Source organism: Paramormyrops kingsleyae, chromosome 6, assembly GCF_048594095.1.
Source record: "Paramormyrops kingsleyae isolate MSU_618 chromosome 6, PKINGS_0.4, whole genome shotgun sequence".
Classification (NCBI taxonomy): Eukaryota; Metazoa; Chordata; class Actinopteri; order Osteoglossiformes; family Mormyridae; genus Paramormyrops; species Paramormyrops kingsleyae.
This window is the reverse complement of record NC_132802.1, coordinates 26,009,393-26,297,750: the sequence shown is the minus strand read 5'-3', so window position 1 is coordinate 26,297,750 and position 288,358 is coordinate 26,009,393. Positions and strand designations below refer to the sequence as shown.

The 288,358-nt window shown below is 41.9% G+C and overlaps 8 protein-coding genes across 35 annotated transcripts; 5 read left to right on the top strand and 3 right to left on the bottom strand.

The window, feature by feature from the left end:
• Window positions 1–22,842: 22,842 nt before the first annotated feature.
• kcnk15 (potassium channel, subfamily K, member 15) lies at window positions 22,843–100,278 on the bottom strand. 4 transcript variants are annotated; one of them, XM_072713225.1, is made up of 5 exons: window positions 99,989–100,278; window positions 98,653–99,503; window positions 79,121–79,298; window positions 60,358–60,472; window positions 57,206–57,421 (listed from the first exon to the last, which is right to left on the bottom strand). In XM_072713225.1, exons 1-3 carry the CDS (start codon window positions 100,269–100,271, stop codon window positions 79,284–79,286), a joined length of 1,149 nt encoding a protein of 382 aa, XP_072569326.1. In that variant the 5' UTR covers window positions 100,272–100,278; the 3' UTR covers window positions 57,206–57,421; window positions 60,358–60,472; window positions 79,121–79,283. The 4 variants fall into 4 exon arrangements, with proteins under 4 accessions (XP_072569328.1, XP_072569326.1, XP_072569327.1 ...); XM_072713226.1 differs by lacking the exon at window positions 57,206–57,421 and adding an exon at window positions 59,948–60,002; XM_072713227.1 differs by lacking the exons at window positions 57,206–57,421; window positions 60,358–60,472 and adding an exon at window positions 22,843–23,749.
• Window positions 100,279–117,835: 17,557 nt separating this feature from the next.
• ogfr (opioid growth factor receptor) lies at window positions 117,836–124,545 on the top strand. Its single transcript, XM_023838123.2, has 7 exons — window positions 117,836–118,201; window positions 119,944–120,012; window positions 120,112–120,193; window positions 120,307–120,385; window positions 120,485–120,551; window positions 121,557–121,705; window positions 122,283–124,545. The coding sequence occupies exons 1-7, from the start codon at window positions 118,079–118,081 to the stop codon at window positions 123,424–123,426; spliced, it is 1,713 nt and encodes a 570-aa protein (XP_023693891.2). The 5' UTR covers window positions 117,836–118,078; the 3' UTR covers window positions 123,427–124,545.
• Window positions 124,546–125,065: 520 nt separating this feature from the next.
• Window positions 125,066–145,326, top strand: col9a3 (collagen, type IX, alpha 3). The gene is made up of 32 exons (XM_023838130.2): window positions 125,066–125,396; window positions 126,536–126,604; window positions 128,191–128,226; window positions 128,420–128,491; window positions 128,737–128,790; window positions 130,941–130,976; window positions 131,248–131,271; window positions 131,414–131,467; window positions 131,710–131,763; window positions 133,024–133,065; window positions 133,409–133,465; window positions 133,590–133,643; window positions 133,932–133,985; window positions 134,144–134,197; window positions 134,675–134,728; window positions 135,692–135,745; window positions 135,918–135,971; window positions 136,055–136,108; window positions 136,195–136,248; window positions 136,663–136,707; window positions 136,916–136,969; window positions 137,408–137,461; window positions 139,221–139,274; window positions 139,660–139,731; window positions 141,009–141,044; window positions 141,312–141,356; window positions 141,563–141,595; window positions 142,144–142,290; window positions 142,467–142,521; window positions 142,663–142,845; window positions 144,703–144,780; window positions 144,891–145,326. The coding sequence occupies exons 1-32, from the start codon at window positions 125,322–125,324 to the stop codon at window positions 145,073–145,075; spliced, it is 2,046 nt and encodes a 681-aa protein (XP_023693898.1). The 5' UTR covers window positions 125,066–125,321; the 3' UTR covers window positions 145,076–145,326.
• Window positions 145,327–146,266: 940 nt separating this feature from the next.
• LOC111857359 (death-inducer obliterator 1-like) lies at window positions 146,267–167,629 on the bottom strand. 7 transcript variants are annotated; one of them, XR_011991930.1, is made up of 16 exons: window positions 166,572–167,130; window positions 163,694–163,816; window positions 162,614–163,442; window positions 161,996–162,197; window positions 161,541–161,747; window positions 160,658–160,838; window positions 159,630–160,137; window positions 158,731–158,890; window positions 158,498–158,605; window positions 153,427–153,571; window positions 152,840–153,275; window positions 152,561–152,708; window positions 152,243–152,332; window positions 151,956–152,151; window positions 146,745–150,283; window positions 146,267–146,372 (listed from the first exon to the last, which is right to left on the bottom strand). XR_011991930.1 is itself a non-coding variant. In XM_072712940.1 (16 exons), the coding sequence occupies exons 3-16, from the start codon at window positions 163,402–163,404 to the stop codon at window positions 146,346–146,348; spliced, it is 5,481 nt and encodes a 1,826-aa protein (XP_072569041.1). In that variant the 5' UTR covers window positions 163,405–163,442; window positions 163,694–163,816; window positions 166,572–167,130; the 3' UTR covers window positions 146,267–146,345. The 7 variants fall into 7 exon arrangements, 6 of the variants coding, with proteins under 6 accessions (XP_072569041.1, XP_023693895.2, XP_072569037.1 ...); XM_072712940.1 differs by having other exon boundaries at window positions 148,002–150,283; XM_023838127.2 differs by having other exon boundaries at window positions 146,267–150,283.
• Window positions 167,630–171,539: 3,910 nt separating this feature from the next.
• On the bottom strand, window positions 171,540–197,108 carry LOC111857348 (MYND-type zinc finger-containing chromatin reader ZMYND8-like). 13 transcript variants are annotated; one of them, XM_023838092.2, is made up of 22 exons: window positions 196,836–197,108; window positions 192,745–192,975; window positions 185,796–185,866; window positions 184,295–184,440; window positions 183,392–183,610; window positions 182,720–182,833; window positions 181,654–181,716; window positions 181,380–181,472; window positions 181,207–181,294; window positions 181,068–181,123; window positions 180,865–180,942; window positions 180,617–180,732; window positions 179,932–180,410; window positions 177,709–177,849; window positions 177,405–177,557; window positions 176,795–177,289; window positions 176,131–176,607; window positions 175,655–175,845; window positions 175,476–175,556; window positions 175,145–175,223; window positions 174,811–175,050; window positions 171,540–174,209 (listed from the first exon to the last, which is right to left on the bottom strand). In XM_023838092.2, the coding sequence occupies exons 2-22, from the start codon at window positions 192,756–192,758 to the stop codon at window positions 174,037–174,039; spliced, it is 3,567 nt and encodes a 1,188-aa protein (XP_023693860.2). In that variant the 5' UTR covers window positions 192,759–192,975; window positions 196,836–197,108; the 3' UTR covers window positions 171,540–174,036. The 13 variants fall into 13 exon arrangements, with proteins under 13 accessions (XP_023693860.2, XP_072569035.1, XP_023693859.2 ...); XM_072712934.1 differs by lacking the exon at window positions 196,836–197,108 and having other exon boundaries at window positions 176,131–176,436; window positions 192,745–193,194; XM_023838091.2 differs by lacking the exon at window positions 196,836–197,108 and having other exon boundaries at window positions 192,745–193,193.
• A 230-nt stretch (window positions 197,109–197,338) lies between these two features.
• LOC111857357 (translocating chain-associated membrane protein 1) lies at window positions 197,339–214,602 on the top strand. The gene is made up of 11 exons (XM_023838122.2): window positions 197,339–197,670; window positions 198,857–198,917; window positions 199,168–199,286; window positions 199,795–199,911; window positions 200,015–200,073; window positions 201,246–201,330; window positions 203,232–203,302; window positions 203,705–203,809; window positions 204,341–204,484; window positions 208,509–208,669; window positions 209,003–214,602. The coding sequence occupies exons 1-11, from the start codon at window positions 197,551–197,553 to the stop codon at window positions 209,074–209,076; spliced, it is 1,116 nt and encodes a 371-aa protein (XP_023693890.1). The 5' UTR covers window positions 197,339–197,550; the 3' UTR covers window positions 209,077–214,602.
• A 6,087-nt stretch (window positions 214,603–220,689) lies between these two features.
• LOC111857345 (nuclear receptor coactivator 3) lies at window positions 220,690–267,643 on the top strand. Of its 6 annotated transcripts, none has more exons than XM_023838082.2 (23): window positions 220,690–220,855; window positions 243,423–243,501; window positions 252,439–252,543; window positions 252,852–253,012; window positions 254,435–254,532; window positions 254,844–255,018; window positions 255,791–255,967; window positions 256,102–256,188; window positions 256,287–256,427; window positions 256,506–256,653; window positions 256,770–257,176; window positions 257,293–258,350; window positions 258,516–258,636; window positions 258,731–258,922; window positions 259,032–259,262; window positions 259,351–259,456; window positions 261,887–262,058; window positions 262,379–262,678; window positions 262,977–263,084; window positions 263,184–263,427; window positions 264,302–264,482; window positions 264,690–264,870; window positions 265,440–267,643. In XM_023838082.2, the coding sequence occupies exons 3-23, from the start codon at window positions 252,458–252,460 to the stop codon at window positions 265,452–265,454; spliced, it is 4,389 nt and encodes a 1,462-aa protein (XP_023693850.1). In that variant the 5' UTR covers window positions 220,690–220,855; window positions 243,423–243,501; window positions 252,439–252,457; the 3' UTR covers window positions 265,455–267,643. The 6 variants fall into 6 exon arrangements, with proteins under 6 accessions (XP_023693850.1, XP_023693852.1, XP_023693847.1 ...); XM_023838084.2 differs by lacking the exon at window positions 220,690–220,855 and adding an exon at window positions 221,706–221,846 and having other exon boundaries at window positions 265,443–267,643; XM_023838079.2 differs by lacking the exon at window positions 220,690–220,855 and adding an exon at window positions 221,706–221,846.
• A 398-nt stretch (window positions 267,644–268,041) lies between these two features.
• On the top strand, window positions 268,042–278,144 carry LOC111857346 (minor histocompatibility antigen H13-like). 2 transcript variants are annotated; one of them, XM_023838085.2, is made up of 13 exons: window positions 268,042–268,466; window positions 270,001–270,099; window positions 271,142–271,224; window positions 271,497–271,585; window positions 272,827–272,912; window positions 273,222–273,347; window positions 273,445–273,502; window positions 273,742–273,825; window positions 274,265–274,301; window positions 274,389–274,491; window positions 274,627–274,712; window positions 275,474–275,635; window positions 277,024–278,144. In XM_023838085.2, exons 1-12 carry the CDS (start codon window positions 268,242–268,244, stop codon window positions 275,625–275,627), a joined length of 1,230 nt encoding a protein of 409 aa, XP_023693853.1. In that variant the 5' UTR covers window positions 268,042–268,241; the 3' UTR covers window positions 275,628–275,635; window positions 277,024–278,144. The 2 variants fall into 2 exon arrangements, with proteins under 2 accessions (XP_023693853.1, XP_023693854.1); XM_023838086.2 differs by lacking the exon at window positions 275,474–275,635 and having other exon boundaries at window positions 268,043–268,466.
• Window positions 278,145–288,358: the final 10,214 nt, after the last annotated feature.

Below are 288,358 nucleotides of genomic sequence, written 5' to 3'. Positions count from 1 at the left end.
TTTATGTCAGCATAAAAATTAACTTTAAGGACGAACATGATGCAGATATAGAGTACATTTGAGGAGATGCTTGAGTAAATTACTTTTTTGTACTCTCTGGCCAATTCCTGTTCAAAACAGAAATACAAGAAGCAAAAAAAAACAACCCATAATTTGCAAAAACCCATCATTGTCTGTCAGCCAGGATACCATTTTATTTTCATAGTGAAGCATTATTGTAGAAAAAAAAATAAAGATGATTTCTTAGTTCAGACTCCATTCGGTTAAATGCAATCTGTGTTTATCCATTGCAAAGTCATATTATTAATTGTAGTTCTGGCCCCTATAATATTAATCTCTAAATGATGAGATCTTTTTAAAGCTTTTTAAAGCTCTTCATAACAACAAAATTAAAAAAGTACAGATCAAAATCAGAGGCAAATTTGTCATTAAAAAATCATTACACACTATGACATAAGAACAGAAGAAATTTACAAACGACAGGGGGCCATTTGGCCCATCAAGCTTGTTTGGGGAGAACTTAACTAATAGCTCAGAGTTGCTAAAATTTTATATAGCTCTGATTTAAAGGAACCCAGAGTTTTAGCTTGCACTACACTAGCAGTAAGACTCCATACTCTAACTACACGCTGTGTAAAGAAGTGTTTTCTCAAATTCAGTTTAAAATGTTCTCCCACTAATTTCCACCTATGGCCTCGAGTTCTAGTATTTATAGTAATATTGAAGTAGCCATTTGGCTGAACAGCATTCAAACCTGTTAGAATCTTATATACCTGGATCATGTGCCAACTTAATCTCCTTTGCGAGAGGCTGAACAGATTCAGCTCAGATAACCTCTCCTCATAAGACATTCCTCTAAGACCAGGAATCAAAATATGCGTGGAACCCAAATGCAGAGTCAATGGGTGTTTAATCGGAAAAGCAAAACACAGTCCAAATTCCAGGCAGGGGGGTCAATTGAAGGTCAGTCTGCAGAGTGCCAGGGCAAAACACGATCAAATCAAGTAACTGAAACAAGTCTAAGAAACCACACGGACTCTGGCGAAGAAGACACACAACACCTCAAAAGACTTCAGGTGAAAAGTGACATAAAGATGACAGAAAGACATGTGGGAATCGGATGATTTCAATATTCAGAGGAGGCTTGGCAGTGGAGAACAGACAATTTTCAGAGCAGGTTGGAACTGGAATTGGTCAATCTGACAGACTCATACTACCGAGATTTAGAATTTCACTTCTAGGAAGCGCTTCTTTTTATTTGCCTTAGAAACACTTCGGGGTGGGGGAGTCTGACCAATTTAGCACCCAGTTTCTTGTGTTGTGCTGAGGAATATTGGAAATCCATTCACTGCATTCACCCATGTATCGTCCACTTCAATGCAAACAGCCCTTTTGATTCTTGCTAAAAAGCAGGCAAAACTATGAACTATGAAGTATGTACAACAAACTGTTTAATATAAATATGAAAAAACAGCACTGTTCTAAATTTTTATCCGAGCGGCGGAATTAATAGTGAAAACTATGCTTGAGAGTAAGCTATCATCAAGAAGGATTCGTGGTTAATGTCTTCTCACTGTCTTGTAAAATGTTAATTCACAAATGAGTTGAGATTAGCATGAGTAATTTGCTTTAATTAATATGTTTAAACTTGCCTTTGTGGTTTTGTGGATGGAAACTGTGGGGTTTACAGTAATTAACACTAGAGCCGCACAGCTTCAATGTTTTATAAACCTGCGTCCCGCTTGTGTGACAGCTGTCTGCAGGATGGTGGCATAGAGGCTCATTGAATTTCATGTCTTCAAGTCCAACATTATTTCATGAATATAAATAAAGTTTCAAGAATCAATCCGCCCATCACCCATACTGCTCATCCAGGATATACAGGGCACAAGACAGGGGAAAGCCTGGATGGCACGCTAGTCCAGCACTGGACATTTGGGAATTTTACTGACCATGCAGACTTGCCCTGGAAGTCTGAAACTATAGCGCCAACCAACCGGTGAGACACTCATTCAAAAAGTGTCATTCAAAAATCCTTGCTTAAAAAACTAAGAAATAATGTTTATTACATCCTCAATGAAACAAAGCAACCATTGTGCATATATGTATAAGATGCTATATAATTTCCTGCATGAACACCCACCAAGGATAAAAAACAAATTACTTGCAAGTTTTGATCCCCGGTCCTGTGTTGTCTTCCCTCGGGTTGGGGGGTTATGAATATAAACCATTATTAAAATCATTTTAATGAAGCGTAATGCATTTTCTACCTCAGCCATCTCACAGCTCCCCACCTACCTTAATGGTCCAGTTAATAGCCAAAAGTAAGCTGTTTATGGGCTGTTGGCTCTCTGTCCTCTGGTCTTCAACCATCTGGGATGAAACAGTGCTCCGTTCTTCATGCTGCAAACTTTCCAAGCCCCCAGAGAAAAATAATCTCTAATTGCCAATTGTCAGAACTTCATTAAGAGGATTTGAAGTTCTGTAAAATTAGAATTGTCTATTGCAGCCCCATGAACCTGAAAATGTAGTCCGCATTGCACTGATTTGATTTATTTTGCACAGCTAATTATCCAAAGAAATAAATACTGATGACACTGGCATTTCACAAAAGTTATTTTTTAATAACTTTTTTTACACAAAATTAATTTGGCAAGGAGATCCTTAGGATGACAAGTGCACAGGATTACTGTGTGCCTGCATGTTAATAACAACAATTATAACATGGAAACGCTGTGAGCTGGAATCTGATACTGAATCTTGATCCAAATGAAAAAGTTTTATGCCAGAATTACAATGAAGCATAATAAGCTACCAGTCATTCACCTTATGGGAGGCAATCAATCTGTGATTATAAAAAAGCAATGGCGTGATGCATATGTAATAATAAGCCATCCATTCAGGTAGAGTATAGTAATGGTAATAATAATATATGTAATAATAATGTGTCCAGGCGTGAAGATGGTCTCGAGCATGCTGCACAGTTATGTCCCCTCTCCTGGTCACAGTCACGTCCCCTCTCCTGGTCACAGTCACGTCCCCTCTCCTGGTCACAGTCACGTCCCCTCTCCTGGTCACAGTCACCCCAGTACTGACAGCGGCACATCCTTCTAATTACTGACAGCTGTAATAGATGAAAGAAGCTATAAAAATGGCGACTGACCAGTCTGCTGGCTGTGGGGGACTGTTGACTAATGTCATATTACTGAGTGCTTCTCTGCTCTGCCTTTCCCCTACAGTAAGTGCTTGAGGTCCCTTCCATGTGGTTGTGTGTGAGTGTTTCTCCCGAACCCCAGCTGGATGACTGTGTGTGTCTCAATCCACTTCTCAGTGTCAGTGTGGGCAGTCTGTGCGCTGTCCCTGCGTGTTTGTGTGGGCTTGATTGCCACCCCCGGCTCTGTGTGTGGAGTCTGCATGCTCTCCCTGTCTTTGTGTGGGTTTGATTCCCATCCTTGGCTCTGTGTGTGGATTTTGCATGCTTTCCCTGTCTTTGTGTGGAGTTTGCATGCTCTCCCTGTGGTTGTGTGAATTTGATTCCCATCCCCGGCTCAATGTGGGCCTTCTGCATGCTTTCATTGCGTGTGTGTGGGATTGATTCACATCCCCGGCGGTGTGTGTGGAGTCTGCATGCTCTCCCTGTGTGTTTGTATGGGTTTGATTTCAATCCATGGCTCTGTGTGAGCAGTTTGCAGGCTCTGCCTGTGTTTGAGTAGGTTTGATTCTCATCCCTGGCTCTAAGTGGACCGTCTGCATGCTCTCATTGTGTGTGTGTGGATTTGATTCACATCCCCGGCTGTGTGTATGGAGTCTGCATGTTCTCCCTGTGATTGTGTGGCTTTTATTCCCATCGTCAGCTGTGTGTGAGCAGTTTGCATACTGTCCCTGTGTTCGTGTAGGTTTCATTCCCATCCCTGGCTCTGCGTGTGGGCTTTACATGCTCTCCCTGTGTTTGTCTTGGTTTGATAACCATCTCTAGCTCTGCATGTGCAGTTTGCATGCTCTCTTTGTGTTTCTGTGGGTTTGATTCCTGTCCCTGGCTCTACATGTGGGGTTTGCATGCTCTCCCTGTGTTTGTCTTGGTTCAATAACCATCTCTAGCTCTGCGTGTGCAGTTTGCAAGCTCTTCTTGTGTTTGTCTGGGTTTCATTCCCGTCCCTGGCTCTGCGTGTGCAGTCTGCATGCGCTCCCTGTGTTTGTTTGGGTTTGATTCCCATTGCTGGCTCAGTGTGTGGAATCTTCATACTCTCCTTGTGTGTGTGTTGGTGATTATACTAACCAGATCTTGACCAGGAAAAACTACAAAATTCAGTATTAGGAATGAGAACTTGTCCTTTTTTTTTTCTGCAGGTCGTTATAGTTACTTGTAAATGAGCTTAATCATCAAACCCCCCATTGTGTTCTTTGATTAATTAGTCATTCAGATCCTCCAGCAGCCAGTTGTGGGAGACTCTTATGAAACCTCTGAGCTTCTTTAATTCTCTGCGATAACAAAGAAGAAGCACTTCGGAAGTGAAGAGGAAGATGATTGGACCCTGGTGATTTTAGAGAGGTATGAGAAAGGACATTCACCTATCCGAAATTTTAATGAATAATTAATTCCTCTGCCTGAGTGATATATTAATGGTGAGTGATAAGATTCTGCTAATTCCTCGACAGAAGTTTTGTCATGGCGGATAAGATTGCTTGGTTTTCATTATTAATTGTTGAAGTATTGTGGATTATATATAATATTCATGGAGGGAACCAGGGCAGCTGAGAACTGCATAGTTTCATACTGCAGCAGACATTTTTTACTGTGGTGGGTGGGGCTGTCATGTAAAACAGATGATACAGATTTCCAGGTACCATATACAGACACTCCTCTACTTACGAATGAGATACGTTCCGAACGGCCATTCGTAACTTGAAATGTTTGTAAGTCACTATTCAACATCATTTTAAGGGCATACGCAAGTACAAAGAACTAGGATGCTGGGAGTTTGCACACTATACTGCTGCGCGGCGGGAGTAGTGACCAGAAGTCGTACAAGGTGGAATTGGCGCACGGAAAAAAAAAATTTGCGGACAGGAAACGGGAGTCCAATGAACACAATTCGGACTTACAGTCCTCTTCATTCGTATGTCTGAAAGTTCGTAAGTTGAAAGTTCGTAAGTAGTGGAGCATCTGTACTTCAGTAATCCGCATCTATCACATTACCCCTCAATTATTCCCTGAATGGTGCTGCCTCTGGGTATCTATCTTAAGGCTGCATGCTGTCAACAGTTTTGATTCAAGATTGGAAGAATGTGTTAATTTCTACATATGGAAAACTTAAGGTTCACCATCCAAATGCAAACTGTGACTGGGTTGAGCATTTATTTAATTTATTTTTGTGTTATAGAATAAGGCAAAACACATTCAAGTTATTTTACCCGTATAAAAACATATTTAAATGCATCTTATACTGTATGTGTACAACCTGTGAATCTTAAGTGTTTCATGAACAGGTCCAGACATGTGGGCTCACATATGGTAGCACAAGTCAGCCAAGCCATATGTTGGGAAGTCCTGTATGAGCCAGGAGAAAACGCCCTGTTTTTAAGCAAGGTACCTTCTGCAAAGTCTTCATTGTCTTTGCTTTATAGCTGAATTTGAAATAGCGGATTTTTTAATTTGTCAAAGCTACCTGTAAACGGTAAAGTAGAAGTGACTGAAAGTAGACTGTAGTGTGGCTGGGGTGCGTTAAAATGGTGGTGGGATCTCATTGCTTTGTCCGTTTGATGGGGGGGGGGGGGGTACACGTTGATGCATTGCAATGCTTTTCTCTGTGAGTGCATGCCACTTAAGCGCTTACACCAGGGATATGCTCCCAAAGGCCAGTGAATAAGTGGAACAGATGGTAAAAGATTGACAGGGCTGTCCTTTGTCTCGGAGTGGAGGGAGAGAGCGGCAATTGGACCTGCGCTTCACAGAGAGCAGAGGTGCCACATTTACTGCTTATGAAAGTATGGAGGAGTACATTCTATCATCAATAGTATTTATTACTGCTTATTTTCATTCTGAATACATGAATATGAGTATAAATGCACATATGAAGGAAAAATGCTGCATGCTAAACTTCATGTCTTTGAATTGTTCTGCATCTGCACATTGCATGCATGAGAGGAAGACAGAAGCATCACAGGGTACATGCATTATGTCACTGATGCCGTACAGTGTAGTACAGTAAGACTTCAGTTAATACTTAGGATACCTTCCTAGAACTTAGAACATGAAACAAAACTGGTCTATTTTAACTTTATGTAAAAAGGAATAGGAGGAAGACTAAATAGAACAATACTGAACTTTTAGCCAACAATATCATATATAAGCTTACATATGCATTCATAATTTTGTATTTTGTATGAAGAGCTGGGCTGGTTCTTCTAACATCTGCAGCTTCTTGGTGATGCAGCCATCAAGGGTCGATTGTCATCCAGTTTTTTCTTCTTTTTTTTTTTTTGCTCATGCAGTAGCTCTTGGAAATTATTTCCATGACACCCTGCCCATCTCCACTCATTATATCAGTCATTTTATATGAATTGCTTCATTTCAATTGCTTTAATACTTAGGAATTATGGGTGAAAAAAACAGGAAACCATTTTTTAACAATACAGGCCCTGCTATACTTAGTAAATTAACATGTATTTTGTAAGATGTGCATCAATCAAGCAAATTCTGAAAGACTGAAGTGCATCCAGTGTGAAGATAACTGAAGAGCACAGGGATCTATTAGAATCATCTCTTTCCAGGAAATAACATGTCACATGAACTTAGGTCTCACTGTACTCCTATACTCTCTATTCAGCAGCTTCTACCCTGTACTAGCGATGTAGTCATGACCACCTAAATCGAGACAAAGTCATTACCAAGGCCAACATGTTTTCAAATGAGACGCACCTTATTGGTTGCGTTTGAACTTTTAAACAGGACATTTTACACCAAATCACAGTACTGTTTCATTGATGATCTTTCTATGGTTTAGTAATGCTTAAGGTTTATCACTATCGTTTTTCCACCTATATAAATTTTTTTTTGAAATTTTAGAAGGAAACTTTTAGTCGCCATTTTAGCCTCAAACAACAAACCAATGCTTGAGCATGTCATTGTGTTTACATGGAGGTGCTCAGGTTATACGTGTTCTGTTAGGCGTGTTCTGTTTCCATGTTATGATGGAACTCGACATCAAACATTCAAATGTGAATAAATACTGCAAATAAATATTGTGAAAATATCAAGTAATTGTCTTCCTAATGAATAGAATGCTGCGTATTGTTGTTAATTCTAGAACTCCAGCCCATTTTTGAGCATTTTCTATCCCTTTATTTATAGGCTTATAAATAAAGCAAATATACACTTTGTTTTCCAAAGTCCGCAAAAGACTGCAAAAAAGTCTCAAGACTAAGACCAGTCTCGAATACTACAACACTACCCAATACAAGTCTCAGGGTCAGCTCCTTTTCCAGTCTGTGTCCCTTCCCCGTTTGGCCAGCAGGTGTTGCTGGTCATCCCGTCCCTCGTGTTGTCAGTCTTTGTGTTTTCCTCTGCTCCCTGTCTGTGAGCCCTTCTGTCCCGTGTTCGAATCCCGTTTCCTCTATTTTTGTATTTGTTCCTTGTGTTTTCATTGTATGTATTGTAGTTTCAGTGTCTTCTGATTTGTATTTGGTTTAGGTTAAATTCTTTGTGCCCCTGCTTGTGTTTCTACCTGTCTGCTATTCCCCAGTGTTAGTTTCTGTTTCCCTGGTTAGTTCTTAGTTTCCCTGTTCAGTTCCCTTAGTTCATTAGTTTCACCTGTTGCCCGTTCTTGTGCCTGCCCTTGTGTGTTTTCCTGATTGCTCATTGTCCTGCACCTTCCCCTGTTGGTTAATTGTCTGTTTCACTCCTGCTTGTCATTACCCTGTTCACTTTTTGTATTTAAGCTCCTGCCTGAGTTTTAGTCCCTAGTGGTTCATTGTTTGTGATGTTTGCGATAGTTCTTAGTGTAGTTTTGGATAGTCTGTTAGCCTGCCTGACCGACCGACCGACCGACCGACCGACCGACTGACTGACCCCCTTTGTACATTTAGTCTTTGTTTATCCCCCTTTGTTTTTGACCCCTTGTGGTCCTTTTGGTTTTGTTGTGTTCTTCGCATTTCTGCCGCCACTATGCCTCGTCCCCGCTCCAAACCCGCCCGGATCCGTGACAACAAGTGCCTTAGCCAAGCAAAGTTGATACGGATATACTGGTATAACGAACCTTCTCTGCAATAAAATGAGTGCCAAAATTATTTCAAACTTATTCGCTATATTATTTCATATATTACAGCCATATATGCCATCTGCTGATCTTGATCATGGTTGTGATGGGTAGAGTTTATCCCAGGCAGCATGCAGTATACAGCAGGGGTACAACCTGGACAGGATTCCAGTCCATTGCATAGCATACACACAAATACTATGGGTAATTTAGGGACACCAATTAGCTTAATTGCATTACATTAGACTGTGGGAGGAAACTGGAGTGCATAGAGAACCTGCATGACATACAGAGAACATGCAGACTCCACAGAGTGAAGAGTGGAGGTGGTATTTTAAACGCCCAACTGTGGAGGCGTGAATCAGCAGCACTACCCACTGCGCCCCCACGCCACAAATCTCATTCTTATCATAATAATCTGATAATATAATCATTTATTTATGGACAAGGATAAACAGTTTATGGAAATAAACAGAGAATGTGCCACACTACATGTCAAAAGCTATACTGTATTGTATCTTTAGAAAATAATGGTTTATAACTTTGAACACTAACATTTTAGCAATCATGTATGAATTTAACTAACCGCAGGGTTGCTAACTGTCACACATCTGTTGTGACACTCACGCTGTGGGACTCTCATTCTCACGCAAGACCGTAAAATCTGTATTATTCCATTATAAATCTAAAATTGGCTGCATCAAAAGCGTTGGGGTAGTTTGCAAACCCTGAAGACTATTTACAAGGTAGTAAAACTGTTACATACATGTAAATGCATGTGCATGTGGGTGCGGACTTGTCTTAATATTGCTATCGTGTTAGTGTCAGCACCGACCCGTTTGTAAGTTTAAAATGCATAAAAGCACCACATAGATTTGTGTACTGCATCAAGGGTTTTTGACTTTGTCAGGAATCTCTATTTAAACAAAATAAATTAAAATAAAATCAAGGCAAGGCATGCCCATACATGTAAGGCAAGATAAGACTAATTCAGTTTATTTATATAATTCTCTTGAGGTTTATTTTACCATTATTTTTTTATTGAAAACGAGAGGTGTGCTGTCAAAAGAAAGGTCCAGAAAGCCACACCAAAGATATTAAAACCAATCTTTTCATGGATAAGGAAGCCTAACAAGGTAACCAAGAGGTAAGAAACAAATTGGATGATAAATAATTGTTTTGAGGGTATTTTATGGCTGATGTAAGACACGGCTTGGCACCGACCCGTTTAACATAAGATAGGAACAGAAAGCTAACACAGGACTAAGGTTTATTGAAAATTTCACTCCAGCCAGCTGGCTAAAGTTGTAAATCTTGTGATGTCACTATGTCAATATGATGTTACAGTAGTGTACACTACATGGAAATTGTAACAAATTTGGTCATTTTTGGTAACTTTGAAAACCATTAGCAGCACCTTAAAATCATAAATAGTTGTTCTGGTTTGTTCTGAGTGTGTCTGCAACAGAGATTATATGGGACGTTGTTGACTGACTACATGTACACACCACAAGTCATTGCTGTCCGATAACTTGTTTTATTTAAGGTAGTCTGGGCTAAATGGAAGAGAACAAAGATAAAGACCCTGAACTAAGCAGAGAACAGGGGCCAGTATCACAAAGCTGGATTTCTTGCTTAGCCAGATATCTTGTTGGATTTAAGGTACCATAGTTTAACTGGACTTTATCTTCTTTCACTTACATTTACCCAGTTAAATCTGACAAGTTACCCCACAAACCAAGAACTCCTGCTTCGTAATCCAGGTCCCCGGTTGTATTTTCTGAGTTCTGATTGACAAAGCTATAGACCAATAAAGAGTTGACACCCCCCTTCCTAGTTCCAGGTAAGCGGCGCCATGTTTGTAGTCCCCACGCGGCATCCCTGAGGGCAAAATATCAGCATGGACCAGCTGCAAAATAGAGCTTCTCTGACAAAACCACTTATATCTTGCATATGGAATATCATAGGAAGAAGGTTTCAATGCAGATGTATTCTCTACACACTCCAACCATAACCAATTTGTTAAGTCATAAATATCCCCTGGTAAACTCCGACAGATGGGACTTCAGTGTTAAACAGATTGAAATGTTGAAGCTCTCTGGGAATGTTTTTAAGGGTATCAGAGTCAAAACCCAAACCGAAGCTAAATTCATATAATACAAGTTAGTGGTTATCATTAACATCAGCTAATTTTTTTAATGGTTTATTGGTTTACCGTTATTGAATCAGATTAGCAGTTACCAAGGCTAAGTTTTCGGTTAGCTGTGCTTTAGCAATCCTGTAAAACTTAATACCATGTCATACTTCTGTAAAACTCAAATGATGTGATCATTGTGTACAACTCATTGTAATGTAACGAACCAGTAAAACTCATCACAATGTCTTATCACTGAAACATGGCTGGAACATTAGTGTGGGTCCATAAGTAAACATAAAAATGATTTAAATTAAAGTGAGTAATTTATCTTAACCTGTTTTTGTGGGTTTAGGTAACTTCCCCATCATGGCTGACAGCAGACCAGTGCCATACCAGTACCGTTCTGGAAAGCACCATATAAACAGAGTGGCAAACATTTCTGCTGTTTATGTAACTCAGCTGTGTGTATCTGGGAGACCTGGAAAAAGCACGAGATCAAAATATATTTTATAATCAAACTCAACACATTGGACCTCAGAAGCACTGAAAAGGAATCTAAAGTAAGTCATGCATGGAGTGACTCATTTCTTGAAGTAAATGAAATAGAAAGGAAAACGAAAAAAAAGAAACATTAAAACATGAGTTAAGTTTTAAGCCATATCGAAACCCTGACTGATATTTATTTTATCCTATTAAGAATGAAGATTCAAATGAGTGTTTCTTTGCAACACAGACGCAAAGTACAGTTGCCGAATAATAATAATAATAATAATAATAAAGCAAAGCTCCAGCCACCTATTCAGTACAGAGATGTTTGGCGTCTGGTGCCCAGGATACTGGGTGTAAGGCAGGGCACACCGTGGGCATACTGCCAGTGCAGCAGGGGGGGGGCACACTGACAAACATACTCACACACTATGGACAATTTATAAACACACTAGACACACATCAACTCCGGTGAAAAGCAGAAAAAGAGCCAGTATTGATTTGCAACATTTCGGCCTGTGAGGTTTGCCATGTTCTTTCAGCCCGTTCAATCTGTGGCGTCGTGTTAGATCTCCCGTGTGAAAAACAGCTCATTGAAATGGATGTTTAAGGAAAGTGGGCCAGGGATCTGTAGCCTGCTGCATATTCATAGATTCCGCTTTAAACAGTCTATCGTAGCCAAGAGAGGTGCGGATTAATATGTTTTTTTTTTTTTTTTTGCTTATAAAAGACGAAATGATGACAGAAAAGGTCTTTGGACTAAACCTCGTGAAGCAGCTTTTTTTTCCACATCTGTTCAGTTTATTTATCAAAGGGAAGTACCACAGCATCCGATCAATACAGATGCAACAAGGACAAATGTCCTTGACATCCTACTCGCCTGCCAGAGGGGTGAGGGACGTACTTGCTACCCTGCAAGCCTCCCAGAATGCACTGCTCTGCCCCAGCAAGGGCACAGTCTCTGCGTTTCCCTCTCCAGCCATGGACAGATCTCAGCTACATGGTGCTGGCTTCCCGAACACGGAAGGACCCTGCAGCTTCAGAGGATGCCCCTCAGTGGCTGGATCCCACACCGTGCTGCACTGCATCACCACAGCTGCCTGCTCTGTCACACAGGGTGATTAACTTGACAGTACCATTTCCTCTTTGGCTTACATCAATATCTATGCACTATTCTGTCACAAACTATAATTGAGTGCAAGCTTCAGAGAGAATGTGCAATTAAAAACAGGACGTGCACAATCTGCTCGTTCGCACTAGGCTGTATCGATCCAGGATCAGGTTCCAGTTGAGGAGCAAGTTGTATCTCCTATGCATGCCACAGTAACATCTAGCCAAGCAATGCATCATCCCCACAAACGGTTGCCAGTTAATGTCTGTTTTTCATCAAAAGGTGCAATTTAAATCATCACCATACAAATGTGATTTAATGAGGGATGTCTGAGGCACCAGAACACTCTCACATTGGGTGCAATTCTCTGTATTTAGATTTCTGGAAAGTCTGTTAGGACATCACATAAAATAATCCAAAAACAAACATATATTCTGGAATGGAGGATTTTTTTTCTGATTTATTCATCTCTCAGAAGGGTCTCTTATCTCCAAGCTTAAGTTATTCCTCTTTTTATAATACCAAAATAAAACAGGTCTCAAGGGTTGTTAGTTTTTATTTGCTAAAGTATAATCATTCACGAAAAATTTAGGCACAAAATGCATTAATGTATTTTTTGATTATTCAAAAGTGTTCGTGATAAAATTAGGTGACACATAGGTAATAAAATAGGTCTGTAGTGTTTCTAAAAGTTGTTAGATTAAAATACAATATGTATTCAATCTGGTGCAACAAAAACAGATTTAATATCGCTATGTTATTGCTCGATGAAGGAGTTTGTGTTTCATTAAGTGTTGCCAGTTTGTTTTATACCAATCTTTCCCTTCTGAAAATAGTAAAAAGTAAAAAGAATGCCTTTAGACGCACAAAGTGGTAATTGCAGTAAGCATATGAATTTCAGAAAAAGAAGTTTTGCCTCAGGGTTTTAAATGAGCTGCACATAAGTCTGCAGACACTCGACCACCATAGCAATTTAATTAAATGCTTGCTTAAAAATCGCTGAAATGGCATTACGTCATTTATCTGTGAAACATATTCCTTCATCCACAGCAAATTACACAGCTTACAATTTTACATTTTCTTCCTTTATATAGTTCAACACTTTAAGGGAGCAATTAAAGTAAAGGGACCTTTCCAGTGGTACAGCTTCACAGTCCCTTCCAAATGCTTGACTCACATCTGACCCATCTTATACCCAGCTCCTGCCTACATACACCACCTGTTTGCAAGTGACAGTCCTGCAGATGATATAATGAACCGAAAGTGAACGAACTGTAAGTGTGAGAGAGCACTTCCTTGTAATTAGGAAAATGGGCTGCTCCAATAAGGTAACCTTTCTGTGAACACTGAAGATGTCAAGAACCCATCTCTGATCCTGAAATACATTTTTTTTTCCCAAATACAGAAAACGTATATAATTTCAGAAGGCAATGGCATTTGGGAAAAGTTTTACAGGAGATAAAAAAATCATTACATATTATATTTACATCCTTATTGCCATATACTGGATAAAAAGTTGGCAGTTAGATGGATTATATTTATAATTATGGGTTGTATTTAGAATTAATAAATTTTTATTGTTTTAAAACCTAAATATTCTGCTAATAGATATAGAAATAAAAATGCATGGATTGGCTTTTTCTGCTAACATGGACTTAAAGTTTGTCTTAAGCTCCAGATTTCTTAGGCAGGTATGTTCTACAGAGCATTTGGGCCGTATTCAATCACCTTCACTTTTTCTAAAATTTATGATTCAGCCTAAAATCATTTACGTTAATTTTTCCATCATCAATCTGCCCTCAGTACTACGTAACGACAAAGCAAAAACAGAATTTTAGAGGTTTTGGCAAATTTATTAGACACAAAACACAGCATTCACATATGTATTCAGACTCTTTACTCAGTACTTAGTTGAAGCACCTTTTGCCGTGATTACAGCCTTGAGTCTTCTTGGGTATGATGTGACAGGCTTTGCACACCTGGATTTGGGGATTTTCTGCCATTCTTCTCTGCAGATCCTCTCAAGCTCTGTCAGATTAGATGGGGACTGTTGGTGGACAGCTAGTTTCAAGTCCCTCTGGAGATGTACGGTTGGGTTCAAGTCCGGGCTCTGGCTGGGCCACACTAGGACACTCACAGAGTAGTCATTAAGCTACTCCTGTGTTGTCTTTGCTTTGTGCGTAGGGTCATTGTCCTGCTGGGGAAGGCAAACCTTTAGCCCAGTCTAAGGACCCGAGCATTTCAGGGGCAGGCTTTCACTAAGGATATCGCCGTACTTTGTTATGTTCAACTTTCCCACGGCCCTCACTAGTCTGCCAGTCCCTGCCACTGAAAAACACCCCCACAGCATGATGCTTTCACCGCCATGCTTCACCACTGGGATGGTACTGATTTCCTTCAGACATGGCACTTCGAATTAAGGCCAAATGTTTCAATTTTGGCTTCATCAGAGTCATGTTTCATAGTCTGAGAGTCCTTTACCTTTTTGCAAACTCCAACTGGGTTTTTATGTGTCTTTTGCTGAACCCAGGTCAGTGAACAGGTGCAGCGATGGTTGTCCTAACTGTAACTCAGAGTCTCCATTGGGTTCTTGGTCACCAGACTTACCCTGCCCTGACTGCTCAGTTCCACTGGGATGCCAGCTCTAAGCAGGGTGTTGGTTGTTCCAGTGTTCTTCCGTTCAAGTATTTTGGAGGCCGCTGTGCTCTTGGGAACCTTCAACGTTGCAAAAAAAATGTTTTTGTACCCTTCCCCAGATCTGTCCCTCAACATAATCCTGTCTCTGAGCTGTACAGGGAATTCCTTTGACCTTGCGGCTCGGTTTTTTGCTCTGATACACTTTGTCATCCGTGGGACCATAGACAGTTGTGTGACTTTCCAAATCATATCCAATCCATTGAAATAACAATTGGTGGGCTCCGAACAAGATGTACAACCATTTCAAATATGATTAATGAAAATGGGATGCACCTAAAATGAATTTGGAGTGTTATAGCAAAGGCTCTGAATATTTTTGTCAATGATTCAATTTTCTGATTCAATTCTTTAATAAATTGGAAAAAAAATCTGAAATTATGTTTTTGTGTTTTCATTATGTGGTATTGAGTGTAGCTTGATTAAGGAAAAATGTAAAAAAAAATTTTTTAAGATTTTAGCATAAAGCTACAACATAACAAAATGTTTAAAAAGTGAAAGGGTCTGAATACTTTCTGAATCCACTGTATAATAATCCCGTAAAAACATAAAATGCCATCATACTTTAAATTCTTACATGCATGTGTTTTGTTCAGCAAATGCAGAAACTTTTTAATTTGAAAAATTGTAATGCAATTGTATTTAGTTCAAACACAAAATTTGTGTCAATGCTTAGCTTGGGCTCGTCCCAGCTTGCGTTTGTGTCACTCTTAAAAGCAACAAAAACAAGCCATAATGTGATATAGCTATCGCTGACCATTTTCCCCATTATTTCTCATGGACCAAAAGTGGCAAAGGTTGGTGGGTAAAGAATGGCCTTCTTGAATGATTCTGTTGATGCTACACAGTCTGGGGGTGGGAAAGAGATTGGATCAAAAATGGCAAGTTCAGCCAGGGTGCATTAGCCTCATTGACGATGGGTGAGAGGCCAAGCTCATCCGCCAGAGGAGGGCTGAGTAAAGTGCTCATTGGAGGTGATTTTCATACTGAGGCCAGGGCTAAAAGCCGCTCTCGTGGAAAATGATGACCCAAAATGTCACCGCACCTTTGGGCACGCTGGTCCCCCAGGTTTAATTGTTACGAGTCAAGCTCTTAACCCTAACAGTGACCAATTACGCCCTAACCCTCATCTCCCACATGGCAACGTAGCTAAACCCATTTCGCTGTCCTCCACGTGAAAAAGCCAAGCGGCAGCAGCTGCCACAACAAAGAAGCACGTTAAAATGGCACTGAAGATGACACGCAGTATGAGGAGCACGGTGAATGACAAAACGTGAGCAAGATTGCATAATGTAGTGTTTTTCTCCTTTTGAATGAATAGGTGATCATTTATTCAGTAAAAAATGGGCCCTTTATATATATACTGTATATATATATATATATATATATATATATATATATATATATATATGCATGAAATGGGGCCCACACTATTGGATTAGATTCAATTTATAATGGCCTTGAGTTGAGTAAAGGGCTTATTGAATACAAGCTCTGAGATGCCATCCCTCCCACATACCTTGGTCCAAAACCTGCTCATCCTATCTTGTATGATAAGAAAGATGAATGAGGGAGCCGCCATTCTGTTACAACAGCATTGCACTTCTCCTATAGCTACAGTTCTTTAATCTACCTTATTTCTAAGCCAGGCAGATACATGTGGTATTGCAGCTGCATTGCCAGTATAGCAGAGATTAATCGGGTCAGACTTCTGCTTTCATAAATATTACCTAGACAGGTTTTTATTAGCATTATCAGTGCATATTTTGAGGACCCTTGGCATAAAAATGCATTGAATATACTGTTGTCCATCTCCGATGTCTCATGTTCTGCTGGCCTTATCACATTTCTAAAATGATTGAAAAGTCACTAAACATGAATCTGCACAATTAAGCGTCTATAATATAAACCCTCTTCATGTGAGAACACTTCATTTTTTCAACCTGGGTATGTGAAAATGAGTTCACTGGTATTCATGAAAAATATTTTTCATTATGGACATCACGTTTGAGCTTGAAGGGATTTATTCGTGTTAACAGTTAAGTGGTTTGAGCATAGTGACCTTTCTTTTGTTATATCTGTGTTGAGCAGTCTTCACTTTTAGTGACCGTAATTGAGAACAATACAGTGATTATTCAAAATCACGGTAAGCTTTTTGATAATATTTCATATACCCATGAAAAGCTTTCATTTTTATCAGTAAACACTTGAAAAAATGTTCTAAAACATTTGCGTTGGATAAATTCATTAGCTCTCTGCACAGATGGTCACCTTGCGAGAGCATCGGACTCTTGCTGAAAACAGGATGTCACCAACTGGTGGAATTGCAGTAAGCAGAGGATTCTGTGAGCAGGTTTTTTTTTTTGCCGTAACAACAGCTAAAATACAAAAGTGCTCAATTCTGAATCCACCCTGCTCCTCTTCCTAATCCTGCTCCTGCCTGCCTATTCAGGTATAGCCTTCTCAGGTTAGAGACATGCCCTTTCACACACACACACACACACACACACACAAACCATAAAGGGCGGAAGCTCAGGTAAACTGACAGAGCTCAGGCCTTCTTCCTTTGCTGGGCTAAAAATAAAGATTTCCTTGGGACAACTTCCCTTGACCAATTGCCTCCCTGCGTTGGTTTCTGTTGTGTTCATGCATAGCAGATACAGGAAGCCAGCTGGAGCAGCTCGTTAAAGGGCTCTGTTCTCTACTTCAGTCCTCAGAGACTCAGCAAGAAGCATCACAGCTTCTTTCTGCTCAGATGACTGTCCAAGTCAAATGCTGCTTACATGACTGGATTTTGAAATTGATATTTATTTTCAGCTTACTGATATATGCTGTCTTCTGTAGTGGTGACACTTCTTATGTATATGCATGGACTTGCGTGTATTTTTCTATATTTCCTCTTCTTTTAAACCTGGTTCAGGTTAATGATGCCGTTTTGAAAGAACTTTAACTGAGTAGTTTTAGCATATGAGAACTCAAATACACACCTTCAGAAGAGTTACATATGCACCAGTGCGCACCAGTGAATCAGCAGCTCTTAATGGTGCATATCCACCTTAGATACACCTTAGATACACACAGAGTTCCACTAGATTATTTAAATCCTCCCAGAGTAAAAATCAATACATAGAAGTATGACTTGTGCTATGGACAGGCACTGAGAGGTTCATTTGGAAGTCCCATGATGGCTTTGATCTGCTCCTACCATAGCTAATCCCTCCGACACACCACGGCCATGAATGTTTACACATCTGTAAGGCTGCTAGCTCTGACTAGAATCTATGATTAGGGACTTCTTTGGGTCTGCATTATTTTTTACCCAGGGGGTTCTCTCAAGTCAACTCAGACAAGACTGGGCTCACTCACTCCCTCTGGCATAGCTGTTGGACCCATCTCCACCCACACTGAGTGTGAATTGGCTTGCAAGCTCCCTCTCGCATATCTTTCACTCAGAACCTGCCCCTTCCTCTCCCCCCACCCTATTGCCCATTGTTCCCCTGACCCAGGCAACACAAATCAATGAAACATATTTATATGTAATTAAAATAGTTTTACATAAATTCAAGTGGCATACTCTTTCCTGTTTGGTCTCATTCAAATGGTTTCTGTGCCACTTGTACAATGGTCTCAGTATTAAGACATTATATCCCTAAAAAGATATAAAAAGTTAGGAAAATCTTGTCCTGTTGGAAGGCGTGGTGTGCAAAGAAACTTAATCCCCTGCAGATAAAACTTCCACCTGGTTCCAAGTCTTCTTTATGGCTGTTTTTGATCCATTGCTATATCCTCTGGAAATAAGGGTTTTAACATCTCATCATTGATTGTTTTATTACTGTATTCCACGGTAATACCAATCACTTGGTTGGGGATTTAAGGAAGGGTCCACAACATAGCCAGGCAGACGCTCTATATCCGGAGCTCCCGCATGGTATTGTGTGATTAGCAGATTTACTATGTGTATCTTCTGCTGGGGAGTCACTCTGTACCCAGATCTCCAGCGTGGCACTGTGTGATTAGCATTTGCAATTAGATCTCTCTCACATTTACTGTGTGTGTCTTCTGCTGGCTATGTGCTGCATTACTTTCACTCTCTGTGTTGTTTTGCATGTGTAATATAACAACAAAAGTTGTGTTGTGTAGTCGAGTTGCCACTTGACTACACAACACAACTTTCGTTGATCCCTGGACTTTGATTTACATCGCAATTGACTGCTGTACCCAGCTGAATGACGAGGAAACTTCGAAAACAGAGAGTCACGGACAGGGATCAAACTCCAAACCCTGGAGGTGTGAGTGCACAGTCCAAATGACTGAGATGCTGTGTAATCCCTGCAGAACTTTAGTTAACTGAAAACATAATTGTAGATTAATGATTTTTAAATTTTATTTGTTTAAGTAATAAAATGTGTGATTTACATAGCATTGCCCAAGCAATTCTTTCTAAGGAAAGTAGTTGGTCTCAAAAGCCTTTAGGCTGAGTTAGAAATGATGAGGATGTTGTGTCTGTAATGTGTGTGCCACACTCTTGTAGATGCCTTAAAGTGAAAGTGATTAATTGTCATTGTTGACACAGCACAGCGCACAGCAACAAGATGTGTCCTCTCTATTTACCCTATACTGTATGTGACATTGTGACATAACAGTAAGCACCTATTATTTGGCACCCAGTGAGCAGTACCCAGGGGTGGTACCTTGCTGGTTTGGGATCACAAACATACCTCCCCAACCATTAAGTTACTACTGAACAAGCCAGCCCCGAATTTACCGAAGACTTAGTAAAAGCAGCAAGTGCAGACATTTGCAGAAGAGTCAACTTGGCTCCACCAGCAGATCTCCGAAGGTTTCTTGTGCATAAGTTTTATACAATTTTAACTGACTTTAAAATCAAAAACACTTAACAGATTACGTTTGAAACAGCTGATAATGAAATGAATACCATACTGTAAATATCAAGCTGAGCCCAAACAAAGCCTATATCTGCAATGGTCTCATTTTAGGACCAATGTGCCTTGCCCATATAACATGTGAAACTATTCTGTCTGATCTTGCATGGGGTTACAACAATGTGGAGAGGAGCACTGCAGATAAGAAAAACAGAAGGACATTCAGCTTATTTCAATAAGCAAACAAAGCATCGTCACCTCCATACAGTGCTGAAGGAATACTAAATTTAGTTTTAACTACTGTACTGTGATTTTCTCTGCTATTAAAAGTATTTTGTTAACTATACTCTCTTGTTTATGTCATTCATAAGATATTTTAACCTAAAATACCCCCTGAAGGTTTTCTAGCTGGCCTTACTTCTTTTTCACTGCTTCTCATTCCGTTGGCGTGCTGAATGATTCAATGGCAGGGCAGAGTCAAGGGACAAGCTCAGTTTCAGCTCCACAAACCAAATCCATTCACAGCTTTTTATGATTCAGCAAAAGGTAATTTTGTCATAAGTCCTTCACACCTTTTTTTTTGGAGGAAATGCTTTATAGCTTCCAACCTCACATAAAGGGAAACATAACATGTTGCTGTTGTCACCATTAAAATACCCTAATATGCTTCAGCAGAGTGTCACGCAGCTGCGTCGACACAAGGACCTCAGCCTGAATGAAGAGCAGAAGATGTTGCAACTGGGCTAATTTCCTCCCAGAGTAAAAGGGAGAGAAACCCCATTACATCACAGGAATAACATCAGCAAAGGATGTGTGTTCGCAGCCAATTTTATCTCAGCACTCCACTCAAGACCTCCTGTTACTCCATCTGCTGAAGCGATATTAAACCGCTGTGATGTGACTGTGTAGATGCAGAATGCTGAGCGACAGGGAGAAACTCGCATCCCAAGAGCAGAGGCTGCCTCACACTGCCCCGGAAATGATTACGAACTTGGAAAGGTAGTGTGGGACGTACCCAGTATGCATTGGTCAGTACCTATCAAATGTGGTCCAAGGAAGGGAACTGGACCATGATGCAGTGGAAGAAGGTGGCCTGATCTGATGAGTCACGTTTTGTGTTACATCATTTGGACAGCACCAGGATGCACTATGGGAAGAGGACAGGCTAGCTGAGGCAGTGTGATGCTGCTGGGAAACATTGGGTCCTGACATTCACATGGATGTTACTTTGACACGTACCACCTACCTAAACATTGTTGCAAACCAAATACATCCCTTCATGGCAACGGTATTCCCCAATGGCAGTGGCCTCTTTCAGCAGGATAATGTTCCCTGTCCCACTGCAAAAATTCTTGAGAAATGGTTTGAGAAACATGAAGAAGAGTTCACTTGGCCTCAAAATTCCCAAGATCTCAATTCGATTGAACATCTGTGGGATGTGTTACACAAATAAGTTCAGGCCACACCTCGCAACTTACCGGTCTTAAAGGATCTGTTGCTAACATTTTGGCACCAAGTACCACAGGACACCTTCAGAGGTCTTATGGAGTCCATGCCTGGTGGTTAGGCAGGTGGTTTTAATATTATGGCTTTTGCTATGAAGCATACAGTAAAATCCCATTATAGTGGACTCGCTTATAACGGAATATCGTCTATAACGAACAAGGTTCACTGTTCCCGGGCGTGCACCTTTACGAACATGCAGAAAAAGCATCGGATATAGTGGACTCGCATATAATGGAATTTCGCTTATAACGGACAAACAATTTGCTCCCCAGGGCCGCTTTTAGCTGTAGTTTTGTTGGGCTATAACGGACATGCAGGTTCCGCCTACAAGGTGCGTGGCGTGCCGGTGATATCCAGCGCAGATACGTAGTCGGGATTATTAATAGTCACACATCTAGTCAGGTAAAGTTGGATTATTACATGTACAATATAATAATCTATACCACAAGTGTGTCTGCTGAGGTGTGGCATGAGTAAATGGTGTCCTGTAGTTGTGTTCTGGGCATATAGCTACTCTGGATATAACGGAATTTGGATATAACAGACTGTTTTGCCAGGTCCCTTGAATTCCGTTATAACGGGATTTTACTGTAATACAAAGTAGTAGTAATTCCTTTTTTGAAAATACCAGTTAATTTTCCTTTCAACTCACCTTTCTTTAGCGTGTTCCTGGCTGCTTTAACTGTTTTTCTTGGCCTGCAGAAAATGTAATCTTTCATTTTCCGACTGTAATGAAACTGCCACATTTAATTAAATGGACCAGCTTAAATTGGTAAATATTAAATTCAAAACTATTTTTAAGCTTTTATATTGAGCATGTTTTTTTTTTACTCCAAGGCTTTCTCTTCTCCCCAGTTGATCAAAGGCAATGTTTTATGCAGGCTAAGGGAGCTGGGAAACATATTATTCAATTCATAATTTTACGTGTGCTGATTATTCACAGTCGGTTTAGATTAGTGCTGATGAGGTGTAGGCTAAAGTTTTTGAAAAGTTGATGAACGAATGTATCTGGGGCAGTCATATATGTTCTACTTCACTGAAGAGTGTGAACACAATATAATGTATATAAAAATGTAAAAAACAAAAATCACAAAAAATACATATGGTTGCATCATTAAGTGTGATAATCAGGTATACCATGTACAGTATAATATAACATCTATATAATAATACTTACACAGCAGGATCCCTGAATCCACGGTGTTAGTTACTGTGGTTTCAGTATCTGCGGTTTACACCTTTCCAGAAAAAAACAGTTCATAAGCTTCCAACTGCGCACCAAATGATTACAGGTCGTGATGGTGAAATCCACCCGCCGACTGGAGCCTCATACATGCCTCCTTTGGTCCCTGTACCCATGCTTCCTCTGCTGAACCCTCATCCAGGCTGCCTCTAGCATTCTCACTGATGGCATTCATTGCTTCCAATATTACCATATTGGAATTTCATTTATCCCTTGGCACATGATATTTTTTCATTGCTCTATCATCTCTTCAGAATTAGGCTAAAATGACAGAATTCCTTTCATTCGAGAGAGAGAGAGAGAGAGAGAGAGAGTACAGTATTGTATAATCAGTTTTTTGGGAGTAGCTAACTAATACTAGCGATGCTACTAACTTTTTTCAGTAGCTTATCAGTAGTGCAGCTACTTTTAAAACACTGTAGCTTTTCCAATAATAAACTTTTTTTAATATTTTTTTTTCAAAAAGAGATGTAACTTCGTAAAACACTACATCAATAAAAAATACTATTAATTGCATTCTCCCCAAATGAGCTTGATGGGCCGAATGACCTCTCATTTGTAAATTCCTTGTGTTCTTACTACAGGTCATCGTGGACTTACAACCTATGCAACATACAACTGATCGACGACCGTTCCGAGACCGCAGATATGTGGCCACGACTGCGGCGCACCTGCGTGAAGTTGGCCCCCCATATGTTTCAGATTTCAACCAAACTGGTCTCAATCGTATGTGCCGCGTTTGTGCCGGATTGTGCCGTTAAAATTTTTGTTTGTGCTGTTTTAGTTTCTGAGATATAAATGTGTTTACATGGTGACGTCATCAGCGTGAAGTTGGCCCCCCATTTCCGTCAGATTTCCACCAGACCGATCGCAATCGTGTGTGCTGCGTTTGTGCTGGTTTGTGCCGTTAAAACTGTCCTTTGTGCTGTTTTAGTTTCCGAGATATTAATGTTTGTTTACATGGTTACGTGACACCAGCGTGAAGTTAGCCCCCCATTTGTGTCTGATTTCCACCAAACCGATCGCAATCGTATGTACTGCGTTTGTGCTGGTTTGTGCCGTTAAAACTGTCCTTTGTGCTGCTTTAGTTTCTGAGATATTAATGTTTGAAATGTTGTCCCCCCTCCCATTTGCGTCTGATTTCGACCAAACCGATCGCAATAGTTTGTGCTGTTTGAAAGTTGTCTGTATTGTTATTTTTCTGAGTTATATCTCTTAGTTTATGCCTTAACGTGATCACTGTATAGTGCTCAAGCTCATGTTTTTTTGAGTATTCCGTGGTGAACTGCGGTGATAGAGGAGGCGGACCCCGGAATGCGGAGGTAAGCATGTTTATTAGAACACTTGAGTGTAACCAAAACCAGGATGGTAATCCAAAATCGAGGTTGGATCAGAGGCGTCGGTCGAGCACCGGAGAGATCAATCCTACGAAGACTGACAAGACGAGGATCCGATGGGAATGGGTGGACGAGGACGGGCAGGAAGGGCAAGACAGGCAGAGCAGGCAGGACAAACCGAGGAGACAGGAGACAGAAAGATTGCTCAGTAAGGCACATTAGGAAATGGCAACAATACTTCACGTCGACTTCTAGGAGAAGTCGATTCAAATAGTGGCGCTATTGGCACTATTGGTCATTTGCGCTCGGCCCCGCCCTTGTGGGCGTGACAACTTCAGTAACGACCTGTATTATTTTTCTCCCTTTACAAACACTGGTATTTTCAGCTACCAGGTGTTTCTGATTGATGTTTTTTGCTTGAATACTCTTGGGATGGACGTTAATGGGCTGAAAAATACTTCATGGCAAACAATACTTTAGACACTTTCATTAAAATGCACAGAAACACTTTGGTTGTTGGACAGATTATCAAAATCTCTTTTGATAGTCTTCTGATTTTCATACAGCAATTGTGAAGTAGTCTTGGTTTACACCAAAAACAGAAACTATTTGGAAACCTTCCTGTGATTCAACATGACATTAAAAAAATATAGATTTTAATTTCATTGACCCCTGGTGACATTCATGTGTCTGGTGGCTCTTCCTATGAAGTCAGCAGACGGATTGGAAGAGCGCGGGAGGTCATGAGGTCACTGGAAAGGGGTGTTTGGCGTTCCTGATATCTTTGTAAGAAGACGAAGGTCTAAGTCTTTTTAGAGTCCAGATGCTCCCTGTCTTGCTGTATGGCTGTGAGACATAGACGCTATCCAGTGAGCTGAGATGAAGACTGGGCTCCTTCTGTAATGTGTCTCTTCGGAGAATCCCTGGGTACCGCTGGTTTGACTTTGTGTCGAATGAGTGGTTGCTAGAGGACTTAAAAGAGTAGCTTGGCTATAGCTTGGCTATTTTTAATAACAAGTAGCTTGTAGCTTGAAAAGCTACCATTTAAAAGCAGCTTCCCCAGCAACAGGGTTGGGCAATCTTATCCACAAATGGCCTGTGTGTGCAGGTTGTTGGAATAACCTTTAGGTCAGCTGTTCAAACCCAGGTGTGAGGACTCTTTAGCCAATCAGCCCTCTAATTAGTAATCTAATTAGGTAGGTGCAGTGAAAACCTCCATACACAGCGGCCCTTTGTGGATAAGATTAACCACCGCTGCCCAACACTGTGTATAATAATGTACTTCACAATGTACTTAATAGTTACTGTATTTAATGTTGGTATTGTATTCCAGTGCATAATTTATCAATTAAACTTTATCATATGTATGTCCAGGAAAATCACATTATATATGTGGGCCATAGATGGTTTGCTCTTATCCACAGTTTCGGCCATCTGTGGTAGGTCCTGTAATGTATCATTACAAGCGGTTTGTCAAGCTCTGTTATGGCTGCAGCATAAAGGCAATAGCAGGTGCATTTTAATAATGGGCCGAAGCAGGTGGTAATCTCAGTTTAGTTACTTGTTATGCCTGTGGTTATTGCCAAAGTTTAATTGGAAGGAGAAGTCTAATGTCCAACAGAGATACAAATGAAACCCTTACCAGGGTTCTAACAATGCAGTTTTGATCTCTGCATGCTGTAGTCACACAGTTAGAATAAGGAGGCTGTTAGCAGCAAATAATCAAAAAGGCTTCATCGCATATATTGAAACCAATTAAAGGGGAAGAATTCAGGATCAGAGCTCCTATTGTCGATGTATAATGAGCCCAAAGAAATGCAGTTAAGGGGACTGAATTTGTTATTTAAGGTCTCATGTTCTCATGGGAGTTCCCTGTTGGTCTATTCTTGAACATCTTACAGTACATATTGTGAACTTAACTGGAGATTCTAAATGCAAAAATAAAAATAAATATGTTTGAAAGTTCTTTTGGGCAAAAGTTTAGTGCCGGAGGCTAATAGCAGTTTTTGTAATAATATACAAAATGATAAAATGTAAGCTTTTGTACCTTCAATTATAGCTGTTATGTGGTTGAAAAATTCTATTAGAAAGAATAAGTCACTAGTTTTGCACAGAGAATTCAGAGCTGCCCAATGCCTTATGTAGTCTAGTATACCCAAAAGTAGGTACATTTCAGCTAAATCAACAGTTATAAATGAGGTGTTTAAAATTATTGTGTGTTTGTACAACATGTATTTTAACATGTATTTAAAATGATACTAAGGAAGTTTTACCGGTGTAGGGTAGAGTCCAGTCAGCAAAACATAGTAGGTCTGTGGACAGTGACACGCGTGTTAATGGTTTAGTTCCTTTTTCCAACCTTGAACATGAAATGACACAATGACTAATGGGCTCTAATGCAAAATGCCAGCATTAATTTGTGAGTATTTTCACCCACACACTATGAACTGCTTGGATATTACATCACGTCGCATGCTTTGTTTACACTGATCACCCCTTTCGTCAGGACCTGGACAACTGGCCCACAGCTATTTCTGATCAGAGAGGTGTATTTGAATTGTCAGTCCATGCAAAAGAGAGCTGTCAGAGTATGTTATTCATTTCTCACTTTGCATTTAGCATCTGACAATAATTGGACCAAAGATATTAATGTGACATTAGGCGTTCAAAGAATGCAGTAGATTTTGTTATTGTTCACCATGGTTCAGTATTAATGTTTTAAGGTTAAATAAAACACAAAACATGTTACTTTTAATGTATTATTATTATTATTATTTTGTTATTGTTCTTGCCGTTTTTACATAAACTCAAGTATTTATGTGCAGAAATGTGCTTTGCAAATGCAATATACATGGATCTTGCAAATGTGTGGATCTTAGCAAATATGTGATATTGAAGTTGAATCCAATAATGGTTAATTATTCCTGACCTTCTGTACAGTCTTTTATGTTTTAAATATCTTGCTTTGGAAAAGTGCAGAAAAAGGACTCAGAAGTTTTCCTTTTAATATCAACAATTCTTAATTCTGTATTTGTTCTTTCAAGACATTTCTCAATTTAAAATAAGTTATTGCGTTTTTTTCCCCCAGAGAATATAACCACTGTTTCAAAGAATAGCATGTTATCTTGTAAATGTATTGAAGTCTTTTTTACTTGAAGTTCATTAAAAGATTGTTGGTTACATTTAATTTCAACTGCCATTTTTATTAATTTTTTGTAAATTATAACATTGTGATCTTACCAGAATCTTAACTTAATAACATTTATATTTATTAAAATATATATATATATATATATATATATATATATATATATATATATATATATATATATATATATATATATACACTCACCTAAAGGATTATTAGGAACACCATACTAATACGGTGTTTGACCCCCTTTCGCCTTCAGAACTGCCTTAATTCTACGTGGCATTGATTCAACAAGGTGCTGAAAGCATTCTTTAGAAATGTTGGCCCATATTGATAGGATAGCATCTTGCAGTTGATGGAGATTTGTGGGATGCACATCCAGGGCACGAAGCTCCCGTTCCACCACATCCCAAAGATGCTCTATTGGGTTGAGATCTGGTGACTGTCGGGGCCATTTTAGTACAGTGAACTCATTGTCATGTTCAAGAAACCAATTTGAAATGATTCGAGCTTAGTGACATGGTGCATTATCAATGCTGGAAGTAGCCATCAGAGGATGGGTACATGGTGGTCATAAAGGGATGGACATGGTCAGAAACAATGCTCAGGTAGGCCGTGGCATTTAAACGATGCCCAATTGGCACTAAGGGGCCTAAAGTGTGCCAAGAATACATCCCCCACACCATTACACCACCACCACCAGCCTGCACTGTGGTAACAAGGCATGATGGATCCATGTTCTCATTCTGTTTACGCCAAATTCTGACTCTACCATTTGAATGTCTCAACAGAAATCGAGACTCATCAGACCAGGCAACATTTTTCCAGTCTTCAACTGTCCAATTTTGGTGAGCTCGTGCAAATTGTAGCCTCTTTTTCCTATTTGTAGTGGAGATGAGTGGTACCCGGTGGGGTCGTCTGCTGTTGTAGCCCATCCGTCTCAAGGTTGTGCGTGTCAGAGGAGAATGGGCTGACTGATTCAAGCTGATAGAAGAGCAACTTTGACTGAAATAACCACTCGTTACAACCGAGGTATCCATCATGCCTTGTTACCACTGTGCAGGCTGGTGGTGGTGGTGTAATGGTGTGGGGGATGTATTCTTGGCACACTTTAGGCCCCTTAGTGCCAATTGGGCATCGTTTAAATGCCACGGCCTACCTGAGCATTGTTTCTGACCATGTCCATCCCTTTATGACCACCATGTACCCATCCTCTGATGGCTACTTCCAGCAGGATAATGCATCATGTCACAAAGCTCGAATCATTTCAAATTGGTTTCTTGAACATGACAATGAGTTCACTGTACTAAAATGGCCCCGACAGTCACCAGATCTCAACCCAATAGAGCATCTTTGGGATGTGGTGGAACGGGAGCTTCGTGCCCTGGATGTGCATCCCACAAATCTCCATCAACTGCAAGATGCTATCCTATCAATATGGGCCAACATTTCTAAAGAATGCTTTCAGCACCTTGTTGAATCAATGCCATGTAGAATTAAGGCAGTTCTGAAGGCGAAAGGGGGTCAAACACCGTATTAGTATGGTGTTCCTAATAATCCTTTAGGTGAGTGTATGTTTTTAACATATCCGCAGTTACGTAAAGGAAGACCAATTCTGCTGGACAGTATACTTAAACAATTTTCTTACAAGCATCAAGTCAGCTTCAAAAGACATTTCTGAAGACCACTTTCTGAAGACCTCTTTCTGAAGTGCTAAGTCTTGACTGTTATGCCCAAATCGTCACGATCACGATGTAAACTGACTTGGAAAGTCACAAGAACATACAACATCTATGAAAGTTTTTGCTGGAATATACAATCCTGTCTTGTCTCTGTTGGCATCATCACTTATGGAATCTTCTCAAATATGCCACAGAACATTATAATTGCATGAACTGCAGCTAACTGAGCAACATGAAGACCTCTCTTAAGTTAGCCGAAAAACTACAAAATGATGCTCAAAAATTCAGAAAAGTAGAACTGTTAGGCCTACCACTGGTCTCAATATAGTTTGATGGACCCTGTAGTGTCGCATAACTATCCGTAGCAAGAAAATGTCATTAGCGTCAGATGTTTAAGCGATTGGGCAGAGTAGTGGCTCTGATGCAAGGGAGGTGTTCCAGTAATCGGAACGTTGGTTTGAATCCTATTAATGCCAGAAGTGTTTCTACTGCATTGGGCCCTTGAGCAAGGCCCTTACCCTGCAATTGCTTCATCCTGGGTGTGATGTTGACCTACATCCAGCCCTGCAAGCAGGTCCTCCAACGTACAGGGAAAATTTGGGGGTTGGTGACAGGATTGACACCAGAGAAAAACTTCACACTGTTCTATTCCACTGAAACTAGTGTGGTGCTGAGGTATCATCCGTACCACAGCTGCACTCAGGTTCTCATCCCTGAGGTGGTTCATCATGTGGTGGGTGCAGCAATGTGCTACATCAGCACACACCACTTACAGTACCTCCTTCTCTTTATACTATCTGTCCTGTCAAGTTTCCTATTGCTTAGTATTGATCTTTGGCTGAAGAAATAATACCAAATGTAAGAAGGAGAATGTGCTAATAGCATTTTGGCTGCATTTCAAGTTAAAACATATGCAGAACTTTTGCAAAGTCAGGGGTCACACACAGAAACCACAAAAATGAATACCCTCTGATCTGGGGCATCAGAGGGGAGTGGATGCTCTGGCAGATTCAGGGGGTTCAGCACTTCACAGGGGCCCCTAAAGACGACACATGAACTATACAGTATGAATGACCAGGGGGCCCAAGATAACATTTTGTCACAGGGCCCTGAATTTCTAGGGACACCCCTGCCTCTACCCTGCTTGTAAACTGGAGTCCTAGTATATCATTCAGCTTTCCTGACCACTGTCCATAATCATTTACCTAAGGATTGTACAGAGAGGTTAAATATCATGGAAACTGCTGGACAGCACTGTTACAGAATGTTATGACTGACAGTCATCAGAACTGGAAGATCATAACCCCTGAAGCACAGTGGTATAATGATGTTTTATGTATTTTTCATCATGGCAAGCCTTCCCTTCCTCTAAACTACTTAAATGGTCTATTTTTTATATCAAAATATCTGTGCATATATCAGCTCTGATTTCAAATAAAGTATTGGCTCAAGGGTACATTTTAATGAATATTGTCTGGCAGAACTGGCCATTTATACAATTTCTATAATTCTCATTTTGCTTCCAAGCAAACAAAAGACACTGCACAACCACACCTAAAAAGTCCTTACCAGCTAAAACAATAAAGACAGCAGCCCTGAATGTTAAATGATTAGTATAACAATAAAAATTGTACATTTAAATGAATAAATTGGCCTAAAGGCTGATGACAAATGTTCACATTGTGCTTCATTCACATCACTATTACAGAACAATTTAAGGCAATATTTGCCTAAACAAATTAAAATTTACTGCCCCAACAGACACGTTGAGGCCACAGAGTTAATGTATTAAAAAATACCCAATTTAGTTTTCAATCATCGTTCTTTCTAAAAACAATATCTGAACATTAGTTACTGATAACAAGGTTGATTGGGTCCAATATTATTTATATATTTTATTACACCATAAACAGAAACAGTATTGAAAGAGCAAAAATAAGGGCAATAGGAATATTAGAGTGCAGAGTAGGAGGTAAATTAAGAGCAAGAGGCTATATAAATAATGAATACATCACCGGAGGGCAAAGAATAAAGGTGCCGACCCATGTGAACAGGGGCTGGTCTTAGTGCAGCACTGCTGCTTCTGTTCACTCATTTATCAATCAGAAATATATTGCTCTTAATTCCCTTTGCAAAAATCACCTTAGGCCTAGCAGAACCTTTTAGTACAACCTTAACAATTTACACATTTATGGAGAGTTGCAATACAAATTTAACAAAGTTCCAAATAAAAAAACCTAAGTCATCTGGAGAGCAGTACTGCCCACTCGCCTGAACACCGCTACATTTATTTATTTAGCAGATGCGTTTGTCCAGAGCAACACAAGGGACCAATGGTGAAATCATTCTCAGCCACAGGATCTGAACCAGTAACAGTCCCATCAAAGAAACGGGGTCCTAACCTGGAGAGCCATTCACACAGCATCCCCATTAGTGTGACACCGTGTTTCCCAGCCAATCACTGATGAGGATGGTCCCTGTGATCCTGTCCCAGCCTGGATATATCAGGCCCAAAGTATTTCAGAATAACAGGTCATTCTCGGGGCTTCATCTCATCTGGGGCTTTCCAAGATGTAGCTCCTGATCCAAATAACTTCCAAATCCGATCTGTTAATTCCCAATTCCAGGTTCCTGGATCTTGATTGGATCCTGGAGTCTTTCTCTTTTCTGATCATTTCCTACTTCCTGTCTCCTGTACGTAGCCATCTGCCACACCTGAGTTTCCCCTGCACGTCTTACTTCCTGCAATATCTTCCTCCCATAGATTCTGGGATTGTTGAACACCTGGAAATTGGGTGGGCCTTGTGTTGACCTGACCTGACCTTGTGTTTTGTTAATACTTGAGTAACACATGATAAGTTGCAATAAGATCACTGACACAACAATTGGAATTTGTAAAGCATTACTAATGTCATAAGAGGTACACATGGTGGTATAAGAAGAACACATACTCTCAAATGCCCAAGTGAAAGCGTAAAGTTAATAATAAAGAGGAATAATAAAACGTAATGGAAAAAATTTAACTAAATGACAAATGACTTTTTTGTTTTACTGTACCTTTTGTTTTTTTTTATTACATGGTCAATAAAATACTTAATTTATTTTAAAAATCCCATTAGTAGGATCTATCCTGTACACAATCCTTGGCAACACAAGGTAATTTTTTTATTACGGCAACTATACTGTAATGCAGAATGCAAATATCCTTACAGTATACGAAATCCTATGAGGCATAAATAAAGCCTGTGTAACACTTTGATATTAGTGATAATGCAGTGTGAGAGGGGGCAGGGGGTGGGACTTGGAGGTGCGATATAGAGGGCCAGGGTTTGTCATGTGAATTCATTCTACCAGGCACTGGCTTTTGACTGAACATATAAATTAGTGTGTTATGTGCTTTTTTGCTCCAGTGAATTAGAAGAGATACCTGGACCCTGGTACAGTCACCTTCAGTTTCTCACCCATTGAAATGACCACTTATCTTTATGTCTCCTTTACCTGCTGTCTGAATCACATTCTTGGTCCATCCCTATAAACTATATATGTAAGAACAGGACTGCCATCCAATCCCCTGCAGGCTCTTCAGTCCCTATTCTTTCCTTGTGTCATGTGCATCTCTTACCACCCCAACTTGAGCATTTTGTACATACTGGTTCAAGACAAGGGCATACAGTACAATAGCTGGAAACTAATTATATCAGAGGATAAAAAATGAGAAGTGCCCAGGATTTGAAGCAAGACTTTTTAGCCATGTTATGGAAACGTATTTTCGAGGTTCATTAAAATCAAGAATAGATCAAATCAGCAGAATGATCTGGATGACCTCATTATATGCAGCTGTCTTTAACCTTAGAGCGATTCTCTTCATCCATTTTCATGGCTGTTGTGCACATTGTACTACAAAATGGGTTGCATTCCTAGTCATTTCTTTGAGCAAAATGTATTTGAATTTTCAAAATGGGACAGATCACAGGCGAAGATTCACAGTCTAACTTCAAAGTTAAACTGCTCAGGTCTTGAAAGATATAAAATGATTGCATTTGTCCTGCTTCATGTACCTTTCTATAGATAACAACACAAAGTTAGTCATACAGTACAATGCTCTAATGATATTAATGTGATATAGTATTCATTATGAACCTCTGTTTTTCATTATGCATATACTGCAGCTTGTTTGTTTGTGAATCTTACCTTGGCTAACCAGCATCAGAAACTAGTATAATAAAAATGTTGTGAGTGGCAATAAAAATGATGTATAGAGTTGGTGACAATTTAAAAAAGTGACGGATAACTGTAAGCAGGGCAGAACATGCCTGACATTCTTCTTCACCTTTCGGTGTGATTATCTTTGTGCATCCAGCCCACCGATTCGGCTATTTTAGGTTCCCTTACTTTTTGCCAGCTTTGGTGATTGCCCCATCCCTACACTAAACTCAGTCACCCCGGAAAAGAGCAAATCCCCAATAAACCTCTGGTTCGCTGCCAGGCCCTTGTGTCACAAGGTGTCACCGCTGTCCCTGTCAGACATGCTCATTAGCAACAACAGCAGGTGTTTCTTGCATTGCTACAGTAGCAGCAGCATGAGACTTCATGGTTGCCTATCAAGGTTCAAGCAAAGGGTAGAGCAGCTGTCCAGTAACTGCAAACTAGACAGATAGCACTATGGTATTGTTAAATTAATAATAATAATCATAAGATACTGTAGGCACTACTTGTTCCCCATTTCTTCTGCTTAGACTCTTGCCTTCATTCTACATTTAACTGAAGGCTAAAAGTAAAAGTACACTACTATACTACACTATACTATACTATACTATACTATGCTTAAGACATGCACTATATGGACAAAAGTATTGGGACACCTGACCATTACACCTACACAAACTTTTATAACACTCCATTCTAAATCCAAAGGCATCAATATGGAGTTGGTCCCCCATTTGCAGCTATAACAGCTGCCACTCTACTGGGAAAGCCTTCCAAAAGATCTTGGAGTGTGTCTGTGGGAATTCTTACCCATTCATCCAAAAGCACACTTGTGAGGTCAGCCACTGATGTTGGATGTGAAGGCCTGGCTCACAATCTCTGTTATAGCTCTTCCCAAAGGTTTTTGATGGGGTTGAGGTCAGGGCTCTGTGCAGGCCAGTCAAGTTCTTCCACACCAAAATCACCCATCCATGTCTTTACGGACCTTGCTTTGTGCACAAGGGCACAGTCATGCTGGAACAGAAAAGGGCCTTCCCCAAACTGCTCCCACAAAGTTGGAAGCATAGATATGCCCAAAATTTCTTGGTCTGCTGAAGCATTAAAAGTTTCCTTCACTGGAACTAAGGGACTTAGCCCAACCCCTGAAAAACAACCCCATACCATGATCCCTTCTCCACTAAACTTTACAGTTCGCATAATGCAGTCAGGCAGTTAAAGATCTCCTGGTATCCACCAAACCCAGACACATCCATCAGACCGCCAGACAGAGAAGCGTGATTTGTCACTCCACAGAACACATTTCCACTGCTCCAGTGCTTTGCACCGCTCCATCTGATGCTTGGCACTGCGCTTGGTGATGTGAGGCTTGCATGCAACTGGTTGGCCATAGAAGCCATTCCATGAAGTTCTTGGTGTGCAGTTTTTATAATGGGGTTAATGTCAGAGAAAGTTTGGAACTCTGCAACAGACCGTTGGAGACTTCTATGCACTATGCACCTCAGCACTCCACGACCCCACTCTGTTACTTTGTGGCTGAGATTCTGTTGTTCCTAAACGCCTCCACTGTTCAATAATACTATTTACAGTTCACCAGGGAATATCTAGCAGGGAAGAAATTTCACAAACTGACATTGCAAAGATGGCAATGACAATACTACACATTCACTGAGCTCTTCAGAATGACCCATTCTTTCACAAATGTTTGTGAACTGGACTGCATGGCTAGGTGCTTGATTTTATACACATCTGGCAATGGGTCTGAATGAAATACCTGAATTCAATTACTAAGAGGTGGGTCCCAGTACTTTTGTCTATATAATGTATAGCACTCTTCAAATCATCTACTTTCTGAAAGAGTCCCAAATGAAATATAGTTGACCCTTCTGCATTGCAACTTTCTCATCACGATTCTCATATATCAGGGGGTCAGAATGAGAATTTAAATGGGAGCTTTTTTTGAGAGTTTTGCGAAACCGCAGACAACACACAAAAAGCTAGTAACTCAGAAATGCATAACATATATGTGCAGTACTGATTTATGGCAACCTCTGACATGATATCTGGCGATTATCTCTTAGAGATCTTTGTATCGCTCTGCTCACTGAGGGGACCTAAACATTAACCGTGGTTTTTCTAGATCACTGGGGGCTTGGCCCCTAACCACCGCAATGTGGAACAGTCAACTGTAATTCATTAACAATGTGTATGAAACCTTAGCTGTTGATTCTGATAATGCGCTACTGTTCTTCCTCTTCTGTCTTTTCTTGATTTCTAAATGAGCTGCACTGATATGTTCAGATGTGTCTGAGGAGTTCAGAATTTCAGACTAAATGTATAATTTTTTCCTCATATATAAATGAGACACAGCGTTTTGATTATCAGTTCCACTTACATGGTGTCATATAATATTTATGAATGATTATAATTATAATCTCACAGTAAACCTGCAGTCTGCAGCATATTTGGAAAGCATCTCAAGATTTGATTTTATTTCTTTGATGGATAAAAATATTTGTTTCTGTTGCAGAATCTTAATGATTTCTTTCTCTGCACAAGAGTTTATTTTGTTTTCCTAAGAGGAAGACATAATTTATATATAGTAATTATTACAGTAATAACACATAATTGCAATATAGTCATACTGATTTTTCTCGTTGCTTAAATTTTTTAAAGTAATTTAATGCTGAGAATTACAGCTCTGGGCCAGAGAGGCAAAGATTACTGAAATAATGGATACCATTTCCATATCCTGTAAAAAACTATAAAAAGTTGTATAATTCATTTACTTCCGCTTGCCACAATTAATTCAGTGCCACATACTAGTCGCAAATTCATTTTGTCATTGATTCCACAAACTTTTAACATGCTTAGACAAACAAAAAGCAAACTTATTTAGTTCAGATTTATAAGCTGAGTTCCCTTTTTATAACTAGACCCATTAGGTGATTATTATATAAAAAATTAACAACAAGGAAACATAAAAATCATCTGTGATATATATAGTAATTTGATTAGATAAATATAGAAGACCGCACAGGTTTTCTATATACCTTTGCACGTTAATGTACAGCAGTCATCCAATTCTTTTCAATAATAAACTTATCATTTATATCAATGTGAAGAGGTGCAATAAACAGGAAACCATTCTTTTCTTATTTTTTGTCCACAAGTAGAAAAATGAACACATCATAAAACCAATTATCAGATAAGGAATAAGGTAACCACACCATTCACCCATGCTTTGGTAAGTCCTCATCGGTGTCTGTCTGTGTACGATTTACTGCTTTGATAAATATTATGGAATGATACAGTCATAACAGAAGCAGCTCATGTCCTGGCACTGTGTTCCTGTTGTTCATGACAACTCCTAGAGAAGTCCTCCGTCTTATTTTATCGTTAATCTCTTTCAAGTCTATCACCATTTTCCCGACTTCAATGTTGTCATATCGCACATTAGTGTATTAGAATTTCATCTGCATTTATTCCATTATCGCCTCTATCAATATTTTCAGTTTTTATTTTATGCCTCATTTAGCATAGTCATTGAGACAGAGAACTTTGTGCTGACATGTAATTAGAGAATGTAATAACTGCAAAACTGAACATAGAGTAGGACTTTTAGTACTTCTGCCTTCAAACCATGACCCGAGTAAAAAGATTACTGTTTGTTCCCTCTGTGATCACTGACTACTGCAGTAAACTGAGATCACCTGTAAATTTTAAGTAAATTCCCTCCTCTGAAATCCATGGGCTGCTCCTCTGTTACTTTTTGATCAATCTCATTAAAGCAGGCAGGTCAATGAATATTAACACTGAGAAAAATGTAACACTAAAGAACATCTGAGATCTGGTCAGACAGGACTTTAGTCAGCTGGGAATTAACAGTTCTGCTAACAACTGCAATAGAGTGTGATTTTTATTTCCATAATTTACAGCTAGCAATCTGCTGTCAATGGCAATTTAAAAACAATTACACAGCAAGCTATAATATATTCCCATGAACACTGATGAAAAGCTTGCAAATCTAGTTTTGTGCCTTTTGTGTTGTTCAGTCAATTATCTTAATGGTTCTCTTTATCTATCGCAAAGATGCAAGAATGGGTGATACTGGCCATGATGAGATCGAGGGTCAGGTGACCAGGGTGTTTGCATTCATGACCTGTTTTTCTGTTCCTTGAATTATTTCTCAATGTGTTGTGTCTTGTTTTGGTCACGGACCCCACCTGTATCTCACATGCTTTTCTTTGAACTCTCTTCCTGTGGTTGTGCTTTTCATTTGTTCTGTTTTGCCAAAACTGCACTTCTTGGGGTTTTTTTTTAAGTTTAAATTTGTATTTTTACATAAAAACCAACAAACAGGGAACTATGTCTCGATGACTAACCTCTGTGACATTGTTCTCCATTCCAAACAAAGGTTTTCTCACAAATTATTTACATTTAAGTTAGGTGAAACATCAAAATAATATGATATAATATGAAAATAGTTACCGTTTGAATTTAAAACAGCAAGTACTTAAGGGCCAATGACTGGATCATTATTACGTACAGCTCAGAAATGTTATGCAGCAATAAAGTGAAGTCAGCTGAGTATTGAATGGCCAGATTATCCCATCAATGGATTTTTTTCTTTCCTAAAGGCATGGACATATTCCTGAACGGTGCATGAGGAATCATTTTCACAGATGATTTGGCCACCACAGGGTCTTGACCTTAACCACATTGAAAGTCTTTGGTATGTGCTGAAGAGGACTCACCTATCATAAATACAACATCTCGATGAGAAATGGATGCAAATCTGGATGAAATAGAATGTTGAGATGTTGCATAAGGATGTGGAAACAATGCATTGACGAATGTGCACCATGATCAAAGGTAAAAGTGGCCCACGAAATATTACAGTGTTTGACTTTTTTTTGTCTAGGCAGTGTATATCACAATAGTAAAATAAGGTTTATACCTCACATCCCTTAGGTACGCCACATTCAGGCATAAGAAACTTCAGTAATAACTGCAATTTCATTTTTTTCTTGTAATTTATACTAAATTGCAAGCATTTTCAGGCAAAAGAAAAATAAATCAAAGTTACTTAGCTCAGTCAAACCCCGGCTGTTATTTTTAATTTCAGCATATCTAAAGTTTCACTGTAGCACGTCATCTTATTAAACTGAAATGGACATGAAAGCCAAATAATGTACATGGGGGAAGAAATTTTTTCAGAAGGACAAACAAATAACACTGGAATAAACATCACCAAATTTCTACTTTCCAGTTGAAGGTAAGAGGCTGAAGGCTTTGACTGGGTCAGTCACACCCGAGTCGCTCTGATGTGGCTTTGAGACGATGCTTCAGACCCTTATCCTGCTGGAGGAGGGATTTCAGTTCACATTTAGACCTTCAGTAAACAGGAGCAGGCCATCCTCTCGCATGAACGTTACCTTGTACCTTGTTCCTTGAAGCCTATCAGCTTCTCCAACCCCCCGTTTAAGAGAACTGTCTCTACAGCAGGGGCGTCAGAGGGGCCTGGATACCATGACAGATTCAGGGGGCCCAGCACTTGGTGGAGGCCCCACAACACCCCCTGCTCAGCAAAACCAACTGAGCGATTGGAAGCGCCGACCTTCGCAGGGGGCCCAAGGTGACATTTTCTCAGAGGCCCCAGGATGTCTGGCTGCTCCCCTGCTCTGCAGCATGATGAATCAATGTGGTGTCTGGCTGCAGCAGTGGCGGTGGCAGTGTGCCAAAGATAATCATTGCATTTGCATTAAAAAGCCGGCGTTTGGTCTTACCTGAGACCAAACTGTGCGCTTTACTGCAGACTTCAGTCTGACTCCCGCCTGATCCGGGCTTTTTCATGGCTGCGCCCTTGCTAATTGGATGACTTATCGCTGAGCTTTAATGACCCCTGATTTTGAAATCTCTTTGGTCTCCATTGTTGAGTCTTTGCCGGGAATTCGCTAGCTGTATATAGACTTTCACGAAGCCACTTGTTCTTATAGTGAAAAGATGAGAAACTTTGCTTGTTGCACTGAGGACAAGTAATTGTCTGGCTTATTAAGGATAATTTTGTAAATCTATATTAATTTAGGCTTTTCATGGGTTTGAATATAGTACTTTGATCATGAAGTTTTCATTTTCCTTTTATGTTTCTTAATTTCAACTATTTTTTACTTTGAATATTTGCAGCAGGTTGTGTATAACAAATATTATGGTCTACTTCAAAGTGTTATTGCAACAAAAATTGCAGAGGTCTGAATACTTTTCCTTGTCAGCTCATGTTACATCTGATATCTGGGTACTTTAAGACTGAATACTGCAGTACAGACATTCGCAAATTCAGCGAAGTGGGAAGTTCACCAACTTCACTGGTATTGTTAATATAGTCGTCCCTCGTTTATCGCGGTTAATCCGTTCCAGACTCTATCGCGTTAAATGAATTTCCGCGAAATAGGATTCTTTATTTCTTTATTATTCGGCTGCACCTGGCGTTGAAGGATTTGCGGGGGTGCTGGAATACATAGGCCTACAGTCCATACGTACAGTAATTTTAATTTTAATTGTAATACAGAGGTGTATAATTGACTCAGACAACCGAGCGTGCGCTGTATCATTTTCATTGTCTATCAACTTTTTAATGAATAAATGTATTTGAAAAAACCATGATAGAGTGAAGCTGCGAAAGTCGAAGCGCGAAATGGCCAGGGACGACTGTATATCATTAATTATTGTCACTTGTTAGTCGCTGGATAATTATGCCTCAAAATGTGCAAGACTTTCTGAAGATGCAAAACGTGAAATAACAGAAAAAAGATCTATCCATCTTCCAATCCATCTTCCATCTTAAGCAAAGTCAAAGGGGCATCAAACTCTTCCCAGGGTTTGCATGGCACGAGGCAGAGGTTCACCCTAAATGGAGCAGCAGTCCCTCTGAGGGCCTGCTACAGGTACTCAGGCACTCCACATATGCAGAGCAAAGGCAGGCCTGGAAGCCCCAACCTCGACTTTGCAAAGCAGAAGGGAATAATACTACTACTACTAATACTACTACTACTACTACTAATAATAATAATAATAATAATAATAATAATAATGATAACAAGAAGAAAAAGAAGAGGCATAATAAGGCTTAACCACACTTGATCTGAAGTATAATAATTAATAAGATCTTTCTAACTATAGGTCAACATAACTGCAGAATAGATTATTATAAGAATAATACTTTCTGAAGTTTATTCCTCTTTTCCATCTCTTGGGTTGTTTCCCCACCCTCTTTATCTTACCTTATTGTTGACATTCTTTCCTGTTGTCCCATGTTTGTAAGGCTTTAACTGTTTCATAGCACCTAAACGCATCCATTTGTTCAGTGGTTTGGCTCCATTGTTACCAGATTGATGGTGGTTTTGAACACAGCGGTTTGGGGATCCTGCCATTTCCTAGGTATCATATCAATCATCTGAGGCGCAGCAATTCCACAAGCTACAAATTTCAAGTTACAAGGCACTGTTAGAAAACCACATTGATCAAAAGAGTGGGATTGGACAAGCAGCTATGGATAATGGATGGATGAATGGATTAAGTGTGTGATTTATGGACCAAAACAAATAAATGCTGTTTACATTAAAAATGTAATTAAAAAAAACAGTAATTAATTGGTTGCAATATTTGTGCTTCTGGTTTGTCATATACATATTTTATTGCACATTTACTTAATACATCAGGTAATAAATAATTTAAATACTTCATTATCTATTGTCTTTAATGTCTTTAATCTATTGTCTGAAGCAGTGTGGGTTGGCCTCATAAAACATTGTGTTTTGATTTTTAGACACACTGTTCTTATCCAATGTCCTCTGTCATTGTTTATGTACTCGGCCACTTTCTCATCCTAACACATCATTTTTACCAGAGACATAATGATGAGGAGATTGGATCGAAGTGCAAAGCAGGGTGTCCTAATGATCCAATCCACAATCTACATCCAGAAAACAGAGGTCAAGACCAGGCACGCCGACAGTGTAAGCTGGAATCCAAACACAATTGATTAACAAGAACTGATTGGAAAGCAGGCAGGCAAAAGAACCAGAATCGGCAAACATAAACAGATCTGTGATCAGGCAGTAAAGGACTCCAGACAAGACTCTGTGATGGCAACAAACACACAATAAACTCACAAAAGTTCAAAGGGAGGAAAAGGTTATATACTGGGCTGATGTCACTGGATTCCCCCCAACCTCAACAAGCAGCACATAATGCCCACAACTGTCTCCTTGGGAGCGAACCTTGGGGTCATGGACTTCGGGCACGTTGTGAATTTCATTTGTGAAGGAAAGATCCAGAACATCTCTCACCAGCACCCAGAACCCCTCCCAGCCCTACTTGACCTTTCTTTCAGCTAAACTCCAGCAAAGCCCAGGCTGATGAAGTGGGTTCCTCATCAATGTCGAGTGATGGAGGAGGCTTAATGTGTGCTGGAAGGAAGATGCATAGGACTGTAGTGGACAGATCACATTAGGGAGAGGTGAAAGGCGATGGGCAGTTGATGCTGAGATGGCAGTTGCAACCAGTAGGTTAGGTTGATGTGTTGGAGGATCTTGAAAGGGAAGATGCACCTTAGGCGGACTTTCTGTGACGGGAAGCAAAATTTGACGTCCCCAGTACACAGCAAAACATGTTGACCTGGGTGTACTAGGGAGTTAGCTGACATCTGCAATCTGCACCTTTCTTTTGGATGCTTACGGCTTGCTGTAGTTAGATGCTGGATGTTTCTCACATCTCTTCATTCCTCCTGAACCAGCCATCTACTGCACAGAGATCCATTGGCTCTACCTTATAAGGAAAGTTGAGGCAGGTGGCCTGCAAAGTACTGGAAGTAGGAACAGAGTTATGTACTCGTGAGAATTGAGTGCACTCGGCCCAGGCCAAATACATACTTTGGAAACATGAACAGAAATATGAGCATTTATGAAATTTCTGCAGCCCCGGAGTTAATTAACTGGCATCGAGGTGGGACAGGGCCATTGAGATAAGACAGCCCCCACTCTGAAAGCATTCACTTTTACTACAACAGGGAGTTCTGGATTGGATTGTATAAGGACAGGGTCCAAAGTAAACAGGGGTTTCACCTGAGAGAAGCCTTTCAGTGCCGGGTTGACCAGGTCAGTGTTCTGTATGAGGGGTTCCCAACTTTTGGTCCCTGGACCAGCATCAGCCCATGGCCAGTATTCCACCAGGCCCTGGAACACTGGGGGTTTTGTGGAGGGTTTGATTATTTTTCCAAAAATAAATGTAGATCAGTCCACGAACATCAAAAGACTTAGAACCTCTCTTCTAGGGGATTTCCTAATCAGTGATGTGAGAGGTTCAGCCACATTACTAAATTCCCATATGAGCCTCTGGGGCTAGAATGTAACCCAGGGAAGGGATCGTCTCCGCATGGAACTCACATTTTTCAGCCTTTATGTACAGCCCATTGTCCCCCCGAGACATTGGAGCACCTGTCTGATGTGGTCTCGAGGTTCTGCCAAATACATGGAGTAGATCAAAATGTCATCTATGTACAGGGGTGTAGGAACCAGAGGGGCATGTACTGGACCCCCAATATTTCATTTGGATTCATTCATCTTCCCAATAAGTAGACCTTTGTATATAAATTTTTAAATTCTTTACCTCTCACCCCCCCAATATTAAAATCTCTCCTATACCATTGTCTATGTACATTATTCAGGTTGTTCAATCATATTTCACAAACTGGAAGACAGAGGGGGCGTTAGAGAGTTCATAATATTACCAAACATTCACAGTGCCCTCTAGTGGTGATAAAAGCCACTCGTTCATAAAAGGTGAAATTCACTCCTGAGATGCGACTTCATGAATATGGTAGCAGCTCAGAGCTCTTCTATAGATCAAGAAAAATGGGTAACGCTACTTTGCTATGGCATCATTGAGGGTTCAACAGTCAAGGCAGAGGTAGAAGCCCCTAACCTTCTTTTCTGCAAAGAAAGTTTTGGAAACTGCAGACAAAGAGGTGGATTACACAAGGTCTGGGGGCTTCATCAATACACTGTTCAGGAGCCTGAGATCCAGGAGGAGACAATGGGCACATTTAAGCTTTGAGGAAGCAATGCACCAGGGAGCCGTACAATGGAGCAGTCCTGGGTAGGCGTGCAGCAAGCGATGCCACCTTTGTTTCACAGAATACCTCTTGGAACTCGATTCTGGGGTCGATATTTAGGGCTTTCCACAAAGGTAGCACAGCATGGTAAGATTAAGCACTGGGATCAGCAGAGGTGGCTCCACAGTTTGCTTTTTCCGGGATATAGACGGGCCATGCTGGCATAGCCATGCACGTCCAAGAATGAGGGAATGAGTGTGTGAGGACAGCGCAAGCAGCTGCACTGCTCAGTGAATCACGCCTACCAGCACAAGCAGAATTCGATGGACAATTTTCCCAATTCCCACAGGCCGGAAAGTAATTTTAAAGGAGGGGTTGATGCGTTGGGAGCAAATACCTAACCGTTCAGAAGTACGAGCGCTCATTAAATTTCCGGCAGCTCCTGAGGTGAGTTGTGTAACGCATCTAGCGTTGAGGTGACAAAGGGCAGCTGAAGGGCATGTATCTTGGACCACTGGGGTGCGGGCAGAGCCACTGTGCGATATCTGCCCTGCATGCCAGTCTCGACTTTAACTAGAAGCACAAAGAGATATATGCCGGCTGCAGAAACAGTATATATCACTTTTATACAAAGGAAATTTTAATGCTGTGCTTGACTGGGCAAAAAATGGAGTATATTAGCTGTTAATAAGTATATAGCCTGTAGGCTTATTATCTGTTATACTTTATGGTTAAACAGCCAACAAACTGGAAAAGTAGTTTTATCTAATTAAAAATACATTCCTAGACTAGCCCCTTGGCAGATTCATTATTATTTAAACAGTCTGGCCTTGAGAGAACATCGTCTTTTAAAAGATACATATCATATTCTAAGGAGGTTAATGATGCACAACAGAGATGCAAATTTTACAACTGGGGTATTCAATGTCTTTTGTGTTACATATACAAAAATGTGTGTGTGTGTGTGTGTGTGTGACACGCGTATATATATATATATATCGGCCAGTATATTGCAGAACTTAGCATTTAAATATTTCCCTTTATATACTATATTACCAAAAGTATTGGGACACCCCTCCAAATCATTGAATTTAGGTGTTCCAATCACTTCCATAGCAATAGGTATATAACATCAAGCACCTAGGCATGCAGACTGCTTCTACAAATATTTGCAAAGGAATGGGTCACTCTCAGGAGCTCAGTGAATTTAAACGTGGTACTATGATAGGATGCCACCTGTGCAGTCCATTCCTGAAATTTCATCACTACTAAAAATTCCACGGTCGACTGTTAGTGGTATTAATACAAAGTGTAAGCTATTGGGAACAACAGCAACTCAGCCACGAAGTGGGAGGCCATGTAAAATCACAGAGCGGGGACAACGCATGCTGAGGCACAGTGTGCAGAAGCCCCCAACTGTCTGCAGAGTCAATAGCTACAGACCTCCAAACTTCATGTGGCCTTCAGATTAGCTCAAGAACAGTGAGTAGAGAACTTCATGGAATGGGTTTCCATGGCCGAGCAGCTGCATCCAAGCCTTACGTCACCAAGTGCAATGCAAAGTGTCACATGCAGTGGTGTAAAGCACACTGCCACTGGACTTTACAGCAGTGGAGACGTGTTCTCTGCAGTGACGAATCAGGCTGCTCTGTCTGGCAATCTGATGGATGAGTCTGAGTTTAGCAGTTGCCAGGAGAACTATACTTTCCTGACTGCATTGTGCCAAGTGTAAAGTTTGGTGGAGGGGGGATTATGGTGTGGGGGTGTTTTTCATGGGCTGGGCTTGGCCCCTTAGTTACAGTGAAGTGAACTCTTAATGCTGCAGCATTTGAAGCCATTTTGGACAATTTCATGATCCCAGCTTTGTGGGAACAGTTTGGGGATGGCCCCTTCCTGTTCCAACATGACTGTGCACCAGTGCACAAAGCAAGGTCCATAAGGACATGGATGAGCGAGTCTGGTGTGGAGGAACTTGACGGGCCTGCACAGATCCCTGACCTCAACCCGATAGAATATCTTTGGGATGAATTAGAGGGGAGACTGTGAGCCAGGCCTTCGCGTCCAACATCAGTGCCTGACCTCACAAATGCTCTCCTGGATGAATGGTCAAAAATTCCCATAAACACACTCCTAAACCTTGTGGACAGCCTTCCCAGAAGAGTTGAAGCTGTTATAGCTGCAAAGGGTGAGTCAAGTCCATATTAAAGCCTGTGTATTAATAATGGGATGGCATTAGTTTTGGCAATATAGTGTATATCAAATTATACAAACATGGTATTTCAAGCAATACTAGTGACCACTCACTTTCTACGTCTTTGCATTCCATTCTGTTCCCAGTACTTCAACCTTGTGAATAAAAATAATTCACTGATGTTAGATTATTGAATTGTGGGTGTTAGTTCATTCTTTCAGTTAATTTGGCCAGATTGTGGTGTATGTGGCTATGCTTCAATTTAACTGGAAATTTCTCTGTTTAACTGAAAGATTACAACAGAGTGGGGAGCAGCATAAATGGTCGAAACATGTAGACCTAGAAAGTAATCTGATGCCTCATTCCATCCATCTGACCATCCATCCATCCTATAATCTATCCCATGAAGTATAAGGCATAAGGCAGGGGAACGTTTTAGAGGGAATGCCAGTCCATCGCAGGGCAGACTCATGCATACACTCACAAATATGTGTACACACAGAAAGGCACTGGGACTCAAACTCTCAACCCTAGATGCATGTGATCCAACAGTACCAACCACTAAGCAATTATACCCCCTAGTGGTGGAAGATGTTCTCTTCTATTCAAAGTCCATGCTTCCGTTATTTCACTATATGTAGGAATTTTACAGAACAATGTCTAGTACATTACAGAGTACACCAAAGTTCCCCTAAGAGAACAATGAGAGCAATGGAAACACTACATATATTTTAGTTGTTATGGAAACACAAAGCTATGATGTAAGAAGTGTGGTGGAACAGTAAACACTAAGCACACATGTATCGATTTGGGGCTTCAGTTATCTCTAAAACCATGACATCTCTAAAGCAGCAGTTGTCCCTGCTGGGGCACCATGATAATGTGGTCTCCGATATCAGGAGTATCTCTACAGGCTGAGCTTGAGATCAGGCCTCAGCTTCACAATAAACATAAATCTGGACAGACGTCCCAGAGCACAGAGCTTCTTCAAGCTGTTCCCCAAGAAGACTGAGGAGTGCTTGCTGAACGAGGAAGGCTGTCCTCAGCCTGGCCTTCAAGCCTCCCTGCCACGCACACAGCCGGTAATTAGACCAATGGGAGCTCATTTGGAGCTGTTTGTAAAAATGAACAGCATCTTTCAAATTCTGTGTTGTGAAAAGACGGAGGTATCACATGGACGACAAATTCCTTTGTGTTGCTACATAAGCATAGTCTGCTGGGGGGAAGAAGGTCATTCCCTTTTTTCTGAAGGCTCAATTATTGTTGACAAGTAGAATATTATCAGTAAAATCACGCACAAAGCTGCTTCTTCATTTAGTGGTGCGTATCCAAGGCTCATCGTTCCCTGCAGCATGCCTGGAACCTATAGTAGCCGCGATCTCATTCGAGCCCGTTTGAGAATACCCACAATGCACGACGGCTACCCACGATGCACGACGGCTACCTGCGATGCACGACGGCTACCCGCGATGCACGACGGCTACCCGCGATGCACGACGGCTACCCGCGATGCACGACGGCTACCCACAATGCACAACGGCTACCCGCGATGCACGACAGCTACCCAAGATGCACGCCTGCTTGTGTCACGGTATCTTTTTTTTCTGACTTACTTGGCTTTTCTCCAAATTAAGTGGGGCTGGGTTGCAGCTCAGACATTTTCAAACTGAATATGCTTATTTGTGAATTCTGTAAATTGTCGTGTTTATACTTTCGTCGCAGAAAAAAATATATAAATGTGTCATAGATACTAAAAATACAAGCGTGGTCCTCCGACTTCTAAGTGACAGATGTAAGATGATTTATCACCGTTCTTCATCAAAATGTGCTGAATTTAAATACATACATCTGTCAGCTTTACCCATTCCCTCAGGTCCACTGTAGGCCTGTAATCTCCACTGACCATATCTAGGTGTTAAGCCTAGCATACAACAGAACATTTCCCTTGAATTCAAAAAGTATACATGCCCTTGAGAGAAATCAAGGAGCTATTTTATGAAAAGAAATATACTTCTTGTTGGCTCCCGGTACATTTGATGCAATCTATGTCCTTTTAGAATTTAACATCTAAAACGTTTCAATCCCCTTCGTATAAATGCCCCCACAAGAACCCGAAGGTACACCTTTGCTGTTCAGCACATGCATACACACACACACATACATGAACACATGCCCTGCTGAAATTATTATTAGCAAAATCTTTGACCTGTGTAATTAAGTTTTCACATGCTTACCCTCTTCAAAAATACACAGAAGACATCCATTAAAATCTATTTGTATTCTATTCTGCATTATTCCTTCACAAAAACCTTGCAATAAAATGCTGCAGCAAATTTTATTAATGATATTTGAATACCGATGCACATTTTGTAATATTAAAATTAATGAGAACATTGCTGCGTTGGTTTCCCTGCAGTAAACATGAAAGTAATCCAGATAAAATAAATCCAGCGTACCTGTAAAAAGCTCCATACTGAAATTGAAAAGCATGAAATTAATATTTACATTTAGGGAGAAAATGACAGAATGCAGGGAAATGCCCAGCAACACAGAAGAATGGTTTCCAGGGGAAGATGGAAAATGTGCTAATGCAAGAGCAGCCATCGGTGTGGAATACCCACTACGGAGCAGACGGAAAAGGAATGATTTCACATCAAATGTATTGACCTTAATTGGAAAGCCAAACACCACCAGCCATTAAACATGTGAAAAAATATGAATATTTGAAAGAATTGGAAGAATCGAGAATCGACTTATTGCCCAGATTATGGGACAACTGGGATACTGATCGGTGGTCAGTAGGTCAAAAATTGTACAGTGGGATGCAGTCGGTCATTAATTTTTACTTCAAGTTCTTTGGTAATCAGCAAACAATTATTATGTCCACCTTTCAGATATATTCTTCCCTTCTCCTTCATTTGGCATCCATTCCAAATTTTATTCCTCCTGTGTTGTCCTATGCTGCCTGGGATGGGCTGCAGACCTACCCTCAATCCTACCCAGAATAAGCAGTTGGAAGACGGATGGATGGCTGAATAGATGTTCTCCTCCATTTTGTCTGCTACTCAAAGAAAACAGAAATTCTTTACTAAAAGTCTGTGCCTCAATCTGACAGCTACAATAAAGCTGTAAACTTCTAAGAAAATCAAGACCAGTAAGAAAAAGATTTTAAGTTGTTTGAGTGAAAAAAAAAGGAATGTGTTTTTTGAAAGTGCTTTATCTACATCACAAAGCGTTATCTTCCCATGTTAGACGTTAGAAGTGAGGACATAAAAGCGCAAATTAATTATGAAGCACGTCAATGAAGCTTTACTTCTAATTATGAAAATTTCAGGCTCGGAAAAGTCCGATTGCCCAATTTGGTGTGAGGTTAATGGGGTCTCGTAATGGGCCTTTTTCTGCTCAAAGTGGCAGCTTTCATTAAATAATGCTTAGTACACAACAATCAGCTTCTGCTTAATGAAAACGAAACAGGAAACCATGCCCAACTGTGATTGGTGGAGGGCTTTGAGCTGGGCTAATTTGTCAGGTACACCTACTCCTCCAAGTGATAGTTATAAAAGGAAATGGTAGCTCACCGCTTATGTGCTCATTATATAAACAAAAATATGTTAGTGATCTCTATTCATCTATTCAATGAATTATGTACCTTATACATTATAAAATAAGGTTATCCCCATGGCTAGCCCTTATTTTAGCATTATGATGAATCTGAGTGACTCCTCTTGACATTGCTAAACCTTATTTAGGTTAAGCAATTAGGTTACTACAACCCCGTAACACACTGTGGCATTATAACAGAAATTTCATTATAATTTTATATTTTTATGCCATTATTATTTTATTAACATTGTTTGTTATGTGTATATTTCAATATTAATTTGGCAATGCTTACCTTGCCAGGGGGTGGGGGGGTTTAACTAAAAATATCAATAATATATTGGTTACGCGGAATATATAAAAACCGATCATCACCAAGAAAAGGGGTTTTTACACAAAATTGTGGACAGGAGTAGTTATGTAGAAACATATTTCCATTCTAGCAACATCTCTTACTACTTAGCAAGCAAGCAGGCAGCAGAAGGGTGTGCATCACGGTCGCAAATCTTAGTAAATCCAAGCAGCATTAGGCGCCACCAGCAGGTATTGTGATCAGAGGAAGGAAAGTTCAGTGCAGGGGAGCAAGAATGACTGCAGCTTTGCTCAGTCACGCAAATGTCAGCAGTTAAGTTTCTTTTTGAAAACAGTGTGCAGTGCAGTGTGCAGTGCTGCAACAGGGAGCCTTGCTGCGTGAAGCGTCCCCGAATGGGAGCGTTATCCAAACAAGCAGTACATATAAATGCTGACACTTTTAGAGAATAAAAAATTCAAAGGGTTTTCAAACAATTATCAAACAAATCAAAGATAATTACAAAGGGAATTGTAATGATCCTTAATTATAGTTACAGGGTAATTGTATTATAATAATTATTATGTAATTACAGTGAATCATTATGAAGCCAAATCTACAAAGGGTTCAGCTGGAATAGAAAATGGTCTCCAGGACCATTGGGGGCTGTGAAATGTATTTACAGGAGCTTCTGTCCAAAGCCGGCATGCTTATCATGAAAAATGGCACAGGCGAAATTACCCAGAAGCCGCCTCTGGTTCTGCTGTGTCATCTTGTCCTTGCTGCTTCCCACACGACTCCACACATATGGTACAAAGCCTATTTCCAAGGAGCTACGGTAGTACTGCCGAGTGCTATTTACAGCTAAGGAAGAAAAGATTTTTTTTTTTTTTTTACTTTTTTATGTTTATATATTTTATGGTGCAAAAAGCAATGATACGTCATAAAAGGAGTAAAGGAGATCTCTACCAAACCACTAAATAATTGACTTTTAGTAGAACTATAGGCAATTTATTGGCCATGCATGGAAAACATTTTTTTTTACCTTCAAAGATTTGAATGCCTTATTATTTATTGACATCTGTAACCACCTTAAATGCAAATTATATTCTGCTACCCTGTTGTGAATCACTGAGTGTTTTTTTTCTCCATCTCCTTGAACACACCGCAGCATTGTTTCATTATTTTTCCCACGTTTCAAAAAAGATCCCAATGTGTTGCATTTAAATGACAGCCAGTAAAAATGGTTTGCTGTACTTCATTCTCCTCAGCAGCATATACATAACCTCACCACAAAATTAGAAAATGTCAAAGGAGGCAGCGAAGGAGAAAGTGTGGCATGCTTTGCACTGGGATACAAATCATTAGGAGCCTGGAGCAGGCAGTGCAGGAACCAGCTGCCAGAGAAGGTGTACAAACAAGGGCGTTCTGCTTTTTAAGCTTCATGAGTTTCAACAAATGTTCCCATAAATACCAACATAATTGCTAGAAAAATGACTACAAACAATTTACAAGAATGGGTCCTTTTCTGAGTTATATCTTTGCTACAAACTTCAGCAAAGGCAAATTGTCACCAGACAATGGGTATTGAGAGGCAAAGTTTGAACCTACGGTTGACCTCACGATGCACTTGACGGTTTTGTGTTTGTCTCTGGTTTGCCATTTTAATGATGCCAGCAGAGGATCTTATTTGAGTTTCCAATAATTGGATTTCTCTACACTTTTTTAAAGGAATGCTTTAATCCATCTTCGTCATAGCAGACCCAGTCATAGCAAGTGAACGGAAGCTGAGACAGTTTAGCAATCTTAAGTTCTATAATGACATTCCCTTCATTTCTTGACATTAATAAAACTGTCAAACCAACCACGAAACCAGGATATTTTGATTTCAGAAATATGCAATATAAGTAACTGCTTTATATGGCTCTTCCAAAATGAGAGGTTTTACCATTTAAATTACATTTACTTGATTTGGCAGATGCTTTTGTTCAAAGTGGCATACAAGTAGCCAGATGCTGTTTTTCAAGGTAAAATTATCTTCAAGTTCATATAGGGACTTTACAGATAATGTGTCATGTCAGATACAAAGATGAGCAAGAACCACGGGACTACAGGAAAAATTTTCAAGTTCCTTCAAGAGTATGATCTGCTTGATCTTGTCCAGTCAACAAAGTCTTATACATTCCAACCGATCTGGAATGCCTAAATTAATTTGCAATAATAAAACTCACCCAGACAGTGAACACCTTTGTTGGCACAGAATAGAATCTCTGCACTGTGAGATTGCACCATCCTACCCATGGAAGCATAATGTAGCCAGGCAGAGTTATATAGTATGTCTACCTTTCAGAGGCACTTCCAAGGCATTTATGCTTAAATCTGTACCCCAGTTCTGCTCACTAATAGGAGCTGGACTGTAAAATAGCCCTGTAGAAGGTAGGAGAGAAGCCTTTCCTGTTTTTGGCACTTTTCTTTGCTACAGGCCTCTTCGGGAATAACAAGAAGGAGACGGTCTTCTGCAAAGAACATATTCAATCCACATGCAAGTGCTGTTCCCTGTTTTCTGGATATTGTTCACTGTACAATATGAAACTCAATCATTTCTTTTGAACCAAAAATGCAGCCAGAGACAGAAATATTACGAAGAACAAAATAGTGTCACTGGCAAGTGATTGGCAACCCAGATGGTGTGTTTAATTTTTTCAATGCCAAAAAAATCCCAAAGCAAGTGTCTTACCACATGCAAACTTTGTCTTCGTTATGTCTCTCTTCAACGATGTCTTATCTCATGCAAATCAAACCAGCTAGTGTAGGGCCCAGAGCTGAATACTATCACTTTGCATTTTATTTACAGGCAGTTTTCAAATTCTCCTATTTTTGTCCAATTTAGTCCTTTCTGAATGTCATAAATTCTTAGCTGTCTGAAACACTTCTCCATATGAGCCCAAAAGTATCAAAAGTCTCTCCTGCCGGCTGCAGAAGTAAGAAATACAGAGACGTGTGAAGAGAAACACCAGCGCCAGTCCGGAGGTGCCGGAAATCAGCATCTCACAGGCAGTCAGCATCTCACAGGCATTCAGCATCTCACAGGCAGTCAGCATCTCACAGGCATTCAGCATCTCACAGGCATTCAGCATCTCACAGGCAGTCAGCATCTCACAGGCATTCAGCATCTCACAGGCATTCAGCATCTCACAGGCAGTCAGCATCTCACAGGCAGTCAGCATCTCACAGGCAGTCAACATCTCACAGGCATTCAGCATCTCAAAGGCAGTCAGCATCTCACAGGCAGTCAGCATCTCACAGGCATTCAGCATCTCACAGGCATTCAGCATCTCACAGGCATTCAGCATCTCACAGGCAGTCAGCATCTCACAGGCATTCAGCATCTCACAGGCATTCAGCATCTCACAGGCAGTCAGCATCTCACAGGCATTCAGCATCTCACAGGCAGTCAGCATCTCACAGGCATTCAGCATCTCAAAGGCAGTCAGCATCTCACAGGCAGTCAGCATCTCACAGGCAGTCAGCATCTCACAGGCATTCAGCATCTCACAGGCATTCAGCATCTCACAGGCAGTCAGCATCTCACAGGCAGTCAGCATCTCACAGGCATTTAGCATCTCACAGGCATTCAGCATCTCACAGGCAGTCAGCATCTCACAGGCATTCAGCATCTCACAGGCATTCAGCATCTCACAGGCAGTCAGCATCTCACAGGCATTCAGCATCTCACAGGCAGTCAGCATCTCACAGACAGTCAGCATCTCACAGGCATTCAGCATCTCACAGGCAGTCAGCATCTCACAGGCAGTCAGCATCTCACAGGCATTCAGCATCTCACAGGCAGTCAGCATCTCACAGGCAGTCAGCATCTCACAGGCAGTCAGCATCTCACAGGCATTCAGCATCTCACAGGCATTCAGCATCTCACAGGCAGTCAGCATCTCACAGGCATTCAGCATCTCACAGGCATTCAGCATCTCACAGGCATTCAGCATCTCACAGGCAGTCAGCATCTCACAGGCATTCAGCATCTCACAGGCAGTGAGCATCTCACAGGCAGTGAGCATCTCACAGGCAGTGAGCATCTCACAGGCATTCAGCATCTCACAGGCATTCAGCACATCCCCAAGAGGCACTATAGCCATGGTTCAGTGAAACACCATGACTGGGTGAAGCCCTCCCCCTTCACAGTGAAACAAACTCAAATTATGTGACTGACAGCCACGTTCCACAGAAAGCAGAGCTCAAAACTGCCGACCCGACCTCTTGCACACTAGTTTACACACACGGTTGAAAACTTGCTCACAGCCCTGGCCTCTTGGGTAATAAAGGAGGCAAAATGGGTTGGATCCAAAAGTTAAAAATGTAATCCAATCTTCATGTTACATTCAATTTAAATTTTGAGCTGAATCCAGACTTCTGATTGTTATTGGTTTTCCCAAGCTCACAAAACACAATAAACCACTCTGTTTTAGTTCTTACTCATGATGTGTTATTGCAGAATAGTCTAAAAATCGCTATCATTTGTTCACTGACAAGCACAGTTACCTCTGGAAGCACAGCAAAAAAAAAACACTACCTTCTTGATAAATTTAAAGGCATTGCATATTTAAACGGACAAAACTTCAAATATTTATGCAGAGTTATAATTTCATTGTTTATGTTTAATATGCCATGCATGGAGGTTGTCAGATCTGTATGTAATTCATATAGTCCACATGGGAACTCATTTAGCTTTGCTTGTTTAGCACTAACCCTGCATCCAGCACAAATTTCACACTGGAAAGTGGCTGCACTGCACTGCACTGGATCCCGCAGCCCCTTCGCCACCCCCCACTCTTACGGATATCTTAATATACACTGATCAACTATGACATTAAAACCACCAGCCTACCACCAGCCTAATATCATGTAAGTTCTCATCATGCTGCCAAAGCAGCTCTGACCCGTCGATGCATGGACTCCACAAGTCCTTTGAAGGTCTCCTGTGGTATCTGACACCAAGGTGTTAGCAGCAGATGCTATAAGTCCTGTTCGTTGCGAGGTGGAGCCTCCATGGATCAGACTTGTTTGTCCAGAAAATCCCACAGGTGCTCGATCAGATTAAGATCTGGGGAATTTGGAGGCCAAGTCAACACCATGAACTCTTTTTCATGTTCCTAAAGCCATTGCAGAACAATTTTTGCAGTGTGGCAGAGTGCATTATCCTGCTGAAGGAGGCCACTGCCATCAGGGAATACCTTTGCCATGAAGGGTGCCCTTGGTCTGCAACAATGTTTAGGTAGACGGGTCAAGTGTGAATGCCAGGACCTAAGGTTTCCCAGCAGAACACTGCCCAGAGCATCACACTGCCTCCACCAGCCTGCCCTCTTCCCATAGTGCATCCAGGAGCCATCTCTTCCCCAGGTAAATGACACACCTGCACCCAGCTGTCCACATGATGTATCACAAAATGTCACTCATCAGATCAGGTCTCCATAGTCCAGTTCTGATGCTCACGTGCCCATCGTAGGTGCTTTTGGCGGTGGACAGGGGTCAGCATGGGCACTCTGACTGGTCTGTGGCTCCACAGCCCCATGTTCAGCAAGCAGAAATGCACTGTGTTCTGACACCTTTCTATCATAACCAGCATGAACTTTTTCAGCAGTTTGTGCTACAGTAGCTCTCCTGTGGGATCGGACCAGCACATCAATAAGTCTTGGGTACCCATGACCCCGTCGCCAGTTCACCAGTTGGCCTTCCTTTTTCACTTTTGTTAGGCACTGATCACTGCATTCCAGGAACACCCGACAAGATCTTCTGTCTTGGAGATGTTCTGACCCAGTCGTCTATCCATCACAATTTGACCCTTGTCAAAGTTGCTCAGACCCTTATGCTTGCCCATTTTTCCCACTTCCAACACATCAGTTTCAAGAACTGACTGTTCAGTTGCCTAATATATATTGACACCCTTGACAAGTGCCATTCCAATTACATAATCAATGTTATTTATTTGGTTTTAATGTTATGGCTTCACAGTGAATGCAAAGTGTCCCAGCATGCCCTGCGCGGAATTGTAAACAGCCCTTGTTGTATTCTTGTTGCTAATGTTAATGTTAATGGTTGCATTTCCCTATTGTCACGCATGTGTTTGCCCGTGTCTTGTGTGTACCCAGTCCGATCCTTGCATGTATCTAGCTTGTGTAAATCTCCCACCATGTGCATCTTGCAGTTCGGCGTCTGACAACCTTGTGATTCCCATCTGTGTATTTGGTTCGGTGCTCGTTGGGTTCCTTGAGGTAGACCTTTTAAGGACTGCGAATAAAGAGCGTGTTTTTCTCAGCAAGCGAGTCTCCATGTCTCTCTCTGCTCCCACGATGCCTCAGTCCGCCCGGCGCCACAATATTTTCCTTCCTCACCCACCACAACCGATATAACTTAACTATGTGTCTGGCAGATTGCAAATTATACAGAATATATTTCAGAGCATGGTCCTAATTTGCATAGGAAACAGTAGTTTAGTTTTTTATGAGAGCATTATCAGCTGGATGTATTTCAGTTATATATCCATCCATCATTCCATACATTCACCCATCCATCCATTTTCTGTAATGGCTAATTCTATCCAGGGTTGTGTGGGGTACAGGGCCTATCCTGGAGTCTGCCAGTGCAATCAGAGAACAACCCAGGCTGGTGCACCAATGCAATTATATATTTATATATATTTTAGCTAGAGTTTTAAATCCTTCTTTAAAAGTGATTTGAAGTCCCCAGATCCTTGTGCCAAATCTAATCCCACATGTACCCACATCCCCCATCTGGACACACACCCAAAGCCAATGTGAGCTCCACAGTGCAACACAAACAGAACAAATCATCAACCTTATGTGACCCAGAAAAAGAAGTAGCAGAAAGCAGACACACAGAGAAACACAGAGGCACCAAAAAAGGAAAGAATTACAAAAGTCTCTCTATAGGGTATTAACTCACCATACACCAGTATTCCTTCATGAGAAATTCCATGATTTGGTGTTTTTTTTTTATGATGATGATGATGATGATGATTTGATGGTGGTGGTGATGATGGTGGTGGATAAACTCTCCGAAGCACTGCGCCATAATTTCACTTTGCAATTACTGGGACTCCCCTGGAATGCAGGTTGAATCATATTTCAGTTCCTTCACATATTTTTTCCCAAAAGTCACAGACGAAAACACATTATTTAAACTCAGATGCATGGACTGCACTGTCACCATGTCAAAGCTGTGTTCACAGAGCTTGTGGATCCCTTTATGAAAGTGTAATTGTAATGATTTCACAGATTATATTTCAGGACATTATCCTGGTTCAAGCAAAATCACTTGTTTTTCCTATTATCTTTTTTTTTTTTAACTATTGTGGTAAAATGCAATATGAGTACAATATATCAGACAAGATACTGTGCTTCGTTATTAGTAAATAAATTTGCATGTGAACGTAGCAATACAGAATAGGCAATATAGTTTTATAGTACTTAATGCAATAACTTTATTTTCGATGCATAAATAAATATTTGATTACAGTTTAATTGACATCAAAAGTTTTTTTAAGATATCACTTTGCTTCTTAACAATGAATAAATAGTTCCCATAAATAAAATGTTTCTTAGTAACATGTTTTTCCCATTTAGCTTGGTGTATTTATTTACTTTCATAAAGCATCATATTTGTTTGTCTGTGGCGTTTGGCATCCTGCTGTCTATGATAATTTGGAATCAAGAAAATATAATAATATCAGCGACAGGCAAGCACATTTCTTACTCTGATACTTTAAAATTAAACAAGAAAAATGTATTTTAAAGTAGGTTAGTTTGGACTCTGAACCTCAACTTTCCTCACCTCACTTTACTTAAACTATTCTAAAGTGCATCTTTTTTTTCCAGGGATGCTGAAGAAGGTTGAAATCAGAGGAATGTAACATTCGCTATTCAATCTGTCCTACCTGGGGACATTCCACATTTCTGGGCCATTTCTAAGAGGTTTTTTAAATTACCCATTTGAGTGATAAGTCCCGTTACTGGTGTCCCTGCTGCCAGCAGGGAACATTCCCATTAACAGGGAGGCGCAAAGGCGTGGTGTGATGTCGCAGTTTCAGCACAGCAGCTGGACACATAGTAAACTGGGCAGATGATATTATAATGCAGGTAGAAGCAGCCTTAGAGTCTAGGGTTACTGCGGTGCTGAATTAAGACGAGGGATGGAGGGAGGAAAACGACAAAATCCTCTGAAGTCTCTGATCTACATTCTGAATTAAATCGAAAACATGCTCTTGAAGCCCAGGGGACTGATATGACCTGTCAGCTTAAGGCATGGGGAGTGTGGTGGCACGTCTTCACCCATGACACAGAGAGAGGTAACCCTTTCAGCTCACTTCAACAGGCTGTTTTCTTTGATTTTCACAAGAGAAGCAGGAACTGGGCCTACTCACTCTTGGTCCGGTTGCCCCGTACCATGTCTGAGCTCATTTCCTCTGCTGGTGTGTGCTCACATCGCACTTAATGATCCGGACCTGAGCAAGCTTTCGTCATCACCGTGCGAGAAAACATAGGAAGAAAAGTAGTATCAGACAGCAGATTGGAATTCATGATTAATGTCCTAATTTTGTGGCTTATTTTGAGTCATTTTGGGGTATAGTGACACACATATATTTTTCTAGTATTCAACACAGTAATTTCTATTTATTCATGCTGCAAGTTTAAGAAGACAGTCTGTGCGTTAATAGATACTCATGTCAGATCAAATTTCCATCAAACACTGCACCTCTGCCGTAGACCAAAGTGATCCTTTGCCACCATGTTTGTGAAATGTTTGTCGCTACCCAATCTGTACACACCATTTTTTCTCACAACACAGTTTTGCAAAAAAATAAAATAAAATTACACTGTGTGTAAAGCCTACCCAATCTGTTCCTTCTGGGTCTGGTTCATGTATGGTGCACATGTGGGCATACGTGTGTCAGTTGGATCATTGATGTCATGTCTGTGTTCTGTTTCTGGGCATAGATAGAGATCACACTACATGCACTACTGTGCCCGAGTCTGACTAACCATGCTCTGGCCCAGACGGAGTACAGAGCAATCACACTGGTCAAATGAACTAGACTTTGGGGGTCAAACGTGCTCAGGCATATCAGCTACTGTGAGTACACTCTAAGAACAGAGGCAAAATAGGTGTGGTCTCCGGTAAGCATGTGTTGACAAAACTTGAATCCGTCATTAATCTATGTCAATAGTGCAGCAGCTCAAGTTGTCTTCAAGGTGGTGGTTCGATTGCTGCTACTGGCTTGCTGTATGTGGAAGTTTCTTGTAGCTATGTAGGTTACCTCCAAGATCTATGGTTTACTCCTGCAGTTAAATAACTACCACTTAGATGAGTTGGTGTTTCTAAATTGCCGTTAGTGTGTGTGTAACTATAGGCCCTATAATGGACTTGCACCCTACCCAAGGTGTCCTCTACAATGGACTGGCACCCTACCCAAGGTGTCCTCCACAATGGACTGGCACCCTACCCAAGGTGTCCTCTACAATAGACTGGCACCTTACCTAAGGTGTCCTCTACAATGGACTGGCACCCTACCCAAGGTGTCCTCTACAATAGACTGGCACCCTACCCAAGGTGTCCTCTACAATAGACTGGCACCCTACCCAAGGTGTCCTCTACAATGGACTGGCACCCTAACCAAGGTGTCCTCTACAATGGACTGGCACCCTACCTAAGGTGTCCTCTACAATGGACTGGCACCCTACCCAAGGTGTCCTCTACAATGGACTGGCACCCTACCCAAGGTGTCCTCTACAATGGACTGGCACCCTACCCAAGGTGTCCTCTACAATGGACTTTTTTCTGGGATAGGATCCAAGTTCAGTGTGACCCTTTACTATAGAAAAACTATGATAAATGGATGGAAAGTGAGGATTATCCTACATCAAGCTGCTTTTTAAGGGCCATTAATTTTTTTTTGCAAACTTTGATCAGTTCCAAACCATTTCTATCACTGCTTTCCCAACTGCAGGAGTTTTTTCTTTTTGCATTGGTAAATGACTTTTGGCTCCTCAATTTTTTACAAATGGTATCTGTTGCCTGCTCTCTGCCATGATTAAATATTTTTAATTCCAAAGACCTTTGAAAGTAAATTAAATGTGTACCCAAAGGGATTAGGCTCATTTATCAGTCCCCAAGGTCTGAGGTCATATACATCTATTTTAATCTTATGACAGTTCAATGGAGTGGAATTAGAGTATGTACTCTCCCTTCTTTTGTCATGTTAAGCACACAGAGAATGTTGCAAAGGCACAGACACTAGGGTTAAATTCAGGGCAAGGTTCTAGATTTTCATGAATATAGCTGCAAACACTGAGTCACCTCATTTTAACAGTAGGAAGCTTGTGCCACTGTATTTGCATAGTCTGTGTTGATATTAACATGATAAATATTATAGCAAATAATATGGGAGAGGGGTGTTGAGTGCATTTTGTTATCCCTTTGCGGTAGGAGGGGAGATGCAGAGTAAGGAGGGACTGTCAGAACGCCACCCTCAGCCTTTCAACAGAAAGTTTTCTTCAGTCACACATGGTCTCACAACTCATGTTTGCATGCGCTTCTGGGATTTTCCGCGGCGTGCGGGAGGAATGCCATATCCGTCTCCCCGTTCATTAGTGGAAAGCCGAGCGTGGTTCTCTGGGTGGGAAGGCTCTTCTGGGATCCTGCTTTTTGTGCTGTGAGGGACTTGGGCTTGTTGGCAGGTCTTTGGCTTGGATTACTAAGGCTCTTGCAAAAAGTGCTGGCTTGGGGGAAACAAGTTGAAAGAGGGCCATGTTTACCACTGAGGACTTACACCTCAGCTGAGATAAGGGTAAAGGTTTACCGTGGCATCCTAAACGTCTTGTGCATGCGTGAAAGTACTAAAGTTACGTCAAACACCTATGAAGCCTCTGTCTCTGCAGTGGTGGCAAGGCTGTGGTGCTGTGACGAGAGCCCAGGGGGGGGGGGGGGTTTCCTGCACACGCCACATGCACAGTATTAGCTGTGCTGCTGGTGCCAATGTTTCCTTCCCAGAATTTGTGGTTCATGCCATATGAACGCGAGCCGCGGCGATCGATCTGCCACCCGGAACGCGGTGAAGGTGTCTCAATGCAATACATCAAGTGAGCCGGGCTTTTCACACACTTAACAACACAAAAGCAGTAAAAGTACTGAAATGGAAAAGCTATGCATAATTACTCTATTGGAAAGGCTAAACTTTTAATATACTGTAGTACCTGCTTGAATTGGAGAATAATATTCCTCTGTGAATATTATGCTTTAAACTACCCCATGGTATTCTTATTTTATTCAGCGAGACACCACAACAAAATGGCTTCAGCAAGTTTTGTGAAAAAAATGTCTGGATAAAGTGTTGCAAGTGTTTTAGACCCAGAACAAATAAAGTGGTATCAGAAGAATGAAGCTTTTCACCTGGGAGCTGATGAGACCCTTGTAGCTGATGTCCTTGGAATGCACAGGCACGGAACTTCAGACGCATGGCTGCAGGTTCCAAAGACAGACCTTGTTTGATAGAGATGTGTTTTGCCTGAGAAAAGAGGAGAGAATGAAAAGAGAATCTCTGCCCATTGGTGGCCCTTTTATTCTCGCCAGACTCTGTACATCTCTGTACGAGCTTACCGTTTGACCTCTGATTTAAGAAAGCATAAAAAAAGAGACGGTCTAAGGATGGCTATTGGTTCTTTTTTTATTATTCTTTTTAGTCCTTCCCAGCTTTATGTCTCGGTTGCCAAGCATTTGTGATTTTTTTTTAAGCTTAGTTGCTATGGTAACCAAATTTGCTTGAGATAATGCCGTAATTGGTACATTATATGATAATGTCAAGCTGTGTCCATAAAATATGGTTCTTGCGTTCATACATGGCGGTTGAAACAGATGGGGGGAAAAATCGCTACTTTATAAGCGAACCCTTTTGATGATTAACATCCTCCACTGTGAACATGAGGCTGGGGGGGGGGGGAAGCACGTTTAGCGCCAAATCAGGAGGGTGCAGTGATATTCCAGGAAATGAGGTTAAATGTCAGATTTTTTCCCCCCCTTGAAAGTAGTTTAAGTCTGTATGCTTTAGGCCTGTTTCCATTCTGTTTATTATTTTCCCAGTCTGAATTTAAATTTTTTCAGAAGAGTATAGTGCCCCTTCTGTCTGTGTTACAATGAAATTCAAAGGTCTGTTTATGCATGAAAGGAGCACACATTGTTATGCTTAATATCTGCACTGAAGAGTTAGAAATTGGAATAGATATACATCCTTTATCTCAATGCCAGCAATTTGCTTTTCCCTTGATGTTTTTTATTTGAAGATTTGAAAAGACACACAAAAATCAACCAAGATAATATGAAGATCTGGTGTTTGAGCTTAATTTTTATAAAGGATCTAAAACATAAAGAGCAAAAGGCAATGACTAAACGTGAAGAAAGTAATATAGAATATTTAAAATTGCTAAGGTAATGATAGCTAATTCAGGTAATTTTGCTACTCAGTGGAATTTCTTGAAAGGTGTTCTACGACATGTTAAATTAGCAATAGATTACCAGAGTCGGTCATCGTGGAGAAACTTTGACAATGAACTTGTTTGAAGTATAACTCAATTAGAAACAAACTACATCAAAGATGTGCACAGCAGGCTGTGAAAATGATTATCCACTTCAGCATAAAAGCTTTATGAAAGCAAATAACCTGACACATGAGCATTGCTACTTAGGATACTATTATTGCATACATGTAATAGCCATTTACAATTTACACGAACATCATATATAACTTCAGAAGACTCAGTTCTGGAGACCATTTTCTCTCATTAATGTCAACTGAATCAATATTCTGCTTACAGCAGATATCAAATTAGACAAGCAGCTACTTACATGCAATAGGACACTAAAGGTCCCCTTTTAAATTACAGGAGAACATCATTGAAGAAAAATGATGCTTCAGGACTGCCAATTGTCATTTATAGTCCTGTGACACCCTTTATTGATGTTGGGTAGACTTCACACACCATAAGGTTTACTGAGGAAGCTTTTCTTCCTATGGACCACAATACTTGTGCCTTTTCTTCTGGCACGTATTCAGCAATCTGTGAAAAATAATCAGCAGCCACTCAAGATACAGCAGTGCATTTATGTTGAAATGATTGCATCTCCATCACAGTATTACATCATTTCACTATTTTATTCTCATTGTGAAACTTATATCCATATTTCACGACATGTAACTCAGAACAAAACATTTCAATGACATGAGGAAATGCAGGATTTATGATTTTCAGATATAAATGAACATTGCTTATTTAATACTTTATATGTCGTGGTCAAGGGTAGTTACACCAGAAAATATACTTGGAGTTTTACAGTTTTTCAATCTTCATGAATGCCAGACTACTACATATTCATGTTAATTAAAGCAAACCATAATTGCCCATAACTTGTGATGATCATAAATTCACTACATAGGACGAGCAGGTGTAAAATATGGAGGGCTTGTATCATGAGATCGGGGTAAAATAACAGATATTACAATAAACGCATATGCTTTCATGAATTTCAAACCATGAGAATAGCAAACACTTCATTTGGAAACATAAATCATAATTTGGAAATAATTACTCTGATTGGGAAACAAGGGTCATAATTTCAGAAACAAGACTGTTAATTTGGAAACAAGGACTCTGATATGGAAATGCAGGCTGCAGTCCTGGGCTATGACCCAGAACATTATTATTTTTTTTGTTTGGTTTTCTTTTGTTTTGTTTTTCTCTTTATTTAGGGTTTAGTTAGAAATGGCATTTATACATTTTTTTCTTTATTTTCTTTTCTTTTACATCATACCTGTTCAGTTATTGATCTAATACAAGGATTTCCCAACAACTGTGAAATAAGTCAGAGGCTAATAGATCAGCAATAAAAAAAAACATTTTCCCAGTGAGCTTGCTTTTTATAGTTGTATAACAGTAAGTTTAATTTATGCAGGCTTTTGTTTACAGTCCAATTCAACACTAATTTTCTCATGTGCAGTGCACTTGGAAAAAAAAAAAACGCTTCCCAATTACACTCTCAAATTGTCGATTCATTTTAACAGGCAGACTGGAAGCTTGCCATTGTGACTGTTGACATAAAGAGATAAATCAGAAAGGTACAGTATCCTAAATTATTTACAATAGAATACACTCAAAGGAGTTCACTGTTTCCCCATTTAAGTAGATTAACAGAGCAAAACGGCAGAATATCTTGGTGTCATACTTTTTATTGTTTCAGGAGAGCTGACACTATGAATAATTCCTTTTTCATATTTTCAGCCACAGCCATTTTTTTCAGACTTTTTGCTTTGAAAGAAGGGAACGAAAGCATTTATTATCTTTGGTGTTGGATGGCTGTGGTTTAATGAATTTTATCTCTTAGAGCGAGGTTTATCTCCTTCATTCAAATTCCGGCACAGCTGCAGTTTTAAAATAGGTTTCTTTAATATATGATATTTGAAGCACAGTGGATAGTGTCCGACAAAGATAATTTTTTTAGAAAAAAAATTGTTTGATTTAAGGAAGAAAACATGGGTCTGTCTAGAGGGCAGTATCAAAGGAATGACTCTGTGAGCCACACACATCTCATCAGTGCCAATGAAGGGACAGATACACTTTAATATTCTTAAAAATACTTAAAAGAAATAAATCACATTGTAACATTTTCAGTAACGCTTTACTTGAGGGGGCACGAGTAACTACTATTCAAGCACAAATCATGAACAAATATAGTAACTGTATGAAATACATGAACTGATAGGATTGATTAATGATGAACGAACTCAGGATCCATATGCAACTAACATTTAGTTCTTAATTAATGCATTAAGTAAGTGTGGCCTACTACACTATCTGTACCCACTAAGTAAAGTGTTACCCATTCTTCTTTGAATTTCTACATGGTGGGCGAAAGTGAGGTGAACAAATTCGATTTGAGGCATTACAAATTTTCAGAAGGGGAGGATTAACAGAACACAGTAGGACCACTTGTGCATGACTATTTTAAAAAGTAAGCAAATAGATTATGGAGACTTAGCTCATCTCACCTGTTTTCAGCTGCCAACAAACTTGTCACTTGTACTGTTGTTGTTTCCACACATCACATATCCTAACTAATATTTCTGTCCTGTTATAAAACAACTTCAAGGGCTTTCACAACTCAACAGCGGAGGAAACATGCGGTGATTACTGATGAATAGGTCTAATGGGTTTGACGCTTTAATGCCAGAAAAAATCATGATGCTTTTCAGCCTGTTTTTCAAAATTTTTAAAGTAGCAATCTGCTAAGTATACATCATCCTCTGTAAGTACCCGTGAGCACTGTATTTAATTTCTGAAAAGCATTATGCATTTCCATGACCACGACAAAAGAAACTGGCTCATTTGGTTCTTAATTGGGCTTTTACCAGTGAAATGCACATTATTCAGTTACACAGGCAGAAACAAGAGACTTTTTAGTGCTAATATATTTCTTGTGCACTTTCTTTGTGCACACTTACCATTGTAAGGTCAATGGACACAGACAAGCTACTATAAATGTAAAAGTCGGAAGGTGGTGAGTCGGCCCCCTGACCAGTGTGGCCTCCCAGTGTTTGCTGAGATCTCCTGCCCAAGTCCAAATACGTGGTTATGGAATGGTGTTCCTGTGATTGTGTGTAAAGTGTGCGCCCTGCGATGGCCTGCCAACGTGCCCAGGTTGTTCCTTTGCCATGCTGCCTGTGGGGGGGGGGGGGGGGGGGGGTAATGGATAAGCAGCAAGATGGATGGAGTGTATTAGGGCCTTTTTAAAGAACATCTCAACAAATGGAAGTAGGCTTGCTACAGTATGGTACGTATTATTGTTAAGTTACTTCTGTCATTTAAGCTTTGCAAAGTCAAACATACAAAGCTGGTGCCCAGTTTCAATTTGCTGATTTGTAAGTTATCTGTGCCTCTCTGGATATTACAGAGATCACAAAAGCATGCTGAAGTAAAAGCTATTTTTGTTATTGTCTGCAATTTTCCCAAAAGTCTGGTTGATTGAAAAGACTGATAGAAGTATGTGCCCATATTCACAAAGTATTTTATGTTACCACTAATGCACTTGCATTGAGTTTTTCCCTAAAACCGATTCACAAAGTGGCTGAGAGCAACTTTTAGTTAGGAAAAGAGCCAACTCCTCAGCTAAGAGTAAGACTCCGTCATTATGGCTGATGTCAGTTCTCATGCATGAGCTTCCCTGCAATTACCGCGGGGATTGGTTAACGAGAGGCCAGTATGTGCTGGTGAGAATGTATGGACAACATGCCATAAACACAAATACAGTGGAAACTGCGTATAGTGATCAAGGTTATAGTGATCAACCACTTTTATGGATCAAAAAGGGACAGAATCATTATCGTACAAATACTGTTTAAATAAGTCGCTTAATTGTAGTAAGCACTAATAATTCGCTTGTAGTAATCGCTTACAGTAATTTTTGGTCTTTTTAAACATGACAACACAGAAAAAAAATTTAAACTACGTTTTTTTTCAAATATTTTTTTTACTTTACTTTGATCGCCCTTCTTTGCCCTGCTGTAACCCGTCTGCTTCTGGCTAGTTACCTGAGGCTTTATGCAGCATGCGATGCAAACATGACGGGAAAAAGAAAGCCATTTTCTCTCAGTGACAAATATAGGCTGATCAAAGCTTAGGATAAACTGCCAAAACCGAGCCAATGAGATGCAGCAGCGAAACTACAACAAAACATATTTTATGTACAGTACTGTACTCTATTGTAGCGCATTTGAATTATACACAGTTCAGTAAGTTGAAAAGCGTTTGAAACAGCTGTAGTATATTTTGAAAGAGTCAATAAAATGTAGTTAATAGCAACACTGTTTGTTTTATTACCGTATATTCATGCAATAAATAAATAAATGTCAATTATATGGTAATCTGCCTGAGACATTAAAAAAAAAGAAAAGAAATGGCTTACAATGATCACTATAAGCGGTTTCCGCAGGATACATATGATTGGGTTGTTTTGGTTTGCTGGGGATGTTATTGCATCCTTCACAATCTCCACAACAATCATTATTCCTTCCCAACTGAGGCAGCATCCTTTAAGTAATTCCGCGTCATTTAATGTTTCCAAGACATTGTGAGCTTGCGTATCTGATCCCCGATCCCTGATCCCCTGCCAATTCACTTGTGTCTCCCAATTCCCGATCCCCTCCCCAGTCAGCTTGCGTCTCCCATCCCCGATCTCCCACCCAGTGAACTTGCATTTCCGATCCCTGGTCCCGATCCCCTGCCCGGTGAGCTTGTGTTTCCGATCCCTGGTCCCCGATCCCCTGCCCAGTGAGCTTGCGTTTCCGATCCCTTGTCCCCGATCCCCTGCCCGGTGAGTTTGCATTTCCGATCCCTGGTCCCCGATCCCCTGCCCGGTGAGCTTGCATTTCCGATCCCTTGTCCCCGATCCCCTGCCCGGTGAGTTTGCGTTTCCGATCGCTGGTCCCCTGCCCGGTGAGCTTGCATTTCCGATCCCTTGTCCCCGATCCCCTGCCCGGTGAGTTTGCGTTTCCGATCCCTTGTCCCCGATCCCCTGCCCGGTGAGTTTGCGTTTCCGATCCCTTGTCCCCGATCCCCTGCCCGGTGAGCTGGCGTTTCTGATCCCTGGTCCCCGATCCCCTGCCTGGTGAGCTTGCGTTTCTGAGCTTGCGTATTTTTAAAAATGCCAAATCAAAATAAGTAAATAATTAAAAAAAAAATCTTCAAATAAATAAACTAAGGCTTGCATGTGCAGCTTTTTAGCATGGTTTTCCCTTTTAATAATATTCGCTCTGGCGGTGGTGAATTGAGCTCACTGTGGTGTCGGTGGACATGCTGAAGCATGTCCGTTGTGCTATTTGTGTATGTTATCTGTCTTTTACAATGTTTGCACAAAGTTTTTGTCTTGTCTGTGCTTTTCTCGCCGTTTTCGTTTGTGATTACCGGAAAGCTAAAATGCTGTCATTTTCACTGGGGGCCATACCGGAGCCCCCAGTGAAAATGAGGCGAGCATATGATGTGAACCAAAAACTGACGTTCGACGTCGACGTGAATACGCAGGGACATCTGACGTCGAACTGACGTCGTGAAATGAAATGTAATATTACACCAGTTTTTCTGTTAAAGTACTGTGAAGTACTCTTAAAGTATTCATTTTCCACATCAGCCGGTTTAAATCGTCATACATTCACATCGATTTTTAACCGATTCGCGATTCATCGTAACATGCCTACAATACAGACATGAGGGAACACACATAGTAACCCAGCCGAGCCATTTACACACTCAAAGGGGGGTAACACATGAACATGACTTAACACTAACCCACAGAAGGAATAACTACAATCAAGTCCCCCTCACTTGGCAACCACTTGGGGTCTTCCAGTCAGCTGAGATCTTCGGTGCTCATTGCCCTCAGACATGCCCTTCCCAATCCACCAGGTAAATCAACAGAAAAAAAGAATTAATCACAACAGAAAATATCTTCATACTGTCAGCAAGTCTGCACTGCCTGTCAGACAATATAAAGATAACATAAATAAACTCAGCTAAACCAAACTGCGTAATGATTATTTGCTTAAATGTGATGTGACTGCAAATGAAATAATAATGCAAATAATAATCTAATGAAACGAGAGAGATGTGGAAATATTACCCTTTGTGGCCTCGGCCATCACACACGCCTCCGCTTCCCCGTGTCTGTACATGCCAGCCCTTCCCAGTATCTCCATGACAAATCTAATGGTTTCCCGACCCTAGCTTGTGCTCATGACTACGTCTCTCAGCTTTCACTTCTAATTCATTTGCAATGCGTTTGGATCCCCAGTTTCCAAGTTTTCTGCATTACAGGAACACTAATACTGGGTAGGACCTCCCTTTGCTCTCAAATCAGCCTCAGCTCTTTGTGGCATGGATTCCACCAGATGTTGGAAACAGTCCTTTGAAGTTCTGGTCCATGCTGACATGACTGCACCGCGCAGTTCCTGCTGATTTGTCAGCTGCACATCCATACTGCGAATCTCCCAGTCAAACACATCCCAAAGGTGATCTATTGGATTCAGATCCGATGACTGGGAAAACCACTGAGGAACACTGAACTTGAGTTCCTGAAAATAGATTGACACGACTTTTGCTTTGTAACACGGCGCATTATCATACTGGAACTTTCTATTGCAAGATTGGTAAGTTGTGGCCATGAAGGGATGTACTGTACATGGTCAGTAGCAATACTTAGATTGGCTGTAACATGCAAGCGATGGTCGATTGGTGTTAACAAGCCCAAGGTGTGCTAAGAAAATATTCCTCACACAATATACTACACCACCAGCAGCCTGAACCGTTAACACAAGGCAGGTTGGGGCCATGGATTCATGCTGTTGGCACCAAATTCTGACCGAACCATCTGTGTGTCTCAGCAAAAATTGAGATTAATCCGACCAGGCTATGTTGTTTCCAGTTTTCAACTGTCCAGTTCTGGTGAGCCTGTGCCCACTGCATTCTCAGCTTTCTGTTTTTGGCTGACAGGAGTAGGACCCGACATGGTCTTCTGCTGTTGCAGCATTTCCACCTCAAGATTTGACGTGTTGTGCATTCTGAGATGCTTTTCTGCTCACCACAGACGTACAGAGCGGTAATCTGAGTTACCTTATCCTTTCTGTCAGATTGAACCAGTCTGGCCATTCTCCGCTGACCTCTCTCATCAACGAGGCATTTCCGTCTGCTGAGCTGCCACTCACTGGATGGTTTTTTGTTTTTCACTCCATTCTAGTAAACTCTAGAGACTGATATGCATGAAAATCCCAGGAGATAAGCTGCTACATAAATACTCAAACCAGCCCGTCTGGCACTAGCAATCATGCATGGTCAAAATCACTGAGATCACATTTTCCCCCATTCCTGTGTTTGCTGTAAATATTACCTGAAGCTCCTCACTTGTATCTGCATGATTTTATCTATTGTTCTGCTGCCACTTGATTGGATGATAGATAAATGCATGAATAAGTAGGTGTACAGATGTTCATAATAAAATGCTTTGATATTATATTTTAAAAATGAAATTGCAAGCAAGGGTTCTAATATGGAACCCCCTCCAACAATACAAGAATTCTGGCTACAAGCAGACAGCAATGGCATCAATGTGGACAGGACCAACAGAGCTGGAACATCACCCAGAGAGGCAATACTAATGTTCTGTGCACTGGGCTTACTGGCTGGCTTTCACACTGCCTGCACTGGGATGTTGCCTGGTTACCCTTTCATGCAACCGTGTTTTTGCTTAATAAGGTTTGCACTGCTGTGGCTGTATTTTATTTGTATCCTCCAAGAACCTAACCATCCATGAACTGTGGTACCTTATTGCACTGATTCTATTGGGTTCCTGTGTGTGAATCCCAATACAATGCCATATGAGATACATTTGAGAACATGAACTTATGATAGTTCGCAGGTACATAGTATGACATACTTCACCATTAAAACATCGCAAATAAGTCATGTAGTGAAGCAGATCTCTGCAGCAAATGTCTATAAGAGTGTTTTAAAACCACAACATTTCCATTTAAACAAACCCATTAAAATAATCGGTAAGGCTGAGCTAAATCCTGCCATCCATCTTCCATTATTGCATGCAATTCATTTTATGTTCAGCCGAAAATAGGTGAACCTTCCCCACACACATCATATGGGAATTTCTCATCATTAAACATATTTGAGGACTCGCAACTTCCAATGAAGTACCATTTACGGCACGTTGTTATAAATTCATGCCATTTACAGGTTTAGCTAAAACCCGATTGTGTGGAACACGAATAATGTACCATCTGACGTACTGGCAAATGTCTGAACAAGATCACACACCAAACAGATGTAAAAAGCTCTCAGATCCAGTCGTTCAACTCGTACGGCATAAACACTGTAATATGCGGTAACCACAGCGGAAACAATAAACTGGTTTTTGAATAATTTCATCAGCCTTTTGCAGTGCAGCATTTGTCTGACTGTTGTGAAGTCCTGCACCCCCACGCACTTTTTACAGCAGAATGGTTCAATCTTTACCCCTGGGGGGGCTGCAGCTGAGCTGAGCATTTTAAAGGTGCCCAGTGAAGGGACCATCTGTTTCTCCTCCTCGTGTGCCTTATTCTTAAAAGCCGCCAGAGATTTTCTCTGTTTGCGTCCCACTCTGCTGCTACAGGCTGCTGTGGCTTTGTTCCGTGTCCTTCTGTTTGCAGACCAATCATGCTGCTGCATTTTCCCATGAAGGGCTCAGCGGAGTTATATCACTCCCTCGCTACTGTGGCCTTTCCTCGCCTTTTAATGCTGTGCAAATCCCTGGAATGAAGTTCCGTATACATCAATGCATAAATACATGCATGGCATATACATCGGGGTGGTGTGTAGCCCAGCTGGTTAGGATGCGGGCCCTCTGATCAGAAGGTCGTTGGATCAAATCCCAAGGTTGGCAGAATGATTTTTGCCAGTGGGCCCCTGAGCGAGGCCCTTAACCCCCAACCGTTCCCGGGACTGGCTGACTTTACCTTCTCAAAAAAGGTGTATCGCCTTGGTTAAAAGTATCTGCTAAATAATCAAAATATGAATACATGGTATACGGTGGACCCCGTGGTTTCGAGATACTGCGGGGTCAGCATAAAAAATTAAATGGGGAGTTTGTGTAAGCCGCAGACTACTCGCGAAGGCCAACAGATGACATGCATAAAGTTTATTAACTCATAAATGCATAAAATATATGTGCAGAGCTGGTTTGGAGGATGCCAAGAGTGTTTATGGCAGTTTCTCACGTGATATCTCGCAGTGATATTTGTATCTTGCATTTCCCCCGACGGATTTAGGGATGGGCAACATGGGCAGCTGCCCAGGGTGGCATCTTAGCAGGGGTGGCACAGGGAGGCGCCCACACAAGATAATTCAGCTGTGATATTATTAGCATGACCGGTTTGCAATCGATCATTTTCATGTTACGTCAATTATATCATGTCACCGTGTGGATCAATTAAATTTGCCAGAGAGGGCACCCTGATTGTGACCTATGCATGCTGCCACTTCTTTATTTTGATAAATATTTATAGCCATGTTTATAATGCTTTATGAATGTATTACTAAAAGCATGGCCTTAAGTGTTACCATTCATTCCTTTCTCATATACTCAGGTTACATGGTTCTGTATACTGGAATGCCTCGACAAAGTCTACCGGCATATTTTTTGATTGTCTACTTATTACCCCCCCCCCCCCTCAACTCCATGAACATGGTACGGTCCTTAATAAAGACAGGCTCCACTTTTCCTAATTCTGCGTATGGCTCTGTCCAAAATATCCCTTCACCCACAAAGGTGCTCTGTATTTCTGCCCAAGCCCAGATGCCCACACTGCGAGCTCGTGGGGGGGGGGGGGGGGGCTGAGCATAAAGGCGAGGCCATCGCCAAGCCGAGATACCCAGCCGCATTGTTCGGGCCACGCGCAGAAAAGTGGCATTTTAAAAACGAGTCCCGCGTGAAACTCGGCGACGTGCTGCCCGGCAACAAAGCACTTTGGATGAAATAAAGCGGCGGAGTCAGAGGGAGACGACCTGTCGCCGAGCAGCGGTGGCTGGCAAATAACTTCACATCACTGTTTCAGCTTCAGCAGTTTCCCATTTATATTGTAATGTTACACCGGCGTCATCCCGTCTGGCACTTCTCCAACATCCGGAGCGCGTAGCAATATAATTATTTATCCAGCACTTAAGAGCGGGCCCCTGACACGTTCGGTGGCGCCGCACCGTCCGTTAACAGCACACATTCATAACCGCCGGGGAGTATTGCTCCAAGGAGCCCAAGAAGCAACTTTCACAGCAACGTTGTTTTCGGTGACACTGTCATTTAGTCTATTTTTTCCCAACAGAACCCCTTCAGCAAATATTATATTTATTACAGAAAAAGAAGGCTTTGGGGGGGAGACTTTTTCACGGGCCAGCTGACTGACAAATTCAGCGAGGTCTTCACATGAACTGAAACCTAATCCCGAGTTCACAAGGTCATACACTTTCTTTTGACAGCAGTTATGAGTTTTTGCTTATGTCCTTTGTGGAGTCAGGTCTTAAAGAATGGGACTACTCGAATGTCTTAGGACCAAATGAATTGTTTCTGTATACAGTTTTTTTATTTTCAGTCTTCATGATTTTTTGACTTCTCAGTACTTTAAATGTCATTTCATTTAAAGTTACGAGAGTAAAAAGCTTGGGCGGTTTTGTAATATTATGATGCATGCTGCACACATTTTTTCTAGTTAAGAGCAATTCTATGTCACACTGTTTCAATTTTTGCTTTGAAAAATTCCCATGTTTCATCATCATGAACAGTCTCCAATGTTCTTTTCGATGCACCCAAAACAATTCAATCAAACTCAGGGTTTTACTTGCAATTCAGAATCAGATTTATTGTCCAAGTATGTAAAATGTTGAACACTTTCGCTGATCTGGGGAAAAAAATAAAAAAATAAATATATATATATATATATATACACACACACACACACACACAGCCAATTCCCAGATAACACACTGTTAACCTTGTGTGAAGCGCTCATATCCATCTGCACCTTTCTGACCTGCCTTAATCTCCCTAATTAATATTGCTGCCATATTTGCTCAGCATGAATTTAAATGACCCTGTATTTTATTTAGTTTATGCTCTTCACTTTTTTAACACTTTGAACCCAGTTTGCCCTCATGGATTCTGTGCTGCAACTCAGATTTTTATGAGAGAAAAAGACTCATTACCGGGAAAACAATATTTGTCATGTCATTGCCGTGGGTCTTCAGATAACCCCAGCAGACCAGTAATTAGTAATACACACAGCAATCTGAAATATACTTTTATATATTTTGCTTCCAAAAGAAAATGTTATTGTCAATTAATTCTAAATGGAACAGGACAGTACATTACTGGGTGTCAATTCGTATAATTTGATACCAGACCTGAAAATAACCACAAGTTCCTCATCCAAACCTTGTTAGTGTTCAATATATTTTGCCTGTAACAACAGGCAGGATGACCTCACCGAGGGAAAGGCCTTAACTTTAATACACACAGGGCAAAAAGCCAACATTCATCACGATCAAGTAAATCACTTACACAAGTCTTACTCTTTTCGACCAGCCTTCTATTCTAGTCTATGCTGGCTATTACCTTTACTGGGAAATATCAAGCAGAAATCCAGTTAACCTCAAAGAATGCCTCTTACATTTAAAGTCCTCTCTGGGAAATCTTCAAATTAAATGCAAGTACTGAAGACTACACATAATACAGGTCGGTTTGGTTAAAATCACTAACGCAGCATTAAAAAAAATCAATCAAAAAAAAAAATCAAATATAAAATGTAGAATTAGAAAATATCCTTCTATAAATGCAGTGCCCAGACTATTTAATACAGTATATCACTGCAATTTGTTAGCAATGCAATGTCAAAATCATTTAATGTGTCACTCCATTCCATGACACTTTTTTGTAGCATTATATTAATGTTGATGTTGAAACAGGCCTGTAGTTACGTTTATTTCATGTTTCCTTCTTTCTGTAATTATGACAAAAACAGAGGCCTGATGCACGGTTAATCTGACGTTTTCAGACATGTGGCTGGCCATACTGTTGACAGTATTAGCCATGTTACTGAGCTGAGTTTTGAGTGGTTTCAGACATGTCGAAGTGTTGATTTCCTTTTTAGACGAGAGCTCAACACAGGTGCTGCCACACCGCCACTCATTAACGACAGTATGTGAATACATTCCTGGGGCTGGATTTCATTGCATTTGCTATTTATCTTTAGGTAGTCATGGGTCAAGCTTAAGATATGTGAGATATTAATCAAGCTACACCGTGTGGCTAACGTCAATGTGACCCATATTTGCATCTTATTATGTTATCTACTGACAAAGACCTAACAGGTAGTTAAATTAATCATTCAAACAGAATGACTAAACTTTCAGCCATAATCTTGAGCATGCACAACCAACAATGAGGGAACAGACTTTTCCTCAACAAAGAGCCATAGATTTTGACCTCATTATCTTATTATTGTCTTAATTTAAAATGTCAGACACATTTTGCGGTGCTTTTCTTTGCATGTTTTATTTCTCAAATTGCATCCATTAAGCCCCATGTTATTCTCAAAGCTCACTCTCTCGTGATGGATTGTGCCAGAGTGAAATGTAGGAAATTGGGGTGGTGATTCATCTAAGAAGTACAGCAATACTTAAATCAAAAGCAAAGCAAAACATTAAATTATTTATAATCTTTTTCTAGTCATTTTGATTGTACAACCTATCAAGATTCAGTGGGTGTACAGACATTGTTGAAATAAATGTCATTTGGTTGTGTTCTGAAATGTCTGGAGACACAAGGGGTAAACAGTAAACACGTCAGATGCTGCATATATATATATATATATATATATATATATATATATATATATATTTATTAATAAATATAGTCCTCTTTATTAATATGTTACTGAAGCAGTGTGCCTTTACTTTGTGAAAGTATTTCCTGTGTTGGACATATTTCAAAATAAATGTTGATGGAGACTACAGGGAGTGTTTAGTGAAATGTATTGATAAAATACTATTTTAAATAACTGAAAGCAAACTACAGCAGGCAACGTGGATCAGAACAGCGTCACAGGTTACAAGTAAATGTTGCAAAATATTGTTTTTCAGAGATGACCACAGACAAAATCTAATTCACCTTTCCCTGTATGTCCCCAAAATTATATAATATTTAGCATTATCAGCACATAAAATTCCAAGAATAAAGAGCTTTGCTGCCATCTAGAGAATGGAAAGTGGAGGTATGAAAAATGATAAAATAACGCATTCACCCTTCATGATGAGAGAGGTTACAGCAAAACATGTCCGTCAGAATCAATTACTCACACGTCACCGCTTTTAAATAAGTCAATTAATATTTGAAATACTATATCAGACTCAATATTGAGCCAATTAAATTGAAAAAATATTGAAATTAATTAGGACTCTTTTACCCTCAAAGCGAACAACACGTTTTCGCACATACGTCATGAGTGAACATGATGCAGGTTCAAACAGGAAGAGTAATCATGAAAAACCTTCGGATAAACCTGATCTGGAGAGTACTAGTCTGAGAGATGCTGCAGTTTACACAGTACTGACAATTAATTTTCCAAGAATTCATAGTCCTGGGGAAAAGAGGGAGATAGTCATTTTTATTCCACTTATCATGGTACTTAGTTCTGCTCTTTATGTAAGCTATATGAATTAAGTGTGATGAGTCAATGAATGAATTCTGAATGTGATTCAAGTCACAGGTTATAATTAAGCTGAAGTACTATGGCACTGTGCTCTAACAAAACATCTTACCCATTTGTCTTGTCACCTGGTAGGCCATCTACGTAAAAAAGAAATAATTAAAAGAAATATATATTCTTTGCATAAAAAAAAATTATATTTTTTTCCATGAAAAGAAACATGGATGTCCATTGCAGTGCAGATTCATTGATATGTACAGAGGCATAAGCAGCTTTGAGTCTGAAGGCCCAGGGAGCTGAGAGCATTTTGTCTGCCTTTTGGAAGACTACATAATTAAACGTTTCACATATGCTGCAAATTTATTTAATTTCACTTCCCGCCTACTGAACAGAATGGACTGGTTTAGATGGTGCTGGCAAACACTTCTCTTAAGCATAAAATAAATAAAACTATTACTTTCAGCTGCACTTGCTATAACGCACATTTTCACACACCGGGCATTTGGCTGTTGTTCTTCCGTTTCCAGGTTGCCATGGAAATAATGATAACCATTAGTTCTGCTTTTGCACTATTCTATAGAGTTCAGTACTTGCAGACATAAGTGTGTCAGCAATGTACAGTTCTGCTATAAATATAGTTACATTCCAACAAATAAATAGACAAACACTGACCCTACCATGCCTGTTGATCTGTTTACTTTCCTATATATGCAAAATGTACTTCTGCCCTCCATGCACTCAGAAAGCTTACTGAAATATATTTGTTTCACATACATGAGCAGCTAATATGAGGTTAAGTACACACTAATATTCTCAACAGATCCAGCTGCACGCAGCCCTTCCCATTTATTCTGAGAGACTGCACAGCAATGTACCAAACAGGGGGTTTCAATGTACCAAACGGGGGGTTTCAATGTACCAAACGGGGGGTTTCAATGTACCAAATGGGGGGTTTCAATGTACCAAACGGGGGCTTTCAATGTAGCAAATTGGGGATTTCAATGTACCAAACGGGGGGTTTCAATGTACCAAATGGGGACTTTCAATGTACCAAACTGGGAGTTTCAATGTACCAAACGGGGAGTTTCAATGTACCAAACGGGGACTTTCAATGTACCAAACTGGGAGTTTCAATATAGCAAACTGGGGGTTTCAATGTACCAAACAGGGAGTTTCAATGTACCAATAGGGGGGTTTCAATGTACCAAACGGAGACTTTCAATGTACAGTACCAATAGGGGGGTTTCAATGTACCAAGCGGGGACTTTCAATGTACCAATAGGGTGGTTTCAATGTACCAAACGGGGACTTTCAATGTACCAAACTGGGAGTTTCAATATAGCAAACTGGGGGTTTCAATGTACCAAACGGGGGGTTTCAATGTACCAATATGGGGGTTTCAATGTACCAAACGGGGGGTTTCAATGTACCAAACGGGGGCTTTCAATGTACCAATAGGGGGGTTTCAATGTACCAAACGGGGGGGGTTCAATGTTTGCAAGTTTCAGAGTTTGCAAGTCAGTCCGCTGACCGGAGCCTGGTGCATGACTGGGCACATTACCATCATCCATCTCTCGCATGCCCAGTACCAGGAAGTGGCAACCATTTCAAGCCCTGTCACTGTGATTTACAGGAGCATTGCGTCTCTTAACCTCTGGGTGTTGAGGTGAACAGATATGAATAATCAAAAAAAAACAAAAAAATAAAATAAAAAATGATTTACAAAAAGTTGTCCATTGCAGAGCCCTTTCAATGAAAAATTTCCCCTTCACAGTTCCATACACACCCCTGGAAATTACATTCTGGAGCACAAGTGGTGCAAAAAGCCCCCCTCCCATCTTATTCAGGAAAGGAACGTGACCTTGACTGTCCCGCACGTTACTGACAGGCTCTGCTTTGGGATGAGGAGAGGCCGATTTATAATATATAGCCCCCTGCCGAGACCAGTGCTGTATTAATAAAGCCTGATTGTGCTGTGAGGTGAGAGATTGGCTGATAAATACTACAACATACTTCAGCTACCATGAGATTGATAATAGCAAAGCAGAGAATGGGGGCACCCAAGATGGCAGAGGATTTGTCTCCAGGCAGCGTGATCTTCGCTCCACCTTCCTCTCTTTTTCTTTGCTAGGCCTCGCCTGGGAGGCTGACTGATGCAGCTGAGAATGTCTACACCCTTCGTCCAACCCTACCCTTCCAAGAGGAGAAAGGGGGATTTGAGGAGGAGAAACAAAATCCCCACGGCCCCCCGCCTCGCGAGCGTGTGCCTGATGTGGCAGCTGACGCCATTCCGGCCGAGAACCCGACACCACGGCGGGGGAGCGCCAGCCAGCCAGGAGCTCTGCTGCTGTTTACTGAAACGACGCCCCCATCGATTTCATAGAGAGTGCTTTACTTATGATATGCTTTGTCCCATTACAGTGTTCAAATGGTGGAATCAGCAAGCCGAAACACAAAAGCAGGAGAGACCGCGCAACATGTCTATTATTATTGGAGAGAAAGATAAGGCTGAACGCAGAAGCTTTTTCTGCCATGCTAGAAAAGATCAAAGTAAACAAGACATCCATTTCCCCATTAGCCTGAAAAATATTTACCATTATATGGTCATTAGTCAGTAAAAAAATGTCAGTAATTATGTATAAACATTAAGCCTAATAGTCAGACATGTAAAAAGCAATTATATGTAGTACAGACTGACCCTTCCTCGCTTAACGAGTTCCCGGTGCCCTGAGAAGAATGTCTTTGCGCATTTATTAATAGTGCTAGCAAATTTTTTAAAATGGCCGCACAGAACTTTGTTTTCAGCGCTAAAAAATAATGTATCATCATATTATGCGGCTGCATGGCACTGCAGGCTCCATTTTCCTCATGTAAATTATGTTTGGAGAAAAACATGATGAAAAACTTTAAGGTATTTAATTAAATTTATGATATACTAATTAAATTGTTGAATTACCACTGGTTTTATTGTAACTGCAATTTTTTTATTTTTATTTATTCTACATTGTGATTGTTGACTATGTGTTGGTAAGGTGTCCTTGAGTGTCTTGAAAGGAATATTATTATTATTATTATTATTATTATTATTATTATTATTATTCAGCACACATATAGACCCAGTGGGATTTTGTCGACTTTTGGATACAGTAAATCAGATAAATGACTTCAGGCTTGTTAGCTTTCACATGCAAAACTCAATTATACGATTAATGAGAGCCAGGTTATGCAATATTATTAGCCATGGCCTCCACAATCTATAACCAATAAAAACGGAGCATTGTATCGCTCATCTGCTAATGCAAAGATGATAAAACATTATGAACTGAGCCTGCTAATGAAGATAAGTCCATAATAATCTCTGAAAAAGGCAGGTAAATGTGTGGCCTGGAATCGCTAATGGACTTAACTGTCAAATGTCAATTCAATTGGAAAGACATGATTATTGACATCATTGATTATACGCGTAAATGTAAATTATACAGCTCAAAATCCCCAAGCGTACTTAGCAGCAAGTGATAATTAAAATATACAATACTCATGCAAAGTGGGAAGCATTTATTAAATTTTATTAATATATTTAAGATTCTGTGCATTGGCTGCCCATCCTGGGTTATTGCCTGCCTTGCACACATAATTTTCAGGATAGGCTCTGGACCCCCACGACCCTGCGTGTGGATGGATAGATGGATGGATGGATGGATAGAAAGTTTGTGATTGCTGTGGGTGTCCTAGCAGAATATAGCCTTTAGGTATCAATTCACTACCTACTGGTTCAGTACCATTTAGGTGGAAGCTTAAGCAAAGAAGAAAGAAGAAAGGACCACGATGGATCAGACCTCGGTAAGGGACATTGGGTTCGGGAGTGTGAAACGTTACCTCTGACTGCGTGTGGAGTCTTTTTCCCTCTGGAGTTCTCCATGATGAAAGATCTCAGGTGGGTGTGAAGATACACAAAATCCTAGGCTGATGGTCATTTCTCACTAGGAGCCCATGCTGGGAACTTCTGGTAGATCAGAATCACTGCGGCTGAAGTCTGAACTCAGTAGTGGAATGGCTGCAGGGGTAGACAAAATCCATACAGAGATGTTAAAAGTACTGGGTTTTGATAAGATGGTGAGGTAAACATGCCTCTGCAATGTTTTATGCAAGGTGAGTGAAGTACCTCTGGACTGGCAAACCCAGCATTCCTGTAGACTGGGGAGGAGGTCCATATTTTTTAAAAGGAGGACCAAAGGCTGTGTTCCAAATACAGAGGTGTGAACTTCCAGGGCTGCCAGCTTTGGTCGGCTGGCTGAAGTGAGATTTTCAATTCGAGACGAGTCTGCACACTCATTTACATGTAACAGTTTTATTACCTTGTAAATGGTCTGTAGGGTTTGTAAACCACCCCAACGCTTTTGATGTAGCTAGTTTGAGGTTTATAATGGGATAGTATAGATTTGCCATAAGATTTCTTGTGTGAGTGTGAGAGTCTGAAAGCGTGAGTGTCACACCTGATGCATAAGAGCTGGCATCCCTGCATGTATCAGCCTCCTTGGGACAGCCTATGCCTGGGTACTGGAGAGAGGACATCACCCAGTGTTTGAACGTAGGATTCAGAAGGAACAATGCAAATTTGTGCAACAGTAGACCAATTATTCCATGAGGATTTTTCAGAAGACACTAAGCTAATCTACATTTGTACCAAGTACCTAGGCCACTACTGCATGCTAGTTCCTGTATGAATGCAGTAAAAATTGTGTTCACATCCTCTGGATAAATTCAAATCTATTTGAAGTAATTTTTTGCCTGCATCAACAGTACATCTTGTCTCCTTACTTGTTTGTGAGTTTCATTCACAGAATGTAGCTGGAAGGGTGTTTGATTTAGGCTAGAAGTGACATAAAAGTGGCATCCCTGCTCTTTGCAGATGAAGCACTTTTGGCCTCATCGGACCAGGACTCCAGCTCTCCGGAATAATTTGCTCCTTTGGATTGTGAAAAGTCAGCTGAAGTGATTTGGACGTCTTATAAAGACGCCACTAAGACAGCTCCCAAAGGAGCTATTCCAAGTAGGTCCCACTGGACAAGGGCCTCGGGGAAGACCTAGAGCATTCTGGAGGGATTATACCTCTCAGATGGCTTGGGTATGTTTAGGATCTCCCTCAATGAGCTAGAGTCTATGGCCATGGAATAAGACGTCTGACCCACTCAGCAAGCTGCCTCCACAACACTCATCCAGAATCGCAGTGGGAAAGTGAATTGATCAATCAATCAATTAATGAAGTGATTTATTATCCTGGTTGAGCCTCCCACTTCATTCTGTGTTCAGAGTCCCCATAACTGCTGTTGTCCAACATCCATTAATAAGTGCATGGTCATAGTGGTTTAGAAGCAGAATATGGAACCGTGTAACTATAGATTTCCTGCTTTTCCCATCATAGACTGGAGATACAGATACTGGAGAAAAACATCACATGTATACTAATTGGTACTTTTATTCTGAGAGAACCTTACGGAGTTTAAAGCCACCCACAGACTGCATTGAAAGGTACTCTAGCCCCCACTATTGGCATGCAGATTCTAAGACTACACAGGACAGGATGCATGGTTCTCCATATAAGATTGATGATACAAGTCCTTGAAGACCCCTCATAAACTGCAGCTGGAAGCGGTAAAGGGAAGAGGTGCTGTATGTCAATGCACATGTAAAGCGTTTCACTGAGATCTGTGTCAACAGCCACAGAAGTGAATGTCTTCTGTCACCTTTCGACGTGACTCAACACAAACTCGTATTTCTGATTAGGTTGTTGTCTTTCTAATGACATCTGTGAAATTCTGCACAACAGCATGTAACAAATAACAGCAGTTCCATGATCAAAATGGACAGACAGCCATATTGCCGGCAGTACTGAAACTACAATGTTCTGCAGTTGTGTCTTTCCCAGCTATGCCATGTGGGTGATCCAGATACCAGGGTGGGGGTCATGATGAGGAAAGGATGCCAGGTGTGGAGCTCCCTCCTTGGTGATGACATACGCAGGTGCCACAATGACATCACACACCCAGCCATGGATTCACCAGGCCATGAGTGTAACGAACCCTACATTTACACATTCTACACACCAAATTATCGTTACAAGCCTGATGTTTATGATATCAGTGGGGTCACTAAAAACTCACAGAACTTCTTCTCATTCACATTATGTTAGATTCAGTTACTAGGATACACCACGTTTCTTTTGTTTTGGCAATGTGATACCATGCGTCACAAATTATCATGACATGAGTTATGGAAATGTACATTATGAACCCACAGTGAGGTGACAAACATTACTATAAATAATATAGGTAAAAGAATATACTTAGAAAAATTTTACCTGTACATTAATACAAGGAAAGGATTTTTGGTCTACAAAGTCAGCCAATTTCAGGGATTTATTATAAATGTGTTTACAGTCCACTTGCCACATCATGAAATTCTTAAAGAAAATGTGTAAACTGCAGCATATAAATTTAGTTTGTAAGTCTACAATGATTATTTTTGTATGGATTGTCTGTTTGATAATATTCACCGATGCATGACCAGGGGAGTTTGTACATTTCTGCAAAATCTTTTCAGTACCATGATCATTTGCAGTACAGCATATGGCTGATTAGCTGACGCTGTCTCACCAACATGACAAAATTTCATATGATAAGAAACCAGATCCCAGCACATTGTTGCACAATTGTTGGCTCTGTTATTAGAGTGAGAAGATGTGAACTGTAAAAAAAAATAAAAATCTGTGCTTTTATTCACATATTCAATCTAAATTTGACCAAACCTGCAGGTTAGCGCTACTACTGTTGCTATGGTTACTTAACAAGATGAACTTCTACCTTGTTCTTATTTTGCTTTGTGAAGCCAGAAATCCCGAGTGTTTCATGCATATAAATCTAATATGTAATCTATATATATAATGTAATATATACATATATATATATATGTGTGTGTGTGTGTGTGTGTGTTAGGAGTGGAAGGATGCCACATTGTTTGTTGGAAATGAAAATTATCAACCTACAAAGGGCTGAATTCAAAGACACCCTGAAAATCAAAGTGAAAAAATGATGCAGCAGGCTAGTCCATTTTGCCAAATTTTCATTGCAGCAACTCTAAATTGTACTCAGTAGTTTGTATGGCCCCCACGTGCTTGTATGCATGCCTGACAACATCGGGGCTGCTCCTAATGAGACGCCGGATGGTGACCTGGGGGATCTCCTCCCTGATCTGGACCAGGGCATCACTGAGCTCCAAGACAGCCTGAGGTGCAACCTGGCGCCGTCGGATGGACCGAAACATAATGTCCCAGTGGTCTTCTATTGGATTTAGGTCCGGCGAGCATGTAGGCCAGTCAATGGTATCAATTCCTTCATCCTCCAGGAACTGCCTGCTTACTCTCACCGCATGAGGCTGGTCATTGTCATGCAAAAGGAGGAGCCCAGGACCCACTGCTCCAGAGTAGGGTCTGACAATGGGTCCAAGGGTTTCATCCCGATACCTAATGGCAGTCATGGTGGCGTAGTCTAGCCTGTAGAGGTCTGTGTGTCCCTCCATGGATATGCCTCCCCAGACCATCACTGACCCACCACCAAACTGGTCATGCTGAACAATGTTACAAGCAGCATAACGTTCTCCATGGCTTCTCCAGATCCTTTCACGTCTGTCACATGTGCTCAGGGTGAACCTGCTCTCATCTGTGAAAAGCACAGGGTGCCAGTAGGGCACCTGCCAATTCTGGTATTCTATGGCGAATGCCAATCGAGCTCCACAGTGCCGGGCAGTGAGCACAGGGCCCACTAGAGGAGGTCGGGCCCTCAGGCCACCCTCATGAAGTCTGTTTCTGATTGTTTGGTCAGAGACATTCACAGCAGTGGCCAACTGGAGGTCATTTTGTAGGGCTCTGGCAGTGCTCATCCTGTTCCTCCTTGCACCAAGGTGCAGATACCGGTCCTGCTGATGGGTTAAGGACCTTCTATGGTCCTGGCCAGCAGTCCTAGAGTAACCACCCTCTCCTGGAATCTCCTCCATACCCTTGAGACTGTGCTGGGAGACACAGCAAACCTTCTGGCAATGGCACGTATTGATGCACCATCCTGGAGGAGTTGGACTGCCAATGCAACCTCTGTAGGGTCCAGGTATCGCCTCATGCTACCAGTAGTGACACTAACCGTAGCCAAATGCAAGACTACTGGAAAAAACAGTCAGAAAAGAAAAAGGAGGGAAAAATGTCTGTGGCATCCACCTGCTACGTTGCTAAAAATAGCATGCATGATGTTTAGGAGATCATGGACAAATCAGACCATGGCACCCCCTAGTGGTGGGAGCTGCATTGTCTTAGGATGCTGAGCTGCATCAAGAGATCAACTTAACATTACTGATGAAATCACACACTCTGCACCACAGAATGCAACATCTTGAGCAAAAGCTGAAGTAAAACTCAGTCATGTGACACGACAGTGATCCAAATCACAGAAACTAATGAACTGATGAGGATTAAGGATTAAGCAATTGAGTTTGGGTATGGCCGGGACAAATTCAAGAGCTATACCTCTTTGGGACGTTTTGGCAAGAGGTGAGATAAGTCCATGCTTGTAAACCCACAAATGTCAGCATGCACTGAAGCATCCTACATGGGACATTAGGGAACAATACCTCCTCAGTATTGAGACATTGATCAGTGACTTCAAGAGTCACTTGATTGCAGTCATTGCTATTAGAAATAGTGTAGCAACAATGTACTTTTCATCTAATTGGGATCAAGAGCCACCTGAGATATGTGAATGTGCTAAATCATGAACGGATCACCACACTGTGGCAGTTACAGTGCCTTATTGGTATATCATACCGGCTGATCAATACTGTTAATCACAGGCTGGCTTCTATGCTGGCACTGATTAAGACAAATGACCTATCGTGCACCAGCAAAATTCCAGCCAGAGGCAGACTATGGAAAGACAAATTAAAATTCATATGACAATACTTTTTTGTGTCTCGTAGGTGTTGTGACTAATGTTGGATGACCGCATCGTGTTCAAATACATAAAATTCACAATGGAGTGCTTAACAGCCTGCATCAGCAACGCAGATGTGCATCACTTCGGTCCCTTGGCATTTAAAAAGCCACCTTCTATATCACTCAACGATGAGGTGGCATGTCAAGTAGATAATGGTGCTTTTATCTGCATTAATAATAGGACTATTATGTAAATGAGATAATTGCTTTTATTTCACACTAAAGACCTCACAGCTCATGGGATGGCACAAAAAATATAGTTTCTGCTAATGTTTCATTAATTTTTATTTTGTTTTTTGTGAAACTACATGTTTTGTCATTTTCGACAAAGGCCATTTACCCAGATGACGCACTTTGTTCTTAAGTGAAGCATGTAGGAGGAAAATTCTTTCACTACTGACACAACAAAATCCAAGGGCTCAGATTAAAGGCAATAATAAACATGTTTAATGGAAAGAGATTTAGAGTAATTTCAAGAACAGGAATAAAAATCAGCAAGCGCATTTACTGCTTTGGTCAGTCTGAGACCACAGGGGACACTGCCAAGAGACGTTATGCATCTAAATGAGTTTTCACAAGATATGGGAAAATGCAGGCCTCCTCTGGCAGCTAATGTCCTAAGAAAGCTGCTGGAGTCTCAGAGAAGGCAGCCAAAGGAAAAGGGCAGTGGATGAACGCCGGGCGTGCATGCAAAAGAGGACAGAAACACGACCATCCAGTCCCCCTGGAATGATGCACCTGCTAAGCGGTGGAACAACTGAAGCTTAATTAGGAAATTACACAAAACCAAGGCAAACAGACATGCTGAGAAAGTGACAAGGGCTTATGCTCATGCCCTATGTCCAAAAACACAGTCACAGCCTCGAACAAACTCACAAGCTTGATGAACAGCCCCCCCCCCCCCCCCCCCCCCGCCCCGTGTCCATGCCGTAAAAATTAACGCCCATTACAGATTGTCTGGTGGTGGTTCAGTGGGTAGCTCTGTTGCCTCACTCCTCCAGTGTTGGGGGCTTTGACTTCCACCCCTGCTCTGTGTGTCTCTAATATGCATGTTCTCCTCCGCTGTCCTCCAGCCATGCAAAGACTTGCTGTTAAGCTAATTATCATGTCTAAATTGACAATAGCTGGTGTGCCTGTGGTGGACTAGTGTCCCTCCAGGCAGATCCTCAGCCTTGTGTCTTGTGTCGTCTGGGACCGGCTCCAGGTGACCCTTACTAGGGTGGGTGGTTAAAAGATGGATGGATAATAAAAATTTTAGGCAGGTTAAATTGAGGCCAGTTTTACACATGACACTTCTTCATATGTTGGGTGAATCGAGCTTTGAGGAAACCGTCGATTAAAAAGAGGGAAATCCATCATACTGAGGACACGGCAAAGTGGCTGCGCTGATCAGGAAATAACTGATAACTGCTCAGGCCAAATCAATAAAGGAAAAAAACTCTACGTGGCTTAAACATCGGGCCCTCGGGCCACCCTCGTGACGTCTGTTTCTGATTGTTTGGTCAGAGACATTCACACCAGTGGCCTGCTGGAGGTGATTTTGTAGGGCTCTGGCAGTGCTCATCCTGGGAGGTGGCACTTTAATCCTAACCCTGCTTCCCACCCCTCCAAACTCACACCTCTCATTTCATCCCTCAGATTGGCACGGAGGCCTCGGTGCATCAGATGCAGCTTACAAAGCAGCCCCACACGGAATAAGCGCTGAACAAGCTGCTGAGGCCGAAACAGACTGACAGGAGCAACCTGCTGCACTTTGATTGAACTTATCACCTAAATAATGGAAAGAAACTACCTCACACACAGAGCCGCAGAGAGCCTGGGGGACACACTGCTCCAAATGTCTGCTCTGCAGCACAGAATAAGAAAAACCAAGGAAAGAAAACAGAGAAGGAGGCCATTGGAAACATCACTGCCCAAACGTACACATGCCGTGTGATATGGATGCAGCTTAAATCTGTTATTCTTTGTTTATCAACATTTTCCGTCCATTTAACTTCCCAATGCTTGTGTAGGGCAGCTTGGTGTCTATTATATGCAGTTTAAGCCGCATATTTGCATGTTTTTCACATGTCATGCAGGTTTCTTTGCGATTTAAAAACTTAGTTAGGCTTAACTGATCTCTCTAAATTGGCCATAATGTATTACTGGGTGTATGCATGCATATGCCCCCTGTAATGGAGAGTGGCCTGGCACCCCTACCTTATGCTGCCTGGGATAAACTCCAGCATCCCTCCCCCCCAACCCATCACCCAGGCCAGGATAAGTGCGCAGATGTTGGCTGGAGTATCTGGATGAGGTAAAGCAATAGAGATACAGTAGCCTATTGTGCTGGGACCCATTTTATAACTGACTATTTCAGTTACCTTAACTCCTGAGCCAAGTGCCTTTAAGGAAAACAAAGAATATTAATTCCACTTAAAAACAACTTAATTTACATCAATTACTTTTACATGAATGAATATCATGGCACTTCATTTACTTAAATCAGTGAACATTTTATATTTTAAGAAATGTATGTATAAAATGCATATTAAGAACTAATTTGTGCAGGGTTTATGATCATATACCAAACTAGATCAACAATCAAAATGATAATGCAAGAAAAGTAATATTTTCCTCTTCCCATGTTATAAGGATAAATAATGAAGTTAATTTCAAATATTTAAATTAAAGCAGGTCACCGTATTTCTATGCAATTTCAATAATATTTGTATAAACTCATAACTAACTTGCGCGTAAAAGCATATACTAACTACACTGTAACGCAACATATACTAAATATACTGTAACACAAATTACCAGAAAATTTTATTTTGTCTGCAATATCTTTTATTTTTTGCTACAGATATTCTCAGTCATTAACTTGACTAGCTTAATGAAAATGAGCAGTAATTGCAGCTTTCTTTCTCTCCTTAATTAATGCAAGAAGATTATATTAAATAGCCTAATCATTATAACTGTACAAAAACTAAATGTATTCAAGCACGATGAAAGTGTGATATGAATATATATCCATAAGAATCTTTTGTACACTTAAGTTCTTTTAAATTGGGGTTCGTTGTTTTTCACCTCTTCCAAAGCACAGAGTAGCTCTCATATTTAGTTAGGTACTGTGAGTTCACACTGACATGACAATGCAAAGGACAGAATTCAAAGCACCCCCAATGGAAAACAAGGCAGAAATTAAGCCAATAAACGCGCATTAGGATGCAAGACGAGTGCGGGAAGTGTTTGTTATGCAGCTGCCAGACAGAAAAATTACAAGGAGTAAACAGAAAAACAAATTCATTCATGCATAAATGCATAAACGTGTTCATCCATCCGTTCTGTACTGGCACAGCACATCTAATACAGCGCTGAGATGTGGAGGGTGGAGAGGCGGATTGGCCAGTACAGCATGACCATAGGTGTTTACTATGCAAACAAATCACCACTGTACACAACACTGAGAATTTCCCACTTTTAATAAACTATCAATGTGTGTTATTTTTACATCCAGAAGGACTGTTAGCATTTTGTGACTAATTTAATGCCAGTTTGATATCAAGGCATTATGAAGGTGAAATATTAAGTGAAAGCCAACAATCTGACGTTTTTAATGAGTAAAAATGATAAAAAATTACTGTGTCTCATTATATGTGATGGCAAGAACACACGATATTTTGAGTTTTGTCCTAATTATTCTTTAATAATCAGCCAGTGATGAGTTATTGATTTAAGTAAGTTCTGTCGCACACACTTTTCAACCATGAATTCTCACCTGTGTATATAACCTTAGAAGAATTTTCTCAACTTTTTCAACCAGCTCAAAGGCAAGCTGCCCCCTTCAGACAGGATAAAAACTACACACACACACACACACACACACACACACACGTTCATAACCCCCAACAAATAAACAGTGATCAGAAGAAAAATAAGCTTTAAGTAAACACAAGGAAAGGCAATCTCTATGCATGCATTTTTTGGAAGAAAATCATTTTAAAATGTAATTAAAGGCAGTCATTTTGATAGCATCGCAGCAAATCGCAGGCGGTTGAAAAACCTTGCAGGTCTATATGTGGAATTAAACTATTCATGTCTACTCTCAATACTGAATAAGAACTTCATGATTGCTAACTTAAATAGATGTTTCTAGATTGTGCACTCTGTCCAAACAGGATTTAATGTTCCTAGCAAACACACACATACACACACACACAAAAACATTTTCCTCGACATAAGACATGATTTCCATAAAAACAGATTTGCTGCAAAAACAAGAACCTTGGAAGTGGTTATTGAGTTTTTTTATTTGTACGTTCATTCTCCATACCACTTGTGCAGTACAAGGTTGAGGTGAGCTTAGAGCCTATTCTACAGCTAGAAGACAAGGAGCATGACGTGAGACAAGACATCAGTCCTTCACAGACCCCAGGAAGACTACAAACTGTATGGGCAATTTTGGGAAAGCAGGTCATCAAAATCACATGTTTTTCAACCATAGGAAAAAAACTGGGGTATTTAGAGGAGATCCACACCACAGGGGCAGAACAGTTTGTGTGATTTTGGGTTCTACTTTGTCTAGTAAAGGGATGTCAGAAGAGCTGACTATAGCCTGAAGAAAATGGAAATTATATTAAAAAAAAAAAAAAACACAAAATGTTAAGCTGTCAGGTCTAAGCAAATGCAATATTTACCAATGGGAGGCACTTTGTATCTGCCATTTTGTTAAATTAGGGTCCCCAAAGACAGAAGAAAATAATTTATTATTTGTAAAGATTCCCGTAACTTCTGCTTCTTCCCTAGTTATTAAGAACTGCTTGTGACATTTGAACAGTTACAGTTAACGGTATTTTAAATATTTTACACACATATTTGTCTTTGAGATTACAGCCCTTTTTTTTCATCTCCTAATACCTGAAATTTTGATATATCTCTTCTGCTGGAAAATGTTTTTGGCTGTTGTATGATAAGTATCATGGTAGCACTTTATCTGGACAGTCCGCCTACAGAGGATATATAGAGCATCTGTAACATTACAACAACATATTAGTTAAGATTCAACAATTCATATATCATTGGTTGAGTGAGTAGTTAAATTCAATTACGTTATTCTAAGATTATACAGGTACATTCATGAATTGTTACGAATACTCTATATACTGTATATTCTGTTAAACATCTACAGACAGCAAAACGTTGTTGAATCTCAGCTTAGTTGTTGAAATGTTACAAATACTCTGTTAACCCTCTGTATATAAAACAGTGTTACCAGTATCATAAATACCCAGGTAATTCAAATTAAACAGTGGTAGTCCACAAGGATGTTTCTACAGTTTTACTCATCCATCCATCCATCCATCCATCCATTTACTTATCCTGAGCCAAATCATGGACCCTATACCATGTAGCACAAGAGAAATAGTAGGGATGACCCCCCCCCCACCCCCATAGGGATAACATGCAGACTTTCATGGCTATGGCACAACTAATATCCCCAACCTTTTTAAGGCTACCATGCCACTCAATAAGCCACGCACTGCTTCTTGCTGCTAATACTTGCTGCTAAGACTACCCATCAACAAATGATGTTTTCAGTAATGCCCGTTAACCCAAAACGTTTGCCTGTACTTCAAAGGAAAACAAATGATTATAAGAAATTTGACATTCTTCTAAGTTCATAAACTCATAAATTATCCATAAACACGCCACACATCAGTGAAAAAAAAATTCACGGCCATCCTTCATAAAGCAGTGGAGTGTGGATGCATTGAATACGAGACAAAGACAACAAAGAGAGGTGCTTATATAAATATTTCACTTCAACTGACTGAATCTTTTAAATTTACATTGTTTGCCTAATGTGTAATTTAAAATGCTGGGAGCCAAGTATTCTGCCTGTGCTTCCGAAAAATATTTTATGCATAAAACATTGTCTGCATCAATGTAAGAATGCACCGGAAACACTGCCTTCTCTGCTATGGGGATTCTACCTCTATCTCGGTTTCAGTAAAAGGCTGCATGAGTCATAAGCTTCGTGAGACAGGTGACTAGACAGAGACACCTAAAAACAGAAAGTCGTCGATAATGGAGACAGAGGGTTCTCTCTTACCATTAGTCAACTAGAGCAAGTGTCCCAGCAATTGTTGTTCTGTTCCTCATGCACTCCTCAAGGTTTTCTCACATTAAAAAGTTTAATCTGACAAGGGCTGGATCGTGACCTTTTCTTAGAATTTAAAAGCAATGCTGCCCCCTTCTGACATAAGTGTGCACATAATAGTGATTAAAAACAGTGAATGTGGCAAATCAATGTTTATGTCTACTTAGAGGGCCGGTTTTCAACCAGGGGACCGTATGGAGCAGTTGCTGGGTCCCACCCTCCCCAGATTTGAGGATAATAAAATTGTAGCGACTCTGAGTGTATTGTATGCAAATTCCTAGGAAGCAGAGAAAAGCATGCTGGGAGAACTCTGAATGTAATTTGATGCACTTATTTGGTTGATCACTAGTTTTTTTATATATATCTAGCCTGTTTAGTGCTGGTTGTAGTGCAGGACGTGTAATTAGCTAATTATGCGGGTGAGGTTTAAACACACCATTGGTGAGTGCACTAGGCAGATCAGTAGAATCTGGAGGGTGAGAAGTTTTGTCTGAAGAGAGGTTATAAATAAAGTCAGTCAGTCGGCTAAAACAACACATTGCTTTCTGAAACATTGAGGTCGGCCACCTCCTGAAGAAATTAGCCCTTAGCCGCGTATGCGATCAGGCATTTGTGGTAGGGTTTCTAGCTCTGCTAAATTTTAATTTAGGTTAAGAAAACACACTAAAAAACTTTGAAAACTCCCTGCCTTAGCGTTTCACCGTCCAGACAGCTGAGAAACTGCATTTTACTTATTCCGTTTCATATATTCTACTACATCGCTTAATGAAAAGCACAGCTCTGAGAAATACTTAGATACCAGAAGTGAAGAAGATAACGTTTGAAAGATGACATGCAAGGAATGACAATCAACAGTCAAATTTAATTAGTTTAACTTTTAATGGGCAGTACCTTGCATCTTGGCTCAGTTTTCGAAAGTATTAGCGGAACAATAGATTAACTCTTGTTAAGGTTTTGTTAAACTTTGTGTCGAATGAGCGGTTGCTAGAGGCCCGAATGAGGCACATTACCTGCATTGTGAGGGAGCGTCAGTTACGGCACTATGGCCACGTGGCACGTTTCCCTGAGGGTGATCCGGCTCACTGCTGAGGACCCGAGCGGCTGGACCAGGCCAAGGGGACGCCCACGTAACACCTGGCTGCGGCAGATGGATGGTCATTTATGGAGGGTGGGACTGGACCGTGTATCTGGCTGGGGGGTCGCCAGCCGGGATCCCGAGGAGTTTCGCCATGCGGTGGGTGCGGCTACGTGCTCCTCAACCTGAGCTGGCCTGATATTGAAATGCAGTGACTGAATATATTCTAGATGTTTTAATGCACTGTGGTTTTTAATTTTCAACATATGGGAAAATGCTGATTACAAATAAAATATATCTTTTCATTGGGTCGAACTCTGCATGGGATTTTTTTTCAAGACTTAAGATGCCAGAACAAGAGTTTGCAGTCTTGGTGATATAGGCGCCATGTGATTATATTGTCCACTAGAGGTCTCTGTGGCCACAGAAATGCATGATCACCGCACTGCCGGCAGGGCTCATGCTGGACTCTGGTACTTTTAATGCGGTAAATTATGTAACGGGCTAAACATGACTTTTAATTTTACTTTTGGCATTGTTTCTTATTTTTCATTGGGAGAGGAGTAATTTAGGTTGTAAAATATCAGTGATATGTCATACATAAAGATATATCAGAAATCAACAATATGATTAATCTACTGAAACAAAAAAAAACTCATTCAATCATTTCCGCTGACAATGACCAACACAGACATCCATGTAACTGACTTAAATGAACGTGAGATAATTTGAAAAATCTGTCTCCTTCTTTATCACCATGTGTCATTTAACACAGGATTTCCTTTAAAGAGCGTTTCCAAGGAAACGGGTTTCGACTGCTGCTTATGCATGGTTAACAGTGGATGCGATATTTAGTACAGTCAGGTGACCTCCCGGAGAAGCATTTAAGAGTCAAGTGGATTACATCAGTGTTTTTCATTATGTTTTTATGTTTTCAAATAAGCAAATGAATTATTTTATATCACTGGTACAAAAATCCAACCAGTTTAAACACTATAAGTATCGTTAGCTCATAAAAAGCAGACATAATACATGTTTAAAGGTGGTGAACTTCAGAATTTCGGAATAAAAACAAAGGCAAAGCAGAAAATTACAGGCTGTTGTTTTTAAAAACAGGTAAAAGATTATTTCATTATGTAATTATAAGTACAGCAACACGGTAAAAATATACAGGTCACGTACATCTGCTTTCAGGACAGAACCTACTACCAAATATTCTCTTGCAATGTTCCAGATTTCAGCTACTGATTCTTGTACAATGCCATCACTTATTAGTTACAGTCACATCTCTACTGCAAGACAATTATCGTTAACTCAAGTATCTCCAAATCATTCAGCAGCATTAATAAACGCAAAGCCAAGATATCTGTTGATCATTCATTGACATCTTTGCGAACCTTTCATTTTATTTTTAGCATCATATGTATGAATAATTGTTATACCGTACATGCTTGAATTATTAAAAGTCAGCTCTAAAAGTTAATCTGCTCATGGGATACATGAATGAATGCAGCAGTCTGTGGCTGCTGACTGTATTCCTGTGCTGTTGCTGTGTCCATGCAACTTGCATGTTCTCTCCATTCATCATGGGTTTCCTTTGGATTTTCCAGGTTTCCACCTGCAGTCCAAAGACAAGCTTTCAGACTAACTGGGACCAAGAAATTGTGTGTAGTATGTGTGTCCCCTGCGGTAGATTCACATCGTGTTTACGCTGTACATCTGCCTGCTGCTTTGTGCTGCCTGGGACAATCTGCAGGCCCCTCTGTGACCTGTCCATGATAAGTGGTTGGAATTTTATGCTCTGTGTGTGGAGTTCGCACGTTCCCCATGCTGTACAACAGGGTTGACGACTTGGGTCAGCAGGCTGGCGTGAGATTTTCAATATACATGTATGTAACAGTTTTATTGCCTTCTAAATAGTCTGTAGTGGTTGCAAACTACCCCGATGCTTTTAATTTAGCTTATTTTAGGTTTATAATGAATAATATTATAATGCGATGTAAACTTGCAGTAAGACTTCTTGCATGATCGTGAATGTCTGAAAGCGTGAGTGTCACGCCTGATGCATGAGAGCTGGCAGCCCAGCTGCAGGATTCCCCTGCAATCCAAAAATGTCAAGTTAGACTGTCTGGCATCTCTAAATATGTGAGTGTGAGTGCATCCCCATGGTATCCCATGACAACAGGCTACCTAGCATAAGATTCAGGTTTTCCGTAACACTGTACTGCATCAGTGGTTGGAACATGGATGGTTCTGGATGTGGGAAAGGACTGAAAGTTTGCAGTTCAAGTCCATGCGGAGAAAGATACTTATCAGTAGGGCTGGGTGATAAAACTAATGATAATAATTGTGATATAATTTTCCTTGATGTCAATGCAACAAAAGCTCCATGCAAGTTCGATGTAATCTAAGAGCCGACACATTTTGCATCACAATGGAATGATGTCACTTTCTCCGTGACTGCTTGTCAGAATCGACAATAGAGCACAAGTGCAGACACAAGCGTAAAGACACAAACCGGGAGATTTACTGAACAAATAAGAGAATGCAATAGGCCAGGTAGACAGACGAAAGACAACAGTCAGAACAACAGAATAACTCGCAAGGAGAGCAGGTAAGTCCAAAGCAACCCATCCAAAAAGGGTAATCCCGCAAAATCCAAAAGTCCACAAAGAAATTTAGTCCACAAGACATCCACCCAGTAATAATCCACAGAGAATTCAAAAATGCTAGGAAGAATGCAAGTGGTGATGTTTGTTGGGACTGACTAAAATAACCTGTTTTCTTCTACCTCTGATCTGTGAAATATGAAATGCTGTTTGGCAAGTGTTTGTCACGTTCTAACGATAAAGAATAGCTTAAAACCACAATTAACCGCCTGGTTTCAGAAATTTCAGAAAAAATTATTTGATATTTATCGTGAGAATTATTGATCTTGACTGATATGAAAAACTTTATCATGGTGACATTTTTTGCCATATCACCCAGCCCTACATATCAGGTAAAAATGTTTAACCGCAATGCAAAGTGTCCCAAATCAAGAGCAATGTTTAAAGAAATGCAAGACTAAACAGATCAAATCATTTAATAATATCTTTCATTTTATAAATAACCCTAAATACATGGCAGAAGTCTTATTCTATTGTTTAAATAATGGATTGGTATGTTTACAAGCATGTACTTTACTATTTGAGTGATATGATAGTGAATGAACTTAAAATGGTTGCACTGTCCACTATGATTGAGTCCACGACAAAAATGCAGAAAAATGGGTTTTAAAATAAAAGATGGACAAGATGCTAAATTTGAGCCTCGTCACCCACTGTAAGGAAAATTGTGCAGAGCTTTCTGAAATTAATCTGAGAAAGGCTTAAATAAAAGGAAAAAATATAGTCCAAAAAAAAGTGCAAAAAAAAAGTGATTAAAAATCACTATAGTCTTGCACTGAATAATCAGCATCAGCACACCTGGGTGGTGTTTTTCGTACATGGATTACTCGTTTAGCCGGATGTAATTGTTGACAATTTGGCATGATCCTGGATCTGTCAGTTTTTCGAAACTCTTGCTGGATGTGTTGTCATAGCAGCACATCCAAATCCTCAAACCTGTTCGGAGCAGGTTTGTTCTGTGTAAACAAGGGTTAGCTCATACACTTCATCAGTGTCTGTGCATGGAAATCAAGGCCTCGCCATTCATGGATGAGCGACCAATTGAAATCAGTGCGCAAATAATAAGAAGGGAATTTCAAATTGAGAGGATTGGCAAGATCCTTTATTGTTGCCGGATGATATTCTTTTTGAAAGATACCGCTTCAGCCGAGATGGAATATTATATCTTAAAGATTTATTACCTCCATATAGTAGAGGTCCAACCAGGCGAAGTCGAGCTCTCACAGCCACACAGACAATGTGCGTCGCCTTCAGATATTTACAAGCAGCATTTTTTTGTATACTGTAGGCGATGAGGAAAATATATCAAAGGGTACAGTTTGCCAGGCAGTCTGTTTGGGCCTGAAATATTTCCTTCGGGTTTTCAGTGTTTTTCCCAGACCAGTGTGAGTCCAGGCAATTAAAGAGGCGTTTTATGCCATTGAAGGTAATGTACAGTATATGCAATAAAATTACAGTTCTATAAAGAATTTAAAAATCACACTAATATTCTCACTACCCAGAATTTCCAAAGGTTTTGTCTGCCTTAGCTTCAAAAGGAATGTTTTATAAATGTTAAAGATTTCCTACATTTCATATACATAAAATTAACAAACACACACACACATATATATGAATGAAATGTTGTGTTTACCAGTTTGAAGTATATTTTTGTACTTCACTTTAACTTGTTCCCATGTCCTGCATGATTGTGCTTGTATTTGATCTGTAATTATGACACAACAATAAAGAAAAATTGGAAACGTAATACTACATTCAAGTGACAAATACAATAACTAAAAACTAATTTGTTGGACACTTTTTGCCATCCATCTTTTCTGGTTTGGGCCGCTTTTGATGTGTTTCCTTTAGTACACATTAAATCTTTGAACTCATCATACCCCTCTAATAAAAGGTCCTGCTGGGATTGCGTGAAAAATTGCGGCCTGTTTTTTGACATTTTCTGGAAGCCAATGAGAGACTTGCCGATCAAGGTTTCTAAACTCGATATATATGGGCTTTTCAAGCAGCGCAATCATCTACTACACAGCTGCCTTTGAAATACCCACTTATCCCAGATGAGTTTCACCGGCATTAACTCATCCAATATGTGGCATCTGATCTCGGATGATTTAAGCGACGTACAGAAAATACCCCCCTGCGCTCTGCCTTCTGAAAATGTGCATCAACTTTTAAAACAAACTAAAATGAGCTATAATGATTTAGGGCCCACACATTTCAGTTTACTCAAAAAAACAACAGCAAAAGCTGAGGGCTACAAAATGAAAATGCTACATTACAAAGTATCATTTCCTAGTTTTGGATTTTTGTGCTGCACAGTCACAACCAACTTACATATACCATAAAAATGGTTCACGTTGAAAGATAAGGACAAATCATTCACTACATAAATATCCAACAAAAATGTATACATGCCAAACCACATATGTGCTGTTTTCATTGTGGTTGTAGCGTCAGTAATGTTATCCTGTTCAAAAAGCACAGGATTCATATTTCAGATCTATGACAAAGTTTCAGAACCTCACAACATTCTGCCTCATTTTATTTCTTTTGTGCTGCTTACTGCATATTATAACTTATATATATAAGGAAACAGTGACCTTCAAGGTTCTCGCTGCAAATGTAAACATGAATGCAGTTTTATTGGTCCAGAATGTTCTCTATGCCTAACTGAAACTTTTAAATGAAGAATGAGAATTCTTGTAACAACTCTCAAGCTTTTAATCAATTAACTGAGCTGAACATGACTCTGTGCATAACAAAGATTTAAAAAAAAAACTAATTGTTATTACAGTTATTTTTAAAGAAACGGAATGAATCTAAATAATGGCAAAAAAAAAGGTTTCATGAATTAAGACATCTGGAATGTGTAGAAAGAACTTTTAAATTATACAGTTGCTGAAATACAGTCTGTTTTTTAAGGTACATTATAAAAGCATGAATTAAAAATATGATCTCATTCCTAGCATGCACCAAAAAACATAAATGTAAAATGTAAAAAGTTGTTCTTTATATTTTGAATGAACTATGGTTTAATAGGTTGCAGAGTTAGTGACACAAGATCTTGTTTAATTGAAGTACAGACAGAAGTTGAAGCTGCCAGTGATACTGTATTCCTTACCATGCAACTAGATGCAGCTGTTAACATTTTAAAATTTACCTTCAATTTTTTTTTTACATATAATCTGTTTTACTTTTCAGACTAATACTTATATTTTTAGACCTGATACTTATAATTCATACCAGTACTGCACATCGCAGTGTTTGATGTCTGCTGGATAGTGTGGCTTTTACAGCCTGTGTTGCCTGATTTAAGTAATTATCTGTATGGAAAGACTCATGACCTTTGTCATGGCTGCTAGTAAAGTGAGCAATAAACTGCATTTTGTAAAAGCTCCAAGCCCGCAAGGACCAGGGCTGGGCAACTCAGACTGATAATGAATTATTTTATTGCTATGTATCTACAGACACTTAGTGGATATATCCTTGAAAGTCCACATTGTGGGCATAGAACTGTGGTTTCACCTGCCTTACAGGCCTTGTTTCTGACATAACATTTAAATATGCAAGCTTTGAAATTTTATTGCCAATATCTATTATTCCTCTACCAGCAGTGCCTGTTAACACTTGGTAGTTTCTCTTGGATATAAAATGCACGAGGTAAAAACATGATTATAGTGAATGGGGCACTTTTTTAGTTTACTGCCAAATAAACAACGTTTTCACACTCAGACAGAGGCATTGCAAAGGATGATTCCAGGGCTCCTGAGTGACAGGAGCCCTAAAAAAATTGGGAACAAAATTGTATTAATGTTGGTTGGGGGACCAAAATGATATGTTTTCATGGGGCCCGAAATCTCTAGCAGCACCCCTGCACCAAAAGCTGTCTGCCACATGTCAGTGTCTGAGGCTAAATTAATCACTGTAGTAAAATGGTACAAAAGGACCATTCAAAAATAATAATTTGTATATCATCCATCAATTGAGCTTTGATTGAAGCAAAAACTCTGCCAAGATTGTGGAATATTGCGCAGTTTACATGACCACAATCAAGAGTTTCAATTCTTAGCTTCAGGATAATTTCAAGGTATTATAATAATATAAAATTAGCTTAATCTCTCATGTGGCTGTGCCAAGAAACAAGCAGTAGTTCACCACGTGATCAAAGGAGCAACCAAGTTAGCTATTATTAATAATAATGATAATAATATAATTTCATTGACATTTACAAGAACTTTGACAATGCCTTTGAGCAGTAAAATAGCATTGGTTGTTGCCGATAACTGTACTGTTGTCAATCATTGGAAACCTGTGTAAATAGTGCTACATCATTTTGTACATAATGTTCTCTGAGCAAACATTGCTGTTACGTAGAAAAATACAGTATCCGATTTGTACGTGTACGTGCATGTGAACAAATTAAATCGACTTCCTTCGTGCAAAAGGAAAGTCCCTGAAATGTAGGAGTTCAGGATTCATGGTTCTTACTGCGGAAGACAGAGCAGTGCTGTCTTTGGTGCTGCAAAGGCTTCCCTCAATACTGTAGGAGATGGAGTTGTAGTAGACAGAGTTGGTATGGCAGCCCATATGCTTGTGGTGCACAGGAGGGGGGCTGTCACAGGCACCCAGGTGGTAGCACATGCAGGAGCAGAGTGACCTCATGCGGGATTCAGGCTTAGAGGGGTGTGGCCCTGGGGAGACCTCCTGCTCCTCGGCCATTGATGGGATCAAGTTGGTGTGGCTGGTGCCTTCCTCCATTGGCAGAAAGAGGGAACTCCTGCTATGACCATCCTCCCCCATGGTCAGAGTGATCATATCCCTCTGTCTCCTCAAGGATGCCCGCTCCTCTGCATCGCGCCTCTCATCCTCCGTGTTCAGGGTGAGGAAGCGCAAGACCACAAGGTTCAGGAAAGCCCCGATGACTGTCAGCCCAAGCAGAATGTACATGAAGCTGAAGGCCACATATGGAGGCTTCTCTTGGAGGTCCTCCTTCTTCTGAAGGGCCACTAAGTCTCCAAAACCAATGGTGGTGAGTGTGATGAAGCAGAAGTAATATGCATGGAAGAACGTCCATCCTTCAAAGTGGGAAAAGGCGGCAGCTCCAATGCACAAGGTTCCAATGCAGGACAAGAAGCCCACCAAGACCATGTTTTCCATGGAGACCTCAGTCTTTCTCATGTGCAGGCACTCCTTAACTTTCTTTAGCAGGAAACGTACGAAGGTGTTCATTCTCTCACCAAGACTTTGGAACATCACAAGTGTCAAAGGGATGCCTAGAACTGCATAGAACATACAGAACAATTTTCCTGCATCCGTACCAGGAGCCGAATGTCCATAACCTGCAGAGGCACACAACAAGCAATGTTCGGGTGACTGATGAACATCTATTTATTTATCACTTTTGTCCAGTGTGACATACAAATGAAGATCAGAGAGTAGGATCAGCGTGCATCTATGGAGCAATTGGGGATTAGGGCTTTCCTCAAGGGCTTGATGGTGATATGAATGCACAGCCAGCCACAGGATTTAAACCAACAACCTTCTGGAAAGGGTGACACAATCCTAACCTGCTGATCTACACATCACTTCTTCATTTTTAGGCACATGTATGCAGGATACATTTTTCATGTATTGATCAAGTATTAAATTGTATTGGTATTTGAAATTTCTATAGGACTGCTTTTAATTAATTTTATTATTCGAATAGCATGGCTTTATTAATAAAAAAAAATAATGCAATAAATTATACCGTTTTAATTCATAATACTCAAACATCTAACGAGAAGTCCCTTCAGAAGAACAAAAAGTAAAAAGCGAAACTTACCTATTGTGGTAATGACGGTTATAGCAAAATAAAACGATCCCGCGAATTTCCACTGCCTGCCGGCCCGATGTGGTTCCGCTTGCAGGACTACCCGCTCTATCTCTTTATAGTCGACTTCAGAAAAGCGATATTTCTTCCTCATCTCGTTGCGCTTCTGTTCCAGGATTTTTTTCATGGAGCTCTCGGAATCGGATTCCAGCGCATCAAAGACAGCGGCGCCCACCAGAAGGTAGGAGAACATGCAGAGGATCAGAGAGACGGTGCGGACGTTCTGCTTCTTCATCGCAGCATAAGGCGGACTGGAATGGGACTGGAGAGGAGTTGGGTGGAAACAGGTGGCGCAATTTGCTGCATCAGCGACGTGTTAAACTGTAAAACTGAGACAGGCTGGGAATTCAGCTTGAGAAGATAAATGGAGACGAATCGAGTCTAAAAAATGCCACTTTCATATACAAATGTTTAAAATAAATAAAGCGACACATAGCTGTTAATATATGCGGTGTTAAAAATGAAATATAGTTTAAAAAGCATACTAAATATACTTTAGTAGACGAATTTATGTTTTATGTAGTTTATTATTATAATATTATACTAATTATAATATGTTTATGTTATATTATGTCATAATAAGCTTTGAGGTATTTTTGGAGTGAGATAGGCATATACATACAAACACATGTACATATGTGCATATCATTAAATTATCGTGAACCCTAACGATGGAAGCAGGTCTTTATGCGGTTAATTTGTACGGTTTTTCGCTAATTTTTCATCGATAAAATGTAAATGTCAAGCTTTCGACGTTTCATTAATTAATGGCACGTTACTCAAACCCAGCAGTAAAGTTCCAGGTAAGAACCAAAAGATTTATATCTAAAATTCTTTAACTCCTTCGTTGGTACATTAATTTAATAATACAAGAAAAGAAAGCAGGCCTACAGAGCACCAAAACATCACATTTTGAAAGTGCAAATTAGAAGCTACAGCCTTCCTTAATAGGTAGATAAGTAAATACAAAGCCATTTTTAGCTGCTAATACAGACATGAGAAATCTGCTGGCTACTTGTCTTATCTGCAGGCTTCCAGAAGGCAGTTAATTCATAGTATTGTGAATTGTGCAACCATTGCCAGCTGCCTCGCAGAGCCGAATCAGCAACAGAAAGGACAACTGCGTGCAGTTAATAGCCTTCATGACAATTTCACCTTTTAGGTTTTAAACCTAGAGGTTCCCATTTACTGTGGAACTTTTACTAAATATTACATAAAAATGTATAGTATATATGCTTACACCAAGGACGTAACACCTAGACGCAGAAGTATGAAAGGTTAAAGATGTATGTCAAAGATCCAATGCCACACTAACGGGCGCTGACTTGGCTGCTGGCCTTGGTGCTGAATGTTTTCATCTGGGATTTTTTTTTTAGCACTCTGTCAATATTGAGTGAGAGCGGTCATGTGGTCACACATTAACTTTGCTTCTTCGAGTAGCCGAATGACGAAGGGCGATTGCATTTATGTAACTCCCCAACTGCTTCCTAGCAGTGGCATGGCCAGAAATCGCAGGTGGGCCAGAATGAAAGAGGGTGGCCCACACAATCCAATATAGCACAACAGCATTTACAGCTCATCGCAAACGTGTTCTGCTATGTGTCGGCCTGTTTTGTCAGCATCGTACTCGCATCCCTCAACAGAAATAAAAATCAAAGCAATCCGCTCTGTTCAGTTGCTACAACAAGACACCATAAACAGAGTCTGAATACGCGCCTCACAACAGATGTAGGGACAAAGAAAACAGCTTCACACACACAGACCGCTTAAAATATTAAGCAACAAAGCCAAGCCGTGTTATATAATAAATTTGCAATGCCCAGCCATAGTCCATCCACAATGTAAAGTTCTGAAATCTCACTCTAACACAAAAAGATATTTCTAATCTTCAATGATTTTATTGCGCTTCAGTGGTAAACTGCTTTTTATTGACTACCACAGCCATCGCTGTGCTCTGAAAGTTTTGCAGACTACTGCAAAGAAGAAAATTTTAGGCCTACCTTTGATGTCTTCCTGGAGTTAATCCATAATTTAAAAATATTAGCTAACAATATATTTCACACTGAAGTTCAGGAACTTATGTCCTGGTTCCAAGTTCCTGGGTCATCTCAAACTTCTGGAGTTCCTGGCCACTTTTGTGTGTTGTTTTCCTTATTTTATGCTAAATAAGCATGGGTAAGACAAAAAGCTCGTAGGTGAAACTTCATACGTGTAATTTCATACGAAACTACACCGCCACACCAAAACAATGTAAGATCTTATTGCGGGAATTGATAGTTATCAAAACTGGATACAGCCTTTTATTTGTATTTCGTTTTTAGGACAAGTGACATCTTTATAATTCATCATTAAATCTATCTAGCAGATTGATCCTTCATTTTCCACAGAACAAAAAAACGATGTAACGTTATCCCACTAATAAAGAGCTGGCAAGTTTCACCATTAGACAAATGTAGGCCTATATATCACTTATCGATCAAATTTTCCGACACAGAAATGTAGAAACACAAACAAAAAGGTATTCAATAATGTATTAAATGTAACTGACATACAAAAATAATTCTATTTGCTCAATTTTTTCTCCATTACTTCTATCTTTTTTCCCCCGACACTTCCGAGTTACGCTGGTGCTTGCAGTTGCCGAATCAGCAAGCCTTGGCTGTAAGCGCCTCCCCCGTAGCTTGTGTTCGAGTCTGGAGTAGGTATTGAAAAATGGGTCTGGAATTGTCACTATCGTGCGATGGGTGAGCAAGCAGGGTACGGGAAAGCAAGATCGGTGAGACGGAAATCCAAAGGACGTGGTTAATTCAGGGCGGACAGGTAACCACACAGTACAAACATTAATGACAGACCTGGGGAAACAGACTTGAACGCAGACTAAATACTGGACATGACCTCAGAATAAACGTAAGACAGCTGATACGATGGGAATTGACATGGGGTTAACGAGGTGGACGCGGTCCACAAGAGGGCTGGACGGAGGGACGTGACAGGAATGGCCTCTGAGGAACTACAGTCAGACTGAGTTCCTGTAGTGGGAACACGACAGAAGTTCCTGGTTCTGGAAAATGGTTCCTGCCGTGGGAAAGCACCTAATAATAGCAAATTTGTGACAAAAAAACAGCCAATTTGATTGGTGGGCCTAGGCAAAAAGTAGCTACGCCCATGCTTCCTAGTATAACAAGGTCATTCTGGGAGGCAAATCAAAACAAACAAGGATGTCATTATAGTGTTTGTGATTGTGGCTTCTGATTGTATAGCAAATGCACACAGTGAACAGAGGATACCCTTTGGTATTGTTACATGATTAGTAGTAATCATACACACATAATCATACACGCACACACACACACATATATATGAATACAGTATATGAATTTATGTGTGTGCGTGCATATATATAAGTGTGTGTCTGTGCGTGTGTGTGTGTATCCATCCATCCATTTTCTATACCCGTTTCTTTGGAGCCCATCCTGGAGGAGGCTACGGACTACGAGCAAGTTAATAAAAGCAAAACTTCCATATTAAAAGACCTGTCATCTCCATCATCAACCATAACCCACTAGCTCATCACATTGGTGTCAGAAGTGGGATTGCAAGTCATCGATTAAATTGACAAATTAATCTAAAAGCTGTAGAGGATCAAGACTGCAAGATGCTGTGGAAATGAAGGAGTAGCAGCAGCTCAAAGGGGCCCCAGGAACTGAGCACTATGCCTTTCCAGGGCGACCTGATGGATATAGCACACCTTGCCTACAGCACTGCCCACACCAGGCAGAAGAAAAAGCCCCAGCTCCACGGAAAGATAGCGGAAGCGGGACGGAGACCACCATAAAGCTTCCTTGCTACAGTGGGATGGGGGCCCTGCAGCCTAACCTCACCCAGGTGCACCTCAAAGCGTGGCACAGTGACTAGCCCTCCACTGAAACAGTGATACATCTAGCATATGGAAGGGGGATACTCAAGGTCCTCCTCATCCTGCCACTGGACAAACAGTGAGACTATGCAGCCCTGGTCACAACATTAGAACACTGCATATTCGTAGCTGTCCAAAGAGGCCATGAGGGGAGAGCTGGTAAATCGGCAGAGACAGAAGAACAAGACTCTGGATACGATCACTGTAGACTTCCAAAATGAGTCCCAACAGGGTTGAAGAGCAGCCAGTGCAAGTGATCCTCCCACACGGAGTCATGGCAGCGGTGTCACCCACCATTCATCGTGCCCTTCAACCACTGTGGAGATGTCGGGCATATCGCTAGGTACTACCCAGTCGCAGCCATTCAGCATGGGCATTATAGCAGGGCAGCAGCACCAGTTAAGGGTGCTACTGGACAGGCACATTGACATCTTCTTTGCCCAAGAGATGAGTGCAGTCCAACCGCATTCATCTAGAATCAGATTGATAACAGAGATGCTCCGCCCATCCAGCTGCAACCTCACTTGTTAGTTCTTACGAAACATCAGGTAGTGGAGCAAAAGACCCAGGAGATGGTGGCAGCAGGAGTAATCAAGCCTTCTGGCAGTCAATGGGCTCCACTGGCAATCATGGTGAGGAGGAAGGATGGGATCTTGGCACTACACCCTTGTGCACTACTGGTGCCTGAACACTGAGACCCAGAGGGATTAAAACCTGCTGCTCCAAATTGACAATGCAATGGACCATAACTCAGGGTCAACATGGTTTACCTCCTTAGATATTATCAGAATGGTCTGAGGATTGTGCCACTGCTTTCGAATGCCTTCACCAAAACCTCAGTTCTGGCATACCCTGACCCAGTACTCACCTTCACTTTGGATATAGATGATAGCCACAAGGGTGTTGACATGGCATTGGACAGACGGGGTGTCAGGATGAGAACTATTGCTATTTTCGTCTCAACTTCTATGGGCAGTGCTTCCACCGACTATGCATCCCTTATGAAGTTATTGAGTTTCCATAATCCTGTGGGACAGCTGGCATGCTGGCTGGTGGTCCTCCAGGGGTATGACTTCAAGGGTCATTACAAACCCAGCAGGCTCCACTGCCATGCCAGTGCCTTGTCTCATCACCCCTGGAAGACAGACGACTGTTGCCACATTGAGGAGCACTGTAAGAGGTGGATTGTGGTGGCAGCAGTGTAGGAGGACATCAGCGATGAGGGATTGGAGGCTGTCAACCACGAGAGGTTGCAGGTGGAGCAGATGGGGGACCCGGTGCTGACCCAAGTCAGCGGTTTGCTGCAGGCGGGGAGGTGGCCAGAGCGGAAGGAGATATTCACCTTTGACCTGGAGACCAAGACCCTCTACTCACAGTGGGGGGCCCTGAAGGAGCATGATGGACTGCTGTACTGGTACTGTCAGTTCCTGGATGGTGAGAGGTACCTGCTCCCGGTGCTGGTGCCTCAGAATCTCAGTCCCAAAATCCTGAAGGTGGTGTACAGCCCTAAGGGAGCCAGGTATTTTGCAGTGGCAAAGACGTTGAGGAAGCTGTGGTGCCACTTCTACTGGCCCAGCTGCTGTCAAGACACAGTGCTGTTCATGCAATGCTGTGACATGTACACCAGCCAGAAGAGCCCAAGCCAACAGTTCAGAGCACCAATGCAGCAGCACCAGGTGGGGGTGCTTATGGAGAGTGTCAGGGTAGATGTCCTGGACCCCTTTCCCCTTAGTGACACCTAGAGCCATGACATACAAGTGGCTATGGAATATTTCTCAAAGTGGCCCAAGGTGTGGTTCTCACCAAAGTGCAGCAACCATGACCGAGAAGCTGGCTGAGAAGTTCTTCTGCCGTTTTGGTGTGCCAAAGGAGCTACACAGTGACTCGGGGCACAGCTGTTTGGCAAGGTCTTCAAATGGCTGAAGACCCACAACACCCCCCTTCACCTGGAGAGTGATGGGTTGGTAGAGTGGTTCAACCTTGCGCTCACTGCACAGCTCACCAACCTGGTCAACACCCACCACTGGAACCACCACCTGCCTATGGTCTTGTGGGCATATTGGGCAGTAGCACAGGAGAGTACTTAGTGCACCCCAGCTGTGCTTATTTTCAGGAGGGAGTTGCATACATCGGTAGACTTGATGTTCCAGCTGCCCCCAGACCCAAAAGGACCGAAGGAGCTAAGTATGGTGTTATGGAGTGCCTCTGGTGACTCTGGGAGCATCTGTGGGAGGTGCACAAGCTGGCCCAGCAACACTAAGGTGCAGTGACTTCTAGACAGAAGTGCATCTACTACGATGCACGTAGCTGCGGGCAGGACTTTGGCGTTGGGAACCTATTTTGGGTGTACTGCCCCATCCGCAAGAAAGGGTGGTCACCCAAGCTGGGCAATCATAGCAAGGGACTGGAATGGCCCTTGTGCCATTTTCAAGGCTTTGGGGTAGGTTTGGGGGTTGCCAGAGATGGCTGATCCTGCACTGCAGGGCTGCCATGTAAAGACTTACTTACTTGGACAACTGACAGCATAAGTGTACCAATCTTGTAATGCATGAATTCATGTCTATATATTGCAAATAGTAAGTGTTACCCTTGTGTTATGTATTGTGGCAGAGTATGTTTGTTTGTTAGCATATAACCCTAGCTAACCAAAGTGTGAGTGTTGCATTAATTGTGCATGTGCCACCACTAATAGTTTGCACTGGCAGTGAGTTGTCAATAAAGCCAAAACTTCTGTATTAATAGAACTGTCGTCACCATCATTAACCATGACCCACAAACTTGCCACAATATTTTGTGACTAATTAACATGAAAAATTACCACTATCTCATACAAGTAATGTGGATTGCCACAAGCATCACATATGTATGAATTAATCTACATCAGTAACAAGTTGGTAAGATCTGTATTGAGATGTGCATAGAGAAACAGGTGGTTTATGCTATTCTAGTGTCTTGAATGCCTAATGAAGCATACACATTCTGCATTTTTATAACGATGGCGACCGTTATAAAAGTTGGTCTGCCTAGGTCTCTTGTATCCAATGATTGATTAGATCTAATTCAATGGTTGATGTTAGACATTCCACATTAAATTTAAAGCACGCTAAAAACCTTAATCTAAAAAGTAATTGAGACTTTAACATACTATTACAATATATATTATATCAATCGTTTTGAAAGAAGCAACCGACTAGCCTACATAACTGTAAATTCCATGTGATATATTTATATTTGTACTGGAACTGTTGATTACACATTGACATGCAGCAGTAAGGTCAGTCATACCTGGAGGGTCTCAGACTATTGTGGGTAGTCAAGGTCTCGCTAGTGAAACTAGCAGAACACAAGCATCACCTATCTATCGATCTATCTATCTATCTATCTAATCTCAGATATTACTTAAATAATACAACAATCATTAATAATATACAATATGTCCCTAACTTTTCAATTGCTCATACCTTTTGAGAGACAACATCGCATACAACACATAGAGCCCATCGCTCAATGCTTGCAGTGATAAATTAGCAAGGTGGTAATGTATCCCACAGGGGTCAAAGGTCAAGAGAGAATGCTGGGACCCCTTCCACAGTGTCATGTCATTAAAAATATTGTGGCGTCAGGCAGACCGAGGCGTCACAGCAGCAGAGAGAGACACGGAGATTTGCTTGCTGGGGAAATCACACTCTTTATTGGCACCCAACGAGCACCAAACCAAAGACACAGATGGGAAACACAAGGCTGTCAGACACCGAACTGCAAGATGCACACGGTGGGAGATTTACACAAGTTAGATACATGCGAGGATCGGACTGGGTACACACAAGACACGGGTAAACACATGTACGACAATAGGGAAATGCAACCATTAACATTAACAACAACAAATAAACAAATAAAATTTACAATTGCACACGGGGCATGCTGGGACATGCGCCTTCCGGTGCTACAATATTAAATGAATGAACAGTGAGTGACATGATGGTATAGTGAGTAAAACTCTCACCTTGTTCGTCTCCGGGTTTGGAGGATTGCATTGCGCTCTCTTTGTCCCGTGTTTACGTTGGATTCCTCCTGGTAACCCAGTTTCTGCCCGCAGGCCAAAAACATGCACTTAACTTGACCATAGTGCTTATATGTGTGCCCTGTGATGGACTGGCATGCTATCTGGGGAGCACTGTGCCTAGTGCCTTGCGCTTCCTATGATATTCTGCAGGTTAAGGACTCTTACTGGTGGAGTGGTTGTAGTAGATGTATGAATATACTGTATGAGGGAAGACTGATCGCAGGTCTGAAGCGAAGCTAGAATCCCATAACTGTGTGCTCACCATGGTAGTATTCTGTAATGTTGACATTTGTAGCTCTTGAGACAAAAGTCAAATGGATGCTGTTTTCATAAAGTGATATTTGCCACAGTGAAATCCCATCGGATGGACACTACTGATGATATATGACCCATGATTTGGTGATGAGATCATATTGTCATGCTGCATATTTAACATCAAGTGCATAGGTGAAACTTAATTTTACTAATTTAAAGTGAACTTGTTGTTGTTAAATAATGATTCTAACTACCATTAATCATCTAAATAGCTTATTTATTTTTGAGTAACAACTTAATAAAATTAATAAGATATTAATCATGTATTTCCTGCAAGCAATGTGAGGCAGACAAAAACCTGTTTTTCTAAATGATTACATCTTGGAAGTGATTATATTTGAAGTACTGCTTTTTGTTTTAAAGAGATTAGTCATTGAAAAGCACGATGTTTCTGTGCAGAAGTACTGTGTTGATGATAAGAATCATAATAACACTAAGTTAATTTTATTTTCTGGCCTGTACTTCAAGACAGGAACATTTCACATTCTGGCGTTAATGCAAATTGAAATCATTGTTCTGCCCACTGAAGCTTATTCTTCAAAAAAGTTGAATTACAAAGCCATTAGTCATTTTTTGTAGTTTCATGTCACGCATTTTTTCTTTAAAATCGGCCAGAATAACCATTACTGTGCTCATCTGTCCCGATTTGCGACTGTCGGAATTGGAATGTAAGCATTATAAGAAAGTCAGTCGGTAGAAGTTCGTGAATAAACCAGACGGCACCGCCATGGCTTGGTATCAGAGCTGTTTCACAGCTTGTAATTATCATGAGAGTCACGGTGGCCCAGCAGAGCCCTGCTGTGGCCTGGCTGTTGTGAGGCGTGACTGGGCCGCCTGCTCTGCGGCCGCCACCCGATCCGCTGTGTCCCTGCTGGGAGGTAATTGTGCACCTCATTGGATTAATATGTCCCTCTGGGCCTCCCTTTAATCTCCAAGCACATCGTGTTCCTTTTGAAGCAGAGAGGTCCTGGGAGCAGTTAATGTCCACTGACTGTGAGCTCAGAGAAGAACAGGAGCAACCGAGTGGTCTTGCACTTTTATCACTCCACCATGATTTTATCCAACAGCTGGTAGCTGGTATGCAGCAGGAAAGGTGATGAGATCGCACTGACAAAACACCAACACACTGTATGTAGTGTCTGTTTGAAAGTGGTACATTTATTATGTAAACCTCATGGTATCCCCTGTCTGTTCAACTGTTTGAAACATGTCAGCTTAGAGCTTGTGGTTTTCTTTTCAGTAAATTGATGAATGTTATGATTTTATGGTTGATGTTATTGCTTTAATGGTTGTTCCCTGCTTGGGCCATTAGCTTCCAGGACAGGCTGCGGACCCCTGTGAGCCTGAACTGGACAAGCTTTCACAGAAATGGATGGATGGATGAGTGGATGGATGGATGAATGGATGGGTGAATGGGCTCCTTTTATTTCTTATGTATATATAAGTATTATCCTCCTTGATCAGGAAGGCCTTGCTGCTACCCCACTTCCTGTGGTGCTTGAGGCAGGCGGGAATGCCACTTCCCAATCTGTCCACCTGCTACTCAGGTGCCATTGATGGTACCCTCACAAAGCGCATCACAGTCTGGTTCGGATCCTGCAACGCCTCAGAACGCCGGTCCCTCCAGCGCCTAATCAAAACAGCAGAAAAGTTTGCTATAACCAGGCTCCTTCTCTGCTGAATGTCTGTAACAAGCCCAGCTCCCCTCGCTCACAGCCTCTCTGCTCCACTGCTGTCTGCCAGGAGGAACTGCAGCCTCAAAGCCACGACAGCGAAGCTTAAAACAGCTTCTCCCACGGGCAGTTAACTGACTGCCGAATGCTTGGCCTCTCCCAGTCTAAGATTGGATCTCTTAAAAAGACCATCCCCCTCCCCCACACACACCCTGAAATCATAACTGTAACAAAAATCCATACTTCACATTCACTACTGCAACCTTAACCTATTATTCCACATCACGGCCCATACAACTCATGCCCATTTGAACAACTGCATGAACATATGTATGTATGTATGTTTGTATGTATCCACATATGTATGTATGTATGCACATATGTATGTATGTACAGTGCTCACACTCTTTGGACACTTGCTTAATTCGGTAAAATTATTGCAAATTAATTGGTTTTAAAACAAAAATCATTGCTGTATTCAAGGGTTTACAAAAATACATATATCACATTAGAAGCAATCATTAGTTTTAAGTAAAACTTTCATTTCAAGTAGTAATAAATTGAAATCATAGTTCTAAAAGAGCTGTTCTGATTTTATAAGTTCATTGGCAAGCATCATTGGGTGCTTTTTAATTAGTAACACCTTTGTAGTAACATAAAACACAAAACATTCATGTTTAGTATCCCTGTGGGAGCCAATCACTACAATTGAAATTAATAGCAAAATGACAGAAACAGAACTGAATGAGTCAGTAAAAAAAATGACACTAAATAAAAAGAAAATGACTGTGTGGAAGATATGTACAAATAGGTTAAATATTGCTTATCCAAGGGTGGCACGGTGGCACAGTGCTTAGTGCTGCTGCCTCACAATGAGAAAGTCCTGGGTTTGGTCCCGGGTCCTTTCTGTGTGGAGTTCACATGCTCTCCCAGTTTTTGCTAGGGGATCCGGTTTTCTCCCTTGGTCCAAAAGTGTGCAGGATAGGTTGATTGGTGAGTCCAAAGTGGCCCTGTCCTTGCATGAGTGTGTGTGTCCTGCGGTGTGTTGGCGACTGCCCAAGGTTGGTTCCCAAATGTGCCTGTTGTTCCCGGGATAGGCTCTGGTACCCTGTGTGACCCCAGTTGGGATTAAGTGGTTTCAAATAATGGATGGATTGCTTACCTATATACTTATGTTATGAAACCAATAAACTTGTAAGCAAGTGTTCCAAAACTTTCTGTAAGCACTGTATGTATATATATATATATATATATATATATACAGGAGCTTTAAGGGTCATATAGCTGAAGATGGCAATAAAGATGCTTTTCCTGTTGGTGCTTTTCCCCTGCCAACAAGATCTGACCTATACCCAGCCATACTGTGTTCTGATGTTTTCCATTGTAAATTCTGCAAGTTGCACCAGAGCGTAACCAAACCAAGCTGGCTGCCTCATCACCATTTCATTGGTTGAAATGCACATACCAGGGTTCTGCGCACCTGAAGGAAAAAGTATAGATTCTATATCCATCCATTTTATGAAACCACTTGCCCTATTCAGGGTTACGGGGTCCAGAGCCATTTCTAGGGGCTACAGGTACAAGGCAGGGAACAACCCAGGATGGGGTGCCAACCCATCACAGGGCACAAGGCAGGGAACAACCCAGGATGGGGCATCAACCCATCACAGGGCACAAGGCAGGGAACAACCCAGGATGGGGCATCAACCCATCACAGGGCACAAGGCAGGGAACAACCCAGGATGGGGTGCCAACCCATCACAGGACAGGCAGGGAACAACCCAGGATGGGGTGCCAACCCATCACAGGGCACAAGGCAGGGAACAACCCAGGATGGGGTGCCAACCCATCACAGGACAGGCAGGGAACAACCCAGGATGGGGTGCCAACCCATCACAGGGCACAAGGCAGGGAACAACCCAGGATGGGGCATCAACCCATCACAGGGCACAAGGCAGGGAACAACCCAGGATGGGGTGCCAACCCATCACAGGACAGGCAGGGAACAACCCAGGATGGGGTGCCAACCCATCACAGGACACCCTCACACATCAATGGGCAATTTGACTACTCCAATTAGCCACAGCATGTTTTTGGACTGTGGCTGGGTGAAACCAGAGTACCAGGAGGAAACACCACAATGACACTGGGAGAACATGCAAAGACACACGTGGAATACTGGCATAGACTCAAACCCCAGGTTTCAGGTATATGAGGCAACAGTGCTAACCACTGTCAATTTCCAGCCTCATACATGTAAAAGTACTACAGAATGACAGAATGGATTCATAATGCAAATTTACAAAAGCTAGTACTAATTCCACTTGTGTTTGACACTCACATAACACACCGATTCTCACAGACGTGCTAGTGGATACTAGCACATTTTAAAGCTTGATGTACACCATGTAAACAGTAAATAAGCATCTCTTGTATTTCATGTCACTCTTCATACCCGGCAACGCCTATACCAAGCCGACCCTTCAGCAGTGGAAAACCGAAGCCAGCTGGAACCGTGCTGTAACTAGCCTCTTCGCAGTATGGCTCAGGTACGGCTTGGTTCCTGTTTGCCGATGGAAAAATGCCATCAGGCTTCCAGACCTTAGGCACCATGTCATAATCTCACAGTGCCACTGGAATTATGTTTCTACTTTATTACATCGTATGGAAAAGCCACCATACACCATTCTGTAAGTAAATGGTGGGTCTGATTGGTGTCCTCTTGATGAGCCTATGACCTTAGTGAAGGGGCAGCAGATTAGCGGTCTACCTGCAGCACAGACTCCCCCCCCCCCCAACCCCTCACACACACATGACGTGGCACCGAGGTCTGTGAGGAACCAACATCTAAAAGCTCTGCTGTCCTCATTACACCTTCCTGTCTGTGTTGGACGTTTTAAGACTCTGGCATCTTTCACACCGCTGCAGAGGAAAAACCTGGAACTTTCTGCAATCCTGCAGTACAAATTATGCAGTATTTCTAGGCAGAATACAACCATGAATAGTTGAAGAGTCTAAAAAGTGCTTTATGTCAAAAACAAGGTTTTTACTATTAGGATGACATGTCCAACACTGCCTTCTTGGGACAAAATGATCAGACACAATGGAGATTTAAGAATAGCGGTCAGTAAGAGTCACGAGATACGAGATTTTTATTTGCCATTTCTGCATAAAACCAACATTCCAGGCAAATTGGAATTCTTGTAAGGAGCACTCAGAGTCAAGTTAGTAGAAACACTTATTTATAGAAAAAAAGTTACAGTTAAAAAAAATAAATACAAGTACTAATCAAGAAAGAACTATGAAAGAAATTTTAAATACAATAAGTACTGCAAATTATTGCATAGCTGCATAGAAAGCCGATGTTGCATCAATATATGCATTATATGCATGAATATCTGTCATAAATGAATTGCATATAACTATATGAAATCATGTGTTCAAAAGTTATGAATTCATGATTGAGCAGTGAAGGTATATTTATGCGAGCTTTCATAAAGGAATTCTAGTGCAGAGATTCCAGAATGAAAATATGTATGGAAAGCATGATTCCATCTAATTTGTGTATGAAACAGTGTCATTTGTAAGTAAATGAGTGTAGAAATAAAGAAATATTCACCATCTTATAGTTTTTTTCAATACGAAGCCTAAAATCCGCAGTGCCTCTTTTTGAAAACACACTTTCCTATAGGTTAAATAAACTTTTTAACAGAAACAATAGGGGGAGTCCAAATGCAGGGAGCTGGTGCATCCCTGCAGTTTCCACAGTAACTGAGACAGAAATAGCAGCACGGGGTTGGGGCACTAAGACATCACTGCCTGAAACAACAGGAATTATACCTGCAACAACTCGACATGAATGAGCGGCCACTGAGCATCAACAGAGAGCCAGTTAGCAACCTAGAACACCACAGAAGCTCAGTGTAAAACTTTCCCAGCAGTCTCTGTGGAGAAATGAACCGTCACATGAGAAGCACTATGTGCCTTGTTAAAAACATTCTAAAAATGCTAATGTGTGGTTTTCTAAACATTTTAAATGGCGTTTTAAAACAAACAGATTCACATCCCACCGGTGATATAACTTTACTTGTAGAAAGAAAACAAAATTCAACACATTGCTGCGAAAGCGACACATAATCCACTGCGTAGGGTTGCTGTTTCCATGGTAATGGATGCATAGCATATGACAGGATGTGATGTTTGTCTCTTTTTGCAGCATAGAAAAAAAACAGTTAAAAACAAAAGACTTACGCTTCACAGTTTGGCCACTAGGACGGAAGACCTGGTTGCAGCAAATGAGCATAAATGCTTTCAGTCTTTGAATTTAACTCTCAGTGCATCAAACTGCTTTACTACTATAACATTCAATTTTACATATAAAGAAATCATTAGACATCACAAATCAGATTACTGCTCTATATAGAGCAACATCAAAGTGAAGCTCTGAACAGCAAAAATGCCTATTTGTGTCAAGCAGACCCTTTCCTCTGTAAGCCCCATCTATAGTCTGGCCCTTACCTAGTGACAGGAGGTTATGAACATTACAGCAGCTCATCTTAGACTAAAGCTGATGTTTGCCTCTGCCCAAAGCTTTTGTTAGTGGTATTAAGATCACTCCCGTTTTATTCCTGGAAAACCAGTGTACTGCTCACAGACAGTTATAAGCCCTTTTGTGCTTATTGAGTCTTTTTAAAATCAGAATCCTCATTTAATTTGGTAGTTTAATTTGAAATTTGATTTGGCACATTTGGTGCTCACACAAATGGTGTGTTCATAAACAGCACAGAACAAATAGACAAGCTCTGTTTTCAATCTGGCACTCTAGTCAGATATGTAGCCTTTTATACAAATTATAATAGGTTGTGCAATTTGGAATGCTAGTACATAACACAAAGTCAACTAATTTAGAGCTCTGAAAAAGTTTAGAGTATTGAAAAACAAAATTCCTCCAAAATCATTTTAGAAGGTTTAGATAAACCATTAATGGAGAGAAATGGCCAGACAGGGCTGCGTGACAACCATCTCACATGTTCACAGAGCGGCAGAGTACTCAAGGGTCTCACAACGGGGTCATATTTTGCACCACCCTTCCCAAGACCCCTGACTCACTGTCTGCCACAGCTTTGCTTCTGAGGTTCAGCAACAGAGCAGAACTGAAGTATACTTACTCCCAAGTGAAGATAAAGGACATGCCAATAGTGATATTTCAGCATAAGTGATATATATATTACATTCACAGATGTACACCCATACATTGAGAAATGAGTAAATCAAATAATTGTGCTCTTGTCTCTTAATTCTTTCCATGGATATATTCATTTGTTAATATGGTGTATGTAAGGCATGTAACAATAAAAATAATGAGCCACGTCAATAACAAAGGAAATATTTAGTAAGCATAAAGAACATCCAGTTTCCACAGTTTTTTCTCCACAATTCAAAATCTAGCTTGTGAACTGGTGCTTTGACGTGTGTTGGAATGACATCCCATCCTGGCCGTCACTTGCCTAATGCCCTCTACTTTCTAGGATAAGATCATGCCAAAATGGGTGAGGAGCTTCAGATAATGGTCAGATCAAAAACCAGAATGTAACCGTGACATGGTTGTTGGTGCCAGATGAGGTGGGTTGAGAATTTTAGAAACTGCTGATCTCCTGGGATTTTCACACAACAATCTCAAGGTTGCACAGAATGGTTGAAAAAATAAAAAAATGTCCAGTGAGTGGCAGTTTTGTGGGTGGAAACACCTAAATGATGAAAGTGGTCAGAGGAGATTAGTTCAAACTGAAAAGAAGTCTATAGTGACCCAAATAACCACTCTTTACAATAGTGGTGGCCAACACGTCAAACCTTTAGGTGGATGGGCTACAACAGCAGAAACCATACTGGGTTCCACACCTGTCAACTAGGAACAGGCTCACCGAAATTGGGAAGCTGAAGACTAGAAAAACATTCTGGTCTGATGCATTTAAAATTCTGCTGCAACATGCAGATGGTATGGTCAAAATTTAGCATAAACAGCATGAATCCATAGACCTAAGCTGCCTTATGTCAACAGTTCAGGCTGCTGGAGGTGTAATGATGTGGGAGATGTTTTCTTGGCACACATCAGGCCCCTAAGACTGACTAAGTACATATGAATCCCTTTATGGTCACAATTTACCCATCTTCTAATGTCTACTTCCAGCAGCATAATGCACCATGTCACAAAGCACAACTCATATTTAACTGGGTACTTAAATATAGCAATGATTTCAGGGTACTTTAATGGCCTCACAGTCACCAGATCTGAATCCAGTAGTATAAAGAGTCACATTCACATTCAGTACTCAACTGGTTGGTTGAAACAAAATCTTGGTCTGTATTTGTATTCTCTGGACCTGAACTTTCTACTTCTCCTGAGAGCAAATGGGGATCCTACCCAGTATGTGAATAGTCGTCCCAACAAGGTGGCAGGTGAGTGAATGCTTTGAGGAACGAGGCTAGAAATTTAACATACATGAAAGATGGGCATTGTCATTCTGGCTGTTGTATTTATTGCAGTGACAAAGTTGCCAATGAACATTACAGGCAGAAAGATATCCAGGTCAATAAATGGTTATATTTGTGCAGTTATTTTTTTTTTTATCAAAAACAAGAAAAATATAATACTATTTCATCATGAAGCTCCTGTCGCATTAAGAAGGAAGTTAATTGCTTAGTCCATCCTGTCTTTAAGATTCTTATTTGATCTGTAATTATTATTTAACGCTTCCTTATTTAAACAGGCTAAAAAAATCATGTATACATAACATAAAACATAGTATAACCAAACGTGTCTTGTTTGTAATTCACAGTCTAAAAATGTGAGGCTTAGATATACGGGTATTCCTAAACTGCCCTTAATGCATGATTTTTGTGATGTGAGATGGACTGGGAACCAGTCCAGAATGTAGTCCGGTTTGTGTCCTGTGCTTCTTGGACCAGGTCCCATGCTACATTGTACAGGTATAAGCATTTATTAAAATGCATAGATGGATGCATAGATCAATATTAATGACAGTAACAGTAGTATAGTAGTATTGTCCATTTCTTTAATATTTAATGTTGTTTATCAAATCCTTTATCAACATTTTCACAGCAACAAGATTACTGTACTGAGGCAACTCATATTAATAGTCACATATACAAAATAGCTAGATCTAACAAACACTCAAATAAGTAGTCACCTACTGCAAACTTTTACAGTTATTGGAATTATACAACATGTAAGTTGGCAAGCATTAAAAATAATTATTTGGATACAAAATTTAAAGATGTTATCTTTCAAATGACTATCTGTGACCTTAGCAGATTCTTGCAATATGTGGTGTAGTCTGGCGATTATGGCAAGGACTTGAATGCTCAGTGGAGGCTATGGATTAAGCTACAGAAATATAACGAACAGGCCATAGCAGGTCTGAAAATCGAGAAACAAGACATTTCTCCAGAATGGCTGTTCTGTAAGGTCCTCAAAGACTCCATGACACCTTAAAATATAGATCCCTAATCATAGCTACAAGGTCCTCAGGCATTTATTCTTTTTTTTTTAAATTTTTTTACAGTCCAAGTCCCCATATGTTAAATAAAGTTCAGGGATACAAACATCACAGGTAGTTTTGTAGAAAATTCAAAGGCTTTATCAGTATTATTCACATCTGTCAAAAGTGGGTAATGTTGTTATTTTCAATAGAAACCATAACAATAAAGATTAAAATTCCCTTGCGACGTGTATATGAGAGCAGCAAAGTAATCTCGTCGGTGACTTTCCTTTATAGTGTGAATGAGAAAACACAACACACACACACACACACACACGCACTCACTCACTCGAGTCCCCGTCAGTTATGTGCAGCTCAGACCGCTCGTTTCCAGGCCCCTCGAAACAGTTGAACCCGTGCCTGCAGTCAGGCAATGGCACTGTCGGGTTCTGCGCCAGAGAGGCCTAATGGTTCGGTACGATCCGTAACAAAAGCTCGCAAAGGCTCGCCTGGAGCTTCACCCTTTGTACCTAGAGTCTACCCTCATGCTGGATCGACGATTTCCAGTCAGTTATGGAGGACGATTTAGTTTGTGAATACGACTCCACCTGGGACACAGAAAGCGATGGAGACGACCTGGTGGAAAACGTAACGCGGAGATCCAGCCAGGATAAAACGCAGAAATCCTGGGGTTTTGTACGTATTTCTCTCAGTATGTTATATTGGCTTTCATTAACGTTAGGTGGACGTTTCGATCGTTGGTCCTTTCCTTCCTTATGGTGCGATTTCACGGCACTTACATCATTGTTAGCTAATGCTAGCATTCTAGCTACAATTACGCAGTTAAGAGGGCAAACTGTGTGGAAAGAAGCCTAAATGACCTTGGAAGTGATAGTGTGTTTGTTTTAAACCAGGCTTTTGATTGAGCCGTGTGAAACGCGGTGGTCCTCATTGCCTATTTTAGCCGGCTAGCTCGTTAGCGTTTTGTTAATTTTTATCAATGACATAAACGATGTGGCGCGCGACCGGAAGCGCTGATCTCAGTCAATGAAGCCAGCGGGCACGTTCATCTAATATATCACACGCATCCATTTCTGTAGTATTTTCAGATTAAAATTCCTTCCTAGGAATACTTTGCCTCGTTCATTATCGTATTACTGCATTAAATTAGTGCCGTAAGACATTACGACCGCGTCCCAAGCTACCATAAATGGACCTGCCGCCTTTCCTTCCTATTGATTTCCCTAGAAGCTCCTTCAAACAAGTAACCATGATCCGCCGAAAATGGTTACGTTTTATAAGGGTCTATCTTCAATATCAAGCAATGAATGGCGGCCCGCATTTTATCTGGCAGGCCAGCAGTTTGTGCGACAGGATCTTGCGGTAAAGGGGAGCACATGCTGTCCACACTGAAATCCGCGGACCAGACTACTACGTTATACAAATGGCTGTCTGAATTAATTCAGTTTCATAAAGTCAGAAAGCGTGGTTGTGCGAATAAGTCTCGTTTTGCCCTGTACTGAATGCATAGTTTAGGTACAAACAAACAGTGTCGTTTGCCCATTCGTCTAACGTCGTTTAAACTACTGTTTTTTGGCGCAGTCAATAACCGAACACATTATGTATTTTTTATACCTACTTCCTGATATTGCGTAACTGCTCTCCATCTCCTGCCATATAAAAGTAATCTTAAATGTGCAGCAATAAAGGATTCCGGTAAATTTGAAATGTATTTTGGACCGCAATCATAAACGGCGGTACCTGCATTGTAACCTGCAGTATGCAATGCAAAGCAGTTCATTGGCCAAAACCCGTTTTAATGGCAGAAAAGCTTTGATCGATATATTAATTATAAAATTTAAAACTAACCCAGGTGCACTGGTACATTTAATTTAAGATGATTCAAATATCACAACAGGCTAATTTTGTGTCCCAAATAAGGTCTTAGTTTTTAAAATTTGCAGTCATCCTTTATACTAGAGATTGAAAACACACATTATAAGGACCTACAAAAGCTAAATACATATGTTTTTGTGGATGGGTAGATGACCAAATAAATCTTTAAAAGCTGTGGTGTGAAGATCAGAGTGGGTAAATTGAATCGGTTTGGGCTACACTTTGTTGGTACTTTAAAGAATTTGATTATATGGAGAGTTCCAGACACCTGGAACCGTGCTGGTAAGGATAAGCGATGCAGTTAATTTTCATCCACTTAGAACCGCTTGTGGGAGGTCAGCACTGAAATCAAGTAGCAAAAAAAGTGTGTCAGTGGAGATAAAATGTCACAGTAGTCAGTTAACAGATGTAGTTTTGTTTCTAGGCAGCAAAAATAAGGGCACTTGAGTGAAGGTGATTATTAAATTAATAAAACGACGATTGCAAGATGGCTTGGTACTGCAAGCTGATTATTTCTAATTATGTTTTCATTTCTTTTGCAGTGGTCAAATCCATCTTCAAGAAACCTGCGTGCTGCAAAAGACATGCAGAACTACAGGCGGGGATATCCAGTGAGTCTAAAAAAGGAGTGTTCCTCTCAACTGGGCCAAGGAAACGTGGGAATGGATGAATGATGTTCATTCACTCATATTCCTTCTTGTTATCCACAGAATATCCAGGAAGAAGAAAACCAAGAGGAAAGAATGAATAATTTAAAATTTTACCTAAATGAAATTACTTCATCCCCTGATGGTATGCTTCCTGAGCAAATAGTGTTATTTTTTTCATTCATTCATTCATTCGTTCATTCATTCATCAGTATTCAAAAGTGTAAATCTCACTTGTTTTTGTACTCCCTGTCATAGAAGTCTCAATAGAAGCTTTTCACAAAGAATGGAAGACAGACTATAAAAGACTGGAGAGAGTCCATTCCTACATTCAGTGGTATTTTTTTGCTTTTTATACATTTTATACAATTGTAATGTATGATCTTGTACAATAACACTTTAAATTATAACTCAAAACTTTATTAAATGCTGCTAGGTTGTTTCCTCTACGAGAACCTGGGGTGAACTATATGGCCAGTGAACTTACCAAGAAGGAGATCCAGGTATGTTAATGGCGAGACCCATTAAAGTAAGCATTAGAGATCCACCGATCGATTGGCCAGGAACCAGAATCGGCCAATACGTCATACGTACAGCAGCGCAGGCGATAGCCTCACAGTTGCGTTCTAACATGTCCTTAGTATGGAAGTTCGTCATTGTGAGCGAAGATGACACAAAGCTTGTAATTTTTAATACATGTAGAGCCAAAGTAAACTTTGGAGGAATCGCCACGAAAACGTGAAACATCGCAGGTAAACTTTGATCTGATTATTTATCATATACTAGATAATCTTGAAAAGGAATAATCATTACAATTGCAAAGCTAGCTAAGTTTTTTTTAAAAGTTAAAAATGATTTAGCAAAACTTTAACCCTCTGCACTATAATGTTCATGCAGTATGAAGGTATGAAAAAGCCTGATCTTAATCTAGCTAGTGATGTAAGAATTATAATTAATATTATTACCCTGCACCTATTATTATTTGGAAGAATAGAATACACTTCAGTTTTATTTGGTGGTTTGTAACCTACGGGCTTTTATTTTAAGATGAGTGAAAAAAGAGAAAAAGGTCATCTTATCTGGTGAATTTAAACATACTGAAAAATGGTATAAGTAACTGACATTTGTTTTGTTATTTGAATCTGTTGAACCTGCTCTTGTTTGGTAAGGTAAAATGTGTCAGATAAAGTTGGGTGTACAGAGTTACAGAGGACTTCTATTTTGAGACTTAAGTAAGAGAAGATCCTGTAACTTAGTGCAGTTTTGGGGAAATTGTGCAGTTTAACGATTTCTTTTATTATGAAAATACAATTTTGCATTGAAGGAAAACTGATTTTTGTTTGTATATGCTGTCAATTATAGTTCTTGGAAAGAAAATCGGCAAAAATCAGTATAAGCTGGTCACACTAGCAAAAAAGAATTCGAAATCAGCCAAGAAAATCTCTTGTAAGAATGCATGATGGCAGCATCTGGGTCCTGCCAACCTGAGTCATTGTTGTTTGTCACAGGAATTCAGAAAAAGTGAAGAGGCAAAGAAGAGACTCGTGGAATCCTATGAACTGATGCTGGGATTTTATGGCATACAGCTAAATGACAAGGAGACTGGAGAGGTCAAGCGTGCCGATAACTGGAGGGAGCGATTTGCAAACCTTGAACGGTCAGTGGGGACTGGGCTCTTCTGTGGTGTCTGAGTTGTGTTGTCTTTAGATTGTAGCTGTGGTTGGTTTAGGTGCAGCAGAGTGCCTCCGTGTTGCTGCCTGCTGGTAGTATTTCCTCTATTGTACAATATGCCATTTCCTGCACAAGTGTATCAGCAGATCAGTACAATTTATCTTGTATTTTTCTTATATACATATAGCCCCTCCTCACATCTATAAAACACTATGTGTATTGTTTTTTTTTTTAGAATTTAGTGATCAGTGGTCATTGTTGACACACCACAGCACACAACAGTGAAATGTGTCCTCTGCATTTTACCCATATGTGGCATGGGGACATAGCAGGGGGCAGCTAATTCAGCCCCTGGGGAGCAGTGCTTGGGGGCGGTAGCCTGCTCAGGGTATCTCAGTGGTGCCTTGCTGGTTGGGGATTCGAACCAGCAATCTTTCAATTACAAGTGCGATTCCCTAACCATTAAGACACCACTGTAAAGTAAGACTGGGAAGTTCATGAAGTGCGTATTGCATGTGTTTTTTGTAATACCTTTTTTTTTTTTTTTTTTTTTTTTTTTACAGAAACATGCACAACAACCTTCGCATCACTCGTATCCTAAAGAGCCTGGGGGAACTGGGGTTTGAGCACTATCAGGCCCCACTAGTACATTTTTTCCTGGAAGAGACGCTGGTCCGGAAGAACCTGAGCACAGTGAAGCGTAGTGTGCTGGACTACTTTGTGTTTGCAGTCCGGGATAAGAAAGAAAGACGGACACTTATCAAGTACGCCTTTCAGCACTATGAGCCCAAGGACAAATTTGTTTGGTGTCCTCGGAAGATTCAGAAACGGCTTAAGAAGAAGTCTGAGAAGAAACCAGAGGTAGCCAGCAACCGAGAGACCCCAACAACTGAGGACGCACGCTCAAGGAACTTAGCCAAGGGTGGTGAAGCTGTGAGTGCTCGGAAGGAGGAGAAGTCACCCAGCAACCCAACAGAGACCCAGAAGCTGAATGCGGATGAAACAAGCGCAGACTCAAGCAAGCTACTTGAGGGATCTTCAGTTGACCTTGAGCCACCAACAAAAATGTCAGATGATCAACAGGTCTTAGACCAAGAAGAGATGGATCAATCTAGCAGCACTGAATCCAGCCTTGAAAAGAACAAAGATGAAAAAAAAGAAGAAGAGAGCCTCTGCAGATCTAATAGTACCAGTGAACTGGTGCCAGATCCAACTGATTCTGAAACTGCCCAGGAAAAACAAGACGAGAAGAAAAAGGAAGAATCAGCTGAAGACTCAAACAGTTGCATGGGGGAGGAGCTTCCCAACAACGAACTGGAGACAAAGGTAACTGAATCCCCAGTTAATGGTCCCAAGGAGTCCCAAGAGTGTCCCCCAAACACAGAGTCTCGTAGAACGGCAAGGGAAGGACCTGGAGATGTTTCCCCTCCTCCAGAAGAAAGGCGAGCTGAAAAGCAGCCCAGGACCGACTTTGGTGACCTGTCCCTCGCGCTTAGTAATGGGGAAATGCCAGACGTGGCCGACATGACAAGCAAAGATGCATGCAATGGTTCAAACGCATCAATGCAGAGCAGTGTCACAGCACCCCAGGACAACAGTAATACAGCTGGAAATCAATGGACAAATGGAACAAATGGCCATAACTGCGGAGAACCAATGGACATTGAGACTGTTGCAAGTACTGATATGGAGGTGGAAAAGCTGTGAATTGTCCACAGTGGGGACAAGCTTACTGAATTATTGTTCTTGGACTAGAGTGAAATGGTTAAACTGTTATGAAAAAACATTAGACTTCTTGATTGTATTCCAGGCCTTGATGCATTGAAAGTAAAATGGGTAAAATGTGGTCCTTTGTAAACACTGGAACATTTCCTGAATCTCACTTCAATATTGTCATCATTCAGATCTTGTTTTTTTCCATTTCTCTGCGGCAGTTCCCTTGGTAACTGTCTAGACAGTAGGTTGCCTGTCTTGAAATTAATTTTGAATACAAACAAACATGTAATAAAGCACATGTTTGAGTATTCTCAGATTGTTTAAAATGTGGTTTTCAGTTCTTTCGCATACTCAGCCTGGAATTTTGTGTATGAAAAAGTAAACATGATTTGTGCATTTGACATTTTTGAAACCCGCAAAAAAAGACATTTCAGTTGACACCTTGTTCTGTATAGATGATGTTTCAATTGTTATTCTTTGGCACTGGAGAAAAAATGAAATTTTGTATGGCGATACAAATTTAAAATGAACTTCATCCTTGGACTCCAGAATAAAGCATCTAATGGAATAAGAGGCATTATAAGTGGAAACATGATTGTACTTCACCTCCTTTACTCAAGGAATGTTATGCAGTTTTCCTAACAGTTGTGTTCATTGCAGCTAACCAAATGATTGACTCTGATTGTAAAATTTCTGAAGTTAAAATGTATTCAAATGATAAACCCATTTGGTCATTAAAACTGGATTCATCTGTTGCCATGGATGATTATTAGAATTATTGTGATAAAATCCTCTGAATATAATTTATTTCAATTGTATGTTTTTCCTTGGCATGTCTCTATTGATTATGGAATATAATTATAGCCAAAAAAGTTGAAACCCTAATTCTCTGAAAATCTCAGGGAGAATCATAACTGAGTTAAAGGATTGTGCTCCTCTTCTGGTATTTGCATTCCATTGTAGTTTTTGGTTAGTGTATTGTACGTCTTGTTAATTTTTGCTTGTAGTTCTTAAGTAGACTTGGTAGTTCGGTAGTCATAGGTTTTTGTTGGATTTTGAAAATCTACCCAAGCCTTCTCAGTGTGACACAATAAAGTAAAATGCACAACAGTTTGTCTGTGTTAATTCCAAAACTAAGCTGGTTTCATGATATTTATCTTCTAGCATAATGTTCTTCGTAATCAACGTAGGCTACGTCTTCTCTATGAAATATTTTGCCGTAACATGAAAAATGTGTACCGCTTTCTTTGGTATACAACAATTTGTAGAAGTATGTCCAATGGCCTGTTTTGGGAAGTAATGTAGATCTCTTAAGTGGACTTAAAACTGCTCAGAATTTGGTATAAACGCCATGGGATTCGCAATAATTGTGACGCACGATTATAATGTGATTTGCAATTAGTATATATAGTAGTTAATGAAGACGTGCAGGCAAAGACTTGCTGGTTCCCCGCTCCCCTATTCACACGCGCATGGTAGCAGCAAGGCCTCCTGGCTGAAAGTTTTTTCTAAATATTCCCTTCCACTTACAAAGCTGAAATCAGAGTTATATTTTGGCTTTCTGGAAAGGCTGTCAAAGTACTCCTGGATGTCTGTCATGTCACTTCGACTAGTCTGATAGTCCTGGTTAACAGATAATTGGGGTTCCTGTGCCCCTCCCCCCTTCCTTCGGTCCCTCGGTTACTCCTACCCCCCTCGACATCCCTTTTTGACGGCGTGGGATAGAGGTCAGCCCCTTCTACTGGAGGACCGGGTTTATCTGCGCTCAGTGTGAAGCCACTCAGGAGCTCTGCGCTGCAGGGCAATCGCACAGTGCGCTGCCTTAACTCAGCGATAAGGGAAGGTAACGTCGCTTTTTACAATATAAATCCGAAGCTCGGAGGAGGATGACATCCATGGCTGTGTCCTCAGCTCTCTGGCTGTTTTTTCTTGGCCAGCTTTTAACATCTACCTTGGCCCAGGTAAGTGATGACTTTGAACCAAGTGAGAGGCGCCGAATACTCCGCAGTAAAACGAATCGAATTCGAAAGCAGCAGTTTTGACACGGAGGGCGTGAGAATAACTTAAATCAATGTCGCTGAAAAGCCGAAACAAGCATCAAGGTTTCAGTATTTGAAACATCAAGATATTTCTTTCCTTGTCGGGCGGCTATGTGATGTGTTTGTCACCCTGGCTGGTTTCACCCTGAGGAATTTACAGGCTAATAAGTGTTTTAAAATGGAAATGGACTAATTGAATTACTTCGGCTATAATTTATTTTCTGTAATTTTCAATAGATAACGCTATTAATCCATTAAATCATGACCTGGATGACTATTTAATATAATTGATTGATCGATGCATTATACTGTATGCCAATTTATCTAAACTATATAAGGAGTTGTAATAGTTCTGCCTATTTGCGCAACTTGGAGTTATTGTGATTTAGATTTTTTTTCATTCAGAATTGCTTATATGTTAAATATATATTTTTTTTATATATCTGGCAAAATGTAGAATTTTTGTTCATTCAGCGGAATTTTATTATATTAATTTTCGGGTAAATCAATAAAATCATGAAAAGGTGTAGCTACGGAATGCAGCCTCACGGCACTGAGATTAGCGCCCATAGCACAATGGTAACCTTTGTTCATAGACCAGGTTAGGGAATGGCGTAGTTAACAAGACTTCATTTTACCACAACCTAAACCGGCAGGTGATATTTCTATAAAGGCATTTAGTTTTACTCTCTTTTATTACCTGTCTGCTGACAATGACTGTTATATGTTATATACTTCATTCAAATGAGTTATGATTTGAAGAATTATAAACAAAACCGTTTTACATTTAGAAGTCCCTAAATCAGATTACTGCGTGCTGAAAGCCCAGGTTCACCCAGTTTATGATTTTTGTGTAGTAAAATCTTTGATTTTTACTGAGTTCCCCATTGAAAAAAATTGACGTGTGCCAAAAACAATATTAGAGGCTTTAAATTATTTTTCTTATTGAAAAATCTTATTGAGAATCGTTTTTCTTATCGTGTAGCATTAGTAGTGAAGCATTAAACTCCACAGTGGAGTGTTTCTTCTCATACTGGATACACCTTGTGACTGTGTTCCAGAGACCCAGCCCACGGGGGCCAGTCGGGCTGCCAGGACCTGCAGGACCACCAGGGAAAGATGGCATTGATGTGAGTGAGATACCATGTCTTTTAGGAGGTTTGGGTACAGATGTAGCAGTCAAGGCCATTGGTGATGCTAATCTCGGTCAGTAAATTTTTTTTTTATAAATTAACTAAGATGTTTTGTGCATCATGTGGTATGTTGATATGTATGATAAGTCCTTTAGCATTTTTACAAACATCAAATTCATTGTAGCAGCATTTAATAATTGGACAAGTTATAAAGCTATCTCAGTAAACTGTGTATTTACTGAGGAAGCCTGTCTTAAATGAATTACTTAAAGGTGTAATCCATTTTCACATTCTGCTACTTCAGATTCACTTTTATTTTTTAGTATTGAGGTCACGGTAGGATTTCCAGGTGTGAGTATACAATGGTCAAAAACACTGTGGCCATCTCGTTTTGCATGCTAGAGTCCTCCCACAAATGTGCTTGGATGGTGACGTCAATAACATTCATTCATTTCATTTTGATTTAACCAACCATTGATTGTCACAGTGCAGAAGAATGAAACCAAATCTCAGAGAACTATGTACATCAACACAATTTTTATATCAAAACACAGTTTCCTCTTATTTAACTGTTGAGCCACAGTCAGGTGCTCTAAATTGAGTCAAATAATCACTTTAGGAGAATGACATAATTGGAACAAACAATGTATTTTTACACATTTATACCGTTTTTGTCTTTTCAAGCACACAGCAAGTATTTTCAAGTTATATCTGATATACATTTGGCTCTGTAAGTGCAAACATAAATAAAAGAGATACACATACATCTAATAGAGATCAAGGTTCATTTTATAAGAAATTGCATACTGCTCATCTTCATAAGGAGAATAGCTGTGTTTTTTTTCACTCTTGTTGAATAAATAATTCAAGTCAAAAATATGTTCATGACTGTTGTACTCTTTGTACTTCCTAAACTCAAAATGCTTCCAAATCCAGTTAGTGCTGTCTAAGAGCACAGCATGCCTGGGAAGGTCCCTCTATTGACATGTGGCTGTTGCAGATATGTGGAGGCTTACTGTTACATCTGTGTGTGATTTTCAGTAGTTTGTTTTAAACTGCCTATAGGGGAATACAGAGCATTCTCCTTCCAACAAGCCCAAAACAAGACTATAGATACAATTAGTCTTTTTTCTGTCTTTCAAGTATTCTACTATATCTTCATCATCATTAAAAATGAATGATACCCCTAGTACAGTCAGATTATAATCAATTGTGGCACAAAGCACTTATTTGTATATACACAATATGATTTATATTAATGGACAGAGTTGGAGAGGTATACTTAGGGTTAAAAGAAGATAGATTGTACTGAAGCAGAATTTTATTTTCTGTACCACTGCTAAGCTTAGCATGTATTCTTCCATTGTAAGTGTTTCTAGTGACATGTATCTGGAAATACCTGGAGATATTCAGGCAACCTGAAGATAAGCAAACATTTTACACTGTATCTCTGTGGTTGTCTTTGTCAAATATTAGATATCAAGTAATTTGGTAAATTTGTGTCATTCTTGCATCTGCCAAAATGTTTTAATCACAGCTCCATAAAGCACATTCATCAAATGTTTGGTTGGTGCTACTTGCAGGGCAAACCCGGCCCACCAGGATTACCTGGCAAACCCGTGAGTACCATCTTCACAATTTTTAAGTATGCTGCAGTGTGGTTATGTTTCAGGATATTTTACTTGTGTACTCTGCACTTTAAAATTTGCTTGCACCATGTTTACTATATGTATCTGCACCTATGTATGTTTTTGCTGCTGTATGCACCGGAATTTCCCACTGGGATCAATAAGATCCGTCTTAATGTTCCAGGGACCTAATGGGAAGCAGGGACCTCCAGGTCGCCTGGGCAGTGCGGGCCTTCCTGGTCTTCCCGGCGTGGATGTGAGTTCCTGCTTTATGTTGCCTCTTTAAGAACATATTCCAGGCTCCTAATAAAACACAAGGTCAATAAGTGAAAAATGACCCTGTAAGCATAGAGTGTTATTCCTGTTATTGCCACAGTTCCATCCATAAATGACATGAATCATTTCTCGGGAATCAACTGATACTCGTGACCGGTGACAATTATTGTTTGGGTTTTCCTTGAGGCTACAGATTTTACAGGGTTAGTGTGTTTCTGTTTCCAGGGTTTACCGGGTCCAGATGGGCCTGCTGGGAAGGATGGGCCACCAGGAACAAGGGTTAGTGGCAGACAGTCTTGCCCGTCCTCTGTGCCACTTTATCCAGACGAATTGTACCCTCCCTGTTCCCTCCCCCAGTGCACACATGCATTATGAAGATCTCACAGGTTTGCTGGGGGACTGTAGAGGCTGCTGGGATTGCTGTAGAGCAGGGGTCTCCAACTCCGGTCCTGGAGAGCTACCGTCCAGTAGGTTTTCTATCCTACCTGGCTTCTGATGAGCCACACCTGCTCCTGGTATTTACCTGAGAACAGGTGTGGCTCATCAGAAGCCGGGTAGGATAGAAAACCTACTGGACGGTAGCTCTCCAGGACCGGAGTTGGAGACCCCTGCTGTAGAGGCTGCTGGTATTGCTGCACTGTGAGGGAGTGGTGAAGTGGGTGCACTTGTGCTGTGCTGTGCTGTGCTGTGCTGTGCTGTGCTGTGCGCCTGTTGAAACAGTTGATTAGAATCGTTTGGAAGTATATTTGAGTGTTTGTGTGCCAGTACGGTTATGTGGGTGGTTGTTGTTACATTTTTTTTTTCCGATCGGCGTGAGTGCTACCCACAGCTGCGGGTGTTGCGTGAGCGGCGTTTCTTATGTAAATACACAGAACTTACTGGGTTGTGATGAGTTTTTTTTTGTGACATTTGGTTTTTATGAGAAGATTTTAATAACAGGTCTTCCAATGTAGATCTATGTAAAGTGAAAGCAGTCTGGGGGGAGAAGAGCAGATTTCAGCCTAAATTTCTGTATCTGCAAGCCTGTCAGCCTTGATCTGATTACACTTCCAGATGATTTCTATATAGTTTTTGATGAGGGACTAGATGCCTTTGGATCGGATTGGATTGTTTGGGCTAGCAGGGGCTGCAGATGACTTAATCCTGCCTGGAAAGAGCACATTGGGTGCCATGAGAAAGAAAAGTCTGGCAATGATGAAATTGTTCTTCTGAAATTATAGTGCTAATAATGGTAAGAAATTTAATAGGTTGAAGTTGTTTGGAGACTGACCCTGAGCTGTTCAATGTCTTAATAAACTTGGTAAGTCCCACACATTGAAATTCATCTCAAGGTAAACTTAAATGTTTTTGACACATTGTAAGAAGAGCCTCCCTGTGACTGATTGGCGCTTCATCCAAGGTTGTTCCTTACCTTGTGCCTGTAGCCTCCGGGATAGGCTCCAGACCCCCCGTGACCCTGAATAGTACAAGAAGTTACAGAAAATGGATGGATGGATGGATGGATGGATATATGAAGAATGTCAATTAATTTCACTTTCACATCATGCTTTGTAGAACAATATTGACACATAAATCAGTGGTGTTTGCAACAATTGCATATACACTCTAAACTCAGTGTGAAAATCAGTCACATTTAAATAATACCAAAGAACAGCAAAGATTTATAAGTGAATAGTCATAAGTAACGTAAAATGACTGGATTATAATCAGTAAATCCATGCATCCCTGTACTAATGCTACACATGTCTTGGTGTAAAGATAAACACACACACAGTGCTACACAACACTGCATTTTATTTCTGCTTTTCAAAACAGATGATGAATCCCCAGCTCAGCCATTACAGTCTGAATGAAATATGAAGTTTCTTTGTCAATAAATTTTAGTATTTTTTGTTACATGTATTACATGCTTTTAAACAGAAATGAAAGTGAAAAGAATTATTTTCAGAAATTTCACTTGTCTGAACAATAATTACTAGTCACAATGAATATTGTCATGATGATACTCAATAATGACTCAGTGATGTCTGTATTAGCTTTTAAAAATACATCAGTGTAGACTTATTGGGTTCTTACAGACTTTTAGCCCATTTGCTGTGTCCTTCCTCACCACAACACAAACCGCCTTTTTATAAAAAGCAGAGGTCTGTGTGTGAAATAAAGAGCCAAAACACAAGTAAACACTCTTTGTCTGTCTGTTGCACATCTAACATCTAATATTCAAACTTAATACTCAGATAAAGTTAACACTCAAAATACCTGCTAGACTCCTTACTGCAAACAATCCAATCCTTACCAGGTTAACTTTTCTTACTCTTTAAGAGACCCTCTATCAAACTGAAATGATGTCTGTTATCATTTATATAACTTTTTTTTTGAGGATATTCTGGGTTTTGAACTACTTCCAGCTTGGCTTTGTACTCTTTCAGGGAGATCTAGGACCTCCTGGGCCAGCAGGGCCTGCAGTAAGTACCCTACATCTTGTCTCATGAAGTAGTAAGAACTCAGTGCTCCTAACTGACCTCATGACTGGCACTGGGGAATGTGGGAGAGTTTGGTGTAGAATGTTATATGGTTTAATATTCACGCTCCTGTATTTGTACCAAAGACTGAATGAATTTTTTTGTCTCTGTGGACATGTAACTGTAATCCTTAGTATTAGCTGGGCTGTTAAATTAGGGTGAAAATGAGCATGAGCACTTATCTATGTAACACATCATTTGCTGCCTTTCTTAGGGCAGAGGGAGACCTGGGGCCCCAGTAAGTACAAGAGGATTGCAGGAGGACTACAAGTTACTCATATTGACAACGAGTATAAAGTTAATCATAGTAAAACTCACAGTGAAATTTTCTGCAGACAAAAGTATGATGTGTGTCTGTATATTTACTCTGACCTGCATAGGGGCCCTCAGGGCCGAATGGGCTCCAAGGTGCAGCAGGGCCACAGGGGCCGGTGGTGAGTTTCTGTCTTCGCAAAGTGTTTCTGAAGAGTGAAGGAGAGACAATACAGTAACAATGTACTTTTGATTGCACATGTGCCCTTTAGTATGAAGTAGCATTATTGGATGGATAAAATAAAGAATAAACAGCCTATGGTAAGAGATGCAATAAAGAGAGGACAATGAGCTTTGAGTTAGTAGTATGAGCTGCATGAAGATGTTTTTCCCGAAATTATATATGTTTTTCTAATTCTTCTAGGGGCTTGAGGGTCCTCCAGGTCTTCCTGGGCCACCAGGGCCTGATGGACTTCCAGTAAGTACTGAATCGATCTCATGCTTATATGACCAATCGGTGTTTATTGGTTGATAAGTCATGTTTATACATTCAGTGGCCAGTTTATAATGTACACCTGTATCAAACAGCAAATAGTATGGCTGCAGCTCAAGAGAGTCAGTTACTATTCCACTTAAGTTACTGTAATTAATCATTAGACCAGCTATGACATGATAAGAATTGATTTTGAACATGTGATGTGGTAGTTCCAGGATCTCAGAAACAACCACCTTCTTGTGATGTTCAAGGACCAACAGTGTCTAGAGTTTACAGAGAATGGTTTAATAAACAAAAATATCCAGTCAATGGCATTTCCATGGTCAGAGGAGAATGGCTAGACCTCTTAAAGCTAACAGGAAGGTCTCAAGTGGAAAAAATAGCTTAGTTCAACAGTGTGAAGAATGACTTCTATGAACACACCTCTACCCCTGAAGAAGGTAAAAGTGGTCTTTCGGTGTAGATGTAAACATATAAGCTGAGGACTATAAAGTGAATGGTCACGTAAGGAGCAGGTCACCTTGAAAATGCCTGCCCTACCAAGAAGACCTTCAGAAATGTATGAATGATGTCCTTCTGAACAGAATGTATATCCAATTTCATGCCCTCCTGGTACCACAACAAAAGCACTGACAGATCAGTGAGAGTGGATGAAATCTGTGGTCTGTATACACATACAAGCAGAGTCTTGGCACCGAACCCTTATCCAAGTACTGCATGCAGAATAGAGTAATATAATAAAAAAAATCGATTCATGGCATCCTTAAAGGTTGTCATGAACAAAATAAAAAAAGAGTAATGTGTTCTGGGTTTATATTTAAATAAATATAAACTGTACTGTGTATTGTATTTAACTAAAACCACAGTGAGCTATATAGATATATAATGTTGGTCATTCCTTAGGTTTCTATATCATTGTTATAAATTCTTCCTATTTTATGAATTTATTAGGTTTTATTAATGTTTTTGCAGAGAGCAATCAACAGTGTTATACATCATGCAACTGTTTTCTGATTTAAACACTGATACTGACTTGGGTAATAGTTCAATCTATTTCGATGTTTTACAAGGACATTTGCACTTCAGGCAAAGAAAAAAATGCTATTCATCACGTACTTTTTCATTTATTTAAAGCCTGAACACTCTTTAGGTGGAATGAGCAGATGCTGTGTATCAGATGCTATCGACATGCCTTGTTGGTCTTTTGTGTCAATGACAGAGACCACATGTCCTGTTTTTAAGGGTCTTTCAGGGGCATTTCCTGATGGCAACGGAGATGTTCTGGTGAGTCCCTCAAATCCATTGTGTCAAGCATTCATAGCTAGGAGCTAAAAATATCAACCAGTACTTTCAAAATTCCATTGTTCCAGAAATTGTTCATTTTTCCAAAAAGTGTTCATTTGTGAGACAGTGAGATTACACTATGCAAACATATATAGCAAGATTTTCTGTTATTTTAAAATTTGGATAGCTACTTCCTTGTTACATATGCATTATAATTGAAAGGTCACATGACCTGTTCTATTAATAATGTGTACACATGGACACACTTGTAATTGGAGTTGAATATGTGAGCCTTGCTTTGTTCACACTGTTTTGGGTTTGTTTTGGATTCTCGCCCTCTCAGTGCCCAGCGATCTGCCCTGCAGGTCCCTCTGGTGCTCCTGGGATGCCAGGATTCAAGGTGCCTCACTGCAGTAGCATTATTTAAAAATACCAAGAGTTTTTCAGAAGCTTTCATGTCAAACATGCATATCTCATACTGCACTGCGTAAGGCTGACCGTGCCTCTCTCTTCGCGCTGCCCAGGGTCACACAGGTCACAAGGGTGAAAAGGGCGAGGTTGGCAAAGATGGAGAGAAGGTGAGAATAAACACATAAATTCTAGTTCCCCATTGTCAGATTGCAGAGGTCACGAGACACGTCCACTCTGCTCATATTAGTTTCTGATCTTATGTGATCGGTTTGTGAAATTGTACATGGGTTCCTTCCAGAATCCTTAAGCAGCAGATTCAGATATTTTAGTTTAGGTGAAGAAGAATTGATCTAGTCCAATAAAGAGAAGCAGAGCTTTTTAAAGCTGCTTAACACAAGCCAGCCATTGTGAATGTGTGATGCCTTCTGCCACTTAATAAGCGTGTTTCCCTGCAGGGTGACTCTGGGCCACCAGGCCCACCTGGCATTCCTGGCACCGTCGGTCTCCAGGTTTGTGCTTATGCCCATGCATGGAAAAATCAGTGCATACCAGATATAAACTGAACTTCCTTAGCCTATAAGAATCTCCTAACCCTAACCCTAACTGTGCCTTAACTGTGACTGAAGTTACGCCTGGCCAGACCTAAACTGTTACTGCTGCTTTGCAGGGTCCCCGTGGACTGAGGGGACTTCAGGGCCCCGTGGGGCCAGTGGGTGACAGAGTGAGTTCCATGATTTGTACGTCTTGGAGGTCAGAGGACACGGCTTCACTCCCACACAGCCTGTCCATGGGGGGCATCTCTTTGAACTAGCTATTGACTTTTCCCGTGAAGCTTAAAGGATCCTGAGAACAGAAGAGCAGTCTCCATACTTTTGACAATAAACGCTTTTACACATTATCAGGTGTATCAAATAGATGTGTTTCAAAATAGATGTGTTTGTTTGACATTACATAAGAACATAAGAACATAAGAACTATACAAACGAGAGGAGGCCATTCGGCCCATCGAGCTCGCTTGGGGAGAACTTAACTAATAGCTCAGAGTTGTTAAAATATTATCTAGCTCTGATTTAAAGGAACCCAAGGATTCAGCTTGCACTACGTTATCAGGAAGACTATTCCATACTCTGATTAAATGATTCCATACTCTCATTAAATTTCTTTTCCCACATTTCTCTTTTTATTTAATTTATTTTAGGGTGCGTCTGGTTTCCGTGGCAAGCCCGGTATTGCTGGTGTCATTGGCAAAACAGTAAGTGTTCCTTTTTGCAAGCTGCTTTGTACACATTAAGGTTGATGATAACACTGCATGTTTCTTGAAAATGAATCATGATCCCTTATTATTAAATAGACTGATTCTCTGTCATAATGCTTAAGGCTTACCTTTTCTAAATACCATTATCTATTCTACTTGACATTTGAATTACTTTAGGATGCTGGATAATATCAGCTGCACTGCATTGGAATAATAAGTGATTACTCTAGCCATGCTTTTTTACAACGCTCTAACATGTTAGAGCGTTGCAACTGAGCTGCACACATTTCCATTCAACTTGAGTTCTCACTGAATACTGAATATTTAGCTACTTGTAAAATAAATTATCCACCTAATATTGACTGTAAATTGAAATTTTTACCCCCTTGACCTTTTGACATTATGCCCCTTATTGCAAACAATCTGTGAAAGTAACCCATATCTAGCTGTTAACTAGGTTCTCAAACATAAATAGCATCTAAACGTAACTTTTTTTAGGTTTTTACAAATTTTTTAAACATTGATAGACAAGGCCAAGAAACCAAGTACAACAGGATTGTGGTCTGAAAAGTTATGCTGGTTTTGGTTTCACACAGGGGCGTTGCTAAAGATTTTGGGCCCCCCACCCCCACCCCTGCCCCTTATAGCTCCCCTCTACAGTTCTAACAGACTCATGTAACATGTCACTTCTGGCGTAATCAATTAACCCATATTTTCTCTTTCCCTTCTTTTACAATGAACTTCCCTTGGAATTCCGAGGTTTTGCCCATTCCAATAATCCACTGATATTTCATTTCCATTTAATTGCTACCGTCACCTGTTGCTTAACCATTGCTATCATATAATAAATGATTATCCATGCCCTTTTACGGGCATCTGGTATCTGCTTCTGAAAATGACTTGTCTTCATCTTAATTCTAAATAATAAAGAAATATGTGTCTAACATTTGATAATTCCAGGGTGAAGTTGGAGAGAGAGGCCCTGAGGGATTCAAGGGACCAAAGGGGGACATTGTGAGTAAGACGCCAGTTTCCAGTGGCTCTGACAGGCCCAGCAGATCAGCGCTCTGCTCTATGTACATTGTTCTGCTGGAAAGGTGATGCTGAATGGTCATTTCCTCAGAAAGCTGTGCTGTTCAGTTTCCTAGAAAGGAAAAAATAATCAATTGTCCTTTATCCTTTACAGGGTAAAATTGGTCCAAAAGGAGGTCCAGGAAGATTAGGACCTAAAGGGGAACCAGTAAGTGTGTGTGTGGAAATTTTTAAATATGGTTCTACTCCTGTGTGTGCAGCAGTAAAATCAGCCTCTGTTTCATTTTCTAGGGAATTCCGGGCAGGGATGGGAAGGATGCCACTCATGGCTTAGATGGAGAGAAAGTAAGTGATAGACTTCTTCTTTTTCTTTTATTTTGTACACACTGAGTACGGTGCATATAATGATGAGACCATTTTTACGTTGGCAGGGTGACGCAGGTCGAACCGGGGTTCCAGGCGAAAAAGGCCCTAATGGTCTTCCTGTAAGTCAAGTGAACCTTCCCTCTATTTATGGCGCAAATCATAAGCCAGCCACATGGACTGTGTTTTTTGTAAAGTCACATTGGGGTCTGCAGAATGGCTCGCTGCCTACACTGAAGGTAATGAGAGAGCCCTTAATGTCGAGCAGCTGGAGGTCGGTAGTGTGTGGCGCACTTTCACCGTAGATCATGTGCTGCGTGCTGCCCAAACTCGTGCATGTATCACATGGGTACATGCTAATTATGCTAATCACCACTTCAAAGTAACATTAAGTCTCTAATCGATCATCCCTACAATGAAAAACATCTTTTTCTAAAACATTTGCAGAGTTTTCAGCTAATTCTATGGCTTAACCATACAATTCTAGATAATTTATTTATGCAACTCTTTAAATGTGTTTCTTGTCTTTATTTTAGGGTTTGCCGGGAAAGGCAGGTTCCAAAGGGGCCAAAGGTGCAGTTGTAAGTAACATTTCTTCCTTGAAAATTTCTGTGACAGTGCATCCTGACACTGCACTAGACTACAAAGAACAATGCTTATATTGTGCCACAAAGACTCTGTTACAGTGTCTGGGCATGTGGGCATTCCCTATGTGTGATGCCCCCTGATGTAACAGTACTCTGCTGATGTATCTGCTTGGATTTCAACCTGAGTGTTTCTTTTGTCCAGGGTGATCAAGGGAAAATGGGAGAGGCGGGACCTTCTGGAGAGCCAGGTATTCCTGTATGTATCTGACAGGCTTTGTAAGCCAGGCTCTTGTTGGTCTAAGCAGCATTTACCTGAGACATGTGGCTTTGCATATTGTGATGGAATACCCAGCAGAAAAATGCACCTTCTACGCTGTTGATTACATTAATTTTCTATCCCCTGAAGGTGTTTTCTTATGGCTTTTGTTGTGCAATTTTGTAAACTGCAATGTATAAATAATGTGTGCAAGTAATGGTTTTGTCAATACAATAATTTGAAAATACCTTTTTCTATTGAATTTAATGCAAAGGCACTGATTTATTGCAGTATTTTTCAGCAGCAGTGTATTGTACCTGAGCAGGAGCTTATTTACAGATTTGTGCTGACTGTACATTAGCGTAACCGCTTGCAGTCTTAGCAGCACTCCTGCAGTTTGTTATTGTCTCCATTAAAATGGATTGTTTCCTTCCACAGGGTGATATTGGCATTCCTGGCGAGAGGGGTGAGCCTGGCCCTAGAGGACTGGCAGTAAGTACTTTGGTCGAACACCGGGCCAGTGTGTGTATCAGCATTACCTGGGGGTCTCCTATACAGCTACATAAAAAGGGGAAAAGCTACTAACTCAACTAGTGAATTGCCAGTGATGAACCAGGGAAGCCTTTCAATTTTTCTGCAGTGTATTACCTAAAAAAAGCATTTGAATAAATTGAATACAGATATTTTTAGAATTCATTATTACTGTTCAGAGAAAAAATAAATTTTCATTTTTAGTTAAATCAGCAAGGCAAATCATATTTTCTGTGAAATTACATCTTATGTTTGATTAGAAGAATTTCATGGACCTCTTCTGATAGGGTAGTGTTATTTCAGTACGCATTTCATCTGAATACCTCGGAAAATTGAAGTAATGTCTTTTTTCAGCCTTCAGTTTTTTAAATTTTGTTTTGATTTCAGGACACCCTCAGTATGGAATTATATTGATATGTATTATACTATCAAATATGAACAGTGAAATTTGTTTTACCGCCTGTGCTTTAAAGTGAATCTGAGGTAGAGACTTAGCTGCTTATTTCCAAATGAAACCTGTAGGTCTTCAAACACACATACAGTATTTATCATTACCTATGGATGAAAGCATTTAGCCAAAGTGAGATGTATCTATTCAAAGACCATTTTCTCCCCTCACATATATTCAGACATTTTCTAGGAAATTTGTTTATCATTGCAGAACGAGGAAAGATAAAGCTTCTCCAGATTTATAGAATGGGATTATTGATGCTGAGACCTATGTAGGTTGGGTGTACAGGGGATAAGAATTGCTCTGGAGCAGGGGTCACCAACATGGTGCCCATGGGCACCAGGATGCCCCCAAGGACCACATGAGTCGCCCGCGGACCTGTTCTAAAAATAGCACAACTCACCAGTGAGCAGCGTCTAAAATTTTATTTTATCCTGTTGCTATTCTTCTTTAAACACATTTGCATTTATATGGATTTGAAAATGACAATATCTAAAAAAAGCATTTTAAACATGTTTATTATACATGAAGTTTAGATAAGTTTAGGAGGGTGTTTCAAACTGGTAGCCCTTCGTATGGCTCGGTAGCTGTGAAGTAGCTCTCAGTTTCGAAAAGGTCGGTGACCCCTGCTCTGGAGGAAGTATTGAATGTGTCTGTGGTTACCAAAGTCAGCCTCTGTCAAAACATTTCTGTACTAAATGGCCATGGCAACAGAATTATACATATATTGTATCAATCAATTTATGCCACATGAGTTTAAAAACTTAGAAACTGTGTTAGTGGTAGGAATGTCCCACAATGGAGTATAAAGTCTAAAGGTTTTCATTTGACTCCCTACTCTTTCAATCAGACCTTTTTCTTGAGAACAAGTAACATTACCTGGAATTTGCAAGGAATTAATAATTTGCTGCCTGGACTTGCATACAATGTTTTAAGTGCAAAATCCAGGTGACCAACCAAGCTCATGTTACATGCAATCTTTTGCCTACTGGAACACTACAGAAACTCACAGTATCTGTGTACCCTGCAGAACATGACAGCCATTCCCTGGTTAGAAACATCTGCCAAACACTGGCCAATAGAGGCTGCTGTATGTCAGGCGACGTAATAATAACTGAGTACTGGGACACAACAGTGCAGCCCCTGCAGCCTTCCTGGACATAATCAGACACCACTGAAATACGCTGAGAACATTTCAGGAGTCAGAATGAGGAAGTGTGAGGGCGCACTGCGAGTTCTGCTTCTGAGGTCTCGTCATCTCTTTCCCAGGGGGGCACTGGACTGCAAGGACCCCCTGGAGCTGCGGGTGTCAGGGGTTTCCAGGTTGGTGTGTCACATTTTATGTGTAATTCTTAATAAATCCATCAATATTGCATCTTCTTCGTTAAATACCTGTTGATTAGCAAAAGGTATGTCATGCATGCAACAAGGTCAACAGTTTAGTGATCCTTAAAGTACATGTCAGTTCAAACAAAGCACAAAAACATTTCCAATTTGCGTCACTTAAATCTGTCTGAACATAAGATTAGGAAGCAGGTTATTTTATAGAGAGCAACCTGAAATACTGTAGGTGTGGGAAACATTTGCTGTTTTACTGCCATTTACTGCCGTGTCTTCAGCCTGTGTAGCTGCGATTGGTGCGTAACCCTCGTGAATGTACGGTGTCGAGTGCTGAAAGGGAATAATCAGCCTGTGTTGTGATTGGAAGGGGCCGAAAGGAGATCTGGGAGAACCCGGCCTTCCTGGTCCGACCGGAATCCGTGGGGAATTTGGTGAGAGGGTGAGTGTTACAGTCTAGTATGACAATTACACTCATTATAACAAAGGTCTTCTTACACAAATTCCTGCTTTGCAATAAATTCATACTGAATGATCTGAACAATGCATAATGTGTTACACTTATGACTATAATGACTGTAATTTTAGTTTTATTATAAAGGGTATTAACGTCCTATTCAAATCATGATATTACTGCCATTTGTCATCGTATTAATCTTCCAAGCCATCACCATTTTTCTGATGTACCGCTAATAAAGACACTGAAACAATCCATTGACTACACCTAACCACACCTAAGTGTGCTTTACCTGAGCCTGATAGTGGGTAGACTTTCTTGCAGTTTGTATGTGGAGAGGTACTCATGCACAAACTTGCACGGTTGTGAAGACCTCATGCAGAACAAGACAATGTACTCTCTCAAATATCCCACCATTAAGCTTGCTTTTGTTAGCAGTATGACCACAATGCCAGTATCTATCAAACAGCCTCTCCCAGATCAATAACCTCTGTTCATCTGAGCAGTCTGACCGCGGCCTTGGGTATAAAAGGCGACTAAAGTGAAGTGAGACAGATCACAGACACACCAGACTGCCATTGTTACTTAGAATCTCTTTTAGCACTCTAGTGTTTGTGGTCACATTGGCTTATCAGCAAACTGTTACAACCTCTTGTATATACTATAGTCAGACAGGAAATACAGCAGCACAGCTTTTGAGTGGCTGAAGAGGATAGCGCACAATTACAGTAAATCACATTGCAGTGAACTTCTGGTGATTCAGCATTAACCAGAGTTACTGAGCTAATCGCTATGAGGAAAAAGAAAACCATGAACACAGCCTCTTAACTCTTAGCATAATGTCACAGAGCAGGAAAATAACACAGAGTGTGAAATGACTGTCCAGCTCAGTTTGGGACGGAAGAAGAGCAGATATACGGCGGATGAGTGTCATAAGTAGCTGAGCACCTGTGCAGGCCATTTGCAATAAGAGCATATGCAACATGACCACATGCTGCACACAGCGACGCTTCTGTGAAGGCCAGCAGTCTGGCTGCTCTCCTGTCGCAGGAGGAAGCGCGGCCGTGTAGGAGGACGGGGGGGGGATGGGGGGGGCAGAACAGCAGCCCCCTGTTCAGTGAGCGGTGGCAGAACAAAGCTTGTCTTTATGCTGGCCACCCGGAGCCCCTCCACGGCCCCCCCCCCTTGCCCGACCACACATCACAGGACACTCACTACCTCGCGCCTGCCTCTCACTCACGGACTCTCTCTGTTACTCTTAGGGTCCAGTCGGAGCTGGAGGCCCCAAAGGAGACATGGTGAGTACATGCGTGCATTTCAGGGCCATTGGAAAGTGCATGAGAATCATAACTATATCAGCACAGCAATAACAAATCCCACCGGTAATATAATTCAGCATCCTTGTAGGTGGAAGATAAGAATCAATAAATAATGAGAACCCAATGAACTTGTTCATTAAGAACTAGATACTTCTCTGGCTGGCAGAGGGAGTAGGCATGCAAACATCATGTGGCTTCATATTTATGTCACTCTGACACTTGGCCCTCTACGGTTTTGCTGCGTAGGGTGTAGCAGGAAGTGACGGTCTTCCTGGGGAGAACGGAGAACCGGTATGTGCTAATGCCCATCCGTCCTGCTCTGCTAAAATTTATGTTGACATTTTGTATATTACTTTTCAGCAATATCCATGGCTACAGATTCATATGTTATACTTTATCAACATGTGAGTTCTCAAAATGGGACATAGAAAAGGTGTATAAGTACTTTGGCTACTCTTACTACTTATGACTTTTTTTTCCTGTTTTCAATATTTTAGGGTCCATTTGGCCCCGTAGGACAGAAAGGCGGGGTGAGTCGCATCTGATTTGGGCACTAAATCCCACCCCGTCTGTGTATGTGTGGAGTTTGCACATTCTTCCTGTGTCATGTACATTTCCTCCTACAATCCCCAAAAACAGTTTCATGAACTGATTACTTTAAATTGCCCATCACATACATGTGCCATGTACAGGAGTGGCATATCACCCAGGGTGTACACTGGCCTTGTGCTCTGTTCTGTCTGGCGTGGGCCCAGGCCACACCCACAAACAGCAAACAACGTGCATCCTTCACATGCTCCTGTGTTAAAGTGCATCAACTGATTATGTACAATTCCAGGTTACATTCCAAATTTAACTGGATCACTTACTATAGCTCTATTCTGTTTCTGCTGTCTATGCCCCAAAGAGCATGAATGATATTTAGAGAGAATATCCATATGTATAATATCCATGCACCTTGTGTGAATGCATTTAGGAACGGCAGAATTTCCAGTGATGATTCCTTTATTATTTACATTAATCGGACAACCATAGAGACCCCCCTGTGTTTAATATGCACTCCCGCTGCCTTCTTCAGCCAGGGAACCAGGGCGAGCTGGGGCCAAAGGGTGTGGTAGGACCGCAGGGTGAGATGGGCCCCAGGGGACTGCCGGGAAAGCCGGGAACGATGGGCTTCCAAGGGGAACAGGGCCTGCCTGGCATTGCAGGAAAGACCGGCGTTCCTGTGAGTGCCTTTGATTAACCTGCTGATTAAAGGGGACTTATAATGAAGCACATCCTGCTGGGTGTTACACATCTCGCAGGCATGACACTGTATACACCACATAACCTCATCCTAACATTTGTTATATTTTTGTGAAACTGCACTTGGTTTCTCATTGAAATGTACTTTTTTTAAAGGGTAAACTGGCAAGTGAACAGCACATCAGAGAGCTGTGTAGCGACATGATTGATGGTGAGAAAAAAGATTGCACCTACTTCAAAATGTAAACAACGGAATCGAGAAGATATGTATGTTGTTATGACATTTACCGTTTCGAAATAAATGGTTAAAATACGTGGTTTTTGAACTGAAGTCTTTGCTTTCCCTCCTTAGATCAGATGGCACAACTGGCCGCTAATTTAAGGAGACCGCTGGCTCCTGGTACGGTTGGCCGCCCAGGACCTGCTGGTCCTCCTGGTCAGCCTGGGGAAACAGGTGTGATAGGACATCCTGGATCTCGTGGTCCACCAGGGTACCGGGGCCTTCCAGGTGATCTTGGCGACCCAGGTCCCAGAGGTAAGAAACAGGACTACCCATATAGCTATGTATACTACATACAAGGCTATGTATACTACCCGTAAGGCAATGTACACTACCTATTAAGCTGTGTATACTACCTGTAAGGCAACGTATTCTACCCAATAGGATACACAGTATACTACCCATAAGGCTATGTATACTACCTGTAAGACTGCGTATACTACCCATAAGGCTATGTATACTACCTGTAAGGCTGCATATACCACCCAGAAGGTTATGTATACTACCCATAAGGCTATGTATACTACCTGTAAGGCTGCATATACTACCCATAAGGCTATGTATACTACCCATAAGGCTATGTATACTACCTGTAAGGCTGCATATACCACCCAGAAGGTTATGTATACTACCCATAAGGCTATGTATACTACCTGTAAGGCTGCATATACTACCCATAAGGCTATGTATACTACCTGTAAGGCTGCATATACTACCCATAAGGCTATGTATACTACCCATAAGGCTATGTATACTACCTGTAAGGCTGCATATACCACCCAGAAGGTTATGTATACTACCCATAAGGCTATGTATACTACCTGTAAGGCTGCATATACTACCCATAAGGCTATGTATACTACCTGTAAGGCTGCATATACTACCCATAAGGCTATGTATACTACCTGTAAGGCTGCATATACTACCCATAAGGCTATGTATACTACCTGTAAGGCTGCATATACCACCCAGAAGGTTATGTATACTACCCATAAGGCTATGTATACTACCTGTAAGGCCGCATATACCACCCAGAAGGTTATGTATACTACCCATAAGGCTATGTATACTACCTGTAAGGCTGCATATACCACCCAGAAGGTTATGTATACTACCCATAAGGCTATGTATACTACCTGTAAGGCTGCATATACTACCCATAAGGCTATGTATACTACCTGTAAGGCTGCATATACCACCCATAAGGCTATGTATACTACCTGTAAGGCTGCATATACCACCCAGAAGGTTATGTATACTACCCATAAGGCTATGTATACTACCTGTAAGGCTGCATATACTACCCATAAGGCTATGTATACTACCCATAAGGCTATGTATACTACCTGTAAGGCTGCATATACCACCCAGAAGGTTATGTATACTACCCATAAGGCTATGTATACTACCTGTAAGGCTGCATATACTACCCATAAGGCTATGTATACTACCTGTAAGGCTGCATATACCACCCATAAGGCTATGTATACTACCTGTAAGGCTGCATATACCACCCATAAGGCTATGTATACTACCCATAAGGCTATGTATACTACCTGTAAGGCTGCATATACCACCCAGAAGGTTATGTATACTACCCATAAGGCTATGTATACTACCTGTAAGGCTGCATATACTACCCATAAGGCTATGTATACTACCTGTAAGGCTGCATATACTACCCATAAGGCTATGTATACTACCTGTAAGGCTGCATATACCACCCATAAGGCTATGTATACTACCTGTAAGACCGCATATACCACCCATAAGGCTATGTATACTACCCATAAGGCTATGTATACTACCTGTAAGGCTGCATATACCACCCAGAAGGTTATGTATACTACCCATAAGGCTATGTATACTACCTGTAAGGCTGCATATACTACCCATAAGGCTATGTATACTACCTGTAAGGCTGCATATACTACCCATAAGGCTATGTATACTACCTGTAAGGCTGCATATACCACCCATAAGGCTATGTATACTACCTGTAAGGCTGCATATACCACCCATAAGGCTACATTTGCTGAATCTCTTCAATCTGTCAATACTCAAAACATCTTGCTGTACATTTCATTGCATATTACCGTTCCCTACCTGCAGGTGATGTTGGTGAAAACGGAGACAAAGGACCACTTGGTAAAGCCATTGAAGGGCCAACAGGAGACCAAGGACACCAAGGTACACCCAAGTAATGGGTTCATCCACATCCTGCTTTTGTAAACATGCAAAATTGCAGAATTAATGTGGTTACCACTTTTTGCTCAGGCTTGCCGTTTCTGTGGTTTTAGGTTTTCCAGGAGTGTCTGGAATAGTCAAAGATGGGCGAGACGGTACCCCTGGAGATCCAGGAGAGCCGGGAGAACCAGGACGGATGGGCAGACCAGGACACCAGGGTCCTCCGGGGATCTGCGACACGTCGGCATGCCAGGGAGCAGTCGCTGCCGGGAAGTCAACCAATCCCAAGAAACATTAAACTGTCTAAAGAAAGAGGAGGTCCCATGTCTTTTAATATATGTAAAAGTAAATAGAAACAATCATAGTGATAAGGAAAGAGACAAAGAGAACAACAATCAGGTAAGTGACTGAAAGAACATTCAAGGAAAAAGATCAGTGGAGAAGACAGAAAATGAGAATTAAGAGGAAGACTCCCTACACTGACTGGACTGAAGTGAAAATATGCTAGTTATGGAACCAAGTTCTATAAATAAATGACACAGAAAACCAGTGAATGACTTTAATGCAAAGATACTTCAGACAGTTGCTTTGAAGATGCATGTGACTAAATGTGTTTTTATTTCCATTACTCTATATTTCAAATGCATCCCTTCTGCAAAAGCCCTTTAAAACATCTTTTGTCTTTGCAGTAAGTCTGTGGCTGCACTGTCAAGCTGCATGTGTGAAGGTCCATTTTAATGGCTTGAAGAATTTTACCTCACAAGAAAAACCTTATAAAATAAAAACTGTCAAATCAAGAGCTTATCCTCTGTGAAGGAGATGTGTGTATAACAGGAAATCACAACATGCATTCACATATTTGTATAGAAATATATCCAAAATAAGGACAAACACTTCGTAGGTTTTTAAAGTGACTTGTGAAGTTTTTTTTTCCTTAAGGGCAATTCTTATTTTGTCATAATTTGATTTTATATTCCCTTTAAAAATTCTACAGTGGATATTTACAGCAACTGTAAGTAAAATGTCATTAGTGTTCAGAGCTTTAACATCTACATCTCTTCACCATCCACTATGTACTGGTGCTGTAACTATTAAATCTACATTCTTTTAAATAATATTTATTACTTGCGGGTGAGTGTTGTACAGTATGTACAGTAAATGCTATAGCACCATGTTGTAAGAAAGATTGAATAAAGCCACTTTTCAGTAAATCATTCTTTTCTAAGTATCCAACACTATATTGAATTTTTGCATTCCAGTTGTTAGTAATTCAACACTGATTTTCGCCACATAAACACACAATTATATGTGAAGAAACTGTAATATGTGATTGGATTATTTAAATATGCCCCAGCAGTAAATACAAAATAAAAATATGGTGCTAACAAACATTGCATTGGCTACTGAGATGATTTATTGCCAAATGACACTGGCGTGTGATTCGTGTGGGTTTCCTTGTATAAAAAAAAACAATCTTGTATGCAGTACAGATGGTGTTCACAATTGTTCTTTTCTTCCAACATGGACATATAGTGCCATCTCTGGATGATTTTGAGAAGTGCAGAAGATTAGCTTCCCTTATTGAGGATGCTCTTCTGCAGAGGAACACAGACAAGAGTCATCATATCAATTTTTTTTCCAATACCACAAAAAAAAAAACTTTGAAGTTCTATTCTCAATACCTCAACACACAGAACTTCTGAAATAGTTGTGAAATGCAAGATACAATTTCTGACTTTGAACTCGTACTATTCATCAGCTATAATTCCTTATGAAGTGACATTTTTGACAGATGATGATTAAGTTCCGCAATGTTGTAGCTGTGATGATTTCTTTTCATTCTTTACAAATTAAGTAAACAAAAAAAAAAAAACGGAATAGCTACAGAATTGAGGAAATCAAGGCTGTTTTGTAATAAGAAAAACTGTCACATTTGCAGCTGTTGTTGGAATTACTGTTACACATACATATATGACATGGGTTGTAGTTTTGGATTTAAGGCCTCCCTCCAGAGTACAGTCTACGAAACCGTTCAAATAGTAGCCGTATCTCTGCTGCTTTGGTTTCTGCTTTGCATTTTACATCTTGCAAGAAAATGCTAACCCATGTGCTCTGCAATTTTAATATAGATTAATTTTAAAGTACTATGATGTTTATTTACACATCTATTTAAGCAGTGTTTTATAAATACTGCATTTCATCCGATGTATTACAAGTCTACATTGTAAGTATTCTGCGCCTCTCCATTGAGATCAAAATTCATGTTGTGCAAAGGCAAATAAAATGATGAAATTAGAAAAACTTTTTGACAAACAACATGCAACAAAAATATACAAACTGAAGAACCTATTCCAAATTATATAGGTTCTTGTGCATAATTTATGCCCATTATCAATTAGCATCTAGACAAAATAAATTTTCGAGATACTGGAATGTTGTCAATAGTAATCTGTTTCTGGCCCCCAATTCTTCTTTCAACTTTCATACTTCAGGTCCTTCCTTTTTTTCTTTGTTTGTAACATAGTACTAGTGTCTACTTTACTAGTGTCTTTATCTCTCTTCATGTCCGGTCTATGGCCTCTGGTTCGGTCATGTCCAAGATGTTTCCTAAGGTCCCTGTCTCTGCTTCTTGACTGATTACGTGCTCGGTCTCGGTCCTTCGCAAAGTCGCGGTCACACTCTCTATTCCGGTCTCTGTCTCCTTTCTGATGTCTTTTGAGATAGTTTTCCCTCTTCATATCATCATCTTTTGTCCTGCCTCTGCTGTCTCTCTTTTGGTATCTTTCTGGTCTTCCTGGTTTATCCACTTCTAGATCAGTTGTCCATGCTTTGCTGTCAAATCCACCCTGATCTCTTCTCCAGTCTTCAGAATACTTAAAACTCTCCTTTTCATGGCGGCCACTCTGAAATGCGCTCGCTCTCCTTAGCCTAATTCCATTGTTCCCCAACTCTGAATTGTTACTGAAAGTGCTTTTTCTCCCCACATCAGGATAGCGATTACAGTGGCCTTGATAATAAAAGCCTGAACTCTGACCATTGTGCTTAGGTATCTGAATTAAATATTCAGGAGGCGTAGGAAGTAAAGGGCCAGACCGCCGCGTTGGTCTTGCTTCCAATGGAAGATGCTGGTGCTGAAAATTGAATTGTTTTTGCTCAGTAGAGCCTGAAAAATGATTAGTGGGCTGGTTTAGAGGACCACTACATTGTGAGGATGAAGGACTTACTTTCACTTGGAGTGTAGAAGGGCGAAACCCTCTGTAATCTCTAAAGGACCCTCTATGTTGAGAGGAGGGCATCTCTTGACTCTGAGGAAATGGATTATCCACTGGTCCTTTACCCCAGTCACTCATGTTGTGAGCAGGCACACTATAAAGATCTTGAGAATAAATATATGCGTCTCGGCTCATGCACAAGGATTCATGTACATTATGATTTTCCATCTCATTCAGAAAATGATTTTTGTGGTTAGGATATTGAAGCTCAATGTCTTTTGGTGTATCTAACAAAGGCTTCCGAGGCTCATGGCTCATTAAGTTAGAGGAAGAGAAAACTCTCAGATCAGGAAAATGAGGGTCTCTACCACCAAAATTGTTCTGGTGAGTCCTACCGGAATGGATAGGGACATTAGTTCTAGAATAATTAACACCGGACCTAGGTTTTTTAAACCTTGATTGGTATGAATGTCTCTGCCCATCAAAAATCTGAGAAGGCACTTGGCATTCTGTAGCTTCTCTTGAATGACGGTCCATCTGTCTCATGTTCTGAGAAGGTGATCTTTGGTCTGTATGTTCACATTTGGTATCGTCTCTTAGTCCCATGATGGATCTATTTACAAATTTTTGAGAACTATTAGACTGCTGTTGAGTGTCTCTCAAGTCGTTCTGGAAAGGAGGATATATATCTGAGGGCCCAGTCTGGTCACTTTCATTCTGTACTTTGTGTTGCCCCATTTGATTCTGTAATGTTATAGGAGGTGGAATTTCCCAAGTGGTCCCAAAGTCATGGTTTTCCAGTCCCACAGTTGGAATAAGAGGGTCGCGATTATCACCCAGATAGTTTGTGATTCCAGGAAGCTGTGATGATTGTGTGTCAGGCATGAAGGTAGAAGTCGTCTGGGACTTAGGACTTAAAGTATTTAAAATGTGTGCTGAATTTTCCCAAGAGACATATGAATTACTTTCCATCTCATCCTCGCTATAATTTTTTCCATCTTCCACAGCTTTAATGATGTGTTTTTGAAGTGTAGCTTTTTCCATTTGAGGATCTTCTTTCTTGTGAAACAATGGATTGCACATTTCTGCACTTTCGGTATCAAGGAAAGAAACTTTCTGGGATGGTGGCTGTATGGTTGCTTCTGATCTGTATGCACATGAAACGTTTGCCTGTGCAGAAGTCTTCTCTTTTGGCAGAAATTGGGATATCAGGCTTGTATTTGTGGTTTCGTGTAAGATATCGCTCTTTTTAGAACTACTTATACTGCCTATTGTTAGTGCTGCTGAATGCTTTGACAGTAGTCCCACTGGGTTTCTGCCTAGCCCTACCAGCCTACTGTTTAGCTGTATGGACTTTGAAGGTGGTGACATTAAAGCATCAGAAACAGAAAAATGGGCCATAGACAAGCCAATGGCTGCTCTCTGTTGACGCAGTGTTTCCTCCTGCTCTTCCAGCTGCCGTTTCTGTAATTCAATTTCCTTGTTCAGCTTCTCCAGCATTTTCTTTTTTTCCATCAGCACTGAGACGTCACTTCTAGAGGCAGTTCTGCTGTCGGGTGAATTCATCACTTGGGCTGTGATGTCCATAGTGAGGCTTTGCAATTCCTCAAAGATACTTCCATCCTCTGGGTCATAGGCTCCATCATCAACATTGACAGCTGAAGCATCAGTAGATTGATTCACTGCAAATTCATTCACACTGTCTCTATTACTCCTGATTTCATTCATGTCCATCCCTGTATTATACTCTTTCTCTGGATCGCATGGTCTGTCATTATCATCATCTTCCTCACCTTTGCAAATCTGATCAAATATTTGCTCTACTGGATCACAGACTTTAGGTTTTATGATTTCAACAACAGAGCCATGAGATGAGGCACCATCATTATGCCTCTGCTTTAAAAATAATGCATTACGGGGAGCAGAAGATGGTGAAATATCAGATGTGGAGGGTGGAGAATTTGTAACCAAACTACTTTTAGAAGGCGACCTGACAGATGAATGCTGTGTCACAGCTGGTGATGTCAGAAATGAACTTTGTAAGGAAACAGGGGGGTGAATGCAGACAGAGGAATCTGGACTTGTACAGGATACTTTGGTATCAAGCAGCTCTACGTTCCCATGCTTCATGCCAGATCTGGGAACAGGCTGTTGAGATGGGAGAGCAGCTTCTTCTGATGCAATGATTTTAACTTTTGGTATCTTATCCTTGCTCTCTGAAAGGACTGCAGAGCACTTTGGCTTTTGGCAGATGACCAGCCCAAGAAGAAGATCAGGATGACTTGACTCCAGTCCTTTAAGACAAAGGAATGCAAAATTTTTAAGAAATTTGCGAAGCAATACAAATATTCACAAGTGAAAAAAAATATTATAAACATTAATTTTGGGGGTAGAAGGATTATTCATAATGGTGCAGCATTTCAATACAACTGCATTTTAAAGTTTTTACACAGACATTTAGGCTTAACAGATGCGAAATGAAAAAAACAACCATACAATGCATAATTGAAATATTTACTATATTTCACGTGTTACAAAACAATTGCTGCTTTCTATGAAACATTAGGCAAATTATTACAATTACCACCCAGGATGGAATTCCACACTGGAAAAAAATGCTTTGGAACTGATGTTCTGCATAATGTGCAGAATTTTTTTGACACATTTAATGGGAAGTCTGAGATCCTGTTCTGAACAGTCTATACACTCATCTTTGACCATCCATCATGGTCTCACATCCTGAAATGGGCTTTAGCATCATAAAAGCAGCAGGGCAGCAACTGTTTTCGCATGTAGAACAAATCTGGAAAACCTCACAAGATCTACAAGACACCCTGAATTCATAGCACCCAACTGTGTGTTTACAGATGGTGCCTCGTGCAGGATGCTAATAACACTCACGTTTTGTACACCAATCATGGTGAAAGTCTTCCACCAAACCTAACCCTCTGGATGAGGTCATATGGATTATTATTAATTTAGATTTGTCAGGTTGACCTATCTAGCACTCATGGAATGCACAACATTTTTCTGAAACAAAAAACTTAGGCTATATCCAGGGGTGGACTAACTTTTCTGGGGCCCCCTAACTGGGCCATTCGAGCTATTTTTTGGGGGGAGTTAAAAGTGAAAAGAGAGGGAATTAAAAATAATGCAACTAAAATAATATACCAATCAAAACGCGGGATGACAGCAGCAAAACTTACCAATTAGAGCAGCAGCGGGAGAGCTGTAAATCAGTAATCAGGAGATCAGTAAAATGTGCCAATTAGGGGGCTGGGGGGTATCGCGCCAGGAGATCGATAGGCTAAATTTAAAAAGCTTAAATCATTCCCTTTTGCTGCCATGGTCCTAGGCATAGCCCAAGATAGTCTCAGCCTTACTCCACCCCTGAGGCTAAGGTTAGTCTCCAATGTTTGTATCCATTTGTTCAAATGTGTCCACATCTGTTCACAATTTGTTGACCACTTTAGCGGGATAGTAACACGGGAGAAGTAATGGCAGTCTTGTATCTTCGTGCCATTTCCTACTATGTTCGCTTGCTAGTGAAACAACCCGTATCATTAAAGTCCAACATGAAAAGAAAGCTGGGTAGTTCAAAGTAGGACCAGTCCATTAAAGCTGGACAGGGGGGGGGGGACACTGTCTATCCTAAAAAATAACAATAACACAAATAACAGATGTGTTGCTAGCGCACCTAGTTTTCTGCTAAGCTATACTGAGAAACAGAATTTTTTTTTTTTTTTTTAAAAAGATTATCTTTAAATGTAAAAAACACTTTCATCCCTTTCCATCTACAAGTATTATTTTCATACATACCTGCAATTACGACTTTGACCAGTAAAAGAAAGAGGCAGAATACACCCACAAAAACGCAACCATGCTACAATCAATATCCATGTGCATATTTTAGACTTTATACATGACAAATAAAATGTCCAATAACCCCGCTTTCCAAATGCTTACCTGGTCCTTCAAAAGGTAATAGTTTGGAGGGGATGGGGGCTTTGGCATTTAGTGTAATGATATAGAGGTCTTTGATGTGCGAGTTGTTATTGGCCACCACCCCAAAACGTCCTCTACTGCTCAAATAAGAGAACAGCGAGACATAGGCCCTTTCCTCCTCTCCCACTGATGCGCAGAAACGAATGAGGCACAAGTCCTGAAACAAAAACAGCAGCACTGATCCAATTCAGAATTCGACAGACACTGTCGGGTTGTTTGTTGATATTGAAGCTGGCGGAGTCGTTTACCTTTGACAGAGATGCCTTAAGCCTCCCCACATAGTCCCACACTGTGCTAGGGGAGATACGGCCATTAATCTGTATAGAGCACGGCAAATTCTTAAAAAAAAAAAAAAAAAAAAAAAGAATATTAGCAAAACTCAGCTGTATAACCATTTGGTTTAAAATGAGATTAGTTCCCTCTATGAAACTATTTAAATTATAACATTTTGATGAACTGAAGACTTTACATGCCCAGATTAAACCATTTTGCATGCCAACTATTTAAGAAAAACACCTGACTACAAATTAATAGGACCTATAACAATAATGGTACCATGGTCTGACCTTTTCCAGGTACTCAAAAGATCCAGAGACCAAAAAAGCCTTGGCAGCAAACTTGGTGACGGTGTGCATGTTGACAGAGCCTTTCCAGAGAACCGGCTGCTCAGAGAGAAACTGAGCGGTGTCCCTGTTCTGGGGCGGAACTGCCATACTGGGATAAAGACAGGTAAAGCCCCATTAGAACCAGCCTTATTCCAAAAAACGATAAGGAAACTAATTTTAGGCTTTCAGCCTTCCATTTGATGTTAAAAACAACTGAAGATATCAAACGGCAAAAAGCACCTGATGGAGGAATCAAAGGTGAAGTGAGGCAAAGATGCTAGATTCAGCTGGGGGAATCTGGAAGGAGAGAGAGGGGAGTGTGTATTCAGGGACTGTACTGGTTTGATCTCAGTCACTGACTCAGTGGTGGTACAAATGGTGGAGGTCGCCAAACTGCCAACAGGACTCAGTTCCTGACTTGTTGCAGAAGATGGCCCTGGGCGGCTGATGGCGGCTGAAGACGTAATTAAAGATGAAGATGTAATTGTGGTTGGGATATCCTTAGGGGAGATGACAGGTTTGTTTCTTGCTGGCTGATTATCTGAAGTCCGTTCCCCAGAAGAACCTTCTTCACCAGAAGGCCAGCCATCTTGCTTTACAGTTAGGTCCAATTGCTGAGCAGCAGAAGATACAGAGAACCTGGATATGTTTGGCTCCTCTTCATCTGGCATTTGATCTAGAAAACGGCGATTTACAGCACATAAAGCAAAGATGACATGGGCAGGTGGACAGAGACCTGCATAGCTACAGGAATAATAAACTGCATAGGTAAATTTAACAAAAACTAGCTAGTTATGTTACAAAGTTTGCTGACGTATACTAAGTACCTGCCCTGATCTTGGAGTTACAGTCAGATGGATTACTCCTGCACTCAGCAGTGGGGGTCTTCACCAGGCTACAATGAGTGCCCGAGGCAGGACCAACCATGCTTTGACTGTCTGCAGAAACTGAAAAACAAGACTCTTTGTGTTCCTAAAAATTGAGAAAAAAAAAAAAAAACACAAAGATGCCCAGAATCAAAATAGAGCACATAGTAATCACTGTTAAACCTGACAAACTCATTTGTTAAATTTAGATTATTTAACCCTAACAAATTCCCACTGCCAAAGAAATAATTTGGTTAATAAAGTTTATCTGAATCCACATCAAGATCAAACCCTTTTGTTCTGAAAATGAAAGCATGGCAGTAGCCTACAATGCTTACAGTTGGTCATTCTCACAAACAGAATGCTTTGACAAAAACAAAGTTACAGTGAAATACAGTGTTTGAATTTTGTGCGGAGCAATTGACATTACCTTATTAGGTACATTAATAATTTGTAGCTGTGATTTAATGATCCCTCAACCATTTTCCCCAAATAGGCACAACTTTTGCAGTTTTAAGAACAAATAACACAAAACTAAATATGTTTTAAAATCTTTCAACTTTATTTATAACCCACAAGACAAATCAATTAGTATAAGATACATATTCATTTCTTCCATTGTTTATACTGCCAATTGTTTCACTCTGCAACTAATTAACTAACCCAAAGGCAAAATCAACATTTTAGACAATAATATGATGTAAGCCCACAGTAACATTAATGAAAAGAATAAACTGATGCGTTATGATGATATGAACTGGTATGTGATGAGTTTGTGACAATGACCCATGTTTAAAAACGAATCCATATACTTCGACGTTTTTTTCCACTTGATTCAGAACAATTCTAAAAACATGCAAGGAGGCATAACCAATAGATATGGTATAAATGTTAATGTTATTAGTAACATGGGCTGAAAGTCTGGAATGCATTGCTGGTAAAACAAGCTGGTAATGCAATCAACTGCATAGTCCAGACATACTCATACACTACAGTTTAGGCTGCAACCTATCATTCCAAAACAATAGCTTGTCACTGACACTAAAAACAGACACATCTACCCCATTAAACATAGAATGGTTACTAATTAGGCAAGCCTCCTGGTCAGGTAGCTCCATTGAAGACCCCCTATCTAGTACATGTAGTGTATATGTGAAGTGTACGAGTATGAAAATACAGAAAAAGTCGTATCCCATATTAGTTCAAAACCCAGAAATATGCCATGCATTCAGTGTCAGTCAGTTGAAATAAATCAAGATGAGGGCATCTCTGTGTATCCCACTCTCGCAAGAGCGCAAGTACATGCACTGTGGCTTAGGATTGCAAGGACACGCTACTTCCTTATCTTTTTTTACCCATATTAATTCAATTGTTTTTTTAATTGATTAGTTGTTCACCTACTAGGCATCTTCATGACAGATGTGTCACTTGAATCCTGCCAAATGGTAATACAGGCCTACTTGTATATACTTACACATTTCTATATAGTATTTTATTATACAATTATTATATAATTATATGAATTATTCATGTCTTGGATTGTAACATTTACTTCTAAATGTATAACAATTGTAAAAGGTTTCATTTGGTTACGCTTGGCTTTCTGAACACTGTAATATTGCATCTGGCCATATAGCGGCATGTGACTTAATGCCGCCCTCCAAAGCACACAGTGAAAAATTCAATGTGTTTCTTTTGATTGCTAACATGTATTGGTCAAAGCTTAAGACAGAGTGTCAAAACTCTTCAGAGTTTTTGAAACAGAAGTTATGTAGACCAAACTGAATAATTTTTCATTGCTTTCACACAACATGCATTCAATGACCACATTTTGAATAATCCATGAACTCTTTTCTCATTCATACTTCACCACCTGCAAAACACTATATATTTGTAGCGCATTTTTCAAATGCTAACACACCGTTTTCACAACTGTTAAAAACACATTCAAAACAGAATGGTGACAAATTTTGTGCATTTCTGCAGTAGCCATATTGAAATGTATAGGAAATCTTGGAATATTTACAAAAAATTAAAGCAACTTCAGCTGAAAGCCTACCCAAGTATCCTGGTTTTAATCTTGTTAGAAAACAGGGTAACACTTTACTTAAGGCCATCTTTTTAGTAATTTATAAACGCTTGCATTGTAACACATTCATAAAGCATTATGAATAAGGCTATAAATATTTATTAAAAGGCATAATGCATTATAACCATATTTATTATGCATTATGACTGCCTTATTAGGCTCTTATCTATAATGCACTATAGATACTGAATCATTTGATTTGGAAACATGGATTAAGGAAGATGAGATAGTGGGGGAAAAGGGAAGACAAAGGAGGAGACGACCAAGAGCAGTGTGGGTAAGGGCCATAGTTATTGACCATGTTGTAAACCATGGTCTCTCTTTGAAAGGCCAGTTTAAGGTGCCAAATCTGCAGTGTTCACCCGTTGCATCAATATTACAAATTTTCCAGCAAAACAACAGGCAAGATGTTCACCCTTTAATTATAATTATTGCGTACAATACTGTATGTTTATATTTCTACATGTACTGACATTTTGAAATATGTTGACTGTTTCATGTTTTACAGTAGGATTCAAAGGTTGCCTGTCACAGGAGGAAGAGGCAGAATATTTTCAGATGCACACAAAATTGCTATTGTTGACATGGTAATTGCCAACAGTGCAATACAACTGTGGGAAATTCGGGACAGAATGCTGGCAGACAATATTACTTTTGGGAATGTGAATACGGTCAGCACAATAATTGCCAGAGTCCTAGAGAAACATAAAATAAGGATGCAGCAGGTGTACTCTGTACCCTTTGAGAGAAACGGTGAACGTTTGAAAGAACCCCAGTTTCAATTTGTCCAGGTAAGATGTCTGTTCAGTAACCAAACAAGGTACATACACAGCTATGCTTAATGTAAAGTACTGTAAAACTGTGGATGGAGACGGAAGTCAGGCAAACTGCACATACATTCATCTTTGTGGATGAAGCTGGGATTCGACCTGGTAAAAACATGCCACAGGGGAAGAAATGTGATTGGACAGAGAGCAGCCATAGATGTCCAGGTCAGAGGGGAGCTAACATCACAATGCATGCAGCACTGTCCAATGATGGTTTGATCCTAGACAAACATCTCATTGGCCCCTACAATAGAGAGGCTCATTTATTTTTTGGATGATGTACGTTATTGACATGTGCCAGTGGTAGTGCTGTCACGATACCGACATTTTTGTTTTGCTTTCAATGCTAAGTCATGGGTTTCGATTTCAAATTTTTTTTTCCCAAAAAAAAAAAAAAGGGGGGAAATATTCTCAACTGTTAATATTATGCTTTATTTCAAATGAAAATGTTTTAATGATAGTCGGGTCAGTTAAAATTAAACTTAAGCATTATCAAGAAACATTTTGAGCATCAGTTTTGTCTTTATTAATATCATGGTTTAAATCACGGTCAAGGTGAATTACCGGTAATCGGCGAGTTTGGGTCACTTGTGAAATGGACCCTTCTCTGTTGACAATGAATGTATGAATGCAGAAAGGCTTTACGATCACTCTGATCTCCTTCGTGGACATAACAGGGGAGCACACTAACCAACTGATACCTGCTGGTCTTTGAATTCCTTGAAAATGCTGGGATGTTTGTCTGACAGACGTCTGGCCAGGTTTGACGTGTAGCCTCCGTTTGCGAGACACAGCAGTGCTGCCGTGTTTAGGGACTCGCCTTTTCCCATCCACTTTATAGCCAAAATCTCTCCATATTCCACTTCATGCCCCCCCCCCTTTATCAATGAGTTTAGGTGTTGCTGAAACTGTTGCCAACTCTTCTCTGGACCAAGCGAAAACACGCACTGATCTCTTTGCTGATGCTCTCAGCTGATTCCCGCAATGTCTCACACACACCATTAACGCAACATCATCCCTGTCAGCATTGAATTTAAAGAAATAGATTCCTTTTAGCCAGATCAAATATCCATTTGCATAATAAACCACTGGTATTGTAGTACTTTCAAAACTCTACGATGATGGTTTTTTCAGTATTGGTTGACCTTGCAAGCCTAGCCAGTGGAAGAGAGCAGCAAGAAACTCCCCTACCTTGATTAATGTGTGGGATAAGTGGCGTTCATTCCACCACTGCTGCCGTCACAGACTAGGTTGCTGCACATCCCAGGATGTCAGCACTATTCCTGCCTCCATACGCTCCCTTCCTAAACCACACAAGGGAGTTTTTCCTCTGCATGGAGGTGGAAGGTTTATGACCACCATCCACATGGCCAGATGTAATTATTATTGTAGTTCTGGAATTTCAGGAATTTATTTTTTTGTTTCAAATTCTACAGTGCATTACTAAATGCAATTATATGGGGAAAAATAAAGGATATTGACGCATATTATTGCATTTCTGATTCACTCGTTACATATACTTCAGTAGTGAAAAGGATTCATTTTGATTCTATAATGAAATCCTGATTTATGTGAAAAAAATCATTCACAGAGATAAAAGTTCATAATTTATGTAATACTCCGTGTTAGTGCTTCTTAGGCCAGTGTGTTATGAGTGGCAATGTATGCTTTCTGAGGGAGAACTGCAGCCAGTGTGCAGGAGACGTGTATGAAGTGTGTTAGTGGTTTGAATGAGTTTTGGAGGTGAGATTATCTGTTTGGCCAAGATGCAGGTTAGTAATGCAGACGGTATGAAGAGTCTTTTAAAGGGGGCTGAGGTATTGACCGGTGCTTGTTAGTAAGTGGGTCCTTAAGCCCAATAGCAGAATGCGCACAAGTCATTTACATGTGACACACCCATATTTTGGTGTTTCTCCACCTAAAGGGTGTCTCTAGCCAAGAGGTGTAAGGTGATAAGAGAATACGCTTAAGTGAAAAAAGCATACAGCCATCTGGTTCTTTCACTTATGCACATGGAAGAATCACCCCCAGAGTCAGAATGTAAAGAGTATTCTGTCAGGATAGGTGAAGGCAGGCAAGGACACTTCTGAATTAAAATAATTTCCTGCTGCTTTACCTCCCCATGTTCATGTCCTGATCTCTCCACAGACAACAGCTGCTCAGAACTCAGCCTCACTAGGAGGAAAGGAGTGACTTCGCCCTTAACAACACGATAAATCAGGCTCTGGGGGGAAAAAGCCAGAAGACACCACCTAATAACCTGCACTGTCTTGTTTCATACCCTGCAAGACATCATTATATAATCTTTGTGAAGAACGCAAAGGGACTCAAAAAGCGTATGGGACTCACCTTATTTTTAGGATCCTTCAGGCTGAACATAAGCGAGTTGTATTTATTTCTGTAGTGCCTGTCTGTATCAAGGAAGACGCTGAACATTTCCTTCTCAATACTAAAAGCAAGCCTTTCCATTTCACTCTCAGGTATTTCTAGGTCATCACTGTCACTGACCCTGAAAGAGCAAAGATACAGCTGTGATAGCTATAGCCAGTAGAGGTTTTTAATCTTCGTACACAAATGCAGTGCATTTTTTCTAAAAATCCATCTGGCCTGGTCTTTGACCAGACACAAAAAAAACACCAACAAATCTGGACCAAATTAAAGTTGAAAACTGGATACCTTCAATTCTTATTTCCTTGTACCTGAAGTACAACTGCTCAATCTCTATTTCCACTTCCACCACAAGTATGATAATGTTGTATATCTGCACAGGCTAAAGCAATGGACTAACTGATATAGTTATACCGTGCTATACTTTCCAAACTACATGACTGGAAACTGAAGGTTTAGATAATGCTTTGGATAAGCATCTAGATTCTTTTCTGTTTTGGTACCTATGTGGTGCAATGAACTTCCTCTAGATGTCTGAACAGCTGAGTCACAGGGCGTCTTCAAACGACGACTAAAAACCTACCTCTTTCAGAAGTACTTGGATTAGCACTTTCAGCATTACATTCTTATTAAAAAAAATGTATTACTTGCCAACAGAGTTTTTTTTACAGTAATAGTATTATTGGGTGGGTTCTATTGAACCAGAATCAGAATATATTCTCTGATGAGACTTCTAAGCACTTATGTAAGTCGCTCTGGCTCAGGGCTTCCAAACGCCGTAAATGCAAATGGACAAAATTCGAACTAAACAAAATAGCAACACATATACAACATTATATAATAAATGACAATGGTCTCACCTCTTGCACAAGATCTCTGTGAAAGAGCGGCAGATACTTTGCCTCATCGTGTTGGTTTGGGGGGGCCTGGATTGAACTGGAAAGCCCAGGGACACTGGTGGAGGGCGAGCCGCGTCGGATGAGACAGAGCTGGAGGGTATCTGAGTGCTGGTTAGCTGCTGATTGCAGAGGGGCAGATGGAGATGCCTTTTTGGTATAGTGTAGGTAGCCCTGCTGAAACTCGGCACCCTGGAGACAGGACAGTGAGCGGGAAGTGAAGCCGACAGCTGAGAAGTAGGAGTATCCCCCACGGCTGCAGCCAGGCTTCCCCAATACACGGCAGGAGGGGGAGGGCATTTTTGGGAAGCACCAGCACTGTTTCCAGGTGACTGCCAGTACCCCCTAGTCACTGCATCTCCCTGGGATGTGAGCTTCCTGCTACACTCAGGAGACTGGGAACCAGTTATGAATGGATTTTGAGTGCAAACAGGCACCTTCTTGAACTCTTCCTCTGCATGTTCCCTTTCAACTGTTCAAAAGAAAATAGGAATATTTCAAAGAAAATAGGAATATTTCATAATTCACACAACTGACAATCAATTCATTGTTCTTCGCCTTAAATTGAAAGATCAAAAAAAAAATTCAAACATTTCAGCACCTCTAAAAAAATTTTTAAATAGTATTTTAATAATAAATCTGAGGTTAGTACAGATTTATACACACCGGGGACCAAGAGTCTGAGACCACACTGAAAATCTGGGGATTCTTTTTTATTTAATCCTGCTTAATAATGTTTTGGTATTGGCTAAGACATACACCATTTCACAGAGAGTCACTGGGGAAAAAAACACAGTGCATCAAAACAACAGTGAAACGGGGGGTGGGGGGGTGGGTATTCAAGTCTGGGGGTGTTTTGCCTACTCTGGAGTTGGGCACTCAAATTTCAGCTTTTAGTAGGAAAGCTAGACTCAGGTTCTCCAGAAAATATATGTTATAGACTGTGATGAACTCACACAAATAAATGGCGTTAAAAATTGCTAAATACATACACAAAGATGTAGAGGTCTTGTTTAGCTTTACTGTGTATTCATGATGCTCCATGCAGCAGTAAGGTGTCTTCTGGTCCACCTCCACCCACTCCTCATCGCTGCATAAGTCATGCTTCTCCTCTGCTCTGCTGAACGTCTCTCCGTGACTCATCGGCCTTCGGTGGACAGACCTCTTCTGGTCCTGAGGACAGATATAAACCAGCTGATTTATTAAGGACATTTCATATGTTTTCTTCTGTTAGAGCGTAAGGACGTAACAGTTTGAAATCACTCAGCTCAGTGGGTTGTACTGTGGTCTTACTCCTCCAGGGCTGCGAGTCTGATTCATGCAGCTGTATGTGTGTTAGGATTTCTCATGTTCCCTTTGTTAAATGGTGGCTCTTACTCCATAGTGCAAGGGCGTGCCCAGTGCTAGTCGGACACCCCATCCAGGGTATGGCCTTGATCTGGGCCAGTGCTTCTCAACCCGCTTCTCTGGAACCGCCAAGACGGTCCATGTTTCGGCTCCCTCCCATCTCCTGGTAAAAACGTGGACCGTCCCACAGACCCCAAGCACCGGATTGAGAAGCACTGACCTATGCCCTGTGCTTCCTGGGCTATAGGCTGATCACAGCTCTGTACTAGATGGGCAGTGACAGACATCAGACGGACAAACTCATGGTTTAAAATGAAGTCATTTGCTTTGTATGTGGGCTCATATTTAAACCTGACAAAGCTAGTAACACCTATAGAAAGGAAACATTTTATTTTAGTTCTGGAACCAAGTGCCACTATTCACAAAGACAAAAGTGTTCATAAGACCTGAGTGCACATTCAAGACCTTCATCTATTGCTCTCACCTATCATACAATTCTTTTTTTTGCATGTGGCAGCATAAACATACCTTGGGAGTGCTCCCCCGTGCCAGTTTAGTCCGCACTTTTAAGTCTGGCTTCGGTCTCAGTCGGGGCTCCTTCACGTTAGTCAGATTCTTCATAGCTTCTGCGGCGTGCCGGACAATGCAGTCACTACTGCAGTAAACGGAGTCTGGCAGCGCATTTTTCCTGCAGCCCGGCCCAATACACTTGGGTAGCCCAATTATTTCTGTGGTCTGAAAGGAGACTCACTCGTCAACGAAAATGCAAAGTCAGAAGCATCACGTTTAGAATGCTAGACTGACCCAGAAACCAAAGCCCCGGGTCATATTGCTGAATTATACTGATTCCTTTTAAAAAGTCCTGGGCAAATTATATGCCCATTAAAAGAGGAGTTCTTCAAGTACAAAGTAACAAATGAGTGAAATCAGAAAGACTGCAGGTGACTGTGGATAATATCTACCAATTACACAGAACAACTTACTGGCTGATTTATTGTTGTGCCTATTCCACCACAAGCATTGGCTGATGGGACACTTGTATCATCAGGAAGGATTGTCTGTGTTGTGCAACCGGGACAAATGTAGTCCTCGCCATTTTCCTCCAGCTGCCGTCCCTCTGTCTCTGTGATGCCCACACAGTCACCATGGAACCACTCCTCACAGCAGTCACAGCATATCATGAACCTGCAAAAAGCCAAGGCACTTTAACAGGAGAGCAGAGATGTGAACAAACTCAGCCTCGCTACTACGCGTACAAGAAATATTTACGATGAAACCATAAATGAAACAATTATTATATTTGATATAATTTCTAAAATGTTTGCCAAGACTGTATGACAGGGCTGGATAAAAATAGAGATACAGGCCTAGAAGTATGAGAAGACAGTCAATCTGACATAACTTTGAAAAAAGATTTTAAATAAAAGTGTTTTGCATAAACAGACGTCCAATGCTTAAGAAGGGAAATCGACATACTAACGCATTAGGGACTGAAGAATCAGATTCAATCAGACCTGCACATGCTTTAAGGCTTGTAAACCAAGTGTAAATCCCCCCCCCCCCTCAGCATTCTCAAACTGTGTCACTAAAATGAGACGCACCTTTCATTGTGTTTTTGCCTACAAACGCAATAAAGTGCATCAGGATCGGATTGACTAGACTCCTCTTCCTCCATGTATTCCTCCTGCTCTTCACTCCTCTCTCTCCACCTGCTGGGTTTCCCTCCCATTTTTGACTGTGGGCCCACCTCAGTCAGCGTGGCCTCCACAGTCACTCCTCTGGGAACCTGTCCACCAGCATGCTGCACTGAGTCAGGTTCCCTTACATGGGCCTCCTGTCTCTTGCTCTCCAGCTCAAATGCCACTAATGAGCTGGGCCCTGTTGCTTCCTTGGCCTCACCCTTCTTGCGCTTCTTCAGAAGGTCCTGCAGCTCTTTTAGTGTCAACTCATCGCTGTCTTCCGTGTCTGTGCTATTACTCCCGGTGCCTGAAACACGCCTGGCTCGTCGGCTCTGGTCAGCCATCCTCTCTGCAGTCATTCTGATGGCGGAGGTCTCCCCAGGACCCTTGGCTTTGTGACCTTCAAGGGAGTTTGGCTCAGATGTGCTTTCAGCATCAGCGGTCACTATCTGGTAAGAAGGCTGGCAGCGCTCCGAGCACGGGGGGGCCTGCCTCCTAGCCCCTCTGCCTCTTTTTGCAGTTGACAGAAACTGCAGCAGCTTGTCCGTGCGCTTGATGCGCCGGACACTGCGCCGGGCCGGAGCGGCGTTAGGTTCCTGTATGTCCGGCTCCATGAGCACAGGTCTCCTGGCTATGGTGGAGCTGCGAAAAGACCATGTCTTCCGGCCGTCGTCGGTTGGCTTTACAGAACTGCACGACCCCGTTTCCGTCATTGTTCTGCAGTCATTTTCTCATTCCTCCTCCTGTTGTACTACAGAGACCAACAAAAGAGAAACAGGGAAAACATTCAGAATGACATGGAAATCCTATCACCATATACAGTACCAGTCAAATGTTTGGACACACCTACTCATAGGAAGGCTTATTTGTATTATTCTCTACAATTTACAATAATTACAATGACATCAGAACTATAAAATAAAATATACAGAATTATACACCAACCAACAAAGTATATTTAAAAATGTTGTAGGTTGGGACTCACACATACGTGAAACTCACTTTCCTTTGTAGGGGACTTGGCACATCGAAGGTTTTGTCTGGTACTGTATTTGTCTGCATAGACTTGTATCCCACCAATATTCATAATTCTAAATACTTAATTTGCAAGAAGCAGGCCTGGAACTAAAACAAATTTTTATTCTGGGTGAATAAATGAAATCTGTACTGAAGGACCTTCATATAATATACATTTTTAGTTTCGGGCAAAATACTTCCCTAGAACTCATGGATGGGAAACTATCAAATAATCATTATCATCAACATGATTTATATTCATTTCACACAGAAAAGTTCTGATTATAATACATCAAAAGGTAACAGGTTGAGTGCACCAGTTCATTAAATTAAGTCAAGATGTATTCAGAAACACCAACAGTTCAGGGCTTTCAATGTACTAAATATATTTTCTTAAACTAGGAAAAGGCCTGTCAATTAACACACACAATGAGATGTTCAAAGAACTACAGCAGCTGTCCTAAAAATAGTCTAATAAAGTAATTAATATCAGAACGTATAACTTTCTTGCTTTTAAAGTGTTTCTTTACCAATTTTTTATACCAGTGATAAAAACTAAATGTATGACATATGCGTCGTAGTTGCAATAAAAAAAACAAAATATACATTTTAATGCAGGTAAGGCTTTAAAAACACATATTTGCCTTTTGTGGTGATACAATAGAGCTGTAACAGGTGCTAAATCGACATTCCATTCCATGCAAAATTCTTAGTTTGCCAAAGTAAACATACTATTACATTTATGTTGGTGTAAAACTATGGCTGTCTGCGTGTCAGCAGTTTCTAACCCTTTCCTAAAGTCACCCCAGTATTAGCATCGAATACATGCAGGCACTTGTTGATTCGACCACCAGCATACCATGTTTGGCTAATCATTATCTTATTGGTGGTGAAATTTCACAAACATATGGAATGAATGGGGTGCCCCTGGGAAGCAAAGTGAAGTTCAAGATATCAGTAACTTTTCTTAGAAGCAATTCTTATTTTTTTATCATGCTATTATTCATTTGCATAAATTCTAATGTTATATCGTGTTTTTTTCTGTGTATAATTACTACCCAGATAAATACAATTTATCTGACACCTCTCAGTCACTGAATTCAGACGTCTTATTCAGACCTATCGCCACAGGTGTGTAAAATCAAGCCCCTAGCCATGTAGTCCGCTTTACAGACATTTGTAAAAGAATGGGTCGTTCTGAAGAGCCCACTGAATTTTAGCATGGTACCATCATAGGATGCCACCTTTGCAATATGTCAGTACATGACCTTTCTTCCCTGCTAGATATTCCATAGTCAACTATAAGTGGTATTATTGCAAAGTGGAAACATTTAGGAACAACAGAAACTCAGCCACGAAGTGGCAGAGCATGTAAAGTAACGGAGCGGGTTCCCCGAGTGCTGAGGCATATAGTGCATAAAGGATGCCAATGCTCTTGTTGACTGCAGAGTTCCAAACTTCCTCTGGCATTAACCCCAGCACAAAAACTGTGCGCTAGAAGCTTGGCTGAGCAGCTGCATGCAAGCCTCACATCACCAAGTACAATGCCAAATGTTGGTTGGGGTGGTGTAAAGCACGCCACCACTGGACTCCGGAGAGTGGAAATGTGTTTTGGGGAGTGACGGATTACGCTTCTCTGTCTGGCAGTTTAATGGACTAGTCCTGGTAGAACAATGTTACCTGTCCGACTGCATTATGCCAACTGTAAAGTTTGGTGGAGGAGGGATAATGGTATGGGGTTGTTTTGCAGGGGTTGGAATAGGCCCTTTAGTTCCAGTGAAGCATACCAACACATTTTGGACAATTCTGTGCTTTGTAAGAACAGTTTGGGGAAGGCCGTTTTCTGTTCCATCATTTCTATGCCCCAGTGCACAAAACAAGGTCCATAAAGACATGGTTGGGTGAGATAGATGTTAAATAAACTTGACTGCTGCGCACAGAGTAGGTGTAATGGCCAGGTGTCCTAAACCTTTTGTCCATATACCGTAGCTGGAAACATTTTCTTTTGCACAATACTGTATGTGTATAGCTGACTTATGTGGATAACTGAAATAATAAAATCAAAGAAAAATATTATCATTATTATTAATATTTGTGTAAAACAAAACAAAAAAGTTTGATTAAATGAGATCAAAACTAAAACATTTAGACTGGGGCCTCAATAAGAATAACCACTTATTATGGCAGGTATCTAAAGACCAGCAGGTCAACTATTTTTGGTTTCAATATCAATTCTAAGAAATCGAAGATGCCCTTGTATTTTTTCTTTTTTATATATTTAGTATCACAGAACCCCACCCCCCCCGGCCCCCTTCCACCAGTAAGCAAAATTTACTGGCACCCAGTCAACCACCTGTCCCACTGGTCATCAGATGAACATGCCATGTAATGCATACTTCATTTGGCATGTTATATATTTATTTTTGAAACTATACACACATATTTAAAACTGCATATGACATGATAAATATATTTGCCCCACAGGTATTTGTTCCATGAATTTTCCAAATAAAACGTGAAACGGCACCACCATATGGCCAATCTGTGCAAAATAATGTACATGAAGAAAAAAATTGTGCCGATAATTTGGTTCTATGATATTAAAGTAACAACAACAAAAAAAGAAAAAATACAGGGGCATCATCTGGCCTAGCTACTTTCAAAAGGAGCATTCGTGATATTGTGTCAATTTATCTCATTACTCACAGAGCAGTGTGCAAACATACAACATGATTCACATTACTGTATATTTTTAAAAACGTAACAATATTAAATGCGACAGTAAAAATAAAACAGCAATTTCAGTAATAAGCAACACTTTTCTTGGTGTCCTACATAATTCCACAACAAAAATACTACTCACCTGACAGCAACATTCGACATTCCCCTAATTGTCATTTCTATACCACTACAATAGTTATTTAGTGAAATACAACATGGAAAAAAATTTAAATTCTTCTAAGTAAATGAGCATTGTTTTGCTCAAGCCAGAGAAATTAATTTCAAAGACACACGAAGCAGTCAAGGGATATATACAGCATTATATACGGAGACATGCTTTGGTGGTAAATATTACCTGGCAAACGTACTACTACTAGACAAGACAAACCATCTTTTACTAAAGCGTTCACGTTATTTATCAACAATGTATCATTTATAGAGCTCATAGTGTTTTCGTGCTGAAAGTGCGTCGGAGCCTGGCAGTTTGGCGATGTGCATGGCTATTAAAAGTGTTTTAACCCACAATCACGATCTACAAAAAAACACTAAATATGGAGAAAAGGGCAGGCGCGCGCTCGAGTGACCTGTAAGCACTAATGTCGTCGAAACTCAATTAAACTATTAAGTCCGTCTTGACAAATGCTTCAAGCTATCAACCTATACTGAAATTTTAACCCAAAGCATTTTAACCCACTTATACGGTAAACCATTAGACGCATGTAGGCAGGGCTGTAATCTCTCACACATCTGACGTGACACTCTCGCGCTTACGCAAGACATCTTACGGCAAACCTCTATTATTCCATTATAAACGTTAAAGTAGCCGCATCAAGTGTTGGGATAGTTTGCAAACCCTACGGACTACAAGTGTTGAAGCTCTTCCATGCATGTGTGTGCTGACTTGTCTCGAACTGAGAATCTCACGCCAGCCAGCCGAGCGAAGCTGGCAGCCCTGAACTCGCAAAATGCAACTTCATTGCGCCAGTAGCGTCGAAGTGCTGAGTTAATGGCGCTTTACTCACTTCATGTCTTTATTTATACGGTCTCTCAGCTTGGCATGATCTCAACTCCTAATCCTAATAGAGGCAGCACAGGGCTGCACCGTGCGGCCCCTGGAGCAGCGTACCTGGACTGGCGGGAGCGACGCCGTGGGCCGGGGGTGGGAGGTGCTCGGCCGGTGCCTATTTACTGTGGATAAAAAGAGAGGTTTGCCCTAATGCCTCGTATGATATATATAAGCAGGTAATGCGCGGGAATTTTTCATCATAACTGCAGAGCCGCGTGGTATTTTAGAAATTAGGCCTATGGCACATTTTAACCTGTGTACTTGTGTATCGATTATATCTGGGTACAAATCATAAAGGGTGTACCATTGTGTGTCAGTTTATATATAAGGTAAAAAGCAGTCATACTCCATCTTATTAAGGAAATTACAATCAGGTATTTACTAAAGGGTGTAAAAGAAATTCCAATATCAGACCTCTGGAACGATAATTTTCATAGGTATTAACATTTAAAATGACTCAAGGCCTATATATTAAATATTACAGATTTGCGGTTTGTTTTAGTTTGACCGTCATTAACGTTTTCGCTGTTTAGTCATAAAACGTTAAATGCATTGTCACAACAATACAGCGTAGTAAAGAAGTAGGTACTTTGTGATAAAATATTTGATGCTTAAATTATACGTTTTCATAGAAAACAGGTATATTTTAGAATATGTTTTTCTGTGAATTTTTATGGGTGTAAATGGGACATTAAGGGTATTGTCACTATTAATCCTTGGTGCCAACAAACAACTGCAAGGAAAAAAAAATGTGGATTCTTGATCAAATCAACCCTAAGCTTTAAATTTTTGAAGTATAAATATCAAGACTAAATCTGTCTTCTTTGCTAATATTATGAGAATGCCCAGGTCATTGGAGAGCATGATGCTTGGATCAGAAACAGGGTCAGCTAGCTGGCTTTGGTCAGCTGTCTGGAGCGAAATGTTCAATTCAAGACAAGTCTGCACACACATTTTAGTTAATGTAACAGTTTTATTACCTTGTAAATGGTTTGTATAGGGTCACTAACTAGCCAATGCTCTTTATGTACAGCCGTGCACATGGCCACAAGTTTTGGGAATGACACAAATACAGTGGTACCTCAGTTCTCAAACTCATTATAACTCGAAGTCGAACCAACCAGTTCGAAAAAAAATTACCTAGGACTCGATCTGAATCTTAGAAGTCAAACTGTGAACGCCAACCTAAGATAACTTGTACGCGAGGGGAAATGAGTCATGCGGCAAGTCTCTCAGCGGAAACAAAGGGTAACGCTTCAGTTTCAGCCTCGCATTCGCTATGATAGCATCCTGCATGTTTACACTAGCTGAATGCATATATTTAGACAGTAAAAAAATACATTAGACAATGATAGACAGTAACAGTAATTATTATTATATAATATAATACATTTAAAAATAAATATTTCTTATTAATTATTTTTATATTAATAATAAAACATTAATACATTTAATTATACTGATATTGTCCTGCCGAGCGGGACGGAACATAGACAAAGGCGCAGACGTCAGGGTATCGGGGAATACTGGGTTTAATTACAGGTAAGGCAGGCAAAACGCAGACGGACAATACAATGACCGGACTCGGGGAAACAAACTGAAACACGGACTAAATACAAAGGACTGATGACAATTACAACCAGAAAGAGCTGATCACACGAGGATTCCACATGGGGTTAACGAGGGGGAGTGGCACACGGAAGAAGCGGATCGGGGCAGAACACTTTTTTTTTTTTTTACTTTACACATTGGATAAATTTGACAAATTACTGTTTCGATAAATGTGCTTAGATGTGTTTAGTACAGTATATGCTCTTCTTGTTTTATCCGTTTCATTTTGTGTTTAAATGCTAAAAAAAACATATTTAGGTGTAATTTTTTGGAGCCGGGAACCAATTCATTGGTCTTCCATTATTTCTTATGGGGAAAATTCGATCAGAACTCGAACTTTTTAGGATTCGATCCGGAGTTCTGAACGGATTAAGTTCCAGTTCTGAGGTACCACTGTACTAATTTTCACAAAGTCTGCTGCCTCAGTTTTTATGATGGAAATTTGCATATACTCCAGAATGTTATGAAGAGTGATCAGATGAATTGCAATTAATTGCAAAGTCCCTCTTTGCCATGAAAATGAACTTAATCCCAAAAACCCATTTCTACTGCATTTCTGCCCTGGCATCATTTCAGTGATTCACTCATTAACACAGGTGAGAGTGTTGACAAGGACAAGGCTGGAGATCACTCTGTCCTGCTGACTGAATTAGAATAGCAGACTGGATGCTTTAAAAGGAGGGTGGTGCTTGAAATCGTTATTCTTCTTATGTTAACCATGGTTACCTGCAAGGAAACACTTGCAGTCATCATTGCTTTGCACAAAAAGGGCTTCACAAGCAAGGATATTGCTGCTAGCAAGATTGCACCTAAATCAACCATTTGTTGGATCGTCAAGAACTTGAAGGAGAGAGGTTCAATTGTTGTGAAGAAGGCTTCAGGGCACCCAAGAAAGTCCAGCAAGTGCCAGGACCGTCTCCTAAAGTTGATTCAGCTGCAGGATCAGGGCACCACCAGTGCAGAGCTTGTGCAAAAATGGCAGCAGGCAGGTGTGAGTGCATCTATACGCACAGTGAGGCAAAGACTTTTGGAGGATGGTCTGGTGTCAAGAAGGGCAGCAAAGAAGCCACTTCTCTCCAAGAAAAACATTGGGGACAGACTGATAATCTGCAAAAGGTACAGGGATTGGACTGCTGAGGACTGGGGTAAATCTCTGATGATTCCCTTTTGCAATTGTTTGGGGCATCTGGGAAAAAAAGGTGAGCACTACCGTCAGTTCTCTGTCATGCCAACAGTAAAGCATCCTGAGACCATTCATGTGTGGGGTTGCTTCTCAGCCAAGGGAGTGGGCTTACTCACAATTTTGCCTAAGAACACAGCCATGAATAAAGAATGGTACCAAAACATCCTCCGAGAGCTACTTTTCCCAACCATCCAAAAACAGTTTGGTGACGAACAATGCCTTTTCCAGCATGATGGAGCACCGTGCCATAAGTGAAAAGTGATAACTAAGTGACTTGGGGAACAAAACATCAACGTTTTGGGTCCATGGCCAGGAAGCACCCCAGACCTTAATACCATTGAGAAGTTCTGGTCAATCCTCAAAAGGTGGGTGGACAAACAAAAAACTCCAATTTTGATTATGCAAGAATGGGCTCCTATCAGTCAGGATATTGGGCCCATAAGTTGATTGACAGCATGGCAGAGCAAATTACAGAGGTCTTGAAAAAGAAGGGCCAACACTGCAAATATTAATTCTTTGCATAAACTTAATGTAATTGTCAATAAAAGCCTTTGACACTTATGAAGTTATACTTAAGTATACTATAGAAATATCTGACAAAAAGATCTACACACACCGAAGCAGCAAACTTTGTGAAAAACATTTGTCATGCTCAAAACTTTTGGCCACGACTGTAGTTAATTTTAGATGTATAATGGAATAATAGATTTGTTGTGAGATCTCTTATGTAAGCATGAGAATCTGAAAGTGTATCATACTAGATGCATCAGAGTTGGCAACCCTGGAAACAGCATGGATGGAGTCATCACAAAAATGAACAAGCCACTGAGAAGCCTCAAGATCCAAACAACAAAAATCCCCGGAATCTATGTAGATTTTAGAGCACCAATTGATCGCATGTTTAAAAACATTCAGTTAATGAACTTTATAGGCCTAGTCCTTAATCTACAAATTACTTAAAATATAAAATGAAGGTGATTTTATTGCTAAGGGCACCTACATTAAGATGTAGCACTGTAGGTTCACGTCTGCCTGTGTTTACATTGATTTCCTTCAGGGATGTGCTTAGGTGATTTGGTGTCCCTAAAATGTCCTTGAGTGTGTGCCTTGCAGTGTATGAAAATCCCATCCCAGGATATATGCAAAGTTCAGTGTGACCTTGTAAGTAATAAGCAATTATCCATGGAAAAATGTATGGAATTGTATTGTCTTAAATCTTCATCAATGAGACAAATATGGTTCCAGTAGTATTGCATTTAGAAAAACATTTTATATAAACAGACATGTTGCACACAATATAAATATTCACAGAGTTACTGCAGTAACAATCATATACTGTCAGTATTTTGAAGAAGGAGAGAACAGTAACAAAAGATATTGGGGTACATGAAATATACATTTTCTTTTATTATATCCAAAAAACACACATTGCAATATTTACAGGTGATTTAAAAAAGTACGTACCACAAACATCCATACTCAGAAAGGCTTCTAACTCTATACACTGTAGTGTAACTCATGGATGTGTATATATACAAATTGATAGCCTCTACATCTTTAAAGTTGGCAAAGAATATTAAGTTCACATTTAAGGTTTTTTTTTTATTTTTTTATAATTTTTCCAACCCTTTTATTACTTTTTTAAACTAACACCACTGTTGGTGAGACTTCCATGGACCTCTCAACTCTGCTGTAAATAAGTCATAAACCTGCTTTCTGAAGATAGAAATTTAAGATATTTTAAATATTGTGGTTAAGAATTTATTCCACCACTAACTCCTCTTTCATTACACAGAAAGACACAATGAAGCCAAGACATTTAAAAAATACACACACACACCTTGACCTGAAGATGGCAACATAACCCTTTTGTTGTTCCACATTAGTGATAAAGAGGCTGTTTACACAACCATTTCCTTCAACCTGAGAGGAAAGGAGAAGCAAAAAGGCAACAAATGTGTGCTCTAGCATTTTAAAATATTAGGGGTTAACACTGCCCATTTTTTCATGATTTGTACTGCAAGAAAGTTTCTTTGAAAAGCTGAATGTAACCAGTTGAATGACACAGCTTCATAGAAAATCAAAGACATGAAGACAAAACATTCTGTAGGTCATACCTCCATACCACGGTCCAAAACTGTCTCGATCTAAATAAAAAGTACTGTGCACATGTGAAAATAAGGCTCTACTCTTTCAGCCCCTTCTCTCTTTATTTACATCAAATGTAAACAATGTGTGAGAAAAATTCTCACTAGAAATATACAGTCACTTTTGTTCTTTTTCCTCCTCAGCCAGGAGTAGGTTTTTTTCCCTTTTATATTTTTTACACTGGGAATATATTTAACAGTCTATCCAATGGGAAGCCATTAGACCCCACCTAAGAGACATATTTAGGTGGGGCTTATTTGAAGAGGTGTCCTGACATATGCTTAAATAGCTTCTCTTTATAACCCACTTCCACAAGTATGTGACCTCAGCAGAAACTTTTAAAAACCAGACTCAGAAGGCATAAAAGTATGCTCTACAGTCCTCTTAAGGTTTATGTAGGTATAATCGACATACAATTTAAACCTTTTAAAAAAAAAATCTGAGCAGGCTTGAACTACTGTGCATTAAATTCTGTGTGTAATTTAGGTAAATGTCTCCTGTAACAAGTTGAAATAGTAGACATGAACCAATATACACTGGTTTTTAAAAACATACAATTTTTAAAAAATAACTTGATTCTTAACCTGATAGTTTTAAAACAATCACTGCCACTTACATAGTAAGGGCACTGAAAATTGGATAGTGACATATTGGAAGTTACCAGAAAACATAGGTTGGGCTTAGAACTATTACTATAGTGTCTGTTGAGAACTTACATGTTCAGTTTGTGTTCTGTCAACTTGCCTAAAACATCAGTTTAATCTGACAACATGCTCATATACCCTCTTGTCATTTGTAGTATATTGAAAGTTAATGTGCTCCTATCTAAGCAGCAGTTGCCCCCAAATGAAAATGTCATTTAGGGAACTTTGATATGTTAAATGCACTACTTATTCTGAAACTTCCTCAAGTTTATGCACTTTCATGTCACAGTAATGATGGTGGGGCAATTCCAGTTGAACCAGGAAGGGAACCATTCTTCCTTGTCATCCTACATACCATCCACAAATGATCAGCTGAACCGTGGTAGAGCGAGATTGGCTCTTGTGAATGGAAGGTTGTAAATGGAGATTAGAAGAATATAAAAAGAAATGTACCCTTGATAGACACCGGGAACTACAAATGGCACATAAGTTCCTCTTCATCTCTTACATGCGGGAGGTCATGTTAAATCCTTCTACTGCGACACAGAGGCCTGCATTAGTCTTCTTGACTCAATAACAAAGACTTCATTTTGTGGCTTGTCCAAAAACCAAAAGGCAGCAGGCCTGATGCTTTTTTATGTACTCCTTCTGGACATTCCGTATAGTGTACTGCCGTGACAGACACAGCAGCTCTAATCTTTTACATAGAATGAATTGTGGCCAACTCCTGATTGCACACACAATTCTTTTCTCTTGGACTTGTAGCCTTTGGACACGCTACTGTGATAATGTAAGATGGTGGCCGTGAAATAGGAATTTCTTATCATTAACACTGGTTTTTAGGGAGCATTTACATACCCAGGCTGGTGTGTTGAACATCATATTTTCAAAGTTTGTCCTGAACAAGAGATTTACAAAGAATATCGTACAATAATAACTGGCTACAAGCTGGAGGTTAGGATACAGAGACACTGACGCCGTCTTTTGCTTTTTCTGCAGCGGAGTCCTTGTCCATGGAAGTGGCTGTAGAGTCCAAAGGAGTCTGCTGGGTGCTGGCAGTCAGTGTGGAGGTCCTGCTCGCCACGTCTGTGGCTGCCTCGGTCTCAGGCTCCTGTTGAGAGGCTGTGGCTGTACAAAGGGGAAAAAACAGGCTAATTAGTGTGCAAAAATGCAAACAGGCTTGTTAGTATGCACAGAATTGTGATTCTTTATGCCAGTAGAGTATGTCATGAATTCCAACGGTTTGCACATCTGTTATAATTACTTGTGCGTACATCCATCCATCCATCCATCCATCCATCCATCCATCTCCCCTTATCAAGTATGGAGATACGTGGAGCTTGTAGCCATTCCCAGGAAGCAGAGTACACAAGACAAAGGAACAGGATGCTAGGCCATCACCATTCACACGCAGAAATTCACACACCAACATGCAAAACTGTGAGAAGTTCTGAGAGATCAGTTCACCCAACAAGTCTTTGGAGAGTGAGAGGAAAGCAGAGGGAAGATGAGGCTGCACACAGAGCCAGGATCAGTATCGGACCCACCATCAAGAGCTGGGAGGCCACTGCGCTACCCACTGAGCCACAAAGCCATTCACTGGTTTACACTATTACCCCACCTTTAGCAGCTCAACTTGAGAAACCTTGTTAAAGGATATCAGATCTGTAGCAGGCTGCAGCTGCACTGCAGTTAGGGAAAAGCTCACTGCAAAAGCTAGGACTGTTACCTGACTGTGTGCAAGACTTCATGTGCTCTGGCCAGTGAGCCTGCTGGCAGGGGTAGTCACAGTAGCTTGTGTTCCAGCAGCAGTAGAAGATGGCCTCCTTCTTACAGTTGGCGCACCACTGCTTCTTCTTGGTCTCGTCCACGGCCTGCTGTCTCTCCAGCTCCATCTGCTTCTTCACCTCCGCTATGAGCCGCTCGCGCTCCTGCTCCAGGCTCTGCCGCATCTCAGCCATGGTGAGCTCTGGCAAGTGCACGCACACACACACAGATGGACTTCTGGATCCAGCTCTTATTTTGAGACTGCTGAGAGAAAACTGCAGGAGGAATGACCATACCTAGGTTGTGCTTCATTTCAGATAACTCCTGTTGGTGTAGCCACTGCAACTTTTCGATCTCTATTCTTAAACGGCGAATCTGTACCAAAAGATTTAATTTACAAAAATGTTACTTTCAGAGATGCATACAATATATCCAGGCTTAATTCACCAGAGCAGTGTCTCCCAATCCGGTCCTCAGGGACCCACAGTCAGTCCATGTTTTTGCTCCCTCCCCTCACATTTTCACTCCCTCCCGGGAGCTGGGAGGGGGCAAAAACATGGACTGTCTGTGGGTCCCCGAGGACTGGATTGGGAGACACTGCATTAGAGTTAATAGTAGATCTAATACCTCGGCTACAGTGTTTCCTGAAGTGCTCTTTGAGAGATCATTGTATATTTCCGTCATGGTTCCTTTTATTGTGTCCATTACCTGAAAGGGAAAATAGAACAAATAAGTCAACCTGTCCAGCAAAACAACCAAAAAAAATGAAAAGTCATCGGTCATTCTTAAACACTTCATAAACTCACTTTATTGGTGTACTTTGCTATGTCTGCGGCTACATCTGCAGAGGCGGTAGAGACTTGGAAGTCCCCAGCCAGAGTAGTAGTGGTACTGGCAGCAGTCCCAGGGGTTGCGACAATGGACGCAGCTGGGGTGCCAGTCGCCAAGGTGACTGCCGAGGTAGATGTGCCCTGGAGGACCTCTTTCTGTTGCACCGCTGGAAAAAACATGAAAGAGTAACGACTGCTTGCACCGATTTTTCTAAAATGAGTGTATGACTAACAGGACCACATTAGCACTGGACTGTTAGCCTTTCAGAAAATGTTACCTTTATCATAATTATAATAATAGTAACAACAACAATACAATAAGATAATGCCAGTCCACCACTGATGTGCACCATTTGAAGAGTATCATTTTATTAATTGTTTTGGAGAGAAAGCCTAATGGCTTACTGCAAGGAATGGAAATTCTTCATGAATCGAGATAAAAGTTAAAGCACCTTTCACAGCCTGTCTTGTCTGGTATCTGGTGCTAGAGGAAGGCTGCTGTGGAGAGGACACTGAGGAAGACGAGGACTGGGATTGTGAGGGCGTCTGGGCCTGGGGACTCTGTAACTGCGCAGCTGGCTGCTGGTTCTGCTGCTGCCGTTGGACCTTCTGCATGTGCCACTTCTGTGAGGAAGTCTGGAACTTTCCAGCTGGGTTCCACACCACCGTGCGCTGCACGGTAGGTGCCGTCTCCCTCGGCAGAAGGGGCCGCTGCTTCTTTACAGTGGCCGGGGCCGCTGCTGCGGCTGGCGAGGAACCTGCAGTGGTGGCCGTGTTGGGCAGCAGGTTGGACGTGGGGGTGGCAGCAAAGGAGACCACGTTGAGGGGGATGGTAATTGGGGACCGAGTAGGGTCTTTCACACTGGGGGCAGAGGAGGATGTGTCGCTCGAGGGTGGAGGTGCTGCACTACAGGTTGAAAGGGGTTTACCTGCAAAGTACATTACCACGACCCTAGATGACATTCAAAAACACAACACTATACAAAATTAAGCACACAGATCCACAAGCATACAATCTAGTCTGGATCCATGTAATAATCCATTTACTAAAATTAATGACAAGCAGCTGTTGATTATTTCTCTCAAGACTCAACATCTGTACGAACAGCCTCTCACCTTCAGTCTTAGGGACAACTGGGTCCTTGGGTGTCGTGGCTGCTGCTGGCTCCTTTTTATTCCGTTTGTGCTCCTGGCTGGCCTGGTCATCCCCAAGGTCTATTACCAGCTCTCTCTCAGAGTCCGAGTCCATGTCGAGCCCCGTGGTGCAGGACGGCCCTTCCTTCTCCTTAATGGGGTGCTGGAGCATCTTGCTCTTCTCAGAAGCTTCTTTATCAGCATCGCCGCCCGGCTTCTCTTTCGCCGCTGGCACCTCAGACGTCGCTTTCTTAGATGGAACATCCAGCTTGCTCTCGCCTTCTCCTTGAGATGGCACCCTGGGCCTCTTCCTTGAATCCTTTTCAGGTTGGTCTTTGTCAGCCTCCTCCTGGCCGTCCTTCACCTTCTGCTCCTCATCGCTCATGTACTCACTGTCACTGGAGTCAGACTTCTCAGAGTCCTCCGAATCGCTGTGGTCGACGCCTCTGTAGATGTCCTCAGAAATGTCATCGATTCCTGCTCAGAGTGAAATAATAATCCAAAACTACTGAAAGGAATTTAGATGTAGTTGAAAGGCATCAGTAAATTATACCACCACAAATTGTTCTCTTTCACAGGTAAATGTACATACCAAGTTGTGCTTTGCAACTCTCAATGGTTTTATCCAAGTTGAGCTGAAAATGGCGCTTTATGGGCCTCTTTGGTGAAGTCAGCACTACTGGTGCCGTTTGCTGCTGTACGGTCTCACTCAGCTCCTTCAAGTCCATCTCTGCTTTGCTCCTATCTGGAGAAGCAGAGGGAAAAAAATGTTTTTTCTCCCCCAATACTAAATGTTTAAGTTGAGCAGTTACACTGGCAACTGACGTAGATGCTCAAACACTGGTGCTAAATGCCGGGCCATTGATGCACTATGTATGGGGGAGGAAGAGGCTCACCAAGATTGAGATTGAGAATGCTCCCAGTAGGGGGCGCTCTCTCCTGCTTGGGGGCAATAGGTGTGGAAGCCTGTGGGGAAAACGTCTTGGGACTGCCTGTGACACTGCCCGCATGCCCAGTCTTTGCAGAAGCCGGAGAAGCTGTAAAGGAAAAGGAGTTCAACTTCTAAAATTAAATGTGGAAATGCAGATATTTCAAAATGAAGTTCACCTCAGCAATGGACTTATTTTCATTGTAGAACAGGAAGCAATCTGGTCCACAATTTTTTTTTGTATAGAATGACGACAGACAGCATCATTTTATTAACATAAAATTAAGAAATGGGTATACTGTTGCTAAGCAATATACTCCCAGGACATCTTAAAATTATTTAGATTTGCTTACAGATATACCATTTTTTTTTATAGCTGAAGAGATTTACCAAATCAGTTAGAGTAGAACAGCTGGGCTTTCGACATACCACAATCATACCCGTCAGTCACAAGCCCAACTTAACATACCAAGCACTGCACCATCTATGGGATATCACTCACTACAACCTACAATACAATGAACCAATACAATAAGAATAATTGTTTTAATAAAATTAAAAACGGCACATACTAAAAGTAGAAGCGTCTACACTGCTGTGCTTCCTAAGTTAAGCAAATACCATCCCATTGTGCCATGTATAACCATACTGGATAAGCCCAGCTACCCATTATCTTAGCTACCATGACTAGAGCTCAGTGATTTTGAAAACGAGGATGGGTGACTTGCCAGAATCTTCAATGATCAAAACTTATTTCATGTGGCATAGCAGCTAACTTGATCAGATACTAGCTGAAAACCTTAAAAGGAGGGTAACTATGTCAGGTTCAAAATCCCTTTAGTACACCTAACCATAGATACACTAACCACAGAAGTTGTACAGAACCTGCAACTGTCTTGGCTGACACTATTTAAGTTCACTTATCCCCTTAAAAGTCTCCCTGTTAGTGTAGCGCAAGCTAAAACTCTAGGTTCTTTTAAATCAGAGCTAGATAAGAGTTTTAACAACTCAGCTATTATTTAAGTTCTCCCCAGACAAGCTTGATGGGCCGAATGGCCCCCTGTCATTTGTAATTTTCTTATGTTCTTAAAAAGCTAGCTGCTTAAAATCAAACCAAAAAACACATTCACCCTAAGCATAAACAATTCTAGCTGCAAGAAAACAAAATCTTCTTGGATAAGTAGTCTTTGAATGGCCTGATGAGCATAAAAGCATTACGCCAATTGCCATACCTGTCCCAGCCAAGCGGATACCTATGGGTAATTTTGAAGACAGCACCCCCACCTTACCACCAGCAACAAAATTCCAGATTTCAGAATGAAGCAGTCGGTGACACTTGAAGAATCGATACCAACGTACCAGGGTAAACCGAAGCTCATGATAGCCCAAAGCTCTGTCAGGTCTATGCTGATATTTTGTTTTTGCAGCAAATGTAAACATGAGCATAATATATCCCCCACAGAGTATATAATAAAATTTAGTTACTAAATACATCATTAGACAACATTAAGATCACGGTCCTCCATATGTTGACTGTAGACTTTTTCATATTAACAATTAAGTGCTAAAAATATTGTAATAACAATGAAACTTCCATGTCTTACCTTCACAAAAAAGAATTATGCAGAGATTAATGCCAAAAATCACTGACTTTAAAAAGTCTGCCTTTACAGCTGAATAATACACAGCAGCAGACAAATGCTCTTTCATAATAAACCCAGTCAGTCGGGGGAAGGGTGGAAATCAGGACTTCACATGTGATATTATAAATACATCTGGGGCTTCTCTCTCTCTGTCACACACACAGTCCACATATTTATATTTATTCTTGTGGGTAGAGTTGGGCGACATGGCCAAAGAAAAAATCGCAATAAAGTTTCATATCAGTCAATATCGATAATTATTGTGTATATTATTATTTCTCTTCAGTTTAAAGGCTGATTTTTACTCCTGATTACTGATTCCAATTACTGTCTGGATTTCACATAGACTGAAATCCTATTGTATTCTGTTATTTGTTCAATAAACTCCCGGTTTTATAGCTGTGTTTGCATTTTGTCCTGACAAGCAGTCACAGAGAAAGTGACCTAAATTTGTGATGCAAAGTGTGTCATGCTATATTAACCGATTTGGGTCCCTTTGGTCCTTTTACACTGAGAGACAAACAGCGAAACAGCAGAGAGGACTGTACCTGTGCAGTCCATGGACTCTTCACCAGTGCTGTAGTGACCATGCATGACTTTCATGCTTTTGTCGGAGATGTCCTGCTCTATGTCAGAGCCTGTGTGCACAGAGGAGTTGGTGCTCATAGGAGAACGGGGCATCTCCGTGAGCGAGATCCGCCTACTCGTGCCACCTGACAGCACGCTCTTGCTCAGAAGCATCTTGGGAGAGGCCGTCATGTCAAAGTTAAACTTGATCTTCTCAGGTTTTTCAGTCTTGACCACACCAGCCGCAGGATTGGAGGGGTCCAGTAGCATCTGGAACTGATTGTTGGGTGTGTAGGGGGTCCTGAACGGAGCATAGTTGAAGACTCCAAACTTCTTGCGAATATTCTCTACGTAGATTTCCATCTCTTGCATGGCACTGTTGAAGATGCTCTTTGTCTTTTTCACAGAAAAAGGGATCTCTTTGGACATGAGGTAGCAGTTATTTATGGGGACCCAGGCCCTGCGGGGGAAAGATTAGGTTAGATCAGTCATTCACAACCTAGTCCAAAAATGTGGACTGTCTGGCAGGGAGCAAAAACATAGACCATTAAACTGGGTTACATACCTAGATGACAAGAAGTACAGAGTAATTGTCATAAGAGTCAAATGGACTTAAAAACTGGACAGACATGCAAAGTGATTTTGAACACGAACAGGTTTACTTACCTATCATGCTGCCCAAAGAAACGGGCATCCACTTGTCCATCCTTATCCCGCAGAGCTTTTGCTGGCCAGAATGGAAACCCCTTAAGTTTCGCCCACACCAGAGGATGGGGCTGGCTCTAAACACAACAGCACAGGAGGAAATTAGCTAAATAGCTCTTCTTCACATTGTATGCACCAACCTTGAAGTATGTGCACCCCCCCCCCCCCAGCACGTCAATGAGGAGCAGAATGTGAAGTTGCACACTTACACATGGCTCACAGAACCAGTTTTCCCGCTTTTGGCAAGATGATAGGTAACACTCTGGACAAACCTCAATTTCATTCATCTACAAAAAAAGAAACATACATACAAATTTGTGAGTTGATGGTTACAGAACTTCTACTTAAAATGGATATTCTGGGTTGATAGAAGCATTCACAAAATTGTTCTACCAGTAAATGAAGTACTCACTTCATGTTCACAGATTTTTACAATGACTTTTGCTGTCGCTGTAAGTTTGTGATTACCTGGTGGGAACACATGACAATTATCAATGAGAATTTTCACAAGCCTCCATTTTCTTTTTTGGTGCGATTCATTCCTGACCTACCTCCATTGTAAATTATACAGTTGTGTAATATCCATTTCATATCAGCCAGGAAGGCTTCTGTGCAGCCATACATTTTCTTTTTTATATTCTATGGGCAAATTAACAGAAAATTAGTTGTTAAGCATCAAAATTCCTTTAACAGAATAAATTTAATGGATATTTCCTCCAAATACCTTCTCTAATGTACAGAGATCCATTGGATGGAAAATGTATTCTGCATAATCTGGATGTTGCTCTAGTGATACAGGTTTCTGAAATGGTTCAGTCTAAAGGGGGGGGGGTGGATATGGGAAGGAGAGAAGGCATCCAGCACATTAACACACAAGCCACGAAATCAGTGCGATCACATTTCAGCAGCACACGTTGGTAATCTGGACAGACAGTTTGCAACTTTGAACACTCCGGATATGTTAACGGATATAGCGTAAATATGTCATTTTTTTTTACCCAATTAATAGGTTTTCTCTGCTGGGCGGCTGCGTGGGGGGAGAGAGACGAGCGAGGTGGATCCTGAAAGAGAGCAAGGAGAGCTTTTCCTAACCAGACAAGAGTGTTCAACCCCACTGTCTGGGTAGTTAAGTGGGGACAATCAGAGCCTGTTACAACCACCACGCACAAAAATTCTAACCCACCCACCGCAGGCTCACCATTCTAAAGTCTGCAGAGCATCGCTCTCAGCTCGCTGGCCGGAAATCGCCCCAAAATTGAAGACGGCCATGTGCTAGCATGGGTGATACGCCCTCTATAGGCCATGGTCTGTCAGGCCGTGATTGTTACTCTACTGCCTATTCTGAATGTGGGGGAAATGGCAGTGAACAGAAAACCCCACTTTCAGGAATGTGTGCAACGTTTTGTTAAAAATGAGGGGAGAATGATTTGTTGTGTAAAACATGTTGCCCCACGTCTCATTCTCATGTCCAAAACAAATTAAAGCCTCCTGTAATATTTGTCCGATAATGGCCAACCTAAGTGCCTTACCCAGACAATAGGTTGCTTTCTGTTGTTCAGAATAACAATCAAATCAGGACACCAATATTTATTTCCCCATATACAAGTACATGTGAAGGATAGCACTGCTGCCCCAGGTAAAAACTCACAGACGGGTGAAATCAGCTGTTGGAACTGGGAGTCTGAAAAAACAACAGCTAATCTAGTTTATTAGTGTACATCGAGTATTCAAAGGGGACCTTCTCTGAAGGGTGTCTTGGACAATGCAGAGTATGACACATCAATTGCATCTGGGTGCAGTGCAGCATGGAAATTTGGAAAACAGGTCTTAAGCAAATCGTTTGGGTAGAGGACATTAAAAAGACACTGGTCTTTCTGCAAGACCTGCGTTTGGAAACTGCTTTTTGGTAATAACACTTTGCTTTCAAATGAAGAAGTCCTTAGAGGCCATGTTGGTTTGTTTGACAAAAAAAACGGTCAAGTCCCACTGAGCATGGGAGCAGCAGCTCAGAGATGCCGGAGAGCTGCGGAAGACCTGGTCTTTACGCTCGGCCTCTGCACTTACCCCAGGCTGCTTCATCTTCTGGAGCGCAAACTTAAGCAGATAAGACAGCTGGTCTATTGTTAGCATGGTCATTGCTTTACTCTGAGTTTCTATGCACTCCGCAACTGTTATTTTCTGAAAGGCAAGATGGGAAAGTACATCTTTACACTCTGCAACATCCCATAATTCATGATCCAGGTTTCAGACTAGCAGAAAAAAAAACATTCAAAATCATTCTTCAGATTACACTTTCAGCAAAAAGTGTTTACTTTTTAATTTAAAACAAAATAACAACTTGATTAAAAATCATAGGTTTCATGAAACCTTAAATGCAAAATAACAATAGAAAGCATGCATTTTTACCAGAAAGAGCGCCAAGCAAAGCTGCAACACACGATGTGTGTAATACCGGCCAACAAAGTCTAGCTCTGGCACAGGGCACCACCCAAACCAACCCAAGCAGATTTGTTCGGCCGTTTCGCTGAGCCACGCTAAAATTCTACACCCAGACAGAGAGCCGAAGCCGATCACTGCTGCAGAGCCAGCAAAGACGCCCCCTAATCTAGATCATATCCAGCGTGGCCTGCAGGTGGCGCCTGCAGTGCTGTGTTTGGCCACACTGCCGCTCGGGCCTCCCACACAGCTGGACAGGCACATGCCCGACATGAGACTGCTCAAGAAGTGAGAGAGTACCTCACACTCGGGACAGAACCAGTCCCCCTCAGGCTCGGCGGCCAGTTTCAGGCACTTTGCATGGTACACCCGGGGGCATAGCTCACAACAGAGCACCTGGCCCTCTCGGTGGCACACCCAGCAGTAGAAATCATTCCGTCCATCCTGCGGCACAACATCAACAGGGTCTGTGGTGAGTGGCTGCTTCGCATAGTAAAAGGGACCATGTCTTAGCTCTGACTGAAATGCAGGCAAGAGAAACAGGTGGGGTTTCAAAACACAAGGGTTTAGAGAGGTAGCACAATAAGCATTCAAGACAAAACTGAGCGTGGTGCAAAATACAGACTTTCGTGGCTGGGGATTAGCAAGCACAAAACTGCATGCCACTGTGCAGCAGAAGCAGGGTGTGTCTCGGTTTGCCACGGCCTAGTTTGTATTTGGCAAACACCATTAACTTCTTGCATGACACTGACCTTTACCAAGCTAAACATGCCCAAACCACATAGCCTGTTTAGTTAGCCATTTAGCTGCTAATGTCAACATGAAAGCCAGTCGGGGCCTTTTTTCAAATTCTGACCTAATGTGTGGTAAAGCCTTATTCATGCAAAAGGGAATGTGTACACAACAAATTGATATCACAATTAACTAAACTACATCAATATTGCTGCTCAAAAAAGATGCACATACACACAAAAAAAGGTAACCTAAAGGTAACATTTTCTTTGATTGTTAACATTTATAGATTTGGGCTCAATATATGAATGGGGAATGAATATATTAATACTTCTAAAATTAAAAAAAAAATCACATATCATATTCATACACACCTAAAAAGCAGTGAATAGAATGCAAGGTAAGCGTATGGATATATCTCCATGAATTTTAATGCAGTTGGGATTTGCTTAATGGTTAGTACTGGCTTACCTGGTCTTTGTTACTACTGTTTACTAATCCCGGTTTCTTTTTCTTTTTGATGGGGCTGGGTGACATTTCTGAAGGCGAGTGCCCATTGGATGAGTGGGAAGGACTGGGCTTTCGTTTTTGTGCTGCCCTTTCTGTCAGGCTGGGATCTGAAACGGCAGACGGCCTCACGGTCATGTCACAGCGCCCAGTGGCCTCACCTCCCCCTCCCCACCTGCTGCTCGAAAATCACAGTCAACCAGACGGCCAGGTCCGAAAAGCAGCTCCAAACCTACTCTACTCCTGGCCATTCCTGTTACATCATATATTTATTACCTTTTTTCCTTCTCAATATGATTTAAAGCTTAAAGTAAAGCTGCGGAACTGATACACATTCATCAAAAAATATCAGCACGATGTACGCAGACACGCTATGCTTAATTTAGGTGTGTTCAGGAAGAGGATTTAAAAAATAAAAAATAAAAAAGTCTACCCTGATATTATCATGTGGTGTCTTCAAATCCTACAACTTGATTAGCAAGTGCTTAACATTTCCAGCTCAGGTGGGGAACCACAGCCCCAACTTTGACCAAGGACCCAAGAAGATACCACCCATAACACGTCATGACATAACGTGTCAACAGCATGTCTGTCCCAACACTATGCGTAATACAGCAATATTTCACAAACGAACATTCAGTTTAGTTGTTTTTCCACACCAGGCTGCAGAATCGTTTACTGCACCAGCTGCCCTCCAAAATTTGACCAGATTAGGGGAAAAAAAAAAAGATGTTCTCACATCCTGTTGAAAAAGTGAGAAGCCACACTGAGGGATACTGTACATGCAGAAAGAAAACTAATTCAAAAAGCAGCCCTTTTCATTGCTGAACACCACACTACAGAATCGAAGAATTTTGCACTGAATCTGGTCTCGTGTCACACATTGGCAATTGCACCTTCAAGAAAAATTGCATCTTATTTAAAAAAAAAAAAAAAAAACAGCAGAGGAAATAAAGATATTAAGTAGCATACAGCTGGTTTTCAATACTCAGAAGTGGAACAGGGGCAAGAGGTACAGGCAGCAAGGTGCAAACTACTTTGCAATGAAGATTCTGTCATCAGATTCATTATCACCACACAGCTGGTAAGAAGGGCCACACAGACAGAAAGATAAGATCGCCAAGAGCCAGGTGCATGCATACATGTGTGAGAGAGTAATCTGCAGCACATGAACCTTGGAAACCCCATCTAAATAGTAATGTAGTGCAATGTTCAGATGTTGGCAAACTGAGCTTAAACAGAACCACACCTAATAATAATATTTTAAACTGCAATACATCCAAAACGGTTCATTTTACATTTAGCACTTAGCGATATAGTGAGGCAAGCAGCACGTTGCAGACAAACATGCCGACAAGGAGTCAACAAGGCATAATGTAGCTAGGCTGAGCTTACAATGAATTTTAAGAAAATTCAGCCCATCTTCCAGACATCAACATAAAGTGGCTCTCTGCTTTCTCCTCACCTTTGGATCGCGTGGAAACGTCCATCCCTTCTACCACATCCGACTCCGTTTTTATTTCTTCTTCAGCCAAGCTGCGACAAAATAGGGAGAGCAAATGTAAGTGTCATCTCAGAAGCAGTTCATTAAAATCCCTGCTGCTGTAAACACCTTTGACAAGGCCAGTGAGGTGGTCCCCTTGAGAACAGGTTTTATTTTTTATTTTTTTTATATCTGCATGGGTTCAAGAGGCACATTTGATTCAGACATTGACTGCTCCATCAGCTCTTTCAAACAACATGTTAACCTTTTCAGTTATTAAATTGGTTAATTAGTGTCTAACTTGAAATTTCAGATGTGTTTGTGTTTCCATTGGTACCTCAGGAGAGTATCTCCATAGCAACAATGGAACCTTTCCTCCACCTCAGCAGAATTCATGTTAGGGCTGGACAATTAATCGAAAAACGAATCAAAACCGACATTCAGAACCTTTAAATCGACAAAATCTTGTCTGTTACTTCGATTTTGTTTTTAAATTCTGTTAATACTTTTCCCAGGGTGTGTTAATGTACTGTCCCCTTAAAAACATTGTACTGCGTGTGCGGTCACGTGACTCCACCCTGACCAGTCTGTGACATGGAAGCAACAGGAAGAACTCAAACACAGAGCAAACGTAGCATCTCCAGCGGCTTGTACCTAAGAAAGATGCCACGTCCGTCATTTGCACACATTGTGGCTTTAGTGAAGATGACACCAAATAAAAAGAGATTGAATGTAAACACTGAGAAAAAACAGTCTCAGCTACCAAAGGTAATACCACCAATCGGTTTCAACAAATAATATTTAAAATACAGTGGAAACCACTTATAGTGATCACAGTTATAGTGATCAACCTCTTATATTAATCGAAAAGCTTGGGACAGAATCATTCCTGTACAAATATAGTTTAAATAATTTGCTTATACTAATTAAGTGATTCGCTTCGTGTTCATTTTGGGTCTTTTTATACATAAAATATGGAAAATTAAAACTATGGTAATTCTTTTTTTCGTACTTGCCTACTTTGCCCTGCTGTAACCCATCTGCTTCCGGCTAGCCAGGCTACCTGAGGCTAATGCTACAAGAACAGTAAACATGATGGGAAAAAGAAAGTCATTTTCTCTCAATGACAAATAGACTCAAAGTTTATGATAAACTGCCAAAAACGAGCCAACGAGATGCAGTAGCAAAACTACAATAAGCTATATTTTATGTACAGTTTTGTACTGTATTATAGTGTATTTGAATTATACACAGTTCAGTAATTTAATTTGTGCAGTACTGTAATTTGAAAAGCATTTGAAGCATTTGTATAGTTCTTCTAACTGTGCTGTATTATGAAATCAAAAAATAGCAACACTTTCCATTTTATTACCTTATATTCGTGTAAGAAATATACAAATGTGAATTAGATTGTAATCTGACTGAGACAAAGAAAAAAAAAGAAAAAAAATCGATTAATGATCATCCACTTATAGTCAATCAATTTTACCCTGACAGACAATGTTTATTTGCAAGAAATGCAAACTATTTTCTACTTTTTCAGGGAACTCGCCTTTTACATTAAAACTAAAATGAGATCTTTTTCACAAGACATTTTCATTTCAAGCGATTTCTGCTTTGATTCAAGTTCTTTGAAATACTCAATGAATAGCCACGAATGGTTCATCTGTGTGTGTTTCCTTCAATTATTTAAATATCATAGAAATAGTCTTCATTAGAAAAAATATCCCAGCTTTAAAAGTTGAACATATTTACAGTACAAACCTAGTGAAATATGAGAGCAAGAAATAAGATAATTATCGTCCATTAATTGTAAATTGTTCAGTTAATCGTGATTGATTTGAGGTTGTATCGCCCAGCCCTAATTCATGTGCTTCAGGAGAGACATCCACTGAAGACATGGCGATCAGAGCAACTCATCCAGAATTAACCTTTAAACTCAGTGACCAGATCTGATAAGTTATCCCAGGGTTTCATACCATAAAGGAACTGTTTCTAAAGCAGAGGCAAAAACCAAATTAGGCATACACATACACTTGCTAATTATCGTGCACAAACCATTGGATTTGCGGAGAGCAGTACAAAATGAGGGAAGAAAATGCTTAAGCAGAAGTGTTTCCTTGGATTATTTTATCCATCAATCTTCAAAAGCTTATTGCATACAGGTCATGCCAATCCAGGGTATGACAGAGTGCACACGTGCGGACACACATGTATATAAGAACAGCCCATCTTCAAATTGGGAAAGGAAATCTGAGAACTGGGGCAAAGCTTACGCAAAAGCCACATATAGCAATGGTGCTTGACGACACTCGAGGCAGAGCTGCCTGCTGACCTTCTGTGCCAGCTTCCATTAAAGCCTCCACAAATAGTGCATGTGTATAGTTGCAAAGACAGACAGATAATACAATGTAACAAACCACAGCATGCAAGGAAATAAAACCTGTGCAATATGGATCAGAAATGACTGTGGAATGGAAACATCCATGACATTGTTTTTTTTTCCCAACCTAAAAGATATTTGTAGCTACTGACCTGCACAATGTTAAAACAAAAACAAATTTTTAATAAGACCCTTCATGAAGCGTTACTAATATGTAGACTAGGCGTTCTGCTTTATTGCGGTTTCAAATGGTCTGGATGAAAGGCCTTTGGGTTGGAGAACGTTGTCGTCATGGCACAATGTACTCATTGATGGAAGGAAAACTCATTCATGTCTAACTGACAGTGTGTACACCCTGATGAGAAAACAAGCCCCACAACCCACACTCCCGTTTCTGAAGAGAGAAAATTATACCACCTTGGCAAAAGCATTAGGATAGAGCCCATGGACATCTCACAGCAATTATACTCTCTCAAAAAATTAAAAATGTGACTGACTATGTGCACTTCCTTAACAAATATACAAAGTCAGCATATTCTCCTTCCGCTCTCTAACAGTGGCCAGCAAAGAACATCGTCAGGTTCCAAGCAGTTTCATCTGTACAAAAGCTAAGTGACCATCATCCTCAAAGCATTGATTTTCTATTCGTATCTTTTGCCAAATTACATCATGGAAGCAGTTTTGTCACGTTTTTCAATTCTGGCTCCTGCAGTCAGAAACAAACTCCAAGCTGTCGCAGATGCACATTCGCCGTGCCAGCTGAGGCCATAAGGGTCATAGCTTCAAGCCCACCTGGAATAATGCTGGTTTCAGAGAAGCTCTCCATTACTGTACTAAACACCAGGGCATAGACAGGATGTGTGAAGTGGCAGTTGACCACCATTAACCTCATACCATATTAAATGGTCAAGCCAGAATGGAGAAGTAGCTACGAAAACCAAACATCTGGTATTCGATTTATTTTTCTTGTATTTCAAATTAATACAGCCACAATAAAAATCATAAGATTACCACTGTGTAGACTGAGCGCACTGTGTTTTTACCTAACATAAGTGACATCACCAGCAGGCTACTGTGGCATAGAGAGAGCATGATCATATTTGATCATTGAACCATTGTAGCAATTTTAAACATTTACACTCAAGTATGCTATTCAAAATATCACAAGGCCAACACTTCCAAAGGTAGCAGAAAGCAATACATCTTCAATGACTCTTTGGATGACAAAACCTTTAAGTCACATGTAATTCTAGAAAGAACATAATGTTTCACTTAAGACACTAAATCAGCTAAGAGTTTTCTGAAATTAACATAACTCTGTTCTCACAAAGAAAAAACAAAATACTGACCTTCCTTCCTGTCCTTTGGACTACCTTAAAACATTTCAGACTATCTCTGTTAAGCCTGCTGCTTCAAAAAGGAAGTGCATGTTCTTTCCTACCAAAAATTCAGATGATACAAGGTGAAGAATATTTGCAGGAGAATCTAGGACAGGATTCTTGAAGCAACATGTTCATAATGTGCAGAGGCACCACTGTAGGCCTTCGAAGCTCAGATTATAAAAAAAAAAAAGATCAAGTATTCCAGGGAGACAAAGAGGGACAAAAAAATCAAAAACAACAGACCCTGGATTCGGAGGGAAAACTCAATTCAACACTGGAGATCACTGTCCACGTAAAAAATGGAGACAAAACACCCCCCCACCCCTGTAGCTGGTGTCAGAAAGCAGGTGCTGGCACATGCAAACACAGAGCAGCGTCGAAAAGATTAGAGCCGTGATGGGGGAGGAGAAAAAAAAAAAACAGATCCAAACTACGGCAGAGGCCATCCGGGCAGCCATGGAGAGAGGGAGAGGGAGAAGCTGCACACTGGAAAATCAGCTTGTCCTCTCCCCACACCAGCTCCTTCTCCACTGCATGCACCTCTGTGCTTTCAACAAGCACATTTAAAATCTGAAATAAAATGGTGTTCCTTTTATTGCAAAATGTGACCTTTCAGCATTTGACATTCCCAAGGGAATAAAGAGTAGATATTTAAAAGAATTTTTTAAAAAAATGACTCATTTCAAATAGGGAACCTCAAAGACTAGTCGCAGAACAAATGTTCAGTTTCATCTGGTTTTAGCTCCAGATGGGAATCGACCTCCTGGGACGCTTAGACTTGGTGGAGGAGCAGCAGTGCACATAACCCCAAAGTCTCCACGACTCAAGCCAGAGGGTTACGTCTGTGGGAGATGACAACACAGCAACAACAACAGACACAGGAGCCGTGCTGGCTGACACGTCTGCAGATACATAACAGGTTACACCTTCAACGTCAGCAACATTCACCCCACTCGAGGACAGGCAGCTAAAGCCCACGGTGGAGAACGCAGAGCCTGTTTATGCCCCATATCTCAGACATTCCATAAAATAAGATTATCATAACTGCTTCACCATATAACATCCCTGAATGAAGAAAATTGACACATAGCAGCATACCTTGTCTTAATGCACAGAATAAACAAGACAATTCTTCACCCTGGCCTTTAAAATTTGGCTGGATGGGATGAAACAAAGATGGTTGCAGAATTTTCCAGAAGGGCCTTGCTCTCCCTGCTGCTACACTGCAATTGTCAATCTTTAACCTCGGCTGTGGCAGCGATTGGTTTGAGTGCCGCACGGAGGGGTCTGATTGGGCGGCTGCGCTGTGCCACACAGCTCATTGCTACCTTCTCTCTCTTAGACATTTTGCTGCAATGCAGATATTCTTCACAAATTAAACAATCATTTCAGGCCGACATACAAATATTCAGTCTGAGAATTTTCGAATTAAATGAAAGGTACAGAAAAAAAAAAAAAGACATCCACGGAATGTTCTGCACAGCCTTCTTAAAATAATCTGAGTGCGAGCCAAAAGATAATGTTCCGGTGTCCATTTTAAAAAGAAGGAACAGATCCTTTCAAGCACAAACACTAGTATACCTACTGAATTAAAAGCAGAATCATTCAGGGACAAAAAAAACCTGAAAATAATAATGTAAAAACACCAATGCTAAAACCAATTAGGGTCCTAAATAATCAACATAAATATAGAACACAGGTTAAAATAACACCACCAGCACTTCAAAAAAAGAAAAAAAGAGGCAAAGTTCTGATGTAATTTCCTTAGTACATTATCACTAGATCAAAAATAGATCAGCAGAAGTCAGCAATGGATACATAAGCCCTAATTATGGAAAATATTTTACCAGTTACAATAACTATTTCACGTAAAAGCCTGCTACTGTATCAAACACTAATGCTTAAGTTTCACATAAATATATCTAAACATGATAAAGGAAATTGTCAAACACTACTTTGCAGAAATTCATATGAACAAAATATACAGAAAACAATAGATTAACATGGACAACAGAAGATTCTAGCATATTAAGAGCTTGAAAGAATGTCCTGTTCTGTAGGTTCATTTTGGAAGAAACTAAAATCAGCAGCCCTACTAATGTGAAACTCCACAGGCTGAAATGACTAAAAACACAACAAGATCTGTGTTGTGTTAAACAGCAGCTCTTCTATTCCCCAGCTGAAATTCTAGTTTGGAGCAGGGAAGCAAAACAAGCAAACATAGAGGGAGAAGGGGGTCACATTTTTAAACCAGCTGGCAGAAATAGCTCTCTGGTGGCAGTTCAGCAAGGAAATTATATTTCCTGGGTCCAGTGTGAAACCCTACTCTCCCCACAGCCGTCTGCAAACAGCCGAGACTCAGAGAAAGCTACGATCGTGGTGAAATCTCGAACAGCGTGGCATGCTAGGCCTCGCTCTCACGTGCCCTTAGAGGCTCAGTCCCACTCGCAGGAAACAGACGAAAAGGCGAGCGGGCGGCGAGCGAGCCCCAGTTAGCATTTATATGAATCAGCAGCTAATCTCAAGGTGAGTGATCCCAAAAGTGAAAATAAAAAAGGAACAGTATGAAAGAGTCTGCTACACGGGCTGAGCAAATGAGCTCATCGTGATTGGTGTTTTTATCTTTTATCTAAAGCCTAGAAATTTAAGTTAAAAACAAGGAAGAAAAACAAGCATTGCTTAGGAACTCACATTTACGTCCCGACAGAGAAAAAAAAACAAGTTGCTCGGGCTCCCCAGAAGCCCCCACTGTGCTGTAAGAGTCCTGCCCCCACCTTCCATTTTCTCTCGCATGGCATGTGACACAAGCACACAAAGGTCCTCACAATCTCCTTTTAAGAAACCCCCCCCCCCCCTTCCTGAAACAACCAAGGCAACCAAGAGAAAATGGTCAATGTATTTTTGTACTGTTTTGTTTCTCAATATTATTTAATAAGTAATGATAGTATTAAAGGTTTTGCCATGGTCACATCTCTGGATTACACTATGGATCCTGGCTGCGCACCCATGTGACCAAAAAGCACAGGCAGAATGCCTGTTTAGCTTTTCTCCAGGATCCAGTTCAGCTGAGTGGGACTGGCAAGCTCATTCTCCTCGAGAACCACACTGTATCTCTGCGGCAGATAAGCAGTACAGGAAGGAAAAAGGAAATAAAAATCAGGCTTACCTCTGTGGATGCATGGCTAACACAGTGTTATGTCAATACTTATAAAACATGGAGGACAGTCTCAGTCCTCAGACAGAAAGGGCTTGGCACTCCAAGCTTGATGATCGGGCTGTCTGATGGAAGCCAGACCCTGAATGGCCTCTTTTCACAAGCAGGATATAAGGCCGCAGCGGATTGGCTGAAACGCTTCCTGAGTAATTATCTTTGTTCAGCACAGGCTGGAGCAGCTCTCTGTAGAAAAAAAACAGGCAGAGTTAGGCCCAAACCACAAAATACACATTTTAAACCGTCGTAGTCAAAAAATGACCCAAGAGAACTCCACAAAACAGCATTCCTTTTCTGTATCGACTGCATTCACTGTTTTTTACCCACATATTTTTTAATTAAAAAGAAGAAACACATGAAAGCAGAAGAGGCCTGCAGCCTCCATGTTGGAGAGAGGGCCTTTGTCTAAATCCCTCCCTTTATTTCGGCCATCCACAGAGAGGACAGCAATTCTCAAACACCAGTAAACAGGATGGGGCAAGCGGGGCCAAACATGACACAGGGTCAACATCTTATTCCCACATTTCACACTTATTTTATTCATAAATACCAACTGCTATATTTGCTAAAAAGGCTAACAATATCACCAAAATATTTTAACCTATTAATACATATATACATTTTCTGAAAAGGTATTGGAGATAAATTAATTTGTTAAATAATCAACACATAACTAATATATCAAAAATATACGTGTGTGTGTGTGCATATATAAATATATATATATACACACACACACTTATTTATACAAGTTATGTTCACAACAATCATCAAAAGCTTAATAACAAGACTACAACCTAAATACTAACATATTAACAAACATTTTTCTATATAAATAAAATAAACTCTATAAGTTACTCTCATGTTTAAACATTCTTTGCCCAATCCCTTTCGATCAAGTCATAAAGCGATGGCACAATGCCTTAAAGAGCACTGACAGAACAGAAATCTATTCAAGATTTTCCTCATGCATTCTGTTATTTTCTATATTCTCAAGGCAGCACACATACCATGTTCATAATATGTAGTCACCAACATTACAGTATTGCTCACTCTATATTAAGTTTAATTATTTTTACCACACTATAATAATGTAAGTACAAACGGGTATATATTAAACCCATGTTTTTCTTTTCTGGAGAATGAACATCCCAGTATTTGTGACATATGGAAGTAGCACTGCTATGCTAACTTAAAAAAATCTTCGTGTCAACCATGGTTAAATACAGAGGTCTAAATATATGCATCGCATCATCAAAATGGAGTGCAAGCTAAAAATGTTATCTTTGATTGCATTCTCAACTCGTTCCTCAGTGGTTCAAGCCTTGATAAAGGTCATATATCCTGTTTACTCTTAGTTTTAACTCACATAAACAGTTACAAACATAATAAAATTCAGAGAGTTTGGGCATAGGAATTTGTCCTCGCATTTAAATATAACTGCAGTCGACGTAGAAACATAGAAAGCAGAGATAAACTAGATCTGAAACCAAGTGGCTGAGGTTCTAAAACAGACCCTACATTTGAATCCATTATGTAAAAATCACTATTATGAAATTAACTAGCATGAATTTCAAACAAATTTGATATTTACTTTGTAACACTAATAAGCTAGCTTTCAGATAGGGTTACATTGCAAAATGTATCAAAATAATGCTAAGGATAAAAGTGTCATTAATTTTGGGAGAAACTCCAAGTCATAAAAACAGCTCTGATTTATAGAAAAGAAAGCCAAAATTCTAATTTTGTTTTGATTTACAAATTACACCATACAAAAAACACAATTTTAGGATACACTGCTTCTACCAGCATTATAATAGCAATAATATAATTATAGAAATAATATTCAACAATTGCTGAATGAGGCAGATGTCTTAATTGGTTTATCGGTCTGCACATATATACAGATTTACATTTATAGTTATAATCTATTTTAAAACTGCAGAATTATACCTCTTGGCAATAAAAAAACACACACACAAATATGCTATACCAGTAATGGTTATTCCAAAACCAGTGGTGACTTACATGTAGGCCTAAGATATATGCAAACTGCCCATTCTCTGCTCATAGTAAAAGTAATACAGAAATGGAATATTGAAGTGTTGCCTTTTGGGTTTTAAGGTTAACGGCGCCCTCTAGAGGCCAAAGCAATAATTTCTATCCTATTGTTGAGACAGCAATTCCCTATAGCAGTGTTTCCCAACCCGGTCCTTGGGGACCGTCAGACAGTTCACGTTTTTGCTCCCGCCCAGCTCCCAGAGCAAAAATGGGAACTGTTTGCCAGAGAGCTGAGAGGGAGCAAAAACTTGGACTGTCTGAGGGTCCCCGAGGACTGGGTTGGGAGACACTGCTATAGGGAATTGCTGTCACTACCAACAAGCAATAATAAAGGATTATTTGAAGGCAGCTAAGTCTGAAAAAGAAAATTAATGGCCCTGGACAAACCCCAGTTGAATTGTTCCAGTAAAAATATTAAACGGCCTGTCAACAGCTTTGATTAAGTCAGTATAAAAATTGCCTTTACTCTCTCAAATTCTACATCTTTTGTTCTGTGACTTAATCCCGCCACCACCATAAATACAAACGGAATCTGGCAGTGACAGCATTCCAAATGCTGCAATAACATGTACATTTGGAGAAAATAGAATTACTTCACTTTGCAATCATATTATAATGCATTCATTTGTTTTCAAGTGTTTCATAATGTTATTCAGTTGGTGTGTGAATTGAATTGCCTTGGTCTTCTTAAGATCATATTGGTTTGGCCAAGCTGTGTCATTCCTAAGCATAAATCATCATCTTAGAGCCACAGGAGATTCATGTCTTCCTACAGTTGATTTGTCGGACAAATGGGACAGTACGAAAAAGCAAACCAGTTTCGACAAAATTTAGTGAAAAAACTATTAGAAAACTGAATCTTAAGTATTGTAAAGCAAAAACCAATTGAATTGTCATCAGACAGGCTAAAACAGCAGTAAACAGTCCTCACATGTCTCCAGTTTCTTAATGATTCAGATATCATTTTCAATGTGGCTTTCAAAAGTTGTCAAACCGGCATTCCTTTTTAGTTTCTAGTTACTCAGGATTACAAAAGTATCACCTTAATACTTTCCCAGGGATAAATGGAAAAACAAAAGCTTTAACTAACCTTCCTGTAACATATTACGAATAAATAGGATGGACTTGTTTCATGATTAAGTAAAAACTATAAGGTGACGGTTTCCGGGGCAGTTAACACCTCCACTAAGACTGCGTTTATATAAGGGGGTTTATACAACAGCTCCGGAAGGACACGGGATACCTCATTTTCATTTACCACATTAGCAGAAACTCGTTTACAATTAGATTACCTGCATGGTGAAACCAGTCTGTAAGGAAACACCATTAAGGCAATGAGAATCAGCGTTCAGCTTACTCGTGCTTGGTGTATTTTGTGGATTCGGTTTCATTCCCTGGTTCATATTTATTTCTAAGGCACTATGAGAACGGTAGGAAATAATCACAGTATTGTGGGATCGTGTAAAATATATTACATGCATTAACTCAAATACGTGCATTATCTAGTCATCAGCGTTAACTGCAGTCTTCCCATAGGTGGGAATGGGTGCCTCACGGTAACAAGCAAGCAAGCAAATATATCGGCTTTTTTGATTACTACGTTGGTCGTGAAATTATATGGAGCGTTTTGCTATAAAGTGCTGTAAAAGCTTTCCAGTGCTTCAGCAACATAATGTTTGATTCCACGAAAGCTGAATCGATAAGGGCATCCCTATGCAAGTAAGACCGCTATTAATTAGAGAACCCACGAAATATGCAAGTGTGAGCCAGTTTGTCAGTGACTAGCCGGTAAGCAAAGCACTTCAGAGACATGTGAGAAACTTTATTTTATTTGCTACATCAAAACGGCCAAATAGCACTTACCAGAAAAGGCAAACTACCTATATTCACTGCTTACACACATTCATAACGACAAACTAAACGACCAAGGTCCTGCAATAAAGTCGCATCGATCCCGTCCGCACTTAAAATACCAAATAACTCACCATGAGCGCTGTTTATTTATTTTTTAATGATTGTTTTGCGAGCACGGTAACCAAGTGCTACCCGCATTCGTGTTGTCCGGCGCGTGCACTTTAAACGAGCTACATTTAACGGGGGAAACATTTCAACTTTCACGCTGGACAAAAGTCGCCCTGCTTGTATTTCAGGGCAAAAGAAACCTAATTTTGCCAATTGTCGAAAGATTAACTTCTACAAATAGTTTAGTTCTTGCTGTTGCTTTTTTTTTTGCAGTCACACAACAACCTGACTTCTACAGGAAGCCGCACTGCCACCTCTCTAAGGCCAAAACTGCACGTTAGCAAAAACACCCCTTTTGATACCACGTTTATGACGCTACAGCGAAACGTTCCGCTCACGGCGCGTCGCCATCTGTCCAAGTGCACAGATTGGTCAATTTGCCTGTACGTAGAAATTCCCTTAATCCGATAGGCTGACATGAACGTCACTCTTTAAGTGGATTGGCTATGGGGCGGGACATCTGCGTTTGTGGGCTATACGCGAATGAGTCTGGAGTGGAAACTGGAATGGTTCATTCTGACGGATTCTGTACTTACTAGCGTGGCATATGTTTGTGCAAGGTTATCATCCGAGTACATGCCAGAATTATACTGTTTTTGCCATCTTTGTAGGGGACTAAGGCTCCAGTATCTGGAATTGTGAGTAAGTGCTGTAGTGAGTGGTAGAATCGTGTCAGCCATGGGTTTCCGTAAGAAGAACAAGAGCCCACCGGTATTGAGCCACGAGTTCGTGATCCAGAATCACGCAGATATGGTGTCGTGTGTGGCTATGATCATTCTACTGGGACTGATGTTCGAGGTACTGTATCTTAAAATAATGATCAACACCTGCTAAACACTTCGAGCTGTGACAATGCGTAGGGGGTTGGGCGCAAACGCCCACCTCCCGATTCACGTATATCAGTGATAGCCTAGGAGGCCCATCTATTAAATAAGAGTGCACTGATAAGTAATAAATGATATCTTCCCATTTTAAACTTATATAGTCATTTATATGGTTTATACCTGGTTTATGGTAAATCTGTAAAGGGAATGGGTAAACAGAATGCTTGTAGATACTACTTTGGGATTCTTGCAGCTAGCTTCAAAAGTGTTGTTTAAAACAGTTATTTAATATATATTTTGCCTGTCTCGGTAAATATGCAAATAATTGTGATGGTTCAACACGGAAATCAGGTTAAGTTGCATTGTTTATTGCAAGAAATATTTCAATGGACATCTATGTGTAGACATATGTGTGTCATTTGCGATTAAAAATAAGTACAGCAATTAAATACAGATCATACGACTATCGACTGCTTAATTTTATTATTTGAAGTATGGAAAGTCAATGTAGGTGTAACTTTTATAAACTGCATACGTGTGGCAGACGGTCTTGTCAACACGTGCCCGACATAAACAATGCGGTTGCGACAGTGAAGCGAGTGAAATGCACAAGACGGCTGGACAATTTTGCATCTCTGAATTATTTGTAAAACTTTGGTCCGATGTGCTTATGGCATCAGAGTCTATGAATCATCCACAGAGTGACGAAATTGGCCATATTAAACATTTTCACTGGTCACGACCTGAGTCATTCCTGCGCTTCGTCAACCTGTGAATCGTATCTACGTTGTTTATCGTTAAATGTGCAAAGTTGTAATTAATACATTTTCACTTATAAATGAAATAGGTATAAACTGTCAAAAACAATATTTTTCAGCAAAGAAAAATGCTTGGCCTTTTGCTTATTATTGGTTGATATAGATGAAAATGCATAGATTGCACTGTACTTTCCCAATGTTTCATATATGTTTAAATCTATTAGGATAGTGTGATATAGTAAAATACCGTGTAATACACACGCGAACACATACCCTAGCTTTATTTTTCTTTAAAAAAAATTAATGTTCTGCCAAAAATATGAAAGCTGTTACACCAGTTCAGGATTGTGTAATAGTATTAAGTAAAACATTGGTGTTTTTTTTTTATTTAATATTTGGCAGGTAACTGCGAAGTTTGCCATAATGTTCATCACAGTCCAGTACAATGTGAATAACACATTAGGTAAGCCGATATTTATCTATGGGAGCAATCTACATTTTACGGTATTACGTATATGTGTTTCTTCCCCTCTTCACAATTTTCACAATTAAAATGCATAATTAGATTATTGAGAAACATAAAATATATGTGTAAATGTAATTATATATAATATTGAAATGTATTTTGGAAATCCTTTAACATGTTGTTGCTTTCTAAAGAGTCTGACAGTAAGTTTTATTATTGTTATTGTTGGTGTTTTTGTTGGATACAGATGACCGGCCAGAACCAGGAAATTTCTACCAATATGGAGCGAAAGATATGGCGACTGTTTTCTTCTATATGCTGATTGCTATAATACTGCATGCTTTGATTCAAGAATACATCCTCGACGTAAGTAGTGTGCAAAAAGAAAATGTTTCCACATATTCTGGCTGATAAAGAGGATTCAGGATTGTGCAGAGCAGCTGCAGTGATGCCGTGAAGTTCTATCAGTCGTAGCTGTTTTTGGTTTAAAAAAAAAAAGAAAAAAGTCTATTTGCAAACCACTGACATGAACAAACACCACTTACTGCTGTTTCAGTTCGTATTGGCGTCATGCTCCTCAGCCTCCTCTCTCCCACTCCTTTACAAGTCAAATTTGACTCTGGGTCCACATTCCTACTCTCAGTTTCCAAAGGTCTGCATGTATGATGCCCTGGTTGGCTGCCATTTAATGAGACGCTGCTTTGCATGTATATGAAAGATCATTATTATGGCTCATATATATGTATGTAATTGCTTCCATGTTTAGCTGAAACGTCCTTGAAAAGTCCAGGTGCCGTTTCGTTTGGGGAGATGCATTGCAGATAGATTTTTTTTTGCATCTGGAGCACATATGTCTCATCTGATCTTATTTCAGAAAATGAATCGACGGCTGCATCTGTCTAAAACGAAGCACAGCAAATTCAACGAGTCCGGCCAGCTTGTCGTTTTCTACTTCTTTTCCTTTATCTGGGGCAGTAGCATCTTGACTGGGGTAAGAGTGGCACTGAAGGTGCCCCAGAATAAGGCAGAACCTATTAATGGATTTTTAGGCTGTTCTCAGCTCTCAGATTGACTCATCTTTCTGTGTCTGACAGGAGGACTTTGCGACAAATCCGACGTTTTTATGGGAAGGATATCCACATAACCATATGGTGTAAGTTTGCTCTCATTTTTACAAACCAGCAGAGAGTAATGCTGGAACGTTACATTCCTGGCGTGCTGGTTTTGGGTTTTGTCCTTAGCTCTGTACTTATGCATTTTCTTCCAGTGTGACGCAGGTATTCTTCCACACACATGCATGTAGGCTAATCAGTGTCTCTGAGTTGCCCATGGTGTATGATTCTGTGTGTAAGTGTGTTCTCCATGACTGACCAGCATCCCAACCAGTGACTACCATGACTTGTGTCCTTTATTTTCTGGGGCTTCTGGAATCTTCTCAGTCAGTGTAGCTGTTCGCATGAAATAAATTACAAATTGCATGAAGAATATGCCCTGATACACATACATGGAAATGTTTTGTAATGTAAGAATGAATGCATTTATGGTAGTGAGGCAGCATGGGGGCTTACACCTACAGTGACAGGGGTTCAATCCTGCCTCCACTATCTCTAGGTGGAGTTTGTGTGTTCTCCCCGCGTTCTGTGTTTCCACCTGGTATTTCGGGTTCCCCACAGTCTGCTGTCGGTACCCAGCCTTCTGGCCTGTGCTGCCTGACGTAGGCTCAAATAGCCCCTGTACTGGATAAGGGCTTGGAAGATGGATGGATGGATGATATTCAAGGGAAGAGGATGACAGCTGGTTCTAAAGACTTGATTAAGAAATGCCATTTTGACTGAATCAGTCCTTATATGCCAATCATTTTATCTGCTGCTTACACCGGCACAGAATGTTTACACACTCTGTGCTCAGTTTATTCATGATCATGCAGGAGACTAACTACAGTGACATTGTAAATATTGTATGTGACACCGTTTCGCTGATCTTTATGAGAAAATTTTGGAAATTAGTATTACATTGTTAAAAGCCCACAGTATGTTAGCAGTTAGAATCCCACACCCAGGTTCCTCCCATAGTCCGAAAACCTGTGGTCAGTTGAAGCGGTGTCCCCTTTGCATGTGGTTATGTGTGTTTTCCTGCTTTTTGCTACTGGGGATCGACTCCCAGACTAGATAAGTGGTTGATAAGCTATATAAGCTGGATATGGATGTATTTTACTACTGTCATGTCTAGAAAGTTGTGTAATTTTTTTCATGTACATGAAAGAAGTTTTACCTATATTGCATTATTAATGTACGTTCTTGGCTGAATATGGTTTCTCTATTGTAGCTTTCAAGTGAAATTCTTCTACATATGTCAGATCGCATACTGGCTTCACACTCTGCCAGAACTGTACTTTCAAAAAGTGCGAAAGGTAAGTCGGTCTTGCTTCCTTCATCGACAAAACGTGCATGAAAACAAGGTTATTGGGTCAGAGGTTTTGTGCAAACGTATAAATAAGTGTACTGGTACTGGGTAAGTACACTACCGTTCAAAAGTTTGGGGTCACTTAGAAATTTCCTTGTTTTCCATGAAAACATACATCAAATGAGTCTGAATAGGAAATATAGCTAAATAGATAGGGAATAGTCATTGACAAAGTTAGAAGGAATCATTTTTGAAATTAAAATAATGATTGTGTTCTTCAAACTTTGCTTTTGTCAAAGAGTCCTCCATTTGCAGCAATTACAGCCTCATAGACCTTGGGCATTCTAGATGTCAATTTGTTGTCAATCTGACGAGACTTCATCCCGTGCTTCCAGAAGCATCTCCCACAAGTTAGATTGACTTGATGGGCACTTCTTACGTACCATTCAGTCAGGCCATAACAGCTCAGCAATAGAGTTGAGATCCGGTGACTGTGCTGGGCACTGCAAAATACACAGAATACCTAAGTAATTCTTGCATAGTTTGTAGCTGTGTTTTGGGTCATTGTCCTGTTGTAGGACGAAATTGGCTCCAATTAAAGTGCCGTCCATAGGGTATGGCATGGCATTACAAAATGGAGTGATAGGGATCTTGAAGAAGGATGTCTTTCACTCTGTACAAATCTCCCACTTTACCATCACCAAAGCAGCCCCAGACCATCACATTGCCAGCATCTTTTCATTTGATCTGTTTGTCACAAACACTCTTCTTTGTGATCCGAATACCTCAAACTTAGATTCATCTATCCATAGCATTTTTCCCCAGTCTTCCTCTGTCCACTCTAACATATTTATCCTCTCGCTCTGTTGTGCACCAGGACCCCCCCCCCCTCCTCATTCTGTTGTGGTTGGGGCCGGTTTGCGCTGCTCTGTGAAGGGAGCAGTACGCAGCACTGTATGAGATCAGTTTCCTGGCAATTTCTCGCATGGAAAAGCCTTCATTTCTCAGAACAAGAATAGACTGATGAGTTTCAGAAGACATTTTTTTTGTTTCTGATCATTTTGAGCTTGTAACCAAACCCACAATTGCTGATGCTCCAGATGCTCAACTAGTCCAAAGAAGGCCAGTTTAATTGCCTCTTTAATCAGCACAACAATTTTCATCTGTGCTATCATTGCAAAAAGGGTTTTCTAATGATCAATTAACCATTTAAAATGATAAACTTGCATTAGCTAACACAACATTCCACTGGAACACAGGACTAATTGCTGATAATGGGCCTCTGTACACCTATGTAGATATTCAATTAAAAAACAGCTGTTTCCAGCTATGATAGTCATTTACAACATTATCAATACACAGTATTTCAGATCCATCTGATGTTATTTTAATGGACAAAAAAAAACTTGCTATTGAAGAAAAGCAAGGAAATTTCTAAGTGATCCCAAACCTTTGAATGGTACTGTATAAGTACCTTTTTAACAAGAACAAAACACCAAGCTACATTTGAAAATGTTTGCCCAAATGTTGATGTGGCCTCTGTAAAGCATGGTTCATACTTCTCTGCACTCGTACAAATGGAAGCGTCCACGTGGACTTTTATGATATGTTTTATGTCATCGTGTTCCTCGGCCTGCTGCACTTCAGATTTGTGTCCGTACGGACAGTGTATGCACAGCTCTGGACACGCTGCGCTCGCACAAGCTCTTCCTACTCGATATCCATATTGGAATGACGTAGCAAGTACACAACGTGCGCATGTGTATGCCGTGTTTCCTCTACGATGCGTTATATGCATGTGCAAATAGGTACGGACGTTTCCGTGTCCGTACACGCAGTGCGGATGCACGAGTGTTGCGTGTGTGCAGAGAAGTGTGAGCCAACTTTAAAGGCTTTGTTCTTTCCTAGGAGGATATCCCACGTCAGCTGTACTACATTTCCCTCTACGTTTTCCACATCACTGGTGCCTACGTCTTAAAGTAAGTGAATGGCTTCGTCTTGCCTTCCCATTCAACAGGAAAGCCATTTAGCTGAAAGATCTAGCCCTCAAATTTACACTTAAAGTTCTTGCAGTCACTTTTGCAGGATTCGCATTTTTTTTGGCCAGAAAACATCTTACACTGCTCGTATGTTAGCTGATTGACTGTGTTGTAGTGATTCTTCAGCTACAAAGGTAGCATACATCGGCTGTTAGCATAGCTGTAGTACATTTATTTCATCCCTTCCCTGTTGCATTTCTATCCTGAGTCTTCACAGGAACATTGTGAGATAGAGAAGCTGACGTGCAGCTGCATTGTTACAGATGACATTGAGGCCCTTTCCGTTTATCCAGCATGCAGTCCTGTGTCACTGTATGCTTTCTCGTCTTGCCTTGCCCTTAGTCTTCACCGCCTGGGACTGGTCTTGCTGGTGCCACACTACTTGGTGGAGCTGCTCTTCCACGCTTCCCGGCTCTTCTACTTCAGTGACGAGAACAAGCAAAAAGGGTACGTGTGCCTCTTCCTTGCCAGGCAACACACAAGGAGGATCCGCTGGTCGCCTTTCCACTGCCCTGCCCCGTCTAGGTGTAGCGCACACACCTTTCTATCACAATGGCCATTTGAGCCATTTGTTTGAGAAATTCCCGTGTTAAATTCTATGCTAGCGTCTTATAACATGACGTTTCCACAGAGGCTATATAATGAGAAAGTAATTTATTTTTTTAGTCTCCTTTTTTCTTATAAATTTTAGTAATTTAGATTTTATGTTAAATTAAATGTCCTGTTGTGTTTATGGACTGTCTTTATGATGAAGTAGCAAGTTTACAGAATACTGTAGTTCACTCTACGGAATGCTGTAGTTCACTCTATGGAATGCTGTAGTTCACTCTACAATATGCTGTAGTTCACTCTACGGAATGCTGTAGTTCACTCTGTGGATTGCCTTCTTTTGGAATGGTGTTGTGGATCATCCTGCCTTTGCCAGGGAAGCAATGACTCCACAGCCCCAAGTGTTCAGACTGTTGGCCTCTTCATCAGGTTCACTCTGTGGGCGCTGCTCTTCGTCATCGCCCGTCTCCTCACCCTCACGCTCTCTGTCCTCACGTTTGGCTTCGGTTTGTCCCGCATGGAAAACCAGGGTTTCTCTATAGCAGAGGGGAACTTCAACATCCTCACTATCAGGCAAGTCACGGTCTACCAGTGGGCTACGTTTGACTTCGTTTATATTGTCTCTCGACAATTTAGTAAAGAACAGAACTCTTTGAAAAACCTCTAGCTGTTTTAGATACCGTGCTTAGGACTGTAATCATTTTTAAACATTTTCTTAACAGTACATGTCTGTAGGACGACATCATTACATTATTTTTGCTTTTCACCTTACATCAGGTACTAAAAATACCTAGTTACTAACAAGATTTGTCTATCAAAAGTCTAGGTCCATTCTAATACAGTGGATACCCCTTGTAGTGATCATGTCTGTCTGGGTGAAGTTGATCACTATAAGCGGATGATCATTATAACTGAGCTAAGTTTGAAGACTTTATGTCTCAGGCAGATCGTCGCTATTTACTTAATTTTATTGCCCATCTCAAAATACAGTACAGCTGTTTCTAATGCTTTTCAAATGACAGTACTGTACAAATTAAATTATTGAACTAAAATATGCTATAATACAGTACTATACATAATATTCAGTTCAATTCAATTTTATTTATACAGCACATTTTCACAGCATTACATCGTATCAAAGCAGTGACTCATTTTTGGCAGTTTGTCATAAGCTTTCATGAGTCTATGACCATGTCTACACGTACATGGGAATTTTTAAAAACGTAGCTTTTCCTCTGCGTTTTTGCCTTTTATCCACATGCAAATGGTGTTTTAAGTTACTGAAAACTGAGCTTTTGTAAAACCCCATACATGGTGAAGATTTTCAGAAACTCCATTTTCTGTGTCGATGTGTAGACTTGAGTTTTTGGCTTGTGCGCCATTCGCTGTGTTTAGCTTAGCAGAACTGGTAATAAGGCTTCTGATTGGCCAACATGGCTTTACGGTTAGAGTTATATCACCGCCTGCTGGTTTGGCATGCTCTTGCACGTTTTAGCATTTTCATATGGACAGAGATTTCTTTTTAATAATGGAGGAAGAAAAACATGCTTTTATAAATACCCGTGTACGTATGGACAAGGCCTATAGGTACATATGTGGACAAATTTGTTGGTACCCTTCCACAAAAAAACACAACTATCTCTGAAATATCTTGAAAATGACAAAAGTTTAATGGCATCCCTTATTGTTTATTCCATGTTTAACACAAATCAGACTTTGCTTTTGATTACTGATTCAAGTCGAGTATTTTATATAATTAAACAAGTGAAAATTGCATGGAAAAAAAGATGGTACCCTTAATTTAATATTTTGTGGCACCACCTTTTGCAGCAATCACTGCTATCAAGCGACCTCTGTACTTCACAATGCGACGTCTGCATTTGCCAACAGGTAGTCTGGCCCACTCTACCTGAGCAAACTGCTTAAGCGGTTTGAAGGGTGGCGTCTCCACACTGCAATTTTCAGATCTTTACATAGCTCTTCAATAGGATTGAGATCTGGGCTCATAGAGGGCCATTTAAGAATAGTCCAATTTTTTTTTCTCAGCCATTCTTCAGTGCTTTTAGCTGTATGTTTTGGGTCATTATCCTGTTGGAGGACCCATGACATGCAATTGAGGCTGAGCTTTCTGACACTGGGCAATATGTTTGGCTCCAGGATGCCTTGGTAGTCTTGAGGCTTCATTGTGTCCTGCAGAGATTCAAGGTTCCCTGTGCCAGATGCAGCAAAGCAACCCCAAAACAAAACCTACCCCCCCCCCCATGTTTCACAGTAGGTATGGTGTTCTTTTTTTAAAGCTTAATTTTTCCTTCTGTAAACATAGAGCTGATGTAATTGGCCAAAAAGCTCCAGTTTTGTCTCATCAGTCCAAATGACATTCTTCCAGATACTTTGGGGCTTGTTACCATGTATTTTGGTGAATTCCACTCTGGCTTTTGTATGTTTTTCTGTCAATAGTGGAGCCCTCCCTCCTGGTTCTTCTTCCCATTATTGTTCAAAATGCGACGGATGGTGCAATCCGAAAGTGACGTACCTTGACCTTGGAGCTCAGCTTGAATGGTTTTGGATGGTTTCCTTGGCTCTTTTTCTACCATCCGCACTGCCCTTCTAATCAGCCCGGGGTTGCATTTCCTCTTGCGTCCACATCCTGGGAGGCTGGCTACAGTCCCATGAACCTTATACTTTTTAATAATATTGGAAACTGTGGTCACAGGAACATGAAGCTGCTTGGAGATGGTCTTATAGCCTTTACCTTTAACATGGTTATCTATAATCTTCTTTCTGAGCTCCTCAGACAGCTCTCTCCTTTGCTTTCTCTGGTCCATGTTCGTCATGCGTCGTGCACACACTGATACCAAACAACACAGTAGCATGTTCTTTCCCTTTAAATAGGCTGAATGTGTGATGAAAAGCTTGAAGGCACCTGTGACATGAATGAAGGTTAAACACTTAGTTTGAAACACGACTATAATGCAAGGATAAAGGTCTTTAGAGGTACCAACAAATCTGTCCACACTATTTTAGCATATCATTGTAAAATAAACAACAGATCATTTCTTTTCACAATTTTATTGGTTTATTCCAGAGGTCAACAACCTTTTTAAAGCAAAAAGCCATTTTATCCTAAATGTCTGACACAAGATTTACAAAGAGCCGCAATGGATAGAGAAGAGGGTTTGAGATACGATTTTTTAATGCAATGGCGGTATATATGCGCACAAAAACAAAACTTCAAGTACTTACAAAAAATAAAGAAAAACAATTTCGGGGCGGGGAGGGCGGCTCTGAGTTTTAAATCACTCGGATGCATAACAGTGCAAAGGTGACTAATATCACAATATCGTTCAGCTCTGTATCGATAGTCTTCACCCTCACCCCTTCTTTCTGAGTAAAGTCCGTTTGGCTCTGCAATCGTTTGGCCTTCACTCTCCACTTCTGACCGAGCAGTGCATAATATACTCACCACTCCAAACTCAGCTGCCTGTAATATGTAAATTGGAGAAAATATAATAATTTTGGGAAGGCATGATGATGATCCATCTATCCATCACCGTAACCTTTTAAGCCCAACTGGGGTCGTGGGGGCGGGGACCGGCGCCTATCTTGGGAACAATGGGCGCAGGCAGGAACCAACCCTGGGCATTTGCCAACACACTGCAGGGCGCACACACTCACGGGGCCAACTTAATGCACACTGTTGGAATGTGGGGGGAAACCGGAGCCCCCGGCAAAAACCCACGCGAACACAGGGAGAGCATGTGAGCACAGAAAGGTCCTACGCCTGACCCGAGGACCAAACCCAGGACCTCCTCACGTTCTACTACACGATTTACTACAAAAAGTATATGAAAGACTTAGGAATCCCAATAAACTTTGAAGCCTACATCGAATCTTGGACACTGAAGAAAACTCCGGAAAGTATACCATTTGACCGGAGACGTACTCTCGTCGTAGGGAATGACTTTGAAGAAGATGTAAAATATGCAGTTAAGACATCATAGAAGCTCGCGACGGACCGCCTCATTCACATATAGCTAAATAAATATCTAAATGAAAAATAATATTAACTCATAAATAAATTATTTGTATTTCCGAAAGTATTATCATAATATGTTAAGACATGAAAATGTGAATGCGTCTGTCGTTCTGAGAAGAGCCACACGTGGCTCGCGAGACACGGGTTGCCGACCCTGGTTTACTCAGTCACATACTAAAGGCATGCTGGTATACATTAGACGGTTGCTTTTAAAAAGAATCACTTTTCAGGAGAAATGAAGCACATTTGTCCACGTCTGTATTTGTCATTGATAGACCCCAAAATGAATACTGTAAGCAGACTACGTGATTACTAGAAGCAAATTGTTTAAACAGTATTTGTGCAGGAATGATTCTGTCCAAAGCTTTTTGATTCATATAAGCAGTTGATCACTGTAACCATGATCACTATAAGAGGTTTCCACTGTATTTCTAACCTTAGGGCTGTAATCTACACATAGTTATAGAGCCAACATTAACTGAAAAAAAAATTCAGCAATAATATTTCAGCAATAGCATTTCCTCTATGTTTTCCTTTGACTATTGATGTCAATCCCCGCAGGATCAGCTGCCTGGCTGCCATTTGTCTGACACAGGCCTGGATGATGTGGAAGTTCATCAATTTCCAGCTGAAGAAGTGGAGAGAACACAGTCAGATCCAAGCCACCAAAAGGAAACCCATCAGCCCAAAAAGCAGGCCTTCGAAAAAAGACTCGGCCAGGGGTCAGTGTCTCTTAAGGCTATCATTGCATTTTCACACACGTTTCATACATTTATCATAAATGTAAATCACCTTCAGTATCAAACACCATACCTTTTACATGGTCGCGACATATGTGCTCATACTATGGGTTTGTCACACTCATAGTCTTGTGTAATTTTGTTAAGGCAGTTCTACACACTTATGTCAAGCACCTGAACGACCACACCACCTACATCTGCACATGTACCACAGAATCATCTGAAAGGGTTTCCCATTGCTGGGGTCACAGATTAAATGACCAGGTCTGCGTGGGCATGATGTTGATTGTTGTCCTGACTGCTTCTGTCCTGCAGGAAACGCGTCCAATGGGGTCATGAAGTCTGAGGACAGGACATCACCGCGTGCTAGAAAACCGAAGACCTTGTAGGGTGTGCTAACCAAGGGCCACTGGTTTCTCTTTTTACTTTTCCAGTGGCACACTGTCCCTTCTCTCATAAAATGTCACCACTGTCTTGGGTCCCAAAAACAAACTTTTGACCACATTAAGAGAGTCACATCCGTGTCTTTGCAGTTAAACCCCCTGCCCATCCCAACCTGCAAGGGAAAAAAAAAATCAGTTTTGGTATTTACTTTTAAAGTTTATTTTACTTAATGGTCCTTTTTAGTTTGTTTAAGACTTTCAGGGTTGCAGGCTGGCTGGAAATGACTTTGATCGCTTGAGGGCAGAAACCCTTAGAGTGGCAGGTGGTGAGCACCGGGTGAAATGTGATTGGGTTGCTGTTGGGCCTGTGCTGAAAACCCAAGTAAAGCCATTTGTACTTTTCTACCAAAACACTGTGTGGTAATCACCATACGCTTCTAGGACAGCAGAACTTGCTGCTCACACATTCAGTTGGGAATTGTTTTTTAGCCTGTAATTTATTCCACTGCGGAAATCTGACTCGCGTTGCGTTTTCGTTGCAAACTGGGGTGGCTACAGTCACGGGTTGTGCGAGATGCAGGTGGCAAAGGGAGGTGCTGCGCGTGCTGATCTGGAATGGGGTTGCTACAGCTGACACCAAGTGCTGTACGAGGGCCAGTGGAGGTGGCTGGGGCGACGTTCACTCCCTCAGCGACGTTGGGCTCGGTGGGGTGCCTCAGTTAGGCCCTCCGGAGGGTGACTTCGACTATTTGCCCTCCTGAGCAACAAAAAACTGAAGTGCAAAGATGCTCTGTAAGGGAGGAAAACCAAGGTCAAGATTTTTCTGTAAGACTTATATTACGTCTTATATTTTTATGGGAAATCACAGTTTAACTTGACAGAGCTAAAAAGGAGTATGAGGCATGTACAATTGTCTTAAAACCAGAATATCAATTGCAGTTTAAGCCTGGTTTAGCTGCTAAGTATTGTCTTTGAGCTTCATAAGAAAAAGTATAGCTGACTCACTTGAGCAGCATTTTAAGTAGAAAATGTCAGTTGCATTGTAAAAAACAATGAAGCAAATTTTAATCAGGGGCACTGTAATTATTTTCAGAGCTGAAAATGCTTTATTCTTCTAGATATCTGCCCTTATGTAGATATTCACTGTCCTGGAGTACAGCAGAAAGAGCCATTCATTATGCCGTAAGCCTCATACTCTGCAGGACTGGTGTTGGCAGTGAGAGGAGTCATGAGATGCATGAAATCTATCCAGATTTAATACAGATTGACTTTACCTTCTCTTTGACTATGTTTTTTGTGATTTGAAGAAGAATCAGACATGAATTCATTGTCTGTCAGGCATCTACGCAACAAACCTGCTCGTAAACTCCATTACTCACCTGCCTTTAAGCCAACCACGCTACTAATTTATTTATAAACCATCTTTGTTGTTAACCTGCTTTTAAGCCATTTGTGCTACTAACATGCAGAAAAACAGTATAACTGATCTGCCTTTAACCTTTTAATCCAGTCTGCTATCTGCTATCTCACCTGTAAAACCATCTGTGGTACTTGCTTGGCTATAAGCTGTCCACATCACTGACCTGTTCCTTAGCTGCCTGTGAAGCAGATAGACCTGCAAGTAGTTTGTCATGCAGTTTGATAGCCTCTGCCCCAGGGAGCCATATTTAGACGTATATGTGTGTACGATGCCCTGCTTATTAGCCTGTCTGTCAGGTAGCTGTGTTAGCAGCCAGTCTGTCACTGACATGTTGAGTGAGATGCCTGACAGGCGCTTCAGTTGTTAGCCTGCTTCTAAGGCAGAAACACCGCAAGCTCTTAGTCTTTGTTCACGGTTCATCAGGCTTGGAGACTCCAGTGTAGTTCTCCACGGGCTTGAAGGAGCCGGCTTTTATTGATTTTTTTTCTATTGATTGATGATGAACCTGTTGGCTGCCGAACCGTTTTGGGTTTAAATTATGGCTGAAACAGAATCCGTCCGTCCCGTGCATCTGAGGAGTTTACATGGTCTTCAGCATATTGTATGGGTCTGCTTTGCTTACTCTGGTTTCCTCCAGCAGTCCAAAGACATGCAGTTAGGCATATGGTCATTTCTAAATCACCCATAGGGATTGTGTCTGTGTGTCTTATGATGGTCCGGCATCCTGGCCATGGTGCACCCCTAACTTGTGCCCTGTGTTATGTGGCATAGGCTCCAAGGCTCCTTCCTGTAACCAGTAAGTAATTGGAAGATGGATGGATGGTAATACTGCAAGCTTGATCACAGTTTACACCTTGCTTTTAGCAAGCAAGCCCACTCCATCTTTTTCCTTAATGTTAGCATGCCCCGGGGGGTGGGGTTGGGAGCTAGTTGACCTTCAACCTCCTGGGGTTTTTTTTTTTCTCCCTACTTAGGATTTTTTGGTTCCTCTCCTCTGTTGTCATCTGGCTTTCTTTCTTTCTTTGTCTTTCCTTTTCCCTGTTTTTGTATTCTGTATAAATTATGCAGGAATCCACACCCATGTAAAACGCCTTTGTGACTCTGTTGTGAAAGGTGCTGTATAAAAATAAATTCAGTTGAATTGAATTGAAAACTGCACAAAAGGAAACTTCTAGTGTTTAACTTTGTCTCATATCACTTTAGCTAGTTGTTCAGAACATCTTTGCACTTTACTTCGGGCTGACTGTGAGTTTTGATAGTTTGAATTTGAAAGTTGTTTCTTGCCAGACATCGCTGAGGGAATGATGGTCCCTTGAAATTCTCGTCGATAGTATAGATCTGTCCTGAGCATAAGCGGCTTTCCTTGGAATCATTTCCATTGTGGGATATGTCCTAAGGCATGCAGTGAAATGTTTTACACCTGACTGATAGTGCTGCCATAGGATATGGCTGTATATCCTGCTATGCTTGCTGTGGTTCCCAGTATGCAGTGGGGGTGGCAGGCATTGTGCAGATAAGGAAGCTGATCTCAGAGGTGTATTTGGTTGCAGAGAATTTGGTTGGTGAAACATTTAGTGGCCTTTTTGCTTCTACTGAAGGATTTTTCTACTCCCTTAATTTTTTTATAGTGCTTTGTAATCTTAGCCTGGACAAGGCTACAGTACAAAGCAGTTTTATGCATTTGATCCAAAACTACACAATTTTTCCAAGTGTCCTTATTCAGAAAATTGTATGACATTAATTCCAGGTGGATGATTGGTACTGCAGAGAGAACCATAGCCATCTAACTGGCCATTCCAACCTGAAAGACACAGAAAGGCTCGGTATGTGTGAGCATCTGTGTGTGTGTGGGGGGGAAGGGAGTTGTGTCCTTTGTTTTATGCTTGCGAACTACGTTTGCAGCATCTTGCATGTTACAGTCACATGACATCGGAGGACTGAAATTTGTTTCTCTTTCGAATAGTGAAATGCAAATGTAGCAAAGCCGTGTTTCAGTCTTCAGTTGTTTGGCAAATGCAATCTTGGTTTCTACTTTTCTTCTCTGAGACACCGAATTTATCTTGCGGCATGACAGATGATGGTGAGCGTGATGCAGTGGGAGGTAGCTGACGTGCTGAGGAGCTTTTACGAGAGCCATCCCTTGCCTGTGATTTTGATGTTTCCATATGTAGACTTCTGTGATTCTCCTATGAGAAGAAGAGACAAGTTTCGGACACATTATAGCTTGATTTTGAAATGACAAATATGATTACTTTTGATCAGAATTTCCGTGGGCTTGGATTCAGGGTGTTACAGTAGAGTACTTTTTTATTTGTGAATGTCAAGACAGTGTTTGGACCTGGGTGGTAATTCTCTAGTAACACAGCTTGAAACATTAGAGAAGTGTGACCCATTTAATCTGTGCTTTGATTCCAGTGAAGTTCCTACTTGCAAAGCTGTGGAGCACAGCTCTGCCTCATGGTGTCATCTCAGGAGGGAAGAATCACTTCCAGCCTGTTACTTTCTGAGGCATAAGGAGAAAATGGTCCTGCATATTAATATAGTACATTGATAAAATGTTTTTGGATAAAAAAAAAAATATTTTTTATAGAGTTGCGTAGAATGTCCAACTTTATCCTGTTTGTATTTTTTATTTTTAAAGCAAAAACTTACCATTCATCGTGTTTGTCCACCATTCAAAGCTAAAAATTAAACAATGTAAATATAACGTGGGATCCTAGTTATCTTTTGATAGCTTAATGTGATATGGTTGAGACACGATAGCTTGATCCTGCCTGTAAGTTGAGATGCTCTGGTTTAAATGGCGATTGACAAAACTATATACAATGCCTTGCAGCAAAAAGCTGAACTGAGATTTATTTTCTGTTTTACTTAAATAGATCAATGCTTGAGATTAATGCGAGCCAGTTGCATCGATGGCGATCAGCATTCACTGTTCTGCATTTACAGCACGGTTTCTGGACGTTCAGCTTGGAAAAAATGAACGGGGACGTCCATTCTCTCGCTATCGCACAGACTTTTTTTTTAACAAGGTGTCTTGAATTTCACAGGTTATCCCATGAAATGAGTTTACCAGGAGCAGAACGGTGTCGTCTCTCACCTCAAGGGTGGGGTTAGGGTTCCTGCCTCCACTTTGTGTGCGTGAAGTTTGCATGTTCTCCCTGTCTCCCTGTGTTGAGTGCGTACTCTTCCACCCCCACCACCCCCAAAGTCGAAAGACATGCAGCTAAGTTAATTGGCGTCTTTAAATTGCCCGTAATGTGTGATCATGTGTAGATTATATCTGCCTGTGATGGACTGGCATCCCATATAAGTGATACCCTCGCCTTATGTCCTATCCTGTCTGAGATAGGCTCCAGACCCCCTGTGAATCCGTCCTAGTTAAGCAGTTGAAATATGAATGAAAACATTTTATCAGGCTTGTGGTGAACATAAGGCACTCTGTGGTGAATATAAGGCACTCTGTGCTTATCCTTCCTCACTAAATGGATGCCTTCAGATTTACTAATATGCCAATCAAAGCAAATGAACATGCACCAAAGTTTGTAACATCTTTTGCAGGCATATTAGAATCAGTTTGTTTTCCCTTCACTGTGATATTTTGTATCCTCTATTGTGTCTTTTGTTGTTTGCTTATAGATGTACTGATGTATTGCTTTTTATCAGAAGGTGTCAGCACTGATGTATGCCGGAGTGTATGTATTTATGAACATTTTCATGTTTTTTTTTTTTTCTTTAAATAAATGCACTGTTACTTAATCAATACATTGTCATTGCTGTGTGAAGCATAGTAATTGGCTGCGATGGGGTGTCGCCTCATCCTGGTGAAATCCCTGCCTTTGTTTTCTGCGTAGGCTCTGGGCCCCATGACTGACTGACTGACTGACTGACAGGAAGGGAGGGTCTGGGTAGCAGGGCAGACTGGTGGGTAGCACTGCTGCCTTACATCTCCATGGTTGGGGGTCCAAATCCTCCTCCTGCCCTGAAGGTTGCATGTTCTCCACCTTTTTGGTTGCTACTCCCGCAGTCAGAAGACATGCAGTTAAGCTAATTGCTGATCTGAGTGTGTATGTGCTTGGAATGAACTGGCATCCAGTCCAGGGTGTACCCCAGCCGCGTGCCCCGTGACGGACTGGCATCCAGTCCAGGGTGTATCCCAGCCGCGTGCCCCGTGACGGACTAGCATCCAGTCCAGGGTGTACCCCAGCTGCGTGCCCCGTGACGGACTGGCATCCAGTCCAGGGTGTACCCCAGCCCGTGCCCTGTGACGGACTGGCATCCAGTCCAGGGTGTACCCCAGCCCGTGCCTTGTTACGGACTGGCATCCAGTCCAGGGTGTACCCCAGCCCGTGCCCCGTGACGGACTGGCATCCAGTCCAGGGTGTACCCCAGCCGCGTGCCCCGTGACGGACTGGCATCCAGTCCAGGGTGTACCCCAGCCGCGTGCCCCGTGACGGACTGGCATCCAGTCCAGGGTGTACCCCAGCCGCGTGCCCCGTGACGGACTGGCATCCAGTCCAGGGTGTACCCTGTGCAGCCTGAGATGGGCTCCAGGCCCCCTGCAGCGCTGACCAGGGGCTAGAAGACCGATGAAACAGAAAACAGAGGAAAATACTGTTTTACAAGGAGCAAAATATTATGGTAATATTATGTAGAGACATGGTTCTAAGTTTGTGTGTCTATGTGGGGGGGGCTACAGTGTTGTCCAGTTTGCTTTAGTGCAAATGTATGTCATTGGATTGTGTCTACACTGGGAAGGGATGTGGCTTAGTGGGTTCAGTGGTTGTGCTTCTGATCAGATGATCCCCAGTTCAAATCCCACCATCAGCAGACTGGCTTTACCTTTACAGCCCCTGAGCAAGACCCCCCAGGACTGTCCAACCCTGCCTTGTCACCTTGGATAGAAACATCTACCAAATAAAATGTAAATTGTCCATTTCCTGTGTCTGAGGTTAGCTCCAGGCTCAGTGTGATTCACTACTGTATAAGCAATTATGGGAAAAGGACAGCTGAATAGAAAATATATCAGCTTGGTGGGTGGGAAGGACATGACCAATACTGTCATTTCTGGTGTTCTCTTGGACTGGAAAGGTTCTCCACTAGAGGGAGCTGTGGCTCTTCTATTGAAATATGACAGCTAAGCTTTGCGGAGAAAAACCGCATGCAGTCGCTGCATTAATAAATCACAACGCATTACCCAGGAAGAGTATTTTTGTGCAGTAATACTCAGTCTGCAGGGTGAGAGAGACAGAAGGGAGCTACACACAGGGAATTATTTGTCACTGGGTACTTCTGGAAATTATAAAACAACTGTCTTGGAACCTATTTCAAGAATAATTGCAAAAAAAAAAAGCATGCTGCAGTATTTGATGGAAGTCAACGTATTAATAGATTTCCCCCCTAGGTGAAAAGAAGGACAAGTATGCCCTCCTTAAGCCTGCCGCTTGCTTTGTTTGCGCACATCTATCTTTAAGGCATTCGTTAATCCATAAGACTCAGCATGGGCTGCCTGCAGACAAACCCCATATCACCTGTATCAAGCCTGTCTACCTGATGAGTCTCCGGCCAGTATTTTTGGAGTACCTCACCTCACTACCCTGGCTCTCCTGCTGCTCCCTGTTTGCCACAGCTGATGGTGTACTTTAAAAAATAATTCCCATGCTTGTATGATTTTACCGTCTGTTTTTGGCTACAACAAATGCTATAATATAAAAATCTGTTTAAGACATATTGAGAGCAGAATTCTTTTCCTTTTATCCAATCACAATGGGTCTGATAGAATGGTGCACATTTCATTTCCATATAAATTAGGTTCATTAAAAAGGGGTGCTTTCTCATTCAACAAAGCTCATTTATAATTCTGTATTTAATAAGACATGTAATTACATGCTTATAGACTAATAGCCAACAATTAGTGAAGCCTGCCTTTCATTGTTCAGCGGAAGAGCTCGCGCAGCCTTTGAAATGGGCTGCAGCTTCTGTCTCACGCTGGATGTCTTCATCTTCCTCCTCTTCATGTTTCCTTACAGCCCTTGCAACATGGAGACACTACCAGTTGGTGTAGGAGCTCTCGTCTGCTGTGAAAGCCATATGGTTGAGTTGGAAGCTGTAGACTGGGCCTGAATTGGAAGTGGGTCTTTTGAATAATGGCTAAAAGTTCTGGAAAGCATTCTTGCCAGTATAGAATACTGTGGCTTCAGATTTGGCTTTGTACTATCGAGAAACGGTAAGGTTTCAGTTTTGACTTTGACACTGACCCTGAAGAGAAGCTGAAGTGTGATGCATGACACGCTTTCATAGTCACTGGGTATGATTAAGATTTCATACTCATGCCAATGAGCAGTGGCCCTTCATGGAGGGGCAATGTGATCTTGGGCTAAGCAGCAGGCTCCTTGCTGTAAGTGCCGGCTTGCTCTTGCCAGTGATGATGCCGATTAATATTTCATCCTCCAGGAGGAGTGCTGTGGTGGACTCGGGTCTTGCCTGGGGACAGACAGTGAGCTAATGCGCTGTTCATCAGGAACCAGGAGCCACAGAGGGAGGACCCACGGCTATGAATCTAGGACACTTCAGCTGGAGACTCAGAAGGGCTCATTTATGTCCATGATTTATACCTCATGTGTTTGTTTGCTCCAATGTTCATATTCTGTATGTTACAGTTCTTTGTTTTCTGGAACATTTTCCCCTCGCAAACATGTCTGTTTTCTGCTTTTTGTGCTTCTCTGCTCTTTTTTTCCACATTTTTATTAATGTTTGCTGCTGAAGAACTTATGTTTTTGTGCTGGAAGGAAAATGAACGCTGGCGGTCCTCCCACTAGTCCCCTCTTTGTCCCCACGTGGCTGCACTGCCACACCGAGATCCAGTCCGGCCCCCTGCAGCCCCCAGTGCCATGCCATCCACTATCCTGCTCCACTCTGCGTTTCACGGCAATTGCAGCATCCTTGTGGATGAGCTTGGGGATGACTGCTGTTAAAAAGGGGCGTGGTTTACAAAGAAGGAGGCCAGGAAGGGTGAACATTAAAGGACTGAGGGTTTTTGAGGTTTCGTGGTTTTCTTATTTGCCTGTATGTCTGACTCCTAATATTCAGCAATTGACTTTGTATTTTGACGTTCCTGAATAGAACTTTTAAATTTTAAATATTTGTGCTTTTTTTTACAAGTTTGAATTACACTTTATTGCTGTACGAGTTTTATGTTCAGTCATTGACTAAAACAATCTCTCGCTTCGTTTTATTTCTCCTTCTTGATTTTTATTCTTTTATTTGCATAATCTGAATATTTTCTGAAATTTTGTTTTTACATAAAGGATTTATCATATATATCTTCCTGTTGTGGGAAACTATTAACTCATTTTTCATTAGCCTGCATTTAGTGAAGACCAAAGGAAGTTCCAGAAGGCCTCAAGATGTGATGTCTGTCTCCCTAGTAAATGGCCTAATTACTGGCAGTTAGGATAATGACGTCAGCACTGTGTAGCTATACTTAACTGCGGTGTACAGATTCAGTTTGAACAGATGTTGGTAGTAGTGTCCTGTGGAGATTCATTCGGAGTAAGGGCAGGTCGCTGCCCCTGAACTACCACCACGTTTACCGGCTCCCCTTCCACGGACATCAATTTAGGACAAGTCACTGCACTGGTAGAACTGGGACCTAGGTCGACATCCTTCCTTATGCATGGCCATTACCAGACATGGATGGAAGGAATGCAATATTGGACAAAGATCTTTGCATCCCTGCAGGTTAGCTATAACACAGGCAGGTAGGGGTCCCATAACATTGGCTGCTGATCCACTCCAATTCCCTATCTGTAGCTGCAGATGGAGAACATGTGTTGCATAACTGTGGGACTGTGGATTTAGGACGGGTCTGCTTCATTGGTCTGCCATCAGACTCACAAACTAGACCCCCTCACTTACACAGTGAATTTATCTCTGGTCTAATACACAGCTTGTTCTCATTTCTTTGTTTAAAGTCATTTTGCTCCAAATCTTAGAGAATCCTCTTCTATCCATATCTTCCCCAGAGGAGATTTTTGCTTTATGTACAACTAATATATAGTTAATGTTATAAATGGCTATTGTTTGCAGAGAGATGTTGAATCCATTAAGGCGCATGAACAGAAAAAATGTTGTGCTTTCTGGGCAGAAAAAAAAACAAGCTTTTTCTGCCCTGAATAAGTTGTTAGGGTGGCTTTGTTGTTGGTAAGAAGCAGTTCAGGCTCTCCACAGTTCATTCAGATGCAGTAGAGGAGATCAGATGAGACGAGGACTTGGCCTTCTCTCTCTGTTCCTGCATCTGTCTACCTCCCTTTATTGAACCCTGCTCATTTCACCTGTGCACAGTCGTTTTCCATTCCCTGCGGTGGCTGTTCCTGTATTTTCTACCTGTTTTGCATGTTAAACAGCCCCACAATCCCTCTTGTCCTGTCACCGCCGCCTGACGCGCTTCACACCCATCTCCATTATGACACAGGATTTGGTCCTTCTTCTGCCATTATTTTCCAACTCATTTAATTTCACAGGGTTATATTGGGGTCATATGTCTATTTTTATGTATATATCTGTCTCCATCTCACTTGCTGTCCCAGTTTTTGACATTTTCACTGTCATTTTTAAAATAAAGTTACTATAAAAAGTGACTATTAAACTACATCCTGGAGAGATAAATAAAAATCGCACTAACAATATGTGTATTCACAGGGCACTTTATCTGTAAAATCTGTCTTCTGCTTTCTTTATAGTTTCATGATGGTGTAATTATTCCATTATATTAAAAAACAGGAAACGTTCAACAGATGTATTATTTTGTTTTTGCTTAACCCACATATCTTTCCAAAATGATATGCAGTTTTATTGGAGCAAGTCAAGTTAAGAATTTTGCTGGAGTATCAAAACATATCTTCCACTAAGATCTGAACTACCAAGTCAATATGCTTAATCAGTACGCGACCTGCTTCCTGAATGGTTGCAAGTGGCAAGAAATGCATAGGTTTATAAATAGGTTCTTGGTTAAAACGTGCCAAATGTTGATATCTATAACATATACAGTTCATGTGCATAATCAACCACAATGGAATTTCACAGAAACTTTTCCCAATATAATTATACAGCTTAATTTACTGTAAATTCATCGGAAATCAATGGGATAATTGATCATGGTCAATTTACAGTTTCTGTTGGAAAAGGACACCTCTTAAGCAACGCAAACTTTAAATAACATGAAATATTAAAGAAGAATGAACTATGGTAAGTTTTAGTTGAATCATTTGAAATTGTGAGTTGTAGATTGTCATGAAATCATTGCATCATACGTTGATGCAATGCATGTAATAAGAACGTATGTATTGAGAACAGACTTCATCAGGTAATGTGATTGGGCAGTGTTAGTAGTGGTGATAAGGCACACTTCAAGGAACCCCCTCCATCAGGAAGAGTGGGTCAGAGGCTGGGGAGGGCAGCTGCCAGATGATAGGGTGCTCCTGCAGGTATCTGCTCTGCTGATACATAGAAATAGAAGATTATCTCCTAGCCTTTGTGAGTAAGGGGGGGAGTGGACAGACTCATTCATTGGCAGTGGACAGCAAGAGGCTGCTTTGCATTGTGAGGCAGGGGGAGGGGAACAGAATGAGCATGGGGGTGCCCCTTTAGATCACCAGAGCAGTTAGACAGTTACACCAATGTGTACCCATGATCAAATTCAGTCAACTAACATCAATATCTGATCACTCAGAATCAATTTAAGGCCCTAAATTGCCTTCTGTATTATAATAAGCCATTTGATAATGTCCTACAGAACATCTTAGTTCATCACAGTTTGAGCAACATTTAATGTTGGACAATTTCTTTTAGCGGCAGTTGCTTTAATAAACAAACAAACAAAGCTCCACATTTTCAAAAGTATAGGCACAAGATAAATATTGCTAAACTCCACGTAGAACAAAGCGCACTGGTGAGCAGAGAACGGCGTTACCTAAAATGTATTTCGTGTTTCTTTTTCTCTGATTGGGTTAGACGCTCTGATTGATTACACCCATCGGCAGATAAGTGTTTTTCAGGGATCTGCGTTGTTGTATGCCTAGACAAGAGGCTGCATGAGCTAATTATCAAACGCTTTTCTCTCCCTCCCCCCCCTTCAGTTTATTACTGTCACCTTACTTAGAACAGCTGAAATCTGACACCAGTGTGCCTAAGATCACCATGGAGACCAGCTTGGAGCGACCCAGCAAAGTCGCTCGTGAAAGCAGGACAGGTGTCCAAGACCTAAAAGAGTTTTACGTCTAAGAAAAAAAGCCATGCATTCCCTTCCACTCACTTAATTCAAAGGCACACGCCGTTATGATTCCACAATGCTCCGTATCTTTTCAGGTGAGTGAAAACGGATTGAGTCATGCAATACAATTCACAAGAGAAGGAAACATTACGCTGTTAAGTGTGCTGGAATTATATGCTACTGCAATTTTTAGAGTTCGTCTGGCGACAGTTTTTTTTTCCCCAAAGAACATTATACATGTTTCTCGTAACTAAATACCTATAAGATGCATTGTATGAGGTTCATTGCAAAAAAAATTGACATTGACTTTAGGACCTGGGCTGTTTATAATTACCAAAATGTAAAATTATATGCATATGCAAAATCACATTATAATAGAACAAACAGGGTAAATCAGTTAATGTATATAATTTTACTCAAATGGTTTTAAAGTCGATTTTATAGTGATCTTCATGCAAATGAAAACACTACTTAAAATGTCTACATCTGTCAAGAACTTGCTGGCAGTCCTTTACGGATTATTGAAAAATTCTCCGAACATTAATAATTAAAGACGCGACAACACGTAATGTATAAAACATAAGGGAAATACTGATCCTTTTAGAAGTTTACCTTGGTCCTCAAAATTACTCCACCCCGTGTTAATATTAAAGTGTTGTATAACTAGGCGCGAAACAACAATACATACATTTTAATTATTACGATAAATAACTTGTTGGCTAAAAATACATCCTCCGGGGCATTTTGTTGTTATATTGTTAGCACTAGCCATCATCGCCGGTGTTGTGTTTCTGTTCCAGCTGCATGTAGGTATTTGTAGTCCATTTCGACACGATTAGCTGTGAACAGTAACGACGGTCACCTTAAATGAACAACTTCACTACCCATAAACAACATCGCTCGGACACAAGCTGGTTTGTTGCGCTTAGGGAGTGTTCCCCATTTAAACAAACACAGTGTAAAGATGGCGGAGAGTTAATAGTAAAAAAAGGGAGAGAGAGTGTGAGTGAGAGAGGAGGGAGGGAGAGAGAGGTGGTGGTGGGGGGGGTTCAAAACTGGTGCGCTTAAAGGAATACGTGTGAGCGGGTAAGTTAGCTGCTGTGTTATTTCGTACGTTAAATCAGTAAAAATGCAGAAACGGATACTGTAATATCTTGTTAATCGTGGGCAGATACGAGGGGAAGCGAAGACTTCGATTTTCCGCAGATGTTGGCGTTGGCTTGACGCCGTAATAACCCAGTTCTTAGTGCAGCGCTCGCTCGTTTATTTTGACGGTGCAGAATTTAACTACTTTGCCCGAGTCGTTTAAACATTTTTTTTGGATAAGCAGATATTCTTTGTTTTCTGACATTGTTAGTGTTACTTATTTTCCGTGGGGCAACATGAATTGTATACTAAATTTTATTTTAGGCAAAAACAAAATATTTAAATTAGCGAAAGAATCGTACATTAAATGTCAAGTTAGGATTCTTAATGTACTTCCTGCTGCATTCATTTGCCATCGTATTAATTCATTTTGATGTATCTGATTTTCTGGACGTGTTGCTTTGAGTGAGTCTGGTTTTAGTCCGGTTCACTTATCGTAGGTTCGTTTAAGTCCGCTGCATTTTTCCTCAGTCAATGAAAATGAAGCTAAACTACTAGAACTCCCGAGTAATGAGTCTGTCTTAAGCTCCGGAAGAAAAAGAATTTATTTATTAAACCAAATAAGACATTAATTATTGGCTTGGAACTTCGCTATGTGTAACTTCCTATACCTCGTTATGCTTCACGTTGTTTTATTGTGTAACTTAAGGTGACATTAAATACATCAGTGTTATTTCGCTCATACGCTGTTGGACCACATTCTGCCAGTAAGGAGTGTAATCAGTCAGCATGGGCACTGACTGGCGGCCGATTTCATGCGCTTTATCGAAGGATGTCCTCGCCTCTTCTTAAGAATACATCGCCGTGGTCTTGCTGTAATTTTAGGTAGACGCATATCCCCCCAAATCCTTCTTTTAATGACCCGATCGCGTTAATTCCGTGTTTTTGTGACCGGCTGGGCACGGTGCGCCTCTCCAGACTCGGACGCCGGTCGACTCGCCCTTTTCGCCGGCAGACGGCGAGCAGTCGTCGGCTTTCCTCAAGGCCGTGGTGTGAATGATTGGCTGGATGTGGTCAGCAGCGCGTTTATAAACCGCGATTTGACCTGGGAAGAGCCCCGATTCGCTTTGCTGCATGTTATATGCGATCAAAGTGCACGGCATAATTCGGAGTGCGTGCAGAAAGCAGCGCGCGGCGAAGGGAACTCGGCTCCCTCGCGGCTGATCGGCGATAACGAAGGAAAGCTGCTGTAAGTTAGTCGAATTAAAAAGCGTTTATTTTCCAGGCGTCGTGTTATTTATCGAATAGCTTCCTGGTGATGACCGCAGTGCAGTTTTCATCGAAGTATGTGCGGCGTTTTCCGTGAAGTTGGCAGGACGTTAGCAGTAGTTGGATGTTTGAGGAAGTTATTAAAGCATCCAACTTTTAACTAATTCAGTCGGTGAAACGTGTCACGGAGCATTGTTGTGAACCGTGACGTTTCCACGTACGTGAGTTTCATTTTCCCCCTTTTTAATAAAATTACATTTTCCGACTATCACTTAAATGAATGATGTATTTCAGATTCATTCAGCAGGGCACACATTTGTAAAACTGAGGCGTTAATAACTTAGCAGAGTTCTTATTTGACTTTCTTTATTTGCATTAGCATGTGTGAGACAGCAGTCTTGTAGATGAAGGTACTAAAGTCTTGACTTCAGATCATTGGTGGTTATTTCTGTGACTTGCTAAGAGAGCGATCCTCAATAAAGTTTCTGGTAAACTTCCATTTAAGTTACCGTGGTTTTAAGGAGTGGATCTTAAAGGAGTGCTTGCATCCAATTTGTATTGATTGCTGGCATCCACTCAAGGTTGTTCATTTTGTAGCGCAAAGCTTATTTGTTTGTGCATATTAAATGGTACATTCTTCTTAAACGTGTAGCTGGTTAGTGCAGGCAGCCTCCTTTGGAGGAAAAAAGTAACTCACTGCTCATGTGGAAGTACTTATTTTAAAATGTGCGTTGAAGACTTGTATATTTCAGTACTCTGAACATTATGTGTAATGTTCCAGCAGTACAGAAGTTTACCTGTACCCCCTCCCCCCCCCCCCCCGCCCGACCCAAATGACTTCTCAGGGGCAGAGATCATGTCAGATGAATGCTGGATTTCAGATTTGGCATCTGATTTAATAGTACATGACAACTTTGTGTACTGCACACCAGTAGTGCACCAGTGCTTAACACAGGAGCACTATAGTGCTTTTATTGCACTTCCTCTTGCTTGGCCAACAGGTGTCTGCAACCTGAAAACAGCGTTTAAAACAGGGAAGGTTTCCTAGTGTTAACTCAAAGCTCTGTCTCAACACTGTTAACCTGTTGCAAATTCTGTAATGACTCGCCGAGCTATGACTATGATTCAGGCTTGCGAGTTTCTCATTGTACATTAACACTCTCCCCTTCCTAGGCTGTGCCACTTGAACCTGTGACCTTTTGGTCAAAAGTCCCCGTTCCTAATCAGTGTGCAGTCTGTTTCACATGTCTGTATAGTGGTGATGCTTGTAATAGATGTAGGAGGCTCATTTATTATGCTTCACATTACTAGCAGGTAGGTGTTAGGTCAGCCCTGCACTCTGAGTGCACAGGTGTGAGATGAATGGTATTGAGGTTCTTCAGACTGTGTTTTTGTATGAATTATGGTTGCTGCTACAGCCTGCAGCATTTTGCTCTGCACGGTGTTTACTTGACAATGAGATGTGACAGATATACATCCCTCAAGAAGTACTTTTCCATAGCTCATGCCTTTAATTAGCAGGCTTTTTTCTGTCCACCTTGTAAAGATAAAGGACTCCTAAATCATGGGTCCCGAGTGAATGGGGGGGGGTGGTGGTGAGACTGTGATTCATCGTGCTCACCACCATGGGGGGGCTGCTGTGAGGCATGGATTTTGCTGCGCTCAGCAGATCCTCCCACTCTGGAAATGCACAGGTAAACATCTCCTTCAGAATGTCGCCTCTGTCACTCATGTGGTATGTTTCGGGGGGGGGGGGGGGTGAAGTGGAAGCCCCTCCCTCTCAGCGCGTTACCTCATCGGGCATCACAGAAAGCAGAATGAACTGTTGTTGTTTTTTTTTTCCATGTGTCTAAGGGGGGCCCCTTTCCCACGTGTCAGTGTACATTAAAAATGAATTCATCTTATGTGAGTTTCATTGATTTCAGAGGGGAAAGTTTCTGTCCTCTATCTCCTTGTAGTTTTTTAATGTAATACAAGCACAGAGCAACACTTGAAAGTCCTGGCTGTAATTCTCGACCTTGATTTTCTGGTGGACTCTACTTAAGTGTTCACAGTTTTGGTCAGGCAGTCTGCTATCAGGAGCCTTTTATTAGCATTTGGCTGTTCAGGGATTCTGTGTGATTATGCTGTTGGATTATTATAGGATATTAATTTACTGCTAAATAATATGTATTTTTAAGGAGCTGGTTTTGTGACACAACTATGGTATCTTTAGAGCCAGACACTCGTTTTCAGCCTGAACTTGCAAGTAATAAGAAATGTCTGAGTAAATATCTGGTTGCACAAATATCAACCCAGAGCCTTATGGCAAAAGGGTTTTTACTTTACACGTGGATCATTAATCTATTGCTCATACCTGTTTCTTCCTCCAAATTTACAAATGATTAACACCAAAAACAACTAGGCTCGTTGTTGTTCGAGTTCGTCTGGAATCAGTTGATTCTTTTGCATGATGTCTGGTCAGAGAGGTTGTTTTACCTGAAAGCCAGTTACTCTAGGTGGTGACTGAAAGAGTGAGCAAAAAGCCCGATTTTTGTCAATTTCAATTTTCTTCTGTAGCAATTGATTCATGGTGGGTGGGTGTCTGCAGTGAAGCAATGAGTTAGCAAAACATTTGTCACTTTAACTGTGAGAACAAGCTATTGTTTGTCATAAATGGTTTTTAAAATATCCTTAGTAACTGGAACATAATGCACATTTATGTGATCAGATTGAAAATGCACAAAGTGGTTGAGGATTACAAAGCCCCACCGATCAAGATGATGCCACAATCACTTTGGAAGGCAGCCTTATTTCGTCTGGATGTTGTGCAGTCTGGCTCATTGTGCCCTTGGTATTTCCAAAGAGAATTATATCCTTTGTGAGGAAAATATTAAGTCCTCCCACCGACTGAAAAAATGCAAAATATAGTTACTTCTCTTAAGTTCTGGTAGAGAGATTTATTCTTACCCTCCCCTCGTGCTATTGTCTATAGTAGAATGTCTTCCAGGTGGGCTGCTTAGATGCTATGAAATTAGACAATGGACTTCTCTTCCACTGTCAAGTCTGTTATTTGGTCTGATTTTTTAATGGAAGCTTGCTGAAGCTTGTAAAGTTTCAAGGTAGTTGTATATAGTTTTCTGTTATACCTCCTACAACAGGGGTGGCCAATCTTACCCGCAAAGGGCCGGTGTGTATGCGGGTTTTTGGGATAACCTGTAGGTCAGCTGTTCAAACCCAGATGTGAGGACTCTTCAGCCAATCAGTCATCTAAGTAGTAATCTAATTAGGGAGCTGCAGTGAAAACCCGCATACACACCGGCCTGTTGCGGACAAGATTGGCCAGCCCTGCCCTACAAGGTTAGGCTGGATTTTTTTTTTCTTTTACTGGAAGTACAAATGTAATGAGTAAATAGTGAATATTTTCCCTCCTTTTGACTTGGATGTTTTTCATGAAACTATCTCTTAATGTATAAAGTTGTGCTACATGCAAAGTAAAAAAAAAATGTTTTAATTTTAACTGATTATAGACTAATGCTATTATTATTATTATAATTATAATTATTCATTTTTCACTGCAATTCAGTTGTTCACATTTTGTCAGTGTTTCCTCTCATCTCTTAATGCAACAGATCTTGCAAAAATTCTGGGAGTGTGTTGCATCCAGCTGTTATTAGTTGTATCAAGCGAAGTTGCCATGACAACACAGTTCTGCATGCTGGCTCAAGGTCATTCATCCAGCAGTGTTGAACCATGCTTGCACTTGACAGTGCCCACACGATGCACATGGAGGGAGACTTCAAAGTGCCTACAAATCCCAGCCAGTTCTTTTGGGTTGGAGAATATGAAACCCCCCCCCCCCTCCGCCCCACACACACAAAAAAAATAAACTAAAGAAAAATACTCTCCTTCAGGGGCATGGGTTTATGCCAGCTGCTGAAATATTTATTTGTGAGATTTGCAGTGTCCTTAAAAACTCTCAAAAGGTTGAGTTGTTTTTGTTTGTTTTGGTTTATTAATTTTTCGAATTTCTTTCAGTTTGGAGATACTTGAAGGCACGGCCTCACAGGAAGTTAAAATACTACCCAGAGTATGTTTGCAGAAGGCACAAGTAGTACCTTTTTTTTTTTTTGTTTTGTCCCCTGTCTCATCTGGACAGTTTTTAAGGGATTCCAAAATGAGCCTTGATGGGGAGTGAGTTGGTATGTGGTCAAAGACCCATAAATATGTTGTTGAAATACTATACAAGGACACCGTGGCCTTGCTTTACGATGGCCTGAGTGTGAGTTGTGAAATGCGTGCACCTGAATGAGCTTGTGAGAGAGAGGCGTTGTGCTTTTATCCCCTTTCCATTGTAAAAGAGTGAGGCCCGTTTACATGCTGGCGGGTTTCGTTGGATCCCCCTTCTCGTGAAAAGATTGGCGCGGCGATAAACGTTACCAGATGCTTTGCCTTTGGAATGGCCTGAGCGAACGCTTCAACTCTGCCTGAACTCTGCAGTTGTTATGCGGCCACCTCGTTTCACTTCAGTACTGCGGAGCCTCTGCGTTTGGCGTCAGCACGTAGCCCGAGCAACTGAATTTTGTTAGGGAGACCTGCCTGGCCTGGCCAGCTAAAGGTCAGCACCGTTACTGTGCCGTTACTTGCCGGGCTACTCAACCTTTTCGTGTTTGTGACGTATTGTGAAGTTCAGTGTGTCATCCTGACGAGCTGGAAATGACAATGTTTACTTGTCTCCCAACTCCCCCCCCCCCCCCCCCCCCCCATCTACTGTATGTTACCCAGTTCCATAGAAAAATGTGATGTTTTGTTTACTGACAATTCTCCAAAAAAAAAACATTAACTTTGATTTCCTGAAACCTCATGCTAGGCTTTGGTGAGGTGTTAAGCTGATACATTGATTTTTTTCTCAGAGATCATATTGAATTCAATATTTTGAGGTGTTTTGAATTTACTTTTAAGCATCATTATGACATCTATCCCTTACGAATAATTTCCAGTATAAATTGATAAATGTAAGAACAATATTCATCTTAAAACATGAGTCGAAAGTATGCTCAAAGCTTCATTGTTCATTTTTTGAAAAATCACTTTTCATTTTATGCATTAAATCCACAGATATTGTTTGAAAGCATATAAACCTGATCTGTAGATTGTTTAATGCTATTATTGTCAAGTAAAGCAGAACTAAATATCAAATATGTTGCTCGCATGTTCCTCAGCAACCTTTATTTTCTGGCTACGTGTAATTCTCATTTGCCAAGTGTGGGTTGAGCAATTTTTGATTGCTAGAAAAGAGCAGGTTTCTGTCTATGTGTTTGGAGTTCTTCAGTAGCTTCATGGGAGCTGCTCGCTCACCTCGGAGGGAATGTTTCCTCAGTGACAAGTAATAACACCCTTGGAAAAAATGAGTGAATGAGGGTGAAAAGACTGCGTTATATTAATGGTTTTCCACTTTACAGTAAGTTGTCACTCTAGGATGTTTTAAGTATTGGAAAAGAACCAATTGTCTTAACTATTGGATAAGAAATGTTTAACAGTTAGCAGATATTTCTCCTGGTTACAAGGAATTATTGAAAATCCTGACTGGTTTATGTGGGATCCCATCCAGCACTGTTTAATATCTGCTTCTGCTACAGACTACAGGAACTGCAGTGACAGTAATACTGGTGGAAAGATGCAGCAGCAAGCAATTTGCAATTAGTCATTTTCTTTGAGGATGCAGTGATGTAGGGATGATCTAGGGATTGAGGGTGCAGTGATGTAGGGATTTGGGGCCAGATCTTTTGTGCCTTTTCTTTATGTGACCAGAGACTTTTTCCAAGTGATCATAAGAATTTTGGAAAATCAAATGGCTGCAGAATAATCAAATTTTTTGGATGAATACGGTACAAAGCATTTTATCTTTGTCACACTGACAAGCTGGCTTAAGTTTTTATGTGTGGTATTCGTACATGTTGTTAAGTCTCAGGGATATGGAGATTTTCCCTGAAGAAGGCTGTTCGCAGCCATGGTGTAAAATAAGTGCTCCCTCTTCTATACTCGCCAATCTGAGTGTGAGCTGGACATTGGTGTGTTTCTGGTGTGTTTCTGGTGTGTTTCTGGTGTGTTTCCAGTATACGCCGTGCCCTTAAATAACTACATAATTTGTCCAGTAAAAGCCAAAGTGATATGTTGCCAACTCCTCCCCGCTTAACTTTTAATGAGATTAACACGATGAGTTCCTTAATCACTATAACAGTGCCTTACTGCATCAGTTAATGGTGGTTTACCTGGAGTCCTTTTAGGGAAAGTGGTTGTGAATAAAGAAAGGTTTGTAATCAGATCTCCTCAGTTTAATCAAGGTACGGTCAAGGATCTTCTGCATTGGTTGTAGATTTGAAAGCAGATAAGGTTGGTGACCCCACTCACAGTGAGATGCCTCGATTCGCATTGCTAGCTCCATAGTCTTGGCTTTGTCGAGACACCAGGAAGCAGCATGTTTGGCTGCCGATCATGTTTGCCTGTAACTAATGTCTTTTAAGGATGCCTATACTCTGCTCCGCTGATATAGCTCATGGGAGTTTTACTTATACCAAAATGTTCTGAACGCAGAAAGAAAAATGATTGGTTTAAAGAGAGAACCAATAAGATTGGTTGGACGCTCCGCCTTGACAATCAGATGTTTTGGCCCAGCCTCCTCTAGTTGCTTGAACTGAAGAACTGCTGGTGTTTTCTCAACGCTGTTCATTTGTGAATGGGGTGTGACTGATGTCCCATGTATAAAAGTACTAAAATGATAAAAAAATAAACTGTGGCCACTAATGGTACAGTCACGGCTGTGATTTTTGCCTCCACTGGAGCGGTCACCTCCTGGTCACAGTCCAGGTACAGCATCATTTCCATCAGCTGTCATCTTCTGCCAGGCATCTTCTGCAAGCTTCTGTTAATTGTCGTACCCACTGAAAAGCTGGCAGTTGGTGCATGAAAACGGTAACTAATGATCAAAGGATGAAATGCTTGCTTTCAGATTTCAGGCTGGATATCCGGAAGGATAATATGCTGTAATCAGTCAGAGAAACAGCAATTGTTGAACAATGTGCTATTGTTTATTAGCTGCCTATTTACGTATATAATTACCTGATGGCCACAGCCGTTGGGGCTAAAAGTCATCAGTGTTTAATATTTTTTTTTTTTTACAACACTTGATTAAATTATGTGATGACAGATTAAAAAAAAAAAAAAAAAAAAACTGAAATGGTGGATTAGCTGCTGTCAGATTGTTTCCTGCTGTTTAATCTTACAAAAATACCATTGACTAGATTTAGAAATTAAAAGTAGCTCATCTAGCCTGTTTCTTGGGAACATACAACTGAAAAACACCTTAATTTGGTAAATTGAAATACTGTTCATTCTAGAGCAGCAGAGTTCATGTGAGTGGAGTCCAAGCATGTAGTTCCTTGAATTTCAGCCTGAGCCATGATCTTCTGTCCCGAAGCAGAAACCTCTGATGAGACTTGGAGAAAAGAACAAGCACTGAATCCATATTTTTTCCACCTTCTTACATATTGAAAACAACTGTTCTAACCAGGGAAGTGTATTCATTGTTCCTTTTCTTACCCCGGGAATGCTGTGGGATTAAATGAAAACGGCCCGGTTGATGGTTCATGGTATGAAGCGGGTCTGAAACCTTCAGATTCTTATGATTTGTCATGCAAAAGATTGCAATGATGAGCAGCCAGGCTTCTTCAAAGTACACACCTTCATGGTACTTTCTACTGCAGCTCCAGGGATTATAAGCGACATTAGCTTGGATGTTTTTGGGGTCTACCTGTTTCAGTTACCCTTTCATACATTTCTTTCAGTAGTAAAATCATATGTTAATAGGACAGAGAGACAATTTTCCTTAGCCTTTTACCCCCGTGGGTATTGATACACTCTTGGAGGTCATTCAGCTTTTTCTGTTCATTTTTCTGTTGAGTTCTTGATCCGCAAGGTTCTTCAGCCAATCAGACTGCATACTTTGCATGTCCTTGTTAGCAGCGGGTGCATGTGGAGCTCCGCATGTTGACTGGGAGAGCAGAGCTCATTGGTCCCGGCAGATCAGGCTGTTTGGAGCAGGCCACTTTTCTCCAGCAGACAGGCAGGCTGGCAGGCCGGCCTGGGCGGGCAGAGCCTGTGTGACGTGCTGCTCACATGGAGCTGAGGTGGAGGGGGATGGGAGGCGTAGGGGATGTGGCTTTGTTATCGGCAGGGTGGGGGAGGAGGCTGCAGAACTCGGTTTAATGTGCTTTTTTTTTTTTTTTTTTTCCTACTGCTGAAGCAACAATGGCTGGCAGCTTCCTGCCACAGTACAGACACCAAGCTAGCTGGAGTAGCACAGTCCTAAATGACGCTCTGTCCATGAGTCAGGAAGCCATCAGCAGCATCATCATCAATGATTTGCGCGGCGTCCCTGCACTGGAAACGAAACTTTATTTTCAGTTTTGACGGCCTGCTTAAAAATGAATGTGTGCGCTTTCTGCTCTTGCCGTTCTCCTCTGTCTGGGCCGGGCTGCTTATGGCCAGGGGGGGAGTGTCCTCCGATCCACATTAATGGTTCGCCTGCGGTGAAGGTGACGGCACGGTGGTGGCTTTGAAGTGGCTGGCCCTCTATCCCCGATCATCTTTTGTGTGGTCTGGACATGCGTGTGCTCTGCTGTGTCAGCGCCGCCAGTCGCATGTAACCGTGCCGTGGCACCTGTTTTGTTTTTGTTTTTGTTTAGTTTTGTTTTTTGTTTTGTTTAATCAAATGCCACAGAAGAGCTTGTCTGTGCCCATTGATGCTGTAAATTTGAAGCTGTGATCCGGGTGCCGTGAACAGCGCTTGAGGTCCCTTTTCCTTCGGTCTGTCTCCTTGGCTGCCTGTTTGTTTGAGCCGTTGTCAGAGAGACATCACGAGCTGTCCTTGGGGAGATTTGCTGTCAGGGGAAGCGCAGGAAGGAAGGCAGGGAGGCTTTTTCGACTCCAGTCACCCATCCACCCCCTACCAATGGATAGATAAACTCGCTGTGTCCCCAGAGTGTTTGAGAAAGTCCTGAAATGAAGGATGTTTCAGTGAGTTTTCGAGTGCAGTGTTCTCAGCCGGGGAGCGAGTGAGCTGCTGTGCAGAGGGTGGTGCTTATTTTGGATTTTCAAATGCAAATTAAATAGCTTTACGTCTCTCTTTGTACCTTTTAAGTTTTTCCTTCTACCCTGTCTGCGTTTTTGCGGTGTCCAGATCAAATGCCCCCATAAGTTAATTGTTACATTAGTTAACATTGTATCATTAATCACCAAGAACCCCCTCTTTGTATGTCTTTGTTTACATCGGTGCTTTTGCTGAAGATAATTGGTCAGTAATTTATTTTAAGAGGATTAGTCTCCATGCTTAAGTGTAGTTATCACTTGTTTTTCGGTTGGGAATAGGGTGCGAGCTGTGTGTGTAGAGGCTTGATGGGTAAGTTTCCGGAAGTGTCCCCTCCTACAGGAAGCACAGCCTGTTCCGTCCGTCCAGTGGGAGCAGTGGGAGCTTCCGGGCTCAGTGGAGGTAGGATAGTAATTGACATTGTTAATGTTGAACTTTTGCTCACCGTGCAATTAGCTGTGAAATCCAATCCTAGTGGTAACCTAATCCCCAGTACCCCTGAGGATAGGCGCTAAAGGCTTCTTTGTTGCCGCTGATGGGGGACAGAGCCTCCTCATGTCTTCCAGTGGAGCCTTCAGGTAGCTAAGTGGGGGGAGAACTTGGATGAGTTGGGATTCAAGGTTTTATTTTGTTGAGCCTTATTTTGTTTATGGTGTCCCTGATTTGGCAGAGATCAAGTAATGCGAATGCTTGGGTGTGGGAGGGGCTTCTGGGCCGGCATCCCCGGGCAGCTGTGGATAGGGCGTCTGCACCTCTGTCTGACGGGAAGCTCCGCAGGGCACCCAGATGTCCACACTGCGTCTGCAGCTGGAGCGGCGGGCACTGGGTGGGAGACCAAGGCCTGAGCTGGCCAGTGCTCAGCCCCTCAGACCACTTCCTGCCCCCAGCTCATTCCTATCCAGGGCAAAGGTTATCAAAAAAAATGTAGAATGAGGAAAAAGAGGCATTCCTTGTTTTTTTTTTTTTGTCAGAATATGAGTGTTAGTGTGTGGCTGTCTTCTCTCTCGTGATGAAAGTTTGTTCCTTGCATTTCCCTGCCCGTGTTCCTCTCCGCGGTGAGGGAATTTCAGTGATGAACTGGAAAGTGTGATCATTAGGCATCGTGCTGATAGGCCGGCCGCGGGCGCGTCCTGCTGTCGTCTCCGAAGGGGCACGACGCAGGAAATCGCCTCTTCGACTGTAAGCAGTTCTGTCCACCTTGCCCTTAACGAGTAGCCATCCGACAAAGAGCTTATTGACAGGACAGAGTGGTGCAGGAATACTGGCAGTAAGGTCAGTCCTTATTGTTTTTAAGCATAGGCTCGCTAAGAGTTGAAGTTTGATCACCTGCCCCCCCCCACCCTACCACCTTTTCTATGCTAGTGTCTGGCTGAACATGCCCATTTTAAGAGCTACAGTTCATTCGAATATCTTAAACATGCAGCCATTGTGGAGTTAATTGGCTTAGTAATTTGTTGTGCTGCATTATTTAGTTGAACTCCATGGTCTTGGACTCTTTTAAAAGGGTGCTTGTTGAGTTGACTTCAGACCCCAAAAGGCTGAATTCAAAAGATGATGAATCATGTAGATTTCAAGGCAATATAATGGCTTTATTTTCTCTGAAGGTCTTGGTCCCTAAGTGGACTGAGAAGGCTCCCAGCATGCAGAACTGGTATTTTTCCCTGCCTTTGGATCATGGCTACTCTCCACGCCCACAGTAAAGAAAGGGGGCCCTGGCCGTCGGTAACGAGGACAGCCAGACGCCACGAGGAGGGCGACAGACAACGCAGTGGCGTCTGTGTTCACTTACAGTGCAGAAATTGGCTGGAACTCGAGGCCGTGGATGGGTCAGCCTGAGCTGTTTAACCTTGCAGTTCTGCCTTGAGTAGGTTTTTCTGTAATGCAAACAAATGCTGGTTCTCGTTGTTGTTGTGGTGTAATGTGACAAACAGCAGGATCTCTCTGTCAGAGTCGTGTGTGTGTGTGTGTGTGTGTGTGTGTGTGTGTGTGTGTGTGTGTGTGTGTGTGTGTGTGTGTGTGTGTGTGTGTGTGTGTGTGTTTGTGTGGTTCTCCCCTTTTTTTTTTCTTTCTATATTCGATTTAAAAACAGACCGTTCTTAGTGTGTCTATTTGATTTCGCTTACAAATAAAAAAAACCATAGGATATCTGCATTTGTGTGGAGTGAAATTCTTTTCTCGGGTTAAAGTTCACCAGCCGCAGAGCTGCACTCTGATTGGCTGAGGAGAGGTGAAATTAAAACCATGGTAAACTTTTGACCCTGCAGGAGCCGCGTAGAAACGCCCAGTGCTGGCATAGAACGGAATTCTTTCTCTTCCTATGTTTCCTCCGTACAGTCGTGTGGAGCTGCATGTAGACTGGCTGAGGGAGGGGACTGGAGGGGCTGGGGGAGGTGGGAGAGAGCCAACAGCGAAGAGAGGCAGCAGCTGAAAAGGAGAGAGGGGGAGAGAGAGAGAGAGAGAGAGAGAGCGAGCTGGAGGACTCTGGCCTTTTTGGCTCTGCAGCATAATTGCTCAGGCCACTCCCCCCTCAAAGGAAACCTCCAGGACACTGCAGTGTTTGAAGAATGGCGCAAAGTCCATTTTCGACACGGCCACGTGTTTCCGTCAAGGCCGTGGGCTGGGAGCTCGTGACAAGGCCCCGGGGCCAAGCCGAAGGCAGCCCCCTCGAACCTGCAGCCGCTCCGGGACGGACCTGACACGTGCACGACTTCTATACTATTTTCGTCCGCATCACACCGAAGCAAATGTAATTGTTTTAAAGCATGTCATTCCTGGTTACTGCCGGCAGATGAAAGGTTCGTCAGACACAAATGAAGGGACTGGTTTACATAATGCCTTGCTGCGCGACAGCTTAATTCACATGGCGTCTGCGCCGCCTCTGGTTGGTTTAATAGCAGCATAACACAATGACGGGCTTTATTGATTTAATTGCCTTTCTTATTAATGGTACGTGAATAATCCTTCTGGCATTTAGGGAGATAAGGGGAGTTGTAATCATATTTGGCATCCTGAAAGGTGTGTGCATGCATGAGTCTGACCATATGGGCTCGTTGGAGGGACAACGTTGACCTGGCGTTAACCTCTCGGTGCTCGGTCAGCGCCTGAAGTACGGTATCGCTGCGGGGTCCAGCCCCTGGGGTCTGTTTAAAATAAATAAATAAATGGAGTTTGGGGGGGGGGGCGCAGGTCGCCGTCAGGGGTGCCGTGTGTGAATGGGATCAGCCCCCACCCCCTCGGCTGCCAGCCTGCTTGCCGCTCACAATGGGCACCATATGGTTACATTGTGCCTGGGCTGCACATCGCCGGCCCCTAAACAGTTCCCCCCCCCCCACTTGAATCCAATTACTTCACCCTTAAGAGACAGATCATTAGATAAGGCCCCTCACTCCACCGCTAATGGAGAAGGAGATTGATACCAACAAAATAATGATTTCTAAAGACATCACTCCCTCCCTCGCTCACTCGCGTTTTAAATATTTAAAGCGACGCTGTTTTTGTGCGGTCGCCGACTCTCTCGTTTCCATCGACGCGCACGTACGTACTGAGGAGCAAAGGTAGCGTAATTAGGTCTTCTGCGCCTCTCGCCTGGTGTCTGCAGCCTTTGTTTGCTGAGTGATGGATGACAGATCAGGACTAATTGTCATTTGGGTGCCCCCCCCCCCCCCCAAACAGTATTTGAGGTTTTCTTCGGACTTGGGCAGCTGAATTTGCTGTTTTGTTTAATTTCTCTGTTTTTTTTTTTGCTCTTTATTTGCATTTCTTTAATATGGGGTGATAGTGCCACATGCGTGCCCCCCCCCTTACTGGGTGCACTGGGCTATCTCTGTGTGTGGATGCATCTGCGCTGCTGGATTCCTGACAGTGAGTGCCTCCCTCCCCTATTTCTGTCCCTAATGATCCGTCTCAGACAGCTGGATGTGGTGGGCCCTCGGCGCCGCTCATCTTTCATGCTGCACGTCTGTGCGGAGTCGGGGTGAAGGTAAAGATCCCGAAAGAGGGATGGTCCCCGTGTTCGGCGTCCGAGCCGCTTCTCAGAGCTGCGACTCCGCTGGCACTGGGGGCTGCTCTGTGCTGGTGCGAGCCACCATGTCCCCGCCATGTCGGACTGACCCCGGGGCTCGCTGCCTCCAGATTTTAAAATTTTCATTTTATAAAATGTTCTTTCCATTTTCATTTTGCCATCTGAGTGGTGGTTCTGGGGCGTCAGCCCTCTGAGCAGTTTGAAGCTCATTTGCCATGAGATGATCTTGGTATCAGTGTAGTGTCCTGATGATGGTCATTTTCCAGCTTTTTTGGTTGTGGATTTTGAGCGAATACTATGGCTGTAATTTAGATTCTCAGCTGAGTTCTTGGACTGTTTTCCACAAAATTTTGGCTTTAAAGACCTTTGATGTGTTTTGGGCTGTATTTTCCTGAGAAGGCTTTGCTCTGATCTGGGTGCAGTGTGTGTGTGTGTGTGTGTGTGTGTGTGTGTCTGTGTCTGTGTCTGTGTCTGTGCCTGTGTCTGTGTATGTCTGTGTGTGTGTGTGTGTAGGTCATATATGGGTCTGCATATATACAGATGCTCCTCTACTTACGAACTTTCAACTTAGGAACTTTCAGACATACGAACGAAGAGGACTGTAAGTCCATATTGTGTTCCTTGGGCTCCCGTTTCCTGTCCACAGCATCGGAACGTATCTCATTCATAAGCGTGTAATGTGTGTGTCTATATATATATATATATATATATATATAAATAAAATATTTATTACATGACCCACACATACAAACACAGGTCTACAAACTGCACCCAGATCAGAGCAAAGCCTTCTCAGGAGCATATTTGGGGACCAAATCCCCCCCACTATGTGAAAAAAACCTATTATTTTGACATTGTGGGGACCACCTTCTTGGGAAACTCAATTTTATAAAAAATCTGAGTGCAGTCAAAAAACTGAATGCCAAAAGTTTTGTATTTTGGTTGGTTACTTATGTTTAAGGTTAAGGCTGAGTGGGGGTTGTCATAGTTGGGGTTAGAGTTTTCCCCAAATGAGTCCCCACAAAGATATGAATACAAGTGTGTGTTTATGTGTGCGTAGCTGTTGCAATAGCAAAAGACCAACTGGATTGTGGCTGGGGGAGGGGGCATTTTTATTGACCCCGTTAATGTAATTAGGTCTGAGATGCTTCCCAACTTGCCGCTGCATCCCCCCCTCCCCCGGCTCCACAGAGGTATAAAATTGCTACCTTGTCTGTTTTATTCACATCCTGTAATTAGATTATAAATAGTTGCACCAAATGTTTTGAAACTATAATTTTCAGAGGAGGGGTATAATTTTCCTGTTTCTGATTTTGAGAATTGTTAACTAACGCCCTTAATTACAGCTCTTTGTTGAGCAAATTATAATCTGGTCTTTTCTGCATTGTATGCTTGTGTGTGTGTGTTTGTGTTTGAAGGAGAGCTGCAGACACACACCGCCTCTATCAGTTAGACTGTCTAGTGCAGCCTTAGGCAAGTGCTGATTGTGGCTCTTGAACTTTCCCTGAGTAGATACTGCAGACTGAAGCTGCCCTCCTCTCCAACTCGCTGAAACTCCTGGGGATTGTGTATCAGCATTCGTGCCGTTTAAAGGGGACGCTTTCAGACGCCCGGATATGCAGCGAGCGGGGACTGGCTTGTCACGTGAGACCAGCCATAAGCTGGGCCCTTTGAAATAGGTTGGGAAAATGGAGATCTGCGTTGGGATGGAGCGCCGATGATCCGGTGCACCTGTGACCGCCTCCCTGTTGGAGAAGAGAAGCAGAGGAGTAGATGGGGGGGGGGGGGGGGGCTCTCCAGTGCTCCACGGTAGCCATCCGCTGACCTGTGGCCCAGCCTCTGTGCTTGCTATCCCCCTTTAGGGGGGGGATCTATCTCTGGGGGACACATTAGAGCCCCTTGTAATTATCATTTGCGTTGTGACCGTCCACCAGCGCTGCCCGACTCCAAAGATGACTGTTCGGCTGAGTTCTTCCCATTTGGCTGTGGTGCAGAGCCTGCAGCAAGGACTTTGGCTGACTGCGGGGTCACACGGGACAGCAACGGGAGTGGGGGTGGGGGGGGGGGGGTGTGACACCGATAATCGCACAGGGGCTATTTGTCATTCTTTTCTTTTGTCACTTTGTGGAGAGCTCCCCCTATCACCAACGTGTGAAAACCACCCCAGTCCGCCGCTGCCTCACAATGGTGCCTTTTGTGTTTAAAGTCCACTTAAACAAGTACTGTAGTCAATGTGAAATAGCTTGTTTTTGGCACTTGCCTGAAGTGGCCCGTCTTGGGACGCGAAACTGGCTGGGGTGGCGTTAATCATTCCTAGCAGGCGCTGTGTGGCTAGGGGAGCGACAGGGCGCTCTGACGTGAGTGGGCTGGCCCCAGCGGCGTCCGTAACGGTCTGGTGGCGGCTCGGCGCTTCTGGAAAAGCTGATAGTCCTGCTGTGGGGCCCTGAGCCTCACCTCGCTGAGCCGGCCTGCTGTGGGGCCCTGAGCCTCACCTCGCTGAGCCGGCCTGCTGTGGGGCCCTGAGCCTCACCTCGCTGAGCCGGCCTGCTGTGGGGCCCTGGGCCTCACCTCGCTGAGCCGGCCTGCTGTGGGGCCCTGAGCCTCACCTCGCTGACCCGGCCTGCTGAAGCGCTGCTTTAATATTCCTGCACTTCACTGTCCCTCAGCCTTCATTTTAATGTGGCCCCCGTTTGGTCCTTCTGGAGGTCTGAATATACGTAATTGCGCATTATGTGTCGTGTATATAGCTGCACATAGCTGAGGAGGGTCTCCCTGTCAGCTGTCAGTCTCCTTATGATATCCATCACTCTGCATTGTCACTCATGCTCTTGATAGAACAAAGCAGACGAATGGAAGATTGTCCACCAGGCTGATGGCTCCGGCCCGTTCTCGATATGTCCTGGGGAGCCCAGCCGTCTTTGTGGGTTTGCAGTGACAGTGTGCGGCCCTGGGGGCGGGGCACATCAGGTCGACTTTAATTATTTATCTGTTGTCGTTTGTGCTTGCCGCACTCTCTCACCAGTGATACAGCAAACCTTTTGATGACGTATGTTTTCGGACTCTGCGAAGGGTTGCTGTGTAGCATGTTTGCCCATAAGAATTTGCCCCCGCCAAGTGTGTGTGTGTGTGTTTGCTTTAAGTTATTTGTCTATATATGTCAGTGCAGAGCCTGAGAGGAAACTCTGCTGGGTTCAGAGGGGCCTCCAGTGCGGCGGAGCCGGTCTTTGTGTCAGCGTGCTGCTTCATTCACCCTCATCCCATGCAGCTCAGATTACCAGCCTTATTTCAGGCTTCCATGTCCTTGCTATTCTTGTCCGGAGTGCAGCAACTGTATTCTAGCGAGCTGGACCCACAGGCACGTGGAACAGGCACAGATACGGCAGTGTCTGCCCCGTCCTCCATTTCAGACCCTACTCGCTCGCTCACTCTGCTTTTTTTTTTTTTACTTTTGAAATGTAGACATAGGGAGTGATGCACAAAAGGCACTTTAGTAGGTGTTTTATAAATATAGCATTTAACGTCTTTACGACACGTGTAAGTACGAGGCCAGCAGAGGCTCCGTCTGCCAGAGAGGATTAGGTCCAGCCCTGGTGCTCAGCATTGCTCTCGCTGTGTAATTCCAGCACTTTTTGCCCATGTGCATCCCCAGGCTTCTAAAGTGACCTTAATGCACCTCACGCGTACAGAGGAGGTTTCTGTTCAAATGTTTTCCAACAAGAGGAGACTTTCCTCAATAGTATGAAAAGAGTCATTCACATGGCGTGAGTTTTCAGTTGTTTTTTTTTTTTTTTCTTTCTTTGAAAAAGATGCAAATGGCAGGTCGCTGGCGTCACCCTGACCCGTCACGCCCGAGTGGACGTGCGGAGAAACCTGCTGTTTTGGTCTGTTTTTCTGTGCTGTCTAATTGTACACGTTCACCACAAGCTGGGGATTATATTAAGTGTCTGCTGTTACTCTAGGTAGAGGCTCTGGGTTGGGCCATAACCGTGGCGAGCTCCAAAATAAGACGGCTGGTATGCCCCCCCCCCACAAACATGTGCTTCAGTGGACACACCCCCAGCTGTAGATCAGCTTTTTTTTTTTTTTTATTAGTCACAGTGGTCTGATTTGTTAAATAGGAGGCCAGGTGCCAAATTGTGGCTTGGCTGGTTTTTGCATTTTCTCTAACAGCAGTTAGAAGCTAAGAAAAGTCACTGAAAGTTCAAACAATGTAGCTTTATGTGTGGAATGGAAAAATTAAGCAAAGCAAGTATGGCTCCGTGCCAGGTTCTGGTAAGTGTGTGTAAGTGTGTGTGTGTGTGTGTGTGTGTTTGTGCGCGCGTGCTGCTAGCCTGATCTCTCCATTTTGGCTTCACCTTTTTGCTTATAGACTTATTTTAGTGACACGTTCCTTCAGTGGGCTTCCTGTGGCTTTGGTTTGCCTGCCTTTTACTGTCTTTTCCTAGAGTGACAAATGTTGAGTGTCTGAGAGGAGGACGGAAAAGAAATTGAGTCTGACTGTGCTTTGAATCGCTTCCAAAACCGTCTGACTCCGTGACTCTTTCTGCAAGTCTGTATAACCTCATTAGTTCTAGTTTTCTTTCCTATAAGATTACAGTTTAGGAGTGCAATGAATGGTTAATAGTCTGCCTGGAAGCCATCTCTGTTTTACGATAAAAGACAGTGGCATTTTTTTGGTAAAAACACAGCCAGTTTCCCCTTGTTATGGCCGTGTGACGTATTCTATCAGCCTGAGCAGTTAATCTCCCCCCATCAATTAATGAAACACCCATCAGTTAAAGAAAGGCCTTTGTTGATTTGAGAAGGCCCATTCATCAACCCAACTAGAGCGCTCTTGACAGACTGCATCTGGTATGAATCACCAAGTGCAGGAGCTGGTCAGATAGAACCGTAGCAGAGCGCATGCACAGACTCGCAGGGCCCATTGTCAAACGGGGAATGGCTACTTCACGAAAGCCTGCTTATAATAATCAGGCAGAAGAAAAATGTTTGCAGCCAGAGACGATCCCCTCCACTTAACAGAATTGACGGGGTCCGGTCAGGCCCGGCTCACTCTGAATGGCTATTTTCTAGCTGTTCTTTAACCAGCGGAGTGCTCTGACAGTGGAGTTTGACCCCATAATTGAAACCCAACTTTCTACCATGTTTTAGGAAAAAAAGTTCTGTGACATGATCATTCTTGTCAGGACTTTTGCTACTTAAAGAAGCCATTCAGCTCTTGAAATCGCTCCTCCTCCTTGGATTTTAGCAGCCGTGGCCACAAAACGATGCAGTGAGACAGTTTCTGCCGTAATATGCTAAGCAGGCGTTTTACATATCCCAGAATTAAAAAAAAAAAAAAAATTTGCATACGTTTCTGATTACTTAGTTGAACGGTGAGCTTATGATTTTTGCCATGGCAGCCATTTGTAGCCGTTACACTGGACCCTTAATGGTGTTGAGTTATGGATGCCTGACTGCTTAAACAGATCATATGCACCTGCCTCAGTGTCACCCAGCAGCTTACACTCGGGCTAAAAACATTAAGACATGAACTGGTTTTGTCCCTGGAAATGAAATTCTTGTGGGCAAATTTCAGGTAAATTGATACCATGTGGAGATGATGAAAGGGAAGAGAAGTGGAGTGGCAGATTTGTAAATGAGACTGTCTGGGGCAGATCTGAGCCCAGTACTTAAATCAGCACAGGAAACATGCAGCCTAAGTGCTTAAATATGGACATGCCTTCATGGCTTTCTTAAAGGTGCCGCTGTGTAATTTAATGTGATTGGTCAGTCCGTAGCCTGCCCTGAAGATGCCGGCTTCGATGTATCGTGAGAAGGACCACAGCATCCACCCACCAATAAAGGTTATAGGCATATAAAAATAAATACAAATGGGCACCAAATAGTTAGCCTGCTTCCACTTTTTCTCAATTTTCCCAATAGATAAGCAGCCAATGAGAGTGCACCAGATGGCCGATTTGGCAGTAAAAGACAGCGATCACTGTCAGTGCTGGAGGGGGTGAAGAACTAGCTCTCTTTCGGCTGTCTTCGGGAAATATAGGCGGGTTTACACACCGAGACGCTGCATTGTCCTCCCCGCTGCAGAGCCTGATTTACCAGCGAGGACACGCAAGAAGTCCTGCTATCATGGTCTGTACGCGAAGGCACTCCATTGGGTTGTGCCCTCTAGGAGTGTCTTTCCACTTCGTTTGTAAGCAGAACTGCTATGTATCCTGTGCTGCTGTTTGGGCAGAAAAGTAAGCAGCCGTCAATTAATTGTGAGGTCGGCTGAGGCGGGGACCCGGCCTGCCTCCGGACTTCCGCCCCAGGCTGTGCACTGAGTGCCCGTCGCTGGCGAGCCACAGCGCCAACTCCAGGCTCCAGGTTACACCCACAAGAAGGCTAATGGAGTAGCTGGGGGCCTCGGCCTCCGCATGTGCTTAAATTTTCCGTTGAATATTAGAGAGGAGAGTGTCATTGTGGAGATCTGTGGGGGTGGGCAAATTGAATAATCACCAGTGAGTGATCACAAAGAAACATTCACGGATCTCTTTTCTTTGCATGGGAGGGCAACACGGGTGCTTGGGGTGTTTATCACGATGCGTGCGACTCTTCAGCTATGCAGGCATGAGGCTGGTTGCTTCCCCCCCTTTTTCTTGGCATGCCTTGGCGATCACTTTAAGCAGATATGCCATGAAGCTCGTAGACTGTTTCTCTTTCTGACACTTACTGAATGACTGGCTTCAGCTGTAGAGAGCCGCCCCGGATCCTGAGGCAGCCTAATGTAATGCCGCTCAGGGCACTGGGCTAATGTGTTGAAAAGGACACTGGGTTCGAGACCCCGAGGCTGGGGATTCAAAGCCCACAAAATAAACGCACGTGAGACTAAATGGTGAGGCTCAGGTTTTGACAGGCTTCTTCTGTAATGACTGTAAGCAGTACCTCTGTTTTTATTGAAGACTTCTTACTGCTGTAGTATAGACAGTCTTCCCTGTGTGTTAAATATGTCTAGCTTATGCTTGCAAATTGATGTAATTTTTTCATTTATAAAAATGTAAAAAACTTTTTTTTCTTCCATTCACATAATTCTGTAGACAGAAAAGCTGCTCCAGTGTGTGCTGCCATCTCTCCGCTGATTTGCAAGGTGCTAAACACTCGGGACCGTCTGCTGTTTCCACAGTTAAACCGGAACGTAGCCTGGACTGACAGGATTCCAGCTGGGAGCCAGCCGAAGCGTCATTATTCCTCCTCAGTCAAAGGTGGGTGACGCGGGAATGCAGGGCAGATACTTACAGCCATACATTGCAACTAAGGGGCAGATGTACCGATAAACCATGCATACAGTATGTGAACGGCATGCACAGCACAAACTGTTCAAGAAGTACCAGGATATCCTCATTGCTAGCAATGGGAAGGGTACCTGATCAATTTGCTGTCATTGTATTCCATAGTTGGGGAATACATTTGACTTTGAAACACTTATCTCATTAGCATGATAACTCAGAATGTGTTTGATGGATCTTTTTCATACTTTGCAGACATTATTTTATGGGTGAGGATCTGGAAATGACCAAATTTGGAGACAAACCGAAATTGAAACACTACAGCAAAAGAAATTGTGACTGCTGTAGACTCTTGACCATGTGAATATGATAACTCAAAGTATTTAGTGAATCTTGTCGCTTCCATAATATATTATATGGATCACAATCTACACCCGATTTAATTTAGAGACAAATCACACCAAAATTGAAGCAGCTGCACTAGATGGCAGCAAAAGAAGGGCAGCAGAAGATGCTTAGTCTTGTGAACACAATAACTGTAAAAGTATTAGATAGAACTTTATCAAACTGCATAGGTGATGATCTGGAACCTATTTCATTTTGAGACAAATCACACCAAAACTGAAGCAGTGTCACTTAGTGGTGGCACATGAAAGGACAGCTACAGACGTAGATATGGGGTGAACCTGATTACATTGAGACAAGTTCGGCTTTTCATAAAGATATTTTGGAGAGGTGAGTAGTGTGTGCAGGGGTGATAGAGATTGTAGAGGTTTGGAGGTGCAGGTGCATCTACTTTCTTTTGAGTGTCACTTTGATGCTTATTTACAAACGTTGGGTCTTGGCTTGCACTTGGCATTCAGTACAGTAAGAAGCCAGATATGCAGGCTGTCCACGCTTGGATTCCATTCCAATGGACAGGTTGTAAGTTGAAATGGAGGTATGTCGGAATGATGGCTGAATTTTAAGTGTGAGAATGAGACTGGGAGATAGTGTGAGGCTAGGATGGTCGCACTGCCGTACAGTACAATACTTTTCCATAGTGACTATTGTACAGGTACAGCATGCATCGCGTACTGCCAAGCATACGACCGTCCCAAATGTATTTTTACATGCATTCAGCTTCTATGTACAACTTGTAAGTCACATTGGTTGTAAGTTGAGGACAGTCTGTAGCCATCTGATATATGCATGAAAGGCTGATGTCTGCTGTTGAGTCCTTAACTTACCCCATTTTCAGACATTGGGATCGACCACTGTTCCTGTACATTTGATGCTTTCCGATGCTTTGGGGTCACTTGTCACTGTCAGCAGGCTGCAGCGGACATGTTGACGGCGTGACTAGGTATCTGCGTGCTAAAAATAAAAAAAATTTGCCTCCCAAGTAACTTGTTGTGACACTGCATCTGTAGTTGCTTTCGAATGAGTACTTGTAATGCTTGTATGGTAGAACTAACCTTAGGTCCCTCTTCACCCCATAGGGCAGAGAAGGGAAATGCAGTGGCAGCGTGCAGTTAGCTGCATGAGGGAAATGCAGTGGCAGCGTGCAGTTAGCTGCATGAGGGAACTGTATGTAAAACACATGTATGAGCAGGTGCCGTTATGGTTACGGAGCAGGAGCAGCCGCCGACTCTGGCGGCAAAGGAGCCGTTCAGATCGCGGCGAGCGAGACGGCTGCAGCAGAGACGGGGAGAAATCAAATTATTCTCCCTGCTCCACCTGTCAGAGAGACAGAAACAAAGCATTCATCTTTCCTTCCTGTGTCTGGAGCTGTGACAGCCCCTCGGGACTCCATAGCCTTGGGGGGGGGGTGGGGGGACTAGGTGCTGGAGGTGACTTTGGGATAATTCTGCACCCCCAGGGAGCCTGACTGCTTTGCTTCCCCCTTTGTCCTCTACAGCAACATCTCCATGGCATTGTTTGTTTTTTTTATATAATAACTAATAATAACTATTTATTTACTGTAAGAGCAAGCCTTTATGGTAGCAGCTAAAGCTTTGTGGTTGTATTTCCTGTGTTTATGGAGTAGGAATGTGGTGCACAGGGCTGTCAGTCACCCCAGTCACAGCCCCAGTCAGCAGCTCCTTCGCTGGGAATGTCCCATTAAGATTGGAAGCCGTCAGCAATCGCTTCCCTAGTCACTATGCTACTAACCTTAAAGTAAATGACATTTTTTTAACAATTAAACAGTATTGTTTATTTTTCAAAGTTTAAAATACCTGGTTTGTGGTTTTAACTGCTGGGGGGGGTGTGTTGTGAGCTGCACTTTTGGCGTCCTCGTACCTTGCGGGGTAGAAGCGTGATAATGCTCAGACCAGGGGACTGGGTAGGATGCCAATCCCCCCCCCCCCCGGCTGAGCATTTGGGGGCCCCTCGCAGGAGAATGTTCTCGCTGCGCCGGGCTGTCTGCCTCACGCAAACGTGAAGGTGCACACAGGAAGTGTGAATGCTGCAGCTGCTTCCTCCGTCTGCTGGATCCAGTGGGGCTCGAATGAAAGGCTGCATGGTATTACAGTCCCGCTAGCTGCTGGCTTGTCGAAGTGCTCGTTTGTAAGATTTGAGGAGAATCTGTGTGTGAGAAACGTCCAATTGCAGATCAGAACCACTTCTGCGTGTCACTCCATGGAGCCGCTTTAGCTCAGAGTAACCCTGGGCAGGATGCTGTCGTCACGGTATATATGCGCAGCGTCCGTGCAAACGCAGCACGCTCGTGTCGGAATGGTGCACATTCAGCGAGGGGAGGCCGGTTTAGGTCGGGCACCCCTGCTTTCTCGGGGGCTCTCTCCCGGAAGCGGTGACTCATGGGATCCAGTCCTACTGTGATGGATGAAGGGAGCCTGAGATCATTAGCGAGGGAGGAAGAAAAAGACCGTCACACGTGAGAAAAGAGTCGCGATGGAGAGGGAGAGACGGGCAGCACCGCTCACTGGGCTGTGGGACACCACGCCCCCCCCCCCCAGCATGGCCTGACAGTGCAGATTTGCACTTGTGAACAGCTGCTTAATGGATCTCCAGTGTGCATGCATCATTAGTCACGAGAACGGGCTGATTAGGTACCTTTCCTGTCCGCTCTTCTCTCCCGAGTGCCTTGTTCTCTGCCCCGGAGAAGCTCCAACAGTGTAACTGCAAGCCCTCTTGCTTTCTTTGCCATTTTCTCTCCCGTTCAATCACGTGACCTCAGTGGCCACAAACAACAGACTGACTGTCGCTGTAGCTATATATATACACTGGAGCCCTGTATGCATGCAGTGCTCAGTTTTGTTTATTTTTTTCCCCCTCTGATTCCCTCTTAAAGAAATCGCTAAGATGGAGTAAGCATTCCGTAATGCCGTGACTTTCTGCAACCGAGACCCATTAAACCCAATTACGTCTCAGTCCTGCTCTAGGATGTGAAGCTTAACGAAGCTCCGTTTGTAACGTTCTCTGCTGCCGCTGAGGTGAGTCGGCAGGGCCCAGGCCTCCTCTTCCGACTCATTTTGTTCACGTTGACGTGTAGCACAAAGAAAAGCGTCTCCTTCCGGACTCCCACAGTTTACCCGTATTTTTATTTTTTATAAAGTGCGAGAGACTTGCACCCTTCGCACGGGCTGGGGCTCTGAAATCTAGCGCCCCGTGGGCACCGCGACACACACGTAATCACACGGATTTGTTTTCCGCAAGCTTCAGCGCCCGAGAAGAGGCGTGACATTATACTCCGACTATTATGTATTACCCCCCCCCCCCCTCCCCAGAACTTGACATAGGCTGAAAATAAGGGGCAAGGCTCAGTTATCAAAACAAGCATACAGCTTTCATTATTCAGCCACTCTAGGCTGAGGAGTGGTGGGGGGAGGGACTCCTGGCAAGCCCTCTGGCCGAGCGGGCCGTCTGTGACACTGCCGGGGGCCGGGGGCCAGGGGGGTGACGGGGCCCTACCCCGAGCAGAGTGCCGGTGAGGAGGCGGGCCCTCGACACACACAGAGAGCATAATAAGTGAGGGTAATTGGCAGAGGATTATCCCCTGTAGAACGTGCCAGTGGGATAATGAAGGACTGCCGCTCTTCAGACTCAATTAAAAGGAAGGTGTCAGATGTCTACTGTAAATCGCTCTAAGCAGCAAGACCTCCTCCTCCCCCCCCCCCCCCCCCCCCCGCTTTGGTGCAGAGCAGTTTTCTACTGTTTATGCATATTTATAGTTCCGAATCGTCTCTGTTTACCGATGGGGATGCTGTGGGGCTGCACCGTTCTGTCTGGGGGTACGTTTGCACCCAAGGTCATACTCTGGGTCCCTCCGCTTGCAGAAACAGTCTCACTTGGCAGGAATGTGCCAGAAATGGACGTGGCGTTCGGTGGCACGCTTGGGCACGGTGTGTTTACGGCGCCCTGTTCCGTGTGCATGTCTATTTTTGTAAGTCGCTGCGCTCTCGCTGGCGGCACTTAACCCAAGCTCCACCCAGTTTCCTCTTGATTGACAGGACTGTCGTGTTCCTTATTAACATCAACTGCTTCATGAAGGGGGGAGATATAGGGAAGGTTGGCGCTTGGAGCCGATGTGAGTAATTCTCCAAAGTTATTTTTAGATTTAATTATCACTAGCAAAAGGAATTGATCACCATTTTTTATTGATGTTATTCCGTCCATTATCCATACTGTATACACAGTACTGTGTCATGGGGTTGGTAAGGGTAAATCCCAAATGGGATGGTGGTCCATCACAGGGCAACGTAGAGATGCCAGTTCACCAGTTCAACAGCAGAGATGTGTCCGGAGACTTGATGGGAGGGGAGTAGAGAGCACACGTAACATGGAGATAACATGGTAAACTCCACGCATGCAGAGCTCTGGCGGCATTCCTATAACCATCTCTGGTGGTGTGAGACAACGGTGCCACCCACTGTGCCACCATGCATCAATTAATTAATTATATATTGCTTTTGTTTGTTTGTTTGTTTTTCGCTGCAGAATCCAGTGAAACACTACAAGTGTGACATCACTGGCTGGATGAGTTTTGGTTCTTGGCTCTGGCCTCATTGTGCCCTAATTGAATGATTTCATCTATTGAGGTGTAAGAGGCCAGCTGTGGCTTGTCAATAGTCCTCATTGTTGAAGATCCTGCTGCGGGTGGCAGAATGGACAGGGAGGTGACTGAGGATCTCTTTAGACAAATAGCCTTGTTTCTCCTGTCTGCAGGTTTGCTTTTTGCATGCCTCAGATAGCGAGCCGCTGTGCCGGTCTGCCTGCGGTGCATGATTATTGACTTTCCTGCCTTGTGGAGAACGCAGTTGCATACGCGAGAGGAGAGGTGACCCATTTCCCTGGGGCTTTTGCTCGCCGGATGGTCGTTTGTTCTCCACAGCCCGCTCATACTGCAATGGCTTGATTTCTGTGTACCAAAATATCTACAGTCTAAGAAATGTGAATTTTCTTTCCTTGTGTGTGTTCCATCCATAATTGTGTGTGTGTTTGTGTGAGGAGGGGGATATTATGAAAAAATGCCAAGTCTCATATTTTGTTGGGTTACTTATGGTTAAGGTTATGGCTGAATAGGGGTTAAGGTCATCATATTGGGATTAGAGTTTTCCCCATAGAAATGAATGGAGAGACTACACAAAGATATAACTACATACCTGTGTGTGTCGTGTCTTAATGTTCATATTAATCACCTATGGATGTGCTGTGGGGTTGGTAAGGTGATACATATGGTGACACACATCTGTAGAAAAAGAACGATTCCTCAGTTAGCGGTACCCCTGACCCTCTATCAGCGAATCGCTAATTCCCATAAATTTTCCTTCTCTCCAATTTGTCTTATGCTGAGCTGTGCTTTTCAAATAAGGCCACATCCTTGCTGTCACACTCGCAGGAGGGAAAACGAACACGAAGCGGGCGAATCTGGCAGAAAGGGGTCCAATTTGAACTTTTAACACCAAGCTTTCTCTCTAATTGGAAAAATGGGTCCCTCTGTCTTTTAAAGCAAATTAAACGTAATGCGATCCATGGTTATTGAACTGTATTTGATGTCATTCTACGGTTCAACTTGGTCTGTAGATTAGGCTAGCTAATTAAGGGAAATGGAAAATCGCACATGCTTAATGAGACATTCCTCTGGCTGCCGTGCCCGGGTGCTTTTCCTCTGCCCTGGGGTCACAGCAGGGGGGAGGAGAACCGTACGCTGACCCTCACTCTTCATTTTATCTTGCGGTCAAAGTCAGAAGAGGCCCCTGAGCGGTTTATTTATTTATTTTTACACTGCAGTGGCACAGGCCGTATTCACTCAGCGATTCTCATGCACGGTTGATGAGGCACTTCGAAAATCAACAAGTCTTGTACAATGGGAAACCTGATATTCAGCTACACAACGTGTTTTTTGAGGAAGTCGTCAGAATCTAACTTGACCGAGTTTGCGCCAAGGAGACTCGGTCTTGTTAATCTGGCTCTCGCTTATTTCGTTAATTCAGCAGAAGCTGTGGCAGCTATAACCGCTTTGTTTGGCATGGTTACTTAAATGTTTATACATAGGCCTTTTGATCAATGGTTTGTAAATAAATCTGCCCTTGCAGTTGCGGTTTTCACTCCAAAGCGTTCCTAGTGTGCTAAAACTAAGCTAGTTTTGCGCAACGTAGGGTAATATACTTTAAATAGACGTGTGAATTAATTTCACATTGCAATTAGTGGTGAATTTGCTACTTTTGAGAGCTGTGTAGTAGATGACACTTCTGCAGACACTTCTGCACAAACCGTGCGCCTCAGCCAATCAATCGGGAGACCACACCTCATTTTATAAACAGGCCTGTATGCATCTGTTCTTCTGCAGCAATTAGTCATAAGACCTGTTCTCTAAGCATAAATAATATAATTCTTTTAAAGACATTCTTAGTGTTCTTCCAGTGCTGTCTTGTGTGTAGCTTATATACCTACCATATACATATATGGGTCGCTTAATGTTGTTCTGCACAATGGCAAAGGTCCCGTAAGGTTAAAACAGTTGAAAAATCTGGATCAGCTAATGGGACACAGCAGACCATAGCGTCCGCAGCACACCATGTGTAGTTCGTATAAACAGAGGCTATAATGGTACAGTACATATCTATCTTATAATACCTATAATACTTTTTAAAATGATTTGGGACCCGGAATGTCATTTTATGTATTTTTTAATTTATCTGGGTGTAGTGTCACTTCAAACTTACGCAGAACCTCCCAAACAATCGGTTTTGGCGTCAGATTTTGGAACAATTAACTATCGTATCGGCTAGAAATTTCCTTATCGGTGCATTGCTAGTATTTAATTTAATGTAACTTTTATCATTCCTTTATATTAGAGAATATACTTTAAAATATCTTGGCTATTTATGCGATACAGTACGATATAGGTGCAGTATATCGTATACAATTTATTTGATGTTCGCATAGTGTCCAAGTCACCTAACATCCTATTGGACAGAACATGATCCAGAAGTTAAGCGACGCATAGCTGTGTTGTGGAACTTGTACGCTTCACAGGTGCTCCTGGTTGTGTTCCACCACCTCAGACACTTAACCCATTACTGTCATGACTCAAAAAGTAATTAATGGGTCTTTGTTTTTTGCAGACACATTGTTTGAGTGATGATGCAGAAATTATCAAATTTTGAGACAAATCACCCCAGAACTGAAGCAGCGCTGCATAATGAGAGCAAAGAGAAGGGCAACCTCAGACTCTTGATCTCATTAGTGTGATAACTCAAAAGGTATTTCTCAGATCTCACACTTCATAGGAACTTTGTATAGGGGAAGATCTGGAAGTTATCTCATTTTGAGACAAATTGCACTAAAGCTGAAGAAACGCCGCTTAGTCGCAGCAAATGGAAAGGTAACCGCTGAAGACCCTTGATATTATGAACATAGTAACTCTAGATATGTTACTTTGTGGTGGATGTTTTTCAGAGTTCCCAGGAACATCGTGCAGGTGATGAGCTGGCATATATTTCATTTTGAGTCATATCACACCAAAACTGAACCAGTGTCACTTTGGGGTGAGACATGAAAGGACAGCCACTGACTTAGACCTGGTGATCCTGATTACATTGAGACAAGTCACACAAAGTTGGACTTTTCAAAAAGATTTTTTTGGGAGAGGTTGGAATAGTGTGTAGGGGGGCTGGAGATTGTAGATTTTTTGGGGGGGGGGGGGGTGGAAGGAGTATGGATAACATGGAGCTGGGAGTTGATGGGATTTCATTGTCCTTCTGTCAGCATCTAGTTCTAAAGACGTCACACACTGTAAGCTAGCAGGATGCGATTTTCTACCTAAGTGGATATGATGGATCGTTAACCCTACATTCAGCCAGCTGTGGCAACACCTTACGAAACCATGCAGATGCAAACTGAATCCCAATATTAGGTTTCATCTCGGAAGTGTGTGCAGAGAAGTTCCTGATCCACCTTTTTTGGAACTTGAATCCTACTGCTTGTTTGTCCATAGGTGAGAAGACAATCGGCCAAATAAGCATTTCTTGGATGAGAGAGGTGCAAATGTCCTCTGCACCCATACTGGGAAGGAAAAGAAAGCAGATGCACCCAGTGCTGCCTTTATTTATCCCTGTTTGTCATGAATTAGCAACTATCAACAAAAGTCAGGCGCTCCCTCCTTATCCACTTCCTGCAGCTGGCCTTTGTGAGGCGTATGGGAAGGGCGATGGGATCCTCGCTAATGGGGTTTGTCATGGATCATGGCTTATTGTCAGTGCCCTAATAATCCAGGGCCGAGCCAAGTCCATTCTACGTCCCCTGAACCCACCACACCTGCTGCAAAAAAAATGACATCCTTTTATTGGATTGGAAAATAAGCCCATTGCTCTCTTGAATGTGGAATGCCTCTAATGAAATGAGCTTTGAAATGTCATAAATCTATTTCAGTGGTACTTAAATCATCCGTATGTGGTGCTTACCCAGGTGCTGATATGTGTACGAGATGAGTGGACTGGGGGATAACTCCTTGGAGCCATTGTGCTCCGATCGAAAACGCAAACTCTCTTCCTGTGAAGCACCTGGCTTAGGGTAAGTGCCAAGCTGGGCTTAACATATCTAGATGTGTTCATTTTAACATCTTGATATATTAAAGAATAATAAGTTACATGAACAGATATGTAAATTCTATGACTAACTTTCCATGCGAAAATGAATATTTGATTTATTATTTTTGCATGTGTGCTTTCCCCCATATTTCCTGTTTCCATTTAATTGTTAGGTTGACTTAAGCCTTAATGAAAATTTTAACACCTCGTTGTTAAGAATTCAGTAGGTTTCCAAGAGCCTCTTAGGGTTGTCATGGTGACACACACTCATCACGATGGCACCCTCTCCAGGTGTGACAAGAGACGGCGAGAGCAGGAGAGCAAGTACATCGAGGAGCTGGCCGAGCTGATCTCAGCCAACCTGAGCGACATTGACAACTTCAATGTCAAGCCAGACAAATGTGCCATTCTGAAGGAGACCGTCCGGCAGATCAGGCAAATAAAGGAGCAGGGTACGAATTCTCAGCCCGCCATTGCATTATGGCATGTCTTTGTATACATCTATATGCTGTTCAGTGGATTTCTCAAAGTCTATAGATGTGACCATTCAGATATGTTTGCAGCAAGAGAATCGGAGATTTGCATTGCCTAAGCTTTGTTTATTTTTTGTGTTTTTTTTTTGTCACTGCCTTTAGATATAAATTAATACAGTTTAGTGTCAATGAGAAGGTCAGATTTATTATTTTCATTTTTCTTTTCTATTACGCCTATAAATGTAGGGGAGAGGATGGTCTGGCCCATTTCTCAAAGGGGCGGGCACATTTTTAAGAACTATAGATCATATTGAATGCTTAAACACTCTGGGCGTTATCGCTGGGGCTAACTCAGGTAGTGGGACTTTGGAAATGATGACAGTTCTCAGAATCTTTGCTATCTCAATAGGAAAAGGAAGGGGTATAACTGTCTCTCACTCTGCGCAGAGATGTTACCATAGTTACAGGAAGTGAATAATGAAATGGCACGCACAGACACACACAAAGTCTCTCCCTTTGTTGCTCCTTGTCAGTGTTTCTCCTCCTGTGATTTTTCTTACACGATACTCTTTCTTTCCAAGTAAAATTGCATTTTAAAGCTTCCCTCGAGCAGTGTGAACCTCTGCAAAACATTAAAAAAAAGCCTCGAAATTGCTTGCGCATCTCTATTTTTTGACCTTATTACCCGCCTTATTTAAAAAAATAAACACCGTTCCCAGAATCATTTAGTATCGTGAGCATTTCTGAGGTTTTTGCAGAGCTGTGGCAGGTATTCCTCAGCTCCTTGTCTGCTTGCAGACTTTGACCTGCATTAAACCTATCCTTGAGCTTGGTTGAGTATTATGAGTTGAAAACCTTGCATGACTTGCTCCCTGGTTAAAAACTGAATCATACTTCCCCCTGGTGGTTGAATGTTCTAACTGAAAACTAATTATAGCTTTTCTGAAGCATAGTGGAGTTAAGAGAAACAGAATTATGATGATTATCATAATCGCAAATGTTAACTATGTAGTCTGTGAAAGATCTTGGGGTCCTTCCAGGCTGTACTAGTCAAAATAATATTGAGAGCACTAGGGAGAAACAAATGTTTGATAGCAAAAGATCGTAGTCGATTATTCCAGGACCATGATTTAAGAGGAAAAACTCAAGTAATAATATGTAGAATACTGAAAGAATAATAACAAGCAATAATAATAATACAAAAAAATCATGATGATGATGGTGAATAAATGCATTGTATTAGTAGCAATATGCATACATTTAATGTGTCCTAGGTTATTTGCAGGAGTGTCTTACTATATGTCTGGTTTTGAAAAATGGCCAGTGCAGAAAGGTTGCGGTCTTGTCACGTAATTACTGTCGGGGGCTTTGACATGACCCACATCGCCGATCTGTCTCCAGGGAAGGCATCCTGTGATGATGATGTTCAGAAGGCGGACGTGTCCTCCACAGGCCAGGGGGTCATTGACAAGGACCATCTGGGGCCGCTTCTACTGCAGGTGAGCTGGAGGGCAGGGGGCAGGGGGCAGCAGCAGAACATAAACACATTGCCTTGATTGGCTGCTTGATTAATGGGGCGGAGCTTTCAGGACATTAATCATACCCAGCCTCTGTCTCAGTATCTAAAGTAGTTGATGTAGGTGCCCAGTGAAGTGTGGCGGCAGGCCTGTGTTCCTCTTCTTTCCCCAACACGTCTCCTCCCTCCCCATGCTCTGTTCTACCTCGAGCTTCTCCCCTTTCAGGCATGATCCCATCCCCTCTTCCCGAGTCATGTTCTTGCTTATGCATGGTCCACCCTTTCCATCCTAAGGCCCTGGACGGCTTCCTGTTCGTGGTCAGCCGGGAGGGCAACATCGTGTTCGTGTCGGACAACGTGACCCAGTACCTGCAGTATAAGCAGGAAGAGCTGGTCAACACCAGCGTGTACGCCATCCTTCACGAGGAGGACCATGAGGAGTTCCACAAAAACCTCCCTAAGTCCAACAGTAAGCACACAGCAGAGCACCATCACACACACACACACACACACCATCCACATTGCCCTTTGGATGTGTACTCCTCCCAACTATTGTGAAGCACCAGGGCAAATGCTGCCAGAGCAAAACAAGGGAGGGGGTACCCAGTGAGTAAGTAAGTGGTGGTAATGCCACCTGATCTATAAATTAAACACACAGTTCCTCTACATCCTGTGCTCATAATGGGAGATGCTTACAGGTGCCAACTGGGAATCCAAAACCACACACCGTAGATCTTGTTTTGTCATCCGAGCTTTCAGCAGAACAGCGTGGGTTTTGACAGCGGAATCTTTTCCCGTGGATGTGCTCTCTGTGTGCACTGGTATGCCTGGCTCCCATGCATTTCATGATGAAAGACAAGCGGAGATCCAGCAGCAGTTAACTTTGGGGGGGGGCCTGGAGGCACTTGATGTGTTTACTGGAAATGGGCAATTCTTCCTGACTCTGACTGTTTAATTATAGAATCCTGAAGGGGAAATGTTTACAGCCTGTTATATTGCACTTGGCTTATGCTGGGAAAACATTTAAAGATGTACAACTAATTTTCGTTAACAATTAATGTTCACTCCCGTGCCATTTTTTTGCCATTTCCCCTTTGAAGGTTTATGTTCAACAGGCAGAACAGAAAGAACAAAGGATGTGGTCTCCACAATGGAAAATAAATTCCTATGTTTTTCCCAATAAGTACAAATACACTTGGTATCTTAGACCCTAATTCTTCTGTTTGTCTGCGACTGCACAGTGAACGGCGTGTCCTGGGGTGGTGAGGCCCCCCGACAGAAGAGCCACACCTTCAACTGCCGCATGCTGGTGAAGTTCTGCCACAACCCTGCTGAGGAAGGACCTGTCAACCCCCGATATGAGACCATGCAGTGCTTCGCGCTAACCCAGCCAAAGGCCATGATGGAGGAGGGCGATGGTATGGCCCCGTCTGGGACGAACTGCTGTTGAAACTTCTCGTTAAATGTGATGGATTGACGCGTCTGCTGATGTGGACAGTATTGGCGTTGAAGCAGCACAGTAACTGTCACTGTGTCTAACTCTCATCTGCAGACCTCCAGTCGTGTATGATCTGTGTGGCCCGGCGAATGACTGCTGTAGAAAGGACAGAGGTCTTCAACACCAGACATGAGCTTTCGGGTAAAGCAGGGGTAGAAGGAAATTCCGATGGGACAGTGAATGCTGTAGACAAGCTTCATGTTGATCTGTCTTTTACCTTTTTTTGGCATCCGGAACAGGCAAGCTGATCCAGATCGACCAGACCTCCCTGCGTGTGTCCATGCGGCCAGGCTGGGAAGACCTCCTGCGTAGGTGTATTCAGATGTTCATACAGCACAGTGACGGGCAGCCCTGGTCTCATAAGCGCCACTACCATGAAGGTATAGCCACGCTACATGGTCATGGCATGTTGGTGTGTCGATGTCTCTGTGATGACCTTTAGTCTTCTGGATCTGCAGCCTTTCTGCAGGGGCACGCTGAGACCCCCCTGTATCGCTTCTCGCTATCTGACGGCACCCCAGTCACAGCACAGACCAAGAGCAAACTGTACCGACACCCCATGACCAACGAGCCACAGGGCTTCTTGTCCACACACTTACTGCAGAGGTGAGATTCTGCTGTCCACTGTTCCCTGTCTTGGAGTGGGAAGTTTGTTACTTAAGGTAATCCCAAGCCAGTAAAGCCTAGGTTTTGCTTCTTCTGATCGATTTTCTCACTTTCAGGGAGCAGAATGGATACCGTGGCGGCCAGGGCGGCATGAGACCACAGGGCATGGGGAGTGTAAACTCCAGCACCCAAATGAACATGCCACCCGGTGGGGCGATGGGTATGAGCAGGGGCTACGGCATGAACGAACAGGCCCAGATGGGGCAGATGGGCGGGCAGATGGGCGGCCACATGTATGGCGGTGCCAACCGGATGATGAACCAAATCAAGATGAATCAAATGAACCACCCAGGTCCTGGTATGCAGCAACAGCAACCCCCATACCAGGGTGGGGGCTATGGACTGGGCATGAACGGCTCTTCTCAAGGCAGCCCAAGCATGAACATATCCCAGCAAAATCTCATGATGTCCCCCAGGCCTCGAGGGAGCCCTAAAATGGGTGCCAGCCAGTTTTCTCCTGGAGGTATGTGAGGGACAAATCGAATTCTCTTGTGGTACTTCAGCTGGTTGATTAATGTTCTTTAACGCTGAACCTATAGCACTGTGACAGTCTCATGGACGCTGTAACTTCTGTTCCAGGAATGCATTCTCCTATGGGCCCAGGCAATGCCGGGACTGCAGGGGGAGCCGGTGGCGCTGGAGGGAACAGCTCCTTCTCTAGCAGCTCCCTTAACGCACTGCAGGCCATAAGTGAAGGAGTTGGCAATCCCCTGTCCTCCACTCTGGCCTCACCAGCCCACAAACCCGACAACTCTCAAAGCATCAACTCCTCGCAGCCGCAGCCTCCACAAATGGCGGCATGCAAGAGCAGCCGTGGGGGCTCCGGCAGCCCGGCAGGCATATTCAGTGGGGTTGGAGATCAGCACAATATCCAACACTTGCACCATCAACACCACATTCAGACGGGCGACAGTAGTTCAGAGCGGCTGGACGGTCAGGCTGGGCCGCATGCCACTCAGGAGGGTGGAGAACCTAGTGCCGGTGGCACTGAGCATCACCGGCAGCTTCCCGATGGCAAAGGTCATAAGAAGCTGCTGCAGCTTCTTACCTCCCCAACCGAGGAGCTCAGCCTGAACGTGTCTGGCAGTCACCCCAATCTGTCACGTGGTGCGACCACATCACCTGGAATGGACCCTAAAGAGCCCACTGGCTGTGTCACCAGCCCTTCGTCAACAAGCGTCTCCTCTTCCTCTGGAGCTGCGGGGCAGGCGTCTAGTGCCGTATCCTCACTGGCTGCTGCCCATTACACTGCCTCACTGCAGGAGAAACACAAGATCCTTCATAAACTGCTGCAGAACGGCAACACTCCAGACGAGGTAGCCAAGATAACTGCAGAGGCTACGGGGAAAGCGTTGACCGGCCAGGAGACTGCGATGGCGGAGCTCGCTGGCAGTGCAGGGCCCCCTCCAACTGGCACAGTTGATATGAAACAAGAGCAGCGAAGCCCCAAGAAAGAGAAGAACCATGCCCTGCTGCACTACCTCCTCAACAAAGATGAATCCAAAGAGCCTGTTGACATCAAACCAAAGCTGGAAGAGGTGGAGGGTAAGAATGGGCAAGGGACCTGCAGCAGCTCTGGAATCATGACCTCCACCTCAGAAAATATAAACAAGATCAAGATTGAGCCCCCTGATGAGGTAACAACTAATACCATCCAAAGTGGGCACTGTTCAAAATGAAAACAGTCTTGAAAGGACATCATTTAGATATTAGTTGGTATAAAACTTATAAATATTTAATGTGTTTTACCAGTGAATCTGTACTTTGTGTGTGAGAGAGAATGTTTCTGTCGTCATACTCAGCTGGAAGCCATCATTGGAGGTTTGAAGAACTCTGGCACAAGTTTTTACCCAGAATCTGCAGTTGGAAGAGGAAATGATGGCAGGAACAAGCAGCAGAGCTGCCCTGATGACAGCGGGAGGGGTAACATTTTCCTGCATGTCTGTCTTTCTCCAAGTTACCCCTGTATGTGTCATCGCCCTTATAGCTGTTGAGTACTGCTCTCGTTGTCTGCCAGGTGTCAGGAGTCCAGGCATGGCATCTGTATCTCGTGCACCTTTCCAAAGGGCTGTGTCTGTGGATGGAAAGCCGCCCTCTGGGGTGGCAGCAGCGGGACGACGCAGTGCCCCCTGCAGCATGCTTGTCAAACAGGAGAGCATGGAGGGTCAGCGGATGATGGGAACATCAGACAACTTTTCAGGAAACATGGGTATGTGTCCTCAAGGCACTGGGCAAGTCACACAGTCATCCTCTATCATTCGGGCCCAACTGTCACAATCATGGCAATGTGTAATCGGTTCTGCCATGTTTATTTTTAGGAGTGATGAACAGGGGGATGGGCATTTCCCAGCGCTCACCAGTTGGAGGCTCAGGGGAATGGGGAATGCTGAATTCCGGCACCAGTCCTGTAGGATCAGCCGTGCACCCTTCCATGGTTCGCCCAGGGATGGACTACAATAACAAGAACATGATGGGAGATCACTTGGTCAACCGCTCCAACAGTGTCCCAGGCAGCAGACCGATGGTGCAGCAGCAACTGCTGGAAATGGGTACAGTAGTAATAGCTGCGTGTGTACGATGTGACTGTATTGTATGATCTTCAGTCTCTGAATCTCGGTAAAACTCAACGTTCCACAGGACCAAATGAAATGCACTTGGGAATGAGTCCCTTCAATCAGCAGGCGCCACCCAATCAGTCCCCATCCTGGCCAGACAACGTGATGGGAATGGACAACCAAAACAGGTAAAACTCACCTTGTGCCAAAGATTTTAGCAGATGGATTATAACCAGCACTCTATGTTCCTTGTGTTCATCAGTATTCTTGGCAAAAATAATTATAATTCAGTGCCATCAAGTTGATGTCAACTCCTGTTGACAATACTGGCGCTCTTCAGGTTTTTCAGTGTCATTTTTTGGTGACTGGTCCAGTCAATCCACCTTGTTGCATCTTATTCTTTTTTTCTTACCTTCACCTTTTCCAAACCTTATGTTCTCAATCCCAGAATAAGACCTTTTTATTCTGGTCATTTGCGCTTTGAGTGAAAGTTCAGGCTTCAGTTGATCAAGAATGCACTTGTTTGTTTTCCGCTTGGGCCCACGGTATTCTTCAAAGTCTTTTCCAACACCAAAGTTCAAAGGCGTCAGCACTCTTCCTGCCCTGCTTCCTCATAGTCCAACTTTCACATCCATAAAGGGTAATAGAAAAAAACACTGAGCAATTCTGTTTGTTCTTGGAGATATGTCAGAACTTTTGAAGATGTATTTTTCTCCCCCAAACCCTTTATCAGAGCTGTGCCAGGTGCCAGTCTGTGACATATTTGACTTCTGGATCCTTTGTTGTTGTTCATTGTTCCAAGGAGGCCGAAGCTGTCTGTAGCCCAAGTGTGTTCACCATCAACACTAGAGTTAGCTTCCAGTCCTGTGGTTATAACTTTTCTCTTCACACTTAGTTGTGCCATTGTTTCACTCTGATTTTAAACTTTCCTTATCTGTCTTCAGTTGTCCTTCATTTTTCAAAAGTGTGAGGTACTGAGCGTATCAAAGGTTGTTTATGTTTCTTGCTTCAATTTTGAGTCCACAATTGTTTTCATCCAGTCCAGCTTCTCTCATTCTACGTTCTACATACCAGCTGAATAGATATGGTTGATACTAGAGGTGGGCGATAAATCTATTTTATTGATTAATTCGAATTTACAGTTCAGGACGATGTGTTTTTATGAGAATCGATTTTATTACTTATTTTACACACGAGCGCCAGAAGCGGAACTAATGCGACGCACTGTTCTTCACGGGTACATTAGCGCGGCGCACTGTAGCGGATTCACAAACAACATGGCAATGGTTCGGTTTGCGCCGTCAGACACAGACCAAACAAGTCCTCGTTGCAAAGTCTTTTTAAAAACTGTTTCAACCAAAGGAAGCAGCACCTAAAGCAGAGGCACGCAGTGGAGTGGTGGAAGTGCAGCTCCCAGCGAAATGAAAATACCCGCAGTACCAGCACAACATCCAAAGTTAAGCAAGCAACCGTCCCTGACACGTTTTCGAACTATGTGCCATATGATAAGAATGGGGCACAGTGGAAGCCGGTAAACGCTGTCGCGATGTATATTGCAAAAGACATGGTTCCCGTACATACTGTGGAAAAGCCGGGATTCATTAACATGCTAAACGTTTGTACAAGTTTCTAAAAGTGTTTACAATGGCGTGGTCTGCCGTCTCACTTACAAGCATCTTTGGCTTGTCAGATTGCACTTTAACTCTAAAGTAAAAAAATAAATAAAATTAAAACTTGTTTTGAACCATTTATTTGTCATCTGTAGTTTGATTTTGAGTAGCGGAGGGGAAAATAGATCAAAATCGAAAATCGGGTTTATCGTGAAAAAGATCTGAGATTTTACTTTTAGGCCATATCGCCCAGCTGTAGTTGATACTATGCTGCCTTGTCTAACTCCTCCAGTTTGGAATCTCTCATAACTCCTAACCGCTTCATATTCTGTCCTTTTTGTGGATTCTTGTTTGGTGTAGAGACTCTGGGAGCAGTGTGTGGCTCGGTGGGTTAGGACACACTGCTCAGATGGTCACCAGTTCAAATCGTGGTCGGCAGAATGATCCCACCATTGGGCCCCCTGAGCCAAGGCCCTTATCCCCCAATCGAACCGGGGACTGGCTGTCTCTGCTTTTTCAATTTACATGTGGCTTTGGATGAAAGCATCTACTAAATAAATAAAGTAAATTCTTCATAAGAAGAGTAAGATGCACTGGTACACCCTTTCCTGGGAACATTCCTTAGTTTGACATGGCCAACACAATCAAACGCTTTGCTGTAATCAACAAAGCACAAATTATTTTAGATTTTTCATATAATTTTAGATTTATATTTTGGCAATGTTTCTTTTTCCTCAACCTTTCCTGAATCCAGGCAGTCCTCATTCCATGTAGCACTGTAATCTGTTGATTAATCTTAAGGGTAATCATACTGGCACACAATACAAGAGAAATTCTATGATAGTTGGCACCCTGTCAGGTCTCCGTTCTTTGCTAGTGGAAGATAATTATCGTACCAGCTGTAGTGGAGATTATTAGATTGAGTGTCACCCTGGTGGTTCATATGTATGTCTGCTGTGGGTTACCTGCCTCCATCTTCAAGTAAAGTGAAAGTGAGGTGCATTTCAGGCGCCATAACGGGAGCTCCCTGGATGACCTGCTGGCCCCACCTTCCACCAGCGAGGGGCAGAATGATGAACGAGCCCTTCTGGACCAGCTGGACTCCTTGCTTAACAACACTGACGTGAATTCGCTGGAGGAGATTGATCGAGCGCTGGGCATTCCAGATCTTGTCAGCCAGGTCAGGATTATAGAAGGAGAGAAACAGTCTCGCACAAATCAGTGCCTGGAAATCTCTGCATGTTATACCAGGCTTTGAGAATAAATGTGTATTTGGTAGTGACGGCCAAATGAAACTTCATGGACCATTTTCTGTATTTTTTGGCCCCACTAGATGGTTGGGTTGCTTTGAGCCCTATTTTGAAGAGCGCCCCATCTAGTGGTGTCAGAAAATACAGCAGATGGTTCATGAAGCTTCATTTGGCTATCACTAATATTTGGTAACTGTAAGGTGTATGAGAGCAGAAAATTAGATGCTTGTTTCATTTATGACTCTTACAGGGTCAAGGTGGAGAGCAGGCCTCAGAGGCCTTCCCCGGACAGGAACCCTCCATGATCATGGACCAGAAGCCCATGCTGAACCAGGGCTACCCCGGAGCCCCTGGCATGTCTATGCAGCCCCCCTACAATGCCATGCAGGGCCAACCGGCCGGCTTCAGCCCGATGATGAGCCAGGTGGGACAGCAGGGCGGTTTCTCCATGCCGGGCATGGCCCCCCGCAGCAGCTTGATCAGGCCCCGCATGATGACTGCCACCAAGCCCCTGCGGCTGCAGCTACAGCAGAGGCTGCAAGGCCAGCAGGTACCTCTGTCCTTCCTGCCTTCCTACACACCAGCGAAATCTTAGACGATAACTAGCGTACCACCTCTGAATGTGCACCGCCTGCATGATGCCATGTTAGCCTTTGAGGAGTCTCTGAGTAGTGTGAGAATGTTAGCCTTTGAGGAGTCTCTGAGTAATGTGAGAGAAGATAATAATTATAATTATTGTTCATTTATATAATAGTAATAAAACAAATGGGTCTCTTGCCCAATTTTGGTATCATCATGTATTATTCTGGAAATTTAAGGTTTGTTCTACGTGCCTCTCCCCCGTGCAGTTTATGAACCAGAATCGCATGGGGATGAAGATGGAGCCCCCGGCAGGTGGGAACCCTGCACTACGCCCCGGCATGCAGCCACAGCCCGGCATGCAGCCTGGTGGACAGGTATAGCCGAACATCACACTCTGCCTCTCAGGGCCTCTTCACTTTGAGCGCACCCCCTTTGTCTGGATCTGATCACCTCCTTCTGGCATCTTCTTCCAGGCTGGGTTCCTGAACGCTCAGATGATGGCACAGAGGAACAGGGAGATCATAAACCTGCAGCTACAACGACAGAGGATGATGATTCTCATGCAGCAACAGCAACAGCAGCAGCAGGCCACTGCGCCCAGTGGAGGGTTTAGTCCCCCTCCCAATGTTACGGCCCCTAGAGGCATGGACAATCCAATGGCTGCCCCCCCCATGAACCAGCCAGCGCAACAACAGTTTGCCTATGGGGGGAACTATGGTGAGCGAGAGGGAAACTGGGGAGACAAACTCGCTTTAGGGTTCATTGCATGTCGAAGCCCTAAATTTTTCTGCATGTTGCCTCACCCTCAAACCCTGTATTTGTTAAGCAGTTGGAAGCTTGGTGTATGGATTGATACAAATTTGCAGTATTTCTGCCCCCCTCGCGTTCACCTTGTCTTCACGCTGTGCTGATAGGTGAAATAATGGTGCGTTCGATTATCTCACCGAAATTGTAAATTCCGAGGTGTGTGATGTCACATACGACCAATCTTCCGTTCAAGCTACACATCTCGGAACAAGCATGGCTACCTCCACGAACATGCTGTTGTTGCTTTATATTTTAGCAGATAAGGAGAAGAGATTCTTTTATCTGAGACAAACAAACAAGAAACATAAAGTAGTCAAACCACATTAAAAGCTTTGTAATATTTTTGTAGATCCTTAGCGATATTCTTTTTTCGAGAGGCAAACTACAAACAAACAAGACACTAACAAGTCTGGTAAAAATCTGACATTGCATGCTAGGATACTGTTTACGGTCATGATATGGTATTCTCTAAATTGAACACGTGCAATTACATTTATAACTATTAATACATTTAATGAAATAAACATTTTTAAATATTTATAAAATAGAATTACTGTTGACTGTGTAAGCCGCCATGTTGAAATGACGTCACATGGGAATCTCTGAGAACGAAATTCTGTCCAACATCAATATTGGAAAGGAGGCGTGTTTCCGACAGGAAGTGACGTTTTTCATGATGTTTTTCATGACATTTTTATCCGACTTCCGAATCGGAGAGAGATAATCGAACACAGAATAAGGCACACAGATGGTGATTCCCTGCTCTCTCCTCCATGACTTTCAGGGATGGGCCAGCAAGGAGACCCTTCATTTGTGAGTTCGGGCAATAGTCCACCCAATTCCATGATGCCCAGTCGTCTAGGTCTTCCTCAAAATCCCATGATGCAGCAGCATCCCCAGGGTGGTCAGATGTACCAAACGGCAGATATGAAAGGCTGGTCACAGGGAGGCATGCCTCGCAACAGGTGGGATGGTCCATATTTATGCATCACTCACATTTCAAATATAATTGACACTTGGATATACGGTCATGAATCAGGGCCAGCAGTATCAGGTGTCTTCTCAGATTCTCATAAAACTGCATATTTGTAGATTATACAAAATAAGAGAGCAATACATGTTGTACATAAATTGAAAGATCAAATAAAATATGCGACTGTTATCTGTTGCAGCTCGTACCCCCAGCAGCAGTTTGGCCAACAGGGAAATCCAGGCTCATACGGGGGCATGATGATGAATGGATCCATGCCAGTCAACGGCAGTGCGGGTCATATGGGACAGATGCAGGGCCAGATGATGGCAGGGCAGATGAACTCCATGGGCATGGGACGGATGCCTATGGGGCCTGAGCAGGTATGTAGGCAGCAGCTTCAGCTGCTCACCCTCATCAGGCTGACTCTCAGGCTAGGGTTGCAAAAGGGCAAAAATTTCTGTAAACTTTCCAGAAACTTTCCATTCTATGGGAAGTTGAGCTGGGGAATTTTGAAAATATTCCAAGTTGGAAACTTTCCATGGGAATTAGCGGGAAAATATAGGATCTAAAGGGAATTAACTGGAAATTTGGGGCAATTTATACAAACTTCTACAAACTATCTTCTACAAACAAATATGAACATTCTTTTGTCATAAGCAGAAAGGCATGCAAATATTTCTAATACAAATTTTTTAAATTATATTTTTGACTTGGAAATTAAGATGAATTTGCATTACATGTGATTTTTAACCAGATTATGCTGCAAAATGTTTTTTCAATGATGTTTAAGTTCCGTGTTATTGGCTAACCTGCCGTTTCCAGTTTATTCCCATACATTCCCATTAATTCCCATGGAAAGTCCCAGAATTTTGCAGCCCTACTCTCAGCTCCGCTGCCTGTTCACATAAAAGGAGAGCATGAAATGACACCTAATTTCTTGTGTTCACAGCAGAAGTATTGCTGAAGCTGAAGCAGAGGGGTGTGATGGAATGGAGACTCACTGTGACTCTTACTCGGCAGAGGAGCCCTCTGTAGGCTGCTGAACTGTGCCCATTCCAGTGAACTGAGCTACTGTCTCTCTGTATCCAGGCCCCCTGTGGATAGGCCCAGAGTATCCATGTCATTCTGGGGTGGGGGGCATGTAACCACACAATTGTAAATGCAAAAGACTGTGACAAACGCCTGGGTGTACAATTTATATCTTCAACATTCAGAATCTATTTATCTAGTTTGTGGAGCTCCTGTCCCTGAGTTGTGCATCTTCCTGCTGGAGGTACCTTGATACACTGGACCGAGAAATGTTGGTCAAATGCGACAGAAAAGGTTTCCTATAAGATGTAGAATGTAGGTCGTACAGTATTTACCCTTCATTGTGGGATACTCTTTGCTTTCTTTTACATTGGGTTAAGGTACTACGCAGACCTGTTTAGTTGTGATTGCACTTTACAGAAAGCTAAAAAGATTGTTGCAATATTTCTTGGAAATTGTGTAGCCTTGTTCAAGAATTAATGCACATGGCAAACTTTCTTTTTTAAATGGGCCTATTCTAACCCAAAAAAATACACAGAGGGGGGAAACACATGATTTAATATGCAGATTTAAGCAATAACCTCTATGCTTCAAGCTGAAGCTGGAACAGCACCACCAACTCAACGTCAAGGTACTGCAGTATTAAATTTGAGGTCACATTTTGGAATTTGTGAATAGGAATTGTAAATACGCTTAATGTATCATATGCTTTTGTAGGTGTTTTGCACAGAATGTAAGGCTTAATATTTAAAATATAATTTTCATATTGTGACTTGTAGGTCAATACAGCTTTTATTTTCAGTGAAAAAGAGAATCCTCTTATCTGCTTATATTTGAATACATTTTAAAAGCTACAATGGTCTCTCTTTTCCTCCTTTAAGGCACTTTTCTTGATGACAAAACCATTATTTTCTAGGAGGAATAGAAAACTAGCTTGTAATTAATTAAAAGATTTTAATAAAGATTTTATAATTTCCTCAGCCTTACAAAGAAACATGCATGATGTTTACCCAACCTAACAACCTAATGATGTCCTTCAATTTTAATTGAACTTAAGATGAGGATTCTGTAAGCATTGGCAGTACATTGCTCACACGTTTACAAAGCGCATTTGTTCCATTTCAGGAATTCTTTTCCACCAATAGCTGTCCGAGATATATTGTGACCATGACAACCAGTTGTCAATAGAAAGTAGTGGTGCTGTAGTTTTAAGTAAGTTTATTTAAACGCAAGGCCTGTTGTACTTGTAGCCACACATTCTCTGCGAAGCATAGCTTGCGTGGACTGCGTGAGTTCTTTAGATGGAAGAGGGCGATAACTCTATGGTGCTGAAACATCCCAGGAAGGAATGACATGGGTAACAAAGGCTACTTGGTAAAATGAGGGATATTTTATATATTTAATTATTCTTTATTATGGCCACCGTGGGTCAGGTAGTGTTGTTTCTTTTCACTCATTTATTTACTCTTGAATAATGTTCAAGAATCGTACCTTTATAAGATATGCGAAGTCCAAAGATTTTTGTTTCAATGCTTTGAGGTTTCTGATATTGGTGGTGAATGAGTATTTGTTTGTGCGTATATACTTATGCACACATGCGAATACGTATCTATATATTATAATTGTATATTGTATCATACACAACACAAAATAAATGTTTCCAGCTCTGCAGCAGTAATTTTAATTTTATGCTTCTTAATGTATGGCCAGTGGACTTCTTGCAGTTTTGCAGGGGGTCTTGAAGACCCTAAAGCTTGGAATATTTGTATATAAAATATTGCAGATATATTACAACTACCACTGGGAAATGTGTAATCGGTGTACTGTGTTATACTGAAACAGAAATTTTTAGCAAACACCTGTCTCTCCTTCCCATGAGGTAATTTTAAAGTGACTATCTGTTAAAATGAGTGTTTCTTCCAGAATGCTACTTTTTTGTTCTTCCTGTTTTAGATGAAATTTTAAAATGGCAAATTGAGACATTTTAATTGGACATTTGTGCTATACTGTTACTCTTATGTTGTATTCTGAGGCCAAAAGGCCTGTCACCACCTACCCACCTTTACTGTGTACTTTTTGAATGAAGAATAGAAACAAATTAAATTTATGCAGTCAATTTCAGAATGTAAATCACTGTTCCTTTTTTCTTACTCGTTTCATGATGTTAATATTTATGCAAATACAAATTTCTATTTAAAAAATGTACTGATTGCCATTTGTTCTTTTAAATAACCACATTTCGCCTTTTGGACACATGCATTCTTCACCAAAAACATACAAAGACTTTTATGCAATGGGTTATTTTTTTGTATATAAAAATGTATCTTGCACTACCCGCTTGATTCTAGATGCGCGGCGGGCTATCTACGCCAGAGTTTCCCAATCCGGTCCTCGGAGACCGACAGACGGTCCATGTTTTAGCTCCCGGTAGGCAGCTTCAGAGGGAGCACAAACGTGGACTGGATTGGGAAACACTGGCCTACGCTGCCCCGAGCTTCTCGGGTTGCTGGAACGTCACTTCCGTTATCTCGCTGCCGTACGGGAAGCACCGTCGGAACCGCTACCCAGTGATGTCAGTTCCAGGGGAGGGTTAAGAAACGTGGCCTTAAGAAAAGGAAATTCAGTTAGCTGCTGCGAGTAAATTTCGTGAGTGATATTTTCCGGGGTTTACTAGCCAACTTGCGTCACGACTTATATTTAATAGCCCATTTATCCGTGAAAAATGGCCGACGTCGAGCAAGGGTCGGCTCTGCCGAGTGAAGGTGCAGCTCCGGTCGTAGATGGTGTCAATGCGACTCTCTCCAATGGGACCGACTCTGTCAACGCGACGGCCAGGTTCGTCTCGACACCTGAAGGCACGGCCCTAGCCTATGGGAGCCTCGTCGTTATGGCTCTGCTGCCCATCTTCTTCGGCGCCCTGCGCTCCGTCAATTGCTCCAAAGCAAAGGTAACGCCGGCCGGACGGGAGCTAAGACCGCTACCGGACGGGTGCACGAACCGCTAAGGTGGGGGGGCCTGCACGCTGCATGAACACCACCAGCTCGCTTTCTGCTTGCTGCTATCGAATAATGCACATGTACCGTATCCCAAAGCGGTTATAGATTATTTGATCGCTATTTGTTCGCTAGTTACCAATCAGTGCAAAAAAATAAATCAGCTGTCGCCCGACATGTGTAGTGGTAGTTCATACGTAGTCATTTCAGTTATCAGTAGACGTTCCATGGTTGTCGATTTATTTTATCTTGTTCCGGTATTTTGTTTTCCTGTCTCGTTTTAAAAACATTTTACAAAATGCCATTGCAGTACTTTGTATAAATACAAGTATTTTGAGTAGTAGATCATTCATGCGTCTTCCATGACCATTCATTCAAAGCAGGAGTTGAAAGTCTGGAACCTCTCCCATGAAGCACAGGACATCAGACATGGGACACTGTGGAAAGGATGCCAACACATCACAGGGCATCAGGCATGACAAACTGGAAAGGATGCCAACACATCTCAGGGCACACACACACATTTAGGGTACAAGTTTGATTAGACCACATGTCTTTTGCGGTGGTGGGGAAGAAATACATGGAAAGCATGTAAACACATATGCAGCCATGAGCAGAATTTTAAACCCCAGTCCGTAAAAAATCTCTGAAAAGAATCCATAAAAACTTAGACTTCCCTGCATTTATAGAATAGCTCTTATGTGATTTGCAAAAAGCTTTTAATATACAGCAGAAAGCAAATGTAAATATTAACATCCTTGGGATCAGATATATGCAGAATGGTTTAAATTACCCATTACATCTGTTGTTACAGTGTGTCTAGTGTGAGACGATTGTACCCTTTGTTCACTAATGACTTTTGCCAGCAGCTGGAAATCATTTTCAGAGTATGTCTTTGGAAATGAGGATATTCATTTGGGACACTTCAGTTTCCATTGTGCCACTATGACCTACTTCTGTGAAGATTTCCTATTTTATTTACAAACCCTGTGGGATGAGATGTTACATGCTATACATCTGAGCTTGTCTTGCCCAGGAACTGTGACATCATTACAGTGGCTCGTAGCTTACAGAGATCACTTAATATGATGTCAGTGTGATTCATAAAACACAAAGTGTTAAAGATGGTACACTTTAGCATATAGCGACTACTCAATATCGCTGACATTGTAACACATTTGAAAGCTTTCTTGCATCTCTTTTAATTTTAAAGTAATAAACTCTTAGCGTGGATTTGTTGTGTTTGAAAGGAATCTTCATCAGAGATACTATAATTTGAAACATGGTACAGCACCCAATTTACTCAAATAGCTATTGAGTATATATGCGACTCAAAAGCCAATACAAAGAATAATGGTTAATGTACAATGAGTACTACTTTGACACAGAAGCACTTAGAGGATTCTCTAGATATAATATTGGTAAGATGTCTATGAATGCACATTGAAGCTTCTTATAGACCTGGTTGAATTTGCTGTTTTCTCCCAGAATTCCTCTGAAATGCCAGAGACCATAACCAGCCGAGATGCTGCCAGGTTCCCTATCATTGCCAGCTGCACCTTGTTTGGGCTGTACCTCTTCTTCAAAGTGAGTCATTGTCACCATATGTCATCTCTATATTGCATAATGTTCCAGTTTCCCCTTTAGCTGTATCAGACATGTGAAGAACATGTAATGGAATTGCAGTGCTTATGATCAGAGGTGGAAGGTCCAGAAAGTATAAATCCAGACTAGGGCTGGGCGATATATCGATATTATATCGCGCATGCGCAATAATCACCGCCCTGGTCAGATGACAGACGAAGCATTTGGCCGGACACCAGCTTTTCGGTGCTATACGGACATGAATTTACGCCCATAATTTGGTAAGAGGATTACTAGTATGGCTTAAATATTAATGAGATGCGTTTTGTGATATCCAAAAATTAGTAATCTCTATAAACTTTATGTTTCTTAAATTCGATTAGCAGGGCACCCCACATAATACTGTTTTGGTATACTACGGTTTGTATACCTCAGTGCAATATGCACTGAAGTCGCAGTGAAGAGGAGCAGCCACAACATCTTTTAAAAGAGGAGATCTTGTGGATAAACAACGTAAAACGACATCGGCGGTGTGGTGGTACTTTTTGCAGTTCAAAGTCTGACACATTTATTAAACATAAGGATATGCCGTATTTATACTAATAATGACTTTTGGACGTCGTACAAAGCCTCATTAATATTTTAGCCATACTACTAAACTGCTTAAATTGTGGGCGTAAATAAATATCCATATAGCACCGAAAAGCTGGCGCATGGCCAAATGTTGCGCCCGTCATCTGAAGTCCTAGTGATTATTGCGCGTGCGCGATATCATATCGCCCAGCCCTAATTCAGACCAAGATTTTATTTCAATCAACCAGTTGAGTGCTTTGTAACTGTGACTCCAACTGGTTGGTTGAAACAAAATGTTGGTCTAGATTTGTACTTTCTAAACCTGAACTTTTCATCTCTAGCTATACAATTGAGTTTTTCCTCCCAAGAGTTTTTTTTCCCGAGTGTTCTGTAAGATATGAGAAAGACGTCATTCACCTGGAATGTTTCTTGACTGATCGAAATGAACTTTGCTTTGCTTTATGCTTTTCAGATATTTTCTCAAGAGTACATTAACTTACTGTTGTCAATGTACTTCTTTGTGCTTGGAGTGTTGGCAGTCTCCCACACTATGAGGTACTGCTTCTTTCTACTTATATACAGTATGTGTATATATATAATATGTATTTTCCCAGTTCAAAGTTACTTTCACACAGGTATTTTTTTTTTCTAGATTAAGTCACTTGCTATTGCAGTCTAGTGCGCTCCTGCAACCAGAGCTGGCAGCTTTCATTGTCGCTATGAGTGCCCTATCTTAAACCCGTCACTGTGACCCCTGCATGCTGACTGCTTTCTCGTATCCGCTGCACTGTAGCCAGTGAGTCTCCTCTCCCTCTTTTCCACGACAGTCCTTTGATGAACAGGATATTTCCCGCCAGCCTATCTAACAGGCAGTACCAGCTGCTTTTCACGCAGGGCTCGGGTGAGAGTAAGGAAGGTGAGTGAGCCATTTTACTTTTTGGAGTCAAATCCACCCAGTTTTAGTTGCCTCATGTCTGGTGAGGGTTGTGATTATCTGGGGGATCACAGGTCCAGAGCACATTCCGGAAGGAGTACTAGATAGTAGCAGGGCTAATGCTTCAACTGCTAGACATTGTGCTGGCTGCAGCTGTCCTTTGAAATGAGGAAACTGGTGAATAGAAAGCACTGTCATTCTGGGTTTCCTTATTACTGATTAAGCCCATATATTAGAAGTACTTTCTGACTTTATACGTTATGCAAAACAACCGGAACTGAGATTTTCAAAAGAATTTTTAAAAATTCCGGCATCACTGTTTTGGCCAAGCGGTAAAAACATTTTGTTGCACCCAAACTTTTTTTAATCCACTGTTATAATTTTAATAATTCAGATTTTATATGTATTTTATCTACTATATATAACATGTATTTGCATTTCCACAGGCAATGAAACCTTTGCCTGCTCCATCAGTGTTGCTTATCTATCAGGTTGCTGGTCTGAACTTTAGTCTTGGTGGTGGTGGTGGTGGTGGTGGGGGGGGGGGGTATTTCTGTCTGTTTTTTGTCTTTCATTAATCACTTATCCCAATACCTTCCTTGTCACTTGCAGTCTGTCACTGAAAGCATGCAGCGCAAGCCCAGTAATGGTGGCATATCCTAGGATATACATACATATTCATGCACATTCAGGCGCCCCTCACATGTAAGGGTAATGCAGGCCCACGAGTTTACTTAAACTGCATTTTGGACAGTAGGAAGAGCAGTAGAGCTGCACTGCAATAAACAAAACTTCACACTGCCAAAAATTGTAATGATGGTGCAATGATCTCGTTTTAATGCAATCACATTATTTTGGAAAAGATGCGTCCATCTATGAATTTATCCTCCATATCTACTTACCCGCTACAGGGTCTTGGTACCTGGCACAGCAGGTACGTGGCATTAATGCAGTGGACACGCTAGACAGAATGCTTGTGCAGTGTGGCACCATAGGCACAGGGCATTAATGCAGTGGACACCCTAGACAGAATGCCTGTGCAGTGCAGGCCAGACATGCAGTCATGTATCTGTGGAAAATACTGAGACATCAATTCTGCTATAGCTGTGAGGATGCAGTCCTGCCCATTGAACCACTGTACTGCCGAATGTTTGTTTTGTTATTGTGATTTGAACCTAAGGTGGGGCTATTGTTTAACATCCCTTGATTCTTTTTGTCCTCAGAAATAGTGAATTACGAGTTTGACACCAAAGACCTGATATGTCTGGGATTGAGCAGTGTTGTTGGAGTTTGGTATATCTTCAAAAAGGTGAGTAAGCTAAGCACATGCATGACTGTTACCGAGCAAAGCTAGAAATTCAGGATAGTGTGTTGTAGCTCATAGCACAGTTCCTGACAGGTTAGGTGAGGCCTGACCTTCCACAGCAACATTTAATCCCAAATGAAATAAAAGAATGAAATCCATGGCCGACGATCAGGATAACATGCCTGGATCTTGTGTACATAAATCCTTGGGTGCAGAACCTTCTGGCAGCCTGGGATTGTCTGCCTGACTGAAGGGTATGTGGGCGCGTTTGTGGTGCTCGGATGTCTAACGTTGTGTTTGTTTGCGCGACAGCACTGGATCGCCAATAACCTGTTCGGTCTGGCGTTCGCGCTGAACGGCGTGGAGCTGCTGCACCTGAACAACATCAGCACTGGCTGCATCCTGCTGGGCGGCCTCTTCGTGTACGACATCTTCTGGGTGAGTTTCCCGCTGCCGGCGTGGTGCTGCCCGAATGCAGTTGTGTCACCATTCCCCGGACCCGTGTGATGACTCACTCACTCGCTTACTGTTCCAGGTGTTTGGTACCAATGTGATGGTCACTGTGGCCAAGTCATTTGAGGCACCCATTAAATGTAAGGAAGAAATATTTTCACCATCAGCAAAGCATAATTCAATGCTGTTTGTACTGAAGTTTATATTGTATTTTATATGTAAAGTTTGAATATACTTGTCAATGCTTCGAATAGTTATAAACAGTAGATGTCTTATGAGTAATATAGGATCTTGGGAAAAAGTATAAACAATTAATACAATACACTGTGAAATGTGCTGAATGTCAGCTTGTGTACATCTGTCTCCCTGTGCCACCCAGTGGTATTTCCTCAGGACCTGCTGGAAAGGGGTCTGGAGGCCAGCAATTTTGCGATGCTTGGTCTTGGTGACATTGTCATCCCAGGTCAGTATGTCTGGAGTGCGAATGAAGGCTGGCTGGGAGGTCCCCTATCTTCAGAATAGCACTCTATTGGCCGCCTATTCAAATCTGGCCCTCGATTCCAAATCCAGGCCTTCTTTTCAGTTCTCCCAAGTAATTGTTTAATAATTACTAATAGTCCGATTGGCCAGAGGCTTCACACCTGGCTCACAGGTAAAGGAAAGCTGGAAAATCAGCACTGCTCGGCACCGTGAATGAGGACCGTGAATTGAATAGTCCTGCTCTATTTTGTTTGTCAGGACATTAAATTATTTATCCTCGCAAAACCAGTGAATATATTTTTCACCACTAGAGGGTGTCGTGCGACTACAGTATTGAACCCCAGGATATTACAACCAAATAGTTTTTCTTTCTGTTTTGTGTGTTAAAACATTTTGTAATATTTAAATCTGTTTATTTTCAGGTATCTTCATAGCATTGCTTCTGCGCTTTGATGTCAGGTAAAAAAAAAAAAAAAAACTTATACAAAAATGAAACTAATTTAATGGTTTATATATATATATATATGACAATGCATTTGTTCTCAGTTTGAAGAAAAATACCAAGACCTATTTCTACACTGGCTTCCTGGCCTACATCTTTGGCCTGGGCCTGACCATATTTATCATGCACACCTTCAAGCACGCGCAGGTGAGAGTCTGCATGTCGAGTTCTGCCGGAATCCGAGAGTCGGTGTGAGCGTGTGTCCATTTGCATGCTTGGGTTCATCATGTTCAGACCTTTTAGCAGAACCCCCAAGGTTCACTTTCATGTCCTTGGCCGCAGCCTGCCCTGCTGTACCTGGTCCCAGCATGCATAGGACTGCCCCTGATCATGGCGCTGGCCAGAGGAGAGCTGACTGAAATGTTCAGGTATTTTCCCCCATCCTTCTCTGCCTCTCCTCCATGCCTCTCTGCCGTTATCAGACCTGTTTAATCGAAATGCCCCTGGGTCCCGTCATCAGCGCCCCGTCCATGCGCCCCTTTCCCTCTCCCTCTCATCTCTTCCTTCTCTACCTGTGACTTTCTTCCCTCTGCTCAGCTTTTCCATGAGATTGGGTGGGGGGAGGGGGGAACTTCAAACAAACACAGGGTCACCTTCCCATAATTTGTGGTTGGCTGTGTTCGTGATGTGGGGGGGGGGGGGGGGAGGCTGGTTGAATTCGCGGTAGGGTCGCGACGGTCGTCCAGCTGCACCGGCGGGCATGAGGAAAACGTTCCGGGGGGCCTTGCCTCTTGCCAGGAATCTGTCTGCCACCACCAGGGGCCCGCTGATAGTTGCCATGGCAGCCGCAGCGATGACCTTGGGGCAGCACTTGGTGCCCCAGTGAAGTGAAGTAATGGAGCCTCTTGGCCCCGGTCATGCATGCTGAGCGTGGGCTCTGATGTTCCCTTGCTTGTCCTGCTTCAGCATGTCGCTGATGCAGACAGATGTGTAGCATCGTTCTTTCAGGCCCGGCGCCTGACCGGCCAGTGGCGCCCCCTACCTGTACAGGCGTGTTTATCCTAAAGCCCTTGGGCACCCCTCTCCCGTCCCACTTTCTGTAAACCTCTTTCTCTCTGGCCTTTTGCTTCCCCTCTGCCATCTTTCCCTCCGGCTTCCCTTCTCCTCTGCTCCTGCGCCTCCTTGTCAGCTATGAGTCCTCGGAGGAGATCTTGCCCCACACCCCTCGGCTCACACGCTTCCCCACCGTGTCCGGCTCGCCCGCCAGCCTCGCTAACTCAATGCAGCCTTCGTCTTCCTCCTCCTCGCCCCGCCGCCGTCGCCACGTGGCTGCCGTCCTGTAGGGAGCTGGGCAAGTACACCTTTCTCTCTCTCTTCTATCCCTCCTTCCGTATCACCTTCCCACCTGCTGGCTTCTTGGACTTTGTCTTTGCTCCCCTAAATACCCGGGAGCCCGGGACTGTAAAATGTAAATGCAGGTGCTTTATGAGTAGCGTGCCGTTAGCCTGGCAGGCTAGGGCTCCACCTGCCTTCTCTATAGGTGCCGGGAAGGTTTTGTTCCGGCACTGTGAGGCCTTTAGAGTAGAGACTGACCACTTCACACTCAGGAGAGTGAAACGCGGGAGCTCTCGCTGTTGTTATATCCTCCTGAGACCCAAGGAAAAAAGTGTCCTTCAATTTTAGGTTATTTGTCTTTGGAGGAAATAAGACATCTTACAATTTTAGATTTTTTCAAATTTATTTTTATTGTTAATTTCACAGCATGTCCTCTTTAGTGCACAACAGGAATAAATACGTTTCCCAACATCAGTGAAAAGATAGATGCAAAAATAAAATGTCCACTACAATGGACATAAATGAATGGGTGAAGTCTCAGGAGGGTATGGCCCACTGCAGCAGCAGAAGTCTTCTATTCAGAATGTCCTGGGTGACTTCCAGTAGGCCGCTACTCCAACTGTCGTTGCCCACTCGTGCGTCGTAATGGCAGTGGTGCTTTCACTGATATAGCCACTGCACAGAGATCCTCACCTGCTCCAGCATGACACTGTAGCATAGAAGTAGGGGTTTGTGTGTGTGTCTGTGTGTGTGTGTGTGTCTGTGTGTGTGTGTCTGTGTGTCGTGGATCCAGGTATGTGATATAAATTTCAGTCAATATTAGAAAAGGTTAAAAAATATAGTCAGGCATTATTCGTCACGTGTACACAGCATGTACACAGCATGTACACAGCATGTACACAGCATGTACCATGAAATGAAGCACTATAAGCAGGCTATCCTGATCAAATAAAATGTACAAAATATTTTCCTTTGTAATATTTAATTTATATAATATTACATACTTTTTTATATATATGTACGCGTAAGTGCTCTTCAACAACGATGTATGGAATATGCACAATATAAATATATCTTTCATGAAGGGTATTTGGCATGAACGCTGATGTGAATTATGCAATGTACCGTTTACCAGGCACATGCAAGTAGATGACACGGTATGCAAATGATGACCCATCGAGTGAATTATAAATGTGTGATGTACAAGTAACCGATTTCAAGTACAGGCAGATAGGACAGTATTTGTGGTGTCTGTAGGTGAGGAGAGGCTGTCTTGGTATTACATTATCCCCTATCGCTGCTGTTATTAATTACAAACCGCGGCTCTTACCGTTCATGAGTAAATAGCCGCTGGCTGTAGTGTGTGCGTTAACCATTTTGGTTTGACTCCTGTCTCCTGCCAAGGTATGACGAATCATCTCCGGAGGTGGATGCGGCAGCCAATGAGGAGACGGAAGCTGACAAGAAAGAGAAGTGATGGCCTGAGTCTTTCAGGCTCGATTTATCTCCCACTTGTTACATACAGACCGGAATGTGGTGCCACTCTTACGGAATTGTGGTACGTTACACGTCAAGCAATTTGTGTTAATTTGATATTTTCTGGATCATGAGTTCTTTGAAGTACAACCTGTATTCAGTATCTTTTTGTTTTAATGTAACTAATTTTGCTTCCGCATTGCAAGTTTTGGTTAATTTTTTATTTTTTTTTATATGCCAACATTTTAATATATAAAATTGGAGGGAGGGGCAGGTTTTGGTTATTAAAATTAGAGTCAGTTGTTTGTTCTTTTTCATGGACCAAAGACACAAGGAAGTTTTTTTTTTTTTTTCTCCCCCCCCCCAACTTTGTCATGGATGTTTTAGCTGCCTCAGTGTGTGACTCGGCTCACTGGCAGAGATCTGAACTTGCATGTGTGCTTTTTCGCATGCCTCTGTTTGTGCCATTTTAATTGTTTTTCTGCGTCACACAGAAAATTCCATTCTTTCTTTGTTTTTACATTTTTGCCATTCACATAGAACTTAAAGTGCTTGCAGAGCACTGTATTGCATACAGTACCGCCCAACGAGAGAAGCACTGTGTGCATTTTGTGACACAAAAACGGTATTCTGAACTTTTTTTTTTTTGCCAAATCTGCCTAGGGTTTTTCTGTCCTTTTTCATTACTGCCTGAAAACTGGCCTATTGTCCTTAGTGTGCGAAAAATGCTGCTAATTCAGATGCATTTGGAATGCCGTCATGATCGTTCCTCTTCCCATTTGTAAGTAACTATAATGTCTGGTTTTTCAAGCGTCTGGCCTTGTTGGATGATTATGACGGGCAAAACCAGGCATAGGGTTGAACCCAATGTACGAATAATAATGTTTTTTTTTTATCATTTAATTGTTTTTCAAGCAAAGCATGGGCATAATTTTCAATGTGTGTGTGTTCTCATGTAATACCAATGCAACTTTAGGTGAGCTTCTTTGTTGAGAAGCGCAGTCTTTGTTAAATAAATCGTGGTGTATGCCACTTTGAAGAAGCATTAATCTGCGCACACTGTCTGTCTTTTTCGCCGGCCGAGGTGATGGCTGAGACAGCCATTCTGTATATTGTGGTACAGGGGAAAATGCTGGGCAGATCAAGAAATTCTGATGGTGAATTTGTTTAAATTCATGTTTTTCTTCCTACCACAACCTCCAAGCAAGACGTAGATCGAAACCTGCGGTTCACGTGGAGTAGAATGATTAGCTCTCTTGGGTTTGTTGTAGAAAATGAGAATGTAAGGGCTGAATTGAGGTGCGCAGGTCAGATTTTATACGTGACTGTCGCTTGCTTTCACATGCCCAACCGTGCCATCTGGTATCCGTACATCCATGTTCTCATGTAATAGCACAGTGGCACTTTAACTTCTCCAGAGGTCTCCTGCATCACTGATGTATCAGACTTACTTTTCTGACTTTGCTGAACTGAGAGGCAAAGCACTGTCCTGAAATACTGAGGGGTCAGTTTATCCTCATCAGGTCTGTGGCTGCTTCACCATCACCGCAGTGTGAAGATGGATCGTGTCGCCTGTGGGAATATGAGTCCTGAGCGTGTTCTGCTAGCAGCAAGGGGAAATGGAACAAAACACCTGTTAAAATCTTCATGTCATTTCTTGTTTGGAGGGGAAAAAAAGAGATGGAAGAACAGAGATGGACTGATAAGCTATTTTCGGGCCTGGGAGCAGGACAGAGCCACCTGCAGCCTCGTACCCCCGGCACAGCTGTGCAGCGAAGGACGACAGGAAGGGCATTAGAAAACGGTCTTAACCCTTTGATGTGGCTTTTTGCTGCGAGGCTGCATCTTCCGCCCTCCTCTCTCGCTGAGTCACAGTGGAAAATGCAAAATATGTCAGCTTGCTGCAGTTTAAAAGCCTGTTTCCCTCAAAGAGTTTTGTGTGTGAGTGTCTGTCTGTGTATGTGTGTGTCTGTGTGTGTGTGTGTGTGTGTGTGTGTGTGTGTGTGTGTGTGTGTGTGTGTGTTGGGGGGATTGTGAAGCAGGATATGTCAGTTTGTGTGACTGTGGCTTTGTGTCGGCTCCCCGCTATCGGACTCAGCGAGAGGAGCAGCTAGATCTTCATGCACAAACCTTGCGTTCCACCAAGACCTTGAAGATGCTCCTGTGATGAACATCAGCTAGTGGCAACGATTTCACTGGCTGGGCGCTTTTTGAAATTCTGCAACATTCGCTAAAGAAAGAAAACAGAAACTTTATCACAGATTCTGCCCTCAGATCACACTAAATACAGACAAACCAAGCATTTAATCAGTTTCCTTTTGGGCTCAAACAGTCAGTCCTTTATATAATGAATTCCGGACCAAGTCTTTTCTTGCCTGCCTTTTCTTTTTTAACCACAAGATGGAGTTACTAGCATATGTGGTGATGCTGCGAACTGTGGAATTCACCTCCGACTAGATGAAACCTTTTTCGTTAATACAGCACTGCTATTATGATATAGGTAACTGGTCGCTAGTACAGTGATTTCAGCTCAGCTGTTGGCTTACAGTGCCAGTATGGCAGTTCACTTAGGCCGGTTTGAAATTCTGGAATCCCTTTATAAGCGTAGACATAAATCAGTGCTGATGTCTCCCTTATAAATGTCCTGAAAGATATATGAATTTATATGTGAAATGTTTAAAACTAAAACTCAACAACACAGAAAGCGTATTGCTGGATGTAAAAATGTGGGCTTCGGAGCACGTTCGTCATTGATGTGTTCGCCAGCACGCTGACCCTTACTGGTGCCTGTGTTCCTGCAGCACCTCCCCCAGTTTCCCGGGATTGGATGGAGAAATGTGGGAAGCCCCCCTGGAGGTTGTGGGATCTGATTTGCAGATTAAATTGTAGGGGGGGTATGATGGCAGAGGTGTATTTTGGTGCCGCTCCACTTCTCAGGTTTCCTCTGGTTAGCCACACCGAGGATGACAGAGAGAGAACCTCGTTAACAGCCGTTCGTGGAGAACTGTGAAGTTTCAGTTCACAGAAGCGGAACTTACCCTCTGTGACATCAGCTACGAGAATGTCACCTGCATGTTTTATTTGGCCCGTTTGTTTGCTTATTTATGGTTTATTCGGTGTTAGGTACTCGCGGAGTGCATCCTGTTATTGCCTAGTTTGCTATTCAGTCTTGGTATCTTGGTTTCCCCCAATTTAAATAGTCAGCATGCAGCTGCAGGTGTTTCTGTGGTGTCGAGCATCTGCCTTCACCTTGACGTGCTTCGTATTAATAGTAAAAATGAGACAACTTAGTTTTTTTTTTTGTTCGTTTTTGTTTCACTTTTAGGCATTTGATATTACAGAATTCACAAGAAATCTGAGACGTGCTGTGATTGGCAGCGTGGATTTGTTTGTTTTGGTGCTATAGACTAGGCCTCTGTGACATGTTGTTGCTTGAAACAGCCTGTCTGCGGTCAATCCGGTGACAGTCAGGGGAGACATTAGCCGCAAACTTGTTATAGCTAACAATTGTCAGCGCACCGATGAAGAAGATGACAGAAAGGAAAGCAAAATTAAAGAAAAAGAAGAAAGAAAAGCCAGAGGAAATACCCCACGCGTAATTTTGTTTTAATAATACACAATCCCACCTGCATCTATTGCGCCATCGGCCTAAGATTTGTTTTAATAGTCTAAAGTCAGGCCTGGCAGGCGGGTGGGGGGGGGCATTCCTGCTGACCTCTTAATTTATTAGCTTTGATTCAGCTGTTAGTCAAATTGTCAGATTCAAGCCATGTCAAACGTAGGCCATTTATTAAAATAGTAAGGTATTTAATTTTTTAAATGTCAAAACAAACCTTTGGTTGTTAGTAAATGTTTCTAAACACCATAGGTTAAATCTTTTTTCTTTAGATTTCAGTAAGACTGAAATAATAAAATATTTTATTGGGACACAACTGTGGCAGTTTATTAATTTATTTCAAGCCTATGGGTATCCATGGGTATCCATGGATGGATGGATGGATGGATGGATGGATGGATGGATGGATGGATGGATGGATGGATGGATGGATGGATGGATGGATGGATGGATGGATGGATGGATGGATGGATGGATGGATGGATGGATGGATGGATGGATGGATATGAGAAAGGGTATGAGGCTTTGATTTGCCAAAATATTTAAATAAAGATTTATCTATTACAGTATTGTCCATAAAGGCTTAATGAATGAATAAAGTCATGCAGTGAAAATGATGGTTCCTGAATCGTTACACTTCCACTCTGTCGCTCACTGTCTATTTATAAACCACTGGATGCAGAAGAGTGAAAGGTCTCTGGGTCTGCACTAGCCTGACTGCTGCAGCTCCTGGGGGGTCCATTAGGGGGCAAAGTGAGAGGAAAGGTCAAGCCCCCCTCCCCCCCTTTCCCGGGCTGTTTGCTAATAAAGCATGATGAGTAGCTCTGACACTAAGCAGCCGGGCGACAGTGAGGTGATACCCTGCTCTGGGAAGGACGGTCACCTCATCCAGGAGCACTGCGAATAAGAACGACGACATCCAGCGGGGATCCCGCTAATGTCACCAAGCCAAGGTTTCCCCCAGAATCGCAGAACCACAACAGCCTTTGGGGAGGACGCCTGTCCTATGAGACGTCTTGCTTTCGTCCTGCTGGCCTGGATGTGCTTCTGTGGGTGTTTTGGGGGAGGTCACTAACATAGTGGTGTGTGGATGGGCCGTAAACACATTACTTTCCATAAAGATAACATTGTTATTCTTCACTCCACACTATATGCATAAGGTTAAGGCCTCAGGTTTCTTGGAGAACATTGTAAAAAGTGCCCTGGTACATTAAGCCTGAAATGAGCCTGGTGTTTTTAGCCCATACAGTGATACAGGCACCTGGAAAGTGACCAGTACCAGTCCAGTAAAGGCTGGTGCTGAGTTGAATCATACTATGTGTTTATACACTGAATGGGCGTTAACAGTCTGGCTCCTCTTGCATACCTAGATGAGGTCCCCAGTCATTAAAATAGCACACAGTATTGTAGACAGAGTGAAGTCTTATGTCCTCATTCTGACTGCAGTAATCAGGGGTGTCACAGGGGCAGGGGTACCTTGAATATGTAAAATTGGGTGGGAGGTCCAAGGCAATATTTTGTCAGGGGCCCCAAAATTTTTAACTACACCTCTGGCAATGATGATTGTTTTGATGAAACGAAAGGAACAAGCTGCTCATGCTTATTAGTCTTAACCCCACGGTGGGGGGGGGGCTGACATTCTGCGGGCTCTTTCCGGCCCTCTGTTTGCGGAGACGCGGGACAGCGCCCTGGCCCCTGGCACGGGGGGGAATCCGTGTCAGGGCTTCATTAGCAGCATTCACCAAGCGCCGGCCTCCAAAACCATGACAACAACACAACAAGCACTCCGGGTGGGGGTGGGGGTCCGAAATGGGCCGTGCATGAAGCCACCTGTGGGAATGATGCGGGACAGCAAACACTCTGCGATTCAGGTCATGGGAACGTTCATCCTGCCGCAATGGGGGGACACACATACGCTGCATATTCCGGAATATTCCGGAACCTCATCCCTGTGAAGGACAGAGAAAGGCAGCAGGTCTGAGCCAGAGTCATAAAGGAAATGATGAAACAGTGACTAGTTTCACGCCAAGTAAGTGAAGCAGGAAGAAATTTGTACCCGTTACAACTTGCTGATGCTGATAAACTGCTGATCCCCCTTCCATAAACCTGGTTTAGCTGGGATTTTCTGCTTGGTTTGGTCGATGGTCTCAGTGTGTCTCATTAGTAACATTGGTGTTCGTCCAACTTTCTTTGTCTTGTTTTTTTTTTTTCTTTTGACCTCTGAATTTCCCAGGAAACAGGAAACAAAGTCTCTCACTTTATTTACTTTTCTCTCTCCCCTCCCCCAAGAAAGAATATGTTAAGCAACTGATTTATCAGACATCGACAGCATTTCCTTTTACTTTAATTAATTTGAAATGTAAGAGGCAAATAATTTATTCAATTAACGAAGCGGCTTCACGGGGACAGGCATGGTGAAAGGTGCCAGCTTAACACCCAGGTGCTGAACCCAGATTCCCCCGGTTAAACACGGCGCCGTAAGGTGGCGGAACCGAGAATCGCTGAAAGTCTGGCCGGGCTGCATGCCGATAAAGAGAGAGCTGTCAGGCGAAGGGGCGACATTCCCACATTCGCAATCTGAGAACTGTGCCCCGCTTTCAAAACCGCCTCTCATCTCGCAGACTGACAGACACTCCGACGCACTGCAGTTTGTAGCAGGAAGCCGCGCTTGGGAAAGACCTGGCTGTGCGTGGGGGGGTCTCTACCACGCTGTCGGTGCCTGGGGTGCCCTGGTGACTCATTTTGGTCCGCTTTCAATTTCCTGGCATTCTTCACCATGTGTGTCCATCTGCAGGTGCGCTTCACATCGCCCTGATGGGACACATTGTCCCTTCTGGCCATGTTGTGACCCCAAATAAGCCTGACATTAGACCCAGAGAATCAGGCCTATCACTAGGGTGTTGCTAGGCAACTTTCACCTCACCCCCTGTGACACTAAGTGAGGCCACGCTGACCCTTCTCACTGACCATTGCATTGGTCTGTGATGTATAGATGGGCTTTTTTGTGAAGCCAGTGAAGGTTTGCCTTGTATCTGATATCTGCTTTTGTTTTGGAGTTGGAAAAAGACTTTGTTTTAAACCTCATTCAAACGCTTGAATCTTTTTGTTCCATAGTTCTTGGAACAATGTTGTAGATACTTATTCAATGTTACGTCGTTATTTATTATTTATTTTTGAGCTTTAAACGTTTAGCTGACTTAGCTTTCAGAATGTGGTAAATCTGTAATGATTGCCAGCGCTGGCTGATGGTGAAGTTCAAGAATTACTGCCATGCCGAACAAAACAATCTAATTCATCACCATGTAAGTAAAATGTCTAGTGAAAATAAGGATATCTTCTTCTGTTTCAGTGATTTGATTGACATTGTCACAGTGCGGAACACCAGATCCCATCATGCTTTGCGTTGGCACTCATTACTGGCGTCTCACAGCGTTCAGCGGCGTCTGAGGGATGCTTTGCTATCTACGGAACAGCAGTAAATGAAGTCTCCAAGCCCAAGGCTAAGTGGTAATCCCCAAGAGCCGCTTAGAGGGTGCCTGAAGTGTCACAGAATGTTCATACAGCCTGATTTGGTGCAAAGGGACAGTTTCATACAGATGAGCCAGAATTCAGAATAGAAAAAAGAACTTGTTTACCAGTTTTACCCAAATTTCTCCCTTTCAGCTTTTGAAAGATTCATTTGGGGAAAAGATGAGAAGACAAATGGTGTATGGGGAGGGGGGGGGGCTTTTCATTAAAAACTTCCAGCATCTTTTTTTTTTTTAACTCATGGACTTTCAAAGACAATCACCACAGAAACAGAAGCGGGGGCAGAACAACTCACCCCCCCCCCCCCCCCAATTTCCTGGTTGAAGAGTTCTGATGTAATCAGTAAGCTTTCGTTTCTCTTTTTCCCAATTGGCCTCATAGTCCAGTGGAACTTACCGGAATCTGTCCTCTTGGAGAAAGCGGATTCGTTTCTGAGAAAGCAAGCAGCTGTCCTTTAGTTTGACCGCAGAGGCACAGAGGCGCTGGGCTCCGAGCAAGGAAACCCAGCACAAATTCCAATACTTTGTTTGTTTCACCATCTAAATTTGCATGACTTTCTATTAGTCTATGTCTGTACAGTTCATATACTTATGTCTAGAATTTTTTGTGCACCAATACGTACATCCATCAGCCCATCACTGGAAGCGTTTGCCCTCACCTTGACTTGATGCTGTGCGGCCGGTGCTCTGCAGGTGTGAGTAATTGCCCCATGGAGGCATTGGCCGTTTACTGGTAACTCCAACAACTGACACCATATTGCCCCCCCGTTTGCCAGGGCCCCCTTTACAAATCGCTCATTGTTCTATCTTCTGGCAACTGGAGCTGCGATAGGGCATATTCCCCCAGAAAGGTTACCATTCAGAGGGCTCGACCCGGCAAATGAGAGAGAGGGGAAGATTTTTTTTACAGTCTTCCAATTCTGCACACATAAGGCAATTTCCAGTGCAGTTGGCCCCACAGTAATGGTTTCCAGGGTGGAACAGCAGGGTCTGTATCACCCAGATGGTAGATTTGCAGCGTACCTGAATTCTCAGTGAATATATTCATTCTTGTGCAGCTGCTGTTGGAAAAAGAGCTGTGGCTCCGTGTTGCTTGTCCACGTTTATGATCTGAACCTAAAGCACAGAACATGGATAAAGGGGATTGACCGGTACATTAATAAAAGGGCTGCAGGAACTGGAAAAAGCCCACAGCAAATCAGCCAGACGGTCAACAACAGCTGCCCGCTTCCGTCAGCCATACCATCAGACTCAAGGAGATCTTGTCATAAATTTTCAATCATTTCAGGGATTTCAGTGGTTGCTGTTCTTTGGGGGTCTACAGATGCTTATACATCTTGTACTGCAAAGGGATCAAATAAATAAGAACCAGATTCCAAGGTAGAGCTTTGCACTTCGTACCACTTTCGCAGAGGGCAAGTGTGGCGGCCAATCGTCTGTCTAGATTAACAGTTATCAGTGCTGAGCTGACCTACCTGGAGCAGCAGGTACAAAGTTAGCGACTGATGCTAACGTCTGCCTCTATCACTGTGAGCTTCTGACATACAAGATACAAGTAAAAATAAGCCAGATCTCTGTGTGGCCGGTGCTCTGGGCCATCATGCCTGCATAGGTCACCACCGGGGCTTCCAGCGCTGCTGGGGCCACCGGTGCTCTGGGCTAGAAGCCACGGGGGCACGTGACTGAGTGCTGAGCACGGAGTGCCACTGTGCAGACATCTGGAAAAAGGCCTGCTAACGTGATTCTCTGCTCCCTGCACTGCAAGAGCTGTTATACGTGCCATAAACCCCCACGGCCCTGCTGTAATCGACTCGTCAACAGTAATAAGGGGAAAGGCAGAGCAGCCTGTCGGCCATTTGTAAGGCACTCGATCTGTTTATTTATCTGACGTGAGATGTAATAATTTGTCAAATAGGTTGGAATAAGTGTCCCGGTGCCGTGAGGTGTCGGACCGGGAGATGAGGTGGGGGGGGGGGGGGGGGGGGTGATGTCTCTGTTCTGATGTGTTGCGTCTCTTCTGGCCTCAAGTGCACGTGGGAAGCATTATCAAAGTATTTATTTTTATTTCCACTGTTTCGCTCCTCGCTCTCAGGGGCCAGCCTGAGCGGCTCGTCCGCGGGGTTGTGGGAAAACTCGCCGGGTGTCAGCGTCACGCCGGCCCTGTGTCTCCACTCCGTAAACATTTACTCTGCTTCTTGGCTGGGGCTCAGGGCCAAAAAAGCCAGCAGCAGATGTAAGAAGGCTGCAAGCGCTACCGCCATCACCAGGCTCTGTGCGATGACACTGCACCTGACAGTGGTGCTGCATGTCGGCACTGCACAGAAGCTCGGGTGACACTGTGCTTGTCTGTCGTACCTGGAAGATTAGACCCGTCCCCAGCAGAAACAGCATGTTTTGTACCTATACTTCAGTGGTAAAATTACACTAAACTGTATAATCGAGGATTATTAAAGTTAACTTTTAATAGGTACGCAGTTATAACTGACCCAGCTCACACACGTACACAATTTTTTTCTAGAAATGCTTTGATCTGCTTGGCAGTTTCAAAAATCTTGTCTGGCAGGTCGAGAATTGAATCGAAGTGTCTAACAGAAGCATGTATGGAGGTGAAGCCAGTCGCAGACAGGACAGCCTCTCCTCACTGCATCTCGGTCTCACAGCTGCCCAGTGGAGGCCTCACTGGCTTCAGGGATGGCAGCACTGCATCTCGGTCTCACAGCTGCCCAGTGGAGGCCTCACTGGCTTCAGGGATGTCGCTGCTTCCCATCTCTACTTTCTCGTGCACGCGCTCATCTTTTAGGGAAATATACAAATAACCGGAACCTCCCAGAAAGAGTCAGACCCCATCCCTCTGTCTTTGGTGGAGGGGGGGGGGGGGGGGCGATGGCCTTCTCCAGTGATGCACTCTGCCAATCAGTGCCTGCAGATGATCACCACCTAATATTTCACTAGCGAAGCAGCAACTGTAAATACTTCGGGGTGATCTAGCCGTATCAGGCTAAATGCTCTGGGATCCTTCGGCGTGTCAGCCTCATGGTGCTTTACGAACAAATGGTCGCGCCTGAGCTCTTCGTTTTCCCCGGGCCACGGCAGAGAGCGTCCGTTTGTCGGATCGCGGGAGGAACAAACTGTTGCCCTTGCAGCCAGGGCTGCCAAAGGAAACACAAATAGCTGGACCGAATGTGATTTTCTCTGGGCATGTTCTCTCCATGACTTTATATAGAGCCATTCTTCTGAGATTATTTTACAGTCTACTGTGGACACTAAAACTGGCGCCAGACTTTTTTTGGAATAATAATTACCCCGAAATGTCCAACATATGTTTTCTCTGACTTATAGTCATTTTTCCAGTTAGCTTGTCCTTTACTGAAGGGAAAGGGAGTGGGGTGGGGGGGAGAGGGTGTGGGGGAGTGCGAGTAAGAGGCACTTTAATTTCAATTAAACACAACCAGCTATGCAAACACTGGACACTAGGGCCTGGGCACAGGCGAGCTGTGGAGGCCTCTACCATAGAGCCAGTAAGTCTAGACTCCAGATGTGCGCTGCTGGCCTCTACGGTCCTCTGGAAATATCGTAAGCAGATGTCATGGATGCAGTAGTAAATTACAAGGGGGAGGATCGCAGGAGCAGAGTGGCCACAAAAATGCCCCGCCTGGGACCAAGCGCGTTGGCTGTCGACTGTCGGACGCCGGCCTGTCCACAGCGGAACAGAAAAGCGAGGACTTCAATTAGAGGGCAAAGAGTGGGAGGGAGAAATGCAACGCAACCCCCCCCCCCCGCCCCTCCGTGCGCGACCGTCCTCTGCCCTCAAAGTGCAGCATCGGGCTGCTATGAGCTGCTATTCCTCTCCTTATTTGGTGGAGCTGTCACAACTTTGTGTTTTCCTCAGTTGGGTCGCTTTGTGACTGACTCTGAATGCGTGTGTGTGATGTTTTGGTGAATCAGAGTTCCTGGATTTGGCCGAAGGGATGTGGGTTTGCATGATGTTCAAACGCTCGTCACAGAACGCGCTCGTCCAGGCCGCCGAACCTTTTGGCCGCCACCTCCAGATCCATCCCGGCCGTGACTTCCTGCCTGATGCTATCGGTCCAGCACTGACAAGTTCAGCTCGGGGTCCCGC

Coding starts and splice junctions, on each gene's coding strand:
- LOC111857345 (XM_023838082.2), top strand. CDS start 252,458: ATGAGTGGACTGGGGGATAACTCCTTGGAGCCATTGTGCTCCGATCGA. Junction 255,968..256,101: donor CATGATGGAGGAGGGCGATG/GTATGGCCCCGT, acceptor TCTCATCTGCAG/ACCTCCAGTCGTGTATGATC. Junction 258,637..258,730: donor CCCTGATGACAGCGGGAGGG/GTAACATTTTCC, acceptor GTTGTCTGCCAG/GTGTCAGGAGTCCAGGCATG.
- LOC111857357 (XM_023838122.2), top strand. CDS start 197,551: ATGGGTTTCCGTAAGAAGAACAAGAGCCCACCGGTATTGAGCCACGAG. Junction 199,287..199,794: donor TTCAAGAATACATCCTCGAC/GTAAGTAGTGTG, acceptor ATCTTATTTCAG/AAAATGAATCGACGGCTGCA. Junction 201,331..203,231: donor ACTTTCAAAAAGTGCGAAAG/GTAAGTCGGTCT, acceptor GTTCTTTCCTAG/GAGGATATCCCACGTCAGCT.
- LOC111857348 (XM_023838092.2), bottom strand. Junction 181,717..182,719: donor AGAAGATGAAGCAGCCTGGG/GTAAGTGCAGAG, acceptor GCTCTCTTTCAG/GATCCACCTCGCTCGTCTCT. Junction 175,557..175,654: donor TAGCAAAGTACACCAATAAA/GTGAGTTTATGA, acceptor TTTCCCTTTCAG/GTAATGGACACAATAAAAGG.
- col9a3 (XM_023838130.2), top strand. CDS start 125,322: ATGACATCCATGGCTGTGTCCTCAGCTCTCTGGCTGTTTTTTCTTGGC. Junction 126,605..128,190: donor CAGGGAAAGATGGCATTGAT/GTGAGTGAGATA, acceptor TGCTACTTGCAG/GGCAAACCCGGCCCACCAGG. Junction 141,045..141,311: donor GAGGCCCCAAAGGAGACATG/GTGAGTACATGC, acceptor TTTGCTGCGTAG/GGTGTAGCAGGAAGTGACGG.
- kcnk15 (XM_023838104.2), bottom strand. CDS start 100,271: ATGAAGAAGCAGAACGTCCGCACCGTCTCTCTGATCCTCTGCATGTTC. Junction 99,504..99,988: donor AACCGTCATTACCACAATAG/GTAAGTTTCGCT, acceptor GTGCCTCTGCAG/GTTATGGACATTCGGCTCCT.
- LOC111857359 (XM_072712936.1), bottom strand. CDS start 163,404: ATGACGGAAACGGGGTCGTGCAGTTCTGTAAAGCCAACCGACGACGGC. Junction 161,748..161,995: donor GCACAACAATAAATCAGCCA/GTAAGTTGTTCT, acceptor GTCTCCTTTCAG/ACCACAGAAATAATTGGGCT. Junction 153,276..153,426: donor TAACTCCAAGATCAGGGCAG/GTACTTAGTATA, acceptor GCCGTTTTCTAG/ATCAAATGCCAGATGAAGAG.
- LOC111857346 (XM_023838085.2), top strand. CDS start 268,242: ATGGCCGACGTCGAGCAAGGGTCGGCTCTGCCGAGTGAAGGTGCAGCT. Junction 272,913..273,221: donor TTTGGTATATCTTCAAAAAG/GTGAGTAAGCTA, acceptor TTTGCGCGACAG/CACTGGATCGCCAATAACCT. Junction 274,492..274,626: donor ACACCTTCAAGCACGCGCAG/GTGAGAGTCTGC, acceptor CCTTGGCCGCAG/CCTGCCCTGCTGTACCTGGT.
- ogfr (XM_023838123.2), top strand. CDS start 118,079: ATGGAGGACGATTTAGTTTGTGAATACGACTCCACCTGGGACACAGAA. Junction 120,013..120,111: donor ACTACAGGCGGGGATATCCA/GTGAGTCTAAAA, acceptor TGTTATCCACAG/AATATCCAGGAAGAAGAAAA. Junction 120,386..120,484: donor GTCCATTCCTACATTCAGTG/GTATTTTTTTGC, acceptor AAATGCTGCTAG/GTTGTTTCCTCTACGAGAAC.